At 42.0% G+C, this 236,455-nt stretch overlaps 4 protein-coding genes across 4 annotated transcripts; 2 read left to right on the forward strand and 2 right to left on the reverse strand.

The window, feature by feature from the left end:
- Positions 1 to 218: 218 nt before the first annotated feature.
- WDR25 (WD repeat domain 25) lies at positions 219 to 124,358 on the reverse strand. The gene is made up of 7 exons (XM_065403740.1): positions 124,295 to 124,358; positions 114,272 to 114,996; positions 48,964 to 49,111; positions 21,773 to 21,903; positions 3,879 to 4,049; positions 897 to 1,037; positions 219 to 475 (listed from the first exon to the last, which is right to left on the reverse strand). The coding sequence occupies exons 2-7, from the start codon at positions 114,932 to 114,934 to the stop codon at positions 254 to 256; spliced, it is 1,476 nt and encodes a 491-aa protein (XP_065259812.1). The 5' UTR covers positions 114,935 to 114,996; positions 124,295 to 124,358; the 3' UTR covers positions 219 to 253.
- Positions 124,359 to 138,994: 14,636 nt separating this feature from the next.
- On the forward strand, positions 138,995 to 164,832 carry WARS1 (tryptophanyl-tRNA synthetase 1). The gene is made up of 10 exons (XM_065403603.1): positions 138,995 to 139,108; positions 140,241 to 140,451; positions 145,644 to 145,752; positions 147,288 to 147,407; positions 147,995 to 148,177; positions 151,895 to 151,995; positions 153,306 to 153,418; positions 156,578 to 156,751; positions 159,963 to 160,103; positions 164,380 to 164,832. Exons 1-10 carry the CDS (start codon positions 138,995 to 138,997, stop codon positions 164,536 to 164,538), a joined length of 1,425 nt encoding a protein of 474 aa, XP_065259675.1. The 3' UTR covers positions 164,539 to 164,832.
- A 6,010-nt stretch (positions 164,833 to 170,842) lies between these two features.
- On the reverse strand, positions 170,843 to 186,929 carry SLC25A47 (solute carrier family 25 member 47). Its single transcript, XM_065404216.1, has 8 exons — positions 186,917 to 186,929; positions 186,223 to 186,278; positions 182,166 to 182,244; positions 175,495 to 175,538; positions 175,176 to 175,247; positions 174,433 to 174,615; positions 173,318 to 173,588; positions 170,843 to 171,123 (listed from the first exon to the last, which is right to left on the reverse strand). The coding sequence occupies exons 1-8, from the start codon at positions 186,927 to 186,929 to the stop codon at positions 170,843 to 170,845; spliced, it is 999 nt and encodes a 332-aa protein (XP_065260288.1).
- A 33,860-nt stretch (positions 186,930 to 220,789) lies between these two features.
- On the forward strand, positions 220,790 to 224,597 carry SLC25A29 (solute carrier family 25 member 29). The gene is made up of 2 exons (XM_065403627.1): positions 220,790 to 221,333; positions 222,545 to 224,597. The coding sequence occupies exon 2, from the start codon at positions 222,578 to 222,580 to the stop codon at positions 223,286 to 223,288; it is 711 nt and encodes a 236-aa protein (XP_065259699.1). The 5' UTR covers positions 220,790 to 221,333; positions 222,545 to 222,577; the 3' UTR covers positions 223,289 to 224,597.
- The last annotated feature ends 11,858 nt before the right edge of the window (positions 224,598 to 236,455 follow it).

Consider the following 236,455-nt stretch of genomic DNA (forward strand, 5'->3'; position numbering starts at 1 on the left):
CTTAGATGATATTTTCAAAAACACTCAGTGTTAGCCTAACTCTCATTGACTTCCAGACTTAGACCAGCTCTAAGGACTTCTGAAAATCCTACTCTTAGAAGGCTTGGATGGAATATACAAAATGACAACAGACTCCCTCATATTCATAAGAAAAATTCAAATTACATACACTGGTTTATTTATGATGAAACACCAGCACCCGTGTCTTCAATGTGGACTAGCTGGATTCACTCTGAAAGGGAACCCTGTCTTCTTATTGCCAGATCTTGATATCTCCAGCCCAGTCACACGTTGCAAGAAGTGACGGAAGGACTGGATGAAAAGTTGCACTCACACAAGCCTGGTTATGTGCAGACAAAGTGTGAATGATTCTAGCAGTATGATAGTTATAGAAAAATATTTTGCCCTCTGAACTTCCTGTCACTAGAAGTGTTCCATCTGGAGAAAATTCACAGCCCACTGCAAATCCTTCCACCTGTAAAGAGTCAAGAATAAGAGTAAATCAATATGCTAAGTAGGGAAATTTAATGTAACCTCCTGAAAATGCATTAATGTACTAAAAATATCTCTTTTGCACAATATGCTCTAATTATTTCCCCAGGTGTTTATTAAGACAGACTTATTACGACTTTAAATTGTTAGCACTAGTCAATCAATAATTGGTGATGCTATTAACAATTCACAAAATCTTCCATTATTTTAATCTCCGTTGTCTTCATAATGGGTATCGTTCTAAACTAACTACATTACAGGAAACCAGACAGGAAAAGAAGCAAGTCAATTAATATCTACCCTAGTTTATAAATCAATAGTATCAGCAGACATGTTAAGGGAACAGAAATTGGTTATATTACTTATAGTCCTGAATACTTTAAGTTTCTTGTGAAGAATAATACCTTATGCCCTTCATATCTTTTCTTTTTGTTGATTCTGTATGGTCGTTGGGTAGAAAACAATGCCATGTAGTTTCCATTTGTTTGAGCAACAAATGCAGGTTCTCTAGGGTGCAGAGTCAGACTCGGACAGGTATAACGCTCCTAAAAAATAGTTGAGAAGATTGACATTCCTATATTTTTGTTGCCTGAAATACAGACTTGTTCAAATTAATCAGGCAGTCTGTTGTAGATCTAACATATCTGAATGATTAGAAGATGGGTGAGAACTGACGTATTTTAAATATGTAACCCTGAAGAAATTTAAAAGAAATCCATGCCCAATTTGCTTAACACACTCTCCTGAAAGTTCACATGGGGCAAATATTAAATCTGGTATCTACCCTAATTAGCTGGGCTGAGCAGGAGCTGGGCAAATGCATAGGGAAGGAATATTCCCTTTCACCCCTTTAAAAAGGCAGTTTCAGCCCAAAAGCACTCAAACAGCTTCTGGGGCCCTAGGAAGACTAAAGGTTCCATGTAGCAATGGGTCCTCTAGTCCTACTCCCCATCCCCTTCCATAGTCCCTGTTTAACTCCCTAAACCCTGGCTACCCTCACAGTTCTGCTGCCAGAGAATCTTCTCTGGTTACAGAGGCAGGGACAGGATTTACCCCCTAGTACGAAATACCTCTTTACTGCTATTTGTATCATGAAGAAAACAGTTTGTTAATTACAACTGATCTTTCTAATCCTAGTAAGGTCAGAAGTCACAAATGATGTCACTTTTCAACATGACTATTTTCAGTTCAAAATGTTCAGCTGCAGGAAGAGATGGATACTTTTGGATCCACAATAGCCTTAGGCCAGTGTTTAGAATTGTGAATGATGGTAACTTCATGAGCCAAATCCAAAGCAAAGTGAGAAAAAGGGCTTCCTCCAATTTCAGAAGAAACCCAAAGTCACATGGGCAGGTTTAGATCCAGGGATTCAAATACAAACTTCCCATCCCTGAAATTCTAAGGGGGAGGGCAATTGGAATAGAGGTTCCGGTTTTAGCTCATCTCTAGTTCTAATGTACAACTTTATGTTTCAATATAAATCACAGTTTATGCGCAGTAAAAACATCTGAGATTATTGCGTTGGGCAAAAGGAATGCTATGCTCTTTCAAATGTTGGACAGCAACAAGATAAATAAAAGCTTAAAGGTAAATTTATGAATGAAAAATGATGAGGCATTACTAGCAAGTAGAAGTGGGACAACAGAAAAAAGACTGGGGGGTTGAGGGCTTGTCTTCATGGAGATTTAGTGCATGACAAGCCAGGGTGTCAATCTACAGTGATTGCTGCACACCAACTGGCCATGTGGACCCTCCTACTACACACTAAAAGTTCCGCAGTTCTGCACTATGGGACTTTCAGTGCGCAGTAGCAGGATCCACACAAGCAGTTAGTGTATGGCAACCAGGTGCACTATCGATTTAAACCTGGTTTACCACACACTAAATCGCCACATAGACAAACCCTCAGTTAAGTAAAGAGTATTAGAGAGAGGAAACACAAAAGAAAGGCACAGGGAGAAAAACTTAAACAATCTTGGGAAATGATAGTAAAACAGGCTAGAACAGGCAGAAAAGATGTAGGAGTGAAAAATGAGAACCCCCTGTTTCCAGTCAAATTTTGGGGGAAAGTTTGATCGAAAAGGGTTCCGCTATTTTGCAGAAGACAGTAAATTAAAAATACATAGTTTGGGCTATTTAATGTGTATTCATGAGTAGTGAGATGATGGGTTTCTCATCTGCATTCTAGCATAGTAGTAAAGTCCAGACACTCCCATCTTAAAGGTTAGAAATTGAATATTACAAAACTAAGAGTACTTATTTCCCAAAATCACTATCAATTTTTTGTTAGTGACATATTAAAGAATGAAGTAACTGCCCCATTCAGTGATGCTCTATTTCCAAAAGAATTGTCTTGTTTAAACTGCTCAGTACACTGAATATGACTGCTTTGCAGTTTGTTTATTCACTGAAGCGTTTTCTTTCCAGAGCAAATGACTAACATGCTGTCAAACTGCATACCCAGGACGTGTGCTGCTCCAAAATTGAACAAAGACATAATTGTGGAAGTTAGAGATAGAAGTGTCTTACTAGATCATCCACTCCATCTTGTTGCCAGTACAGTTCTTTCCAGTAAAAAAGTAGAACTACCTGAACCCAATTCACTCATGCATGCTTTAACTTACATGAGCGATTAGGCTGGGATTTTCAAAGGAGCCTAAGGGAGCAAGGACTAACTCACTAAGTGTCCTGTGAAGCTGCCAGCCTTTCTTGACAATTCAGCATGTAAATGAATTAGTTGGTTGGACTGCTACATATTGCAAGGAATATTGCACCTGTGTTTGCTAAAGTAATTTTTTTGCCAGCACCATTTTGCCTCTGCTATTATCCTTTGCTATGTATTTACATGCATATACCATGCTATTGCTCAAACATTTCATTGATAAAATCCTTCACCTGTGATCACCCCAAATACATCACTTCTGCTGTCCTGGGAAAGGTACTGGAGAGGGAAACGTGATACCATAACAAATACTTTGGTACACAGTTGGCAGGACACACTGACATTTCAACCTGTGTACCTGCCTAAATCTAGCTCAAATGTCAGTGAATAGGCAGTGAAACGGAAATACTTTTCCAAGGAGGGCACTCACAATTCTCTAGGTCACTTCACAATTATAGTTACAGAGAATAAGTAAGGGCTGCTAAAATAGAAAAACAGCTCTTGCTTTTTAGTAAGTAGCATTTTACACATCACAGTAACATTATAATGGCTTACTTCAAATCATACAGAAGAACTGTGATTTAATATAAGCTGCACTCATCCCTACTTCCAGCAAAATTGATCAATAACTCACAGCAGTTTAGGAAAAATCAAAAGCTTTTTACTCTGCTCACAATTTAATATACTAAATCAGCATTCAAATAATAATAAGTGTTAACCCTACATGAAAAATCTGATTGGAAATTTTCGCAGCACTGTGGAAATCCCATGCAATGATCGTACGGTCAGCTGAGTCCCGGCTTACTGCATCCGTGCTTGTAAGAAATTCTTTTCCTTCAGGAAGGAAGAGGACATCCAAGGTCTGTTGTACTGCTGCTTTGTAGACTTTTATCACCTATGAAATAAGAACACCCATTATGTTGGGATAGATTATATTTCACAATGTAAATGAGGTCATTTGAAGTGGTGACAAGTGTATCATCATAACAAACTCATGTATTTCATTAAAACAGTGGTCCCCAAACTGTAGGGCATGCCACTGAGGAATGTTTGGGGGGGTACACAGTGGGGCCTGGGCCAGCCCCCCATGAGGGGCAGGGTGGGAGCACCACCCAGCCCCACTCTGCCCCCAGCCATAACTCCACTCCGTCCCCTGCTCCACCACCAGCTCAGCTCTGCCCTCATTCCCTCTCCACCCCCAGGCCAGCTCCACCTGTAGCCCCACCTCCACCCCATCCCCAATTCTGCCCCCAGCTCCGCCTTCAGCATAAGCACCTCTGTTGAGGAAGCCTTGTCTGTGCAATAATGGAGGGGAAGCATGGACAGATTCCATTACTGGTAGTGGGGGGGGCAGGACAGGAAAAGTTTGGGCACCATTGCATTAAAGCCACGTAAAGCATATTTTTTAATATAGATAAATGATAATAGAGTAGCACACTGGTATTTTTAAATGAGGCAGTATTACATCTATTTTATAGAAGAAGCATTGTTATAACGTCACACAATATTTATTTAATAACACACAACGGGAAATTAAACAATATATAAAAGGAAGTATTACTTCACTATTTTCTTCTTATAAACTTCTATCCAACACCTTAAGAAATTAGCCTCTTTGTCATGGCAACAAGGATACAGGAACACTTGTTAGCACCACTTTATGCACCACTTCTAAATTAATGTTAAATTCCATATCATTAGCTACTGCATCAAAGAGTATTCAGGAGCTGGAGCTGTGGAATCCAACACAAGTCCAGAGGGCCAAGAACCTCTCAAAGCTGGCCCAACCACTCCCTCTTCCGAGAAGCAGCGTCTGTGACTCCACCTACCAACTGCCATATATGGTGGTCAGGGAGTTCGCAGCTGGCATAGAAGGAAACAGCGCCTTCCAAGGAACAGGTTTAACTGCTCCCCAAATAAGTGATTTCTGTGGAGACTGATGAGTCCTATGGAGGCAGTGAGGCTGACAGCTGTTAAGAGAAGGAAATAACCCATTGGGGTAAAAATACTCTGGGACCCCTACTTCCACCCTTCTCCCTTTTGATTCCCTAGGACCAACTGTTGTGAAGGTCAGTCAGTCCAGTGCAGAGCCAGCATACATGGAAGTGAACAGCTCCCATGACCTTTAGTGCTTCTTGACATAGGCCCACGATTTGATCCACAGTATTAAAACAGGAATTATTCGCAATCCATTGGTGGGACATATACTGGTGTCTACCTCACACCAATAATACTGTGTATATATGTAGCTAAACTGTTTTAAATATGTTACATGTGCCCAAAGGCTGCTGCTGCTACGAGAGTGTAATGAATTTCTACACAAGGAAACATCATGGATTGTGTGATCAGAGCACTATTTTGTACTGAAACCCACAGAAAAACGATTTAAAAAATCCAGTACAACATTATTATTTCCAGAGTTCCTGGATATGGTGCATGAGAGACCTAATTTAAATGAAAATGGATTTATGAGGAACAAAGGGATACCTTTTAAATTGCTCTTGGGAATTTTATGTGCAACTCTGAGGGCAGTGCATTGAAGATTTACCCTAAGCCTTTAACCTCCACTAGTCTCATGCTATTATTCCTTGCTCCTTCCTGAAAGGTATGTGGTAGGCTCTAGACGAATAGTCCCATTGCTTTGGAGTAAGACTTTCACCCAAAGGTCCTCAATCCAATAGCACAGCAGCGTGAAGACTACTTACTTCATAGCAATAAAGGAAATACCTGTATCTTTCAGAACTGCAGCAACTGAACTGAAAAGTAAAGTATATCTTAAAAAAAATAATTACAACACTGATTATGTTCTGTGAGGAAAGAAATATATCAAGAGCCATGCTATGCATCTGTGGGATATGGAATTGATTTTCCATTTACAGAAAGATTGTTTTTTCTCACTCCAAGACAAAATCTATATCAAAGAAGCCCAATAGTTAGTTATTGCATAATTTTGTTAATCTTCAAATTTGTCAGCGTGGCTTGGCTATCTGGAAACAATTTCTGACAGTAATGACAATCAGTGGGATACTTCGCCTATGAGGTCGTTAAGGCAAACTCATTAGAGGTGCTCCAGCAGAAATGAGAAGCACAGTAAAGGTATCTAAAAACCTGTCTCCAGCTGCAGGGAAGGTTTGTAGAGTCAGAAACCTACAAAAAACTCCATTACAATGCACTACTCCTATATGACACCTCTCTCTCGCTTTTTCATACCATTACAATGCTCTGGTATGAAAAGCAAGAGAGGTGGTATATGGAATTAGCCATCGAGTGTGAAACAGTTGGACTCTATGGGACCACAAGTTTGAATCCAGGCAGGGTCTCCTCAACCCCTTCTCCTTCTGGGGCTAAATTGAACACTGTGGGTGGCTCTTTCATTGAGGTCTAGGTCTGCTCTTTCTTGACCTTAAAGATATGTGGTACTGTTCACAAGGCTTTGCCCCTGTGTCTTTGCCCCAAATTTCCCACGTTCACTCTTGAACTGGTTGGCTGATTGAAATGAACAATATAAATGTAAATGTATAATTTAAAAACTGAAAAACATAATGTAGAACCCTTCGTGCTAATACTAGGAGTTGGACTAGATGGCCCAGGGAGGCGCCTTCCAATCCTATCAGCTGTGAAAATCTGCTACGACCCATTAACCATATTTATGGCTTATTAAAAACAATTTCAAAAACTACTATAGAATAATATTAAGGGGCTGACTCATAAAACCAGAGAAATTCAGAATGAAGGATGGAATGGGTCTCAAAACAAAGGAAGTATCTTATTTCATTCTTAAGTAATCCCACTAAACCTCTGAGTTAAGGATACAGTTAGACATAAAAGAACTAAGGCTTGGTCTACACTTACCCCCCCAATTCGAACTAAGGTACGCAACTTCAGCTACGTGAATAACGTAGCTGAAGTTCGAAGTACCTTAGTTCGAACTTACCTCGGTCCACACGCAGCAGGCAGGCTCCCCCGTCGACGCCGCGGTACTCCTCTCGTCTAGCTGGAGTACCGCAGTCGACGGCGATCACTTCCTGGTTCGACTTATCGCGTCCAGACAAGACGCGATAAGTCAAACCCAGAACTTCGATTCCCAGCCGCCAAACTAGCGGCTGGGTGTAGACATACCCTTAAGCAATGAAATCCAGATTTTGAGTAAGATCCTTATCATCATCTTAACTTTGAATATTTTTGTAATAATAGACAGCGAAAGTACTGCCCTGGCTGCTCAGAGAATGATGCCCCAATTGAAAATTTAGAATGACAGCAGTGACTCAACAAGGACAAGAGCAGAGTCCTGCACTTAGGACGGAAGAATCCCATTCACTGTTACAGACTAGGGACCGAATGGCTAGGAAGCAGTTCTGCAGAAAAGGACCTAGGGGTTACAGTGGACGAGAAGCTGGATATGAGTCAACAGTGTGCCCTTGTTGCCAAGAAGGCTCATGGCATTTTGGGCTGTATAAGTAGGGGCACTGCCAGCAGATCGAGGGATGTGATCATTCCCCTTTATTCGACATTGGTGAGGCCTCATCTGGGGTACTGTGTCCAGTTTTGGGCCCCACACTACAAGAAGGATGTGGAAAAATTGGAAAGAGTCCAGCGGAGGGCAACAAAAATGATTAGGGGGCTGGAGCACATGATTTATGAGGAGAGGCTGAGGGAACTGGGATTGTTTAGTCTGCAGAAGAGAAGAATTAGGGGGGATTTGATAGCTGCTTTCAACTACCTGAAAGGGGGTTCCAAAGAGGATGGATCTAGACTGTTCTCAGTGATACCTGATGACAGAACAAGGAGTAATGGTCTCAAGTTGCAGTGGGAGAGGTTTAGGTTGGATATTAGGAAAAACTTTTTCATTAGGAGGGTGGTGAAGCACTGGAATGGGTTACCTAGGGAGGTGGTGGAATCTCCTTCCTTAGAGGTTTTTAAGGTCAGGCTTGACAAAGCCTTGGCTGGGATGATTTAGTGGGGAATTGGTCCTGCTTTGAGCAGGGGGTTGGACTAGATGACCTCCTGAGGTCCCTTCCAACCCTGATATTCTATGATTCTATGACTCAACTGATTAGCCCCTGTATTGCTCCCAGATGGTGTAGGTCAACCAACACACATGCTCGGTTTCCTTTGATATTGAACATCTAAAAACAAGGATTTAAAAATGTTAGAAAATAATGTGATGAGTATCAATCAAGTCCTCCAACTAAACCATCTCTGACCACATTTTAAACAAACTAGTGAAAATCAAGTATACATAGAATAAAACTGCCTCCACCTGAAAAACTATGAGACTGCCTGGATACTTGTCATCTCATTACATACAGATATGTGAGCAGTTACTCCAATTTTTCACATGCTTTGCCTGTCTCATCAGTTTGGAAATGTAATGCTTGCACTCAGTTGTAGACCCTTGCTCATGCAGGTAGTGCCCACACATTGTAATAAAATCAACCAGATGTAAGCCTGAAGTCTGCAAAATTTACATAATTTTCAGCAATCCGCTTGCCTTTTTAGATGGCAAAAAAGTAAATGTGTTCCCTTCATACTTAAATTCCTAGAAATCTTGCACAATAGAAAAAGCAATTAGACTTTTTAAAGCCCAAAGTGATAATTGTATATATAGCCTTTGCTTTATAATTCTGGGAAAACCATGCATGGATAACTCTGTACAGTGTTACAAAGGAAGGTAAACCGTTAGGAGCAAAAAAAAAAAATTCAGAACTCCTATATACTATAGCTGTCTTTTGAATGAGAAATGATAAAATATAAGGAATCTCAAGGGCTTGCAGCAAAACTGAGAATGATTTAAACTAAAGGAAAATCATGTAACAAAAAAAATCAAGTGGCTATTAATGCAAAAGGGGCGCTCTAACATCCAGATAGAACAGGAAATGGAAGAGATGGTTACCTAGCAACAGGAATCATTAAAAAGGAGTCAAATTCTAACCATGACAGTTGGAAAGATCAGAGGATGGAGATGCACAAAACAGAGACATGGAGAGAGGCTGCACAGGGACAAAGGCTAACTCAGTAGAGAAGGGGACAATGAATGAAAATCTTTAATAGCAATCCAAAGAGGTAGTTTTCTATATTTTTAAAAGTGTTTTAGGCTTAAACTCAAATACATTATTTGGGTCCTCAGCAACATGATGTTTGTTTGAACCCTTAGTAATGTACATATATACATATTTACACAGAACATAGGTACGGCATGCTCCAGGGGTGCCACATGGAATTTTCTTTACATACATTTTGGGACTCATACAGTGAGATAGCATCACTTTAATGATGAGAAAGGTCAAAAAGTGGGGAAATAATTAAAATGGACATATTTGGAAATCTAGGCAAAAATCAGTTTATACCCCTATTAATTAATTGTTAATCAGTTTTTACATGTTCACTGGTGAATGTTAAAAATAGATGCATTTCTGTGTTGCTTAATGACAAATGCAGTTTGATATCTCCTGTTTTACATGGCTCTTCAAACTGGATTTGTGAAATCAAATCTCTTGCTACAGAGCTAACTTCTTCTCCAGCACTGTAATCTTCTTGGGTATCTGCTTCAGAAAGAAATAGAGCAACTGCCATGTTGCTTTTGTCTGTCAATTTATTCTTAAGTGTACTCACATTTTCTGTTTAACCCCTTTATCTTTTAATTTCTATTCTATATAAAATAATCCACAAAAGCACTACATTGTGTATCAGCTATGATTGATCTATATATAACATACATAATGGAAAGCTACGAAAGGAAAGAGATGAAAATTAAGGTATCTAACAATACATACCCTCTCTCTTCCCAGAGACACACACCTCACCACTAAAACAATCACCATAAACCATGTACCACATCCTTAACTGTGCCCTGCTAAAGTTGTCTGTGTTTCAGCTCCCTTTCCCCACACTTGCCACGCTACTGCTGCAAACAGACCAGATTTCCCCCTCCTCTCCACACTGTTCTGGAAAATCACACTCGCGCATCTTTGGGAACAAATGCCATGCACTAGCAAAATCCATTCCCCATTAACTCTATCCCACTCCTGTAAACTCCCCCCACATGCCATACACTCGAGACAGGGATTAGTTGGCATAAGAGCAGGCTACATTGCTTTACATCAGCTGGGAGCTTTTCTATGGCAGGGGAATTCTTGGTTGGCCAGTCAGGGCCAGATTCAACCATCTTAAATGGATTGAACAATAGTGGCCAGAAAAGGGGGAGGCAATCTGGATTTACATCTCACTGAGCAACACGTTAGTGCCTCACATCAAAACAATTTCGCTTACTAACACAGAGAAAGGACATTACCCTCTTCACCCAGATTAAAAAATATCAAGTCAAAAAGTGAAATTATGTAACATAGGATATAGTAATATACAAAATATGCATGTAATTTTTTTATAATCTAGACTACAAATCCAAAAAATGTAATAAAAAGCTGCTTTTTTACTTTAAGAAGTGTAGTTCAATCCCTAGAACCAATGAAGTAATATTTTGGTTTGTAATTGGGATCAAGATATATATACTTTTCAATTTCACTTTGCAAAGATCTTTTGCAAAAGTAAATAACTGCAATATCATTGCTATGATGAGAACTCATAATTAAACTTTTGTTCTAATTTAGACCATTAATTTATGACATGCTCAAGGATGCCAGTTTAGGCAAAATGTCAGTTAGCCTATCCTGCTATCTGTCATTTGTTAATGAAGGCTTTTGCTGCTTTTCCATTTGCAGGTTTATTATACACAAGCTTTTGAAAATGTACAGTCCACTAGCACAGTCTCAACATATCCGGACAAAAGAGACCTGCTTTCAAAGATACTCATAATGGCTTCTGACGTCAACAAAATTCAACATAATGATGAAACTCCTTTACTAAGGCAGAGTTCAGGGCTGCAGGCATTCTTCAAGAAGAGTAATTTAAGCAAATGAAAGCAGTTTCAAATAGATTCTAATGATATTGGTGATATGAATAGTATTTAGTAAGGCTGAATTTAAGAGACTTATTTTTGTATTGATGGTCCATAGGATTTCTTTGTATGAAGTATATGCAGTGTATGATATATAGTGATATTTGATTTTTTAAAAGCCCAAGCCTCAAGTAAAGTGAACTGCATGCCCCACACCTTGGCCCCAGAGTGGCCACCCCACAGGATATGTGCATTTCACATTCATAAAGTCCCATTACTCAGGATTTATGGAAGCGATGAGGAAGAAGAATGGTTCTGTGGTTAAGTCATTGTTCTTACGAGAGATCTGGGTTCAAATCCTAGCACTACCACAGCCTCCTTGTGTGGCCTTGGATGAGTCACTTAATGATTAATCTCTCTGTTCCTCAGTCCCCCTCTTGTAAAAAGGGAAATTAGTTTTTTCAACTCTTTGTTTTGTCCATTAAGACTGTAAGCAGTTTGGGGCAATGACTGTCTTTTACTAAGTGTATGTATAGTGCCCAGCACAATGTGGCACTAATCTCAGTTGAGACTTCTAGATGCTACACTCATACAAACAAGAAACTGCATTTCAGCATAAAAGAAAGTTAATTTGCACAGTATGTGCGAGTTTGTGTCAAATGATTAAGTATAAATGAAATGCTACCTCCGCACATTTTAAATGATATATTCTCATAATGTGAAATGTTTCATTTCAATCATATGCTATATCAACATTAAATTTTCCTATGTTTTGTTGTGACTGCAAAATCCTATTTGCCTTATTAACCTTTCATCACATTTAAGACCAGAATGGAGCACTTTATAAGAGCAAATGAACAAATGAGAAATCCATTTATGTTCCTGTTCTCAATCTAACTAATTTTAATGGCAATTTTAATTACTGAAACAGATGGTAATGTCATGGACAGAAAGGTCAGAAACTCTATAGCTTTATCTTCCACAAAAATATGTTCCTTTGGGTTAAAATACTGTACCATAAACCCAGGATGGGTTTTCCTGTATGCCATTGAAGATACATTATTTTCTCTTTTCTGTTCTGATCAGTCACTCCTTGCTGCTGTTCTTAATTTTCTTCTGTTTTGAAAGACAAAACCTTGACTACTGAGGCATGTTAAAAAATGTGCAGATATTGATAAAATGTTGAATGCTTAATCTGACATTCACAGTGAAATGTTTGTAGGTTACAGAGACAAAGAAAAAATTGACAAACTTCAAGTTGATTGAGACATTAGAAAGATCCTGAAATGGCATTTTTTAAGCATTTTCTTTGGAAAGAATAATGAAACTGGTGGAGAAAGAATATATTTCCCTGTTTGATGCATTACAGAATGCTGTAACCTTTGGAGGACCCATTAAGCAACATTTCATTATGCATTTTTACAAGTTATATCTTAAGGTGTTAATAACTAAGGGCTTGTCTACACAAGGAGTTATTCAGGAACAGCTATTGAATAACTCCATATGTAGACAAGCCCTAAGATTCTGATCCCGCAAGCTACTCCACCATATTTGCCCTCCCTATTCCTAGTAAACAGTTCAGTGCTGTGCATACACCTTTTGTACCCAATACAGACATGTATTTTCATATGCAGAAAGGATCACTGTGTACATTAAGACACTTATACACAAATACTATTATGGATTAGCAAATGCCCCTGCTCCATCTTCCTTTGACTATCTTACCCACAGAATCAATAAGGATTTATATCACTGAAAGAGGAATCATGTTTGTTTTTTCCCCCCCAAAGTATCACATAAATAAAAGTAAGTACAAACATCACCACCAGTTTATACAGGTTCCTAACTACACACTTCTTAAAATGAATATGGTTCATCATAAAGCAATTGTACTAGAATGTTTCCAAGGAAACTGCACTGCATTTGCACGTTATAAATTTATTAGCTTTTAACAGTCCTTTAATGAGATTCAAACACTGAGAACTGTAATAACCATATGCTATGAATAATCTCTCTCTCTTGCACATATAGCTATAGATGATTTGACTTAAGCTTCAAAAGTGTAACTATGTATTATTTTATAGAAGCAAAGACTAAAGAAATGGAAAAGAAAAGATCTATTGTTATTCCGTCCATTCCTGTGCGAATACAGAATTGTTCCCATTGTTCCATAGATTTTCTAGTGTTGTGTTCAGTCTAGTTTTAAAAGTCCCAAACATTACTGCTTTCACCATCTCTCTAGGGAGACTATTCTACAGCCTAGAACATTTCACTATCAGGAAGAGTTTTTTGGTTATATATTTCAGCCTAAATATTCCCTCTGAATTTCATCCCATTAACGCTAGCTATGCTCCTATATACTGTAAGAACATGAGGATATATACATTATACAAAATGCAGGGCGAGATTATGACTAGTGCTTATGTGGCCATGCAGGGAAGCAGGACTGATGAAGGATTCCACCTTTCGGCTGGAGTTGTGGGAGCATGAAGACTGTATACCAGATACCACCCAGTTACTCCCAGAGGAATGTAAGTAGACAGAGCCAAGGCGCTAACCCACATTCACAGGCTATGTGTACACTTAAGGCAGCATATAGAGTACAGACACTACGCGCCACCTAGCACGGGTATAAAGAGCACTACAGATGGTGAAACATGGCTTAGGCAAGTAGAGTAAAGGGATGCCATAACCTTTAAGGTATGTACCCTGCATGGCTCTCTACACGCCCCAAGCAGTGCCTTCCACATTTACACTGCTATTTTTAGCAGTTTAGTGTCCCCACAGCTTCCCTGCTGCTCAGGGCCGGCTCTAACTTTTTTGCCGCCCCAGGCAAAAAAGAAGAGCGCCGCCCCACCGTACCCCCCCCCCGCGAGCGACACACAACCGAACCTGCCCCCACCAGCGCCACCGAAATCCCCGCCCCCCCCAGCACCACGGCGCCCGAAGCCCCGCCCCCTCCAAGCACCACGCCACCCGAAGCCCCGCCCCCTCCAAGCGCTGTGCCCCCGCCCACCCTCCAAGCGACGCGCCGTGCCAAGCCCCTGCCCCCCCGAGCGCCGCGCCAAGCCCCCATCCCTCTAAGCGCCGTGCTGCCCGAAGCCCCACCCCCCGAGCGCCGCGCAAGCCCCCGCCCCCTCCAAGCGCCGTGCCGCCCGAAGCCCCCGCCCCCCTCCGAGCGACGCACCGTGCCAAGCCCCTGCCCCCCCCTCCGAGTAACGCGCCAAGCCCCCGCCCCCCCGAGCGCCCCACCGCCGAACCAAAATAAATAAATAAATAAATAAAAATCATAGCGCCGCCCCGCTCCAAGGTGCCGCCCCAAGCACGTGCTTGGTCGGCTGGTGCCTGGAGCCAGCCCTGCTGCTGCTGGAGCTATTCCTCTCTGCCCCCCCACACTGCCAGAGCCTTTCACTGCAATGCATAGCTACATACCACAGTGTAAATTCAGGCTGCTTTTCATTGCAGTGTGTTGATACATGTACCTTACATGCCACCACAAGTGTGGACAATAGGGTTGCCAACTCTGACTGAAGCTGTTCTGGGAGATTTTTTTTCCTAACATGACAATGTCATTTTCTTAAAATATCCTATTAAAATCTCCTGGATTGCTTTCAATAGTCACCAGGAGATGGATGCTGATTCTGGGAGACTCCAGGCCAATCCTGGAGGGTTGGCAACCCTAATGGACAAGGCCACACTCTAGGCAGCAGAGTTGGTTGGCAGCATTAGGGGGAAATATGCTACACCTTTTAAATGAATGTAACAAATTATTCCACCTCCTATGGAGCCAGGGAGCTCTGAAAGGACTCTGACTTTCTGACCCCTGGGATGGTGCACTGATGCACCATCGTAATTAGGGAGCCAATTCAAGCTATCCCACAATTGTTAAGTTATTCAATTGACTTATTAACTATAGCAGGCGTCTCACAAATTCACTGAATTTCAGTTTGCTTAAGAGAACTTCAGAATTCTTACAAACGTGCCACTGTGACGCTTCCTGGAGTACCCTGGGTTGTGAGGTACCTCGCTATCACTTTCCTTAGCATAAGGAAGCCTTGTCTGTGTCTGCCATGGGTCAACTTCCCAACTCCTCCGGCCATGGGCAACAGAAGCCTACGCAGGCCTCGCTCTCTCTCTCTCTACAGGCTAGTGATAGGCACACTCCAACCCCTGAGCCCTCCGACCGTCTCCCTGGAGCATCCAGCCCCAATCCACTGGACACTCACTGCTTCAAAAGAGGCAATACACCCCAGCTTACCAGTTTCACCTCAGATCACCATTCCTCTTGACACACAGCACTTAGATATGTTTATAGTGCAAAAAACTAAACATTTATTTAACAAACTATAGAGATTCAAGTGATAAGAAGTAGAATTATTGGAAACAAATGGTTACGTATACAATAAAATCATAACACTCAATCTAGAAACTCAACTTACTTAACTTGATACTTTCATGTCTTATAGAGCAATGCTCACCCAAAGTCCTTCCAGTGTTTTACAGCCAAGCTTAGCTGGGATGTTCTGTTCATGAGACAAGTCACACTGTCAGCTTGCCTCCTCAGTGAAATATCCTGGATGTCTGTTTGCAACCCCAGATGTATCAGAACAAGCTATTGTCCTTATGAATAAACAGGGCGCCCCCCTGCTGGTTGTTTTTTTTCCCTGTGTACGCCTTTGTAGATTTTGCAATCTCTTAATCAGCATCTGGCTCAGTATGCAAATAGGCATACATTGTGAGGCACACAATAAACAATGGCCATACAGGAAGATAAAAATTTCTTAGAATTTAAAGATAAGGAAAAAATTACAGAAAACAAAATAAAGAGACCAGGTAGATGCAAAATATCTTTTACTGGACCAACTTCTGTTGGTAAGCGAGACAAGTCTCTCTTACCAACAGAAGTTGGTCCAATAAAAGATATTATCTCACCCACCTTGTCTTTCTAATATCCTCGGACCGACACAGCTACAACTACACTGCATAAAACAAAATACAGTTATTTGATAATGCTTACAAAGTTTAAACAAATACACTTACTTAGGCCCTGGGAAGTTCTTGGAGTGTTGTTTAGGAATTACTTTTTGGGACTAAGAAGTGACTTCCTGACTCTACAACAAGTGTGTAGCTTTTCCTTGGAGGTGGGTGGGGATTCTCCTACCTGACATCATATAAAAGTTGTTGTTACTTATCAAGTGAAACCAATGTGTGTAAATAAATTCCTCAACTCAGTCTGACAGTTCACAATGGCTGGTCTCTTGAGATACGTAGAAACTTCAGCTCAGTTGAAAGTAGTATTAGTTGAAAGTGGTATTACAGCTCTAGTCTTGTTCTGATATTATCACTGTGTTCCCTCAGGACCCTAAAAGAAAAAGATTTAACCCAGCTGTGAGAAGTCTGCTGTTGAAAATAAAAGGGGTCCTTGGAGCCGAGCCAAAGTATCCAGGTCTCATTCCCTTATTCTATCCAGGTGTTTCCTGCCTGTGAAATGGATCAGTGATGATATCAAGTTTTAGTCAGTGTAAATAGGTGGACCACTGAACATCGAGTATGCTTCCTGCAAGGAGATGAGGCATGTGGCTTCTTGAATCACCTTTTCATAGCCAAGTAAAGAAACAGGAAGACTAGTGGTTTTATATTTTAAACTCTTTTTGAATTACTGTGTGTTTGGGGGTGGGGGGTTTCTGGCCCTTCAGTTCTGGCAGCTTCAGCTTCTGAGGTCTTTGCAAAGCTCCTGTGGGGCCTGTGACAGAATGTTCACCCCACGCTAGCCCAAAAAGGGTTAGTCTGCCTTAGAAGTGGTTAAGTAACCTGATAGGCCACACGTGAAGGAGGATTAGGCTGTTGATTTGAGGGTCCTGAGCTGGAACCTGGAATAATGGGCAGGCATGGGTTCCCCTACTAGCCACTGGGGAAGTGGCACAATCTAGGCAGTGAATTGGAAGACTGCCTGAGACAGTTTGAACAGAAAGACTCTGATACCCCGGGAAGGGAAAAACTATAGTGACCTGGTTGGAGGGCCAAGCAATGAAGAGGGAGTGTCCCACTCCTGAGTCAGGAAGAGAAGGCACTGCCACTCCTGGAGCGTGAGATGGGTTTCACAGTGAAAGAGAGACAGAAAGGGGTGTCAGACCAGGCAGAGCAATTCCCCAGAGCCACAAGGAGGCATACCAGAAGTGAGCAGAGAACCCCGTGACTGGGCCCTTTCATTCAGTGTGGTGTAGTCTCCTTGGCTGACAAAACACAGCTCTGTGTTCCTTCTGACATGGCAGCTCATTTTAAAAATTTCATTTTGAAATGTTCTAGTCTCCGTGTGAAGTCTTTATATGCTCGCCGATGGTTTTATAACCTTATTTAATCAGCCCATTATACAGCAATATAAAGTCATTTGAATAATCGGTGCTACACAGGCAAAGCTTGGTTCAACACCAGCAGAATGAAATAGCTGTATACTAAATGTCTAACTTATGCATTAGTACCCCTTTGTTCTTTCTTCACTATATGAGCTTAGATAACTAGCTTGTGCACTTCTGAGGGGTGTGTGTGTATACTTTACTATTAATCAAGCCGTTAACAAGCTGCTGCCTACAGCCATGAAGTTCTCTATGAAACACTGGTTGGCTTTACATTGAAGCTTTTCACTTTATGTTGGCTTTAAAACATATTAACTAAAGGCCAGATTTTGCCAACCTTACTCATGTTGAGTAGTACCTTACTCTACACTCAAAATCAATAGGATGTCTTGTAGAGAAAGGCACTACTCAGCATACGCAAGAGCAGCAAAATCTGTCCTTCAATGTTTCGTATGGTTTTTGATATAGCATAGAGTTGACATTTTTGTTTCTAGTTATTCTATTCTATTATTCTAGTTAGACATTTTGTTCCAACTTGCTGTCTGTTGCTCCAGGTTTCAGTGTGTGAAAGACTGCAACAAACCTCCCATTATATATCACTATTTCTAAGACTTAAAATTCCTCTTTTGGTATATATTAATTCTTGGACAATTAATTAATAATAAATCATATTTACAGCTATTCTCACAAAAAGCAATCCCTTTGTCACATTTATTATACATCTATTTAGCTAATATTTTCCTCATAAGTTGCTCTTCTTTGAACACCCTCCACTGTGTCAGTATTCTTCCTGTAATATGTTCCCAGAGCTCAACACAAAATTCCAGGTGCAGGAGTCAGATAAATTTCAGGTTGTGTAAAGAACATTCAAAATATGATGGCTATTTGGCCCTGGAAATATAAGTTTAAGATGTGCAAATGGAAAAGCCAGCACATTAAACACAAACAGTACACTCTGAAGAATGACCACTTAAACTGAGCTTCCAATGTATAATATGTGTATTCTAGACTACAAGTACTACAGTGACGTAGCTGCAGTTACAATGCTGTAGCGCTGTAGTGTAGACACTTACTACAGCGAAAGAAGAGGTTTTTCTATTGCTGTAGTAAAACTACCTCTCTGAGAGGCAGTGGCTAGGTTGACAAAAGAATTCTTCTCGGAAAGGCTATCAGGGATGTAATGAAGGAAACATTAAAAAAAAAATTCATTTCTTCATCCACACAGCCATCAGCTGCTCCTTGAAGCTGAATGACAATTTGAAACACTTGAAGATACAATTTGAGGCAAAACAGGCAAAGCTGCAGCAAATTTGGAAGACCAAGAATACCATGGAAAGATCTTATAATGAATGAAGATTAAAACACTATACATATCTGCAGGACCTTTGCATCATAATTGTAACTAGGTGGGAAGAGGTCCCAGCCACCTATTTTATTTTAAGAGTAAATGGAACATATTATAATAGAACAAAAAGTGAAATACTGGGCAAGACACTTTATCCAATCTTGAATATGATCATAAGAGTACAAGACAGAAAAGAAAATGAGGGTATGGTTACTGTCTCACATGAATAATAAAGAAGCTAATATATGTGAAAAGGAATCTGTATTGAAATATCAAATGTTATGGGGCAGGATGCATTAAATATTAATAATTCATGTTTAATCAACACATTGTTTTATGGCAAACTGACACTTTGAAAAGTAACTGGAGGCTTTGCAACAATGATACTTATATTTGTATTTATTAGACATTAGATATTATGCTACAAGTGGAAGCTCATAGCTAAGGCTATAATTTAGTCATGGGTTCTTTAGTAAAAGTCATGGACAGGTCACGGACAGCCCGTGACCTGTCCGTGACTTGTACTAAATATCCCTGATTAAATTCTAGCTGGAAGGCAGGGGGGTGCGCTGCTCTGGGGGGACACTGCTGGGGGGAAGGGGGGCAGGGGCCAGTGGCACTAGCTGCCGGGAGCCACCAAGCAGTGGCTACTCCGGCCACCCCCAGGGCCACCCATCTGCCGTTGCTCCCGCTGCCCTGGGACCGCTGCTCAGGCAAGTCCCTGGAGCCAGCCACACCGGCCACTGCTCAGGTGGTCCCCGGGGCCAGCTGCCTGAAGCCGTCCAAGCACCAGCCGGTGCAGCTGTCCCTGGGGCCGCTTCAGCAGCACCGGTGAGGCTGGCTGTGGAGCCGCCCAAGCAGCTGGCTGCGGAGCTGCTCCAGCAGCGGCCAGTGTGGCTGTCCCTGGGGCCAGCTGCTTGGGCGGCCCTGGGGTCAGCCACACTGGCCGCGGCAGAAGTCATGGAGGTTGCGGAAAGTCACGGAATCCACGACTTCCGCGATCTCCATGACAGACACGGAGCCCTATTCATTGTCAATCAAAACACAGAACTCGTCCCTGATTTTTCCTCTCTCAGACTGCTCAGGCAGATAAAAGTCTCTGATGGCACCATTCAGTTGTGACTATCCACATATCACCCAGTACATACATTCTTCCCTAATTCAAAACACTACATTTTAAAATCAATAGGAAAGAGAAGAAACTATGATGGTCCACTTTGGAACTATTGCATGGATAGGACTGTAACTACAGATTGCTGTTTTTTAATCAATGACAATAAACATAAAACTTAGGTTTTAAAACAAACATTCCAACAGGAAGCTCAATATCCATTTCCGACCCACGCCACTCCTTACACTTTCAACACTGATTAACTGCTGCATGTTCCAAGTTAAAATTAGATATTTTTAACAAATTGCTTATTCGGGTGGTTTCCTGACTGAAGAACTTCCACACATATCTAATTATGTCTTAGAGAACAAAGCAGTTAATCATATCTGAAAACGGTGCCTGTTAGGAGCAGGTGTAGACAAGTTTCTTTGTCCTGGTGTGCCTCTGAGCCTAAAACCTGAACACCAATTTTTAAAATGCTTTACAACAGTTAATTTCCCTTTTTACAATAAACTAACCATTTCTGGGAACTGGATTACTGCCCGTTAACATGGTGGGAGAGTAGTATTATCTCTTAATTACAGTCAGACTACTAAAAAAAGGTGTGCACAAAATCTCTCACAATTATTGTGATTTGCCTTGGGATCAGTCTATGAAGATTACCGATCCTTAGTTCTTCATTGTTCCACGTTACTTAAAATATCTTCTAAACATGAAACTCCAGTTTCGGGAAAGAAAAAATATGGTCAGCTAATGACACAGAAATACATCATTCAGCTATTGTGAACTTCACGGTATCCTGTACTGTGGGCCGTAAAATGTGCTGCCTGTTAGGAGATCAGACATTAAGTGTGACCAAAGGACTTCAGAACTTGTACTTAGAAACATCACAGAGGGAATATTCTCAGCCTCCAAAGAAAAGCTCATACCTGTACTGCAATGCTCTTGAGCACTCTTGGGTTGTAAGGTGGAATTCAAATGAGAACAAGCAGTGGTCCAGGTGCACATGAACACCTCCTGACCCCACTTGATGATGTCTCACACTTTGAGTCCGCGTATGGAAGAGTTAAAAGAGCCCCATTGGTTGGGTAGGTAGTGAAAACATAAATATTGCCTGAATCCCACAACAGAGACATCAGAATATAAATTTCAAATGACAGAAAAACTCAACTATTGATCCGTTAGTAATTTACGGTGGTTAATTAAAAATAAATTATATATATATATAGAAGTAAGAAAAATCAGGTTAACTGTAAATAGTTCCCCTAACAGTGTTGCAAAGAGAGTAAAAAAGGTATCATTTAACTTCCAAATGGAGAGTCACTAGAGGTGGGCACAAGGGACTATATCCCTTTCGTGCTGCACAGAAATGTCAACTTCGGGTACATCCTAAATCCTAGGTGAGACTTGAATGACAATATGACACAGAAAATAGTGTTACAAACTTCATCAAAGATACTGACAAGAATATAGATTTTTGTAAATAATCTCACAACTCAAGAGAAAACAAAACAATTTAAAAAACTTAATAGGTATTACAAGGTATGTTGGAAGCCTTTTCCTACCCATCCACCAATGGTTACTAGTGAAAATGCATTACTCATTAATTTCTGACAGTTCAGCCTTCACACAGCCACTGTACTGTATAGTTCTCAGAACAAGAAAAAACTTGTTTAAAGAAATGCTTTTTAAACATATGTTTTTGCTATAGACAGAGCACGAACACTGACTTATTGTTCCCTTTTAATATACAGCAAGAATGAGTGACAAAAACATGTTCTTATTTTCCAATTATCCCCTCCCCCTCCAAAGCAAAGTCCTATTAGCTACCCACACTCCCCACCCTTCAGAATACATCTATATCAGACAAGTTAAAATAATCTGGCGAACAAGAAATGAATCAGATATCTGTTACCTTACAATTCCTTATATCCCAGGCTTTAACTTCTGGGCTGAATCCTCCACAAATAAAAATATTAGGCTCAGAAAGGTGAAACTTCAGTGTGCTGATCCTAAATTCATTTTTGCTGCTAAATACCTGTGTCCCTAAAATACAAAAAAAAAAAAAATCCAAGGTTAAAATTTGAACATGAATAATACTTTCATTAGACAGAATACTGAATTTTTATGTAGCAAATAAATATTAAAATAAAATGTAGGTTGCCAAAAGTCAATACGTAAATGGTAGCATAAACATGTGGGATTGTAAAAAATCTGGAATTGAATTAACTTTATTCCATTTAGGTGAAATTCATCCTACTCCTGGCCTGCTACACCATTTGCTGGGCAGTGCCCTTGCACAGACAAGAACAGGGCAGAGTGGATATGCAGAGAGACTTCTGGGTCACTTGCACACTATGGGTGGGGGTTCCACAATGGTCCCAGTTAGGATGGCATGCAGGAGTTACATATGCAGATCCCATGGATGGGTACTCCTGTGCAGAGGAGCTGTGCTTGTTATTCCAGCAGCTAGAGAAGGGGCTGCATTGAAACCCTGTGGCCTGCATGTATGTTGCAGGGAGTGGAATTCAATCCGACCAGCCACATACCTTTCCTCTTGGATTTTGCTTGCTTGGATTTTGTGGAGGAGGGGTGAATTTTGCCCTTACAACAGAAAATAATTTGCATACCCTCATTCTAAGGCAATATCTGTTCCCATGGATACGCTGTTCTCTAAATTTAATTGTGTATGGTAATCTTCAAAGGATCCTGTGGCTTAATAGTAATTGGCTTGCAAACAGCACTTCCAAATTATATAATTCATAAATTAATACCACAGGAAATTCAGCTACATGAATGTGTAGGATTTATCTCCAGTTCATTGCTGTTATACTTATCAAATTCATGATAATGTACATTCACTGCAATACTATTCTGAAATAGCAACATATCCTAAGCTAAATGCATTTAAGTTTTCACAATTTCACATTTTATATTCTATTGTATTAGACATGGTATCTACATTCAAGAATATATAACGACCACATACATCGAGAATATATTAGATGGTGTGCACTAACATAAGAACACAAGAATGGCCATACTGGGTCAGAACTATGGTCCATTCAGCCCAGCATCCTGTCCTCTGAGAGTGCCTGGTATTAGATACAACAGGGCAATTATCAAGTGATCCATCTACTGCTGTCCAGTCCCAGCTACTGGCAGTCAGAGTTTTAGGGGCACCCAGAGAATGGAGTTGTGTCCCTGACCATCTTGGCTAATAGCCAAGCTATCCTCCATGAACCTATCTAATTCCTTTTTGAACCCAGGTATACTTTTGGTCTTCACAGCATCTCCTGGCAATGAGTTCCACAGGTTGACTCTGCATTATATAAAGAAGTTTCATTGGGTGACCCCTGGAACTTGTGTTACATGAAGGAATAAATAACACTTCCTTATTCACTTTCTCCACACCATTCACGATTTTATAGACCTCTATCATATCCCCCCTTAGTTGTCTCTCTTTCTAAGCTGAACAGTCCCAGTCTTTTTACTCTCTCCTCATATAGAAGCTGTTCCATACCCCCAATCATTTTTGCTGCCCTTCTCTGTACTTTTTCCTATTCTAATATATCTTTTTTTAGATGGGGTGACCAGAACTTCATCCAGTATTCAAGGTGTGGGCATACCATGGATTTATATACTGACATTATGGTATTTTCCATCCTCTTATCTATCCCTTTTCTAATGATTCCGAACATTCTGGTAGCTTTTTTGACCGCTGCTGCTCATTGAGCAGATGTTTCCATGATGACTACAAGATCTCTTTCTTGAGCAGTAACAGCTAATTTAGATCCCATCATTGTGTATGTACAGTTGGGTTTATGTCTTCCAATGTGCATTACACTGAATTTCATCTGCCATTTTCTTGCCCAGTCACCCAGTTTTGTGAGATCTCTTTGTAACTCTTCATAGTCAACTTTGGCTTTAACTATATTGAGTAGTTTTGTATTGTCTGTAAACTTTGCCACTTCACTGTTTTCACACTTTTCCAGATCACTGATTAAGTCAAGGGCCCCTGTGCACCTTAAAATATGATGAGGGCACCTTAAAAATGTGCATCTCACCAGTTGTACAGCAAATCAGACTTTCAGGCCAATTATTTTTAATAATGTGCAATTTTTTGTTCTATAAAAATTCATGATGTGAACACTTTTTTGCTATTAGGTTGAAATTAAAAATGTAATAAATTTTCACACTACTTTCTTCACTCTGAGCTGATCTGGTTGGTTTTGACACAGGAATTGATCCTGACTCGATTAACCAATCTTACATGGTAAGGAGGTTTTACAAGAAGCCATTCTGAGTCACTTTCTCAGAAAGAATGAGATTTCATTATGCATGCTCACTCAGAGCCAGAGCAGAAAAGCAGAAAAAAACCAGAACAATACAAAACAAAATGTACTGCTCCCTGCTGAAGCTGGGGGGGTTGGATGGTTGCTTATTGTTGCCTGATAGATTGTCAATCTAAAATGTTTAAGGGCTCCTGTAAACACTGACAGTGAGAGCATCCATCCAACAAAGGTCTTAAAAAAAAAAAAAAGAAAGAATGGGTGGTTAGCAGGCCAGCAGTCCTTCCTTCCAAAGTTACATGCCACCCGTAGTGGCTTTTCCTCCTGGAAACCTGCAACTTCCCCAAGGACAGGAGAAGGAAGAGAGGAGATACTCATAAGTAAGGAGGACAAAGGCAGTACCAACGTAACAGGAGATTACTCTCATCTAGGCCACCATCTTGATCTAATAGCTGCTACATCCCTCAGCTTGATCTTCTACCTTGGAAGGATCTTGATTAGTATGGGATCTTGAGTGCAGAACCTTCCAACACATGGGAAGCAAAATAGCTAGCTAACAACTCGGGTTAAATGTGCTGAATAACAGTGGATTGTTTGTTACCATAACAAATACACAGTGATTTAATAATCAGATATCTAAAATGTTGTCAGATATAAAGGACAAAGCAAATTATTACACAACACAAAAAGGAAAATAAGACATTTTTCTCAAGTGGTTAAAAAGTGGGAAAAGTTGAATATGAACTTTTTTGTTAAACAAGAGGAAGCCTGCAAAATATTCACTTTATTAAGATATTTTTAAAACAAGAAACTAAAACAAAAAGAGTTGGGGTTTTTTATTTAATTCTGTTCCATTTTATATGCAATTTTGTGTACTTTTTGCATAAATACAATAGGCAACTTAACTTTTGTTTTTGGAACATTTAACTCTAATTTTAAGAATAGGTTTTCCATTTGTGGTCAGTTATTTTATGACCTCTAGCAACATCTTGTTAATTATATTTTAGAAGACTATGAAAATATAAAAAGAAGATATATAATATTACAATGAAGGTTTCACATCTCATACCCAAAATGAGCAACTTCAGGCGGAAAAAAAATATATAGTTCATTTCCATTCTTCCCAAGTCCAACTTTTATTAATAAAATAATACACTACTTATATGGAGAAAAGTTGTCCTTTGTTAAACTAAATGCAGAAGGTTTTTTTTAATCTCCTTTGTTGATCCCTAACAAAGATATTTTGTCATTTGTTTCTTAGCTGAACTGAGACACAATTTCTGGTAATGTTCTCTTCCACAGAGAAAACCTACATTCTTCTTTGAGATAAGGGCAAGCTTTATTGAGAATATTTCATCTACCTATACTAAACAGTTCAAAAATACAATTATTATAGTCTTTTTATGACAAAGCAAATGCAGAGTTAGGAAGTCTCCTGCCTTTTTTAAAATAAAAGAAATCTGAGCTGTTATTAAGATGAAGTTTCTTAGATTTAATAAGCAGCAAAATGGATGTTTGTAAAATTCAAAGGGATTCTGCTTCTGAATAAAATGAAATGTAAAGCGTTTTTGTTCAAATATACTTTGAAGTGCAACAGTGGGGAAAATGGGGGAATATTCTGGAATATAGAAGTATTTCTTCCCAACTTTTCTTGTTCAAAATTGAGAGCATTAAAAATGAACTACCAATTTTCCTGCAAGAAATGAAATGTCTACACAGTAAGTAAAAGTAGGCTTTTGCAATAAGGAAATTGTTTCCTCATGTTATATACTGTCACATTGAGACCATGCAATGAATGTGTGTATAAAACTGCCTAGTGAAAGCTTAAAATATCTGTAGTATGTATTTCTGATTTTCCCAATTGATTATACTCTTTTGGGGATTGGAAGGCTCAGGGCATTGGTAAAATGATACAAATGCTTCTAGGTCTCTAATTCAAATCCAGAAAAGAATAGCAGTGACTGAAAGTTGATGCAGCCTGATGATTCTTTGACAAGCTATGTGAAATATGTTCATAGAAAGGCAGTGGTGTAGTCCTACACTGCACTGTCCTCCTGCCAGCCTGGCCCTCTAGCTCTGCCTCCACGCTGTTCTAACTCTACCTCCACACTGCTTTGTATTCACATTAAAAAACAAACACTCCATCACAACTGGCACCCTTCTGGTAGTCTCAGTAGAGGAGCCAACAACGGAATAAACCAAGGAAACAAAACTGGCTTCTCTTCCCTAGGGGATCTTCCATGTCTAGGCTGAAGCACACTAGAAGCTTGTAAGGAAAAAGCTTGCACCAAGATTTGCAGGAAAAGGATTTTAGTCTCCAAAACTGTTAAATATTTAACTATTGCTAAAACCAAAAAGTTTTAAAAAGTACTTCTGGGCAAAATATTGGTTGATTCTATTCGAATGCAACAATGAAAACTTGAATTATAATAAACAATAGTGTCCAGAATTTCCAATGAGCTCAGCTCCCATTTTGACAACAAAATAAATGGTCTCATCTAATTTTATGCTTCACTACAAGCTACGGTAGATAGGGTTTCCTCTTAAATTACTGGAATGGAATTGACCTAATTCACATCTTCTTAGACTGCCAAGATCCTCCATGTCTGTAGATCTCTTAGTCTCAATCTCCATCTGACTTTTTTTCTGTGTCAGGACAGTACCCGTCCCCATTCCCTGTAGGAAACTAAGTCCAATTATTATATTGCTCAATAGTTTATGGGCTAGATTTATAGATTCATAGATTAGAAGGTCAGAAGGGATCCCTGTGATCACCTAGTCTGACCTGCTGTATAGCACAAGCTATAGGACTTCCCTGAATTGATTAAAAAATTTCCAGTGATGAAGAATCCACCACAAAACCTTGGTTGTTATTCTAATGGTTAATTACCCTCACAGTTTAAAAAATTGTGTCTTATTTCTAGTATGAATTTGTTTAGCTTCAACTTCCAGCCATTGGACTGGATTGTACCTTTGTCTGCCTGCAGAGCCCTTTATTATCAATTTTTTGTTCCCTATGCAGCTCTTTTAGACTGTGATCAAGTCATCTGTTCGCCTTCTCTCTGTTAGACTCAAGGAGCTCTATCGGTTTAGCTTATCACTATAAGGAATATTTTCCTTCTCATGACTGCTCTCTGAACCTTTTCCAATTAATCAACATTCTTCTTGAATTGTGCACACCAGAACTGGACGCAGTATTCCAGCAGTGGTTGCACCAGTGCCACATACAGAGGTAATATGTGTGAAGTCTCCTAGTGTTTCAAACTGCATTCTCCCAGTCAGTTAGAGCATCCAGCAGGCCCTATCCAGGAAAAAACAAAAATCATAGCAGTTCAATTGTTTGGCCTATTAGATGCATTCAATCTCAATGGATTGTAATCCCTGGCCTCACGGCTAGTCTCCCTTGGAGGTAAGGGTGGTGAAATTCTCTGATTCCCTTGATTAATCTAACATGCAATCTTAGAAGTCAAGCACATAGATCACATATTGGTTAGAGATCAAAATATGCAATTAATACAGACACTTATGGTCAGATCAACATAGCCTGACATCTCTCTCTTAAAATGTGTTAGATTTCTTTTTACTCAAATATTTGCCATCTGGGAGTTAAGGAATTTATTGTCCTCCAAAAATTATTTGTAAAGTATATTTCTCTATATTTTCATACCCAGCTATTAAAGTGATGAATTCTCCCCCAAGCTTCCAATACCCAAGTCCCAGATCTCCTGAAGTCTGAGGAATGGTCAGGACACATCAGTCTGAGAAGCTCAGGTTCTTCAATTAATACTTTCAAATTCACCTTATTTTCCTCTCATTCCCACTACACAGTTTGTGCCAGCTATGAAGTGACAGTCAATCAAATCTCTCTCTTTGAAAGGCCAGCAAGCAATACTTTGGAGAGGACAACTTTATTATACATATTTCAGTCCACTGTCAGGGAATAGAACAGCAGAAGAGGATGGAACTAGGAAAATAAAAAGACTGCAGGTGAAGGAAGAGGAAAAACACCATTGCTCAGAAGGGGAGACAAGCCTGATAATTGGTTATTACACCCCTGACCTTCAAAAAAGCTAGTTTATCAATGGCCTGCTAGAGATGAGTAACCAGATTACATATAATATGAATATGCCTGAACTTCAATCCAACCCCGGATCAAAGCCAAATATGAACCTTTCTAACATTTACATGAGTACCTCCATGTCTCAGTTTCCAAGGTAACTGCACCTCTGACCCCTTCATGGCCTCTTTCAGGGCACCCCACTTAAGTTTCAGGCCTCTAGCCATTACCTTTCTCGGGGCAAAGTCCCATGACCTTCTCTCTCCAGACTGGGAATTTAAGCTGCAATTTCTCCTGCAATTCACTTTGATCACTTCAGCAGGTCTGACTTTAGTTCAGCACCTACAGAAGGATTGCCAGATTTTTCAAAAACCACAAGCTGAAATGGGTTTCAAAAGCAGCCCTAAATTCTGAAAACAAGTACCCAACCAGCAGTGAGTGCTGAGGACATAATTACACACACACACACACACACACACACACACACACACACACACATCCAGCATCCCCTCCCATACTCATCACCACACTCCCCACATAAGAACGGCCATACTGGATCAGACCAAAGGTCCATCTTGCCCAGTATCCTGTCTTCCAACAGTGGCCAATGCCAGGTGCCCGAGAGGGAATGAACAGGTAATAATCAAGTGATCCATTCCCTGTCACTCATTCCCAGCTTCTGGCAAAGAGATATTCAATGATCTAAAAATCAAAAAAGAGTCCTACAAAAAGTGGAAACTAGGTCAAATTACAGAGGACGAATATAAACAAATAACACAAGTATGTAGGGACAAAATTAGAAAGGCCAAGGCACAAAATGAGATCAAATTAGCTAAAGACATAAAGGGTAACAAGAAAACATTCTACAAATACATTAGAAGCAAGAGGAAGATCAAGGACAGGGTACGCCCGTTACTCAATGAGAGGGGAACAATAATAATAGAAAATGTGGAAATGGCGGAGCTGCTTAATGACTTCTTTGTTTCGGTTTTCACCAAGAAGACTGGTCGTGACTGGACGTCTAACGTAGTGAATACCAGTGAAAATGAGGTAGGATCAAAAGAGGCTAAAATAGGGAAAGAACAAGTTAAACATTACTTGGACAAATTAGATGTCTTCAAGTCACCAGGGCCTGATGGAATGCATCCTAGAATACTCAAGGAGCTGACTGAGGAGATATCTGAGCCATTAGAGATTATCTTTGAGAAATCACAGAAGACGGGAGTGATTCCAGAAGACTGGAAAAGGGCAAATATAGCGCCCATCTATAAAAAGAAAAATAAGGACAACCCAGGAAATTAAAGACCAGTCAGCTTAACTTCTGTACCCGGAAAGATAATGGAGCAAATAATTAAGCAATCAATTTGCAAACTTCTAGAAGATAATAAGGTGATAAGTAACAGTCAGCATGGATTTGTCAAAAACAAATTGTGTCAAAACAACCTGATAGCTTTCTTTGACAGGGTAACGACTTGTGGATGGGGGGGGAAGTGGTAGATGTGGTATGTTTTGACTTTAGTAAAGCTTTTGATACTGTTTCACATGACCGTCTCATAAATAAATTAGGGAAACGCAACCTAGATGGAGCTACTATAAAGAGGGTGCAAAACTGGTTGGAAAAGCATTCCCAGAGAGTAGTTATCAGTGGTTCACAGTCATGCTGGAAGGGCATAATGAGTGCGGTCCTGCAGGGATCAGTTCTAGGTCTGTTTCTGTTCAATACCTTCATCAATGATTAGATAATGGCATACAGAGTACACTTATAAAGTTTGCAGATGATACCAAGCTGGGAGGGGTTGCAAGTGCTTTGGAGGATAGGATTAAAATTCAAAACGATTTGGACAAACTGGTGAAATGGTCTGAAGTAAATAGGATTAAATTCAATAAGGACAAATGCAAAGTACTCCACTTAGAAAGGAACAATCAGTTGCACACATACAAAATGGAAAATGACTGCCTAGGAAGGAGTACTGTGGAAAGGGATCAGGGGGTCATAGTGGACCACAAGCTAAATATGAGTCAACAGTGTAACGCTGTTGCAAAAAAAGCAAACATCATTCTGGGATGTATTAGCAGGAGTGTTGTAAGCAAGACACGAGAAGTAATTCTTCCTCTCTACTCCACTCTGATTAGGCCTCAACTGGAGTACGGTGTCCAGGTCTGAGCGCCACATTTCAGGAAGGATGTGGACAAATTGGACAAAGTCCAAAGAAGAGCAACAAAAATGATTAAAGGTCTAGAAAACATGACCTGTGAGGGAAGATTGAGAAAAATGGGTTTGCTTAGTCTGGAAAAGAGAAGACTGAGAGGGGACATGATAACAGTTTTCAAGTATGTAAAAGGTTGTTACACGAGGAAGGAGAAAAAAATGTTTTTCTTAACCTCTGAGGATAGGACAAGAAGCAATGGGCTTAAATGGCAGCAAGGGAGGTTTAGGTTGGACATTAGAATAAAATTCCTAACAGTCAGGGTGGTTAAGCACTGAATAAATTGCCTAAGGAGGTTGTGGAATCTCCATCATTGGAGACTTTTAAGAGCAGGTTAGACAAACACCTGTCAGGAATGGTCTAGATAATTAGTCCAGTCCCCACGAGTGCAGGGGACTGGACTAGATGACTTCTCGAGGTCCCTTCGAGTTCTATGATTCTATGAGGGTGTACCATGGATTTATATAGTTGCAACATGACATTTTCTGTCTTATCTATCCCTTTCTTGACTCCCAACATTTTGTTCGCTTTTCTGACTGCCGCTGCACATTGAGTAGATGTTGTCAGAGAACTATCCACAATGACTCCAAGATCTCTTTCTTGAGTGATAACAGTTAATTTAGACCCCATCATTTTATATGTATAGTTGGGATTGTGTTTTCCAGTGTGCATTACTTTGCATTTATCAACATTGAATTTCATCTGCCATTTTGCTGCCCAGTCACCCAGTTTTGAGAGATCCTTTTGTAGCTCTTTGGAGTCTGCCTGGGGCTTAACTATCTTGAGTACTTTTTTATCATCTGCATATTTTGCCACCTCACTGTTTACCCCTTTTTCCAGCTCATTTACGAATATGTTGAATAGGACATCTTTACGGGAAAAGGGATGTTTCCTTGGGGTAGCAATATCATTGACTCTAAAAGCTCTTATTGAACCTGAAAGAGAGAGAAATATTTTGCTCTTTAAATAACCACACAGACCCAATCAGTGAAATTCACACATTGTTTTTTTTTAAAGTGAGGGGGAGGGCCAATCATATGCCTTCGCTCACTTAAAAAAAAAATCATTGCAGTATGTTGACTGTCCGGCAGAAGTGAGTACCGGGTTAGAGAGCAGCAGGGGGCAGGGAGTTGTTCCTCAGTCACGCTGGGCACGGGGATGGCCGGATCGGACTTGATTGGAGCACAATAAAAAAAATAATCCAGAGAAAAAGCAACCTATTAGAATTAAGCACCAAAATCCATAGGCAGCAACTTGTGGGTTGTTTTTTTTAAAGGCTTAAAAAATGTGAGTTCAAAGTCACTTCTCTTTGGCTAACTGCACTTCTCTCAAGGGCAATGACAGGGTTAACCTGCTACCAGCCAGACAAACAAAATACTAATTATTCAAAACAAATGCATTACAGAGAAAATATATCTTGAAAACAATAAACAGCTTACATGTATGCCTATCTTACCAGATATCACCCATCCAGTGGTGCTGGAACTAGGGGTTCTGGGGGTGCTGCCACAACCCCTGCCTTGAAGGTTACAAACACCAAATACAGGGTTTCGATCAGCAGCACCCCCACTATAAAAATCGTTCCAGCACCTCTGCAGCCATCAATCCACATCATGACCCTGGAAGGTTTCCAAGTATTTCAGGTCCTCTCGCAGGGCCTGTCCTTCAGGGTCACAGTCTCATGTCAGATGTTCCATCAGGTGAGAGTGACCTCCTTCCCTATACACGGGTGGTCACTTTATATCATTTTCAATTCTTTCTTTGTCAGGCCTATTGAACCAGGTCCAACTAATACATGCAGTTTCCCCCGGGGGGATGAGGCTTCTCCAGATTTGTAACTTGCCTAGGGATTTGCATTAATTACCTTCCCCACCCTCAGTGATTTTAGATTCTGCAGAAAACCCTGTAACTCCTTTGTGGAGCCAGAATACAATGTCTAGCGCATGAAGATACATATAAAATTTATAAAGTTGATATAATAGTCTCTGAATACTTCATGTGTCCATAATATCTGACACACTCCTTCGATACCAGCGGCGGCTCCAGGCACCAGCGCTCCAAGCACGTGCCTGGGGCGGCAAGCCGCGGGGGGCGTCCTGCCGGTCCCTGCGAGGGTGGCAGTCAGGCAGCCTTCGGCGGCATGCCTGCAGGAGGTCCGCCGGTCCTGCGGATTCAGCGGCAATTCGGCAGCAGGTACCCCGAAGCCGCAGGACCGGCGGACCTCCCGCAGGCAGGCCACCAAAGGCAGCCTGCCTGCCGTGCTTGGGGCGGCAAAAAAGCTAGAGCCACTCCTGTTCGATACCCACTCAAATTAGTTACTACAATCGCAGGGTCAAGCAACTGGAGCATGTTGCTACCTCTGAATTCCCAAGTGTGTGTAATATCTGTAATTTGCCAAGGCTGGTAGGCCATTCAACCTTCTCAAATAAAGTTAAGAAGAGAGGCACTGGAAGGCAGAGGTGATGAGTAGGCCAATGGCAAGCTGAGACAACTACTTATCATTGAAAACTTGCTCATTTTCATATTGCCTCATCCTGCCACTCCCTGTCCACATTAATCTGTTTCCTCCACCAGCTGCATCTTGTTATAATCCTAGACTCTATAATCTCTAGGACAGGGACTGCCCTCTAGTTGTTTGTACAGCTTTTAGCACAGTGATCTTTGACCCCAGATTGAGGACTATACAGGCTACTTTAATAAAAATAATTACAAAGGAAGGTCAGAGTAACCTGAATTTGATGGGTGAGCTGTGAGGAGCTGTTGAAGGATGGAGGAGTTGGATTGATTACAGTAGCCAAATTCTCTTCTTGAGCCAGTGCAGGGATGTGGGGAGATGTGCGAAGTCAGAAAACTATTGAGGAGAGTTACAGGTGCTTTAAATTACTGCTCTGAAGGACATGGGCTCATGGACACGGAAGGAAACTCCAGTCATAGAAACAAATGATACTTCCCGCTGTATCAGACGTACACTAGTACTGTATTGTTAAGATCTGGGGTGCAACGTTGTTATTTATTGAGCTAAAACCCCCACCTACCACAAAAGCAACGTGTAAGCCCATGCAGAAGCTGTTGGCTGAGTACTGTTTTGGGTCAGTGTGTGTGAGGAGGGAAGGCAGAACAGAAAAACTGGGGGGGGGGGGGAGAGAGAGCCTAAAGGAACAGCTGAAAGCACAGTGGCCGACCCTGGAGAAACCTAAAGAAAGGTTTTGGGGCCAAGAAAGCAGGCTGAAAAGGGTGCTCTTAGTGCTGGGAGCAAAAGAAGCTGTTTTCTGCTGTTTGATACCTTCTGCATTTAGAGACATAGGATTTTGTACATTCTTTATAAATAAACAAAACTGCATCAAAGAAAATACCGAACTCCATAATTTCTACTTCCAACTAGAACATAGCCAGGGCACTGAAACATTGATTAGTCGCTCGGGTCAAAAAGGGGCAACAATATTGAAAAAATATGGATTCAGACCTTAGTTGTACCAAGCAATCAGAGGTAGCTCTAAGCCATTGTTACAACTCTCCTGACACAATAGATGCTTGTTTGCAGCAACCGTGTAAGAGCAATTGCTGCTTATAAGCAACATTGTCCCTGGAAACACTTTCCCTGCTGTGAATTATCGACACTCCCCATAACAGCAACAGCCACTTAGGAGCAACATAGGCCTGGTCTACACTGGAGGGGGGGGGGGCAGGAGAGGGGGGAAATCGATCTAAGTTACGCAACTTCAGCTACATGAATAACGTAGCTGAAGTTGACGTACTTAGATCCACCTACCGCGGTGTCTTCACTGCGGTAGGTCGACTGCTGACGCTCCCCCATCAACTCTGCCTACGCTTCTCGCTCCGGTGGAGTACCGGAGTCGACAGGAGAGTGCTCGGCAGTTGATTTATCACATCTTCACTAGATGCAATAAATCGACCCCTGCTGGATCGATCGCTCCAGAGGTAAGTGTAGACATGCCCTTAGTAAAATTGCTACTGATATATTGCTACTAATGAGCGTCCACTTACTTGGCAAGACTGGGAGCCAAAGTGGACCCCAGCATAATTTAGAGAACTCTAAGTTGTGCTGGGTTAGAGTGATCCCCTAAGGACTGCCCCATGGGCTGAGAATGAAGCACTGCATGGTGCTCGCCACCTCTACTTATCCCACCCCACCTCTTCAACCAACAGGGGTGGGGAGAATGTGGCATAAAGCTAGCTATTAACCATCTGAGGATTCCATAAGAATGGCCATACTGGGTCAGACCAATGGTCTATCTAACCCAACATCCTGTCTTCCAGCAGTGGCCAATGCCAGATGCTTCAGAGGGAATTAACAGAACAGGGCAATCATTGAGTGATCCATCCCGTCATCCACTCCCAGCTTCTGGCAATAAGTGGCCAGGGACACCCAGAGCATGGGGTTGCATTCCTGACCATCTTGGCTAGTAGCCCCTGATGGAACTATCCTCCATGAACTTACCTAATTCTTTTTTGAACCCATTACAATTCTGTCCTTTGCAACATCCTCTGGTATATGAGTTCCACAGATTGCCTGTGTGTTGTGTGAAGAAGTACCTCCCTTTGTTTGTTTTAATCCTATTGCCTATTAATTTCATTGGGTGACCCCTAGTTGTTGTGTTACGTGAAGGAGTAAATAACACTTCCTTATGCACTTTCTCCACATCATTCATGATTTTATAGACCTCTATCATATCCTCCCTTAGTCATCTTTTTTCCTAGCTGAATAGTCCCAGACTTTACAATCTCTCCTCATATGGAAGCTGTTCCATAACCTTAATCGATTTTGTTGCCTCTCTTTGTACCCTTTTCAACTCTAATATATCTTTTTTTGAGATGGGGTGACCAGAACTGCATGCAATATTCAAGGTGTGGGCATACCATGGATTTATGTATTGGCATTATGATATCTACTGTTTTATTATATATCCCTTTCCTAATGGTTCCTAACATTCTGTTAGCTTTTTTGACTGCCACTTCCCATTGAGCAGATGTTTTCAGAGAACTATCCACAATGACTCCAAGATTTCTTTCATGCTAATTTAGATCCCATCATTTTGTATGTATAGTTGGGATTATGTTTTCCAATGTGCATTACTTTGCATTTATCAACATTGAAGATCATCTGCTATTTTGTTGCCCAGCCACCCAGTTTTGTGAGATGTCTTTGTAACTCTTCACAGTCTATTTTGGATTTAACTACCATGAGTAATTTTGTATTTTCTGCCAATTTTGCCACCTCACTATTGCCCCTACAGCTGTAAGTGCCCTTAGCACTGTTAGAGTGTTACAGCAGGTATATGGTAAGGGACAAGGATTTAGGACATTGAACTATTGGAAGAACCATTTTCAGATTAAATGTAAAACTGACCCAACTACAGTAACTCCTCACTTAAAGTCGTCCCGGTTAACGTTGTTTCATTGTTACGTTGCTGATCAATTAGGGAACGTGCTCGTTTAAAGTTGTGCAATGCTCCCTTCTAACGTCATTTGACAGCCACCTGCTTTGTCTACTGCTTGCAGGAAGAGCAGCCCGTTGCAGCTAGCTGGTGGGGGCTTGGAACCAGTGTGGACCAGCAGCCCCCCTATCAGCTCCCCACTCCCCTAAGTTCCCTGTGCAGCAGCTGCCCAGCAGGCTAGCAATTGCAGCTGTCCCTCCCCCCACTGCCATGTGCTGCTCCTGCCCTCTGCCTTGGAGCTGCTCCCCGAGACTCCTGCTTGCTGTGCAGGGGGGAGGGAAGGAAGAGGGGGGCTGTCAGGGTGTCCCCCTCCCCCCTGCTCCTGCATCCCGCTTACCCCATCTTCCATAGAGCAGGGGACACACACCAGGACTCAGGACGGAGGGAGCTTGCAGCAGCTGCGGTCTCAGCAAGCTGATCTAATTAACAGGGCAGTGTACTTAAAGGGGAAATGCGCATATCTCCCTCCATTCTTGCAGCCTTGTAGAGTGAGAGAGTTAGCCCTTGAGGGCTCAGCCAATTGCTAGTTCATCATTTAGCAGTAAGGGAAATATCCCACCCTCTGATTCCTCCACCTCAACCATCATCATCATCACTGTGTACCAGTATTAAATTGTTTGTTTAAAACTCTGTGTGTGTGTGTGTGTGTGTGTGTGTGTGTGTGTGTGTGTGTGTGTGTGTAGTCTTTTGTCTGGTGAACAAATTTCCCTGGTGAAAAAATTTCCCTGGAACCTAACCCCCTCATTTACATTAATTCTTATGGGGAAATTGGATTCGCTTAAAATTGTTTCACTTAAAGTCGCATTTTTCAGGAACATAACTACAACGTTAAGCGAGGAGTTACTGTATTTAAAGATCCCATGACACTATTTGCTAGAGTATGGGAGTGACACCATGCTGAATTCCAACCAAGCTAATTACATTCTGACCTAACTAAATATTCAGTGTAGTTATTCTTTTCCTTTCCAAAACCAATTTATAGTGTTACTGATGCTACTAAAATTGTATTCCATTATAGAGCTATACCTGTTATGTGGTCTCTATTTTACATCATATTTTATGAACAATATTCATCCTTTTTGATATCAGGAATACTTTCTGAGCAGCCATTTCCCCCTGATTTCGATCCTATTATAGTCAAGCTTTTATGCTTCATCCATCACCACAACAGTGCAATTATATTTTTTGCTAGCCATGCTCCCTCACATTAGATTTGGCTTTGGTTTTTGCTAGTCTTGTTGCAGTTTATTTTTCTTTGTCACACTACAGACACCTCGAGCTTACTGTACCTGTCACTCACAGCACACTATTACTGAAAAATTGCTTACTTTCTCATTTTTACCATATAATTTTAAAATAAATCAATTGGAACATAAATATTGTACTTACATTTCAGTGTATATTATATAGAGAAGTATCAACAAGTCATTGTCTATATGAAATTTTAGTTTGTACTGACTTTGCTAGTGCATTTTATATACCCAGTTGTAAAACTAGGCATATATCTAGATGAGTTGACGTACCCCCTGGAAGACCTCTGCATACCCCCAGGGGTACATGTACCCCTGGTTGAGAACCACTGCTTTGAATCATCAGAAATTTCCATGGATGCCCATCCAGCATCACAAAGGGCCATCACTTCTGTTACTTATAGCTTTTGATTTTTGTTCAAATATCCCACACCAATACTTCATATGACAGTCAGTCTATATGTTCACCTAAGCCCATTACCCAATAATGGATATACAGGTCTGTCGCATCTTACGCTGGGGTTACGTTCCGCAGTCAGCGCGTAAAGCGAAAATCGCATATAGTCAAAATTACATTGAGTGTAATGGTGGGCGGAATCGCCCGCACTACAGGTACAGTATTAAAATTGTTATTTTTCTCTTTTTTTTTTGTTTTTTTTTGCCGACCGCATAAAGCTGAAATCGCGCATGTTAAATGCACGTAAGATGCGACAGACCTGTAGTGTCAATTGACAGGGAACTATATTGACAGACCCATGTTCAACATATTAACTGTTCAAAACTCACAATAGAAACAGCTAAGAAAGATCATCATAAATTTAATTTGCTGTCAGTCCAGCACTCTAGAAGTAACCATTGATATATTTTCTATGCAAACATTTTATCCACTTTTGTTTACAATTATTAAGCTACTAGTAACATTAAATACACAGTAACATTTTTCCAGGGCCAGATTTAGTGAGGTGCTATTTCTTACTAGCTCTGCAGAGCTCTCCCATCTCACACTGACTTCAATGGGAGTTAAGGTAACTTCACCCTTTAGTTAATAAACCGAAAATTAAAGCTGCTTGTGACATAAAACAGAAAATGCATTTGTTCCAGTGAATGTATATATTCACTGTATTTAAGTTCCTGTTGTCTGTATAACAAAGATTCAGTCCATTCTGAGGCTGTAGGGAACATGAGGCTTTTTGATAATGTACTTCATTGTAGTTCTTTGTTCCTGCAAAGATGATGTTTTTCTGAATGGTGAGTTTTGATATCTATTCAGTGAGGCCAAGATTTCACCCAAAATGTTTACTGTGTCAATATGCCAGCAGGATCAAATCTTGCTAAATGATTTTACCATAGATATAACTTATTGCTAGAATTAATTTAGCTTTAGTTTTTCCGTATTTTGTCCCTTTATTATTGTTGGTTACTTCACCATTATATCCGTATTTTTACAACCCTGTAAAATACAGCTTCATAGTGGGGGCTTTGTTCTATTATTTTTAAACGAAAACTACAAATTAAAAAGTAGTATTGATGACACAAGACAACTTTTAATTTGCATCTGTTATGATTGATTATTGTCACTCTTTGCACAGAGGACTTTGCAGGCCTCTAGCATGATTCTTAAATATGATTTGTCCTGGCCAGACACTGACATGACAAAATGTCCCATTCTCCCATATGCTGCAGCCCATTTATGCTGTTCTATCTATCTATCTCATAGAACTGGAAGGAACCTTGAAAGGTCATTGAGTCCAGTCCCCTGCCTTCACTAGCAGGATCAATTTTTTGCCCCAGATCCCTAAATGGCCCCCTCAAGGATTGAACTCACAACCCTGGGTTTAGCAGGCCAATACTCAAACCACTGAGCTATCCCTCCTTGCTGGAATAATGGGGTCATAAAAGGAGTGTAACTGGCCCTTTTAGAATATTTCCATTTTACAGGGTAGAGTTGGCCTCTTTCTACTTCTGGTGTAGGGACTGGGCCAAGGAAGGGAGGGTGCCTGCCAGTGTAACCGTATGTCACCAATTACGGTGGAATTTCAAAAGTATTCTGTATTCATAAGAACATAAGAATGGCCATACTGGGTCAGATCAATAGTCCATCAAGTCCAGGATCCTGTATTCCAACAGTGGCCAATGCCAAGTGCTTCAGAGGGAATTAACAGGTAATCATCAAGTGATCCACCCCGTCACCCATTCCCAGCTTCTGGCAAACAGAGGTTAGGGACACTTCAGAGCATGGTTTTGCATCCCTGCCCATCCTGGCTAATAGCTATTGATGGACCTATCCTCCATAAACTTATCTAGTTCTTTTTTTAACCCTTTTATAGTCTTGGCCTTCATATCCTCTAGCAAAGAGTCCTGCATTGTGTGAAGAAATACTTGCTTTTGTTTGTTTTAAACCTATTAATTTCATTTGGTGAACTCTAGTTCTTGTGTTATGAGGATGAGTAAATAACATTTTCTTATTTACTTTCCACCAGTCATGATTTTATAGACCTCTAATATATCCCACCTTAGTCATCTCTTTTCCAAGCTGCAAAGTCCCAGTCTTATTACTGTCCTCATACGGAAGCCGTTCCATACCCCTAATCATTTTTGTTACCCTTTTCTGTACCTTTTCCAATTCCAATATCTCTTTTTGGAGATGGGGCAACTAGATCTGCATGCAGTATTCAAGATGTGGGCATACCGTGGATTTTTATAGAGGCAATATGATATTTTCTGTGTTATTATCTATCCCTTTCCTAATGATTCCCAACATTCTGTTAGCTTTTTGGACTGCTGCTGCACACTGAGTGGATGTTTTCAGAGAACTCTCTTACATTCACCTAACTTTGCTCCCACTGAGATCAATGGTAAAACTCTCATTGCCTTCAGTGGGAGCAGAATTAGCCTGAGGCTCAGCACATTTGAAAATCCCACTTCTAGTGAGTTATTTCAAATGGTCATACTATATTGCTGAAGAATAGTTTAATATTTTTTGAAATACTCCCTAGGTAACGTGTCTTAGATTCTGTACATCTTTAAAAACCTGCTAAATACGGACAAAGGCTTATCGTCCAGCTATCCAGCTGGATTTAAATTATTAAAACTTTTTAACCTTTAAAATGAACCTAAAACTTTGAATACACCTCTACCCTGATATAATGCAGTCCTATATAACGCGAATTCGGATATAATGCGGTAAAGCAGTGCTCCGGGGGACGGGGCTGCTTTACCTCGTTATCTCCGAATTCGTGTTACCGCAAGCGGTTCCTCTGTGCCCGCGTTACTTGCTGTGGCCCTCCCCGGGGCCCCCCGCCCCAGCTCACCTCCGTTCCACCTCCTCCCATGAGTGCACCGCAGCTCTGCTTCTCCCCCCTCCCTCCCAGGCTTGCCGCGCCAGCAAGCCTGGGAGGGAGAGAGGGAGAAGCGGAGCTGCTGCGTGCTCGTGGGAGGAGGCGGAGGCAGAGCGGAGGTGAGCTGGGGCAGGGGGGCCACAGCAAGTAACGCGGGCGCAGAGGAACCGCTCCCCGCTCCAGCTCACCTCCACTCCGCCACCGCCTCCTCCTCCTCCTCCCATGAGCACGCCGCTCAGCTCCGCTTCTCCTCCCTCCCTGGCTTGCCACGCCAAACAGCTGATTGGGGGCAGAAGCGGAGCTGCAGTGCGCTCGTGGGAGGAGGCGGAACGGAGGTGAGCTGGGGTAGGGGTGGCCCTGGGGAGGGCCGCAGCAAGTAACGGGAGGTGCAGAGGAACCGCTCCCCGCTCCAGCTCATCTCCACCTCCTCCCCTGAGCGCGCCGCAGCCGCTCCGCTTCTCCCCCCCCCCCTTCCAGGCTTACCGCGCCAATCCTGGAAGGGAGGGAGAAGTGGAGCGGCGGCGGTGCGCTCAGGGAGGAGGCAGAGCGGAGGTGAGCTGGGGCGGGGAGCGGTTCCTCTCCCTATCCCGATGTAACGTGGTCTCACCTATAACATGGTGAGATTTTTTGGCTCCCGCGTTATACCGGGGTAGAGGTGTATTGGATATATTGTATAGGTTTTTCCAGCTGAGGAGCTGCACACCCTTCAGAATAATTCCATGTTAATAAATAATATTTTCATCCTTTTTCTTCCCAAAGCACTTTACACACTTTGTATACAAAACCAATGAAAGGTGGTCACATCTCAAGTGGAGGGTGACAGATAAACAGTATTCAGCATGTTACTACTCAACAATGGCTGGGAGGAATTTTTTTCGCTCAAGGACACTTAAACAAAACCCTACTACTGAAAATCTTGTGGCTTCATTCTCAAAGGCGCTAAGTACCTTTTCAAAAATCAAGCCACTGTTTCTTGAGGTATCATCTGAAAGATTCCTACACAGTAAACTGCATACTATTCTATCTTCATAATAAAGTTGGAGAGCTATATCATCCCTGCTGGGATTATCACCTGTGACTTCTAAAACTGACTCTCTCACAAATAAAAAATAAATAATAATAAACTATGTCAGCAGGACCACCAAGACAAGAAATCAAACCTATGGCCCCCACTTGGCAGTGCAAAGTATTACTACTGAGGGACTCTACACAGCTTTATAAAATAAAACAAATAAAAAAAAAAACCATCAAATTTTAAAAACTACTTGAAGTAAGCTACAGTTTCCTTTAAAGCTAGATATAATCTTAGTAGCACAAACCAGGGTATTAAGTGACCCAATGTACTTTTGAGGGAGGTGCATATAAAATTCATGAGCTGTAATGTAATTGCTATGCTAGGCAATTTGAAGTGCACTTAGTAAAATGCTCCTGAACATCCTGGAGCAATGTCTCTGCCATAATATGAAGGACTGAATGGTATCCATGGCATGCAAATAATGTTATCTTTGCTGGAATTCTCCATATGTGATTGCCGCGGTCCTTTCGTGACTTGTGCTAATATAGAAATATTCACTAATATATGTATATATATAGCTATGCATAAACACACAGATATAGAAATGTAAAGAAAACAGTATTAGCCTACTAAAGTTTGCTGAGCATATGAATTACATCTAAAAATAATGGTCAGTAGTTTAAAAAGTGTATGACGAGTAAATAAGTGATATATAGGAGCAGGCATATACTTTCTGCAAAGTTGTTTTAAAACTTTACTGCTAACTTTCTGGAAACATAATCTTTGATGCAGTCATAGAATATGTGGCTATATCTATGTAAATTATGGATGAACTCAACTGTTAAGGGGAAGAACAAAAAATAGATAGCAGCAAGGAATGATTGAATAACCGGAACATTTTCTCTAACAAATACAGTTTGAACACACACAACTGAGTTTTTAGCATGAGCAAAAACCTCAGATGTGAAAAGCAGCAGATAATTTTAGAAACAAATTTTAAAACTGTGAAATACAGTATTTCCATAACTAATACTAAATGCAGATGATACTAAACTACTCAAGATAGTTAAGACCAAAGCAGATTGCGAAGAACTTCAAAAAGATCTCACAAAACTAAGTGATTGGGCAACAAAATGGCAAATGAAATTTAATGTGGATAAATGTAAAGTAATGCACATTGGAAAAAATAACCCCAACTATACATACAACATGATGGGGGCTAATTTAGCTACAACGAGTCAGGAAAAAGATCTTGGCGTCATCGTGGATAGTTCTCTAAAGATGTCCACGCAGTGTGCAGAGGCGGTCAAAAAAGCAAACAGGATGTTAGGAATCATTAAAAAGGGGATAGAGAATAAGACTGAGAATATATTATTGCCCTTATATAAATCCATGGTTCGCCCACATCTCGAATACTGTGTACAGATGTGGTCTCCTCACCTCAAAAAAGATATTCTAGCACTAGAAAAGGTTCAGAAAAGAGCAACTAAAATGATTAAGGGTTTAGAGAGGGTCCCATATGAGGAAAGATTAAAGAGGCTAGGACTCTTCAGTTTGGAAAAGAGAAGACTAAGGGGGGACATGATAGAGGTGTATAAAATCATGAGTGATGTTGAGAAAGTGGATAAGGAAAAGTTATTTACTTATTCCCATAATACAAGAACTAGGGGTCACCAAAAGAAATTAATAGGCAGCAGGTTTAAAACAAATAAAAGGAAGTTCTTCTTCACGCAGCGCACAGTCAACTTGTGGAACTCCTTACCTGAGGAGGTTGTGAAGGCTAGGACTATAACAATGTTTAAAAGGGGACTGGATAAATTCATGGTGGCTAAGTCCATAAATGGCTATTAGCCAGGATGGGTAAGAATGGTGTCCCTAGCCTCTGTTCGTCAGAGGATGGAGATGGATGGCAGGAGAGAGATCACTTGATCATTGCCTGTTAAGTTCACTCCCTCTGGGGCACCTGGCATTGGCCACTGTCGGTAGACAGATACTGGGCTAGATGGACCTTTGGTCTGACCCAGTACGGCCTTTCTTATGTTCTTATGTTAATAAACTCTCGTGCTTTGGAGAAACAAGTACTATCCTCATTCTCACCATATAGGTACGCAATAGGCACATATCAATCCCCGAGTGTTTGGAGCATTCCCTGTAGAGTCTAGCCGTTAATCCATTGACCACTCACAGACTTACCCGGCCTGCTGTTCCCAAAAGAACAGTAAACACCAGTTTATTAGTTATATGTTAGAACAAAGTTCTACTAAACACACAGATATATGTATAGTGAAAACAAGAATAAGTTTATTATCAAAGACCAGAGATTCAAGTGATAGTGAGTAAGAATACTGGAAATCAATGGTTATGTATAAATCAAAATCATAACATGATTTCCAGAGACTTAACTAACATGCTTCTTTAGACTGGAGGATAACATATCTCACCCAAAGTTGTCTCCAGCATTTTCAACCAAGCCTGGCTGAAACCCCTCTTTCATGAAGCAACTTGCTGTCCATTTACTTCCTAGGTGAAGGATGACAAGGTGTCTTCCTTGTCCCCCAAATATACCAGAACAAACTTTTGATGTGTTCCTCAAGATAGGGTTCCACCCTCCTCCACTGTTTACCTCTTCCTGTTAGTTTCCTTCTTAAGTTGCTGCCAGCTCTTCATTAGCATTTAGTTGCCCATTATGAACCAGACAATACTCAATTTTTATATATATATATATATATATATATATATATATATATATATATATATACACAAACATCTTGAGTCTTGAAAAAAAATGCCTTTTCATCTTTCCTGATGACCAGCTCCCCAGCTGCACATGTTAAGAGCATAATTTTCAGTGTATATATGCATAACTCTTTTTATATAATATCTATACCTACATTTCACAATTATACTGATATCCAGAGTGACACTGGCTTTTATTAGAGACCTCACATGACATTCTTTGGAGAACTAGAATATAAATACCAGACCCAGGGATTCTTCTAACCTCTAATCTTTAAGACCACTGCCTGTTGGCATTAAGAGGTCCCACAGTCACAGACAGGTTATTCTAGTATTGTTTATTACAGGTATTCTAACACTTTCCTTTGAAGCATTTGATACCACCCGTTTTCAGCGACAGGACAATCAGCTAGCTGGAGCAAAAGAAAGAAAGAAAAAACATAGAAAGGAGAGGAAAGAGAGAGAGTTCTGCAATTCTGCAAGTGTTACATAGTTTTTATAGCCAGCCCCAAACTGAGTAGCAGCAGAGGTCCATGAACAAAATAACACACATACACATGGTAATTACTGTGCTTTTATGTACATGGAGATCAAATAAACCAAGGCACACACAGCTAGTTAGATGTTTATGTTGCTTTCTGCATGCATTTAACCAATTTTTGCACCCATTTGTGGAGAATGTACATGCAACTGCATATGTGCATATATTTTTGCATCCAGTAGAGGGCATCAGCTTTTTAAAATCTGACCCTAAATTTGCCCATAGTAACATAATACTCCAGTACTGAATTGTGAAATTACCATAAAAGTTTACTTTAGCAACTTTTAGCGATAAAGATACTGCATTTGGTAAAGATATTTGTCTGGGAGGGACATTACAGGATTGTCAACATATTTTTGTGGGTGCTCCATAATCAATAATTGTTTGCCCCATCTCAAAATATTTTTTAAACATCAAATTTGTGTTTCAATAAACTAAAGAATATAATTAATTGTTTTCATTATAAATAGACTAATTTAGATGTCCTTCTAAAGAAGAACTTTGTACTAAATATGAATGCATAGAATTTTGGTCTTTAAACTTTTTTTTTTTTTTTAGGTGAAATCCCCACTCCTCTGACTTCAACAAGGTCAGGATTTCACTCATAGCACTTTTTCAGTAGCATACAGGATTGATAACCTGTAATATTGGAAATAAGAACAAATATGAAATCCTAATTCATTTGACATACAAGGATTTGGTAGAAAGAAGAGAGAAAGAAAAGAAGAATGAGGGGGGATTTGATAGCTGCTTTCAACTACCTGAAAGGGGATTCCAAAGAGGTTGGATTGTCTAGATTGTTCTCAGTGGTAGCAGAGGACAGAACAAGGAGTAATGGTCTCAAGTTGCAGTGGGGGAGATTTAGGTGGGATATTAGGAAAAACTTTATCACTAGGAGGGTGGTGAAGCACTGGAATGGGTTACCTAGGGAGGTGGTGGAATCTCCTTCCTTAGAGGTTTTTAAGGTCAGGCTTAAATGGGATGATTTAGTTGGGGATTGGTCCTGCTTTGAGAAGGGGGTTGGACTAGATGACCTCCTGAGGTCCCTTCCAACCCTGATATTCTATAATTCTATTATTTGAATTTTATATAAAAATTTATAACATTGATTCATTAGATTTTAGGAACACTGAAGTTTTCAAGAAAAGAGCTATAAAAATAAAGGGTAAAAGGATATGAGACCTAAGGAAAAAAGAAATAAAATATTTTAAAAAATCCAAAGAATCAATATAATTTTAATGTACTGTATTTTTTTTTTTAAAGCTAGTTCTCTTCTACAGCTTTAAAAAGGATTCTACATGATAAAAGTAATTTGGGGCTATTATACTCCCTTTCTCTAAATCAAGGGTCAGCAACCTGCGGAACGTGGGCTGATTTTTGGTGGCACGCTGAGCCAGCTGGGGTCCCAGCCGCCGGCCCCTTGCCAGCCCGCTGCCAGCCTGGATGGATGGAACCCGGGCCGGCAGCGAGCTGAGCAGGGCCGGCGGCCAGGACCCTGGCTGGCAGGGGCCGGCAGACAGAACCCCAGAGTGGCAGCGTGATGAGCCGCTCAGCCCGCTGCCGGTCTGGGGTTCCGTCTGCTGCCCGCACTGCCGGTCTGGCACGCGAAACCTTTTACTGGCATGCGAAACCTTAAATTAATGAAGACTTGGCACACCATTTCTCAAAGGTTGCCAATCCCTGCTCTAAATAAACATAGCAATTTACACAAAAAAACTGTACTGAAAATGAGGACAAAAGAGATTAGACTTTGGAAAAAAGTCGAACGGCAAGGACAAAGTGCACAGGGAACTGAGTTTAGGGCTAAGCTACTAATTGCAGATGGCATTATTATTTATATGGCACCCCAGGTGTGCATTCACTATATTTAAATGTAGTGACAGTGAGTTCAGCCTAGTAAGAAAAGATAAGACCAAAAGTCTTGAGTCACTTTTATGAAGATATAATTGTAACATCTATCTGAAGTTAATCAAAGATGAAATCATCTCCGCAGTAATGAAGAGTAGGGAGAGGTAAATGGTTCAGTGAACTAATGCAGATCTGATTCTAGTAACTGGCTTCATATTTTCAAATGGAAATGAGGCTTTTTATATCAACCTGATTTGGATTCCATCTGCAAACTACTTGCCCTGTTTCTCTGAAAGAGTTACTGAAAATGTAGGCGAGAAAGAGGGTAACTTTACAAGTTTCAGGAAAACTAGAAGTTTGGGCTGGATGTGCATGGAAGAGGTCATATTACCTGTATTGTTATGGAGGTTTATTAGTCACTTTGGGCCTGGTATTTTCAGAAGTTCTGAGTACCGACACTACAGGTCAACAGGAGCTACCCTCCTCTTAAAATGAGGCCATTAAAAGATAATAGAGATGCATAAATCTTAACAGATTAAACATATACTATTTCCACTTAGCATACTGAGCTCTAAATCAGCTTATTTGCCACTCATGCTGCCACAGTCCAAAATGCTGGCAATATTTTATTATTAAAGTTACCCTTAGAGGCAAAGGAAATACTAAAAATAATTAATCCAAGAAAGAATGCTATTTAAATGTTGATTCATGGTAGTTCTGTAAGTCAAGCAGCCAGAAGACATAAAATATTACTATATAATCTTAGAATTATATCTCTTAGGAATTTGTATTGACATTTTATAACGCACAGATTTCATCCATATTGATTTAGAACATTGGAATAAATGTACTTTATGTCAAATTCCCATTAGCAATAGCAGTCATTGTATGCATAACTTCCTGAGCATTACACCGGAATTTAAGCTCATTAGGTTCAGTCAGAGTTAGTTTCAAATTAGAACGAAAATGAAAATAATGCTGAAATGAGACGGGGGGGAGGGGGGAAGAGGACATAATAAAGTCTATTTGAAATGAAAACGGTACATTAACTCCACAGAATGCCATCCAGGCAAACTCATTTATACTAGTGTGAAGCTTGAATACTCAAGAAACGTCACTATTCCAGTGCTAGTTATGTGTTTTACAGTCTCAGCATACAGCAACCCTCTTATAGCCATGACTGAATTTAAAATCACATGGCATGACAAATCTTGGGAAATCAATTCCTACGGTAGGGAAAGGAACTTTCTCTTTAATCATTTGTATGACCAGTTTTCTCAGTCTTGGGCAGCTTCCTAATTCATTAGAAGAGGACCATTTCATGCTTAATCTGCAGCCACTCTGCTCTCCAAAAGACATCAGACCTCATTTTACAAGGTGATTTTTAATTTTACATCAGGAAAAAAACCTACTAGACAGATGCTACTTTATAAATATAACCTTTTTAGATATAAAATTATATGCTCATAAATTACTTTGTAAAACAGTTAAATATATTTCAATGTAGATTAAATGGCCAAGATTTATTAAAGTGTATCTCTTCAGCTGGCAAGATGCTATCTTATGCCCCAAACCTGCAATTCCATTGACACAGTTGGATGCCTGTGCTCATGCAGAGCCCACTGAAGTCAATGGGGCTCCATTAAAGTGCAAGGATCAGCTGCATAGATGCCATTACAGGACTGATGAAATAATGTACTAAACAAAGAATGTGGGGAGATCTGGAAGACTCACAAAATATGCCCTTCCAATTGTTGTAGCAGCCTGGGGAAAAAATGGCATTTTAGCAACCAGACCAATGAGGTAACAAAAATGAAGTCCAATCTCAAGATCATGACTCTACAAATCACTTTTTAATGGGTTTTGGCCAAAATTTGCAAACTTTCAGTCCTAAAGTTAGGAATCTATATCCGTAATTAGGCACCTTTTGAGCAAAGCACATTATCTACTTAATTAACTTTAAGCACCTGCTTAAGTCCATCCCTACTTAGCAAGCCACTTAAGCATATGCTTAATCACATGTGTAAGTCTCACTGATGTCAACTTTAAAGTTAAGCATATGCTTAATGCTCTGCTGAATAAACATGGACTTGTATACTTTATTTCAGTGCTTTGTTGAAACGGAGTCCTAACTACACGAAATAATAGGCTCTAGGTGTTCAATACCTCTGAAAATTAGCACACCTATTTAAGTGTCTTAAACGTGGATATAATTGACTACATTAAAGTACCCATATGAATTTTGGCCTTGATATTTTGAGATTTAACCTCATTTATGGGAGAATAGGGCTAATAGTCTCATGCCACACTATCCAGGCTGAAGTTGGAAAATAGTGTTAAAAAATGTAACTTTAAATTACATTTACCTGTTTCAACATCTGTTAAATGAAGCATAGAATCAAAGCCTCCACTGAGAATTCTTCTTCCACACAAAGACCACTGAGCAGTTCGAACAGCACAACTGTGACAGGAGTACGTTTTTAAACAACAGCCTGTATCTACAGCATTCCATATCTTAAAAAGAAACACAATGACAATTCTAAATACAAATTTTAAAACATCAGTAATTAAATTATTCAACCTGCTGATAAAGAATTAGAACAAATCAATTAGCCCAGTTGAGAAAGCTTCATATGGTTTAACAGATTTGATTTTGCTATGAGGATGGGATTAAAGTAATACTGCACTCCCTTAAATTATGAAAATATTTTTACAGATCATAGAAATGTAGGGTTGGAAGAGACCTCGAAATCAGCTAGTCCAGTCCACTGTGCTGAGGCAGGACCAAGTAAACCTAGACCATCCCTGACATGTTTGTCCAACCTGTTTTTAAAAACCTCCAATTATGGGCATTCCCCAAACTCCCAAAAGCCTATTTCAAAACTTAACTACCTTTACAGTTGGAAAGTTTTTCCTAATATCCAACCTAAATCTCCCTTGCTGCAGATTAGGCTCATTACTTCTTGTGCTGGACATGGAGAACAATTGATCCCCATCCTCTTTATAACAACCTTTAACAGATTTGAAATGAACATGCCCAGGTTTTTTAACCTTTCCTCATAGGTCAGGTTCCCTAACCCTTTTATCGTTTTTGTTGCTCGCCTCTGGACTCTGTCCAAGTTGTCCACATTTTTCTTAAAGTGTGACACAGAAACACAGTACTCCAGCTGAGGCCTCATCAATAGAGTGGTACAATTACCTCCCATGTCTTACATACAACATTTCTGTTAATAAATCCCAGAATTATATTAGCACCACATTGTTGACTCATATTCAATTTGTGATCCAAATTCCCCCAAATTCCTTTCACCAATTCTACTACCTAGCCAGTTATTCCCCATTTTGTAGTTGTGTATTTGATTTTTCCTCTTAAGTGTAGTGTTTTATACTTATCTTTACTGAATTTCATCTTGTTGAATTCAGACAAATTTTCCAATTTGTCAAGGTCATTTTGAATGCTAATCCTATCCGCCAAAATGCTTGCAACCCATCCCAACTCGGTGTCATTTGCAAATTTTATAAACAGATTCTCAACTCATTATCCAAGTCAATAATGAAAATATTAAATAGTATCAGACCCAGGACTGACCCCTGTGGGACCCCACTAAATAAATACACACTCCCAGTTTGATAGCAAGCCATTGATAACTACTCTTTGAATGGTTTCAGAGTAGCAGCCGTGTTAGTCTTTGAATATGAACAGGAGTACTTGTGGCACCTTACAGACTAACAAATTTATTTGAGCATAAGCCCACGAAAGCTTATGCTCAAATAAATTTGTTCATCTCTAAGGTGTCACAAGTACTCCTGGTCTTTTTGTGGATACAGACTAACACAGCTGCTACTCTGAAATCTTTGAATATGGTCTTTCAACCAGTTGTGCATCCCCTTTATAGTAATTTCACCTAAATCGCATTTCCCTAGTTTGCTTATAAGAATGTCACATGGGATGGTGTCAAAAGCCTTATTAGCAAAAGAATAAAGACAATAAGCATTTTTGTGGCAGGCATAATTTCCTGAGAATTCATAAACTGTTCTCAGTGGCAGCTCTTATCAGACCTTCCCACTGCCATTCCCTCATCTCCTTCCATGGTGAGAAACAACCCCAACAACTCCTGTTTGTTCCCTCATTTCTCTCCCACATACTTCACCTGTAATCAACCCCATTTGGTAGTGAACAGGAACCCTGGCAGACTACAGATCTGAGATCTGCCTATATGTTGGCTAGGCCTGATTCTTCAATCTTGCAAAGACTAATTTCAGGCAGCATTTTGCCACTCTCAAACTTTGCTTAAGAACTAGATATGAATATTGTCATAGAGACTTGGGTAGGGTTCTCTAAAGTGCTCAGCACTGGCCTAATTCTAGCTTCAACTGAAGCAAAGTTAGGCCAATCTGAGCACTTCTGAAAATCCCACCTCTACTGATTACCTTAAATCTTTAAAGCATTAGGAAAAACAAAAGAGTATTCAATCTTTAACTTTTCTGGAATGTTGTATTCTAGTTCACATTTTAAAAACAAAAACAATTATTTGATAAAGGAAAAAGTAATGATTTTCTGAATCAAAGTAGCTGTCACAAGGTATTTATAGCAACTATTAACTATTTTTAATTATGATTTGGATTATCAAATATGCAGTACACCTCATCAATCAAAAACACACATTCTATATGCAGAGTTTATCATATATTATGACAATCAAAATGTATCAAATTATATGTGAAAAATAATATCTAGCAAGTTCAGATTTGAGATTAGGTTAACTATTGATTTTTTTTATTATTAATATCTTGCTGCAAACAACACTGGCTTATACAATCTGACTATATCACTTATTGCTATATCTATTATTTATCTCAGGCAAAACAATTTTTTCCAATTATTTGGCTTCCAGCCAAATATTACAATTAGCTGTTAAGTGAACCCCAATGTGTTTTCACTGCCAGTATTAGTAGTGCAAGATGATCAATGATTTAATGGTGCTAGATAACAATTTTATTGTACTTGCAGTTGAAAATTGAAAACCAGATGGTATATGGCTTAAAGTTATAACAGAAATACTAAGAATCTTTGTGGTTTGTCACTATATTACCATCATACTAAGGCCTTGTCTACACTACACAGTCAGCTTTTGTCGATAAAACAGTGGAGGTGTACACACTGAAATGCTCCTCCTGCCGATGTAATATATGCTATGCCAACATAATAAAATCACCTCAACAAGAGGCATAGGGCTTATTTCAGTAAAGTTAGGGTGACGTGTCTGTGTAGACACTGGGGTCCTTACATCAGCTGTTGGCTGTTATCCATTGGAGCCATGAAATTGTCAAGAAAGCTGGCTCCCAGGTCCTGAGCCGGGTTGCTTAGAGGTCTCCGCTCCAAGCCAGGCTGCCACCCAGGCTCCTGGCTTCGGCTGCTGCCTGGGCTCCCAACTCCCCGCTGGGAACCTTACTGTCTCCTGGTGTCCCGGCTCCCTGCCAGGAGCATGGCAGCCGACTGGACTCCAGGTGTGGATCTCCCTGCCGGAGGCGAGAAGCCCTGGGTGGCTTTCCCCCCAGCCCCCCACTCCCAGCTCCCCCACACAGCCCCTCTTCAGTAAGTGGAAGAACTCCTGGTGAGGACATGCACCACCAACAGAACTAGGGTAGTGTGGACATGTGGTGGCTGTAACTCGAGCTAAAATAGGTCGATTTAAGATTGTAGTGTTGACAGCCTAAATCTTGCTGCATATTTCAAACAAAAGTTGCCTGTAAGCTCACCAAAGACAGTCTTTATTCTTTCTATCCTAATTAACTACTCATTTTTAAGCCTTGATCTGTATTATTATTTATATAATGGTTGAAATGTGCTAAGCAATTTACAGAACATAGAAAAGACACAGTCCCTGCTTCCAAGAGCTTATCTAAGAAACAGAAGGGCCAAATTCTGCCCTCATTTACAGCCAAGCAACTCCACTGAATTCAATTATTAATTAGTAAGATACAGTTGATTATGGTTCTATATTTAAAACAATTAAATGTGCATTAAAGGCAAAATGAATGCTGTCAATGTCAACACGTGACTGGTTGTCTTTTTCATTGTAATAACAGCATAGATCAGGAACACTACGCTGTAAGAAGAAAACAGCAAAAGAAAAAGATTTTGTATTTATTTTTATCTCCTTCATCATCATTTTTTTCTTTTTACTGGACTAGAAAGGGTTACTGTCTGCGAAGGATTTGTTGATAGCATTACCTGTATAACAGACCACTCTTCACAGGCAAGATTCTGTCTTATGACACTGCTTCGAAGTATCCCCATAACACATACTGAATATAATTTTACTCTGATAAGCAACCAATTCTTGTTAGTTCCTTCACTGGTCATTTAAGCAGGCTTCACAAAGTTGTATCCTAACTATTCTACCCTAACTATGAGCAGGAAATCAAGAAAAAAAACATTAAAATACTTTTGGAAATAAGGTTCTATCATGTTTTAATGACTTTTAACAATCACTTCAGACATTACTATACAAAAAAAGGAGTTAATTATGTCCAGGAGCTATTTTAGCATGAGGAAGCTACTGAATGAATCAAGATGAAAGGAAAAACAGGTGGTAAATGCTTCAAAAAAATTTCCCTATCATGTTTTAATGATTAAATATGAAAAAGCAATTTCCTCAAGAAAGGAAAAATAAAACAAGCTTTAACAGCATTGCATGGTTTTGGTTTAAGAATAGAAAATCTGTATAATAGAGAAAAATGTGTAACACAGATCGTGCTTTATGTTCTTCTCCATTTTATGGAAGGGAGCAAACATTTTACACCTGTGGATGTAAACCATTAGAGACTGAGTGGAAGGGAAAAGTCACTAAATGGCGTCCTTTCCATTTCCACCCCATAAGCTTCCATCAATTGCTTTCACCTATATAATGTTTGATGTGGAACATATGTCTTTTAGGGGTGAGGTGGCCAGTTACGAGAAGTGGAGTTGGAATGCAGTTGCTTTGGAGGCATGACCCTATGCAAATTAACCTGATTCTGCAGAAGATGTTGCTATTAGTTAATGCTAATAGGTTCAGCATCTACTGTGGCTTCACACCCAACTTTAAGAGACACTCGAAAAATGTAGAGATCGCACAATAAAAGCAAAGCAACACAATAAATGCAAGGCTACACAATAAAAGTTGTCAATGTTATGTGTAGGGCAATGATCAGGGGCTCAGAAAGGGACGTTCCATGTCAAACAAAATTCCTTAAGGTTTGCTCCAGAGTTTCTTACAAATCTCTGGCCTATGTGGTTTTGGCTAGACACAGCTCAGTGATATAGACACAGCTCTCTGCCCTGCTGTGGGAAGGGGATAGCATGCTGCATTTTTTCCAAAAGAACTCACCAGTTTTAAATGTAAGTATGCCTTTGCCTGTGGAAGACGAAAAATATGGCCTATTGTTTACAAGAATCTGAGGCTACCAAAGAGACCAGTGATATCGCAGGGAGCCCCTAAAACACCAATTATAATGATGTAGTCATACATATGAAAAACAATACTAAGATAAGCCACTGACCGAGAAGGACATCAAGGAACAAGCTTGGTGTTCAAGAGTCCAGGCAAGATTGTCCAAGGAAACTAGTTGTGCACTTTCCATGTGAATAGTAAACTATTCAGAGGTTGAAAGTCATGCATGACCAACTGTGATAGAATGGGATATATCTGAGTTAAATTATTAACTCTATCTTGTTCTCTGTATGAAGTGTTGGATACTGTGACTGCACAAGTCTGGACATGTCCAAATACAACCTATCAAACTGCATTCTGGACAGCTGTCCTACCTGGGAAAGGTGCTTGACACCTCGTTGAAGGACTATCACCAAGAAACCATCAACTTTGATTGGGATGGGATGGTTATTGAGAGATAATGAGAAAATGGACTTTCTACTAAGCAGCCCATATTGGGGGCTAGGGTAAGCATGCCTGGAAGGGGGTTGGAGCTTCCCCATGGAGCACATGGCAGAGAAAGAGAAGCTTAATTAAAGAACAGGGTTCTGCTTTGTACAGAGGGATCAACCCTCACCACACATAAGACTTGCAGGAGGGTGTTAGCAGGAGGTAGTCTGACTATCCTGAAAAGCTGACAAACATTAGATTCACAAGAAGGGGTGAGATCAGACCAGGGAAATCTGTGTCTCAGGCAGGCTGTCCTTACCCATACGCAGCTGCGTAGGGCACCAGGAAATTTGGGGAACCAAATTTCCTGGTGCCCTACATAGCTGTGTGCCACTCCAGCCCCTGCTCCATCTCTTCCCCATCGCCCCCACCCCTGCTCTGCCCCTTCTCACCCCTGCTCCGCCCCAGCCCCGCCCCCACTCCACCCCTTCCCCAAAGTCCCCACCCCTGCTCCTCCCTAACCCCGCCCCCACTCCACTCCTTCCCCTGAGGACTGCAGCAGGGGTCAGGCCTGCACTCACAAGGCAGTGGTAAGTGGAGTGACCCGGCCCCAGCGCGCTCTGTGCCGCCAGCTCCCAGTCACACCACCCGTGAGTGCTGGGGGGCAGTTTCCCCCTTCCCCCCAAGGGTCACTCCACTTCCCGCCGCCCTGTGAGTGCGGAGTCGGGCCTGCCCTGCACTCACCGGATGGCAGGAAGTGGAGCGACCCGGCCCCAACCCACTCCGCCGGCTCCTTTTAGAGGTAAAGTTTCTTTGGTTATGAAATTCCTTTGCTAAGCCTGTGTTCCTTCCTTTCCCACTATGTTTTCTTCAAAGGGGCTTAACTAGAAGTTTGGAGTGCCCACAGCTTAGCTGGAGCTCTGGGGGAGAGTGTGCTAGGGACCGGTAGGACTCTGGGGGTCTCAGACACTGATTTTGGGGTCTAGAATGGCAGTGACACCCAAGGAAGGGCATCAGAGCCAGGTCTGAGCCTGGGAGTCTGTCCTAGAGTCTCAGAGCTAGAAACAGTAACTAAACTCTACCCAGATTCAGTCGGCTTGGAAGCATGTGGGACCTGATTGGGTCCACTGAGAAAAGATTGGTTTCAGAGTGGTAGCCGTGTTAGTCTGTATCAGCAAAAAGAACGAGGAGTACTTGTGGCACCTTAGAGACTAACAAATGTATTTGAGCATAAGCTTTCATGGGCTAAAACCCGGTGACCATATAGGGAGGTACAGGGCAAGGATGTAACACAAGCCACTGATTTTCAATGCCAGGAGACAGAACATTCTTGGGGGCAGGTCCAAAACTGTGGAATGAATTCTCCCACAATGAAGGGCCATCACAAACCACAGCACTTACTGATCCAGTGCAAGGTGCATTTCACTAATATCAATACACAGTATTTTTTTTTAAAAACTATCAAAACAAGACACTCCAATGAATGCATGGGGAGAGGATGAGAGAACAAACATGACATGACAGATGTTAGTCATGTTGTTTAATACATTGCTGGAAGGCACTGAGATACTACAACGATGAGCACAGTATAAGAACCTATACAGAACAGAATTGAGGCAACGGGATAGAACAAAGCATAATTCGTAAATATCCAAAAGTGAAGCTCTTTGGAGATGCATTACGTGAATTCATGTCGAAAACTTTCAGTCAATCTGAATCTGCATTTTTCAGGTAAAAGGTTTTGGGAGAAAAGTTTTATCTGGCTATATATGGAGCATGAATTTACATATTAAATCTATAAAAAGAACAACAATTGGGGGCATATAAGGACTTCATTAAAAATATAGACTGAGATATTCATACTCCTTGATACATATATATTAATACCTATTTAGTCTTATGGGATTCCAGGCAATCATGCAAATCTCAGCTATACAGTTGGAAAGAATTTATCTTTGATTCCTTTTACCTATTTTGACATAGAAAGCTATTTTTAAAGTAGGTGTCACATGCCACATTCTTTCAAAACTCTAAATCTTTTAACATGCTCAGCATTATCACTGGATGAAACACAAAAACATCTTTGCATTTTTCTTTTCTTTTTACTAAGTTCGCTCTTTTATCCCATGACAGTGGATTGGATTTTCAATTGCTTAGCTAACAAGTTAAACTCACACACTTCAATGTGCTACTTTGAAAATATTACTTTAAAATGTGACAGTACATGATTTCAATTATGAACAATAATCTTTTTATCCCTTCCGTTCATAAAGTTTGTTTATTCGTTTTTTGTTTTTTTTCCTCAAGAAAGAATATGGCTCTCTTTTTAATCCTGTGGCATTGTTCCTACCTCTGTGGTTATAATGAAATGTTGACACAACAGTAAAAAAACACCTCTTCTCAGGCGTTTAAATAAATATACTGTTTTAGTTCTTTCAGTCAAGAAACCAAACTTGTCTACAGATTAGTCTGTAATAACTCAATATTTTGAGGCAGCACAATGCCAAGATTCAGACGAAATTCAAAAAATGTTTCTACTTGAATGAACTGAACTTTTAGTTTTTGGAATTTTTCCAGTCCAGTAAGTTTATACCGTATTTCTGCCATTGCCAATCAGTTTTACTGTACATATGCATTCCCCAAATTTAAAACTATGATTTCTGGGCCAGTATGGTGCCAGTAGAATTTCTTTAGTTTTACATTGCCTGATCCTCTCTGTTGTTCTCTATTAGCATAGGTGCTGGAACTAGGGATACTGGCGGTTGCTGCCGCACACCCTGGCTTGAAATTGTTTCCATTATATACAGGGTTTACAGTTTGGTTCAATGGCTCTCAGCACCCCCACTATACAAATTGTTCCAACACCCCGGTCTATTAGGCTTTGTCCACACTACGCAACTTTTAGCGACGCTGCTGTGCCGCTACAGCCGTGCCGCAAAAAGGCACACAGCGTAGCCGCTGTTTGTCGGCAAGAGAGAGCTCTCCCATCAAGAAAAAACTTCCATCCCCAACAAGCAGCGGTAGTGAGAGCGCTCCTGCCGACAAAGCACTGTTCACACCGGTGCTTTTCGTCGGCAAAACTTTTGCCTTTCGGAGGGGTGGGGTGGGGGTCATACCTCTGAACGACAAAAGTTGTGTCGTTCAGTTGCCAGTGTAGACACTATTATCCTCTTCAAACACAATAAAAAAGAGAATCTGACAGATATAACTAAAAGAACCGTACTGGTACCACAATGGCCTGTGTCATGGTTTTTCCATCTAGAGGATTTGGACAGAATACAGTTCTGGATCTGGATCCAGGTTTCATTTCGTAATATGGAAAATTATTTCATACCATCAACAACTCAAAGCATCGGACTGTGTGGCACACCAGCTATTACATATGCTGCTGAAGGTTTACTCCAGCCCATTAAGAATTTAATGTAGGTTTAAGTAAGAGGTAGGGTTTTTTTATTTGTTAGGCACAGGAATTGTATACAAAACAATGGAATAAATTGCCCCAGACCCATAGGTTTGTCTATTTAGGATGAAGTTGTGCCTTTAAGAAACATTTTGTGTTGAGGTGATATGGAGCTGCGCTAACTAAGCAAGCACTTGGATAAATATTGTGCCTTAGGGAAATGCATCTATCTTCAGATGGTACAATCTGCTCCCTCCAAGGCACGTTTAGGCTGCCCTGCAGACCAGTGCAAGAAGGAATGGTCATGACCCTCTCCTCCTCTTCATTCCCTAGGGGCAACTCAGAGGGAGGGAAGACCATGTATTCTTATTATAGTAACTTTTAGTCTTGTTGTCAGCTTTCTTATCAGCACATCGAAATAAAGGCAGCATTAGTATCTATCAAGTATTTTTACCATATATTGGCAATCACTGTAGTATCTAGGCACTGAATTACATAAATGGCTTATGATAGTTTTATAAATAGTGCATAATTGCTTCAAATAAATGTAGTGATAGGTTTAAAGACAGTCATGAGTTATAGTGATAAGCTTAAAGACGGTTTAAAGCCTCTAATGCTGTCATACTGTATTAGCATACGTTATTATTTTATGGTAATGCTGGACACCTTGCAGCAATGTCATGATAAAAAGGAATTCTGATCGTCCTAATTGGAAAGAAAATCAATTTAATGCACATGGATTTTGGTGATCTACTAATGTTGACAATATCCTTATAAATGTAAATTAGTATCTTATAAATACTGAGTATCTTACTAATACTGAGACAACTGAAATGTTTGTTTGAAAAACAGATGCTATGTATATCAAGCAGTTTTTCCCAACACTGCTCTCTTTCTATTCCCAAGAATGGGAATTTAGACTTAGAACTCATTGATACATTAATTAAATCAATACAAAATTTATGGAGATTGTAAATGATGCCATTACAAGCTACTGTGAAGTAACCATTTCAATGTAAATCCTGGGGGATCCCATTAAGATGCCATTAAAGGACCATTATGATGTGTAATTTCAACAGTAAACTATTTTCATTATAAGTCATATTATCATTTTAAAAACAAACAAAACGGAACACAAAAGCTACATTAAAAATGATTGAATCACAAATTATCGCAAAAGCAAGGTTATTCTACATTAAGACGACCACAGCACCTCATCTTCGCCCTTTCACAGACATTTTTAATTTGGGTACATCATGTTAATCAACTAGAGTTCCTATTTAGGCACCTGTATTTAAGTGACCTGATTTTCAGAGGTTCTGTGCACCCACCAGTGTCATTAATGCCAAGGGGAGTTGTGGGTGTCCCATACCTCCGAAAATCAGAGTTTTTATGTTAGATGCCCAAATAGAAACTTAGGTGACTAATTCTAGGCATCCAAGTTTGAAAATGTTGGCTTTTATGTTTAGATAATGCAGTATAAATGGCCCACTATATCACTTCCTTCTACAGCTGGCCAAATATTCCTTACACTAATCAGCTTTGCTTGAGTGAATATGTGCTAAGTATTATTACTTGTAAAGAACAACCAGGTACGTGTAATATTTACCATTGCTGAGATCACTGCCTATAATTCTGACCAGTACTGTCCCACTGTTTCCTTGTATTTCCCTGTTTGTCTAACTCGTGTCTTTTGTCCTATAGATTTTACGCTCTTTGGGGGAAGAAATTGTCTTTTTGTTCTGTGTTTGTACAGTACCTAACGTAATGCGGTTCTGGTCCATGACTGGGGCTTCTAGCCACTACAAAAATACAAATAAAGAATAATTAAGACTAATACTTTATACTTATTTAGCACGTTTCATCTAAAAAGCTCAAAGTGACTTACAAGTATTATTCCCAGTTTACTGATGGAGAAATTTAAGCACCGAGATATTAAATGATTTGTCCATGGCCACACGGTGGAGAAGTCAGGAATACAAGGTAGATTCCCAGCCCCATATGCTAACCAGTAGAACACACTGACTTCCCAAAAATAACACTCATGAGCCCATGCAACTATAATGCATGGGAATCATGGCAAACCTTTGTTTGAAAGCTCCAGCATGGACCACTATGTTGGTCACTGGTGCAGTAGCAATGCAACATAGGGTCAAGCTGGTAGCACTGAGGAAGCAATGAGTTTAGTCTTCAAAAGGCCTCTTTAGCAACCTCTCTTCCAAATCAAAGGAGAAATACTGATGGGCTCTAAAGGGAGCTGGTTCCAACTTCCCTTCACTGGAGCCTTTCCGACCAACTGTAGGTTGAATAGGGGAGAATTGCACAGGACCCACTGACTCCAAAATATATTTTAATTCTATATAAATCATCCTTAAAATGAAGGACAGTAAAACAATTTACAGCAAAAAAAGAGTCCATAGTAGACTGAAGAGTAAAAGAAAGTTTTAAGATGTGATTAAAAGTGAGGAAGTGATTCAGTGGTCTGGATGGAAGAGATCCAAAGGGTGCAGCAGAAGTGAAAGTGTGACTCCATGGGGGAAAGGAATCGAGTCAGCCAAGATTTATAAGGGCCAAAGAAAGCAAGCAAATAGATGGAATATAAGAAAAGGAAGGATGTGTCAATATATCACTTTCTTGCTTATTACATATTCATTGATACTTCATCTGTGAAAGTCATGTTCTTCCCTTTAATCTAGGATATATATCCTCTAGAAAAAGCAGTGCAGCGGGGTATATTCTCCCCTCATTGTGTGCTTACAACTCTTATCAATGTAAATGGAAGCTGGAAATGAGCAGCTGAAATTAAATCTGAAAGATTCCTAACTCTGATGATATTTCAACCATTGTCTGGGGTACAGGGTATGCAATATTCAGGCTTGGGCCAGCAACAGTTTTAAAGACTGATATTTCTCAATCCTGAAGGTTTAGAAATGAGAGCCTATTATGTACAGAAAAAGTTCCCAACAGTGAAATAACATTTAGTCTGAAATTTCTGACCTGGATCACAGAACATAAAAGCATTATTTGACTTTGGGAAGCTGATCACTCATGTCAGCACATTTTACAGAAAAGGGTCAGAGTGCTGACAGCATTAGCTTTTAGCACATAGGACAAGTATAACTTAAATAACCCAGGAACAATATTATTAAAAAATAATTGAAAAACAAGACCTTCTGAAAGTCCATGGTGCAAGACCTATGGATGTCACAGGAACACCAGCAGGTTTCAGTGAAGTTACTGATTATTCAGTTTCTCTCCAAACAATACAAAGGTCATAACTATTTAATGGAACATCTTTTTCTATACATTTGTGTTAATTCATTTGCATGTAATGTATGTAACCTTGCACCCGATTTCATATTCTCTGCATTGTCTGAAAATACTCTTGCATGAATTGACATGTTTTAATGCACACTTCCTACAATAGATTGATACTCAACTTTCTACCTGGGCATATTTCTCTTTCCGGGGGTTGGCAACTTATTAAATCTTTCTTCAGAAGGCAAGTATTACTTCAACATGGAAGTGTAAACTGGTTTGAATTTTAACAAAATGTATGAATAAATGTTTTTGTCACACTGTCTGGATTGGTTCACAACTGTGAGTGCCTACCTCAGGGCAGACTTCAGAAAACATGGCAGACACCCCAAACTGGTGCTGTGTTCTATAATTATATTTCACCAGGCCAGTAAGAAATGTGAACTCCTGGATCAATATAACGGTCTTACCATGGAGTCACAGACAGTCCTCTTAGACTCTCCAGCCTATCTTGACACTCAGACAACCTGAACTTTGTGATAAAAGGTCACAAACCAAAAATCACACCACATCAGGTTGCTTTCAGTCCCAAAAGACCAGTCACTTACCCCAGATCAACTGCTACTCCAGATCCTACACCAAAGACAATGCTGGCAGACAATTCTATAGTAAACTAACTAAAGGTATATTAGCTAAGAAAACGAAGTGAGAGTTATTAAGAGGTTAAAGCAGGTAAAATATATGAACCACAGTTTGTAATTGCAAATGGTGGCGGTCATGTAATAAACTGCCAGTTTTCCAAAAGTCTTTTCAGGGTTCCCAGATTATCTCTGGAGATTTCCGCTTCACATCTGGTCACTTCCCTGTAAGAGTCCAACCTGTCTAGAGATCCAGGATCTTTCCTTGAATCCATGCTTACAGCTTCTTCTCACAAAAAACAAGCTGACAGTGTCACTACCCACGTGGGCTTTTTCTTTGATGATGGTAAGTGACGAATGCACTTTGAGTCTTTGAGCACTTTTCTGCTAAAGTTCTTCATTTGCATTCCACAAGGCTTCTTTTACATTTGATGGGTTATTTAGTTACAGGGTTATTTAGTTACAGGGTTATACACAATGTAAATTTATTACATTATAACAGGATACAGATAAGTGAAAACAATTCAAATAACATCCCATTCATTTTCATGAAGTTTAAACTAGAGCTGTCAATTAATCACAGTTAATGCATGCGATTAACACAAAACAAATTAACTAGATTAAAAAATTGTTGCGATTAATTACGGTTTTAATCGCACTGTTAAACAATAGAAGAATACCAATTTAAATTTATTATAAATATTTTTTGATGTTTTTCTACATTTTCAAATATATTGATTTCAATTACAATACAGAATACAAAGTGTACGGTGCTCACTTTATAGTATAATTTTTATTACAGATATTTGCACTGTAAAAAAGTTAAACAAAAGAAATAGTATTTTTCAATTCATGTCGTACAGGTCCACTCAGTCCTACTTCTTGTTCAGCCAATCGCTAAGAAAAACAAGTTTGTTTACATTAATGGGAGATAATGCTGCCCACTTCTTATTTACAAGGTCACTTGAAAGTCAGGGCAGGAATTTGCATGGCATGTTGTAGCCAGTGTTGCAAGGTATTTACATGCCAGATATGCTAAACATTTGTATGCCCCTTCATGCTTCGACTTGTAGGCACTAAAGTTTTACATTGTTTTGTTTTTTAGTGCAGTTATGTCGGAAAAAAAATGCTATAATTGTAAGTTGCACTTTCATGATAAAGAGATTGCACTAACATACTTGTATGAGGTGAATTGAAAAATACTATTTCTTTTAACGTTTTTACAATGCAAATATTTGTAATCAAAAATAAAGTGAGCACTGTACACTTTGTATTCTGTGTTGTAATTGAAATCAGTATATTTGAAAAGGAAGAAAAACATCCAAAAATATTTATAATAAATTTAAATTGGTATTCTATTATTAACAGTGCAATTAAAAATGCAATTAATTGCGACTATTTTTTATCTCACGATTACTCGTGATTAAATTTTTAATAGTTTGACAGCCCTAGTTAAAATGCCAAATACACTCTTATACATTTAACAATCACTTTGATCTATACTACCATACAAGTGAATTGGCCTGGGGCTCTTGCATGAGCTGGCACCTGGTCTGCCAACATCACAGTTTTTGCAAACACAATCAGGAGATATGCGAGGTGAGAGAGATTGGTACAACATGATCCATTAGTGTACACTCTTTAGAAAAATATGTGGACACCAGCCAATGTGTTTTTGCAAGATTACTTTTGAAAACATGTGTTCTGGCAGACACAGCCTAAATGAGAAACTACAATATATGTGGTTTGCTCTCCTTTTTCTTATACAATCAGCAAATCTCACAATACATTGAAGAACAAAACTTAAATATAATAGGGGATGAGAGGCCAACAGCATAAAGCATTCACTGCAAAAAGGGAACATATAGCTAGGATCATTAAACTAAAGTTCAGTCCTTCATGTACAAAGCAGGAAAAGAAGTTATGCATAAAATTAAAACCCTGCATTTCATTAGAACCTAAAAACACAAGAATGGCCATACTGGATCAGACCTATGGTCAAACTAGCCCAGTATACTGACTTCCAATAACAGCCAGGGCCAGATGCTTCAGAGGGAATGAACAGAACAGGGCAATTATCGAGTAATCCATCCCATCGTCCAGTTCCAGTCTCAAGAAGTCAGAGGTTTAGGGACACCTAGAGTATGGGGTTGCGTCCCTGACCATCTTGGCTAATAGCCATTGGTGGACCTATCCTCCATGAACTTATCTAATTCTTTTTTTAACCCAGTTATACTTTTAGCCTTCACAACATCCCCTGGTAATGAGTTCCACAGGTTGACTCTACTTTTTGTGAAAAGGTACTTCCTTGTGTTTGTTTTAAACCTGCCCATTATTCATTTCACTGAGAGTGACTGCTGGTTCGTGTGTTATGTGAAGGGGTAAATAGCACTTCCTTATTCATTTTCCACACACAAAATTTTCATTTTTATAGATCTCTATCACATCCCCCCACAATCATCTCTTTTCTAAAATGAACAGTCTCGGAGTTTTAAATCTTTCCTTATATGGAAGCTGTTCCATACCCCCTAATCACTGGACTATTCCAATTCTAATATATCTTTTTAAGATGGGAGCAACCAAAACTGCACACAGTATTCAAGGTGTGGGCACACTATGGATTTATAAAGTGGCATTATGATTTTTTTTTATCTTATTATCTATTCTCTTCCTCATGGTTCCCAACATTCTGGTAGTTTTTTTTGATTGCCACTGCACATTGAGCTGATGTTTTCAGAGAACAATCCAAGAAGACTTCAAGATCTCTTTCTTGAGTGGTAACAGCTAATTTAGACTCCATGTTGTATGTATAATTGGTATTATGTTTTCCAATGTGCATTACTTTGCATTTATCAACACTAAATTTCATCTGCCATTTTCTAGCCCAATCACCCAGTTTAGTGAGATCCCTTTGTAACTTTTTGCAGTGTGCTTTGGACTTAACTATCTTGAGTAATTTTATATCATCTGCAAACTTTGCCACCGCATTGTTTACCCTTTTTCAAGATCATTTATATGTTGAATAGCACAGGTCCCAGTAGAGATCCTTGGGGGACTCCACTATTTACCTCTCTCCACTGTGAAAACTGACCATTTATTCCTAACTTTCGTTTCCTATCTTTTAACTAGTTACTGATCCATGGGAAGACCTTCTCTATTCATCCCATGACTGCCTACTTTGCTTAGGAGTCTTTGGTGAGGGGCCTTGTGAAAGGCTTTTTGAAAGTCTAAGTACACTATATCCACTGGATCACACTGGACAAAATGTCTGTTGACCCCCTCAAAGAAATCTAATAGATTGGTGAGGCATGATTTCTCTTTACAAAAGCCTTGTTGACTCTTCCCCAACATATTGTGTTCATCTGTGTGTGTGATCATTCTGTTCTTCACTATACTTTCAACTAATCTACCCAGTACTGATGTTGGATTTACTAGATTGTAATTGCCAGGATCACTTCTGGAGCCTTTTAAAAAAATCAGTGTTACATTACTATCCACCAGTTATCTGGTACAGAGGCTGATTTAAGTGATAGGCTACATACCACAGATAGTAATGCTACAAATTTATATCTGAGTTCCTTCAGAAAACTTGGATGAATACCATCTGGTCCTGGTAAAACCAACAAGATGCTTTAACAAAAAATCCCAGAGCTCCTTTTATTAAATATATATTACTTTAAATTTGATTTAAAGGGAAGCTAATTACAAAGCATTTTGTTTCAATTAGGGGCTGGAATGGAAGTATTCTGCAGATGGCAATGCAGCTGTATTTTTATCTAAAAATCTTTATGAAAAAAATCTGTGGGCCTTTTAGGAGTCCTAAAACAGTTGACTTCTCATATATGTTTGTGTTTCAGTCCAATGTCCTGGGATTCTAGTTCACAAATCCACTTTTATCTCAACAACTAATAATGTGAGATGAATATTTTACAGACCTGGACTGGGTTGACAGGCAGTGTGGCATTATCTGGTGGGCCAGTTCCTGGAATGAGCCGCAGGGCCTATCAGCCAGTTGGTCCTCTTGCAGCTCCAGCACAGCAAAGTGACCGGATAGCTGTACAGCTCCCTCTGTCTATGCTACGGTTACATGTTAGGAGTGAGCTGCATGCAGTGTTCACTCTGCATGGGCATCTGTATGTTGTGACACTGTCGCAGTATCTCATGATGCTGCACAAGTCAGCATCTATCATTACAGGTGGACTCAAACTGCAACATCACAACATAAATAGTTTGTTGCACAAGACACATAGGCAGAAATCCTAATACTACAAGTAGAAGGCTAAAACCTGAAAGAGGAAACTATTAATTACAAGAGGATTTTGGAGGGACCATAACCACACATTCTTTATTTTAAAAAATAAAACAACACAATTGAAGCATTAGAGAACTTGATCTTTACGGTTCCATTGTTCTTAAATAAAATGTTTATATTAATTCCCAACCTGCAACCATGCATTACTGACCTATGGTGTTCCAATACAGAGCTTTCAACATAACTGTAAACTGTCAGATACTACCTGCTTTACTGGAACTGAGAAGACATCCAATTCCAAGCACTATTTGTCATTATTTGGGCCATTTTTTCTAAATCAAAGAAAATTGTAGAAAATTTTACTTTATAACAGCTGCCTTCAAAAATAACTCCTGATAAAATCTAAGTCTTCAAAAGTCACTTTATTTTTTTCTTTTGAAATATGTTATTCCTCCACAAATTAAACAAAATGTATTATAGAACTGCTGTAATACATCTTGAGCTATGTGATCATTACTGCACTAGTCTTCACCTACACAGAATTACAGATGAAGATACTCAAAGTAAATTCTCATGTCCAAAATCTTTTTCTGCTAAAGAATCTTAATATCAGTTGGAAAAAATATTAATTGTTCAAATATAGGAATTATAGAGAAACGCACCAGTCTGGATGAGTACAGAATATCCAAGAGAACGGAGCTCTTTTTGTACATTTCCCCTCGGGGGGGAGGGATAGCTCAGTGGTTTGAGCATTGGCCTGCTAAACCCAGGGTTGTGAGTTCAATCCTTGAGGGGGCCATTTGGGGATCTGGGGCAAAATCAGTACTTGGTCCTGCTAGTGAAGGCAGGGGGCTGGACTCGATGACCTTTCAAGGTCCCTTCCAGTTCTAGGAGATGGGATATCTCCATTAATTATTATTATTATTATTATTATTTTCAGAAATGTGTATAGTTTCTTCTGAGCCCTGTATAGGTGAACTCACAACTGAGATTAACAGTCAGAGAAATATGAAAAAATAGTCTGAATACATAAAGTACACCTCTACCTCAATATAACGCTGTCCTCGGGAACCAAAAAATCTTACCGCGTTATAGCGAACTTCCTTTGATAAACCGGAGTGTGCAGCCCCGCCCCTCCGGAGCACTGCTTTACCGCGTTATATCCAAATTCGTATTATATCGGGTCGCGTTATATCAGGGTAGAGGTGTATCAGTTTTCATGAAAATCTAGGCAGGAAAGTTTCTCAGGTACAGGATGGAATTTCTGGAGGGGCGGGGAGAGGAGAGGGAGAGACCCAATCCCAGATTAGCCTATAGTCCTGCTCTACCTGATTTGGAACAGATTCTCCCACAGCCCAAATGAGTGCCTTAATTACTGGGTGATAGGCTTTTCTGGGGTGCGTGGTTCTCTCTCTCTCTCCATTTTTTCCTCAAAAAATTTCCAAAGGTTTCATTTTTGTTCTGCATTGGACCAAAAACAAATTTTGAAAACTCAAAATTTTTCATGAAACTGAATTGTTTTCCAGCCAGCCCTTTATGTTTCTATTCCAAACTCACTCTAAGAAAGGCCCTGATGCTACAAACACTTAGACACATGCATCGATTTAAGCGTACATGTAGATCCAGTGAAATTAGTGGAACTGCTTAAGTTAAGCATGTGCATACGTGTTTGCAGGATTAGAGACAATATTTTTTACAAAATGAAAGTGCTTCACTACATCTTAAAATAACGTATAAATACACACAAAGAAAGCTGAGTTTCTACACAAGTAAAAAGGGTTCCATATGAAATTAGACATGATTAATATTATAACTTATTCAAGGACAATAATTTAATTGTTTTTCATATACATTTTTTAAAATGTGAATGGTGTTTTTGAAGAATGTATGTTGACCTTCCACGACTGCTAACATCCTATGGTTGAATTTTTGGGTTATTTTTTATTTAAAATTTATAAGTTCAAAAAATTGAGATATTAAACCTTGAAAGTCTTCCTTTAAAACATTTTTTCAAAAGTAAATATGCTGACTCAGCAAAATATTGCTATGACATTCACTTGAGGAATAAAACCCATTTACTGATTCACTATTCTTTACTGTAGCTTTTAAAAAACAAAAAATAAAAATAGAGCTCTGAACCACCATGTGCAGCAGGGAACCTGGAACTCCGAGCCGCCAGCCCCAGAGTTCTCAGCTGCCCTGGGCAGTGGGGGCCCCACAGCTCTGAGCCACCGGCCCCGGAGCTCTCAGCTGCCACAGACGGCAGGGACCATGGAGCTGTCAGCCGCCGGGGGACCCACAGGTCTGAGCTGCCGGCCCCGGAGCTCTGAGTTGCTGCGGGAGGTGGGGACCCTGGAGCTCCAAGCCAGCAGCCCCAGAGCTCTCAGCCGTTGCGGGCAGCAGGGGCCCCAGAGCTCCGAGCCACTGGCCCCAGAGCTGTCAGCCACCGCCGGAACCCCCTTCCCCCTCCCCGCCCTGGGGCTCAGGCTCTAATCCTTCAAAGTCTTAGGCTTCAGTCATTCCCCCGTCAACTCCCCCCCACCCTTTATTTTTAATTAAAGTTACAGACAGGTCGCACCGTGGGCTTCTGTGATTTTTTGTTTATTGCCCATGACCTGTCCATGACTTTTACTAAAAATAAGTGTGACAAAATCTTAACCTTAACTGTTACATAGGAACTAAATTCTTCATGCCTTCAGGGCTAAAATCAACACAGCACTCGATGCTGGAGATTTGGCATCAAATAAAAAATTGCTTTATGAGATAAGTTTCAGAGTAGCAGCCGTGTTAGTCTGTATCCGCAAAAAGAAGAGGAGTACTTGTGGCACCTTAGAGACTAACACATTTATTTGAGCATAAGCTTTCGTGGGCTACAGCCCACTTCTTCGGAGTTGCAGAAGTGGGCTGTAGCCCACGAAAGCTTATGCTCAAATAAATGGGTTAGTCTCTAAGGTGCCACAAGTACTCCTGTTCTTTTTATGAGATAAGATATTGATAAAGTCCTGAACCCCTAACAATTAAAAGTTACCACCTGGTGAGCAATAACAGAATTGGAAATGTAATATCGCCTGGCACATAATGGTATTACTCATGTGAGCAAAACTGTACATGTGTTGGTGTGTCTGCAGGATTAGGCACTACATTTTTACAAGACCCGATGTGCATACTTGCACACAACATCTGTTGAAGCCAACTGGCAAGTTCTTTGGGACAGGGACTGTCATTTACTATGTTTAAATAGTGGTTACCACAACAGGGCAACATCCTGCTTGACCTCTAGATGCTACTAAAATATAAATGTTTAAATAAAATAATTTTTGCACACATCTGGGGCAGAATTTGGTTCAATGTTTCTCACAGCAGCATGACATTTACAGAGCAGATGGTCCTAGGATTTCAAAAGCATTACTTCGTCCTAATTGAGTTCACCTTATTTTATGGCTTTGGAACAGCAGGATGAAATATCTAATTTTAAAAGTCAAACAATGTTGCAACTATTTTGAGCTAGTTTTTGTGCATTTGAAAACCACCAATCATCAAAGGATTTTGCAAAATAGTAAAACCTTCTGGACCAGATTTTAGGGAGTGCCCACACTCACAATTCAAGGCAGATTTTCATAAGACCTCAACTCACCTTTATGCACCGAAATGGAGTTGGTCAGAGTTTCAAAAGTGGTCACTGAAAACAATGGAAGATGCTGGCTACTAAGCATTTTGGTACATCTGGCCATGTATTCAGACACCTAAATGGAAGTTGTTGGTTGCTGAGCACTTTTGAAAAAATCTAGTCCTTTTGGTGTAAAGAAGAAATTAATAAAACAGAGTTCTATTCAGTGTCAGTCCATTTATAGTTGGCTGTTCTCAGTGGTGGCAGATGACAGAACAAGGAGCAATGGTCTCAAGTTGCAGTGGGGGAGGTCTAGGTTGGATATTAGGAAACACTATTTCACTAGGAGGGTGGTGAAGCACTGGAATGCTTTACCTAGGGAGGTGGTGGAATCTCCTTCCTTGGAGGTTTTTAAGGCCTGGCTTGACAAAGCCCTGGCTGGGATGATTTAGTTGGGAATTGGTCCTGCTTTGAGCAGGGGGTTGGACTAGATGACCTCCTGAGGTCCCTTCCAACCCTGATATTCTATGATTCTATGATAGTTTCATAAAAAACAGAAATTAGACATACAAAAGCCCTATTTGTCCTTCTATGCCACTCTTTCTAATACAGAATTGTTTCCTACGCTATAAACTCCTGTGCTTTTTCAAGCCCATTTTTCAAATTACTTGAAGGAAATGAGGCCTTCCACCACTCTCTTTGAAGACTAACAAAACTCACTGTTTGGAAGCTCTTCCCGATACAATACTTAGCACTTCTGCTGTGCTTTTAATCTACTAAATTGAAGACTATTCCACAGTCTGATTGATCTAATGATTCCAATTTCCTATTACTCATCTTAAATTTCATTGCTCATTCCCATAGTTATAACCTCTTGTATCATCCTAAACAATGCTCTCTCTCCTTGATGTTATACTTTCAAATACCTATCTATTGCTCCCATTAATTGCAATTGTACTAAGCATACATAATTAGTTCTATTCATCTTCAGTCTCGCCAATCATTTAATAATTTTTCTTGCTCCCCTCTGAATTTATTTTTTCCAATTCCCAAACATTATTAATTTAATCATGTATTTCATGTGCTGCAGATATAATCTGAGCTAAAAGGTTTACTGTAAATGTTAGTCAATTCATATATTTAAAAAGATAAGCTGATTATGAAAACATAAATAGTACAGTGAATGTGTTGTTGCTAAGACTTCAATGGAAATTACTTGTTCATGCAGGTAATGCAGAACCCCTCCTCCCCTCCCAAGGTGGAAAGAACAGCCAGCCTGTATATTTCAGTCCAATTAACAATTTCTTAGCTTAAGGCTATCTGTTAGTTATTTTAAACCTTTCCCAACCTTTTTTTGGGGGGGGTGCGGTGGGGGGGAGGAGGCAACAACTAAATCATATAGGCCTAGACTTGATCTATTATGGACTTTTTTGTGGCACAACACTATAGTTTTATTTGAGCATGTCACATATACTAATTTATCCACAATATCCAAGAGCAACAAGGAAGTATTATCCTTATTTTACAAAAGGGTAAACCTGAGGCAACAACAGGTTAGTGACCTGGGTGATGCAGGAAGCGTCTTGTAGAATCAGGTAGAAAATACTGACCTTCAACTCACAAGACAATGCCTTAACCAAAATACCATAATGGTCCTATATCAATGTACAGAGCGCAGGAGGGAAAGAGTACAAGAAACCTTTCCCATTGCCCTGTGCAAGAAGCGAGCCATAATCTTGACCTTATGTTCCTTTAGCTCAGGGACACTGGATCTCCTGTGATGGCAGCATCATTAAAACCCCCAAAAGAGAGTAGGTGTGATGGAACCATTGTCCTGTGCAGGTGAGCTGCCTTCTTGAAGCTGAGGAGCATCTCAGTGGCCACGTTCCCCCAGAGTTCCAGCTGGGAAATATGCCTCCACAACAGCACTTTGAGTTGTATCCACAATTTATCTCAGACCTCCCAGCCCTAGAGGTTGAGTATAAAATTTCTAGTGGCTTGACTCTGAATAAGTGAATGTCTCAAAGCTGCTGAAGTAGCTCTGCTACTTGAATTTTATACGAGAAAATAGTTATAAACTATGGGATTTAGCCATTAAAAGTGTTGGCTATCTGAAAGAGAGAAGGCAAAGTAAAATGTTACGATTTATTAACTATTGTGATTATCTGTGCAAGGAAACCAAAGATGAAATGCTCAGAGACTAAGCAACAGAAGCACTTTAATAATGGGTTAAAAATTCTAGATTTTAAATGACTAAATTTGTACATGCAAAAAATATTTTGCTCAGTGGGTAAGAAATTCCAGAAACATAACCACTGCCTTTAGTAATTATTGTTAATTAACTAGCAACGTGGCTCTATTTCCAAATGTGACATTTAAAGCACATAATGTGACTGTGCATATTCACAAAGATAATTACATTCATCTGCTGCAAGGCCTTGATTCCAGCATATCTGAAAACACCTCTTAAACTATCATTAGACCTGTAATCAAGTATTTTGTTGCTTTGTAAAATGAGATGCCTTTGCTTACCTGCTCTTATAGAGATATGTATAGAAGCTTACGTGAGAGGTTTTAGCAACGAAATTCCCCTTAATGCCAAAGGTAACTGTGTAGAGAGACTCCTACTCATTGAATAGAGAAAACGGTCCTTAATTTTTCTGATCGCTCCTGTTCAATTCCACCTCTTCCCGCAGCCCCCATTGGCCTGGAACGGCGAACCGCGGCCAGTGGGATCTGCGATTGGCCTAACCTGCGGACGCTGCAGGTAAACAAACCGGCCCAGCCCGCCAACGGATTTCCCTGACAGGCCGCGTACCAAAGGTTGCCAATCCCTGCTATAGACAATGTGGTAGGCATAAGTCAGGGGCTGGGAAAACTGGTTATACGCTCATTATGAACATTGCTCTTTCATTCTTGATCTCTTGCAGGGTTTTCAAACTTGAAAGTTGGCAAAAAGATGACCCTGGGGACACAGCAACAAGACAACATCAAAAGCCTTCACATTTTCACCTTTTTGTCTTTTGAAGAATGTTTTCTCTGGAAATTAAGAGACTCATCACTGGAACAACTTATGCACTGAATAGAAGATGGCAGACTGATATGTTTAAGCTCCATTTGGTAGGTCCTAAGGTGCATCTGCTGAGCCAACTATATCGTACTCTGATCTACTATATCGTACTCTGATCAGAAAAACATAAGAATGGCCACACTGGTCGTCTAGCTCAGTATTGTGTCTTCCATTGAGTCGCAGTTTCTGGTAGTTAGAGGTTTAAGGACACCTGGACCATAGGGTTGCGTCTCTGACCGTCTTAGCTAATAGCCATTGATGGGCCTATCCTCCATGAACTTACCTAACTCTTTTTTGAACCCAGTTATACTTTGGCCTTTACAACATCCCCTGGCAATGAGTTCCACAGGTTGACTGCTTTGTGTGGAAAAAGTACTTCCTTATGTTTGTTTTAAACCTGCTGCCTATTAATTTTATTGGGTGACCCCTGGTTCTTGTGGTATGTGAAGAGGTAAATAACACTTCCTTAGTTACTTTCTTCACACCATATTTTATAGACCTTTATCATATCATATCCCCCCTCAGGCATCTCTTTTCTAAGATGAACAGTCACAGTCTAATTATAATTGTTCCCTTCTCTGTACTTTTTCCAATTCTAATATATCTTTTCTGAGATGGGGCAACCAGAACTGCATGTACTATTCATGCTGTGGGCATACCATGAATATCTATAGGGGCATTAAGATATTTTCTGCTTATTATCTCTCCCCTTCCGAATGGTTCCTATCATTCTGGTAGCTTTTTGACTGCTGCCGCACATTGAGCAAATGTTTTCAAAGAACACTCCAAGATCTCTTTCTTGAGTGGTAACAGCTAATTTAGACTCCATCATGTTGTATGTATAGTTGGGATTATGTTCACCAATGTGCATTACTTTGCATTTATTAACAAAATTGCAGCTGCGATTTCCTTGTCCAATAATCCAGCTTTGTGAGATCCCTTTGTAATTCTTGACAGTCAGCTTTGGACTTAATCTTGAGTAATTTTGTATCATCTACAAACTTTGTCACCTCGCTGTTTACCTCTTTCTCCAGATCATTTATGAATATGTTGAACAGCATTGGTCCCTATACAGATTCTCGTAAGACCTCATTATTTACTTCTCTCCACTGCGAAAACTGACCATTTATTCCTACACTTTGTTCCCTATCTTTTTATCGATGATCCATAAGTCGACCTTCTCTCTTACCCCATGACTGCCTACTTTACTTAAGAGCCTTTGGCTTGGGACCCTGTCAAAGACTTCCTGAAATTCCGAGTACACTATATCAACTGGATCACCCACGCTTGTTGACCCCATTCAAGCATTCTAATAGATTGGTGAGGCATGATTTCTCTTTATAAAAGCTGTTGACTCTTCCCCAACATATCGTTTTCATCTGTGTGTCTGATCATTCTGTTCTTTACTATAGTTTCAGCCAATTTGCCTGGTCCTGAAGTTAGATCTATCAGCCTGTGGACCCTTTTTTAAAAACCAGCATGACATTAGCTATCCACCAGTCATGTGGTACAGAGGCTGATTTAAGTGATAGGCTACATACCACAGTTGTTAGTTCTTCAATTTCATATTTGAGTTCCTTTAGCTCCCTTGGCACATAGGATTTTTGTGGCTCCAGACCAGTGGTTCTCAACCTGTGGCCCGCGGGCCACTTCCGGCCCAATCAGCACAGAGCTGCAGCCCCTGTGACATCCTCATGGCCATACAGGTAGTATTGGACGCGGCCCATATAACATATTGTAAAAAGATTGAGAACCACTGCTCCAGACAATAGGCATTTGGCTTTTTGAAGAGAACGGATGACCTGATGCCTCCTGTCCTGTTTACATAGATCATGGACATAGTGTTGTACCTCATAAATTTATACATGTTATTCATTTAGGATGTTTGCAACCTGAAGAACAAAGCAGCATAGGAAATATAATATTGGATCAAGCCAGTGGGCCACTGAGTCCAGTATCCTCTCTCTAACAGTGGCCAGAATATTTTTGGACAAGAAATAAAGAGAGTCCTCCACGGAAGTTTAATTAGTTCCTGTGACAAAGTCAGACTTGACAGTTCTGAAAAGGTTATAGAATATCATTTGTAAAATAATTAAAGCCCTTTTTCCTATAAACTGAAAGAGGTTACCTCCGGTTAATTATGGACAATTAAAGGCAGCCTGTGACCTTTAAAAATCTCTTCCAGGAGACAGAGGAGGGATGGGAAGAAAGCTGCTGGTGGTCAGTGTACAGCAAAGGGAAAAGTCTTCTCCTCGGTAAAGAACTGTTTTCTCTATAAGGGAAGCCTTGTGTTTATTTCTATTTGGGAGGGAACCTTGGTTCCCATCATAGCCAGTCCCAGAGTGCCCTCAATCCTCATTGAGTAGTTGGTAATATCATTGGATATGCACCTTGAAGGAGGTATTCACACCTTGCAGAATCTAGCCACTAACTACTACCAAAAGTAGTCTACTCAGTACTTTATGCAGAGCATAGTTGCAATCTTAGCATCTATGTTCTGCTTCCTAAAGAATATACACCTCTACCCCGATATAACGCTGTCCTTGGGAGCCAAAAAATCTTACCACATTATAGGTGAAACCGCGTTATATCAAACTTGCTTTGATCCGCCAGAGCGCACAGCCCCGCCCCCCTGGAGCGCTGCTTTACCGCGTTATATCCGAATTTGTGTTATATCGGGTCACGTTATATCGGGGTAGAGGTGTAGTCTTAGCCATTTTCAAGTGGAAGAACAACTATATATATTGCCTTAGTTTTCTCCTTTTGTTTTCATGGGATGGGGGAAAAGGTGCTATCTAATTATGCGTACTATATATAGCAGCTTTTTAGCTTTGGTGGCACACTGGATATCAAAACTCAAAAGTCATATTATTTGAATAGTACTTTTGCAGGTCAGTATATTGTGCTTGTAGAATAGCACCATGGCTAGTGACTCTGCCAGCTCACCAGTGGGCTCTACCTCAAATACCTCCACTGATCACAGCTGACGTAGCACTGCTGTTGGTGTATTGCAGCACTCTATTCATTGTGTGTTATTACCTGTTTTTATTGTTAAACTTAATAAAGAAATAAGAACAAACAAAAAACAAAAACGGATAAGAATGGTTTTAGACCTCTTATTCCTGGATCTTATTATCCATTGAGGGAGTCCGCAAAAGGGTTGAAGAAATCTATGGAAAAGCTCTGCCAATCCAGCTATCACACGAGTGGCAGCTGTACCAAAGCATTATATGCTGCACCTGCTTGCAATGTGTTTAGCTATTATCAGCATATATACAGTAACTCAGGGAGTAATACACTGGTACAATACAGTTCTAAATATACCTAATGGCAATTAACTTGATTGCTCTAAATTAAGACTTCCTGCTGTGGTGAAAAATGATTATGGTTAAATCCCCCTATCTGGGGATTCTTTGTCACCCACAATGTTAGATCCTGGAAATGCCATTGGTTGACTCCTTAAAAAAACATAACCAGTGTGTCCTAATGGCCCAAATTAATTTGAAATATCACTTAAACATGGGAGTCAGGGTAATCTAGTGATTAAAGCTGTGGTCTTGAGCCAGGAGTCCTGTGCTTTATTTATGATTTTGCTACTCACTCACTGTGTGACCCTGAGCAAATAGCAGACCTGTGCATCAATATTCACTCTTTCATTAAACTGGGAATACTACTGCTTATTAGTCTCACAAGAGTGTTGACAGGCTTAATTGTTCGTAAAGGCCTTAGGTGAAAGGCACTATATAAACTATATAGTATATAGACCCAATCCAACTGAAGTCAATGACAAAACTCTCATGGACTTCAAACAGGAGCAGATCTCTAACAAACAATAGTAACTGGAAGCTTATGCCGCAGAATAACTTCAGTACAAAGGTAACACATATGCCCAGCAATATCTCAGAACTATCAAACAAGATAATTTTTTCTTTTTCTTTCTTTCTCTTTCTTTCTTGTTTTTCCCTCAGTTTGTTTCAAGGCCTTAAAGAAGGGCCAGCCTTAGCATTTGGGGGAGAGGGGGGTCAGGACTCTGAAATACTTGGCTACTAACTCCATATACGTCCTCCCCCTTCAATATATATATTTTACTTACTCCCCCACCAAAATCAGACTGCCCATTAAGATGAATGAACAAGATCTCATTTTTACAAACTATAGGATTACTATATGTCCCTATTTTCAGGCCTGTCCCTGGTTCCTATTAAAGGAAACTGTTTTGTCCTTTTTTCTGAAAATCTTGGCAGACTGGACTCCTCACGTAGCTCACAGCCAGCTGAGCTGGTGAACCTGACAGTAGACAGACTGAGCACAGCTGCATTTCAGGGACCATCTCCAGGTTTGTCATAGATCCTAGGCAGTACAGTAAGCAATGAGCCTACAAACAGCTCAACTGCACCAATTCCATATGCTGGTGGCAAATGAACCATGCTGGATACTTCTGCTCACCTTCCTTGTGCCACAGGCAAGCACAGGATCAAATTAAGATTTTCCAATGACAACAGTCTGTATTACTGTGGCAAGACTTTGTACTGTAGCTTCTTTTTCAACTCCTACTCAAAGTCAGAATGAATAGGCATTTTCTCTATCGTAGTAGCAAGGAAACTAAATAATCTATGATCTTTAGAAAAAATCAGGAACAAGATTTCAACTCTAATGCTTGGTTTGTTTTCTGAAGGCTAACTTCACAAGGGGCTAGAATTTTTTTAAATGAATGTGGAAATTTTTCATTGCATTTCTTGTTCCCCTAAATTAGGGGGACCCGCAGACAACAGCTCTCCAAAGCCTCAAAGATTAGCTCTGCCTTAATGACATTTAAACATATTTTTGTGTGATAATGCTGCTTACACTAAAGTTGATACAAAGAAACCAATGTTAACTAAAGATCTTCAGTATATTCCCATAGACTCTGACCTTCACTATGTAGTTATTTTATGCTATGCTCGAAACAAAATCTGCTTCTAATAAAAAATAAGTAAGTACACGAACACATTAGAAAGAATAGAAATGGAATGCAAATTTGTTTCTGTTACTAACACTGGGATAGAAATAATATCTTTTTCTATGGAATCTAAAAAAGTAGAGCAAAGCTTCTCAAAGATTTGGGTTTCCTTGACAACATCACTGACAAAGAGAGGTAAAGAAACAAGTGGAAAATACAATGCACCTTTCTTAGCAGATTTTATAAATGTGCATATATATACACATATACATATACGTGTGTATGTGTGTGTGTGTACACTGCATCTCCATGAAGCTATGCTCGTGAAAAAGAATACTAATTTAATTGTATTTAAGTTCTTTATACTAAACATAAATTTAAAAAGCCTTTGGAAATTTTTCAACTGTTGTAAAAGATTTTAAGTAAGGCATTCTTGAAATGTATTACTTTACATTAGGAAGAGAAAAAAAGTGACCTACTTTTCTGTAACTGTTGTTCTTCAAGATGTGCTGCTTATGCCCATTTTACATTAGGTGTGTGCACACCCTCGTGATCAGTTATCAGAATTTTTTTTCCCCTCAACGGCATCCACTGGGGTTGCTCAAGCTCCCTCTGCTGGCCAGGCCACTGCACGCTGGAAAAAGAGGGCAGGGCCAACCCCCCTCAGTTCCTTTGTACTGTATAGCTTCAGATAGAGAGGGGAAGGTGGGCAGGTTATGGAATGGACATGTACAACACATCTCGAAGAACAACCGTTACAGAAAGGTAAGTAACTAACTTTTAATTCTTACTCACAAGCAAAACATGCAAGGACATGGGTTTGGAGTCTACTTGAATAGTGATTATAACACAACCCGTCCGAAGCTAGCATCATCTCTGGAAATGGCATAATGTGAAGTAAAAGCATGTACTGATGACCAAGACAAATTTAAGGTGCTACACTTAGGGAAGAAAAAACAAATGCATAAATACAGAATGGAGCACTGCTGAGAAGGATCTGGGAGTTGTGGTGGATCACAACCTCAACATGAGTAAATAATGTGACGCTGTTGCAGAAAAAGCAAATTCAATTTTGGGTTGCATTAACAGAGACACAGCATGCAAGTCACAGTAGGTGAACAGTACCGCTCTACTCAGAGCTGGTTAGGCCTCAGAGTATAGAGGCCTAGAAAGGATGTAGAGAAACTGGAAAATCCAGAGGCAAGTGACAAAGATGATCAAAAGGATGGAATGCAAGCCATATGAGCAAAGGCTGAAGGAACTGGGTATGTTTAGTTTGGAAAAATGGAGATTAAGGGGGGGACATGATAGTGGTCTTCAAATACTTGAAAGGCTGCCATAAAAAAAGACAGAGAAACATTGTTCTCTCTTGCTACAGAGGGCAAGACTAGAGACAATGGGTTCAAACTACAGCATAGCAGATTTAGACTAAATCTGAGGAAAAGCTTCCTAACTGTAAAAACAGAAGGACAATTAAACAAACTGCCTAGGGAAGTTATGGAAGCTCCTTCACTGGAGGTTTCAAAAAGAGGCTGTATAGCCATCTGTCTTGGGTGGTTTAGACAAAACAAACCCTGCATCTTGGCAAGTGGTTAAACTAGATGACCCTTGTGGTTCCTTCTAACCCTATAGTTCTATGATTTTACATTGCTGCTTTCCAAATACCCATAATAGATACATACACCAAGAAGGCCAGTAAGATTGCTTGCACTCTAATAGAATGCACCAGTGGTGGCGGAGTTACTTCAGCTAATTGATAGCATAACCAATGCACAATAAGATCCAGGACAAGATGCTCTAAGTGGAGACTGAGTAGCCCTTAATCCCATCCGCAACTGCAATGAACAACTGCGTGCAGGCTCTAAAGTGCTAAGTACAGTCCAGGTAGAAAGCCAAAGCCCTTCTCACATCCAATGAATGAAGCCTCTCCTCGTCTCTATGTGCATGGGGCAAGCAGATTGCCTGGTTGACATGGAATTAGAGACTACCTTGGAGAGAAATTTTGAGTGAAGACAGAAACTTTACCCTGGTTGAAACCAGTCCACTTGGGGAGTTTTTCAGCACAGGGAGAAGGATGCCTGATGTCCTTGTCTCTCCTGTTCATTAGCAGCTGCCGCCACCAAGGAATCTGGGGAAGGGTGGAAATACAAATACTCATATCCTTTAGAGGGGACATAATACCTCCTCTCCGCTTGCTTTGCTGCGGGAGGTAAGAAGAATGGTGTCTGCAATAGTGCTTTGACTGGCTCCCTGGTGGCTTCATTGATCAGCAGATCCACCCGGGCAGAGGCTGCCAATACCAAAATGTCCACCAACTTGTGGAATCTTTCATTCAACTCCTCTGCTTGAATATCTAGAACAGAAGCCACCCTTCTCAATAGGTCTTGGTGAGCCCTGTGGTCTTCTGACAGTGGTGAATCACTGTCCCCATTTCTTCATCTGGAGACAAGGAAGAGGATGCCACAGGATTCTAGGCAGGTGGCTGCTCCATGATGTGTGGTAGGGAAGCTGTCTGAGATGCTGCTGGGTGTTTGGTACTAATGTCGGTACCAGCTAGTGCGGAATGATGTTCTCTGTGCCAGTAACCTCACAGAGGTCTTGGTGAGATGGAATGAGGTGGCTTGCGAGGAAGACCAAGTGTGGTAAAGAACGCCCCACAGTGTCCAGAAAGGCTGCTGATAACCCAACCTTGACTGGGCCATTGTCCTTTGAAGGTAGGAGCAGGCCAGTGTTGAGACTGTTGCACTGCCCACAGCTGCCAAGTGTCTGTCTAAGGGTATGACTTCTGTCTTGGATAGGACACAGACAAACATACCTCTGAGTCAGAGGATGAAGAGTATGAACCATCAGACATGCGGGGGGGAGCGGGTAGACGGGAACAGCGCACAAAACAGGTCTCTTGGGGATGTGTACACCCCCAGGGAGGATGTACACAGCAGTGGCTGATAGGTCTGCCTCAGAGGCTTTTCTGGAGATGCCTTCAATGGACCTGGCACAGGTTCTGGAGGCAGCGAACCCCTCTTTTTAGCTGGAACTTGCTCCACTGAGAGACTTTCTCCAGCGTGTTTCTTGGAGTGTCTGTCTGTCTCTAACAGGCTTAGGTACCGACCTGGCCAAGCATGGTACCAAGCCTGAGAAAGCTCTAAGCCTTTTCTTCAGCACTGATGAGTTGGACCAAGAAGGCACAGACATTTCTGGTGTGCTCTGCACCAAAGCCAAAATACTCAGGATGCTCTCCGCATGAGATGATTCTGGCAGAGGCCGAAGTGCTGCCCCCATGAATAAACACTTGAATCTCGCCATTCTATCCCTCTACGAGTGGGACTTAAATACCTTACAGATGTGGCATTTGTCACTGATATGGGATCCTCCCAAGCATTTTAAACCGGTCGGGTGTGAGTCACTGAGCATGGGTTTAGTGCAAGTGTTGCAGGACTTAAATCCTGGTTAGCGTGGCATAGTTTCAGTACTGAGCCCACTACCAAGGAACACAAATTTTAGCCGAAAGGACCTAGGATAACTAGCCTATCTACCTTAACTAACTAGAAACAACAACAGATGTACTATATACAAGGAATCAGGGAAACACAGTAACTTCTGTAAGATCGCTCTGACAATTGTCACTGGCAGTATGAAGTAACTTGGGGGGAGGGTTGGGGGCAGCCCCACTCTCTTATGCCAACATGCAGTGGTTTATGCCAGCAGAGGGAGCTCAATCTGCCCTGATGGGTACTGCTGAGGGGAAAAGTTCTCCGATAACTGTTCGCAAGGGCAAGCACACACCAACAGTAAACTGGACATATGCAAGCACTCGAAGAACTATTCCTTCAGACTGTGTTATTTTTTCAAAGCTTAAAAGTCATGACACTTTCTAAGATGTTCTGGAGACTTAAATAAGAGCAAGGAAAAACAAAACAATATACTTCCTTCCCCTGGACTGTTCTGCCAATCTGCCCCAGAGGAAAATTCCTTCCCGACCCCAAATATGGCAATCAGCTAAACCCTGAGCATGTGGGCAAGACTCACCATCCAGACACCCAGGAAAGAATTCGCTGTAGTAACTCAAATCCCACCCCATCTAACATCCCATCACAGGCCATTGGGCATATTTACCGCTAATAGTCAAAGATCAATTAATTGCCAAAATTAGGCTATCCCATCATACCATCCCCTCCATAAACTTATCAAGCTTAGTCTTGAAGCCAGATAGGTCTTTTGCCCCCACTTCTCCCCTTGGAAGGCTGTTCCAGAACTTCACTCCTCTGATGGTTAGAAACCTTCATCTAATTTCAAGTCTAAACTTTCTGATGGCCAGTTTATATCCATTTGTTCTTGTGTCCACATTGATACTGAGCGTAAATAATTCCTCTCCCTCCCTGGTATTTATCCCTCTGATATATTTATAGAGAGCAATCATATCTCCCCTCAGCCTTCTTTTGATTAGGCTACACAAGCCAAGCTCTTTGAGTCTCCTTTCATAAGACAGGTTTTCCATTCCTCGGATCATCCTAGTAGCCCTTCTCTGTACCTGTTCCAGTTTGAATTCATCCTTCTTAAACCTGGGAGACCAGAACTGCACACAGTATTCCAGATGAGGTCTCACCAGTGCCTTGTATAACGGTACTAACACCTCCTTATCTCTACTGGAAATACCTCGCCTGATGCATCCCAAGAACGCATTAGCTTTTTTCACGGCCATATCACATTGGCGGCTCATAGTCATCCTGTGATCAACCAATACGCTGAGGTCCTTCTCCTCCTCTGTTACTTTCAACTGATGCGTCCCCAGCTTATAACAAAAATTCTTGTTATTAATCCCTAAATGCATGACTTTGCAATTTTCACTATTAAATCTCATCCTATTTCTATTACTCCAGTTTACAAGGTCATCCAGATCTTCCTGTGTGATATCCCGGTCCTTCTCTGTATTGGCAATACCTCCCAGCTTTGGGTCATCCACAAACTTTATTAGCACACTCCCACTTTTTGTGCCAAGGTCAGTAATAAAAAGATTAAATAAGATTGGTCCCAAAACCGATCCCTAAGGAACTCCACTAGTAACCTCCCTCCAGCCTGACAGTTCACCTTTCAACATGACCCGATGTAGTCTTCCCTTTAACCAGTTCCTTATCCACCTTTCAATTTTCATATTGATCCCCATCTTTTCCAATTTAACTAATAATTCCCCATGTGGAATCGTATCAAATGCCTTACTGAAATCGAGGTAAATTAGATCTACTGCATTTCCTTTGTCTAAAAAATCTGTTACCTTCTCAAAGAAGGAGATCAGGTTGGTTTGGCATGATCTACCTTTTGTAAAACCATGTTGTATTTTGTTCCAATTACCATTGACCTCAATGTCCTTTACTTTCTCCTTCAAATTTTTTTCAAAGATCTTGCATACTACAGATGTCAAACTAACAGGCCTGTAGTTACCCGGATCACTTTTTTTTCCCCTTTCTTAAAAATAGGAACTATGTTAGCAATTCTCCAGTCATACGGTACAACCCCTGAGTTTACAGATTCATTAAAAATTCTTGGTAATGGTCTTGCAATTTCATGTGCCAGTTACTTTAATATTCTTGGATGAAGATTATCTGGGCCCCCCGATTTAGTCCCATTAAGCTGTTCGAGTTTGGCTTCTACCTCGGATGTGGTAATATCTACCTCCATATCCTCATTCCCATTTGTCATCCTGCCATTATCCCTAAGCTCTTCATTAACCTCATTAAAGACTGAGACAAAGTATTTGTTTAGATATTGGGCCTTGCCTAAATTATCCTTAACCTCCATTCCACCCTCGGTGTTTAGCAGTCCCACTTCTTCTTTCTTTGTTTTCTTCTTATTTATATGGCTATAGAACCTTTTACTATTGGTTTTAATTCCCTTTGCAAGGTCCAACTCTTTTGGCCTTTCTCACTTTACCCCTACATATTCTGACCTCAATAAGGTAGCTTTCCTTGCTGATCCCTCCCATCTTCCATTCCTTGTAGGCTTTCTGCTTTTTCTTAATCACCTCTCTGAGATGCTTGTTCATGCAGCTTGGTCTACAACTCCTGCCTATGAATTTTCCCCCCTTTCTTGGGATGCAGGCTTCTGATAGTTTCTGCAACTTTGACTTGAAGTAATTCCAGGCCTCCTCCGCCTTTATATCCACAAGTTCTTCAGTCCAATCCAGTTCCCTAACTAATTTCCTTAATTTTTTTAAGTTAACCCTTTTGAAATCAAAAACCCTAGTCACAGATCTATTTTTGTTTATCCTTCCATTTAGTTTGAACTGAATTAGCTCATGATCGCTCGAACCAAGGTTGTCCCCTACAACCATTTTTTCTATGAGGTCTTCACTACTTACCAAAGCAAAATCTAAAATGGCATCCCCTCTTGTTGGTTAAGCAACTACTTTGGTGAAAGAATCCATCAGCTATCGCATCCAGGAAAATCTGAGCCCTATTATTATTACTAGCACTTGTCCTCCAGTCTATATCTGGGAAGTTAAAGTCTCCCATGATCACACAATTCCCATTAGTATTTACTTCATTAAAAACATTAAAGAGGTCTCTATCCATATCAAAATCAGATCCCAGTGGTCTATAGCACACCCCAAGCACTATCCCAGGGGAGGCTCTAGTAGCTTTCTTCACCAATGTGATTTTTGCCCAAACAGACTCTGTCTTATCCATTCCATCGCTTCTTATTTCTTTACAGTCTACCTCATCATTGATATACAATGCTACTCCACTACCTTTGCCTTTATTTCTGTCTTTCCGAAACAGCACATACCCATCAATACCTGTACTCCAGTCATGACTACTATTCCACCATGTTTCTGTTATCCCTATAATATCTGGTTTCACTTCCTGCACCAGTAACTCTAGTTCCTCCATTTTGTTACCTAGGCTCCTCGCATTGGTGTACAAAGATCATAATTTTTGCTGTTTGGCTTCGCTCACATTCTTTACCCGATTAGGCACAGACATTCTACCGCCAGTATCACCTATTAGACTGGTATCTAGACTCATAGACTTTAAGGTCAGAAGGGACCATTATGATCATCTAGTCTGACCTCCCGCATGATGCAGGCCACAAAAGCTGACCCACCCACTCCTGGAATAATTCTCTCCCTTGACTCAGCTGTTGAAGTCCCCAAATCATGATTTAAAGACTTCAAGTCACAGAGAATCCTCTAGCCAGCGACCCCTGCCCCATGCTGCGGAGGAAGGCGAAAAGACTACCCTTCCTCCTTATGTCCATTCTCCTACCCACGGCTGTATCCTGTCTTACTTCGTTTCCATCCCTCTCAATGTTAAAATCTGCCATGTAGATTACCTGGACATCTCCCAACCATCTCAATTGATTGGCCTCTTACAGTTGGTATGGCTACTCCCACCTTTTCATGTTCTCTCTACGTATGAATATCTTCTTTCTGTGTGTTCCATTCTATGCATCCGATGAAGTGGGCTGTCGCCCACGAAAGCTTATGCTCAAATAAATTTGTTAGTCTCTAAGGTGCCACAAGTACTCCTGTTTTTTTAATTTCCTAGTTTAAAGCTCTCTTAATCAGTTGTGCCAGCCTCCATCCTAGAAGTCTATTTCCCTCCCTACTCAGGTGAAGTCCATCCCGAGAGAACAGTGCTCTGTCCATGAATGCCTCCCAGTGGCCATACATCCCAAAGCCCTCCTTATTATAGCACTGCCTGAGCCATCTATTGATCATGATAATCTTGTCACACTTTTGTTGCCCTTCTCTAGGAACAGGCAGAATCCCATTGACGATCACCTGAGCCTCGATTTCCTTAAGCGTCTTCCCCAGCCTGGCATAGTCTCCCTTGATACGTTCCAGCGAGAATCGAGCCATATCATTTGTTCCCACATGAAGGACAATCAGTGGATTCTTTCCCACTCCCGTTAGGATCCTCTTCAGCCTCAGGTCCACATCCCCTATCTTAGCACCCGGCAGACAGCACACCCTTCTGTTCTCTGGATCAGCTCTGGTTACAGGCCTGTCTATTCTTCTCAGTAAGGAGTCCCCAGTCATGTAGGGGGACTCGTATCCTGCTTCTCGTCCACTGTAATCCCCAGGCCCTTTTCTACAGAACTGCTGTTTAGCCTGTCGGTCCCCAGCCCGTAGCGGTGCATGGGATTCTTCCTTCCTAAGTGCAGAACTCTGCACTTGTACTTGTTGAACCTCATCAGATTTCTTTTGGCCCAATTCTCCAATTTGTCTAGGTCATTCTGGACCCTATCCCTACTCTCCAGCGTATCTACATCTTCCCCCAGCTTAGTGTCATCTGTGAACTTGCTAAGGGTATAATTAATCCCATCATCCAGATCATTAATAAAGATGTTGAACAAAAACGGCCCCAGGACCGACCCCTGGGGCACTCCGCTTGATACCGGCTGCCAACTAGACATCGAGCCGTTGATCACTACCCGTTCAGCCCGACAATCTAGCCAGCTTTCTATCCACCTTATAGTTCATTCATCCAATCTATACTTTAACTTGCTGGCAAGAATACTGTGGGAGACCATATCAAAAGCTTTGCTAAAGTCAAAATATATCACATCCACCCCTATCCCCATATCCACAGAGCCAGTTATCTCATCATAGAAGGCAATCAGGTTGATCAGGCATTACTTGCCCTTGGTAAATCCATGTTGACTGTTCCTGATCACCACCTTCTCCTCCATGAAAGCCTGAAAGGTTTTTGCAAAAAATAAAATTTTCCTCTCCTTTCTTTTCAGATCTTGTCAATTTTGATTTTCCTGAAAGAGTCTATGTATGATTGAAGAACTAGTGGGTTTATGACATCACAGATACCAAGGATGTGACATTTGATAAATTAAGAGGGGGAATTATTTTTATACAGACTGTTCAATAAGATTTTTTTTGTTTCTGTTAACACTTATTTAACTGAGACATCTTGCACACAGCTGGAGGAAAAGCTCTTTCTTCTAGGAAAAACTTAATACCATCATCCCCTCAAGCAAGTCTGAGATGCAAGGGATGAGAGGGCTCCCAGGGAGACCTCCAATGAAACAAGGAAGATCAAACTTGATATTTTTAATATTTCCAAAGTAAGAAAAACAAGCAAGAAAAAATCTTTAAACCACATACACTCTTATTTTCAGTCCTTTATTCTGTATATCATAAAGAAAAAAAAGCATAATCCAGGTTTTTGGCCCTACCACTCATTTCAGTCCACCTTTAAAAGCATCTCACAGGTATCCCTTTGTATGGATGATGTAGTGGATGTTCTTTGGTATATGAAGTGAAGAATATATTTTTACTCTGTCACATTATTTTCTTGCAATTCTTCACTTCCTAGCTCTTTTATGGGGAGAAAGAGGAAGCACTTCATCAGTGCCCTATGATCCTTTTAAAAAAACAGGAGTACTTGTGGCACCTTAGAGACTAACAAATTTATTTGAGCATAAGCTTTCGTGGGCGACAGCCCACTTCATCGGATGCATAGAATGGAACACACAGAAAGAAGGTATTTATACGTACAGAGAACATGAAAAGATGGGAGTAGCCATACCAACTGTAAGAGGCCAATCAATTGAGATGAGCTATCATCAGCAGGAGAAAGAAAAAAACCTTTGAAGTGATAATCGAGATGACCCATAGAAAGTGGGAGGATATTTTAACATGGGGAAATAGATTCAATTAGTGTAATGACTCAACCATTCCCAGTCTCTGTTCAAACCTAAGTTAATTGTATCTAATTTGCATATTAATTCAAGTTCAGCAGTCTCTCTTTGGAGTCTGTTTTTGAAGTTTTTTTGTTGCAAAATTGCCACCTTCAAGTCTGTCACTGAGTGATTAGAGAGGTGGAAGTGTTCTCCCACTGGTTTTTGAATGTTATGATTCCTGATGTCAGATTTGTGTCCATTTATTCTTTTGCGTAGAGACTGTCCATCATCTCAAGCATTGGCACCCTAACAGCAGGATTGTCTGGCTATGTGGACTCTCTCCTCAGGCCCTACGCTACCAGCACTCCTAGCTATCTTCGAGACACCACTGACTTCCTGAGGAAACTACAATCCATCGGTGATCTTCCAGAAAACACCATCCTGGCCACTATGGATGTAGGCTACTCCCACCTTTTCGTGTTCTCTGTATGTATAAATATCTTCTTTCTGTGTGTTCCATTCTATGCATCCGATGAAGTGGGCTGTAGCCCATGAAAGCTTATGCTCAAATAAATTTGTAAGTCTCTAAGGTGCCGCAAGTACTCCTGCTCTTTTTGTGGATACAGACTAACACGGCCGCTACTCTGAAACCTATGATCCTTTTGTGACAGCTATGCCATCAAAAATGGGCCATGAAGCAGCCATACAGCTTCCCAAGGAATATCCCCTGTATAGGGATGTTGCTCTACAAACCCCCAGGTGCCCCAACCCTGGAGGCATTACAGAGATGTATCAATACAGATGAGGTCTTCATCGCAACAGGGTTGTAAGATGTTAGCATATTCCTAGGCCAGAGAAGGTGCACTGCTTCCCCCCTTGGTCTTTTCTGCTGGGCTGCGTACTGGAACATAGATGAATTTGGGCCCTAGAGTCTAAAACAGCATGTGTGTAATATTTGAGCCTTTAAAAAAAGGAATAATGACCTATAATGGAAAGGTCAGGCTGATACTATTCATAATCAAGGAAACAAACTCATTTCAAAAAGGACCATTTAGAGGAAGAAGAACTTGCCTATTACTTAAATCAGGATAAATACTATGCAAGTCATCTAGGGTTACCATATTTAACAAATAAAAAAAGAGGACCCTCCACGGGGCCCTGGCCCCGCCCATTTCCCACCCCCAGCCCCGCCCCAACTCCGCCCCTCCTCCCTCCCACTCCCAGCCACACAAAAAGGGCTGCCCAAGCGCTACCGGCTTCACGGTTTGCCGGGCAGCCCCCAGACCCTGCACCCCCGGCCGGCGCTTCCCCAGCGCAGCTGGAGCCCGGGAGGGGAAGCGCCCAGCCGGGGGCGCAGGGTCTGGAGGCTGCCCGGCAAACCCTGAAGCCGGTAGCGCTCGGGCTTCGGGCAGCCCCCATGCCTCCGGACCCTGCGCCCCCGGCCATGCACTTCCCCTCCCGGGCTCCGGCGGCACAGGGTCCGGAGGCATGGGGGCTGCCCGAAGCCCGTAGCGCTCGGCTCTTAAACAAAGCCGAAGAGTCAGGGGAGGAGCAGAGGCTCTGCTCCTCCCCTGACTGTTCGGCTCTATTTAAGAGCCGAGCTGCCCGAGCGCTACCGGCTTCGGGCAGCCCCCTGCGCCGCTGGAGCCCGGGAGGGGAAGTGCCCGGCCGGTGGTGCAGGGTCCGGAGGCAAGGGGGCTGCCTGAAGCCCATAGCGCTCGGGCAGCTCGGCTCTTAAACAGAGCCGAAGAGTCAGGGGAGGAGCAGAGCAGCCGCGGGAGGGGAAGTGCCCGGCCGGCATTTTCCCGGACATGTTCGGCTTTTTAGCAATCCCCCCCGGACGGGGGTTTGATTACCAAAAAGCCGGACATGTCTGGGAAAAACCGGACGTATGGTAACCCTAAAGTCATCTCCAGTCAAGGAATCATAGAAAGTGGAGCAAGGCATTACAAGGATTTCTGTTTCCTTGACAACAGCATTGCCAGAAACAACCGAGAAAATAATTTAAAAATAAATCTTTGTAAGAAAAATCTCAAATATATTTAAGCAATAACATACGATAGCAGTACGCTGCAGACACCTGTACATTCCAAGTACTTCTGTGACAAGTGGGCCAAAGCCAAGCACCTTCACCACCCAAGAACTACACTTTGCTGACGTGTGTATTGGCTTTTATAAAATTACTTTTATAAGAACTGACCTATATTATTATCTGGATACCAGTAAAGTCAGAAGTTTTGGTTGTCAAATAAATTCCTTCCTAAGCAATGCTCATTTTATATATGGTATAATGAGTATTCAAAAGACTATTTCCCATTTAACAGATTTTAAAATGGCAAAATTTCAAATATATGGACAAAATCAGCATTTTCAGTGGTTGGCAAATATGTATTAATACACATTTCTACAAATAAACCTGAATATTACTGTGCCTGTATATTAGTAATTAGCAAGTTAAAAAAAACTAAATAAAAAAATTGATCTATAGGATTCAAGACTGACTACTCTGAACTAGTAAAGTCGACTTCTCTTTAAAGTGTCCTGTCCTTGGCCTTTCTTGCATCCTTACATGCATGGTCATTCCATGAATGTCAAAGTATACTTAGTTCTGCTTCAGCATGGGAAGATAAACAAAAAGACCTCGTGAGGTCCCTTTCAGCCTCTGACATGCTGCTTTATTTAACAAAGTGTAATGTACTAATCACTAAATTTTGACAGCCTGTGTGTCAACTCTGAGTGCCATGCAGCAAAATATTTTTATTACCCAAGTAATTACATTCACAAGACCCTTGTAATGCCATCTCTCAGCCCAGGCAGCATTCCCCTCCCCTAACAATAGGAATGTAGAGCACTGATATCACAGAGTTGTTCCTACCCTTCGGTTAACAATGCACTACAGGAGGGAAAGAAATAAGGACAGTACTGAGATGCACTTTAATGGGTGCTGAGACGAGTGTGGTAGAACTTGATTTAGAAAGGGGAAGAAATTTGTTCCCCTTCTTAAAAAAAAAATGATGTAGGGATACAGAAGACCATTGTTTGTTTGTTTTTACTTTTAGGGATTTTTTTTTTTAAAGAGCTTGACACTTGTGGGAAAATATTATAGAATTTATGGAGATGAAACCACTAGGGTTCTACAAAAAACACACTAAAAACCTATAGAATTCAGTACAGAATTATGTCTATTCTTTAGGTTTCTTTAATCATCCATCAAAATTCTACAGCACAGCTATCAATCTTTTTTACATTGATTACGGCTTCCCCATAAGGGCAGTTTTCCAAAGAAGAGATTTAAATCCCCACCCTCATGTGTGTTTAATTCTGCTACCCTTACATATGTTGAGCTTTTACTCAGGCAAGTAGCAGGCTCATTGATATTTAAATAGGATTACTTATTGAAGTGCTACTCAGCATTAGGAAGAGATGAAGCCTGCCTCTCTATCACTTGTAAAATTATTCTGAAAGTCTGCTTGCCCGCTACTAGCCTTTCCCCACTAGCCTCCCATGCTACTCTGTAATGATGGTAAGGAGATGGTGCTATTTTCACAAGACCAGTAAAACAGCACTCCATCAGACACACATCTAATAACAGCATCAGGAGTGGTTTTCTACTGGCCCCCTGATGATCACAGAAAAGTAGCACTCAAAAGGGACCTCGGTATGTCATCTAGTTCAGTCCCCTGCACTGAGGCAGGACGAAGTATTATCTCGACCATCTCTGACAGGTTTTTGTCTAATCTCTTCTTAAAAACCTCCAGTGATGAAGATTCAAAAACTCTCTAGGTAATTTGTTCCAGTGCTTAACTACCCTGACAGTTAGTTTTTCTTAATGTCTAACCTAAATCTCCCTTGCTGCAATTTAAGCCCATTGCTTCTTGTCCTATCCTCAGTGATTAAGGAGAACAATTTATCACCCTCCTCTTTATAACAACCTTTTACACAGTCTTCTCTTCTCCAGACTAAACAATCCCAATTTTTTCAATCTTTCTTCATAGGTCATGTTTTCTAGATCGTGTATCATTTTTGTTGCTCTCCCAAAGTGTGGTGCTCAGAACTGCACACATTACCCCAGCTGAGGCCTTATCAGTGCTGAGTAAAGTGGGAGAATTACTTCTCGTCTTGCTTACAACACTCCTTCTAATACATCCCAGGAGTGTTGTAAGCAAGACATGATGGATGCAACTTCTTGTTATTTTAGAAATGTGGTATTAAAAATTTACCTCCACAGAGCACAAGGTTGTTGTTTTTTAGAGTTTTCACATTTAACGTAATAGAAATTTTCTGAGAAAAGGCACATCAAGCATCCATCTTAGAAATATTCTGGCAGCATTTAAAGGAACACTGACAAGACTGTTGGATTTTAAAATGAATCTGCCCTAGGAGACTGGAAGTAGACAGCTCAGAGGATTGGCAATGTGATACAGAGGCTCTCACCACTATATCACCAGTTTGAATCTAGCCCAGATCACTAGTAACAAGGTCATACCAATTAACAGTTGTCCATGGACTTATGTGAAATGAGTTGGCGGTCTCAGTTCATTACCTAGTAAACATACATCCATGTCACAAACATATACTCAGACTTATCACCTATATTGGCTATTTCATCAGAGACACCAAGCTCCGAATTGGCTTCAAGACTGAAATAACTTTAGAAGTGATCCCTCTAGGACAGGGTGAAATCATAGCATTGAGGAAATTCACATTGCTACTGTCCATGCTACACTCATTATATAGATGAAGAGAAGACTTCAGTTACCTGTGGACGGGGCAGGTAAACAAACCAGCCCGGCCCGCCAGGGGCTTTCCCTACACAAGCGGTGTCCCAAGTTTGGGAAACACTGTCCTACAGGAATAAACTTCTAGAGATATATGCCCTAGTCTGCTATTTTTGCTCTCCAGTGTTGACAGATAAGGAAAAACAAAGTTTTGAAAATCGGAACACAAATATGGCTTCATATAGTACTTGATGTACTGCAGGCTGTGAAACCTGTACATTAAACCTGGATAGTATAAATAATACGATGTTTTTAATATAGAACCTTTGATCTGGTGATTTCCAAGTGCTTTGCAAATATGAAACCTCACAGTACTTTAGTAGGTTAGCATTATTACACCAGTTCTACAAATAGGTAAACATAGATATGAAGAGTTTAAGTTACTTGTCCAGAGTCACACAGCATCTGAAAAAAGAAAAGAAAAGAAAAGAAAAGAAAAGAAAAGAAAAGAAAAGAAAAGAAAAGAAAAGAAAAGAAAAAAGAGACCCAACTTCAAGTCACCAGTTCTAACAAGATTATACTCCCTTCAGAATAAGGAAAGTTAATACATGTATGGAGCATATAAAATGTGATTGATTTCTGAGAGTTATGGAAAGTCATCAGAAATTAACAGAAATAAAGTCAGTTTATCATATATTCTGTTATTGTTTCACCAGTTTATTTAGTGTATATTTTGAATGGCTTATGTATTGGAGCGTACAGTTCTTGCACTCCTTAGGCTCAGTGCCATATGCAGAGAAATGGGAGAAACCGAAAGGGAATAGTTGTGTTTTGCAACAACTGGAACACGGCTGCTGTCACTGCCAACACTATGAAGTGGAACAGGCTAAATTGATGGAAATGAGAAACAAAGGCCAAAGACTTACAATCAAGGATAGCAAAGACATTAACTTTTAACAATTTAATTTTGTTGACTGAACTATTTTAAAGGAAATACAGAATGTGGGAATGTTGGGTGTGTGTGTGTGTGTGTGTGTGTGTGTGTGTGTGTGTGTGTGTGTGTGTGTGTGTGTGTGTGTGTGTGTGTGTGTGTGTGTTCAACACTTGTTCCAGAAAAAACGTCAGCACAGCATCAGAAACTACCAAAAATGTACCTACTCTTCAATGGTGCTCCATGGTTACGACATTTTCCTACTAACAGACACCAAAGTTTTGGAATTAGAAGCATTTTCAGTACACCTGTTAAAATGGCTATCTTTCAAGGAACAATTTCCATCTACCCTGGCACCTAAAATAGAGACAATGGCCAAGATTTTCAAAAGTGACTAGTGATTTCGCATTCCATGATTATTGGCTGTTCAACTTGAATCACCTTAATGGGGCCTAATTTTCAGAAAATGCTGAGCGTCTGCCCTTTGAAAATCAGGCCTCTTAAAAGCTCTCAAGTTGGACCTCAAAAATGGAGGCATCAAAAATTACTACTCGGTTTTGAAAATCTCAGCCACTTTAACTAGGCTTAGAGGATTAAAGCAAAAATACATGGCATTAATATTAAATATATCACACATTCCTAGAATTTACATAAAGCAGCAATTCAACATGAGGGATGTATCAGAATGTTAACATTATCTAAAGAGGGAAAGAAAGGGAGATTTCATACTATAGCAGTTCAGGCAGACAATCGTGTGTCCATATCCCCACATCCCTCATACTCATACTCCCCAAATTGGACTGAATGAATTGCTTTACAAACTTAGTTGGTTTATTGGAGGTGAAAGTGTTCTGTACTGCTATGGGAAAAACTCCCAACACTCCTTCCCCCACCCTGAGATAAACCTCCTGCCCCAGCTCTACCTCCATGAATTAGAAATACAGAATTATAAGAACAGCACATGAGCCTGCAGGAAGAATGTGACTCTGACAATCAGGACTGGCTCCTCTGGCCAATTAAGAGAAAACAGTTGTGGACTCTAAAGGAAGTCTTATCCACTCCTCAGCTGAAAGCCTGCAATAGAGAACTTAAAGGGTGAATGGTTAAAACAAGAGGAAATGGAGCACGGTTCCATTAACAATATGAAGAAACCTCCCACACACAGTGGGGAATCGTATACTTATCATAGCAGTGCAGTAACTCCACCTAAGGTTGAGATGGGACTTCAATACAACCTCATTTTTTAGTCAGACAGAACTTTGACATTAAATTTTGGAATATTACCCTTCTGTTCTAAAATTTGGAACATTTGGACTCATACTAAGAGCAAATTTTTTCCACCCAACTTTATACAGCATAAAACCAAAACAATAAGTTACAGGGGCTGGCATAAGTATTTACACAATATCATTAATCAAAAGCATGTTAGCTGCCATATGAAGTTAGTATATCATGGCTTTGAGAATATCACAAATACCATGGTCACATTGAGAATGGTGTCCTAAAATACAAGTGATACACATCCCAATAATCTGGTAGTTATGCAATGCATCTATGCTGATTAAATGGTCTTCCTGATTCATTTCAATCTATTTCTCTTTCCCTCATCACTTTAGTGTTACTAAAGTATGGGCCGTAAGTCCTTTTAAGACATTTGTCAGCATTCCCTGCCATTATAAAAGCAGCATGCAATAGCCATTCTTAATCGAAATGCTCCAGAGTGGGGAAATGAGTATACTGATTAAGTTATTTGTAATATACACATTAAAATCACTTTCCTTTGTGAAGTTCTAACCTGCTTCCAGTTCTCTATGAAGGTTTATTAGACTATGTCTAAACTTATGGTAGCGTGTAGAGTACAGGCACTACACATATAGCTACACACTGCAGCGGAAGTCAGGCTGCATCCACACTTGCACTACAGTGTGTACTACATGCTGCAGTGAAAGGTTTGGGCAACCAGGAGGCAGCAGGAAAAGATTCCAGCAGCTCCCCACTGCCTAAGACTTTCTGCACTGCCTCCCCCAATGGCAGAGGCTTTCCCACTGCTGAATCTTTTCACTGTGGTGGGGAAAGGCTCCGGCAGTGTGGAGGCAGCAGAACACTGCACAGCTAAAAGCAGCAGGATAGACTTGGGCACATGAAGAGCTTTGTAAGGTATATACCCTGGGGGTTCAGGCATGTAGGCCGGGGTCTCACCATCTATGCTGCTATTTATATCAGTGCTAGCTGGGCGTGCAGTATCTGTACTTTACATGACACCATAAATATAGATTTCAGAGTAGCAGCCGTGTTAGTCTGTATCCACAAAAAGAACAGGAGTACTTGTGGCACCTTAGAGACTAACAAATTTATTAGAGCATAAGCTTCCGTGGGCTACAACCCACTTCTTCGGATGTGCTCTATATGCATCCGAAGAAGTGGGTTGTAGCCCACGAAAGCTTATGCTCTAATAAATTTGTTAGCCTCTAAGGTGCCACAAGTACTCCTGTTCTTTTTGCATAAATATAGAGGTAACCTTAGACATTTTATTTTTCCTGGGGCTCTTTCTCCCTCCAAAGCGTTTCATGCTCGATCTAGAAAAATGAACAGAAGATTTTTCATTTTGCCTTTTCACATATAAATTGGAGGCAACCTTCAAATTGTCTCTTCTTTCACAGAATATTAATTCATGTTTTACTCTCTAAGGTGCTGAATAGCCCCACCTATTGGTAGAAATTATTATAAAAAGGGAACTACTGTATAACCATGAAGTTGTACTGTAATTATCAATGATTGCTTACTACTGAATAAAAGAAAGCAAACAAATGTTTACCTAGACCAACTACTTTTAATGAAAAACATCCCTTGTTAAATATTCAAAATGTTTATACATTACTCAAAACAGTTCCTCTCTCTGATGCTTTGTTATTTTGTTGTGAGAAGCCAATTGAAAACTGCCCCCTGAACTTTACAAATTTTGTAGTAGGTTCTAACATTGATTTGTAAGGGTGACCTGGATAAGGGCACCATGCATGGCCCTTAAATTGGAACAGCATGACATGTGGCCTGTGCTTTGTTCCTGATTAAAGACAGAATGCATATCACATTCCACACATTACTTCAAAAGTAGTAAATTCCATGTGCATATTATAGGAATATATTCCTATGTGGAATATAATACACAGGACACTTTATTCAATTTTTCTTTCTTCCCATAGAAAACCTGATCTAAAATTTGGAAGTACTATACATGTCTTTTTTCCTAATAAAATAGATCATTTCCCAAAGCAGCCAAGTAGAACGTTCTTAGTTTGTGATGAAAAACAATTTAAGAAGGTCAGAGTCTTCAAGCGTACATGAACCAAAAAAAAAAAAAAAATCAAAGATGTAAAATTGTTTAATTTAGGAAATAATGCAGCAAAGTTATGTGGCTGCAGATTCTCACAGGATACGAAGTTGAAATAGTAGTAGTATTTTATGATTGTATCCCTATTTTCATTTATTTTTTTTAAAAAACCTTCTAAACTATGCAGTATCAGCCATGGTCAATCTGATCTGCACAGACAGGACCCCATGCTAACATGAAGCCTTACTGACTTCAATGGGACAATGCAAACATCAGGATCTGGCTGCGTTGATCAGATTGCATGACTGAAGCCTATGGGTTTAATCCTACAAATATTTACTATTAGACAAATTGTCTACTTAGTACCATGAATACTCCCATTGAAAGGACTGAGTCCGCATTGCTAGGATTCAAATCTGTGGTTCTAAGAAGGCTAAATGTTTCAAACCTGAAGCTCAGATTAATAAATCATCCATTCTGGCTGTCTATTCTTCATGTTACATACTCACTGTATCTCCTCTAACAGAGATCTCAAATGCTTGTTCATATTCACATGCAACCTTTTCATAAGCACTTTACATACTTCTTGATACTTCATAGTTTCAAAGAAAAGTGGCACTGTGAGAAAAATCCACATTTTATAACATAAATCACTATTTTCAATCGCATACTTTTTCAAAAAACTTGTATCTGGAAAGAAAGAAATTCCTTAAGCTGTTCACCATTACCTTATTTCCTAAACTACAAAGTACTCTTTCCACAGTGATTGGAGATTCATGGGCCTGTGACAATGAAGCCTTAATACAATTAGTCTCAGATCCCTATAATGCCCATATTTAATCTAACTGTGCCCCCTACTGGCTTGAAGGATACATACAAGAAAGTATGCAAGTGCTAAAGATGTTACAGATCATAGGGTTGCCACCGATCCGGTTTTCAGCTGGCCTGGCCAGTGTTTTTACTCCTTTGCTGATTAAAACATTTAATATGCTGCGGACAGGGGTAGGGCAGTTCCCATCTGGGACATGTTAGAGTGCTCTACAATTCACACCCTGGTAGTCTGGGACTGTGGCACCATGTTAGGATAAGATAGGAAAATGAGAAAACAACATAAAAATACACATATGGCACATGTGTGTGTAAAATGGATTTCAAACATTTTAGTAATAGTTAGCTATAGTTGACACCAGGACACTTTTTGTTGGTAGGGAAATGGCCTGTTTCTGCTGGTGGGGTGGTGTCGGTGGCCAGGCTTTCAACACCTCAGAGGTGGCAACCCTAACACCCTATTAAAAATCTGCATTTACTTTTGAGGAATAACTATGAAATACTTTTTCAGTTATTTTTAATATTAAAGATTGCTGTATGTCTAACAGATTTTTTTAAAATATTTAATATCTAAAATATTTCAGAAGTCTTTCACAACTGGAGTTTTTCTTTTTTAATATTTCATTTGAGAATTATTCTATAATGAACATTTTAATTTTCTTCTCTGGGGCAGGTTTATTTTAAATATTTATAACCTCTTCATAATGTCTTAATTTTATTTTGCATTTGTTATTGCAGAGCTACTAAGAACACCATTTTTTATATTATTGGTCATTAAACGGGTTGTGCAGTGTGGCCCTAATTCAGGAAAGCACCTGAGTACATGATTAAGTCCATCCCTATTCAGTAAAGCACTTTTGCACATTTTTTTAAAACATTTAAACATTTTTAATATTCTGTTCTGCATAGTAATTTTATTTCTGCCAAATTATTATTTTGATAATATTTAGCCTGGTGTGTTTAAAGGTGCTCAGAGGAGTATGTGGCCATTTTGTACTGAATTTCAATTGGATTTGGACACCTAACTCCCTTAAACTCATTTGAAAATCCCAGCTTAGTGTTTTAAGATTGCTCCAGGTGAAAGATGATTCTGGATTTTTTGTTTGTTTTCTCCATCTCCAGAACTTTAGCCTTTCTTTCTATTAAAAGGACAAGATGGATAACATGACAGATATTGTTAAGACCTTATATTAATAACAATCTTACATGGCTATAACAACTTTCATCCCAAAGTGCTTTACCAAACTTTATATGTATATAATACATTTTACCCATAATTGAAATGCAACTCTGGGGCAGTACTCAACCACTAAGTACACGGCACAACAGTTTAGGACAAGAGTTCAAATTTAGACCTGTTGAAGTCACTGGAGCTGAAACTGGTTTGATCAGATCTGATTTTAAACTGAAGTGAAGAATACTATGTCCATTTGAAACTGATCAGCATCTCCAGCGTCACAATGACTCATCCCCACTCATACTGGGGCACTGATTTAGTGCTAACTTTACCAAAATAACCAGCAGCACTTCCTGAACCCCTCTGAGGTTTCCATTAGAAGTCTTGTCCTTCAACTACTAACAAGGGCTGACCCTGTTTAGAGTGTTAAAGCTGACTTGCAAAGGGGGGGGGGGGGGGAATATTGGCTTGTGGCCTCCATTTCATCTTATATAAAGAAGACACAAAAGGATTTTGACAAAAAGACATTTTCAAATTAGGAATTCAAATTTTGTCTGCTTGGAAGACTATGGTGACTAGACAACTAGTGAAATTATTATATCATCAGAGACTCAAAACTGAGCAACTGAAAGGAGAAGCAATTTTTAGGCAGATTGTTTAAATCTCTGTTTATTTTTGTAAACACCAATGCCCAATGGGCATTTAGAAGAAAAAATCTCTTTCTCAAAGATTCAAGACTCCCACTGCTTCACTAAAGGTTTGAGAACTCACAATGCATATCTCATGACATGCCAAAGAGTCCTCCAGAAAAACTAGAGAAAACCAGACTTGTCATGATGCTTTTAAGACAAAAAACAAGGACAATATAAAAACAAAAAGAAACCCAATGTTTTCAGACCTCCTTTTTGGTTAAGAAAGTAGCTAAAAAGGTCAAAATCCCAGTTTTAATAAATCCTATGTAAGTAACTTAACTCTAATGAAAGTAGAACCTCAAATGAAATGGAAATGCAAACTCAGTTTTGGAGTTCCTTTCCTGATTTAGCTTATTAGAAATATGCTAGATAACAGAGTCTGCTCTTCCTGTTTTACAATATTCTTCTTTTCAAATGATCCATTACAAAATATTGGCATTTCTTCTTCATTTTGTAAAAGTAACTCACCAAAAACAAAGGCTTGTATTTTAATAGGAACAGTTTTAGAATAACAGTACATGCTACATTACATTGTATGCTCTCTCTCTAGAAGTTTATTTCTCCCATCAAAAATACATTCCTGTGCAAATCCAACCCAGAAGAACATTATCTGAACCCAAAGCCCTGGAAACATTACACTATCACAAGCTAAGAATCATACTAAGGAGTGGAATTCCATGACTTCTATTCTTGCTGGTATCCCTTGTAAGAGTGTTTGAAAATAACAAATATCCACTCAGGATTGCTGTTTAGCAGAACTCTATTTCAAGCGGGACTAAAGGGGGAGTTCTGCATACAAACAATTAATGTGACTGACCAGGGAAAGCATCTAGTGAAAAAGCAGATCACAGGAACAGTGTTCAATGTAGCTGATGTCTCAACACCTCTCACATAGTCAGAGACCAAGAGCTGTGAAGCATCCCAGTCAGTGAAAGAACTTGGGGTTGATTTGATAGGAGCAGCTATATTAAAACAGCTGCTCTTATAGTATGCTAATGTGTTTTTCAGAAACAATGAAGAGCTTGGGAGATATGAACAGGTGAAACGTCAGATTGAGTTTAAACCAGACAGAAGTGAAAGAGAAGCTAAATCACTTGCTGGAGCATGGCCTGATAGAACAATCAACATCACTTTGGACATCCCCAATTGTTATTGTGAAAAAGCTCAATGGAGACTTGAGGAGACATTAGAATCATAGGACCATAGGGTTAGAAAGGACTGCAAGGGTTATCTAATCTAAACCCCTGCCACGATACAGAATTTGTTGTATTTAAACCACAGGTGGGGAAACTACGGCCCACGGGCCACATCCGGCCCAAGGGACCATCCTGCCCAGCCCTTGAGCTCCTGGCCGGGGAGACTAGCCCCCGGCCCCTCCCCTGCTGTCCCACTCCCCCGCAGCCACGCCACCACACGGGCAGCGCGGCTGGCTCCAGCCGGGCGGTGGGGCTGTGAGCTTCTGCTGATCTGAGCAGCATGGTCAGGGGACGGGGGAGGGTTGGATAAGGGGCAGAGGGTCCCGGGGGGCGGCAGTCAGGGGACTAGGAGCAGGGGGTGGTTTGACAGGCGTGGGAATCCCGGGGGGCCTGTCAGGGGCAGGGTGCGGATAGGGGTCGGTGGGGGGGGCAGTCAGGAGACAGGGAGCGGGGGGGTTGGATGGGTCGGGGGCTCTGAGTGAGGCAGTCAGGGGGCGGGGGCCAGGCTGTTTGGGGAGGCACAGCCTTCCCTACCCGGCCCGCCATACAGTTTCGCACCCTGATGTGGCCCTCGGGACAAAAAGTTTGCCCACCCCGATCTAAACCATCCAAGACAGATGGTTATCCAGCCTCTTTGAAAACCTCCAGGGAAGGAGCTTCCACCACTTCTGAAGGCAGTCTGTACCATTGTTCTACTGTTCTTAAAATTAGGAAGTTTTTCCTGAGATGTAATCTATGTCTGCTATGCTATAGTTTGAACCCATTGCCTCTTGTCCTGCCCTCTGTGGCAAGAGAGAACAACCTATCTCATAGAACTGGAAGGGACCTTGAAAGGTCATCAAGTCCAGTCCCCTACCTTCACTAGCAGGACCAATTTTTTTGCCCCAGATCCCTAAATGGCCCCCTCAAGGATTGAACTCATAACCCTGGGTTTAGCAGGCCAATGCAGCCTTTCAAGTATTTGAAGACTGCTTTCATGTCCTCCCCTTAATCTCTTCTTTTCCAAATGAAACATACCCAGTTCCTTCAGCCTTTGCTCATATGGCTTGCATTCCATCCCTTTGATCATCTTTGTCACTCACTTCTGGATCCTTTCCAGTTTCTCTACATCCTTTCTATACATTGGTGACCAAAATTGGATACACCATGCCAGCTGAGGCCTAACCAGCACCGAGCACAGCAGTACTCTCACCTCCCAGGACTTGCATGCTGTGCCTCGGTTAATGAAGCCCAAAACTGCTTTGGTTTTTTGCAACAGCATCACACTGTTGACTCATGTTAAGGTTGTGATCCACCACAACTCCCAGATCCTTCTCAACGGTGCTGCTTCCAAGCCAATTATCCCCCGTTCTGTATTTATGCATTTGGTTTTTCTTCCCTAGCACCTTCCCTAGCACTTGTCTTTGAATTTCTGTTTGTTGTCTATAGCCCAGTTCTCCAATTTATCAAGATCCCTTTGAATTTTAGCTCTATCCTCCAAAGTCTTTGCAACCCCCACCAGCTTTGTGTCATCTGCAAATCTGATCAATATGCTCTCTATTCTTACATAGAGGTCATTCATAAAGATGTTAAACAACACTGGGTCCAGAATAGATCCCTGTGGAACCCCACTTGAGACCGCCTTCCAATCTGACATCATTCCATTAATAGTTACTCGTTGCTTGTGGTTGTTTAACCAATTATGTAACTGACCCTGCATTTCTCCAGTCTACTTATCAAAATGTCAGGTGGGACTGTGTCAAAAGCCTTGCTAAAAGTCCAGGTATATTATGTCCATCACATGCCTCCTATCCACCAAACCAGTTACCCTGCCAAAGAAGGAAATCAAGCAGGTTTGGCATGATTTGTTCTTAGTAAATCCATGCTGGCTGCTAGTGATTACCCCTTCATCCTCCAGGTATTTGCAAATTGAATGTTTTATACATTACTCTAGTAGCTTCCCAGGTATCGAGGTCAGGCTGACTGGTCTATAGTTCCCAGCTTCTCCTTTTCCCCATTTTTAAAGATGGGTGCTATGTTAGCCCTTTTCCAGTCTTCCAGGACCTCTCCTGTCATCCACAAGTTTGTAAATATTATTGTCAGTGGCACTGAGATTTCTTCAGCTAATTCCTTGAGTACCTTCAGGTGAATAACATCAGGCTCTGCTGACTTGAATTCAATCAAGTTAGTCCTCTGACATGTTCTTTACTTATCCTGATCTGAATCCCTTTCCCTTTATTGTCTTTGGTAACTTCACTAGTTGTCTGGTCACACTATTTTTTGTGAATAGACTAACGCAAAGAAGGCATTGAGCAGCTCTGCCTTCCTATCATCTTCTGTTACCAGCTCACCTTCTCCATTGAGCAGTGGACCCACACCATCCCTGATCTTTCTTTTTTTTTGTCTGACATATTTGTAGAACCATGTTCTTGTTGTTGCCAACATTTAAGCAGTAACTCATTCTTTACCTTGGCTTTCCTGATTTTGTTCCTACATGCTCGCTCTATTCTCATGTATACTTCCTTGGTGACATGCTCCTCCTTCCATTTCCTGTATGTATCCCTTTTGATTTTTAGATAGCTAAAATGCATCTTGTGCAGCCACATTGGCCACTTGTGGCTCTTCTTATCTTTCCTCTGCATTGGAACTAAGAACTTGCAGGACATACTATGTTTTGCTGTAATAGTCTTCCAACAGTTAAAATCCCCATTAATACTAGCTCACGTGTGTTAACAAAATTAGCTACCTGCTTGTAGAATGCATCTTCCACTGCCTTTTCATAGAATCATAGAATATCAGGGTTGGAAGGGACCTCAGGAGGTCATCTAGTCCAACCCCCTGCTCAAAGCAGGACCAATTCCCAACCAAAGGGAATTGATTGATTTGGCGGTCTATAATAGACCCCCACCATAACATTGTTACTATTCTTTTCCTTTTTTGTCCTCACCCAGAGACTCTCAGTAGGTTTGCCACTCACTTCCTCTTGGACCTCAGAGTAAGCATATACATTATTGACATACAACGCAACACCACCTGCTTTTTCCCCATACCTGTCCTTCCAGAACAAGCGATATCCCTCAATGCTGGTACTCCAATCATGGGAGTCGTCCCACATAGTCTCTGTATTGCCAATTAAGTCATAATTTTCTTCATATACCATGAGATTCAGTTCATCCTGCTTGTTCCCCATACTCCTTGCATTGGCATACAGGCATCAAAGATACTTTGCAGACTGCCCTGTTTTTCTTCTTGCCTCTTTAATGCAATTGTGGTTTCCAGTCCCTTCTCCAGAATTTAGCCCCTTCCCCTTGTCTTCATTACTTAAGCCTGGATGCGCATTGGCCGGATTTTTGTCACCATCCCCCATAAGACCTAGTTTAAAGCTTTCCTTCTCAGGTTAGCCAGAAAATGTCCAAAGATGGTCTTCCTAGTATTTGATGGAGAGAACCCAAACCAGCACAGTAATGCTCCTTCCTGGAACATCAGCTTATTGTCGAAGAAGCCAAAACCCTCTCGCCGACACCATCTGACTACAGGAGATTTAATTCACAGATGGTAGCTAACTTGAACTCATACCCCGGATGAAATGTCAGGTGCAAAATATTTTATGGTTTCCATTTGGTATCTGGATACCATCTTAAAGAGACTCCTGAAGAGCAATGGAAAAAACTGTTTTGGTGACACTCTATGGATGATTTACTTTACTTAGATTACTTCATTTGTTTCCAAAAAACATTGGAGAAAAATCTGGTAGGAGTGGGAAAGATTCTAAAGCTTTTTAAGGAGTCAGGGTTTAAACCTACAGGAAGCACGTGTCAATTTAAGATTCACATCACCTTCATTGGACATACAGTCAGTAATGATGAGTTGGAGCCCCAACTCCAGAAACTGAATGTTATAAAGGACTGAAGGTCTCCTACAAAACTGGAGGAGGTACTGCAGTTTGTAAGCCTCTATGGAGTCTACAGGAAATTTGTCCCAAATTTCACAGAGCAGGGTAGCATCATTACACCAGCTAAGAGTGACTTTGTCCTGACAGAGAAACCCCCAAAAGATTTTGAGTCACTGAAGGAAGGACTTCTAAACCATACTGTGCTTAAATTCTCAGATCCACCCTGTCTATTCACAGTAACCTGTTCTGTCTCAAAAGATGCAAAACCTGGATTTGCACTTGAACAAACTGAGCTCAGCAGGCACAGACCAGCTTCTGGAAGTCACAAATTGAATGAAAAGGAAACCAAGTATTCAGCTGCAAAACTGGAGCATCTGGATACTGTGGAGGCCCCTAAGGGCTTATTGTCCATATTTACTAGGTACAGAATTCACAGCATACACAGACCTCAGTGTCCTGCAGTTCTCCTGGAAGCACAACCTGGAAGGATGCCCAGGAAGACAGGTTCATAGAGTATCATAAACCTGGAAACCAAAATCTAGTTACAGATGTTTTCAGCCAGTTGAGGGCAGTGAGAGTACACATAGACTGGTCTTGTAAAGATATCTGGCAAGAATTGAAGAGTCTTCATGATAACCAGCAACAGGCCACCTGGGGTACCCAAGAGATTGTTTTGGCTGGGCATGGCTGCAGATGTTAAGGACTAGGTACTTTCCTGACTTACCTGTAAAGCACCAGAAAGGAGAGGCAGAACTCCTTTAGAGGAAATGCTCCATCCTAGTAAGCCCTGGGAGTTCACACAGGTTGACCTGAAAGGCCCACAGGCAGAAACTCCAGCTGGAGATTAGTATTTTATTTTCTGATAGCACATGACATCTCCTCAAAGTATGTGGTGCACAGTCTCTGAAAGATTTATTGGAACACTGAAAGTAACTCCAGCACACACAGGCAGGACTTAAACTCCTTCTAGATCATCTCCTCTCTCCCAAAGACAACATAATAGCTTAAAATTGTCCTGTTTTGCTAAGTTACAGATACAGCATCACCTATTGGTGAAGTGCCACTTGCACTGATCATTACAACCAGTTAAATAATTGCAAGGTTAATACAAGGCGGCAATTTCTAATGTGAATCATACGAAAGCAATAGTCCCTCTTGTGGGAAGATATTCAATTTCGTTAGTGAAAGTAAAAATAAGACATCACATTGACTAAACTAAACATGAAGTATTCAACTACTAATTTTGAGAAATTAGCAGAGAAATGAGAAGCATGGCACTGTGGGGAGTCTTACACCAGAACCTCATAATTCTTGGCAAGGTCATTACAGTAAACATGTAAAGTGCTTTAATTATAAGGTTCTTGTGAGCAATGGTTTATAATCAATACAGAGAGACAGGCTTTTTACAAAAGGAAAAGAAATCATTGTTATAACAGGCCACAATAGCTGGGGGCCAAATTGATAGTTTCATATCGGTGTGGTTTTTTAAAAAATAGAATTAAAAACAACAAAAAATAAAAAAATAATTCAGAAATTCAAAGATCAATTGTAAAACTATTTTGAAATGAAGTGTTTTTTGTTTCATTGCCCTTAGCATTGAACCTTTTGAGTCATTCACCAATTGTTTTGTCTTTATGAAAACAGAACAGTCAAAGCATTGTGAAGCATTTACATTTATTTCAGATTTATTTAGCAATCCAAAATTTCTCCAAAGATAGTTAGAAATATTACATCTGTACTGTTCTAGTATGTGTTTCAGTGGTAGAAAATTATTATTAAGCACTTAATGTAACTGAATACCATGCAAATCTTCAACTGGACACAGGAATCTCAACCATAAATTGTGCTCCTTGTATAGAATCATACGAATTAGCCATGGAAAATTCCTTCTATAATCATGCATTCCTTCTCACTGTCCATGCAGGATTGTTTCCTGAAGTATATTTTATATTGTTCTGCCTACTCTATTAATGCTCTCAACAGATGGCACTTCTACTACTTTCCTGGAAGACCATTCAACATCCCACTGTCTGTAAGTCATTGGGTTATCCTCGGTTTGATTGCTGTTCATAGATTTTAAGGCCATAAGGGACCTAGATCATCTAGACTGACCTCCTGTGCATCACCCATTTTCACCCAAGAACTTGTGTTGAACTAAAGCATAACTTCCAGAAAGTCATCCAGTCTTGATCTGAAGACATCAAGAGAGGAAAATCCACCAATTCCCTTGGTAGAGTCACCATCGGAACAATCACCCTCAGTTAAAAAAAAAAAAAAAAAAAAAACAAAAACTGTGCCTAATTTCTGACATAAATTTATCTGACTTCAGCTTCCTGCTGCTGGTTTTTGTTATGCCTTTCTCCGCTAAATTGAAAAGCCCTTCAGTACACAGGATTTTCTCCCCATGAAAGTTCCCAACAAATATGAAATATCCTTCATGCGGCAGAGGTGTAGGTTTTTGTTTTTTAAACCAAAAATAGGTGTGAGAGAGGCAGGTATCTGGCACCTTTTAAAAATAACCAGACAGCTCAGGGCAAATGGAGCTCTTCAGTCCAGGAAGCCAGCCTACCCAGGAAAAGGAAAACTCTGATTTCAAACTTCCATCCCCGGGTCAAACGAAGCTTGATATTGGGCAGCCGCAATACCAGTACCACCTGCTGACCGTCCACCAAATCTACCACAAGAATGTGGGAAGAGAGCGGGCATGTACTTAAGTTCAATTGGAGAAAGGCCCTCTCACTGTGGTGTATGTCAGGAATACCAAGCGATACACTATACTTTTTTTGGCGCAAGGTGACTATGTTGGTGCAAGCAGTTTCATATTTTGGGAGAGTTGCCAAAGGGCCGTAGTAAATACTGGTTGTAAAAAGGGGTGAGGGTAAGACTGGAATGTATGCTTCTCAATCACTGTACTTCTCAGGGACTACTGATAATGATGGGAGGGCATCTCAGCATCATGCTAGAAGTTTGCACACCTCAAGCCTGGCAGCCCCGGGCCAATAGGATTTCTGGTGGCCAGAGTCTGAGCTATCCTCTAGGATCAGGGGGACTAGTGGTCAGAGCAAAAAGCCAGGTGAAAAGCAGTGACCTTAACAGCCAGAACTATATTATAAATGTAACAACACCAAACGTATCCAGTTTGACTTGTAAAGGAAGTAGCTGATATGATGGAAAGGAAAGGAGAGGTACAGATGTTCTGTGCCTATAGGAAACATGATGACCAAGGAATGCAGCAAAAGAGTTGAGCTTGATTGTAAACTCTTCTATGTAGGTGACAAAATGGGGATAATGGAGTTGGGGTGGAAGTGAGAGGAGAACTGAGGAAGGTGGTGATTGATGTTTTTAGAGAAGTGACAGACTGATGGCTGTATGAATCCAGCAGAATGCTCTGTTTGTGTATGCTTCTCAATAAGGACATGACAAAGAAGAGACAAAGAGTTTACACCAAGACTTGCAGGCACCGTCAGACACAGCAGTGTCAAGGGAGCTGTTGTTGGTGCTGGGCGATATGAATGCACACACAGGCAAAATCCCGAGGGATATGAAATGTGCTTAGGAAATTTAAACCTCAGCCCCATAAATGAGGGGGGAAAAGCATTACTAGACTTGTATTGCACACCAATGGATGGTAGCCAATACATGCTTTCAAAAGAGGATATAAGTCATTGGATCACATACATTACTGGCTGAAACAAAAGCCAGATTGACATGATGTTGGCAAAGAAATCTCAGTGGACTCAAGTTATGGACTGCAAAGTGATAACTAAGAAGATGGTAGCACCGCAGCAAAAGCCTCTTGTGGCAAAGATTGTGGTAGAGTATTGGACAAGGAGGGAATTAAGCTCAAAAGAAACAAGATTAAAAGTATAGGAAGTCAAGGGGAAGTGCAGCAAAGAAGTTTGTGCAAGTAGTAGAGGACAAGTACCTGGAAACAGATCTGGCATCGACTGAAGAGGAGTGGAACTACCTCAAAATAACGTGGATTGCGGCTGCAGAAAAGGTTTATGGACAATGCAGATGGGGAAAACCAAAGGAGAGAGAATAGTGGTGGTGGATTGATGAAGTGCAGGTAGCAATCCAAAACAAGAAATGGCACCTAAAGAAAAAGAAATTAATCCGAGTGCAAATGAAAGAATGCAAAGCGAGCTGCCAAATGGGCAGTGAGGAAGGCAAGAGAGAATGCCCTAGATGACCTGTACACTGAGTTTGTGAACCACCTACAGCTGGCTGGCAAAAAGATCTACAGCACTGCAAAAAATAAGATGCATAGGGAAGGAGGTTGGTATTGCAACATGATTTGTAAATGATGACATGGGAAGGCTATCAACACCTGAACAAGTGAAGGAGAGGAGGAAACAATACTTTCAGAGTCTCTTAAATGAGGCAAAATCCCAGTGGGCAGAGTTGCCAACATGTGATCCTAATGTGGTGCTGGAGTCTGACATAACAGAGAAGGAGGTGAGAAACAGTACAAAAAAAATGAAGAATAGCAAAGCACAAAGTCCTGATGAAGTGACAGCGGATGTGGTGGAAGTCTTGAGCAAGAGGGGTATAAAATTGAGGGGCAGAATAGTTAAAACTGTATAGCAAGACAAAAGAATCCCCGAATATTGGTGCAAGTCTACCTTGGTCCCAATATATAAGGAGGGAAGCATCCATGAACGTGGAAACTATCCAGTGATAAAGTTACTATTCCATGGGATGAAGATACTGGAATGCATCATGGATGTTCAGATTAGGCGAATGGTGGAACCGCTCCTCGAACAAGAATACTTTGACATTAGGAAAGGATGAAGAACCAAAGATGCCATGTGTGTAATTTGGCAAGTGATACAGAAGCAGCTAGAGTAACAACAGGATATGTGGGGGCCTTTATAGACCTAGAAAAGGTATAAAATAAAGAGGCTAGAAGGATGCTCACATCAGTGCTAAGGAAATATGGAGTTTCTGAGGATTTAATAACTCTGGTGAATGCACTATACAGATTGCCTAAAACAGTGTTCCGAACATGTTTTGGAACGACAAGCCCTCTGAAGTGAAAGTTGGACTGCATCAGGGATTGGCCCTCAGTCCGCTGCAGTTTACCATACAGATGGACTACATCACCAGGAAAATACCAATGGCAAAAGGTGGGGAGCTACTATATGCAGATGACATAGCAAAAAGGGTGTCCTCAAAAGAAGACCTAGGGGAAATAGTAAACCAGTGGTAAGACCAGCTAAGCAGGTATGGGATGCAAATGAGCATGACTAAGACTGAGATCATGAGGGTCAGTAGAGGTGCCACAGGGAAACTGGCTACAGAGATTAATGGAGTGCAACTAAACCAGAATGACCAGTTTAAATACCTTGGCAGCTGGGTTACAGACGACAGTGACCTTAAATGTGAGATGAATTCCAGACTGGGGAGCACTGAAAGAATGTGGAATATCATCTCAGGTGTCATGCATGATAAGTATATGTCACTGAGAATGAAATCCCATCGGTATAACACAATGGAGCGCGCCACAATGCTGTATGGTGAGGAAGCATGGGTCATAAAGAGATGGCAGGTTCAACGCCTACAGGTGTTCAAGATGCAATGTCTTTGCACTATAAAGATTTCTAAATTAAAGCATTAGGATGAAGACAAAGTCCATGATGTGGCCGACAAAATCCAGGAAGTGTGACTTCGCTGGTTTGGGCACATACAGAGGATGAATGAAGAGAAAGCTGGTGAGGATAGCATGGCAAGAGAGGTTAGTAGGAAAGAGACTCAGAGGAAAGCCAAGGAAGCTATGGATGGATTGCATCAAAGAAGATAATAAGGAGGTGGACTTTAGTGCTTTCTTAGACCGTTGAAGATGGTAGATGCCCATACAACAGCCCAACCCCAGACAATAGAATAAGGAGAAAAAGGTGGTTTATATACACTGTAATCAAGTCACCTCTCACATCTTCTTTTGATCAATTAAACAGATTTGTCAATTAAAGTCTCTCAGTGTTAGGCATTTTCTCCAGCTCTCAAATCATTTTGGGGCTCTGTGACAGAGGGCTGGGCAACAGCATCTGAGTCAGGACTCTGCTCACTGCAACTCTAATTACATACTCCAGAACAGACCTCATTAAAAAGAGCTGGGCCTAACTGATGGGCTGAGGAGAACTAAGCTGCTAATTAGGCCACTAGGCAGATTATACAAAATGCACAGGAAGGAAGTGGGAAGAGGAGGAAGCAGAAAGAGACAGACTGCTCTTCTCTGCTTGCCTCAGGAGCAGAGGGCTCCCTAGGACAGTAGGGGTGAGGCTATATGGGGTATAAGGGTAGTGGAAACTAATATTGTAAATAAACTGCACTGGGTGTTTTGCCAGCAAAAAGGTCTTTGAGGTGTTTGTGGACTTTAGCAGAGGCAGGAGCAAGCATGCCCTGCCACAGGCTATTTTCTGACCACTCTCCAATTTTTCAACATCCTTTTAAAATGTGGACACCCAGAACTAGACTCTTACTCTCCTGTTTATACATCTAAGGATCACATTAGCCCTTTTACCGACAGCATGACACTGGAACTCACACTGAGTTACTTGTCCCCTAGAACAATAAAACCTTTTCAGAGTCTCTGCTTTCCAGGATATAGTCCCCCATCCCGGTATGGACTGCATCCACAAATTTTATCAGCAGTTATTTTATACTTATTTTCAGATAATTGATGAAAAACACTGAATAGCACTGGGCCTACTGCCAGTCTCTTCAGACCCCCACTAGACTACCCCCATTCAGTGATGATTCCCCATTGACAATTACTTTTTGAGATCTATCAGTTAGTCAGTTTAATGTGTGCTCAATTGATATTGTATAATGCTAATTTTTTAATCACAGTGTAGTGCGGAACTAAACAAAATGCCTTACAAAAGTTTAAGTGTAGACTTTGCAGTTACAAAATTAGATTAATAAAGGTAATCTCAAGACCTATTTTCCATAAAATCAAGTTGCCTGGCATCAATTATATTCCTATCCAGGGCCGTCCCTAGGGAGTTGCGGGACCAGGGACAAATCAGCCCCCGCCAGCTTGGGGGCCCTGCTCTGCATCGGTGGCTGGGCTGGCGGGATGGATCCAGCCTGGTGCTGGGCCATCTGCTGCTGCTGGCAGTTGCTGGCACCTACCGTGGGGCTATTGTTAGCAATAGTGCCATGGCGCCTCAGGGCTCCAGCCAGGGGATTCACTGCACCGAAACGCAGACAGCCGAGCGGGGCGCTGTCTCCGCTAACTACCAACAAGATGGCGGGCCCTGCGGAAGTGATGGATTCGTCTTCCGGCAGTGGCGCTGGAACATTTTTAATAGTGGGGATACTGAAAGCCAGCCCCCTTACCCCGTCTCCCCCTCCCCACCAGAGCCAAGACCCCAGGCATGCAGGGCCGTCAGCCGGGAGCCCGGTGGTGTTGCAGCACCTCCCGCGCCCCTAGTTCCCATGCCTATGTCTTCTGGAACCGACTGCACTGGCCAATCGCACAAGCCCGTGGGGCCCGGAGCAGTTGCCCTGATTTTCCTCCCCAAGGGACGGCTCTGTTCCTATCATTTAATTCTTTATCAACTGAATCCCATCTCAGCTCTTCCGTTATTTTGCCCAGGAATGCTGTCAGTTTAACAGGACTATAGTTACCTGGGTCATCTGGCTTCCCCTTTTTTAATATTGGCACAACATTAGTACTCCTCCAGTCTTCTGGAATTTCCCCAGTATCCCAAGATCTATTAAAAATGAACATCAGAGGACCAAAATCTCAGCAAATTCTTTTTGGACTCTTGGGTGCAAGTTATCTGAACATGCTGATTGAAAAATGTTTAACTCTAGCAGATGTTGTCTAACATCTCCTCAGCTACTCATGTCACATCCTCATATGATACAAGTACACCTCTACCTCGATATAATGCGACCCGATATAACACAAATTCGGATATAACGCGGTAAAGCAGTGCTCCGGGGGGCGGGGCTGCACACTCCGGTGGATCAAAGCAAGTTCAATATAACGCAGTTTCACCTATAACGCGGTAAGATTTTTTAGCTCCCGAGGACAGCGTTATATCGAGGTAGAGTTGTACATCATTCTGCTCCTTTCCAAATACAGAACAGAAATATTTATTGAACATCTCAGCCTTTTACGCATCATTATTAATAATTTTACCACCTCCAACTACTAATGGGCTTATACAATTGCTAGGATTTCTTTTGTTCCTAATATACTTAACCTCCTTATTGTCCTAAGCCCTTACCTGCCATGGATGTTTTGCTTCTTAACTTCAATTATCAATTTTCTGCCTTCATAACTTCTAATTTCTATTGATTGCTATTTCCCCCTTTTTCCTTTTGTTATATATTGCTTTTTCATTTCTAATGCTTTTTGCTGCACTACTAAACCAGATGGTATTTTAACTAAAAAGCTGTCCTCTTTCTTGATTATATTCTGATAGTCAACCTAAAATATTTCCTTCTTTATTTTATCTAATTTCTCTCACTTATACCCCACTGTGCCATACTAAATACTTCCTCTCCATCCTATGTGTTTATATTGTTTGTAAACAGTCATGTTCCCCACTTAACAGTCATATAGCCAATCTAAGGGTCTGTCCATGCACATCCAACCGCAGGAGTGGAAACTTGAACCATGATCTTGCAAATAGTTCTGCATGGGTAGACCCCTGACACCATGTGTAGCCCAACTAAAGTCAGTGTGACTCCGTTTGGGTACTGGGGTTCAACCACACAGAGAAGTTTGGAGGATCAAAGCCTTATGCTGAATGCTCTTCAGAGCAAACACAGTCTCTTCCTATGTGTTTGTACTGCTAGTCTGATGGGAGTCCCATCCAGACTAGGGTCTTCGGGTGATAGCTCAATGCAAACCATAAAAACAATACAAATAATTAACTGCTGAAAATATAGTGATCTAGTTGAAAATCCCCCCCACAGTAATATGTACTTGAGTATCATATTTTATGTGAGGGTTTCAAAGAGCTTTACAAATCTCAAAGCCTCACAACACCCTCACGAGATGGGGGAGAATTTTTATACTCATTTTATAGACTAGTAAACTCAGACTTACAACATTTAAGTAACTTTCACTTGACACTGTGAATCCATATCAGAGTTGAAAATAAAAGCTGGGGTCACCTATTGTTTTCCCTCCCAACTAGTAGGAACAAGCAACTTCCATTTAAGGAATCCCAACTCCAAGTCCTTTCTAATCATTAAACAACATTTCCTTCCTTAAACATGTAAGAATTTAAAAAAAAAAAAAATCTATATCCACCCCAGTATTTTTTTTTAAAATCTCTTTGCAATATTCTCTAGAATACACAGTCATAAGAACAGAAATACTGGGTCAGACCAAAGATATCTTATCTTCCAACAGTGGCCAAGTGCTTCAGAGGGAATGAACAGAACAAGTAAACATCAAGTGATCCATCCCCTTTCACCCATTCCCAGCTTCTGGCAACAGTCCTTCATTAATATACTTGAGGATTTAGATGTATTCTTCTACCATAGATATATATATTGAAAATTACAATAAAAAAATTTAAAAATCAAATATAAGAGCAATAGAATTCATACAAAATCTGTTCCTTATGTCATACCAAGAGCTACTGGCAGACTTGTATCTGGCTTCTTCAATTAAAAAACAAAAATGATCGTGTGTCTAATATAGAAGCACTGTTCTATAAATTCTAATAAAATTAGTAGGAAGTCCTATAAGCACCATAATCATAGTATATAGACTTTTAAAATAGCTTATGTTCAATAGCTTAATTGATTTAGAAATATGAATTCTAAATCATCTCCACAAGCTTTTATTTTGGTATACAATAAGCAAAGGGACGAATCATAGACTTATAGAATCATCGGACTGGAAGAGACCTTCAGAGGTCTTCTAGTCCTGTCCCTTGCACTCAAGATAGGACTAAGTATTATCTAGACCATCCCTGACAGGTGATTGTCTAACCTGCTCTTAAAAACCTCCAATGATGGAGATTCCACAACCTCCCTGCAATCCTTAATTACCCACTGGAAAAATGGGACTGTGTGCTGAGAAGGCTTGCCGTATTGGGGCCTACAAGAGGCTCTCGTCCTGCAAAGGATCTGATCAAGGTCTTAATAGGTACTACACACATGGGATCAATTATCAAATACAGGCAGACTAAAAAGGCTGAGTGAGGCTTTCAGAAAGTAATAACCATTCCCATCTGTTTTACTATTTAAAGTGAGTGATACGTAACACAAACCATTCCACCATGTAAGTACATTACCTTGAAAGTTTTATCCATGGAAGTGGAAAGAAGCATATGGCTCCATCCTTGTACAGGACACCACTGGACTTTATTAACTGGACCACTGTGTTTGGACATCTGAAACACCAAGTTCCTTGGGATTTCAGTTGATTTGTTCTTAGACCCCAAATATGGCTTAATAAATTCAGAAACCTCTGTGGAAATTTGCTCTCCTGGTATTGCACAACTCTCTCTCTGTTCTTCGGATTCTTTTTTTTCATACACTTTAGAAGTTTTTTCTTGTCGAAGTCTTTTAGGGATATATGGTCTAATTCCCTTTATGGTAACAATCTTGTCCTGATGTACTCTCTTCTGAGAGAAACTTTCATTTCCAGAAAGCGTTTCAGCCTTGTTAGAATATTCTTTCCAGGGATAAACAGCTGCCAAATCCCGGTTATTAGCCTGTACCTTATATGCAGGAGCACCTTCACAAATAATGCTTGTGCCAGTACTGGCAGTATTCTCAACAGTCTGCATTTTGTATGTAGATTTTGTGCCTAATCCACCGGGTGCAAAATACTGAATAGGATTCATAGCAGAATTTGCAAGTCTGGTTTCTCTGCTAGAAAGATTGAGATTTTCAGCCTTTCCAGTCTCTGTGTCAGAATCTGAATCATCATAAGCAACCAATGATGAATTCATCCTGGTCAGATATGGCAAAGTCCAATAATCTCTGTGCTGAAATCCTCCGAAATGATGAATATCTGCAATTAAAGGAATCAATAATTCAGAAGACATTTCACTATAAAATATTTAAGGTTCTAATCACTTAAAAACATATTTTTTGCAAATATAAATATGCACTTGTATGCATATTTACCCACACAAATTAATCTTTAATTCAACACACCTATACTTGCACTTCTAGAGCATCTTTCATCTCGGGATCTCTAAGCACTTTATAAACATTAGTTACATTTTGCATAGATAACAAGCTGCATTCCACAAAACTGATGCAAAGGATTACAACAAAGAAAGCACAGACTTACCCATGCAGTTATGATAGCACACTTTTAACCTGACCTGCCACCAGGTCTATCCTGACAGGATAATAAGAATTATGCTGTAGCTTGGAGATGTGTAACTTTATGCAGAGAAACAACTACAAATGGAGCCAATATGACAGTCTTTCTTCCATCACATTGGTACTGTAAAAGAGCATGAATGTGGCCCAAGTGACAGAAGAAAAAAGAAGCAGCCACAGAATTACTAAATGGATCACAGAATAGGTTAAAAATGCAATCTGTAAATCTAACCACACCCACGTATTAAATTCAGCATCATCTTCAGTTTTACATAAAAGGCTTAGTTAAGTCATAATGAAATCACTGAGCATGTTGGTATCTCTAGAAAATTGAAGCATACATGGCTCAAGATATTTGTGATGCTATTATCTAGTGTCCATTTGAAACAAAATAATTGTAAAAAGCAACAGAGAGCAGTAGCGTAGCTAGGGGCGTTCAGGTGAAGCGGCCGCTTCCCCTGACCACATTCCCCAAAAGTGGCGCCTTTTTAATTTTCATACTTACTCGGCGCCACTTCTGGGTCCTTCTGCTTCCGGGCCTCACTCAGCGCCGCTTCCGGGTCCTTCCGCTGTCTCCTCCCTCTTGCCCCGCCCGCCCCCCAAGCGCTGTGGGGCGCAGGGGCAAGAGGGAGGAGACAGCGGAAGGACCCAGAAGCAGCGCTGAGTGAGGCCCGGAAGCAGAAGGACCCAGAAGTGGCGCCGAGTAAGTATGCTACTCACTTCATCAACAACAAAAGAAGTCTCCTCCCCCGACTGGAACTTGTCCATCTTTCCTCCGGCTCGGACCGCAGCCGCTCATGCCGCCAGCCTGTAGCGAACCCCCCGTCCCCGTCCCCTGATAACTCCTCCACCATTATCGGGGACGGGGCGTTCGCTACAGGCTGGCGGCATGAGCGGCTGCGGTCCGAGCCGGAGGAAAGATGGACGAGTTCCAGTCAGGGGAGGAGACTTCTTTTGTTGTTGATAAAGTGAGTAGCAACAGCAGCAGTGCACTGATCCCCCGCCCACCTGGGCACCCCCCCCCCACCTCCTCGGCTGCTTCCGGGTTTTTATTTTCTTTTTTTCGCGGGCTGGCCTGCTGGCTTCCGCCTCCCGGCGCTCCGGCGAAACAGGGCCGCGGGCTGGCTCCCGCCGCTCCGGGCGGCCGCAAACGGGGTCGCGGGCTGGCCTGCTGGCTCCTGGCGCTCTGGACGGCCGGCGGAACGGGGCCGCGGGCTCCCGGCACTCCGGACGGCACAGCGGGGCTGCGGGCTCCCGGCACTCCGGACGGGACTCTGGCCCTGAGAGCCTGGCTGGGGGTCTCGGTGCCCCACACAGCACTCCGGATGGGGAAGTGGGGCGGCCCTGCGCATGCGCCGCTCCGTCTTTCGGCGGCATTTCAGCGCATGCGCAGGGCCGCCGAAATGCCACCGAAGGACCGGCGCCTTTTTTCTCCACCGCTCCTCCTCGGCTGCAACCCTGGCTACACCACTGACAGAGAGTCCTGTGGCACCTTTAAGACTAACAGATGTATTGGAGCATAAGCTTTCGTGGGTGAAACCCAGTTCGTCAGACGCAGGTAATGGAAATTTCCAGAGGCAGGTATAAATATGCAGGCAAGAATCAGTCTGGAGACAACGAGATAACAATAAACAATACAATAATTGTAATTTTGTGTCATAAGAACGGCCCTACGGGGTCCGACCAAAGGTCCATCTAGCCCAGTAGCTTCCGACAGTGGCCAGTGCCAGGTGCCCCAGAGGGAATGCGCGGAACAGGGAATCATCAGGTGATCCATCCCCTGTCGCCCATTCCCAGCTTCTGGCAAACACATCCCTGCCCATCCTGGCTAATAGCCATTGATGGACCTATCCTCCATGAATTTATCTAGTTCTTTTTTGAACCCTGATATGGTCTTGGCCTTCACAACATCCTCTGGCAAGGAGATCCATAGGTTGACTGTGCGTTACGTGAAGAAATACTTCCTTTTATTTGTTTTAAACCTGCTGCCTACTAATTTCATTTGGTGACGCCTAGTTCTTGTGTTATGAGAAGGAGTAAACAATACTTCTATCTACTTTCTCTACACCACTCATGATTTTATAGACCTATCATATCCTCCCTTAGTCGCCTCTTTTCCAAGCTGAAAAGTCCCAGTCTTATTAATCTCTCCTCATATGGAAGCCATTCCATACCCCTAATCATTTTTGTTGCCCTTTTCTGAACCTTTTCCAATTCCAATATATCTTTTTTGAGATGGGGCGACCACATCTGCACACAGTATTAAAGATGTAGGTGTACCATGGATTTATATAGAGGCAATATGATATTTTCTGTCCTATTATCAATCCCTTTCTTGATTATTCCCAGTATTCTGTTCGCTTTTTTGACTGCCGCTACACATTGAGTGGATGTTTTCAGAGAACTATCCACAATGACTCTGAGATCTCTTTCTTGAGCGGTAACAGCTAATTATTTTATATGTATAGTTGCGATTATGCTTTCCAATGTGCATTACTTTGCATTTATCAACATTAAATTTCATCTGCCATTTTGTTGCCCAGTCACCCAGTTTTGAGAGATCCTTTTGTTGCTCTTTGCAATCTGCCTGGTCTTAACTATCTTGAGTAATTTTGTATCATCTGCAAACTTTGCCACCTTACTGTTTACTTCTTTTTCCAGATCATTTATGAAAATGTTGAATAGGACTGGTCCCAGAAGAGACCCCTGGGGGACACCACTATTTACCTCTCTCAATTCTGAAAACTGATCATTTATACCTACCCTTTGTTTTCTATCTTTTAACCAGTTACCAATCCATGAGAGCACCTTCCCTCTTATCCCATGGCAACTTACTTAGATTTTCAGAAAGCCTTTGACAAGGTCCCTCACCAAAGGCTCTTAAGCAAAGTACACTATATTCACTGGATCCCCTTTGTCCAAATGCTTGTTTACCCCCTCAAAGGATTATAGTAGATTGGTGAGGCATGATTTCCCTTTACTAAAACCATGTTGACTCTTCTCCAATAAATTATGTTCATCTGTGTGTCTGACAATTTTGTTCTTTATAGTTTCAACCAGTTTGCCCAGTACTAAAATCAGGTTCACAGGCCTGGAATTGCCAGGATTACCTCGGGAACCCTTTTTTAAAAATTGGCGTCACATTAGCTATCCTCCAGTCATCTGGTACAGAAGCTGATTTAAATGATAAGTTACAGACTACAGTTAGCAGTTCTGCAATTTCACATTTGAGTTCCTTCAGAACTCTTGGGTAAATATCATCTGGTTATGGTGACTTATTGCTATTTAGTTTATCAATTCGTTCCAAAACCTCCTCTAATGATACCTCAATCTGGGACAGTTCCTCAGATCTGTCACCTAAAAAGAATCGCTCAGGTTTGGAAATCTCCCTCACATCCTCAGCCGTGAAGACTGTAGTTTGAAATAAAAAGTTTCTTTTAGACACTTACATCTAGTATGAATGACGACATTTTATCCAGAATAATTAAGGATAAAATTTTGTCACGGAGGTCACAGAAGTCATGGATTCTATGACTTTCAGAGACCCCCATGACATTTTCTGCTTCAGCCTCATGTCCCGGGGCAGGGGCCGCTGCCAGCCCCGGAGCTCCCAGCCGCCAGCGGAAGGAGCCCCAGAGCTGTTAACCGCCGCTGCTGCCAGCAGGGGCCCCAGCGCTATTGTCTCCCAGCTCCCCCCCAGCAGTCAAACCCATCCCCCTTATTCTTAGGAAAAGTCACAGACATGTCATGGGCTTCCATGAATTTTTGTTCATTGCCTCCGACTTGTCTGCGACTTTTACTAAAAATAACTGTGACAAAATCCATCTGTGTATTGACACCAGGGATATGCATAGCACGTCACATATATTTGAAGATATGGCCCATGTCCCTTGCAACTTTAGGCCCTTATCCTGCAAACACTTACATACATGCTTAACTTTATTACTCTGTGAAGTCATATTGAAAAGAAAGTGGAAATGGAACTACTCACAGTAGTAGAGTTAAGCACATACCTAAGTATTTGCAGAATCAGTACCTTATATCCCAGTCCTGCAAACACTTATGCATGTGAGTAGTCCATTAGAATTCAATGGGACTACTTAGTCCTGTGAGTAACTTTATGCATCTAAGTGTTTGCAGGATTCAGACCTTAGTATAAATCAGCAGTTTTCAAACTTTTTGAGCTGAGTTCCCTCCCGCCCCCCGAGTTACAATTTTTGGTTGTACCCCCCCAATCCAGATAAAAATAGACATAATACCTGCCCCTCCCCTCTCAGTTTTCTGAGTGGGGGAAGGCACGTGCAATCATCTCTGAAAGTGGAGCCAGCACTGGGTGTGGAGGGTGCTGGGAGCGGAAATCGGCGCAACTGCCGCAGATGTTGACACTGACCCAAAGACTGGGGGCCTACTGAGGTGAGAGGGGGGAGCCCCATCTGGTGTCACTGCCAAACATTCCTCTGTTCCCCTAGGGCAACACACCTCGCAGTTTGAAAACCTCTGGTATAAATAGAACAAGTCTCTAATATGCACATTTTATTCCAAGCAACAAGAGATTTATATTGTAGGTTGTGCTTCTATTTTACAATAGGATCCTCAAGCACAAACCCTTACTCCTGAGCAGGGTCCCACTAAAGCAAACAAGGCTCTATCCAGAACTACAGGTTGATTCTTTCAAATCCCTTTGCAGGAGAGTGACCTAAATATTTAGCAGAAGTTTGAAAAAGCAGCACAGAGCTAAGTATAAAAAACATTAAATCCTCCCTCTAGAGGGCAACCCATGTCTTTATCCGAAGTTTATCAGAGTATAAAACAGTGGGACTATTTCATAAACAACAAAAACGGATAAGGGGCCAAACTCATCTCTGCTACATCATGAAACACTGTTGATTTAATGGGATTCCACCTGTGCAAAGGAGAGAAGAAAAATTGGAAAAGCGTTTAAAAGGTAGCATGACTATCAACTCCTGTTCAAAACAAGATGGGTAATAAAAATTCATCCAGGTCAATTTGACTTTTATAAGAGATTTAAAAATTTTATTAAGATGATGTTAAAAAAAAATAGTGAACAGAGTTTGAGCATAGAAGTTTCTGGTTATCAGGGAATAACATACAGTTTATAGAGGGTGCAAAGTTTGGTTTAAGATAAAGTGGTATGAGGAATACATAATCTGCAATATCCCCAATTGGGGGTAAAAGTAGGGTTACCATTCGTCCGGATTCCCCCGGACATGTCTGGCTTTTTGAGCTAAAAATAGCGTCCGGGGGGAATTTGTAAATGTCCGGACTCCCCCCCCCCATGCAGAGCGCGCGCGGCTAACAGGGCAGCCGGCCGGATGGTGCCACTTACACGGGGCTCCGACAGCCAGAGAGAGCCCCTCCTCCCCCTGCAGCAGAGATCACTCCCTCCCTCCCTCCCTCCCTGCATTCACAGATCGCCTCCGGCAGTCTGGAGCTCCTCCCCCGCTCCCCAGAGTGCCGGGACGAATGGCGCAGGCCGTTCCTGAGCAAGCTCACAAAGACATTAGGCGAAGGCCAACAACAAGGGGGCCAGGGGGTCGGAGAAGGGGCAGGGAGGTTCTGGAGGGGGCAGTCAAGAGACAGGGGGGGGCTTTCTGGGGGTGGGGGTGTGGATAAGGTTTTGGGCAGTCAGGGTACAGGTAGGGGATAGGGTGCTGGGGGACATTTGGGGGGGTTTTAGGAGGGGGCAGTTAGGGGACAAGGAACAGAGAGGCTTAGGTAGGGGGTGGGGTTCTGGAGGGCAGTTAGGAGCAGGGGTCCCAGGAGGGGGCAGTCAGGGGACAAGGAGCGGGGGGGGTGTTTGGGAGTTCTGGGGGGGGGGCTGTCAGGTGGCAGGGGTGGGGAGAGGGATCGGAGCAGTCAGGGGACAGGGAGCAGAGGGGTTTAGATGGGTCGGGAGTTCTGGGGGGGCTGTCAGGGGGTGGGGAGTGGTTGGATGGGACGTGGGAGTCCCAGGGGTCTGTCTGGGGGTGGGGGGGTGGATAAGGGTTGGGGCAGTCAGGGGACAAGAGGCAGGGAGGCTTAGGTAGGGGGTGGAGTCCTGGGGGGCAGTTAGGGGCAGGGGTCCCAGGAGGGGGCAGTCAGGGGACAAGGAGCGGGGGGAGGGTTAGGGGTTCTGAGGGGGGGAAGTGGGAAGGGCAGGGGCGGGGCTAGGGCAGGATGGGGCGGGGCTCCTCCCATCCTCTTTTTTGCTTGCTGAAATATGGTAACCCTAGGTAAAAGGTTGATGGGTCAAAGTACAGACATTGAGATATGAGGGTATGAAGTTACTACAAGTAAAATTTATCAGAGTTAATAACTGAATTTCTTTAAAGACAAAGTCCCTGAGTGGACAATGTAGCTCTTTCCTGACACACACATTTGGGTTCTAAAAATCTGTGCATGAAAATGTTGCTTATGAGCCATTGCTAAAAGTAACTACAACCAACAGATATTAATTATTTGTTTTACAGTAGTGGCCCCAGCCAAGACTGATGCACCATTGTGCTAAGCACTGAACAAATGTGTAGTAAGCCACAGACTCTGCCCTAAAAAGCTTACAATATAAACAGAGGACAGGCAAAGGGAGAGAGAGGAAAGAGAGGCACAGAGAAGTGAAGTGATTTTGTTAGACTTTCAAAGACTGATTTAGTGCTCTAAGATAAAAATTGCCTTTATATGATAATTTGAACTAGGCTGTCCAAACTACTGATGGGAATTTTCTTTTTAAGTTAGAGAAAAACACTTTTCTTGAAGGGATAGCAGTTGTAATAAGCCTGAAAACAAAACAACCAACCTATGCAACCAAAAAAACCAACAGATTTTACTTTTCATTTTATAATATAATTCTGTTTTATAACTAACAACAAAGACTGTGGAAGACAGATGTTTTCATAACTGAGTGTGTGAAATGGACCTGCCTCACTTCACATCCACTGGGAGAAAAACCTCCCTCTTTGAGGACTGAAAGGCCACTGTCAACTTAAATTTGGTCAAGTTTAGGCCCTAATCTTGAAATTGACATTGTGCATGCCCACTTTTGCACACAGCCAATTGCAAGATTGAGGCCTTAAATTTTGTGAAAATAGTAGAAATGTTTCCAAAATTTTGTTTAGAGGTTGCAGTGAAAGCATCTGTTTTTAAGCAAATAAATATTCCCCAAAAATGTGTCTCTTTATTTTTCATGGTCAAAACTGAAAAGAAGTGCAAAAAAAGTAGACAAAACAGTTCTAAATCCACTGGATTTCAAATTCTCACTTTTACTAATCTAAAATGCTTATACAGGCACAGAAATGCACCTGGGGCCAATCCGGCCAGGGCCGGCGCGGCTGGGGCCAGGGCTGATCCAGCCAGGGGCAGGGCTGCCCAGGGGTTAAGGCGGGTTAACTGGTAAGACTAATGCTTCTGGCTAACCGGTTAACATTTCACATCCTTACTGTTCTCTTTATAACAAGCCTTTACAAACTTTACAATATTTAAAGACTTATCTGATCCCCTTCAGTCTTCTTTTCTCAAGACTAAACATGCCCACTTCTTTTCAGCAGAACTATTGCCTAGCCAATTATTCCCTATTTGTAGTTGCACATTTGATTTTTCCTTTCTAATGTTGTACTTTGCACTTGTCTTTATTGAATTTCATCTTGTTGATTTCAGCCCAAGTCTTTAATTTGTCAAGGTCACTCTGAATTGTAATCCTATCCTCCAGAGTACTTGCAAGCCCTCTCAGCTTGGTTCATCCACAATTTTATAAGAATACTTTCCACTCCATTATCCAATTCATTAACATTTAATAGTACCAGACCCAAGACAGACCGCTGCAGGGCCCAAGCAGATACATACTCCCAATTTGTCAGTGAACCATCTGAGTATGGTTTTTCAACCAGTATTGCACCAGTTATGTATTTGTAGCATGGGTTGACAACATACTATTTTTAAGTTGACAGTGCAGCTTAAGTATTTCTCCAGTCTCTTTTTCATGAGGAAGGTTTACTTGCGTGTTTTTTTAATGAGAACTAGACATTGGGTATCTAAACTCTGTATATGCATTGCACGTACCTAATGAGTAAGCATAAATTACTCTGGAGAGATAGGGAACAACATACATGAGGGAGGGATAGCTCAGTGGTTTGAGCATTGGCCTGCTAAACCCAAGGTTGTAAACTCAATCCTTGAGGGGCCACTTAGGGAGCTGGGGAAAAATCAGTACTTGGTCCTGCTAGTGAAGGCAGGGGGCTGGACTCAATGACCTTTCAAGGTCCCTTCCAGCTCTAGGAGATAGGTATATGTCTGTACAAATTGGGATATGGGGCACACACAAAAGACCAATAACACACATAGTTGGCCACAAGCACTTAATATGTTTGCACATTCTCAGCTTTGATAATTAGGCCCGTTCAAAATCTCAGTGCACATTTTAACTAGATAAAATCTCCCCTTCTTCAACTCACCCCAGCCCATAAAAGAGAAAGGCACCTTAGAATCAGAATGACAGTATTAGACAACAGACAGATTAAAACCATCCAGAATGCTCTTCTTCTGAAGGTGCTTAGGGTGGTAGGAGGTATGAATGTTTTTTTTTAATTAAATGTTTCAGTTAAAGACAAAAAGCAAAATCCTTCATCTCCCGCAACCCCACTTCCCCCCAGCTCCCACTGAGATAACATAAATAGTTTCTTAAATGTCAACTACCCGGAATGTTTGTGAACGGGGAAAACCTCCACTTCACTGCAACCTGGGGTCAGCCTCCCAGTGCCTGAGGCCGTGGGCAATTCAGTCTATGGGCGCAGCCTACCCTCAGCCCCCCGGAGACACGGGGCAGCTCGGCCCGGGGGCAGCCTCCCCTCAGCCCCCCAGAGACACGGGGCAGCTCGGCCCGGGGGCACCCTGACCCTGCAGCTCCTCCTACAGAGGAGGCCCCTCCTGAGGCCTGGCGAGGGTGGGCCCCACGTGCCCCACCTATGCGGGGAACCCACGTCAGTTACCTGAAGGGAAGAAACCCACCGGGCCCTTTCCCAGGAACACACTCCAAAGCAGGCAGCGGCGGGTCCCCCCCGCAAAGCGAGCCGGGTGGAAACTGCGGCTACTCTGCTAACAGCCCCAGCGCGCGGCCGGCCACGTGTAAATCCCCCACAGGCCACCCCAGCGCGGTAGTCAAACGCCCGCAACGACAGACTCCGCATCTGGTCTGGGGAAACGCGCCCGGCCGCCCTGCTTGCGCGGGTAGCGAATGGTTCCGGCCCGGGTGCGCGTTTCCGACCGGGCAGGGTTGAGCAAGGCGCCGTGCCGGTTCTGGTCTGGTGCCCGGCGCTGACGGTGGCAGAGGCGCTGAGAAGGGGAGCCGGCCTCGCCAGGGTAAGGGGCCAGGGGCCTGGCCGCGCTCGGGGGGCGGCGGCGGCGGCTCCGGGGTGGCCTTTGGGCGGGAGAGCTCTAGTGTGGGTTCACCCCCTGTGGGCGCTCGGGATGTTCATCCATCTGCATCGCCCTGGGGCCTGGGAGAGTAACGCCTCAGAGCGGAGGCCCGTCACTTCCTTCGGTGCGGTCCCCGGCAGGGGAGACATCGGCCTCCATGGCCGCTGCAGCCACAGGGGGACCTGAGTGAGTGCTCTGGTCCCTGCGCAGTGCGCTGCCACCAGCCGTCGGAGCTGGCCCGCGTTGGCTGTAGAGCGGTGGTTCTCAACCTTCCCAGACTACCGTAACCCTTTCAGGAGTTGGATTTGTCTTGTGTACTCCTCGAGTTTCACCCCATTTAAAAACTTGCAAAATCAGACACAAAAATACAAAGTGTCACAGCACGCTATTACTGAAAAATCGCTTACTGTCTTATTTTGTCCATATGAAATTTTAGTTTGTACTGACTTCGGTAGTGCTTTGTAAAACTAGGCAAATATCTAGATGAGCTGATGTACCCTGTGGAAGATCTCTGTGTACCCCCGGTTGAGAATGAGGGCTCTATAGGCTGTCACCAGCTCTACAGAGACGGGGGCAGGTGATAGCTTTTATTGGCCCAACTTTTGATGGTGAGAGAGACAAGCTTTCGAGATTACTCTTCTTCAGGTCTCTGTGTAAGCTGGAAAGGTTGTCTCTCTCACCAACAGGAGTTGGTCCAATAAAAGAGATTACCTTGTCTCTCTAATATCCTGGGACTAACACAGCTGCAATAGCTCTGCATACACAGCTGTACAGTGCAGACATATTCTGAAAATATTTGCTCAGTGTGCAGTGGCATTCAAAAAAGCTAACATTAGGAACCATTAGGAAAGGGATAGTTAATACAAAATCTGATAATGCATCTATATAAATCCATGGTACATCCAGAAAAGATATACTAGCATTGGAAAAGGTGCAAAAAGGGGTAATAAATATTATTGGGGGTATGAAACAGCTTCTATGAGAAGAGAGATTAAAAAGACTTGTAATGTTCAGTTTAGAAAATTGATTAAGGGAGGATATAATAGAGGTCTATAAAATCACAAATGGTGTGGAGAAAGTGAATAGGGAAGTGTCATTTACCCTTCAACATAACACAAGAACTAGGGCTCACCCAATGAAATTAGTAGGGAGCACGTTTAAAACAAACAAAAAGAAGTACTTCTTCACACCATGCAGAGTCAATTTGTGGAACTCATTGCCAGGAATGAAGGCCAAAAGTGTAACTGGGTTCAAAAAGAATTAGATAAATTCATGGAGGATAGGTCCATCGGTGACTATTAACAAAGGTGGTCAGAGGTGAAACCCCATGCTCCAGGTGTCCATAAATTTCCAACTGCCAGAAGCTGGAACTGGATGACAGGAGGATGGCTCACTTGAAATTGCCCTGTTTTGCTAATTCCCTCTGAATCATCTGGCACTGGTCACTGTCACAGACAGGATACTGAGCTAAATGGACCATTGATCTAACCCCGTATGGCTGTTCTTGTGTTCTGTTCATCAGAGTACAGATAGCAACTGAAGAGGATCAGTCAAACAAAAAAGAGTCCCATTCAGTTACATCACATGAAGACACACAACTAAAATATTGACAGATTTTATAAGTATTTGTATACAAATGCAAGAAGTTTGAATACTAAGATGGGCAAACTTGAGAGTGTCTGGTATTAAATAAGGATGTTGATATAATAGGCATCACAGAAACTTGGTGGAACAATGATAATCAATGGGACACTTAATATCAGGGTACAAAAGATGTAGGAATGACAAAGTAGGTTGCGCTGGTGGAGAAGTTGTGCTATATGTGAAAAAAAAAAGCATAGAGTCCAATATAGTAAAATCTTAAATGAATCAAACAATACCATAGCATCTCTATGGCTAGAAATTCCATGCTTTTGAATAATTAGAGTACAGCAGCAGGAATATACTACCAACCACCTGATCAGGATGGTGATGGTGACTGAGAGAGATGAGAGGGGCTATAAAAACAGAAAACACAATAATAATGAGGGAATTCAACTATCCCCATATTGACTGGAAACATGTCCCCTTAGGATGGGATGCAGAGATAAAATTTCTGGACACTATTAATGACTGCTTCTTGGAGCAGCTAGTCCTGGAACCCACAAGGGGAGAGGTCATTCTTGACTTAGTCCTAAGTAGTGTACAGATTCTGATCCACTCAGGAATAGCAACCATAAAGTAATTGAATTTTACATCCTTGTAGGGGGGAATATTCCAAAGAAACCCACCACAGTAGCATTTAACATCAAAAAGAAGAACTACACAAAATGAGGAAGCTAGTTAAATGGCAATTAAAAGGAACAGTCACAAGAGTGAAATGCCTGCAAGCTGCATGGAAACTTTTAAAAAACATGATAGTAGAAGCTGCAAACGATATGTAAATTCCAAATTAAAAAAACAATAAGAGATCCAGAAAACCCCCATGTTGGCTAAACAACAGAGCAAAAGAGGTGGTTAAAGAGAAAAAGGCATATTTTAAAAATTGGAAGTCAAATCCTACTAAGGAAAATAGAAAGGAACATAAAGTCAAGTCAAATGTAAAAGTATAATTAGGCAGGCCAAAAAGAATTAGAAGAGCAACTAGTAAAAGATTCAAAAACTAAAAGCAAGCATTTTTTCAAGTATATCAGAAGCAGGAAGCCTGCCAAAGAATAAGTGGGGAAACTGGATGATTGAGGTGCTAAAGGAGCACTCAAGGAAGACAAGGCCATTGCAGAGTAGTTAAATGAATTATTTCCATTGGTCTTCAATGCAGATGATGTGAGGGAGATTCCCACACCTGAGCCGTTCATTTTAGGTGAGAAATCTGAGAAACTGTCCCATATTTGAGGTGTCAGTAAAAGAGGTTTTGGAACAGATTGATAAATTAAACAGTAATAAATCAGCAGGACCAGATGTTCTGAAGGAAATCAAATATGAAATCACAGAACTACTAAGAACATAAGAATGGCCATACTGGGTCAGACCAAAGGTCCATCCAGCCCAGTATCCTGTCTGCCGACAGTGGCCAATGCCAGGTGCCCCAGAAGGAGTGAACCGAACAGGTAATGATCAAGTGATCTCTCTCCAGCCATCCATCTACTAAATGTGGTATGTAACCTGTCACTTAAATCAGCCTCTGTACCAGATGACTGGTGGATAGCTAATGTGGACAAGGGTGATCTAGTAGGTATAGTGTACTTGGACTTTCAGAAAGACTTTCACAAGGTCCCTCACCAAAGGCTCTTAAGCAAAGTAGGCAGTCATAGGATAAGAGGGAAGGTCCTCTCATGGATCAGTAACTGGTTAAAAGATAGGAAACAAAGGGTAGGAATAAATGGTCAGTTTTCACAGTGGAGAGAGGTGTATAGTGGAGTCCCCCAAGGACCTGTACTGGGACCAGTGCTGTTCAACATATTCATAGATGATCTGTGAATAGGGGTAAAACAGTGAGGTGGCAAAGTTTGCAGACAATACAAAATTACTCAAGATAGTTGAGTCCAAAGCTGACTATAAAGAGTTACAAAGGGATCTCACTAAACTGAGTGACTGGGCTAGAAAATGGCAGACAAAATTCACTGTTGATAATTGCAAGTCGTGCACATTGGAAAACATTGTCCCAACTACACATACAAAATGATGGGGTATAAATTAGCTGCTACCACTCAACAAAGAGATCTTGGAGTCATTGTGGATAGTTCTTTGAAAACATCTGTTCAATTTGCAGCAGCAGTCAAATAAGTTAATGTTAGGAACCATTAAAAAAGGGATAGATGATAATACAGAAAATATCATTTTGCCACTATAAAAATCCATGGTATGCCCACACCTTAAATACTGCATGCAGTTCCAGTCACCCCATCTCAAAGAAGATTTATTAAGGAAGTACTTCTTCAGACAACGCATAGTCAATCTGTGGAACTCATTGCCATTGGATGTTGTGAAGGCCAAAAGTATAACTGTTCAAAAAAGAATTACATACGTTCACTGAGGATAGGTCCATCAATGGCTATTAGCCAAGATGGTCAGGGACGCAACTCCGTGCTCTGGGTGTCCCTAAGCCTCTGATTGCTAGAGGCTGGGACTTGATGACGGGGATGGATCACTTAATAAATTGCCCTGTTTTGTTCACTGTCTCTGAAGTATCTGGCACAGGCCACTGTCAGAGACAGGATGCTGGGCTAGCTGGACCATTGGTCTTACCAGGTATGATCATTCTTATGCTGTTATGTATGTCTGTGTAGATGCCTGTACAATACGGACATGTACAGTATGTCCATGTAGAAGACAGTCTATAGAGTATGTCATCACTTGCACAGATAGACATCTTCTGTATGTCCGTCTATATTCTATATATAGTTCTATATAGTTCTATATATTCTATATATAGTTATGTTCTATATGTCTGTGTAGGTTGGCAACTTTGTTGTTGGCAACATTTGTTGTTGGCAACTTCACCCTTTGTTTGGAAAGTGCTTGTAGTGAAAGAAAAGGCAATCTGGCTTTACCAAGCTTTGGTAGAGCATGTAGTATTGTATTGTTTTGAGCAGTTTTGCAGACTGGATTGTGCAAATATAGGGAGAGAATAAAAGGTTGATTGTTGTAGATGCTTTCTTAAAAATTTTATTAAGATGATGTTAAAAAAAAATAGTGAACAGAGTTTGAGCGTAGAAGTTTCTGGTTATCAGGGAATAACATACAGATTATAGAGGGTGCAAAGTTTGGTTTAAGATAAGGTCGCATGAGGAATACATAATCTGCAATATCCCCGATTGGGGGTAAAAGGTTGATGGGTCAAAGTACAGACATTGAGATATGAGGGTATGAAGTTCATAAAGTGGCTATGTTCGGGTGTGGATTATAATGAGTGGATATGATGATGAGGATGGATTGACCCTCATTTTGTGAGATTTAATGTTTAGGGAGTTTATGGTTCCAGTTCATATGATCCAACGGAGAAGGTCACTTGGTCCCTTTCTCGTAGTGGGAGAACGATGTCACTCTGGCTCACGCCTCCTGGTACTGTCGGTGGCCGGTGATGTGCTCGATGTAGATGTCCCTGGACCATCGGATGGCGTCTGAGACCATGAGGCACCACATGAGACGTGCGTAGCATCGACCGATCCCGCAGATCCGCAGCACACGCTCGTTGCAGGGGTCCCAGGTGCCCAGGGCTCCGACAATCAGGGCGTCCATCTGCACCTCATAGCCCTTCGCTCTCAGGGTGTCAGCCAGGGGGGCGTACTTTTCCAGCTTATGAGCTCGGGCTTCGCAAAATGCCGGAGTCCTGTTCTCAAAGGAGACCGTGACGTCGACGAGGATGATCTTTTTCTGGGCCTCGTCGGTGACGACCACGTTAGGTCGTAGCTGGCTGTCGGTACCGGCGATGGTGCAGTTCACGGAGATCTCCCCCAGGCGTGGCGCGATGGCTTTCACCGGGCGGTTCTGGATGGCATTGTGGCGCAGCTGCCAGGCTCTGGAATGGGGTTTGCAGCTGCACAGGACGTGGGGCAGGGTCTCGTTGGGGTAGCCGCACTTCCTGCAACGCTTGTCTCGGTTCCCGTGGCGGATGGCTCCGTTGAGCGGGACGCAGTTGAGCCGGGCACGGTGGATGAACCGCCAGTCGGCGAAACGGGTGAAGCCGCCCCCGGCGAGGAAGTGGTTGCTGGCGTCCCACTTGCTGGTCAACTCAAAGGCTTTACCCTGGTCCGGTTTACGCTTCAGGGTTTCCACATACAGCGAGCGGATGGCGGCCTTCAGAGTCCTCTCCAGCAAGCCCCTGGCCGTCGGGGTAACGATGGTGTTGTCGTCTGACCTGATCTGCGGTACCCAGATTCCCAGCTCCTGGCACTCCTCGCACCACTCCCAGCGGCAGCAGATGCGCTTCGCCAGGCGACGCATGGCGTTGCGAGTGCGGGACCACAGTGAAGCGATGTCGCGCCCGTCCCGTCCGAATTCCCCATCCAGGGAGCCGCTCAGGAAGGTGGCGATGTCTTGGTTCAAGGGGGCTCTGCCGATCCGCTTCTCTGTCGCATCACGCAGGGCGTTCGTTGCAATGTTCCTCACCGTGGCGTCGGGACATGTCAGCAGGCGGAAGGCGTGGGTGATCACCGCGACGTCGCACAGGTCACCCATGCGGGGGACGTTGGCGCCGCCGTGCCTGTGGGCAATGTAGACCAGCTCGTTGCTGGCTCTCTGGGGAAGGAACAGCCACTTCTTCACCAGCTTCCGGATGATCTTGTCTGCCTTGTTGAGGGGCACCTTTGCCACGGCGGATCCCCTTAGGGTGAACGAGATGCGTGGGATCAGGAAGGTGTTCAGGGCGTTTATCTTCTGCCACGGTGCCAGCAGGGAGGCATCAATCTTGGCGGCATCCTGTAAGATCTCCTGGATGGTGTCCTCGGGTGTCTGCCGGACACGGAACCCTGTTGGCGTGCCCAGGTGCTGGTATGCCTGCCCCTCTGCCAGGGGGATGACGGGCTCACCCTGGATCTGGAACCCCGTTGTCTGCACCGAGTCCCTTTTGCTGCCGTCAATGTGCAGAGTTGCGCACTTCTTCGCATTGAAGCGGAGCCCCATCCAGTCAGTAGCTCGGCTGGTGGCATCTAGCATACCTTGGAGGCTCTCTGGGTCGTCTGCAGTCAGGACTGGGTCGTCCACGTAGGCCAGAATGCTGAGTTTCTTGCCGTGCAGGTCGAAGCTGGTCGGGCCGCTGGAGATGGCTCGGATGAGCGGTTCCATGGCCAGGTTGAAGATGATGGGGCTAAGGGGACATCCTTGTTTCACGCCGCGGCGGATGGGGATGGCGTCCGTCTCTCCGTCCGTGGCGCGGATGGTGGTGGTGCAGTCCAGAACCTCAGAGTTATGAACACCACAGTTACGAACTGACCGGTCAACCACACAACTCATTTGGAACCAGAAGTATGCAATCAGGCAGCAGCAGAGGCAAAAAACAAACGAACAAAAAAAACAGTGCTATGTTAAATGCAAACTACTAAAAAATAACATGAAAGTTTTTAACAAAAGATTTGACAAGGTAAGGAAACTGTTTCTATAGTTGTTTCATTTAAATTAAGATGGTTAAAAGCATTTTTCTTCTGCATAGTAAAGTTTCAAAGCTGTATTAAGGCAGTGTTCAGTGTGTTCATCAACACACTCACTCACACACAACTACATCTAGTTATCTACTGACAAGGAGGTTTGATTGGCATGTTACCGCAGTTATGGACTTTCTCGTTACTTCTAAGTAACAAAGTTTTACTATACCTGAGTTCACTCAAAGCTGGTTTCACTATATTCTTTATAGAACTAGTTAGGATAAAAATGCAAAAACAAAAATTCACGCTATTATAAAGAGAAGGAAGTTGTTCTGTTTGTATAGCAGCAAGGGAAAGTATGCATGTGTTTTGTAAAATTACTTTCTTAACTGATGGATTTTTCCTACCAGCTAGAGCACTGAAGTACAGTAGTTGCAGTCACAAATCAAAGGTTCAATGTTAATTTTATACACTAAAATACTCCTAACTCTAGCCTATTTTTTATGAACATCATCTTCACATGTAAAGAGAAATTGAGTTAGAAGAAAAGTGTATATATATATTAGTCTACAAAGAGTTAGATAAGATTTGACTGTGACTGTAAAGATAGTTATAGCCATACCAAAACACCATTTATTCTCTGGCTATGTCTGAGATAAAAAGTTACACTTGAAAAATGGTTCTAATTTATTACTGCCATATTCTATTTTCTCCTTTCATTTCAGCTTGGGAGCTTTGTCATTTCTCAATCTTTCATAGGAAAAGTAAATACAAATGATCTTATGCAAAATTAAGACATTTGCATTTTGTAATTTATGATTCAAAGGAAAATGAGCCTCATCTTCTAAAGTGTTGGCTTATCACCTTGCTAAGGCCTTTGCATAATAATAGTTATTGTTTTTGTCTGACTCATCAGGCATTATCCACTGCCAGAAGCAAAAACTACATTTCTTAGGTAGTCTGATTTCAAACTCCAGTGCATATTATTTTCCTGAAAACATTCCTAGTTATGGGTATCAGGATGTTTTGAATGTTCTTAGTCACAAAACAAATTCCTATCCTACACTCTGTTTTGGGACTATTTATATTCTTAACACTGGAAATGATTCAAAAGAATGTGTCAGATCAAAATATGAGATAAATCCTGTTCTTTCTTATTAATAATTCAACATAATAGTTCTCCTCAACTTCAGAGCTCAGTGAAGAATGCTGTCCATCTTTGTGGTGGTGGTGTCCTGAATCTCCATTCCATCAACACAGCTGGATGCCATACTCCACTTCATCCTGAGCTCAGGCAACTAGATTTTAGCTTTGGAGAGTTACTCTTTGCAATCTGCAGTCCTCACTGCCTGCATCTTTCACTGCACTGACTGCATTGCCTTTGCTTCCCCCAAAAATTCAACCTTCCTTATGCAATGTTCTTTATGTTCTAAACCAGTGGTTCCCAAACTTGTTCCGCCGCTTGTGCAGGGAAAGCCCCTGGTGGGCTGGGCCAGTTTGTGTACCGGCCGCGTCCGCAGGTTCGGCCAATCGCGGCTCCCAGTGGCCGCGGTTCGCTGCTCCAGGCCAATGGGAGCTGCTGGAAGCGGCGTGGGCCGAGGGACCTACTGGCCGCCGCTTCCAGCAGCTCCCATTGGCCTGGAGCAACAAACTGCGGCCAATGGGAGCCGCGATCGGCCGAACCTGCGGACGCGGCAGGTAAACAAACCGGCCCGGCCCGCCAGGGGCTTTCCCTGCACAAGCGGCGGAACAAGTTTGGGAACCAATGTTCTAAACAAACACTTTGCCTCCGTCTTTAATGAGGCTACTGAAGAGTTTAGGGATAATGGTAGGATGACAAATGGGAATGAGGATATGGAGGTAGATATTACCACATCCGAGGTAGAAGCCAAACTCGAACAGCTTAATGGGACTAAATTGGGGAGCCCAGATAATCTTCATCCAAGAATATTAAAGGAACTGGCACATGAAATTGCAAGACCATTACCAAGAATTTTTAATGAATCTGTAAACTCAGGAGTTGTACCGTATGACTGGAGAATTGCTAACATAGTTCCTATTTTTAAGAAAGGGAAAAAACGTGATCCGGGTAACTACAGGCCTGTTAGTTTGACATCTGTAGTATGCAAGGTCTTGGAAAAAATTTTGAAGGAGATTGAAGTCAATGGTAATTGGGACAAAATACAACATGGTTTTACAAAAGGTAGATCGTGCCAGACTAACCTGATCTCCTTCTTTGAGAAGGTAACAGATTTCTTAGACAAAGGAAACGCAATGGATCTAATTTACCTCGATTTCAGCAAGGCATTTGATACAGTTCCACATGGGGAATTATTAGCTACATTGGAAAAGATGGAGATCAATATGAAAATTGAAAGGCGGATAAAGAACTGGTTAAAGGGGAGACTACAACGGGTCATACTGAAAGGTGAACTGTCAGGCTGGAGGGAGGTTACTAGTGGAGTTCCTCAGGGATCGGTTTTGGGACCAATCTTATTTAATCTTTTTATTACTGCCCTTGGCACAAAAAGTGGGAATGTGCTAATAAAGTTTGCGGATGAGACAAAGCTGGCAAGTATTGCCAATACAGAGAAGGACCGGGATATCACACAGGAAGATCTGGATGACCTTGTAAACTGGAGTAATAGTATTAGGATGAAATTTAATAGTGAAAATTGGAAGGTTTAGGGATTAATAACAAGAATTTTTGTTATAAGCTGGGGACACATCAGTTGGAAGTAACAGAGGAGGAGAAGGACCTCGGCGTATTGGTTGATCACAGGATGACTATGAGCTGCCAATGTGATATGGCCGTGAAAAAAGCTAATGCGGTCTAGGGTGCATCAGGCGAGGTATTTCCAGTAGAGATAAAGAGGTGTTAGTACCGTTATACAAGGCAGTGGTGACACCTCATCTGGAATACTGTGTGCAGTTCTGGTCTCTCATGTTTAAGAAGGATGAATTCAAACTGGAATAGGTACAGAGAAGGGCTACTAGGATGATCTGAGGAATGGAAAACCTGTTTTATGAAAGGAGACTCAAAGACCTTGGCTTGTTTAGTCTAACCAAAAGAAGGCTGAGGGGAGATATGATTGCTCTCTATAAATATATCAGAGGGATAAATACCAGGGAGGGAGAGGAATTATTTAAGCTCAGTACCAATGTGGACACAAGAACAAATGGATATAAATTGTCCATCAGGAAGTTTAAACTTGAAATTAGACAAAGGTTTCTAACCATCAGAGGAGTGAAGTTCTGGAACTACCTTCCAAGGGGAGCACTGGGAGCAAAAGACCTATCTGGCTTCAAGACTAAGCTTGATAAGTTTATGGGATGGTATGATGGGATAGCCTAATTTTGGCAATTAATTGATCTTTGACTATTAGCAGTAAATATGCCCAATGGCCTGTGATGGGATGTTAGATGGGGTGGGATCTAAGTTACTACAGAGAATTCTTTCCTGGGTGTTTGGCTGGTGAGTCTTGCCCACATGCTCAGGGTTTAGCTGATTGCCATATTTGGGGTTGGGAAGGAATTTTCCTCCAGGACAGATTGGCAGAGGCCCTGGGGGGGTTTCGCCTTCCTCTGCAGCGTGGGGCACGGGTCACTTGCTGGAGGATTCTCTGCACCTTGAAGTCTTTAAACCACGATTTGAGGACTTCAGTAGCTCAGACATAGGTTAGGGGTTTTTTACAGGAGTGGGTGGGTGAGATTCTGTGGCCTGCGTTGTGCAGGAGGTCAGACTAGACAATCATAATGGTCCCTTCTGACCTTAAAGTCTATGATTCTATTATTCAGTTCTGCTATGCTGAATAGCATAACACTACCTTAGTCCTCTTTCAGGAATCATCCGATTTTACTTTCCTCAGACGGGAGTGGTCTTCTCTAGTGTACTGCTGAAGCCCATCAGCTTCACACTGTCATTTCAGCCTTTCAGGATGGAGAAGTGCTGCAAATAGGGAGGTAAATAGAATAATTAAATTAGATCAAACTATGCATCCATGTTAATGGTGCATACAAAAAACTGGTGTTTAACTTCATACATTGTAAAATTTGAAGCCAGATAATATAACCATGGTAGCCCCACATAAAGATGCTGTGTTAACCTTCATAAAAGACTATATAAAACCCTTTTATTGGATTTGTGGGTTTAATAATTTCATTTCCTTATCCAACCAAACAATTTTTTTTGCCTCGAAGAAACCAGGAAAATATCAGACTCCAAAATAGAATATGAAAATGAGTTATGTAGGAGTCTGTAAAAGAATTTCCCTTTATGGAAGAAACACTGTTAAATGTTAAATCAGTCATAACATAATTAAATGAAATAAGGCTAAATGGCATGTTATTTAAATAACATCTTATTAAAGGGTTACTGAACTAAGCAATCAAAACTAGTGACCATTCAAACTGCATGTACCCTTAATCAGGACAGTTTTATTTAAAATAAGAATTTGATATAGTAGTGGGCTGATAAGAGGATAACATTAGCTGTAGTTGGTGCTCAGCTGTTCCATAACCTGGAAATATTGCAGCTGGTTAAGGAACAGAACCTTGATGTTTAGCTACATTTTAGTTAACCATGGCAACTCCTTGTTATGTTTCCCAAGCAGGCAAAAGGCTCGTAGTATGGTGACAGTCTAAATGTATATTTTGTAAACAAGTTGTGATCAGACTGTTTTGCAGGAAGAAGACTTTGTAGTGTTGAACAGCTAGTGTGAATACTGTGGGCTTGTTTTTGGAACTCTGGAACAGTGAAACCAAGTGGGTCATTTTTTGTAACTTTCTCTTAGGATTAATTAAAGTTAGGTCTTGTAAATCCATTTCTAATTATGCATCATATACAGAATTCTGTCAATAAACTGTTTAGGAATCTGTTTTTTAAGAGTTCTTGAATAGTTAGATGCATGTTAAGATCAATCTTCAAAGCAAATTTGCCCCTCAGTAGCATTAGGGATAATCTTCTAGTCCCTGATCCTGCAACTTTTTCTATGCAGATATACCTGTATGCCCACGTGTCCCTTTGAAGTGAGTGAGGTGCCAAGTGGGCTCCTGGGCCTTAGTCTGATAAGGGATACTTAAGGTGTGAGGTGCATCTTTCAAACTGACCACTGATGGTAGCTGTACTGTTATAAGACTAATTTAGTCTTCAATTTGTTGTATATCCATCACATATGAATGAAGTGCATTTCAAAACAAGCATTCTCTGCTAGAGATCCCTCTCTGTGTCTTGCACTCATGCTGTGTTCATCACAGATGTATGATAGGTCTTTGGGACAATCACAGCTCACCCAGTAAGGTTGCTTTCTCTGAATTATGACATCCCCTCCTCTTCCAACGCACTAATCTTTTTTCTTTGTCGAAATGGAGAACTTACTGTAAATGTAAACGTGTTTTTTTTAATCTTCTATTCTTCGGTATCAAATGACAAAATTAAATAAATCCTTGATTGATGCCTGAATACTAGTATAACCAATGTGCTTGCATTTTTACACATAACCACCATTACTATTTTAAAAGCTATTCGCATTATATTTTCTGGGAATGGGTGACAGGGGATGGATCACTTGATGATTACCTGTTCCGTTCATTCCATCTGGAGCACCTGGCATTGGCCACTGTCGGAAGACAGGGTACTGGGCTAGATGGACCTTTAGCCTGACCCAGTATGGCCATTCTTATGACCTTAACCTATTTTTTGCTTGAGCTTCTGCTTATTGTATTCCTTTCTGAATATTAACAATTCTTTCAGGATCACATAGGGAAAGCTCTATCCCCACAACCCAACCATGTTTTCATTATAATTGGGCTAATGGATAACAGGTTGCCACATTTCTTAGTCATAAATGCAAACCCTTTATTAGAATAAACAATCATGCAGCACCTATAAAAAGTTTACTCTAATTAAACTGTCTTTAAAGACTAAAACCTGAAAGAGGAGGAATAAATTCCAGTAGTAGAAGATAGTGTCAGGACCTGGGGACTGGAACCTGGGTCTGCAGAGCCTGGGGTATTTGATATTCCCAGAGTGCCACATGCAGAGGCAAAGCCAGGGAGCACTGTGGAGAGTAGGTACTGCAGGAAGAACCGTCCAAGAGACCCAGAGTGACAGTACCCCGTGGCCCTCTGATTGGTCATGTGCCCCTGCTTAACCTCAGGGGTTGGCCCAATAAGTTGTCTGGGCAACCACACAGACTTTGGCCTGCTGCAATACCAGATTTCGCCTCGTCTCCTGATCTCCAGTCTCCGACTCCAGCCTGACTGACCCAGATTCCTGCCTCTTGATTCTAATCTGGTGCTATCTCTGAAGCTATTCCGGGAGATTTTTTTCCCCCCAACATGACATAATGTCATTTTCTTAAAATATCCTATTAAAATCTCCTGGATTGCTTTCAATAGTCACCGGGAGATCAATGCCGATTCTGGGAGACTCCAGGCCAATCCTGGAGGGCTGGCAACCCTACCTGGTAGGTCCAGACCACCTATGGCCCAGTCCCTTACAGGTGGTCCTTTAGACAGAGAACATATAAAACCAAGTGGGAGTTAAGAATTTAATGTATAACCAGTACAATGTGAACTTCTGTTTTTGCAAATTGTTAAAGCACCTTCATTGTACTTTTGTGGACTACCACTAAATAAGGGGGGAAATAAATATTAAAAGGGACAAAGAACAGATTTAGAAGAAAAAGAAAACTAAAACCTTACCTGATATATGATGAGATCAAGATGTGTTTCATTGTTTTTTGTTTGTTTGTTTGTTTTTAAGATTGTGTGTGTTGATGGGAGAATTATAACGTACATTGAAACATAAAATGAGCCAGCATAGTTTAGTTAGTGCACGTACGTAGATTTAGAGGAACAGTATTATGAATCAACCTGTGATTTTATTTCCTCCAGAGCAGTGCCCATCTTCTAGTTCAAACGTCTAAACTCCTGCTATGAAACGATTTCATTGTGCTATGTGTCTTTGGTTTCTGAAGAACAGTGCTGAAAAAATGGACTCTCCAAACATATTGCTTACTATGGGTGAAATTAAATAGTATTATTTCAGATGGGTTTGAACAGAAGTCTTTAAAATTACAATAAAATAAAACATATGACCTGGTTATCTCTTTACAGTTCTCCTTCTCCAGTCTGTTGCTGCAGCTATTTTGAATCTGCTGGATAAAATACTTTATATTGTGAATAAAAGGGATAATTTACACTCCTGAAAAAATGGCAGACGTTCAGAACTGTGACTCTTGCTCTTCAAGTCCACTTGAGCTGTTTGAAAGAGTGACTGCACAAGGAGAAAAAGTCAGATCACTGAAAGCAGGGAAAGCATCAACGGTAATTTTATTTCATTTGTTGAACTCTTTCCATTTTGCAGCTTAGTTCTCTCTTAACACATTGAACAGTTTTATGGCTTGAGATGCTATTTTATATTCCAGTAATAAAATAATATTTTCTTTTAAAAATGTTTTGTTGTCCATAATACAAACTTTGGAATTATTAATATTACCTCATTCAAAATGACCAAGGTTGTTTTTCCTGGAGCAGGAACTGAGAGTCACTAGGCTTAGGGTCTAATTCTGCCACTGACTTGCTACGTTGCCTTTCTTAAATCAATTAGTCTTGTTGCATTTCAGTTTTCTTACCTTTAAAATGTAGATAGTAATACTGACCTTTCTAAACTATTTTGAGATCTTTGGATGCAAAGCACTGTATAAAAGTATTACCATACCCATTAGGAAATGTGGTTTTCAGTGTATGTGCACTGAGGGCCAACTCCTAGTCTTGTGGAAGTCATTTGGCAATTTTCTGTTAACTTAAGTGGGATCAGCATTTGGCTCTAAATACCTGATCCTGTCATCAGTCTGTGTGCAAATAGAATTAATTTCAGTAGGTGATCTACTTTGGGCTCTTAAGATTTGTTTTTCAAGTGAAACTTGGATAAGAAGTCTTAGCAATGGGAGTGTGTGCATGCATGAGCTGTTACAATAACATTAAATTATATAGAACATAAAATAACTATGTGAGGTGTAAAGAACTAAAAAATGTTAAATATAACTACTACAGGAGTATTTCTAGAGTAACTAATAATTTTATAGCACCTTCTATCTAAGCATATCTACAAACTTTATACTTAAATGAATTAAACCTCACCACTTCCCTGTGAGGCAGGTAAATATCTTTGTCCCTGTTTTACAAATGGAAAAGTGAGGCACAGAGAGTACCTTGAGTGACTTGCCCAAGTTTACACAGTAAAATTCTTACGATTTGTGTGCAGGGAGTGTTAAGAAACTGTCCCACCTGCCACTTCCTTTTCTTTTATCGTGGACATTGATCCTGCTTAACTTGAAGCACATGAGTAGCCCCATTGAAGTCAATGCATGTGTGTTAGTGTTTGGGGAAGGAAGGCCGTGCTAACACACTTTGTCTGAAGCACATTCCATCTTAAAATTGTTTTTCCTTTGCTCAGGATGAAATTGATGCAGCAGTGAAGCTGTTATTGTCATTAAAAGTGACTTATAAAACAGCAACAGGACAAGATTACAAGGCTGGTTCTCCTCCAGTTGATTTCTCACCAGTAAGCAATAATGGTCCAACTACTACACAGGATGAGGATTTTGTAGACCCTTGGACAGTGCAGACATCCAATGCGAAAGGCGTAGACTACGACAAACTTATAGGTATTCTACTCTCTCATTTTAAAAAGCACCGTTAGCAAAATGTAACATCTGTAAGATGAGTCTGATTACTTTAATGACTGTAAATATAGCAAATGTTTTACTATATTTTCTCATTTTGAAATAGAGCCTATGTTGCCAGGATGTTTCACTTGTGTCACTCTGATATTAATGTCACTTACAAGAACCTATTAATGTAGAATATAATAGGGAGAGGTGGTAGGGACCAGTTTCCATTATACTATGTTTTTTCATGCTAGTGTCTTTCTGAAGCATTCGTCTTTTGGACTGAAAACATCCAGGGGTTGGTCTCCACTTTGTCAATTTCTGTTTTTAAAATTTGAGCAAAATCTTTCCCATTCATATATTTAATTTCTTTAACACAAGTGCTGTGGTACGTGTTATTTTCCTATTAGAACAATGTAATTAGAAAGTGTTTTGAAGAGGTTGCCCTGTTTTGTAATAACTTTCAGAACATGTGGAATGTCCTGTGGCCATGCCTGAGTGTCTTACCTGCCCTCAGTTGACCCCCAACTTGATTCCTGGGACTTGGACAGAGAGGGGCCCATGTAGAATTGTTACTGTGGCTCTGAAACGAGGTCATCATGCTGTTGCATTGTCTGGGTATGTCTACGCTACCTGCCAGATCGGCGGGCAGCGATCGATCCAGCGGGGGTCAATTTATCGCGTCTAGTCTAGACGCAATAAATCGATCCCCGAGCGCTCTGCCGTCAACTCCTGTACTCCACTGCCACGAGAGGCGCAGGCAGAGTCGACAGGGGAGTAGCAGCTGTTGACTCACCGCGGTGAAGACACCATGGTAAGTCGATCTAAGTACGTCGAGTTCAGCTACGTTATTTACGTAGCTGAAGTTGCGTAACTTAGATCGATTTCTCCCCCCCCCCCCCCCCCATCCCCAGTGTAGACCAGGCCTCAGAGAGTACATGAGCTACGGCCAGGTTAAGTACTGTTGGAATTGAAGGAATGCAGCCCATGTAAAGAATGTGCATCTGATTGAAAGCATTTTACTTTTTATTGTTACAATTTGTAAGATAAGAATAATTGAAAGAGGCTAGAGAAAAAATATTTCTTTACTTTGTGTGTAGTCAAGTTAGTTTCCCTGTTTGTGTGGGTCTGTCACATAGCAACATGAGAGAGAAAAACATTTTAAATAGGAAAATGGGGTTGTGGAAAAACAAAGTCATCTGGGGGCACCCAAGGGTACATGCAATACCTGAAAAGGCTTTTAACTTGCTTTTTGAAACTGATGTTGATGGTGTCCATTTAACATTTTGCATCTCCTTACTTTTTTAACTGTGCAACTTTAACATTGCATTAACCCAGCATTTGTGTGTTGCTTTAGAAGTCTGTCCATCCTCCTATGTACTGAGTTTTACTGGCTGCAGCCTACAGAGGAAATAAACTCTAAGGAAGATGCAGAGGAGAGAGAATATATTTCTAAATTGGGAGGGGAGAGGTATAAAGACAGATATGTGAGATGGAAAAGAGAAAAAGGAAAGGAATCATAGAATCTAGGGATTGAAAGACCTTTTATGTCATCTGGTCTGTCTCGAGGTGGTGGTTTTATATTATTTAGCACTTTGCCTGGTCAAGGAGAGGAAACAGAGAAGTGAGGAGGGTAAGAGATCTCTACTGTCATAATCCCTTGATGATTTATGGGTATCAGTTAACTGAAATAACAATGAGTGGCATTGAATATATTGTAAATGAGTGATATTAAAGAACAGTGGGGCTTAGTATTAGAACAATGTAGTTAGCTTGCGTTGCTTGGGCTGCTTATTGTATACCTACACACTCATTAATTTTTGGCCTGTCGTACTGTAATTGTAGATTGGGAGGGAGTGGTTTCCTTTAAGTTTCTTGGAAACGGTGTGGGCTTTTCTTCATGAGAATACTGAGCGCTCCATGAAAAGAAGGTAGTTTGTCAGCAGCACATATTAACTTCCTGCTACTCCTTTCTATACAAATCTTAATGTCCAAGATTCTAATAACAAGCAGTTTCCCTCTTTAGGGCAGAGTGAATTTCTGGTGCTATTTCAAAAGTCTATTGTGACTGGTTGGACCCCCCCTTCCGGGGTGCCACCTGATGTGCTAGGGTCCCACTGAGCCCACCTGGCCCACCAGCCTGGGTCCCCCCCTCTGTGCTGCTGTGTCAGGCTTTCAAGCCTCCTTCCAGTACACACACAGGTAGGAACACGCCCAGCTGTAGAATCGCACAGTCTGCCATCAGCTCTCTGTGGGAGGACTCAACTAGGGGATTGCCCAGCACTCCTGTGCCCATACCCTCTGGAGTGTAAACCCAAAATTATATTGTTTTAAGCTCATGAAAATCACCCCCTCCCTCAACGTGGAGGAAGATATGCACTGCTTTTTGCCCTGCCCCCTCAGTTATGAATTGCACAAACTGGGTTTTAGAAAACAAAACAAGTTTATTAACTACAAAGGATGAATTTTAAGTGATTATAAGGGATAGCAAACAGAACAAAGCAGACTACTGAGCAAAATAAACAAACATGCAACCTAAGCTTAATTCACTAAAGAAACTGGTTACAAATAGTAATTTCTCACCCTAAATATTGTTTTAGGCAGGTTGCGGAGTTTCTACCACTTAGAGTTCCAGGTATTTCTCTTCACAGGCTAGACCCCTGTCTCAGCCTGGTCCCAGTCCTTTCTCCCCAGATCAGTCTTGGGTGTTTACAGCAGTTTTCCTGGGTGGGGATTCAGTGAAGAACCAGTGACCTTGATTAACTCACTCTCCAGCCTTAAATAGAATCTTTTGTTTCCCTGTTTTATCCCCATCCCCCTTCTTCAGTGGAAAAGTACCAGCAGTGTCCAAGGTGGTATTTCGTACCAGGTGACATCATCACATGACCTTGCAGTGTTAAAGCAACCATGAGACAAGGTTTATTTGTAACATCCACAGGAAGGAACTCCAGGAAGATGGGAGATCAGCATCTTCAAAGACCTATTGTCTTTCCTAATGGCCCATTCAGGTTGATTGCATACTGTCTGGTGAGCGTTCCCCAAGTACACACACAGTTGTAATTGTTACATAGTCAGGTACAGAAATGATACATGCATACAAATTGGATAATTACATTCAGTAAATTATAACCTTTTCAATGATACCTCACATGACCCATCTTGCATGAAACATATCTTAGTTATGCCATATTCATATCATAACAATATTTCTATGAAGAATATAGGGGCATAATGTCACATCTATATAATAATAATTATAATATATGGAGATATCCTATCTCCTAGAACTGGAAGGGACCCCAAAAGGTCATTGAGTCCTGCCCCCTGCCTTCACTAGCAGGACCAAGTACTGATTTTGCCCCAGATCCCTAAGTGGCCCCTTCAATGATTGAGCTCACAACCCTGGGTTTAGCAGGCCAATGCTCAAACCACTGAGCTATCCCTCCCCCCCAGCACTATTGGAGATAGCCACCAGTCCCGTCATAGAAAGGTAGGGCTGCAAGGGACCTGGAGTGGTAACCTTGTCCTTCCCCTGCACTCTGAAGCAGCACCAAGTAAACTTTAGAGTGACCATCCCTGACAGATGTTTGTCCAACATGTTCTTAAAAACCTCCACTGACAGGGATTCCACAACTTCTTTCCTTGGAAGCCTATTCCAGGGCTTAACTATCCTTAAGATTTAGAAATTCTTGTTGATAGTTAACCTAAATCTTCATTGCTGCAGATAAAGTCAAGTGTGGAGAACAATTGGGCTCTGTCCTCTTTATAATAGCCCTTAATATATGTGAAGATTTTTATCAGGTCCCCCCTTAGTTGTCTTTTCTCAGGAGTAAATATATTCAGTTTTTTTAATCTTTCCTCATTTGTCAGGTTTTCTATGTCTTTGATCATTTTTGTTGCTCTCCTCTGGACTCTCTCCGGTTTATCCACATGCTTGGTAAATTGTGGCACCCAAAACTGGACACAATACTCATGTTTACTTTAGACAGAAGAAACCAAAGTGCCAAGAAATAAGGTATAATTCAGTGGAATATCCTTTTTCTCACATAGTTGTCTTGAACATGCACAGACCTGCATAGCCAAACTGTAGAAACTACATGCAGGTTTCAAGGGCACTTACTAGGAAGGAATGAAGATTTTCTTCACTGAAGCACCTTGCAGGAAAGCTTCTGTAGGATTTGTAGTTTAAGGAGAGGAGAACTGTGATGGATGAGAAGGTGCTATATATCAATCTATGAATACTGATATGTAATAATGTCATGAATGCTGTAAGTAATCTGGTCAGTGAGGTAAAGTTACTGTATAAACACGGCGGGTTATTAGAATTTCCTGTATGAATGCATTGATCTAAATAAGAGCACTGTGGGAAGAGACAGGAAAGCCGAACACTAGATCTTGATAAACAGCCTCAATCACAGACTTGCAAGAAAATGGGGCACGCCGTTAGCTTCAAGGAACCTGTATAGTGTCCCCAGTAAATTGTTTTGGCAAAAACGAGGTGCCTGGAAATCAAAAGAAGGATAAACAGCTAAAAGCCCTTCTCAGGGAGCGAAGGGGCAGTCAGTTATCAGAAGCTGTCTAGGGAGACAGGTTGGCACAGAGAGAGACTGCAGAGGGAGTCAGAAAAAGTTGGGCCTTTCTAGATCCAGGGAATGGTAAACTTTAGGGAACACCTAATATGTTTACAGTCTTATCTGACTGTTTTTAAGATCTGTTTTCTTTGAAACACTTTTGTTCTAAATAAATACTTGGCTTAAAGGAGGCTTCTTGGTCACTGTATTAATCATTATCATTGCTTCCAGAGGGAACAGAACTGTGGGCACTGAGGATAAGTCAGGCCTGCTGAGATAATCATGGTTAGTACCAAGGATTGCAACCCAGGACCTAGTCTTAAAGTAGGAGAATCACACAACTCCACGTGGTGGCTAGAGGTCTGAGACCTAGGAGAGGGTGCACTTGATGTGACCAGGAGAGGTGAGAGGTGCATTTGCCTGCTAACAGTGACAAGAACAAGCAGATGTTTGTATGCTTTACAAGCACATTAGTTAACCACTACCCAGATTCTTTTTGATCGATGCTTCTGATTTTATATTTCTTTGCCATTGTGCCTAAGCAATATGTTCTGTTTAAATCCATGAGCGGGTTTTAGCTAGCAGTGTATATAATTTGTTGTGCATTTGTTCTTTCAGTTCGATTTGGAAGCAGTAAAATTGATAAAGAGCTAATCAATCGAATAGAGAGAGTTACTGGAAAAACACCTCACCACTTTCTGCGCAGAGGCATCTTTTTTTCTCATAGGTGGGTGAGGTTTTCTTTTTGATCCTCTGGTAATACCCAGAGACAAGTAAACACAAAAATGTATGGATCAGGATACATGCAATTTCCATTAATCTCAGCGGGAGCATCCTGTGTCCAACAGAGAGCCATATTCTACTCTCATTTACACCAAATCAAAAACCCAGAATAAAGTGCTTGAAATTAATGAAGTTATTCCTGGTTTACAATTTCATCACTGGGAAGCAAAACCTGGCTCCCAAAAAGTAGGGGAAGTTTGGGGGGAAAATGCATGGGGAACCCTTGCTGTTTCATCCTCTTACTCATTCAGCCTTGTATTATGAGAGAGGGCACTTTCTGTGTAGGGACTTGTGATTGAATAAATGAATAACATGGAAGATATCAAGTGGAAATACAGTTGTTAAGAGTATGAGTACTCTTTCATCTCACTGATTTAATAAAGGACAGTTTCTTTTGAAATGTGAAGTCTAGGGAGAAATCCTAGAAGTTCTGAAGTGTCATAGGTCCTCTTGAAGTTAGGTACTAAAAAGTTAAAAGCTTTCTAAAAAGTAAATTGCATTTTTATTTTAGCATGATTCATGGCCATGATAGGAGTTGATTTTTAAATTATCTTACTTATGCAAAAACTGTTTGCATCCATTTTAGTCATTAAGGAAAATGTGAGCGAGGTCAAAAATGTGCATTTTTTTTAAATTAGACCATGTTAAGTAATCAGGGGGGTGTGCAGGTTTTGGTTCGAAAGCTGCCAGTATCAAAGTGTCTGATTCAGCGGTTCCCCATGCACTGGCTTCTCTTTGACTTCAGTGAGAGTTCCACATATGTAGCAACAACATAACTGGGTTCAGGAGGAGTATTATAAACTATCTGGAGAAATAAATCTGCTTGGGTTCCAGCATAACTTTGAAAGAAAGTTTTGTATGGTTGTAGGAAATGAGAGGGGCGGGGAAGGAGTTGGGTTTTTGTTGTGCTGTGTTTTGTTTTGTTTGTTGGTAGGGGAAAAGAGTTATCATTCCAAGAGTGAACATTTTCAAGTGTTGAATACAGTATAATTTCCAAACATGGCCATACGCTTAGGCCCCAATTCTGTATTGGGATCTATTGGCATAGACCTCCATGCTCATGCAGAGTCCCTATTGACTTCAATGAGACTCAACACGGACACATGGGTCCACATCATTTGATCCCAATAGACATTTGGGGCCTTAATTTGTTATCATACAGAGCATATACAGGGCCTACATTTTTCTATTAAATAATTCTGTTTTGCTTTTTTTTAAACTGAATCTTTTAAATGTGCTCAACCAATACCTTCTCTTTTTAAAATAACTTTTATGAAGTGTACGATATATGAAGACTTTTTAAAGTTACTATATTTGGTTTGTGAATACATTTTGCATTCAAAAGTTTTCACTTTTCTATTCAAAATTTTTACTGTAGCTTGCCAGCTGTTCCTTGTAGAGCTAATTTATTTACCTACATTGGTCTTCTTTGGTTAAATTCTATAAGTCACACCATGTTTCCTCTGTTTTATTTTCTAGAGATATGAACCAAATTCTTGATGCATATGAAAATAAGAAGCCCTTTTACCTTTATACAGGTAGAGGCCCCTCCTCAGAGGCAATGCATGTTGGTCATCTTATCCCATTTATTTTCACAAAGTAAGTAGCTTCTGCCTCTATGTTGCTAGTTTATTATTAAACAAATATTTGTTTCTCATCGGACATATTGAACAGTATTTAGAGCTATAAAAACTGTACATCATACCCACTATCTATGTTACTTCAGCTGCATATAAAATTAAATGCAAAAATCTTGTTAATGAAACTCTTACAGTGGCCTGGTTAAAGCAAGTCTATTGCTGTCCCTTCACCACTGTTACCTCTCCCACATGGCACATACACATTCTTCTCCATTCTTCTTTTTCTTGTTAAATAGGTATCAAAGAGGCAAAAAGTACAGTATGGTCACTAACATAGCATCAGAAACCTTGAGTCTGATTCTCCACTCCTCTGGGTAACCATTTACATCTGTGGCACATGCATGTAAAACACTAGTCCTGAGGCGAGTGACTGAAGAACTCTGATTTGGTAGAATTTTCCATCCATTTTAGATAAGCATATGTACAAAGCAGTGGAGAATCAAGCCCCTTAACTTTATTACTGCCTGAAGTCATTTAAATATTTTGGCTGTGCAACCCATTTGCTTTAAGTTGTTCTACAAAATAAAATATTTTTATTTCTATTAGGTGGCTGCAAGAAGTATTTAATGTTCCCTTGGTTATACAGTTGACTGATGATGAGAAATACCTGTGGAAAGATCTGACAATTGAGAAAGCTTATGAATATGCTATAGAAAATGCAAAGGACATCATAGCCTGTGGTTTTGACATCAAAAAAACCTTTATCTTTTCTGATCTTGACTACCTGGGGTAAGGTTATAAGAATTCGTAAAACCTCATGATCAAAAGTTTTCAGATAATCTCTGTGATCTTGCAACAGCCAGCAATATAAACACATTGACTAATGTATCTAGATCTGAAACCTTCCAGGCAATTTTTGCACTACTTAACACAGTACCTTATTGTCCATGTTTATAATATATTCTTTGCAATGTATGAACGTGTGTGTGTATTTATAACAACGTAAAATATACATCATATTTTATATATTTAATATAAGTATGTAATAAAGAGAATATTATAAAAATAACTGAGAGTACATAGGCCTGGTAACGTCAAGACTGAAGCTTCATTTGTTTAGGATGCTATCAAAACCTCAGATGTCTTTATAGTCTCATGTCATAGCTTTTTTGGGCTGTGTTCTTTTTCTGTTTGGGATAAACAAGCTACTTTCATGTTGATCTATGACTGTAATAGAACTTAAATGGTTAACATTTTAACTTCCAGTAAGGGTGTGCTGCTAATACAAATCCACAAGATTCTTGCCGTTTAAAAAGAAGCAGCCATCATGGTTGCCTGCTTAAAAGGAAGAAACCCCCATAGAAGAGATTGAAACTTTAGAAGTCATGGTCCTGATTCTCCTCTCACTTAAACTGGTGAGAATAAGGAACTTCCATGGAGACCTCGGGACAAGGGAGTATGCTGTAGAGCCAGCACTTCCCCTTTTTTCCCCCATGGTGTTGTCTCTCACCTCATTAAAGAGGAGGGGACAACACTGTGCATAATTTGCTTGTACGGGCCCCATCCTGCAAATCTTCCTTACCTGAGTAGCTCATACCCATGTGAAAATGGTCCCATTGACTTCAGTGGGACTAGCCATGTGAATCAAAATACTCACAAGAGTATTATTACGAAACCTTTTTTCTATGTAGAGTTTGCAGGAAATAAAACAAGTTTTGAAACAAGGGGCAAAGGAATATATTGTAATAATGGAGCAACTTTAGCTGCTTGCAGAGCCTTTTTTTTTTTTTTTAATTTATATTTTAAAACTTGTTTTTATAAAACAAAAGAACAAAAATACATATATAGGATCAGTGCTTGGAGAGATCCAGGCCAGTTTGGGAGCCTCCAAGTCATAAGACCTCAGGTATTTTATATTGATTTAACATTTTAATGGCAGTAGAAATGGCATCTAGTTATGAGGAAGAACAAAGCAGCTGAGAAGTTCCAAACTCTCCAATCTCAGATTAATTAACAAGATTTTGAAATATCTCTAATAAATTAGTTCATTTCCTCCTGCCTGCCAATTTCAAAAAAATGTATAAGGAGGGATTTTCAAAGCACTCAACTTTGGCCTAGCTCTGCTCCTATTGGTGTTAATGGTACTCCCATTGACTTCAATGGGAGCAGAGTTAGACAAACACAAACTGCATCTGAAAATTCCACCCATACCATATGTACAGACACACTCCTGTTGTACAAACATGTTGGAGTATATTTGGAGACCTATTTTAGCCTTGAACAGAAATAGCAGCAATGTCTGCCGAGTGGCAGGTGCTGGGGTTGCAGTATTTCTATATATTCTCATGCATCTGCAGCTATTGAGAAATGTTCCCAAGGGTGTAAGGTTATAGCTGAGTGTCCGTTAATCTTCTTTCCAGGGAAAGTGAATTAAAAATTCATAAAGCTTTATCAGGTATATTTTGCTTGTAGTGCTTTTTGTAAGCTTGTATACTTAGTACATTTAAGGGGAAAAAATCATACACTCTCAAGAAATTTAGAGTAAATGTTGAAAAGTTAACATCAAGGCCATATCTATACTACCACTTACGTCGGCAAAAGTTATGCCGCTCAGGGACGTGAAAAAACCACACCCCGAGCAACATAAGTTTTGCCAGCATAAGTGGTATTGTGCACAGCACTATATTGGCAGGAGAACTTCTCCCGCCAACGTAGCTACCACCGCTCGCTGAGGTGGATTTATTATGTCGACAGGAGAGTGGCTACACAAGTAATTTTACAGCAGTGCAGCTGCATTGGCACAGCTGTGCCACGATGAGCTCACTAGCGTAGGCTTTGTCTTCACTACCCGCCGATCCGGCGGGTAGCAATCGGTCTATCGGGGATCGACTTACCGCGTCTAGTGAAGACGCGGTAAAATCGATCCCTGATCGCTCTGCCGTCGACTCCGGAAATCCACCTCGGCAAGAGGCGGCAGCGGAGTCGGCGGCAGCGCGGCAGCGGTTGACTTTCCCGCGTCCTCACCGCCAGGTAAGCCGACCTAAAATACGCAACTTCAGCTACGGTATTCACGTAGCTGAAGTTGCGTATCTTAGGTCGGACCCCCGCTGCAGTGTAGACCTAGCCGTAGTCATGGCCTAACTCTGCCTCCTTGTGCCTGTGCATGTAAAATATGGGCTCTCTTCTGAGAATTATTTATAAATACAGCACAAATTTGAATGTCTTACACAAACTTATACACAACGAAGTGTGCAATTTTCAAGTGAAACCTGAGGTTTTATGTCTTAATGAGACCTGAAAATCAAGCCAACTTTTAATAAAATTAATTCAGATTATTCAATATAATTACACCTCTACCCCGCTATGACGCGACCCGATATAACACGAATTTGGATATAACGCGGTAAAGCAGCGCTCTGGGGCGGGGGGGCTGCGCACTCTAGCGGATCAAAGCAAGTTCGATATAAGGCAGTTTCACCTATAACGCGGTAAGGTTTTTTTTGGCTCCCGAGGACAGCATTATATCGGGATAGAGGTGTAATATAAAATTTATATAATTAATATAAAATTATTCAGACGATATATAGATCTTCCAGAAGAGAAGAAGAATCTACTCTTGTATGCTTAGGGAAGGAGTGTCAGTTAGGTGTTCAGATACCATGATGATGACCGACATTTAAAAACTATGATAGTTCAGGAAGGGCTTGGTGACTTGAAGGACTGTGTTGGAGGTTTTCACTAGCCTTACCTCCTCCTGCTTCCCTGGAGGAAAAAGAGTTTCTTTTTTGTTTGTTTCTTTTTTTTTTTCATGTAGCAAAAAGAACTTCCAAGCCTGTTCTCGTGAAGAAGGGTTTCTCTGGGTATCTTGCTGCAGTGTCTCATGGAAGTTGTAGTTCAGGTGCATCAAGCTCCTTTTCCCTATTGACCAGCCTGACTTGGGATCTCCCATGATACAACACAGTCTCCCTCTTGAAGAGGGAGGAGATGCATCATAGAAGTCCCTGGCCAGGGTGCATCATAGGAGCTTTAGTCTGCCAGGAATCCCAGCCCATGGAGGAGAACAAGGACAGGATGCATCTGAACCTCAATTCCCATGAGGCACCTCACTAGTATTTCCAAATCAAAATATTTTGGTTTTTCAGGCATTTGGGGTTTGTTTGTTTGTTTTGTTTTTACAAAAAAATGAAATTTTCTACAGAAAGCAAACACTTCATTTTGTTAAAAACCCAATTTTCCATTGAAAACCAGTTTTGGCAGAACATTTTTGACCAGCCCTACTGACCACTTGTATGTAAGCTTGCGGAGAAAAGAATATAAACTTCCAAAATTATTTAATCTTGGTTTTTTTAAAATTATGTTCTAAATGTATTAATAAATACTAGGAAGCAGTGCTTCTAAGGTGGTCTGACAATCTACCCATGTTGTATAGATGTTATTACAGAAATGTAGTCTACCTTCTTTGACACTAAATTATCTCCCTTTGACTCCCTCCCCCGTTTTTTACAGGATGAGTTCAGGATTCTACAAGAACGTTGTAAAGGTTCAGAAGCATGTTACATTTAACCAAGTGAAGGGAATCTTTGGCTTTACAGACAGTGATTGCATTGGTAAGAGTATGAATATGAGTTACTGGAAAGGATTGCTGTTTGCACTTTGTGTGATACCAAAGGCACCTTGATTGTGTAAACAGACTAGCACCTGCTGCTTATTGGAAAAACTGACAGGAGAAGCACAAATATTAATATTTTGAACTGCTCACTTAGGACGTAGTCCTGGAGTCCTTACTCAGGCAAAACACCTTTAGCTACCACTGTAAGTTTTCCCAGTGTAAGGGCTGCTGTTTATGGCCTTGATGGCAATGAAGTATGAAATACAGGAGTTGTTGATGTGCATGCAATGTCCACAGTGCAGAGAGTAATTCTTTGTGTAATTTAGTGCTACAACTAATACTTAATAATAACACTTCTATTGCACTTTCTACCTTAAATGCATTTTCCAAGTCTGTCTTCTTTTTTTTTTTTTTTTCAGGATAAATTCTAGGTGTACGATCTATATTTTTCAGATGAGAAAATAAAGTCCTAAAGACCTTATTTTCAGAGGTGCTGAGCAGCCGCAGCTTCTGTTGACACGGTTGTAGGTCCTTAACACCGCTCACAATAAGGCTCCAAATGGTTTGGGGCTCAAATATGAGATCAGAACTCAGGAGTTCCTGGCTCCCAGCCTTGTTCTTGAACTACTAGGTCAGGCCTCTCGTAGCTTCTCAGAATATGTTGTTACATTCTGGGATGTGATTCCCACATATTGGCTGGGATCTGGATAGAAAAAAACATGTTTGTTATAAACAGCCACTGTTATTTATGCTCTGTGAGGACACTGAGCACTCTTTTCCAGTTTGGGGAAATCTACCATTGCCCTTCTTTGATTTGGGCCATGAATCTTTGTCATGGGGGACGGGCAAGGAGGTCATACACCCCATCTCCTGTGCCTCTCCTGAAGAGGGCAAAAGGCATCTTTGGAAAAGTCTGAAGCATGAGATTTGATGATAGTTACTGTCTTAATGTAGAATGAGCATATTGATGGCAGTGCAGAGCTTTCTGTTCTCCCCATGGTCTGTGAAAGAAGGGAATGAACAGGGCGATTCACAGATTTCAAAGCCAGAAGGGGCCAGCCTAACGCCTCACCCTCACACAGGCTGCAGAATTGCTCACAGAAGGTGGATTAAAACATACCTTTTAGAAAGACAGCTATTCTCATCTTGCTGAACCAAATAATTCACTTTTCTATGTGGGGACAGACTAAATACATCTCTATAATACAGTTCTTAATTATCTTACTGTAGTGTTAAAGATGCGTGTGTTGGATGTAATTGAACTGGAAAGGGGTAAATAAAAATGTTCTAAAATGTGTTCTTTTCTAGGAAAGATCAGTTTTCCTGCTATCCAAGCTGCTCCATCCTTTAGCTCATCATTTCCACAAATCTTCAAGGACAAGAAAGACATTCAGTGTCTTATCCCATGTGCCATTGATCAGGTTAGAAATTATTGTATTTTATTTTGGGATTTTTAAAATGCACCCATCAGACTTTTGTTAAGTGACTAAAAAAATAGAAAACATCCTTCTCAGAGGCAATCTCCTCAGGCAGAAGCCTGAGGATATTGTTAGGTCTTATACTGTGTCCTGATAGGAATAATACAGGCTGTATCAGCCCAGTAGGCACTTTACTAATTTCATACTGATTCCCATTAAGTCTTGAACCTGTCATGATATCAGACTAGTCCCTAGTGTGCAAGTGTACATGAATGTACAATGGCCACATGTGGCTCTTACAGATCTCAAAGCACTACAAAGTCACTATCATTATCCCTGTTTTACAGATGGGAAAACTGAGCTACAGGAAAGAGAAGTGACTTCCCCAAGATCACCTAGCATGTCAGTGGCAGAGCCTGGAATAGAACTCATGTCTCCTGAGTTGTAGTCTGGTGGTCTTTCCACTAGACCACACTATATATTACTCATGGGTGGGAATTCCACAGCACTGCGCATGTGCAGAATTCATGTCCCCCTGCAGAATTCTTTGCTTCCCTGCAGAAAAATGCCTTCTGATGGGGAAGCAAAGGGAATCCACAAGAATGATCATGCCCCCCCCCCACTCCCCTTCCCCCTCCCCAGCAGCATGGGCATGTCAGTTCGGGTGCCCGGGGCAGCCAGCTATTACAGCATGCCCGGCGTGGGTGGCAAGGCTTCAGGATGTTTCTGAGGAGGTAGGCATGGGACAGGCTCAGTCCCCTCAGGCAGAGCAGAATATAGCAGACTGCGTAAAAGTTTTAAGGCTCCTTTACATTGCCAGAGTGGGCTAAAGGACAGTATGGCCTTATAAATGCTTATAGTCTAAATTTAGAACTGGTCTAAATTTTTGGACTGAAAAATGTTCCAATCAAAATATGCTCTATGAACTGTTTACTCCTGACCTTTCTGGAGATGGTTAGTAGCCAATATAAATTGTGAGTTTGATACCCCAGCACTCACTTGCTCTTCAGTTGCCTATGATGTAATACTGAGTGCATATATTTGTTGACTAATAACTAGAAATAAAGAGTCAAACCTAGCTACATTACCATTAGACAAAAGAGGTTTCGGGATATCCTCCAATGCTCCCCATTCCCGTTCTCCATCCATTGTAGTTTAGTTTAAATAAATTACCAAAATAATTGAAACTGGTATGATTATATTGTGTTATTTTGACAAATAAAATATGCAGAATTTTAAAATATTGTGTGCAGAATTTAAAAATTTTTGGTGCAGAATTCCCCCAGAAGTGATATACATGTACAGGCATCATGGTTGTCTCTGCCCATGCCTTCAGCACCAAAAGCATAGGCTTCCCTGAGCCACTTAGCCATAAGGCTCTCGTAGGGCTTGTCTACATGACATGACAATGTGTACTAGAAGGGTCTGATTTCTAAAGTGCACTAATGTACTGAGCATGAACTGGCCTGTGTTCACCCTACTTGCATGCACTAAAAGCTCCCTAGTGCGCACAAACATAGTATTGTGCGCGCTGGGTCAACTCGGTCCAGTTAGTGCACAGCACATTCATGCATTCCAGAAAAAACACCCCTCTGGTGCACATGGCTGTGCCATGTAGACAAGCCCATAGTCATTGGAGACAGCTGCTAGAAGATGATTACATGCACCAAGCTATTGCATTTACATCCTGTGACCGGGGCCCCAGGGGGCCACACTGTGATTGCTCAGTTAGGGCAAACTGCAAAGTATGGGGCAGACAGTCCCCAAAACTGGTGGTTATTCTATACTTAGATTCACCAAACCAGCAACAAAACAGCTTCTACAATACAAAAACACAGTTCCCGTAAAGCAACCCAGCCTGGAACTCCTACCCAGACAGCCAAGTCAAATATGAGGAGGATTACTGAAAATCTTGTGGCATCATATAAAAAGTTTTACTAATCCAAAGGATGAGACACATTACCCACCAGGTTAATGAATATTTCAGATCTTACCCAAATACACGCTTACAGCCAATTTTATTAACTAAACTAAGATTTATTTAAAAAGAAAAGAGAGTGTATTGGTTAAAAGAGCATTATATATACAGGTATGAATTCTTAGGTCAGTTTCTAGTGGAGATCGTGAGCTTTAGAGTTGCAAAGAGTCCTTTCCAGAATCAGTTCATCAGGTTATAGTCCAATGTCCAATATCAGGGTGATCTAGAATGGAACTGGAGACCTCAGTCTTGTGACTCAAACTTCCCCTGATGAAGCTTAAGCAGATCTGAGATGAAAGGGTCAGGGCCCAAGAGTTTTTATAGATCCCTTGACAGCAGGTGTTCCTTGGGTGAAGAATGGTGTCTTTGAAGTAACCTCCTATTGCCTAAGCACCACCAGTAATTAGCTACATAGATTAATATAAGGTAATTACCCATCTTCAGCCATTTACAGGTAGTTTACTACAAACTTCAAAGAGAAATAAGGACGATGATATTACTACATTCACAGCTTATTTATCTCCTTTTGCTCTCCAAATCAACAGAATACAGCGAAAGACAGGAACCATTTGGTTACATTGTCAACTTCTAATAATATATATGTAAACACACAAAAACCACAAACATTATTTACTAATATATCTCTAAAGGTTGAATCTGGGTCAGTTAGCCTGCTAGTTGTGCAAGCCTTTCTGGCCCTGTGTCACACATCCACATTGTAAAACCACTGCTATTGGTTCCCTTGTTGAAAGTCTTGTTAGAAATCAAGAAACTAACAGGCATGAAGGCAGCACTACCTACTCCATCCTGGAGGAGGTTTCTCTAATTTACAAGCTGTGTATGTTGCCAGGGTCCTTTTGATAAGAAGCTTACACTGCTCTTGCCCAGAATTTAAGTGTCCTGTTGATAAATGGCAGACTTCTGTCTCCTGGGCAGTCAAACTTCATTTTCATAAGTGCCAAGTTCACACAGTTTCTTCTTAAATAAACTGCATGGTTTGTTATGAAAGGATGGGCTCTAAAAAGAAACTGGAGATATCAGAAGGGATTTTTCAAAGGGGATTGGAAATGGGCTATGAGACATTTTGTCACTGGTTGGAACCTGAACCAGATGTGTTGTAATCAAACAGTTCTGAACTATGTATATTCAATTTTATTCAAGGCTTTTATTGGTGGTTGTTCTAGGATCCTTATTTTAGAATGACAAGGGATGTAGCTCCGAGGATTGGATATCTTAAACCAGCCTTATTGCATTCAATCTTCTTCCCAGCGCTGCAAGGAGCACAGACAAAAATGAGTGCTAGTGACCCCAACTCCTCCATCTTCCTCACTGACACACCCAAGCAGATCAAGACAAAGGTAAGAACCTACACAATATGAAAATATATACAGCACTATATTCAATGGAGTAACTTGCTTGAGTGTTACAATAAGCCCTCCTTTTTTGTTTTGTTTTGTTGACCATTTTTTTAAACATATCCACATCCTTTTTCCTTTTGTAATTTATTCTAATGTACCTTCGGAGATCGACCAAGTGAGACAAACATAACTAACCTAGTCTGATATTTTGCCTTGTCAGCTATACTACCAGAATAATATTTAATGTACTAAACATCCTGTTTGTTCACCTGGTGTCTGCAGAGCTTTGCCATGAGAATAAGTCTGTCAATGTCCTGTCTCTACAAATACACAGCAGGTTTCTGTAATTTTAAAGACTGACAACCTGTGATGTAAATCAAACGAAGAGCTCTTGTTCTCTGTTGACTACTCCATGGCACCAAATACCACTGTGTTACACAGTGACAGTTGCTAGGCAGGCCAAGCTTTCACTGCGGCTCAGTGGATCTGCTGCTACCATGCACTTCTCCAGCTAATTAGTCTGTGAACAGAAATATTACATTAACCTTCTCCTTGGTTTTAAAAAGAGTATCGATCTCCTCTCCAGTGCATCCCCATAACTACTCTTAATCCTAAAGAAAATCAGGCATTCATAATTACTAGACTAAATTAGACTAGGTTTGTTGCATGTGACATGGTGCACTGTGGAATTTGCAATAAGAATGAGTCATCTTTAGAATATTCTGAAAAAGTTACGAAGTTAGACAAGAGGAACCCTGACTTTTAGGCATACGATACCCTTGATTTAGGGGTTGAGTATCTACAAGTAGGTAAACCTCCTTGTACATAGAAAGTTGAGTGTTCAGAAAAGGCGTGTTCAGCCCATGTATTGATTGGTGGGACTCACTGTAGGTCAAAGCAGGGGAAAGATTTGTTGTGTCTTCTAGCTGGTTAGGCAGCATTCCTAATATGTTTGACAAACTGTCACAGAATGTAGCAGCTAGGATCTTTGGCATGTTTTTTTTCTGTGAACAATTAGTGTCCTGCATATGAACTGCTAGGTGTGTCTTGAGGAAGCAGTATTTGTTTAAGAATTATAATTACGACTTCAGCATTGTGTCCTCTTGCATTTGTGTTTGAAGAATTCCACAATTATGCAGAGTTTTGTTTTAAGTAGGTAGATTAACTCTTCTATTTTATTGGGGGAGGAAAAAAACTCTAATCCCTGGCTTTAAAATAGTGATATTCATTTAAATACAATATTGGTAGTTTACCTCCAGTCTCTTGGAGGATATCAAATATACTCTAGGGGCAATCCAAGATATTGTAAGCCAATAAATCCTATTTCGGCACCCAGTAAACTGGTTGAAACAATAATTAAAGGTAGAATTATAAACACCAGATCACAATATGATAGGCATTTCTTCTACAAAAGAAAATTATGGCTTAGAATAGAATTTTTTAAACATCTCAGTAAAATTTTGTATAAAGGAAAACTAATTAATATTCATTTAAACTTTCAAAGGCCTTTGAAAAAGTCCATTCCAAGAGGCAATTAAGAGGTCACGGAGAGAAAGGCAAAGTACTGTCTGTTGATCAAAAACTGGCTAAGAGACAAAACAGAGTAGGAATAAATGGCAAATTTCCATCATGGCAAAAGATTAACAGCAGAGTGCCACAAGATTCTGTACTAGAACTGATTTTAATAACTTTATTAATGATCTGGAAAAGGGTATTAGCAGTGAGGTGGTAAAACTTGCAGATGGAACAAGCTAATTAGGTTAGTCAAGACTGGAAGACTGAGAAGCTTGAGAGGGATCTAACCAAGCTAGGTGAATGGGCAACACTATGGTACATGAAATTCATTGCTGATGCATATAAAGCATAATAATCTCAACTACTTGTACCTCTAACTGGATTTTAAATTAACTTCATCAGCTCAGGAAAAAGACCATCATTGTGGACAGCTCAATGAAACCCTATGCTCAATGTGCAGAAGCAGTCAAAAAAACAAACAATGTTTGCACGCTTAAGGAATGAGGGCAAGAATTATATACACTATATCAGTATATGAAACAATGGTATGCCCTCAGCTGGAATTCTGCTTTCAGTACTAGTCATCCCTTCTCAGCAAGTATATTGCACAATTAGATGAGATTCAGAGATTGGAAACATGAACGATTCAGAGCATGAGAAAATTCTCATTTGAAGAGTCAAAAGACTGGAATTGTTTGCCTTACTGTGGAGGTGCAGAGGAGTGGAGACTTGATAAAGTATATAAAATAATGAGTGTTCTAGAAAAGGCAGATTGTGAGCCGCTGTTCAGCCTGTCTCATACACAAGAACAAGGGGACATTCCATGAAATTGGAAGGTGGCAAATTCAAAATTGATTTAAAAAAAATATTTACGTTTTCAGACAATGAATAAGTAGCCCATGAAACTCATTGCCCCAAGATATCATTTAAGATCCAGCTCTTAGCAAGATTCAAATATGACTAAGAATTCCGAGTTATAGTAAATACAGTAAATCCCAAACAGGATTTTGTCTGTAAACAGAAGAAAATGAAAAAGGGCAAATAGCAAAAATGAAGGTGCTGGACACTATCTCTTTCCAGCCTTGGCCATTGTTATCTTCAGCTCCTCTCTTCTCCATCTCTTGTCGCTCTTGATAGTTGCTAAATCCTACCAGTTTTATTCTCTCTCTAACCTCCCTAAAATCTGTCCGCTCCACTCCATTCTCCTTCAAAGTTATTTTCTCAGTGAGGTGAATATAGGATATACCTAACAATGTTGCTTTTGTTTGTATGAAGATAGTTTTGTGCAATAATAATAATAATACATAGCCTTCCTTACAAATGGTGACAACTGCCGCAGAAAGGACTAGGTGTTCTTAATGAAAATCTGGGTAAATTCTTGCTGCGACTTAATTAGACCTAAGGGACCAGTTTATGGGTTGATTGTGTGTATCATCATCTTGTCCTGCTGCTCACAGCTTGTCACTCCCCTAGTCATGTCCTCCCATTACCTTCTGCATCAGGATCAGGCTTCTTCCCTCGCCTTTAAGGCTCTGCACAAATCTGCTCCTGCTTGCACCTCAACTAGTCTTTAAGGTAGATTTTTTTTTTTATATGTAATGTTGATAAAAGTGCTTATGGCCCTTCCATATCAACTGTTTATAGTGTAATCCCCATTTGACAGAAGTTATACCATCAAATAATTATGTTGTTCTAGATCAACAAGCATGCCTTCTCTGGAGGTAAAGATACTATTGAAGAACACAGGAAGTATGGGGGTAACTGTGAGGTTGATGTCTCTTACATGTATCTCACCTTCTTCCTTGAAGATGATGACAAACTTGAAAAAATGAAGCAGGTAAGGAGCCAACTTAAAGATCATTACTATTCGTCTTTTCATGAGGAGGGACCTGGCTACAATCAAGACCTCCTATTTGAACCTCCTCATGGAAGATATCCATGGTATAATGCTATATCCTCCCTTTTTATGGGTTTCTCTATCCTAGTTCAACCCTGCGAATGATCAAGATTTGTGTGTGATGGTTGTGGCATTCTCTCCTCACATGTATCACTTTCTTTTTCTTTATAAAAAGTGGGAAACGACAAACCCCATATATTTTCATGGGGTCTTGTGTAGGAGAATCTCTTCCCTCCCTCTACCCCTTTTTAAACGATGCTACTTTGTTTGGCTTTTTTTATATGTTTTCATAAAGTTTTAAGAATATTGTGCATATTAACCCTACTTACGTAGTGTGCAATGTCTCTAAACCCTTTGTAGCTTTTAAAGCTAGTGACAAGTTTATTTCAGATGCTGATAGTCCTTATGGACGAACACAACTTTTGACATGTTTATATTTATATTAGGGCTGTCGATTAATCGCAGTTAACTCACGTGATTAACTCAAAAAAATTAACTGCGATTAAAAAATTAATCGCACTGTTAAACAATAGAATACCAATTGAAATGTATTAAATACTTTTGGATGTTTTTCTACATTTTCAAATATATTGATTTCTATTACAACACATAATACAAAGTGTAAAGTGCTCACTTTATACTATTTTTATTACAAATATTTGCACTGTAAAAATGATAAACAAAATAAACAGTATTTTTCAATTCACCTCATACAGGTACTGTAGTGCAATCTCTTTGTTGTGAAAGTGCAATTTACAAAGGTAGATTTTTTTGTGTGACATAACTGCACACAAAAACAAAACAATGTAAAACTTTAGAGCCTACAAAGTCCACTCAGTCCTACTTCTTGTTCAGCTAATCGCTAGACAAACAAGTTTACAGGAGATACTGCTGCCTGCTTCTTATATACAATGTCACCTGAAAGTGAGAACAGGTGTTCACATGGCACTTTTGTAGCCGGTGTTGCAAGGTATTTACGTGCCAGATATGCTAAACATTCGTATGCCCCTTCATGCTTTAGCCACCATTCTGGAGGACATGCTTCCATGCTGATGATGTTGGTTAAAAAAATAATGCATTAATTAAATTTGTGACTGAACTCCTTGGGGGAGAATTGTATGTCCCCTGCTCTGTTTTACCCACATTCTGCCATATATTTCATGTTCTAGCAGTCTCTGATGATCACCCAGCACATGTTGTTTGATTTACGAACACTGTCACTGCAGATTGGACAAAATGCAAAGAAGGTACCAACGTGAGATTTCTAAAAATAGCTACAGCACTCAACCCAAGGTTTAAGAATCTGTAGTGCCGTCCAAAATCTGAGAGGGACGAGGTGTGGCGCATGCTTTCAGATGTCTTAAAAGAGCAACACTCGGATGCGGAAACTACAGAACCCGAACAACCAAAAAAGAATATCAACCTTCTGCTGGTGGCATCTGACTCAGATGATGAAAATGAACATGCATCGGTCCGCTCTGCTTTGGATCGTTATCGAGCAGAACCCATCATCAGCATGGATGCATATCCTCTGGAATGGTGGTTGAAGCATGAAGGGACATATGAATCTTTAGCGCATCTGGCATGTAAATATCTTGCGACGCCAGTTACAACAGTGCCAAGCGAATGCCTGTTCTTTCTTTCAGGTGACATTGTAAACAAGAAGTGGGCAGCATTATCTTCTGCAAATGTAACCAAACTTGTTTGTCTGAGCGATTGGCTGAAGTAGGACTGAGTGGACGTGTAGGCTCTAAAGTTTTATATTGTTTTATTTTTGAATGCAGTTATTTTTTTGTACATAATTTGACATTTGTAAGTTCAACTTTCATGATAAAGAGATTGCACTACAGTACTTATATTAGGTGAATTGAAAATACTATTTCTTTTGTTTTTTACAGTGCAAATATTTGTAATAAAAAATAAATATAAAGTGAGCTCCATACATTTTGTATTCTGTGTTATAGTTGAAATCAATATATTTGAAAATTTAGAAAACATCCAAAAATATTTAAATAAATGGTATTCTATTATTGTTTAACAGTGCGGTTAATTGCACGGTAAATTTTATTTACTCGCTTGACAGCCCTAATTTATATACAATGAAGTTCACACTAAAAACCTCACTAATATAAGTAGTTTCCCTCTAAAACCTACCTCTCAAGAACTCCTCATCCTGGGATTGGTGGCAGGGCCCACTCACCCCTCTAGCTAAAAGGATCATTGATGGGTCTAAGCAGTGCATGTGTTCTTTGGAAAGCAGTACTTTCACTCACCACTGAAAGCAACTATACCAAGACTAATTTGTTGACTTTCCCCACTCAGAATAGCTGTAAGAAAGACTAGGAGCTACCAATTTCTCTTTAGCTCTCCCCACACAACTTTCCCTGAACAGGGAAGGAAACAGAGTTGAGGAAGTCGATCCCCTGGGAATACTGCAGCCAAGTTCTTGTGTGTTCCAGGAGCACAGTGGGACACGCTGTCTGAGTGGTTTCCTGAAAATCTCCTAGTACTGCATCAGCAACAGCACAGCTCTCCCAGTGCTAGTGCACGTGTAGACCTTCTGCCAGGATTTTTGCCACCATGCTGTCTCAGAGCAAGGTTAGAAAACATGGTGGCAAAAATACTTCAGCCAGCCTAGCACTAATAGAACTGCACCAGTTGTAGTGAGATAGTGGGAGGCTTTCAAAAAATGGTAATTGTAGATGCAGTTTCCTAGCTGAGTGAAACATCATTAAAAGATTAAAAGTCCACTGAAATGCATTGGAATAATTACATTTTGTCCTTAAGGAGTGTAGTCATTGGGTGTTGGCAACAGCTGCAGCTTGAACAGATACCAAGAAATGGCTTAAGGGGAGATGAGACCAAACTCTTTTCATTACCACTTCAAAACCAGGGCTGAGCGCCCCTAAGCCACAGCCACAGTTTCTAACACAGGAACAGTTTGGTCCTGTTTACATTTGCAGCTAAGCCATTTAACAGTGGTGCAGTTGAATGAACTGCCAGCAAAGCATATGTTTCCTAGTGTGGACAGAGACTTTCAGTGCCATTCAGTATAAACAGGATCCACTATCCATGTATAGATTCTCTATTAAACCCTGTGAAAGAAAAATAACAGTTTGTATATGCTGTTGTGAAATACAAGATGGCTACTAATACTTTTTCTTTAAACTGATATCCTTGGGAGGAAAAAATGGTTTCCTGTAGCTAATACAGTAAAAGCTGTTTTATCCAGCACTTCACCAACCAGAAAGCTCTATAAACCAGCATTTCTCATCTTCATTGAAATTCAGGTTTATAGTCCGGTTGGCACGGGGCCGACGGGGTTGGGGCGCGAGCTCTGGGGGGGGAGTTTGGGTGAGGGGCTGGGGGTTGTGGCGTTGGAGGGAGTGTGGGGTGCGGGAGTGCAGGTGCAGAAGGGGTATTGGGGCAGCAGGTTGGGGCGCGGGAGGAGGTGCGGGGTGCCGGATCTCCCCTCAAGCGGTGACCTGTCCCAGCTGCTCCTAGACAGAGGCGTGGCAGGCAGCTCTGCGCACTGCCCCCACCCCGCCCTGAGCACTAGCTCCACAGCTCCCATTGACTGGGAACCACAACCAATGGGAGCTGTGGGGGCAGCACCTGCAAGCAGAGGCAGCACGCAGAGCCGCCTGCCACACCTCTGCCTAGGAGGAGCCGGGATGGGTCGCTGCTTGCAGGAAGCCACTTGATGTGAGCGCCCCCCGGATCCTGCACCCTCTCCCATGCTCCAACCCGCTGCACTGAGCCCTCTCCTGCATCCAAACTCCCTCCCAGAGCCCGCGACCCACACCCTCTCCCGCGCCTCAGCCACCAGCCCCTCCTGCACCCAAACTCCCTCCCTCTTAGTTAACCGGCATTTTTCACTTACTGGCACCCCCCTCCATTCCCCCAACATGCCGGATAAAACAGCTTTTACTGTAACTGGATTTTCAAGTTAAAACTCTGCTCACTTAGTTTACTCACAGAAGCATGTTAAATAAAAAAACTTGCTGTACTGTGTTGCTAAACCCTTTAAAAATCAATGAGTGATGTTGCAGATTACACTACCAGTGTGATATCAGGTGATCTTCTGACGTACATAATTTTAATATACATGCAAATCTTTATTTGCCAGTTGTGCTTTTAAAGAGATTCTGCTCAACATTGAGGCTCTTTTCCATATTACCGGAGTAGTTTTTAACAACTGACACTTTCTTGGCAGGCTTACACAAGCGGAGCACTGCTCACAGGAGAGCTAAAGAAGGTGCTTATTGAAACACTACAGCCCGTGGTAGCAGCTCATCAGCAGAGACGCAAACAGATCACAGATGAAATGGTGAAACAATTTATGACTCCACGGAAACTGGCATTCGATTTTTAATGATGTAGATGTAATTTATCAATAGGTAGGAAATAGACTGAATTGTTTTCTGTTGTGTGTCATCACTCCTTAATTATGCAAAGGCTGCAATCAGTGCTTTATAAATGTTGCTCTTAACAAGTTATTTGCAGTGTACGATCAGTGACTATTTGGAAGAATTGTTAAGACGTTATTCATATCTGTATTTAAAAAACCAAAACTTGTTAGGTGAGGTAACACAAATGACAGCTGCCAGATTCTTTGGCGAACCATGTTAGTTAGCAGAGGACCCTATTACTGTACTTAAGTTGAAAATACTAAAATATAATAATAAAATTTCTATTGTAATGCCAAAGTCTAACTTGTAAATTGTTCTAGATATGCTAGTAAGAGTCCATAGCTCAAAAAGTAATGAAGTTCTTAGTAGATCCAACTTTTTTTATCCTGTGTTTCTCAGCTTAATGGACTGGGTTACAATGGTGGCTGCTCAGGGACATATTGCACATACGCAGTAGGTGAGTTTTTCAGGGTACGTTGTACAGGAATATGTTCCCAGTGTTAAATGGATATGGAGTATACGCATCTCTGTTGCTAAAGCAGAGAACTGGAAGTCACGCTGACTCTGCCACAGCCTTTTGGCAAGTCACAGAACCTCCTCTCCCTTCATTTCCACATCTGTAACAGTGGAGTGATAATACCTCCCTCCCCAGACATTGGGCCAAGTTCACTAATGCTTGTAAAGTTTTTATCCTCAGATGGAACACACTCTAGAAATGCAAATTACTTTTTCATTACCGGGATCTAAAATGCCTCAGATTATGCTGAGAAACCCCTTATGACTGAGGTATTCCTTTGAAGTTGTGCATGTTAGAAAATCTACTTCCTTGAAATACCCCATAAAATATTTCCATGTCCAATTTCTTTAAGCAACAGACCCTTACAATCTTTAGTGCAATACATGCAATAGCAATACAAACAATCAACTGACGTTTTTTGATAGTGCTGAAAACATTATTCGTTAGACTGGATCTAAAGTATAACAATTTATGTGTATTTATAACTCATACCTGTCTGGATGATAGAACTGGAAATACAGTTGAGCACTGAAAACAGAGTTATGTTGTAATATTTGACGGTCATTTAAAATGAAATGAAAGTAGCTAGGACTGTTTGTAAGATTCCATCCATTAGAGGTTGATTCAGTAAACTATGTATGTGGTATGAAAGGTGATAGGCAGTTTGAACCCCCTGAAAAAGCAATTTGTCAGGACTTCCATACTGTAGAACTTGGGCACATGCATACCATACAAGTCTGTGGTGTTTGTACAATGAACAGTGCCCTAGTAGTCCTTTACCTATGTAAAGGTACGCTCCCAACTTTTTTCATACCTTACTAGATAGAGGGTGTGACATTCTGTACCTTGGGGGAGCAGCCTGTAACCCCCCATATTCCTCATCTGTATATAATTATATAATTTACATATAAAGCATGCCTTGTAAGGTATCAGGGGAAAGGTTATGATCTGCTGAAAGTCATTTCTCTGTCCACATATGTATATCATGAATGCATGTGAAGTTATGAGAGTTGTGTTGTCTGGTTGTCACTAAAACATGCTGTAAATTGGGGAATCCGCCAGATATTAGCTCTCCAGAGGCAACAACAAGGAAAGTAACCAACACCTGGGCGGGGTGTCAAACAACCCATCAACAGCCATTGTCCAGCAAGGGAGCTACAATTCAATGACTCACCTGCATGAGGCCACACCAAGGGGATTGTTCAACTTTGCCTGGAGACTCAGCAATGCCCCCCAGACATGCCTGGACTTGTGTTCTACAAGCACATGGACTGAGGGTATAAAACTGAACACAGGGGGCCCAGGCTTGGCCTTTCTCCTTCACCCACCTATGCTGCAAGCAACAAGGACACTCTGAAGACTCCAACTGAGGGGACTGGCCCAGATTTCAAGGGTGAAATCTATATATTATGGACAGCAATATCCAGTGGGGTGAGAAAAACTGCTTAATTTAAATGTTGCCCAATCTAATAGGGTTGAGAGTTTAGACTGTGGGGTAATATTTTCTTTTCTTTTGGTAACTAACTCTGACTTTTTGCCTATCACTTAATATCACTTAAAAGCTATCTTTTGTAGTCAGTAAACTACTTTTACTGTTTACCTTTACCAGTGAGTTTGTGGCAAATCTGCTCAGGTTTGCAAAGGCTGGTGTCTATTCACTTTCCATTGATGAAGTAGTGAACCAATTAATAAATTTGCACTGCTCGTCTTGAGCAGTGCAAGACGGTATTTTCCTGAGGTACAGTACTAGGAGCTGGGGGGATTCGGCTCTGGTGCCTTTCTCTGTCTGGTTCATGAGTGTCTCTGGGAGCATTCATGCAATCTAGTTGGGTGTGGGGTCTCCACATGCGGTTGTGCTGAGTGATAACAGCGCCTGGAGGGGTTTGTTGCTGGTCACTAGCCAGGCATTGTGAGAGACAGCCCAGGCTGAAGAGAGTTCAGGGGGCACAGCGGTCCCACAGCCCCAGGCTGCACCTCAGGGATCCCATCACAGAGGTTTATTGTGGGAAAGGAGGGAGATGTTTAATGGGTTAACTTAAAGTCTGATCCAAAGCCCACTGCAGTCAATGGGAGCTCTTCCATTAAGTTCAATAGGTCAGGCCCTTAATGCATAAGAACATGAAGGACTAATACAGTAGTCCCGCTTAGAGCTAGCAGACAATGCACAATTTCTCCCTTCCCATCCTCCAAATTCTGCCAATGCACTCGGGTCCTGCAGTCGCACAATTTGGCACAACTGGCAGCTGCTGCTCAGGAGTATGTTGAGTGGTTTTTTAGTATGATGTGGACATGCATCCACCTGGGACCAGGAGGTAACTATGAAGCTTGTTAAAGTTGGGATCTTGCTACCACTTGTTTAAACTTCATTATTTATGTGCTGAAAACTACCGCTCACCCCTGACCTGATCTTGGGAGGTTTATGCCTAAAATCAAACTATAATCTATATGTTAGGAAAAGTTAAGAAGCTTAAAGATGTTGATAATAAAAATAAATAAAGCTGTAATGCAAGTAGGGGAAATCAAATGTGTAAGTATTTGTAACAGATTTTGCAAAAAGTATGAGGTGTAATCAGTTAGCATCAAGCCTAAATAATTAACCTAAGTGCTTGACTTAGGGTTATAAGAGTTAGCAAAACAGGCTACAAAACAAAGTGCTTCGTTTTTTCTCCTAAAATATGGTGGCCTGATGTCACAGATAAAATCTCACTGGGTTTAGTACACTGAAGTCAACTTTACCAACAGCTACCCATTTATATAGGCCATCACATCACCATAGTATCCGAGCACCTCCAAGTATTTAAAAATTAAAATAATTTCTATCTATCGTCCTTCCCAGCCTGTAGGCAAACTAACTTGATTTCCATCCTGTAATATTAAAGAGGGTATGGACCCTGTATTAGAAAGGTGAAACACTATGTCTCCGTATGTGAGAAGTTAACTGTTTGATTAATGTGGACTTTTTAATGGTGACCTTTCTAGCTTCCCACAATCCAACTTTAACCCTGTTTGATCCACACTCTCAATATTGTAGAGTATTATGGGATTATGGATATTTTTCTCATTTCTTTGAAGAACGTCCAATGCAAATTTCTTCCGTTTGTGCAGATTTCCCAAGCAGTGCAGCACTATATGTCCTAATTTGTTTCAATAAACTTACATTACTGTAGGAGAAAGGGGAACAGAGTGTGCAATTCTGTAACTTTTAACTCAGATGTACAGAATTATTTTGTATTTAAGCTGGCGAGCACTAGAAGAATGTGAAAACAGAATGAATTAAACATGTTTGCTGATATAATGCTTTAATAAAGTACTGCAGTGATTGCTTACAAAAAGTATGTTTCTGAAAACTGAAGTTTACATATAGCAACAGCATGATTAATATTTCCCAATGGAGACTGACAAACTCAAATTTCCACTGGAAAATGTCACTCAACAAATCCCAGAGGTTGGGGAGAACAGTCTTCAAAAGCCTCAGTGAAATCCTTGAGAGCTTTTGTCAGATAATGATCAGTTGAAAACTTTACCTTGACTTACTGGTATTTTGTTCATCTCCGTATAATAAAAATATGGATTGAGTTGACATAAGTCTGTGTTTAATTTCTTCATTTCCGCTCCCGGTACTTAATGAGGGCATCTACTTTCATTTCACACTTTTCTTTTAGCCCCTTTCCCTGTTCTTGCGAAGACTGGATCAGTCACTCACAGATACTGCTTGTCCAAAGTCTGCAAGGCCTGAAGTTGCCCCCAAGTTTGGATCCTCTATAGTTTCTGTGAACTAAGGATTCCCCCAAGAGGTTCTGTTCACCGCATACTGCCAGGTGGACCTGAGCTCGGAGTTAGTCTCCAGCGCCCCATAACAGGGCAGTAAAGCTGGAGAGCTATCTACAGATGAACTATGTGGGGGAAGTTAAGGGTATGAAAGCTATTGCTGCAGTGTCTCAGTAGGTTTGGCATGACAAGAGGAACTCAAAAATGGAAATATGGCTCTCTAGAATGAAGGGTGGCTGAGAATGACAAATACTCCTTGTGACTAGCCTCACTAAATTGCCTCACTTCTTAGTGTGATGCATCCTGGAAACCACATGGCAATAGTTGAGAACATTGCCTCAGAAACAGGAAGTAAATGGCAAGACAAAAATATATGCAGCAGACTGGCACCTCTGCTGCAACACTGCTTTAAGTGTAAGGCCATTAACTTCACATTACAAAAGAGACTTGTTTACACAGAAAGCTGCAGTTTCTGGCAAAATATGTTTGGTAATCAGCATGGCAAATGTGTTGTCTTCCTTGTGCTGACTGGCCTTCAGCCTGGATAATTTATCAGAAGAAATAGTTCTCTGATAATTAAAGTTGCAATTAATAGCTCATGGTCAAGGCAACGTTAAGCAGAACAGAACAGTCAGTTCCTGGATCCCAGCATTCACACATCAAAAACACTTTGCTTGGTATATTTGCAATTTACCTGTATCTGTGGTACATACACAGTGTACAGTGTTAGACTTTCAGCAAAAGTGGGCTTGTTTGTTTTATTAATCACGCATGTGGAGTGAAGACCAGTTTTTATTTTGCTAGGTAACAGAGAGGGGGAGAGGAGAGACACTGAGTGTCCAGGGCCCCTGTTGTCCAGGGGAGGACAGCAGGGTGCCTGCTGGCAGCAGGGGCAGTGTCTGAGAGCAAGGAGGGGGGCAGAGTCAAATGATTGGCAAGTGCAATCTCAGGAAGAATAACTAGCTGGACCAATAGGAAGGGAGATGCCTGCCCCGGGAGCCCTGGAGGTGGGAGGAGCTATGTTGGAGCAGTCTGGAGCCAGACACAAAAAGGACAGGATTGGCAGTGTGAGGAGCTGGTGAGTCCCGGGCCTGCATGCAGGGTTCCCCCTGAGAACCGGTCTCTGGGGACCTGGATGCAAAATCCCTCAGCTTGGCCCTTTCTTCGAGGCAACTCCCAGTTTAGAGGGCTTTGGTGGGAAAAATCCTGCCTATTAACCTGTGGAGGGTCTTACCGCCTTATCCCAAGTGAGAGTCTGTTGGGCTGCACTAAGCCAAGTCAGCCAAGTTGCTAACTGCTGCTCAGACAATATTGTGGTCAAGGACCCCTACAAAGTGCGCATACCAACGGGACACTAATTTTACATTTGCTATATCAGGTCACATGACTGGGGAAATTGACGGATATTATCAGTGTGGGCACTGGTGACCCTGAGAGTAGTGTTTTACCCTGTTATATTTACTTCCTGTTTAATATAATTACTGTGTTTGTGTGTTTGTGTTATTTCTTGGGAGTTGGCAAGTAAGTGGGGGTTACCCATGGTTAGAATTTTACTTCCAAGCTGCCCTGGTGACCCTGCCCTGCCAGGAAGGAGCAAGGGGGGTGGAGGCACCGCCAAATAAATTCATATGGGAATACAGAAGTTACACCCTACTGAACTGAGGCAGGATCCAGAAAAACCCACGCCTGTCCATCAAAGCCTGTAAGGATATTTCCGCTAAAACAGATAACCAAGTGGAGAGAGGTGCTACACAAGTTAGATCAAGTTTATACAAAAGTAGGAGACAACTTGACAAGACAACTAAATGGACACAATGTAGTAGTCATCAGCCACTTCTCTCCAATTCTGCATTTCACTCCCCCATAAGTCTACTGATTTCATCCAAGACCTCCGTTGGTGGACTGTTGTTTGAGTGTTCTGTTATATGAAAAGTCTTCTCAAAGGAAGCAGCCACCTTAGAACCGAGTGATGTAACATGCTTTTACTTCATAAGATGTTCTGCAAGTCTCATTACACCTTCGTATGTTACAAACACCACCATGTTCACTGGAAAAGCACGAATGCAGTTTAATCCAAGTCCTTTGAAAAGAACTCTTATTCCTTCTTCTTTCACACTTACTCGGATGCAGTGTATGAGTCCTCTGTACTTGCGCTGTCCCAAGTTATCTACTTGCATCCGTGATTTAATTACATCCATAGGAGTAGCTACGGCCCACCCAAACACTCCAGCAGAGCCACCAGAAATAAGCACAGTCAGTATGTCTGCAAACAGAGAACCAATAGTAGGAGTAGTTAACCAGAGTGTGGTAATGATAGAGCAGTAAGCATTTCCAGAGAGACTTTTTCCAGCTACTCGTTCAAATATAACACTGTGAACAGTTTTAGGAGAAGAGGAAAAACTGCAGAAAGAGACTGTTTTACTAAAAATTAGTTTTGTACAGCGTGACTGACCTCACAACAGTCCAAATCAGAAGTAACTCCACTGATGTCAATAGAATTACAACCGTATACGTGAGATCAGAGTTTCTTCATGCAGACTTTCCACTAACTTCAACTAGAGTTCTAGCAACCTCAGCCAGTCCACTGGATTTATCATGCCATATCAGATCATTCTAGGCTTTCTAGGGGGTTGTATTGTTCCCATCACTACAGTATGCAAGTCCATTTATACTGTATAACCATTCAAACAGCACTGTTGATACACCATCAAGTTTCAGATGCTGCCTCCAGTTGTGACCAGTGCTTGACCTGATGCTGAAATAAAGTGAACCGACTCTACAATGAACCTGACCATTTATGCAATTTGGGAAGGAGAAAAAGGAATTCCTTCCTGCCCAAAGTCAAAGTTGTGTTCTTAACAAAACTGTGCCTTGTAACTTCTTACTCTAGATAGCAAGCCTACTATCCTGTATTGCCTGTAGTAGTAAATTCTGCAGGATATCTAGCACCTGTATATTATATATAGTTCCAATGTTTCCAATATTTTAAATGTGCTACCTTTTAATTTCACAGCATATTCATTTTTTCATGTAGCAACAAGTCAGGTGGCTGGGGCACCTTACCTAGTTTAAGGTAGTATTTGGTTTTGAGACACTATAGTTAAGACTTAGCAGGAGCCTGCCACTCCAAGGTGTTCAGTGCCTCTGCAGCTGGAGTCCACCACCTGTTTCCAATTGCTTATATAACTTTCTCACCAAGAATAATCTTCTTTGCTGAAACTTCTCACAGATTGGCTTAGCCCAGAGGGGGGAGGCATTTTGTAGTCATTTTGGGGTTATTTGCCTCTTAGGAAACTTAAGACATTTTTTGTTTCTGTGTCTGGGATAGTTCAAAGGCCTTTGTTTTCAAACTTCAGCCTGGGCATGTAGCGCATGCAGTGCTGCGGGCTGTAGAATGCTTGTTTTGTCTCATTTGCTGGAAGTCCTCCCCATCGCTATCTGAAGAGGAGGTGCATGGCTTGAGAACTAAGCATTCCGAGTGTACGGAAGAGATTGCTACACTTGGAATAATTACAGTCTAATGAAGTTGGTCTGATTTCACAATCCAAGCAGAGTTGAGTGCGACACAACCCGGATGGGAGATTGCTTAAGGAAGACTCATAGCCTGCAAGAAGTGGTGGATATGATGCACTAGCTGGCCCTCCTCTCTCTAAAACCCCAAGCCTTAAAGGGACTGAGGGCCTGCCACTCTCTCTGATTGAATTAAATCCTTTGTTAAAGGGTTTATTCAAATGAGAGTTGAGGCCACTTGGCACCTCGTATGATTAACCCCTTAGTACAGAACCAGTGCCCCATGTATTACTGCAGGATACTGTGCTACCATAAATTGGATGGTTCCAACCCCTAGCAGTCATTAAAAACTGCATAGCACATCATCTAAGAGTAGGGGGGTTATCCCCAACATGTTTAGTCAAATTTCAGTTCCATTCTTCTTATAGTAAATAGCCTCTGCATCTTCAAATAAATATGACAATCTTTGCTTCTTATCCTAAACGACTCTACTTAGATTGTTTTGCATTTTTAAATCTGTGTCCTGTTTCATCCCAGACGTAGCTGCATTTATTCTTAAGCAATGTGATTCCTATTGACTAGGAAGCCTGTTTTGGGTAACCACTACATGTCACTTATTCAAGGAATCCCACCCTACTTTACTTAGCTTGCAGGGTCTAATTAAAGGGTGATCAAAACTATACTGAAAGACTTGTTGATACTTTAAAATAGTCACCTCATACAGATTTCACTATATATAGTTTGTACATTCAATAAGTAAATCATTTTGGGAGCCACTTGGATGAATGGTACTATATAAATGCAATAATTGTAAGCTTTGTGGTTGAAAACCAATGCACAACAGGAGATAGGTAAAAAGAATGTATACTCAAAATATGCCTCCCCTGTTAATGCAATATAAACGAACCTATTTTTGTAGGCAATCCTGAACTGTTTTCTCCACATACCTGGTTTATTTTTTCCAGCTGGAGTAAACCAATCACACAGTATATTATAGGTTAGGAAATATGTTGCAAATGAGTGGCAGTCCCTGCACAGTAATGCAGAACAACCTTTGTATAGACCCCCAAAACCTTCCTCCTTTGCTATCATCCTCAGACAATGCACAGGTCCTTGATACTTTGGCTTGGAGAGGTGAGAAGCTGTAACTGAGTAATGTGATTGCTTCTGAGTTTGCATTCGAACTTTAGCTGTTTCGGTAGGCGATATTAGCACCACCTGGAAAATTAAAAGAACGTATAACTTTTAAACTTTCACGGTGTTTGATTCATTGGCTCAAGAAGGATAATGATGTTAATCCAATCACACTTGACTTTTCCAGGCAACAGTAGCAGTTTTACAGCCTAAAGCTTGCCAAGCCCATCCTCCTCCAATTCAAGTGAGCACGCTCTGAATCATCATAGAGCAACTGCAAGACTAAAGTTTGGAGCTGCCTAAGCATGAGTTAGGAGCACACAGTGTAATGAGAGGCAGGCAAAAGTGGTGCACTGGGGCATAGCGCAGTATTGAAGAATAGGAACATGCAGTCAGGCCATTAGGGAAGAAAGGAGGGAATCCTAATCTAACAGTACATTATACGAGTCCTAGTACATGTGTCAGTGGGCTGGAACCACTGTCATAAACAATGCTAGAAATTAAACTGAGATGAGAAATCTTTGCTATTTGATTTCCCTGACTTAATCTGGGCATTAAATTGCTCTATACAATGTGATCTGCTATGAAAAATTATCTACTGAATTGTCCACCAGATGGGGCAAGGAAACATATACATGTAATTTGTGATGTGTTTTTTAAATACTTTGTTTTTATTTTAGAGAAGAAGATTAATGTCAGACACCCAGCAAGACTGAGCCAAACCAAACCAGCATGTGGGCACAACAGAGGAAGAGTAGAACTTTTTTTTTTTTTTTTTTTAATTCTGTTGCAAGATTCCAAAGGGTTATAAACAGTGGGTTCCAATGACCTTCCTATAAGGACTGAACAAAAGCTATTCACTATCTTTCCAGCCTCACATATATAGAACTGGGACCTTTCTTTGTGGTCTTTTTTGTGATTTACCTACCCGAACAGCACCAGTAGCACATCCAGCAACAGAAATATCCACCTTTGATGGCTTCACGTCTGAAGTGCCATATCTTAATCTGCAGATGTTATAAAGGAAGTTTCTGTATGCCCCAAATGAAAAAGAAGAAACAAGCGACACTGTGGAGACTGACAGTGACATGCCTTTGTAAAATCCCCATGCCTAGTTTGAAAGAGAGAGAGAAAGAATCGATTAGAAAGGAAATAGCTTGTACTTATGCAAATGCCCTATCCAGTCTGCTCTAAAACGCAATCCATTCGCTGTAGAGTCACCCTCAGCCTGCAGTTAGCTTTCTTAACAATTTAACAATAAAATAAAGTTCAACCTAAATCTTCTCCCCAGGGCTGGCTGTTTGTACAGTCCCCATTCAGGGTTGACCAGTCCAGACCCTAGGTTCTCTTTGATTACTTCTGAGATCTCTCCTCCCTTCTATCTAGAGTGGAATTGATGGGCTGATTGCAATATGAATCAGCATGACACACTTAGTAGCTCAGCACCTGCTAACAAGTGGGTTCACAGGATCATTGTTCCGGTTGTTACACTTGCTTTTATGATAAATGTAATGTATTAAACTAGATGTACTTAGTATCAGAGGGGTAACCGTGTTAGTCTGGTTCTATAAAAAGCGACAAAGAGTCCTGTGGCACCTTACAGACTAACAGAAGTACTGGAGTATAAGCTTTCAAGGGTGAATACCCACTTCGTCAGACGCATGTACTTACTTTCTCTGCTTTGTATGTTTCTCGAATGCAGTGCCAAATTCCATTATAGCTCCTCTCCGTCTGAATTCTCACCTATAAGCAAAGGACATCATATTCAGAAAATATTAACAAATACATTAATGCCACACCGTTTTATTTGCAGTAGAATCTTGTTCTCAAGCAGACAGCAGATACTATCAGATATTAATTATAGAACGCTTTTGTATAAAGAATTTGAAAGAAAAATTTACAGCATTCAGTTATATCACTGATTTACCAAATGGAGAAGAACAGGCAAGAGCAAAAAGTTAAGTTTTAGAAGTAAAGTTAAAACAAATACCTTTACTGTATCCAGTGGATAACCCACAGCAACACTTAAGCCACCTGAAACAGATATTTTATTAAACAAGGTTAAGAATGTACATAATTACAGGACCAATTTCCTAATGCAAAGGAAGTCATTAAATGAATTTCAGTGAAAGTCAGTTCCAGAAAGACAAGTTGTTTTTGATACCATATCTCTAATTTGTAGGTAACCAGAAAGTTTTAAGCCAAAGATCAAGATGCAAAAAAAGAGAGGCTGAGACAAATTAAAAGAAAAACTTTGGAGTGGCAAAGGGAACATCCCAGAGGTAACAGCAGCATAGTGCAAGCCAGGATTGTAAACGAAAAAGTAACAAATGTTGCTAGGAATATGCTATGCACAGTGCTAATGTCATGGGCTGTGGGCTGCCCTGTTGACATTGGACTTTAGTTGTGTCGGGAGTTTTAACAGGAGATGTCAAGAAAATAGTTGATTGTTTCCTAGTCCCCTGCCTTTTTGCATGTCCTTTCTCATCTTAGAGTGTAAGCTTTCTGGGGCAAGGACCAAGCCTTCCTACACAGCACACTGTGGCTTCCCCTCCCTTGGCAACACGTAGGCCTCTAGATGTTACTGAATAACCCCTACTGGAGCCTCTAGATGCTACTGCACCAGAAGTAGTAAGTAATAAAGAATGAAGCCACTCAGATATTAACTGAGGTTTACAGGCTACAGGTTCCAGCCAGCAAGACTCCATCTTGATCTAAGCAGAGGTAGCCAGTGATTTCATTCTATGACTTCATAGGGCAAAGTTGGAACACATTATGGGCACTCTTCAAGAGCCACATATGAAGCCCCAGACTAAACTACTCAATGAGAGTTAAGGGCACCCAGCACCTTCCAGGATCGAGCCCATAAAGCAATAGTGTGTTTTACATGTGCAGTGAACAGATACACGACAGTGCAAAGAAAGATGAACAAAACCAAAGGATTAATGCTTAACCAGGAAACAGCCCTTGAAAAGGAGCCAAGCTGATTTTAGAATCCCTCCACTGTGATGTGATGCAATGTCAGGGCAGTAACAGTGTGTACAACATACAGCACAAGCCCAGTGGCTGCTTTGCAAATCAGCGTGGCAGAGCTGACCTTAGGCTAAACTGTTTCAGCTTTGGCAAGCTTCAAGTGTCACCCCACTGTGACAGTGCTGAGGAGGACTAATGATGGGGTATGCACAAAGTCAGGCTGGTCAACAGAGCTTGTCTGGATACCAGCTGACCTTTATTACCATGGTGTGACAGCAAAGACATCGCTTTTAACATTCAACGGGGATTTGTCTGCCCCAAATATAGAAACCCAGGAACATTTCTAGAGCTTAAAATAATCACTAAATATGGAAGCTCAATCATTCTAGGAGGAAAAGTTGCTGTCACAATTTGGGCGGGTGGGCAGTGACAAGACACACAGTTTTCATGTAGGTTTCTTTACTTAACAAAAACAAATAGAATTTCATTACTGCCATTATGTCCACCATATTTCTCAGCCAATGGTTCTAAATGTCTCACTCCTCTGTTGAATGACACTACATCAATGCAAAGTATTTTTTGATGTTACAGCCGACTGAATAGCTAACTTCTGGTTAATACATGAACTGCATGTGACCTCAAAGGAAATCCGTCTCAGTGACAATGAAGCCGTTTCAATGGGACATTTATAGTGGCCAGTCCTTTTGTTTTGAAAACAGATTTAGTTGTCTTAATGTATTGTATAAGCCCTTTCAGGGAGCTGGGAAATTACACTGATCTGTTTCCTGGAGGTTCACCAGTTAAGAGGAGTTTGTAATTCAGCTCATTTACAAAGTTAGCGTTGGGTGCTGTAGTCATTGCACAAGCCACATTTCACCTGCAATAACAAGGCCATCTTGGTAACTGACTAGCACTGCTACATGGTGAAGTACACAGTGTCTGCTTGAGTGAGTCACCAACAGCTAATCCTGTCGTGCATTGCGACAATCCTGGACAAGCTTTACATGATCCTTGCTCACTTACCAAAAAAAAAAAAAACCTTTATTTTAATTGCTGTGCATGGTCCAGCCAGCCTCTCCATCAAATCTGTGCAGTGGGAAAGTTCAATAGGCAGTAACAAATAGGTCAGAAAACAACTTTTTATATGTAAAGTACATTGTGGGAAGGGGAAGGACTCAGTCCCTCATGCTGTTCCAAGGCCATGGAACATTCATAAACTCTCTGCTGTTTCGCTCCTCTGAGTAACAGCAGCAATGGCAAATAAATTGGGAATTAGGCTGAAGTTTAGGTACACATTGTGTTGATCCCTGACTCCTTCTGCCCTGGGCTAGAATAAGACATAGATATTATTAGCCTGAGACCTCTTGGCGTTCTGTAATTACATCAGAATCTAGGCTTTCATTTAAAAAAAAAAAGTATTTTCTAGCCCTCAAGAAAAGCTTGAAAATGTGCCCTGACATATAACCAATGCAGTGATATCTACCTGAGTCTGCAGACAGCCTTAACAATAAACAATAGATAGCTCTGAGCGGGGCTGTGACCTGCCCGAAGCATCTCAGTGGGGTGTTCTCTCCACAACACATTGCCAGAACTGGTTCAAGGTTTGTATTTGTTTGCACAAAAAGGGTAGAAGGAAATGTCGGGAGGGAGAGGGTTGTTTGTTTTGTTTTGGTTTGTTCAACATTTTCTACCTTTTTCATCGCACAAAGAAATAATCCAAAATGAAATTTCTCAAAACTAAACAAAAAAGTTCTTGCAAACTTTGTGTGTTCTCCCCCCACCCCAACTTTGTTTTGTTTTTATTACTTTCCCTCCCCCGCCTTTCTAATGGAAAAAAAGGGGAGGAATATGAGAGAAAGTAGGGGGAAAACAAACACTTTCACTTTTTAATTCCTTTTTAATTCCTTTAATTCCTTTTTAATTCACTTTTTAACTTCCAGGGGAAGTTTAAAAATCAGGAAAAAGTGTTACCACAGTGGTAACAGCGTTTTGGGGTTGTTTGTTAAAAAAAATCTCACTGAGCAAAATTTTAACCGGCCTGGCTCACTGCTCTGAGGGCCCCACCAACACTACCTCCACCAGGGGCCACATAGGGCAAGAAAAGAGTACAGCGAACCCGGCCGGTACACCCCACTTCCTAAAGTCATTACTGTAGGGCCCTGCTGCTGCCCCGCTTTTCTCTCCAGGAAGGAGAGAGTCACTGCTTCTCTTGCTCTTCCTGAGAAGGGGTCCAGGCAGCCATCCCTTCCTCCACCATCCCAAGTGTGCGGCAGGAGAGGGGACACCATGAAGGGGGCCACAGAAGGCCCAATTTCTTCATGTGCCTAGGGCCCTCGGTTGATGTCATGTCCTCCGGGTCCCATTTTGAGCTGAGCTCCATCACGGAGGCGACGTGGGAGCAGGAGGCTGCCCCACCACTGCACCCCAGTATTGACAACCCCAACTCCTGTGCCCAGGAGCCGCCCTGTTGTCACAGGAGGTGAGGAGAGAGTGGAGATGCCTGCATTGCTGGGCTCTTTCTGCTTCCTCCCCTCCTGAGAGAATGGTGTCAGCTGGAGGCAGGGAGGGGGAAGATCTGCTTCTGCCCCAGGAGGCCAGCAAGTGGGGAAAGGAGTCAGTAAAGGGATTCCCCACATCCCTGGGCAGGGTTGAAATCTGAGCAAGGCCGGGAGCTTTTCCTCAATGCCAGACTGACTGCTGCTCTGGCTAGACTCCTCTGACTGGGGAAGACGTCAGAGGAGTTAGCCACACGGATACCCCTCCTTGGCATTTTTCACTTTGGCTCCTCTCTGCACCACGAGCCCCAAAGTCTACCAAATTCCAGGTGTGCTTTTTAGTCTCCTGAGAAGGGACTAAGCACCCAAGGCATGAAGCTTTTACACATTGGAGGTGTCCAGTCAGGTTTATCAAAGGCTGTGGACAGCTGCAATGCTGTGAACTCCGTCACTTTATATAAACAGCCCTGGACAGTGATAGCATGAGCTGGCTGTACTGTTTACACAGCAGAACCAAACAAGAGCAGCTCTGTATAGAACACATAAGGGAGGCAGAACCTATAGAAAGACTCTGTTCAGTAAAGTGGTGCCTGGCTGCTGTAGGTTGGATAGAAGATAAACAGTGAAATCAAGTTAAGGACCTGTCTGGGTTTTAATAATACCTAGCTCTTATATAGAGCTTTTCATCAGTAGATCTCAAAGCACTTTACAAAGGAGACCAGTATCACTATGCTCATTTTACATATGGGGAAACTGAGTCACAGAGCAGTGAAGTGATTTGCCTAATGTCACCCAGTGGCTAAGCCAGGAACAGAACCCAGGTCTTCTGAGTCCCTGTCTTTGTGCCCAATTTGGCTGGGATTTTTTTTGGGGGGGGGATGTACACAGTTATCACAGCAGCTTGTGTTCCCCTGCGCCAGCAGTTCCTGATATGTAACATAGCCAGGGGTCCTGTGAGGATATGGATCGAGAAGAAGCAAACTGTGCAGGTGATCTTCAATGAAAAAATAACATAGTGGAAGACAAATTATATTAACACAACTGACTGCAATAGCTAGACGTGAAATCCTGGCCTTGCTAGCACAAGGCACAGGGAGAAGCAACCACCCTGGCTCATGGGTGCTGGGGCAGGAAGATAAGCTCTGAAAATCTCCTTATGGCTGCTCTGCAAAGGAGCAGTAGAGCATAGAAATTGCTATACCAGGTCAGACCCCTGGTTCATCTGATCCAGTGTATTGTCCCTTAATGGACAATTATAGAATAACCTGCCCATAAGGGAAGTTTTTCTAACCCTGCGCAGTGTGTGGTTGGTTTATAAAGCACTAGCTATTGATGGTAGCAGTTGGCAGTGGAGCCAGGACATGTCCACAGCTGACTGGTCACACTTCCCTGAAGGCTACAGAGCAATGCCGGACATACCTTGCCTTCTGCCTAAGAGAACACTAGGTCTCTATGCCTCAGGCAGAAAAGAGCCCTTTCAGTCATCTCCACCCTGGCCTGGGCACCTGCACAATGCAGGCCAGAAAGCAGAGGTGGACCCAGTTATATATGAAGGAAGGGATAAGCTTTCTAGCACCTCCAGCCCATGTCCTGATTACTGAAAATCTTTCTGAGCAGTGGACATGTTTACATTGGTGTCATGTTGCCAACATGTGGTGTCACAAGCGCAGGCACTGTGCATCCTCTGATTTCTCTCAGGCACGTCTCATACTGTGTCACTGTGCACTCAAACCTTCCCTTGATTCTGAGCTAGTTCGATACACTCCGAAGCAACAGCAGTGGGAGGAGCTGTGCAGTAGGTTGTGTGTGTGTGCACGTGCACGTGTGAGGAGCTGCACAACAGTTCTGGGCATGATTGTGCTTGTAGATAACTTATCACCTTGAATATTTTCACCATAGACATCAGCCAGGATTTTAAGGGGGCTGCGCCTCTTTGCTATTCTCCAATAGGAGCCAGGCAGTGTTTTCTCCAAAAAGCGAAAACACATCAAGGTCTTAGGAGTGCAGTTAATTAAACAGAAACGCTGTGTTGCCATTTTAGTTGTTCGATGCAAATCATCTGGGTTTGCAACATATTTGCCCCAACTTCTCATTGTCAACCATATCTCTCCAGTTCCCAGGCTCCCAAAACCCCCACACAGTCTGAGATGACTGAGTACAGAGAAGGGAAGGGAACCACAATGAAGGGACTAAATCCATCTCTCCTGCTCCTGCAGTCATTCTGGATCCCACAGGGCTCACTGTAACTCCCAATTATTACATAAAGGGAGACCTTAAGTATGTTCTCCTATTTAAATCTCTACATGGGCAATGAGCCTCTCCTGAACTGACCAGCAAAGGGCTGCCAAAGTTCAGAGGATCTGGACGCCTGGTTGGAATTGTTTGTAGCATGTCTCAGCCATATGTCAAATTTGTCTGACCCTCTCTAGCAACGATGACACTGCATTTCTCCAGTTCTGATCAATCTTAGCCATTTAATGCTTTTCTCTTTCAAAATCTCCCAGGTAATTAGACCATACTCTTTGCTGATCACTTGCCAAATTTCATTGTTTAAAACAAAACTAGCTTTCCTATGTACAAGAACCCTGTAAAAATCTAAAACTAAGCGGTACCTTTTTTAAAAATTGGAAAATATTTGCTCCCAGATCAACTTCTGCTATGCAACAAGTCTGTGTAGTATTAACCCATGAAACTGCAAATAAAGATCAACCTAAGGTTATCCAAATGTCACTCCTCCAAACCTCCTTGTTAATTGAAACAGTCATTTCTCTGCACTATTAATTGTACTGGAAATGACCTCAGTTCTTCCTACTCTGACTGCCTAGGATATCAGATAACTGAGGCTGCACCATACCAGCAGTGTCTGCCAGTATCTGCATTCAATTTGTTCCATCTTGTTGTCTCCTGCTGCCACGTGTGGCTTTTCATGTTGTTTTGCTTAATACTTTTGGAATTAGACTGGGCGTTGCAGAACAATAACCTTAGCTAACCATATGTTTAACTATATTCCTTTAACAGCTCTGTACGTTTGCTGATTCTTTAAATTAACAGAATACTTTTTTTTAAAAGAGATTTCTCAATAAATCACGGAAAGACCCTCAACTATAGCATTGCCATTTGTGGCATTAGGATCTGCCTTTAAATTAATAGGAAACACAGCTTTCATCAGACACCATTTTACTTATTTATTTACCTCCAATGGCTCCAGCAATGAAATCCATCTGCACAGAGTCTGCTGCTTTGACTGTCCTGATCCTGAGCCAACTTAAGTCCTTTGGAAATGATATAGTTCATAATATATTAAAGCTAACCCTGCTAACTCCACCTTCCTCCAGAGGTTATGTACTCTGGGGAAACTTGATGAACTATGCATGTGCAGGGAGAGACAAAGATTGAATTGGTTCCAAGAATATTGTGAATAAATAATCCCATGAAGAAATGAACCAGAACATTGACCTGAAACTTCTATTCCAGTGCCTTTTACCCTGCAAATCCCTGGGTGCCCGGCCTTATAAAACAACAATGATGTTGAACATGGAGCAGCCACATCATCCCTGTTGTATTAATTAACCGCAGGAGATGGTCTCTTCCATAACTCACCCAGGGACATCCACATACACACAGAGGAGTGGAGATTTTGGGAGAGTCCCCCACAAGCACTATTTCAAAGTAGACTCCCTTCCCAATCAAAGGCAAAGCATGCCACCCCCTCTTCCCTTGCCATTCACCCTGACCTTCCTACTTATGGTCCTGGTTCTTCAGCCTTGCACAGCACTCAACTCATCCTTGCCAACTCTTAAAAGCAGAGGTGGATACAGTTATATATGAAGGGATTGGCCATGGCTGAGTGGTCCTCATAAACACCAGGAAACTCAACCTCTGAACGGGGGAGCACTCTGGAGCTCCGGGAGGTGACCTCTCGCGTGGGAGCTCTATGGGAGAAGGAATGGGAAGGAGGCCCCTTCAGGGAAGCAGTTCCTGAGCTCCACAGGTGCCAACCTCCCACCCACAAACCTGCCCACCCTGTTGGGGAGCAGGGAGCCCCATCTTCAGGACAACTTTTTGAATGTTGGCCATGCAGAGCACATGTCCTTCCTCTCCCTGCAAGGCCTAGTGGGTGCTCTGACTTCCCACAGCATTCATAGGGTAGCATTCTGCAGCACCTCTAGTCAGTTACTGCACAGGGGGCTACAAAAAGCCTCAGTCTAGTGGGCACTCTGGGAGGGCACAGAAAAAAACAACAGTCGAGGATGGGATTAGAGTAAACTGTATATGTTTATACGTTCGGCTCGGGGTGGCGGGGAATGCTGCAGCTGAGGAGGCTCTGGAGCAGAGCTCTCCTGCTCACTGCGGTGGTCATGACTCTAGCGGGGCACCAACTGTGTCAGACCCAAAGCGCTAAAGGGGCTCCAGGGTCGGCATGTATTCTCCTGCAGGAACAGTGTTTTTGACAGTGCCATTTTGGCATATCCACATGCAGTTGGAACTCAATAATGCCCTGATTAGCAGGTCGTTTTGTGTGTGTGAGTAAAAATGTGCCCCTTTTTGCCCCACCAAAAAAATTCAAAATAATTTTTTCCAGCCAGCTCTAATGTCCAGCTCTGTTGTTGGAAACTGGTGCTTTGAGTTAATCTGTGCGCATGTGCACGACCACAGCACTACATCACTGCATCCAATTCTGGTGTCCACAATGCAAAAAGGCTGTTGATAAACTGGAGAGGGTTCAGAGAAGAACTATGATAATTAAAGAATTGGAAAACCTGCCTTATAGTGATAGACTAAAGGAACTCAATATATTTAGCTTAACAAAGCAAAGTCTTAGGGGTGACTCGATCACAGACCATAAGCACCTATAGTGGACTCTTCAGTCTAGCAGACAAAGCAAGGCATAACAAGATCCAATGACTGGAAGCTGAAGCTAGACCTAATTCAAAGAGGAAATAAAGCACAGTTTTTTAACGGTGAGGGTAATTAACTATCGGAACAGTTTACCAAAGGGTGTGGTAGATTCTCCATCACTGGCAATTTTAAAATCAAGATTGGATGCTTTTCTAAAAATTATGCTCTAGCTCAAACAGGGATTAATTCAGAGAAGTTCTATGGCCAGTATTATGCAGGTCGAACTAGATGATTACAGTGGTCTCGTCTGGACTTATAAACTATGAATCTGCAGATCATGGGATGGGGTTTAGAGGATCAGGGGTTTAGAGGATCAGCAACTACAACACTGGTAGATCCAGACCACGTTGGGGAGAAACTGATTAAGTTTGCATTGGTTTGGGTGGATCTGTGCTAAGGAACTTGGGTCATCCTCATTCCAAGTATAATTCATCAAAAGTCAGTGGAGTTACATTAGAGATAAATGTGGCTCCTTATCACAAGGGTTGCAATCAGCTTGTAACCAGTGATTGTAAAATATCCTATCATTTATAAGCACAGGGCATTGCAAGTGCATTGAAGCTTAAGGCATTCCAATCAGTGTTATTTTGGAGACCTTTTCACGTAGGCTAGGACCACAATGTAAACTGTGCTGTGATCTCACTCCCTGTTGGCCCTCAGCATAGTACACTCCACAACATCTCCACCAAATATGCCTGTTTTGTCTGTTCTCTGCTTCCCAAATCACGTCCCTTATGACTGGTCTGTCCAGAGAGACTGGTGCATTGACATTTCCATATGTAAAATTTATGCCTGAATTTAGGCTAGCCAGCTAAGAGATCTGTTACACAATGTTTGACCACAGGCAACCTCACCAGAGCAGCTTCTGCAGGACCAATTGTGCACGTCCATCAAAAGGAATTCCCTATGGGGAAAGTGATAGGGAGCAGTCCAAGTGATACCATAGGAATTTTAAATGAGATGTCAGTGGAGGTTTTAATGGGGGATGTCTTCTTATTGCAAAAGCATATTGTAACATGATCTCAAAAACCTCAGAGATTTGGTACGATTGGCTGTCGAGTAACCAGAAAGGTCACCACAGGGGTGGATTCTGTGATTAATGAGGAAACAGGAGAAGCACCAGAGGCCACCCTCTGCATATCCACTATTCCTCCTACCACTTCACTGCTCTACTCAGACCGGGGCTAGGAGGAACCATCTCTAGGACTCTAGAGCATCGGTTGCCCATCCTCCATTCCTTTGCCTTTCTGCTGAAAGGGCCAGCGCAGGTGGCAATGCTGGTGGGTTCTACTGTGACAGGCACACCGGTCCAGTAGGAACTGGATTGAGACCATCAGTTCTTTTCATATAGGCCCCTGAGCCATCAGGTAACAGGAACTGCCAGTCATTTCCTATCTGGACAACATTCATGTTTATGACTTAGAGGGGGTTAGTTTTGTATCTCATTTCTGATCCTGAGTCATCTAGTCCTCCAAACCAACAAACATAACCCAAATTAAACCTGGACTGTTTTGGCTGATCAAATAGACTGTATCAAAGGTAACACTGATATCAGCTGCTTAATCAGGAAAAACACTGGAGCTTTGCTCCAGTGCCCCTTCTGAACTAGAAAATGCAAACTGAATTTTACCATCAGTTCATTGTTTATCAATTTTGACACTTTCAATATTTTCTGGGGTTTGGGTTGGTTTGTTTTCCAATTATTTTAATTTGGGGGGAGAGAGAGGAGTGGCTTTAATATAGGTGGGTGCTGGTGCCAGTAATTTTTCCGTGCTCAGACACTGTGGGGCCAAGGGAACTAATCTCTGAAAATTTAGCCATAGCTAGCAAAGTTCAGTGAGATAAGAGAAGCCAACACTAAACATTGTCAATGTAAACAGTTCAATAAGGTTAGTTGGGAGTGGAAAAGTAACAGACCATGAATGGATGGTGACTGTTCTGTGCTGTACATGGAAGACTGACCTCAGGCCTACAGGAGGGGAAAGGGGAAACCAAAGTGGGAGGGGGTCAGCTCATGTGATACATCCTCAAATACAGCCTCCTGTTTCGCACAGTAGAACTACACCAGTTCTGATGCCCAGGTGGCATCCATATCTGTGGAGGAGTGGGCTGGATTTCCTCTGAATGAGCATGGAAACCAAAGTCCTGATCCTGCAAAGTTCTTAAGCATGTGCTGTGTCAACATGTACTTATGCGTTTTGTTGGATCAAGGCCTGAATCACACATTTCTAGCAGAGATTACACCAGGTCACATAGGGTTGCCAACACTGTATTTCAAAAATAAGGGACTGTTTTCTTAGCATCCCTATTATCAATAAATAAATAAATAATAATAATAAGTACTCACCTACATTTGCCAGGGGTATTTCTTGATGCTTTTTGCAGCACTCAACTACTCCCAATCTTGCTGTACAGAAATGAAAAAATAAGGGACTGTTGGCAACCCAGCCTGAGGGGATAACTGCACTGCCCCTCCCTCTGGTAAGTTGGTTCACTGGTAAACTGAGGGCTTTAGTCCCCAGTGCTGTGGCCCTCATCCTTTCCACAAGCACCAAATTCACTTCAAAGAACATAGTTCGGATGAATATACTTATCAATGTCCCCTTGTAGAATTATAGCATCATAGGTTACAGCAAGTGGGGAGTGGATGGGAACTAAAGATTATTCAAAGGATTTATATCAAATTTTAATTTTTGTTAAGATGGGCCATTATTTTCCAACCTGAAAAGAACTTTTACTCCACAATGTAGTATCATGTGAGTACAGCATGAACGCAAAGAGAAAAGTAAAATATTACCTAGGGAAGTAGCAATGTAACTGCTACACACGTGCTGAGTTATTCAGTAGCCATCCCTTGTTATATTTAGTAACCCTACATGATTTATTAACAGTGCTTCACCCACAGTCCATGTGATTAATCAAACATTTCCAAGTATGGTAAAGGGTATCTTCATTTGCATTCCTTCCATCATTCTTTTGCAAGCAGCTGCCTGAGGCAAGTGAAAAAATCCACTCTATTCCTGCTATCAAAGAGCTGTCACTTACCTCCTGCCACCATTTTGAAAGCAGTATCAGCACCTAGAAATAGCAAAGAGAGAGATACTATTATCTAATGGCATTTTCTTGATATAAAGTCATCAATATTTGGTCTAACAAATATGTCACCCTTGAATTGTACATGCCTAATCAAGGATTTTTACCTTTATTAACTGTGAATAGAGATGGTCAAAATGTGATTTTTCCCTCTCAGGAAAACAGAAGAACATAAAACATAAGAACGGCCATACTGGGTCAGACCAATAGTCCACCTAGCCCAGTATCCTGTCTTCCGACAGTGGCCAATGCCAAGTGCCCCAGAGGGAATGAACAGAACAGGTTATCATCAAGTGATCCATCCTGTCGCCCATTCCCAGCTTCTGGCAAACAGAGGCTAGAGACACCTAGCCCATCCTGGCTAATAGCCCATCCTGGCTAATAGCCATTGATGGACCTATCCGCCATGAATTTATCAAGTTCTTTTTTGAACCCTGTTATAGTCTTGGCCTTCACAACATCCTCTGGCAAAGAAAAATATTGAAGCTGTTCTCATTTCACAGGGTGAAAAATGGGCCTTTTTGTCATGATATTTTTGCAATCATTTTCATCAAAATGTTTATTGAAACTAGGGCTAGACCAAATGAAAGAATTTTGATAACCATTTTGATAGTGGTTTTCTATCATCATTTTGAGAAAACAAATATCATGAGAAAAGAACATTTTTATAAAGTCAACCATTTTCCACCAAAAAAAAAAAAAATCAGATAAGAAAAAAAGCCATTTTTAGAGAAAATTACTTTAGTGTTTGAAAAATGTCAACGAGTTCTGTGAATGGCTACCCAACAAGAAGCTGCAGACTGCAGATATTTGTACTGGCATAGCTATATCAAAGCTTGCCGGTGCAAACTCCAAGTGTATACACACTGAACTGGTGTAAACTGGAGCTGCAACAGTGCAGCTTATTCTTGAATCATAGATTCTAAGGCCTGAAGGGACCATTAGGATCAAGATGACTGGTGCCTCCCCATACTGGACATGTGACTGCCCCTCCCCTCGGTTGCCAGGGACAGGGGCTGAGCATGCCAGGTGGGTGACAGGGGGCTCCGGCTCACTCAACTCCTGTCCCCAGCAGCAGAGCCCTGGCAGGGAGCGGGCCGCTGCTGCCTCCCAGCAAGGCTCTCTCAGGCAGAAGTGGCTCCATCCCGCTCCCTGCCCGGCTGCCAGGGAGAGCGGCTGAATGTGACGGAGGAGAGGTGCAGGGAGAGAAGGACAGAGCTCCTCTCCTTCCCCACCCCCGGCAGGCCAATCGGGGGCACTTGACCCAGCATGCCTCCCCTACACAGCACCTCTGATTAGGATCGTCTAGTCTGACCTCTGGTATAACACAGGCCGTAGAACTTCCCCAAATTAATTCCTAGAGCAGAGCTTTTAGAAAAGAGAAGGTTACTCATCCTGTGCAGTAACTGAGGTTCTTCAGGTGTGTTTCTCAATGGGTGCTCTACTGTAGGTGCGACAGCACCCCCTGCACCTGGGATCGGAGATCAGCAGCAGCAGTGGCCATCAGACTGCACATGCGCACCTCCCCCATCTCATGTCGTGAGCAGGACATATATATATAGTGCTTGTCAGGCTGACCCCCGCCCCCAGTTTCTTCCTGCCACAGAGCTTATGTTTCAGCTCCGAAGCAGAGGGGAGGAGGACAGGTAGTAGAGCACCCATATGGACACACATCTAAAAGAACCTCAGTTACTGCACAGGGTGAGTAACCTTCTCTTCTTCAAATGAGGGCCCTATGAGTGCTCGACTGTAGGTGACTAGGAAGCAGTGCCCCTAATAGGAAGGCTGGGCCTTTGGAGCAGCATTTACTGCCAATGATAGGACAGCATGCCCTAGGACAGTATCTGCTGCGGCGTCGGGAGTGATGGTATAGTGATGGGCAAAAGTGCCCGCTCATGCCCATGTGGCCAGTTTGCAAATGTCAGCAGTCAGGACATTATTGAGAAAAGCAATGGAGGTGGCAAGTGGAATGTGCTCTAGTTCCAGGAGGAGATTGTCCATTGTGTAGTTGGTAGGATAGATGTATACACTGCAAGATCCACTTGGAAAGGCATTGCTTAGAGATGGCTACGCCCTTGGATCTTTCAGCCATTGAAAGGAGTAAGTGTGGCAATTTTTGGAAAGGTAGAAAGCTAATGCTCATCTGACGTCCTGGTGTGCAGCGCTGCCTCCTGTTGGTTGCTATGAGGCTTCAGAAAGAAGCAAGTCAGGTGGATAGATTGATTAAGATGGAAAGAGGATGGTACCTTGGGTAAAAAATTTGGGGTGTGGACATAACATAACTTTGTCTTTATAAAAAAGTGTATATGGGGGGTATGCCATAAGTGCTCCAATTTCACCAGCCCATTGGACACAGGTAATAGCAACAAGAAATGCTGTTTTCATAGATAAGTGAAGTAAGAGCACATTGCCATTGGTTCAAACACAGAGCATAAGACAAGGCCAGGGTCCCAGGCCAGGGTTGAATCTTGTATGTGAGGGTAAAGATTTTGGAGACCCTCCAGGAAACTTTTTGTGAGTGGGTGTATGAAGACAAAGTGGCTGTCTATGTGGCAATGGATGGTTGTGATGGCAGCCAAATGCCCACAGATGGAGCTAGTGGATAATCCCAATTGTTTAAGGTGTAAAATATAGTCCAGGATAAGTGGTAATGGAGCACTCATTGCGTTGACATGATGGGAGATGCACCAGCATTGGAATCTAGTCCATTTTTGGACGTTAGTGCATCTAGTCAGGTCGCATCTGCTATTCAAGGGTACCTGTTTAACTGCTTCCGAACAGGTTATTTCCGAATCCCAGAATCATAAAGGAGCCAGGCTTTCAGGTGGAGCAATTGTGGATTGGGATGGAGGATACGACCCGCATCCTGTGAAAGGAGTCACGGACTCAGATGGCAAGAGATCGGAGGGCACATGGTCATGTGAAGGAGGTAAGTATACCAGATGTGTTGTGGCCATCTCCGAGCTATAAGGATGACAAGGGCTCAGTGCTCCTGTCTTGTGGAGCACTTGAAAGAGCAGGGGGAAGGGAGGGAAGGCATAGAGTAGTGGCGCATCCCATGTGATGAGGAATGTGTCTCCCAGAGATCCATGTCCCAGTCCCACCCTGGAGCAGAATTGAGGGCAGTGGGCATTTTGCGGTGTGGCAAAAAGATCTATGGTGAGGAATCCCCAGCGGTGGAAGATAAACTGAAGGATTTGCATATCCAGTTCCCACTCATGATTGTGGAAGAATCTCCTGCTCAATGAGTCTGCAGTGTTGTTTCCTGGTGTCCAGGGACATATGTGGCTGAGATGGTAATGTTGTGTTGGATACACCAGTTCCATAATTTCAGTGCATCCAAAAAAAGTGGGACTTTACTCCGCCTTGCCTGTTGATATAAAACATGCAGATGATTTGTCCATCCGTCATGACTCTGATGGTGCAATGTGAGATCAGTGGGAGAAAATGTTGGCAGGCATTGCAGAGAGCTCATAGCTCTCCGCAATGGGGGGGAGGGATAGCTCAGTGGTTTGAGCATTGGCCTGCTAAACCCAGGGTTGTGAGTTCAATCCTTGAGGGGGCCACTTAGGGATCTGGGGCAAAATCAGTACTTGGTCCTGCTAGTGAAGGCAGGGGGCTGGACTCGATGACCTTTCAAGGTCCCTTCCAGTTCTAGGAGATGGGATATCTCCATTAATTTAATTTATCTAGAAGGTTGATGTGTAGGGTGGGTTCGGCTAAGGACCATCTGCCCTGCACTGTATGAGTGTGAAGGTGCACTCCCCAACCGATTAAGGAGGCTTTGGTTGTTAGAATCGTGGTCGGCGGGTGCTGGTTGAAGGAAAGGAATCCCTACACAGACATTCTTGGGCTGTGTCCACCACAGTAGTGAGTCCTTGACCTTCATGGGCACAGATAAGAGTTTGTGCAGGCTGTGTTTGTGAAGGACATATATTGTACGTAGCCCCACCTGAAGACACCACATGTGTAACCGTATAACCATAAGTCATCAGCAGCAGTAGGAGGCAGAGGATGAGAGCCTCATCAGGGGAAGAAGAGGAGAAATGTAATGGAGCTTCCTCCTCCTGTTCTTCCTCTTCATCTGTTACCAGGGGAGGCTTGGTCTCTGGTGGAAGAGAAATTGGTGGAGAAGGCAAAGGTGTAAGTCTCTGGATTTTGCACCGGGGTGGCTTCCTGAACTGGGCTCTGTACATGGACCAGGGGAACCGGCATGGCCAATGTGGAGGGAGTGGAACGTTTGGGGTTGCATCCACAGTGGTCCATACCAGGGTTCTGGTCCAGGAGTGGATTGTGAATAGTGAGGACATGTAGAGGAAGTCGTTTGCACCTGTCTTGAACAAGAGGGTGTGATGGAACACTCCTCCTCCTCTTCTTCCTCCTTGTCACTGGGGAAAGGGGTTGTGGTCCTCAAAGAGAAAAGGGAAGAATGTCATGAGCCCAGAGAGGAGGGTGGAAGGGGTGGGAGGTCATGTTTGAGCAGTGGTGACTCAGGCACGTCAGATACAAGTAGCTCTTTAGGGTATCTGAACTCCTGGGGAGGAGGTAGGAACATCATCCGCACCATGAATCGGTGCAGAGGAAGAGATACAGTCTCTTGAGCAGCCAGCAGGTGGAGCTGAAGACTTGCTCGGTGCCAACAGCTTCATCAGTGCCAACAGTTTTGTTGGTGCCTTAGGGCCCAAAGTTGGTCTTTCTTGGTCTCCAGAGCTGAGAGATGGTGTCAAGGGCTGTAGGTCTGCCCGGTTAGGGTCTTTAGACTGTTGTTTTGTTCCTGTACTAGAGGTATTCAAACAGGCCCTGGAGCTATGTCCCATGTCCAATGATGTCGAGGTGACTGACCTCGCAGGGGATGGTGTTCTAGCGGGCAGTGCCTCAGGGAGTGATGAGGGAGCCCATTTCTTCTCGTCAAAGCAGGAAAGTGGCATACGGGGAGAGTCAAGGCCCTGGTCCGATGCTGGATGCAGTTATTTCTCCATGAAGAGAAGTTGTAACCAAATGTCCCGGTCTTTTCTAACTCTGGCAATCAAGTCATGGCAGTGGGAACACTTTTGTGAGACATGTCCTTCTGCTAGACAGTGAATATACTGTGGGTGGCCATCTGTTATCGGGAAGGTGAGTTAGCAAGAGACACACCTCTTAATCCGGGCATAAGGGTGAGAAAAAAGCTTCCCAATCGGGAAGGGCGGGAAGCCAGGAAACGAAAACCTAACCTATGAAGTAATGAGTAGGGTAAAGCAAAAACATTTTTTTAACACAGAGGAAAGAAGAAGGAGGAAGTACTAACTACCCTAAAACTAACAGGTAAGGCACTATCTAGTCAAAAAGGAGAAGTGGGCTCTGCTGAAGATTCTATCTCAGACCAAAGGCTGTAGAGAAGGAACTGGGGGCCAGTCGGACTACACAATGCTATATATATGTCCCCTTCAAATCTTGAGATGTGGGAGGTGCGTATGTGTGGTCCGACGGGCACTGCTGCTAAAGATCTCTGATCGCAGGCACGGGGGCGCTGCCGCATCTACAGTGGAGCACCCATGGGGACATCACTTAAAGAAGAAACATCCAATCCATCACAACCCTTGGGAAAGTGTTCCCGTGGTTAATTATTCTCACTGTTAAAAATGTATACCTTATTTCCAGTCTGAATTTGTCTAGTTTCAACTTCCAGCCATTGGATCGTGTTATACTTTTCTCTGCTACATTGAAGAGCCCATTATTAAATATTTGTTCCCCCTGTAGATACTTCTTTAATTGTGGACACTAGAACTGGACACAGTATTACTGCAGTGGTCGTACTAGTGCCAAATACAGAGATAAAAAACCTCTCTACTCCTATTGGAGCATCCCCTGTTTATGCATCACCAGATCACATTAGCTCTTTTGTTTGCAGAGTCACACTGGGAGCTCATGTTCAGCTGATTATCCAGCATGACTCCCACATCTTTTTCAGAGTCACTGCTTCCCAGGATAGAGTCCCCTGTCCTGTAAGTATGGCCTACATTATTTGTTCCTAGACGTATACCTTTACATTTAGCAATATTGAAACACGTACTATTTGCTTGCACCCAGTTTACCAAGCAATCCAGATCTCTCTGTATCAGTGATCTGTCCTTTTCCTTATTTACCCCTCCCCCAGTTTTGGGATCATCTGCAAACTTTATTAGTGATTATTTTAAGTTTTCTTCCAGGTCATTGATAAAAATGTTAAATAGTAGAGGGCCAAGAACCACTCCCTGCATGACCCCATTGGAGATTCCCCATTTACAGTTATATTTTGAGACCTATCACTTAGCCAGTTTATAATCCACTTAATGTGTGCCATGTTACTTTTATGTCATTCTAGTTTTTTGATCAAAATGTCATACAGTACAAGTCAAATGCCTTACAGAAGTGTAAGTATATTGTGTCAACACTATTGCCTTCATCAGCCAAACTTGTAATCTCACCACAAAAAAAAGAGACCAGGTTAGTTTGACAAGATCCATTTTCCAAAAAACCATGTTGATTTGCATTAATTACATCATTCTTCTTTAGTTTTTTATTAATTGAGTCCCATATCAGCCACTCCATTATCTTGCCCGGGATCGATGTCAGACTGACAGGCCTATAATCATCTGGGTCATCCCGTTTACCCTTTTTAAATACTGGCACAATATTAATTTTTTTCCAATCTTCTTGAACTTCCACAGTGGACTGAGACCTATTGAAAATCAACATTAACAGCTCCTCAGCCAGCTCTTGTAAAACTCTTGGATGTAATTTATCTGGACCCGCTGATTTAAAAATGTGTAACTTTAATTGCTTCTGTTTAACATCCCCCAGAGATACTAGTGGAATGGAAAGCATGTTATCATCACCATATGGTGGGACTATATAATCTGTTTTTTCCCCAAATATGGTAGAGAAATATTTATTGAACACTTCTGCCTTTTCTGCATTATTAATAAGAATTATACCATTTCTATCTAATGGACCAATATTACTGTCAGGATTCTTTTTGTTCCTAATATATTTTTAAAAACGTTTCCTTATTGCCCTTTAGTCTGCTGGGCATAGAGTTGTATCCCTTGGCTTCCCTTATCAATTTTCTACAATTCCTAACTTCTGATTTATATTCATTACTATTAACTTCCCCTTTCTTCCATTTGTTACATATTATTTATTTGTATTTATTTATTTATTTTTACAGCTGCCTTCACTTCCCCTCTAAACAAGTCAGGTTTTTAACCAGCATGGCCTTCTTCCTTGATTGTGGCTTTTGGGCATGTAGTATGGTGTTCTTAATGATTCCCAATTATCATTCACATTTTTCTGTTTAAATTTTTCCTCTCAGCTGATTTGGCTCATAATTGGTTTTGCTTTGTGATATATATATATGACTGCTCTGGACTTTATTCTGCTTGCACATAATAAATGTGAACAAGTCAGACTTCTACCTAAGCTACCATTAATTTTTAGTTCTATGATCAGTTCCTCTTTATCTGTCAAGACAAGCTGTAATACAGAATTCCCCTGTGTTGGCTGCAAAATGTTTTAAGTTAGAAAATTGTCATCTATTATGTTTAGAAATTCCAAGCATGTTTTAGTATTGGCCACATGAAACCTCCATAGCATAGATCACTCAAATTGAAGTCCCCCATGATCACATACCCTTTTTTCCTACCCCACACATTGTAGATAGGTGCATCCTGTTTCCTAGTGGGATTTCATGGGCTGTAGCACACGCCAACTAGTACCTCATCTTGTGCCTTATCTTAGCGCATTGATCTACAAGCATTCAAGATCATTTTCTTCAGAGTTACTGGTGACTTGGAAACAGACAATGCCATTTCTGACAGAGTGCCAGTCCCTCTGCCCCTTTTCCACATGAGCCTTTCTAAATAGGTTATAACAATTGCTTTTAACATTCCAGTTGTGTGAATCATCCCACCAGATTTCAGTAACACTAAGTAAATCAAATGGATACAGTGTAGCTATACTGCCACAGATACCCAATATAAATAGGCCCCAAAGGAGAAAGAGGTCATGATCCAATGACTCAGCCTCTCCCAGGGGTCATCACAAAAATTTCTGAAGCATGGAGTCATTGTAAGACCTGAGCTCCCTCTCACGCACACATAGTCCTCTTGGTCATATTCTCTGTTCTTTGGGGCTTCAAATAGTTATGAGTCCGAGGCATCATCCCATTAGAAACATCTCAGAAATCCAGCCCCTCCCTGCCCTACACTATAAAATAAACAAACACAGAAGTTTCAAAATTGTGGGACGATTTTCAAGCTTGTCCTGCAGTTGATCAAACTTTAAAACCTTCATTCCATACATGGTATGTAAAGACTATGTACTCAGGATAGCTACGATTGTTCCTTATGATTCTGGCAGAGGAGAGGAGCAGCTCAAGTCTATGCAATGAATAGCTGTAGTGCTCAAACACCTTCAGTTCTGATGTTAATCCTGCCTTTCTACCACAGGCGTCGACTTTGTGATTTCCTCAAGGGTGCTGGATCCCTGCTCTGCCCTAGGCCTCACCCGCACTCCACCCCTTCCCCCAAACCCCCACCCCCACCCCGCCTCTTCCCGCCCCTGCTCTGCCCACAGCCTGACTCTTCCCACCCCTGCTCCACCCCTGCCCTGCCTCTTCTCACCCCATTCCGCTCCCTCCCCCACCTCTTTCTGCCCCCACTCCTCCCCCACAGTGCCTCCTGCATGCCGCTGAACAGCTGATTGTGGAGGGTGGGCAGTGCTAGGAGGGAAGGGGACGAGCCGATCGTCGGGGGCCATCAGCGGGCGGGAGGCGCTGGGGGTGGGGGGAGCTGATCCATGGGGCTTCCAGTGGGTGCTGAGCACCCACTACTTTTTTTCCATGGGTGCTCCAGCCCCGGAGCACCCACGGATTCGGCGCCTATGCTTTCTACTGATTTAGTAAAATTCTGTTCAGTGAAATCTGACACATGGAATTTATGTGCTGAGCCTGCTCTAGGGAGATTATTTCATTAGAAACAACAACTCATTTTACAGTAAATTCCATCAGTCAATTTTTTTTAAAGTGTTTTGCTTGGAAGAGGTGGGTTTTAAGGAGGAGAGGGCAAGGTGATAGAATTTACAAAGCCAACAGTGGGAAAAAGAGACACAGGCCCCAATCCTGCATTGGATATGAAAGATAGACTGCTGCACTAATTTCAACAGTGTGAGCATGTGGGTGCAGCACACCATGCATATGGATAATAATGCAGTATCAGAGGCCAAAGACAGCAGTATGGTGAGAAGATTAGGAAGAGCATATAGAGCAAAGGGAAAAGGGGTGAGAATAAAGAGACACTAGAGCAGCTGGAGGTTGGGCAGGATAATGTAGATGTGTCAGAGGCACTTGAGTGCACCAGGTTCTTCCAGGAGTGAAGAACCCCACGCCCAGGACACTATACCAGCACCATTCCCCCTGCAAAGAGAAAGAACATCTGGCATGTTTTAGTCTCTGATCTCTCTCTGCTTTATCTGCTGGGTCTTCAAGGCCAGCTTCACTGGGAAAACTTTCCCATGTTCCGTTTTCTGTGGCCTTTGTGTCTGATAAAATCAGATGCATACACAGACCAGTTTAAATTTTGTCTACTTTATTTTGGAAGATCCTTGATTAAAGAGACATATCAGACAACATGCCCAGTAGTATGTCATTATGCTGTTTGCAAGTTGCAGAACAGGAGAGAGTTACAGTGATGCTATAAAGTTGGCAAGGACAGGCCCACCGCCCGCAGGGGGGGGCAAGGGGGCAATTGCCCAGGGGCCCGGGCGATTTAAAAGAGGGCCCCCGGCTGCCACCGCTGCTGTGATAAAGGCAGCAGTGGCCGGGAGCCCGATGCCCTTTTAGATTGCCCGGGCAGGCCACAGGGCTCCTAGGTGCATGCAGGGTGGTACCGGCAGAGGCAGCCGGGCGGGCAAGTGGAAGCCCCATTGACCATAGGCACCGACTGCGTGGTTGCTCCGGGGCTGGGACACCCACAGGGAAAAATTAGCAGGTGGTCTGCACCCATCGACAGCCAAGCTCCCCCTGCCCCCCCGTCCCCCCCGCCTCCTCCTACCTCCCCCAAGCGCGTCACATCCCTACTCCTCCCCCTCCCTCCCAGTGCTTCCCGCCCCCCCGCCTAACAGCTGTTTGTCGGCACTTAGGACTTTCCGGGAGGGAGGGGGAGGAGCGGGGACGCAGCGCGCTCAGGGGAGGAGGCGGAGAAGAGGCGGGGCAGGGGCGGGGACTCTGGGGAAGGGGTGGAATGGGGGCAGGGCGAGGGCGGGACAGGGGTGGGAAGAAGCGGTGCAGGGGTGGGGGCAGGGGCGGGTCGACCACCACTGGGCAGAGGGTAAGTCGGCACCTATGCCATTGAGTGTTCCGCCCTGGGGCCCAGAATTGCTGTCAGCGGGCCTGGGCAAGGTCTAAAACTTGGCCTGGAGCTGGATGGATGGGCTGGGGGTGGAATTTCTTTACTAAGTCCATGCAATGGTTTTTCAAAACAAAAGGCTTAATTTCTCCTTTAATTAAGTAATAAAAACCAACAAACATAATAAGGTAGGAGCCCAGATATTGACAATCCAGCCCTACAATGACAAACCTATGAGCCTGTATGCCAGGACAAACAAAGAAAAAGATGACTCTCTGCTCTATTAACATCAGTTTTACCCTGATGTTATGCCACTGATTTCACACTTCAAGGGGAGGAAGGATGGTGATAGAACATTTCAAGAGATGAGGGGATCTGTTCCTAGCTCCAGCACAGACTTCTTGGGTGACTTAGAGCAAGTCACTTAACCTCTGTGTGCCTCAATTGTCCACCTGTTAAAATGGGGTGTCAAGGCTGTATCCCCACTTTGAACTTTAGGGTACAACTGTGGGGGCCGGCATGAAGACTTCTAAACTTAATTACCAGCTTAGATCTGGTCCGCTGCCACCATTCCCAAAGACTAATTCCCTTCCCTGGGAAGCCTTGAGAAACCTTTCACCAATTCCCTGGTGAATACAGATCCAAACCCCTTGGATCTTAAGACAAGGAGAAATTAACCATCCCCCTCCTTTCTCCCACCAACTCCTGGTGAATACAGATCCAAACCCCTTGGATCTTAAAACAAGGAGAAATTGACCATCCCCCTCCTTTCTCCCACCAACTCCTGGTGAATACAGATCCAACCCCCTTGGATCTAAAACAAGGAAAGATCAATCAGGTTCTTAAAAAGAAGGCTTTTAATTAAAGAAAAAGGTAAAAATCATCTCTGTAAAATCAGTATGGAAAATAACTTTATAGGGTAATCAAACTTAAAGAGCTCAGAGGACTCCCCTCTAGTCTTAGGTTCAAAGTACAGCAAACAAAGATAAACACTCTAGTAAAAGGTACATTTACAAGTTGAGAAAACAAAGTAAAACTAAGACGCCTTGCCTGGCTTTTTACTTACAAGTTTGAAATATGAGAGACTTATTTAGAAAGATGGGGAGAACCTGGATTGATGTCTGGTCCCTCTCAGTCCCAAGAGTGAACAACAACCAAAAACAAAGAGCACAAACAAAAGCCTTGTCCCCCCCCAAGATTTGAAAGTATCTTGTTCCCTTATTGGTCCTTTGGGTCAGGTGTCAGCCAGGTTACCCGAGCTTCTTAACCCTTTACAGGTAAAAGGATTTTGGAGTCTCTGGCCAGGAGGGATTTTATAGTACTGTACACAGGAGAGCTGTTACCCTTCCCTTTATAGTTATGACAGGGGGTGACAGATTCATTCTCGCAGCAGCCAATAATGTTTGTGAAACACTTTCAGATCTTCAGATGGAAGGTGGTATGGGAGTACAGAGTATTATAGAGAAACAGCAAGAAAAGGTATTTTTAAAAATATGAAAATGCCTTGCTTATGTCATTTGCATGGTTTATTTCAAACTATTCCTTCAAATCCTGCTACCATTTTTAATCTCGGCATCTGTTGTACTGAGATTTAAAAGACAGAAGGGAAATGGATGCTGGAGCACCTCAATTAACTCTTTCTAAGGAGTCTTGATTTTATATTACTCACACTTTGAAAGGGAGTGATGGCTGCCCTGCAGAGAAGGACCGTCAGGACCATTATCTGATAGTACAATAATTGGGCAGTTTTCCAGCATTTCTACACTCCGTGGGAAGCGTACGCCTGGTCTAGTGATCTGAGCACAGGATTTGGGAGGCAAGAATTTTTACATCCTACTTTGACACTGACTCCCTCTGGCCAAGCCCTTCACCCTTGTGGCTCAGTTTCTCCATCTGGTGAGGATACATACTGTATCTGCCTTTCAGGATGTAAATATAGTGCCCTCGCCCCCAGGTGAGCAACTGGAATAGAATCCAGGATGTTCAGCTCCAAACACAGGCTTTCTCTATCAGCTGAGCTAAAGAAGCAGCAGCTCCATTAGCAGGTAGCAAAGATGCTCTTTTAATGCTTTAACCCCATTGCTTTCCCCTTCTAGTCACTCCAATAACTCTCTGTCTCCTCCTGCATCATACTCAAACTCAAATGATTCTGTGCACCTGCTCCGCCCACTGAAAAATCTCCTGAGCTCATGCCTGAAATCAGATAATTCTGATGACTATACCTGACTGTCTTCGCACTTTAACTGTTGATGTGTTAACAACCATCAACTTGAGATCCCCTTGAAGCTTTGTGACGAAGTGAGAATTTTTTGTAATTTTTTATTAATCTTATGTGTGGCTCAGTTTCCCCCATGCTTTGCAATGCTACCTGGGAGAGGCGGGGGGGAAGGATTAAGTTTGCTCTCCGAGCAGGCTAAGAGACCTAGGAGTGTGTTTCACCACACTGTCTGGGTGGAATGAATAGAGTCATTAAGAAGCTGGCCAAGGCCCACCCATACGGAAAATCTGAGAAGACAGTGGAAAAACCAGTCACCAAGACACTGACACCTAGCAACTAAAGACCCAGCGGGAGAAGGATTTATCCACCTCTCAGCAGGGACTGAGTGGTGTGAGGTGAGGAGGGGGGATAAACGGGCTGTGGAAGAAGTTTGGGCTTTCTCTCTCACCTGGGAACTGACTAGGGAGGAAGTCAGAGAGAGACACACAGAGCCTGAAAATGGAGTTCACCACAGCTTGGCTGGTGAACTCCTCTGGGCTGACCCGAATGGACTATGTTTTAATCTTTATTTCTTTATGCTAACCTAAGGACTATGCTATGCTCCAGTTGATCAATAAACCTGACTGTTTTGAAAACACCGCTTGAGTGTCACTGCAAATACTGAGTGAGGTGCGTTGGTCTCTGAAGAGTGTACAAGTCTCTACCAGAAGTCTCTCTCAGTTGGACTTGGTAAGCAGAGTTCACAGTGTGAAGCAGGAGTGATGAAGCCCCAAAGATTCAGTCTAAGGAGGCATTGAGGCTACATGGCCTACCCTGAAGGAAGAGTGAGACCCTGGCACACACAAGGGGTTCCTCCAAGAGATTGTTCCAAAGCTGAAGGCTTAGCACCGATCCTGTGGCTCCGGGACAAGCATAGCATCTGAAAACTTGGAAGGAAACCCATCTCTGAAATTATAAAGCATTGTTCTCCAAGAGTTTGTTCACTATCATATGGGAAAGATTGTGGCAAAGGCACTTAGAGGCAGCCTTGCACAAATGCTTTCAGGAGAAGGAAACATTTCTAAGCACTGGCATTATGCTGAGCTTACCTTAAGAGGGGCTATCTACAAAAGAGTTTAAGAAGGTTTTATTTTACAGAGAGAGGCGAACAAGTGGAATGGACTCCCACACGAGGGGATCTATGTTAAAGTAATATCCTCCTGCCAAAATGGAATGACTAATTGGGCCCATACATAAGTGAGAGGGGAACAACTTAATTTTAAAACTCTCCCTCTGTATAAGAGCCTGTATTCTACCTTTAGACCAATGGACTGGCAGAGGCATGAACCAGCCACGGGGGCCAGGCCATAAAATGAAGAGGCAGCAGCCAGAGAAATGGATCCCCAAATGTACAGATCGTTGGCCAGTCATGTGGAGGGACTATCCCTGGACATTCTCCTTTCCCTTAGCCATAGCAACATATCAGGGCCAGTATATATGCCGCCACTGGATGCCAGCTCATGGCTGTGTTCTCTGACATTCTCTGAGGTAGCATTAGCTTCCCATTCATTTTGCTGCTCCTCTCGTGCTCAAGGTGGCAAGAGCAGCAAACTGCTGAGCACAGCTTCCTCCCAACCCTTCCCTCTCCCACCCACAAACATGTTTTTCCTGCACAGCTGATTGGTAGCATAGATCTTTAATGGAAGCAAGAGGCTTCCATAAATGGCTGTGCAAGGGGGAGGAGCAACCCACCCCACTGTGCCTTCCTCTGCTTCCCTTTTCACCACACAGCATGAGTGGGGGAACGTAGGGGACTTGGAAGTTTATCAGTCAGTTTTGTGCTTGGGAGTGCCCTGGAGAAGCGGGTTAGAAATAGGGTGACCAGACAGCAAGTGTGAAAAATCGGGACAGGGTGTGAGGGGTAATAGGAGCCTATATAAGAAAAAGACCCAAAAATCGGTACTGTCCCTATAAAATCGGGACATCTGGTCACCCTAGTTAGAAGGAGGGGTTTTGGCTATGTCTTCTCCCCTAGATTAACTTTGGGATGTTTTCTCTTCCACCACAATCCTCTCCCTTTCTCACAAAATGATCTTTTGTCCTCCCCAGCACCATTTCTCTTAAAAGCATATAGGATAGAACTGATAGACTGGTGTCACACTGTGCAAATACGTAGGGCCTAGGATCTGCTTCTGATGCTACACAGATTCATAACTGTACAGTAGAACCCCGTTTATCTGACTCTCCATAATCCAGCTCTCCATAGTAACCGAACAACCAGCGCACAGGTCCAGAAGCTGGTGATCTCTCCTGAGGCTGATAGGTGGCGCTGCAGCTTCGCACTTTCCCATTCTCCGGCTTATTCGAATTTTTTATTACCTGATCTGGCCTCGGTCCCAATTAGATCGGCTAAACAGGGTTCTGGGGTGTGTGTGTGTGTGTGTGTGTGTGTGTGTGTGTGTGTGTGTGTGTGTGTTTTCTGCTCCCATTCATGTCAATGGGAAAAATTCCCAGTAACTTTAAAAGCACAGGCTCAAACCCTTATTGAGTACGTGTGCGCACACATATTCAATGCACACGCACACATATTCAATAAGGGTTTGAGCCTGTGCTTTTTAAGTTACTGGGAATTTTTCCCATTGACATGAATGGGAGCAGAATTAAGCCCTATGATTTTTTCTGGTTTTAAGAGAAAATTGGAAGCCGAGATGAACCCCCGACATGATGCTGTCTTTATGAAACCTGACACATGAAACAGTCAAAGATACTGACTTACACCTTTTATGTATGTAAGTAACTCTTAAATGCTAAACATTGCTGGATGGTAATCCACTTCCTGTTTTCATGGTGTGTTGCTTAATTAATGATGACTAAGGCTACGATTTAGTCATGGGTATTTTGTTACACTATTTTGAACCAGAATTTCTATACACTGACTGTGTCCCTCCAGGTTTCTGTTCTCCCCCCCCCCCTTATGTCACAGGCAGTAAACAAAAATTCATGGCAAATGGCCCTTCCATGACTTGTACTATATACCCCTGACTAAATCTTGGGGACAAGGGAAGGGGACACCTTCATTCCTATATGTTAATCATTTGGACTTGTCCAGAATGAAGAATCTGTATTGATGTCACATCAGCAAATAAAAAGAGGGATTTTGAACCAGAATTTCTATACACTGACTGTGTCCCTCCAGGTTTCTGTTCTTTTCCCCTTATTCACCCTATTTTTTTCCTTTTCCTGTCTTCTTCCCTTAGTTTTTCAGCTTTCCCCTTAACATTAACTCCCTTCTGTTCTCCTCCACTCTCTTCATCTCCCCCTCCATTTGCCACTTTCCATCCTTCCCTACACATTCCCATCTGGGCTCACATTCTCCCAAGTCACTCCTTCCAACCCCACTATGGAGTGCCAGGAGGGGAGTGGGAACTGAAGGTCGATTTGTTGCCCCTGGGGCGGCGGGGAAGCAGCATTTCCCCCCTCCTTAGTCATCAACAAGGAAGCTCTTTCTTCCCCTCTTCCCTAGAGGGAAGACATAACTGATGAGGGAACAGGATCGTTAAGCAAGGAGACTTTCCGCCCCTCCCTCCCATCAGGTGGTATTACTGTTACTGCTCTACCTACAGGATGGGCTGGGAACCACAGAAATTTCCCAGACGCACCAGCTCCTTCCACTTCAATTCTTATCTGGTGTGTCCTCATTCCTAGCCAGAGAAAGCTACTACTGCCTATCTACATGCTGGTCCCAATTTGTTATAGATTATGTTTGGAACTGGTTTAGCAGAATGGAGATGAACATGTTCAGGTTAGCCCTGAATAAAGACTGGGAGTGGTTGGGTCATTACAAAACCTAAACCTAATTTCCCCAATACTAATTTTCCCCTACTGTTACTCACACCTTCTTGTCAACTGTTGATATGGGCCAATCTCATTACCACTTCAAAAGTTATTTTTCCTCCCTTGGTATCCTGCTGTTAATTGAATTGTCTCGTTAGACTGACCTCTCACTTGGTAAGACAACTCACATCTTTTCATGTATTTATACCTGCTCCTATATTTTCCACTCCATGCATCTGATGAAGTGGGTTCTAGCCCACGAAAGCTTATGCCCAAATACATGTGTTAGTCTCTAAGGTGCCACAGGACTCTTTGTTGCTGTTTACTCTGAAACATGTTCAACAAGTGTTATTCCTTCAGCTGAGATAACTATAAAGAACCTGAAAGATACAAGAATTAGCACATCCCTTTTGATTCGCACTCCACTGCACCCTTACGCTTCACCAAACAGAGAGGGTGTATGGGAAGGGGAATGAGATATACCAGCATAGGCCCTTTTAAATCGTATAACTGCATCTGCATTGGTGGTTTGAAGAAAGGCTTTCCCCAGCCATAATTCAGAGATGAATCAGCTTTTCTCAGCCATAGTCAAATAGAACAGTTTGAACCAATATTAACACAGGATAAGATTAGGCTTTGTTTCAGCACGAGACTATACCCATATATGGCGCTGCTTGTTTTACACAGACTAAACCGGTTTCACTACAATATCACTCTTTCTACCAATCACCTTTCACCTTTTTTCCATGCTGTTTTATACCCCACCCCCACGAGAGACTCAGGGCAAGGTCCAAATACCCAGGGTCCATTTTAAAACAAACATCACTGGCTTATGTCCACACCCAGAATTTCTGGGCTCCCTAAATACTTTCCCTGGGTTATTTTAACAGGCAATACTTCCCCTCCCACAAGCAGTGTGTTTGTATGAAACAAGGAAAACTTTTAGGGAGAAAAAGAAACAGGATCCGTTTGGGAAAACACAGCAGCACTATCTATATGAAGGAAACAAAAACACTGCCACACAATAACTTGGGCAGTAGCCCATTACCTGAGATCAGTACCTGCTAGAGTGAACATCCTATACTAGGCACATGTCCCTTTATCACATCACTTCCCTCTTCCCCATCTGCTAAACCCTACTCACAGTTTGATGTCAGTGAGTAGCGTAGTCCCAGAGTTCTCAGGTGCATTCAAGCAAACCTGTCTCCAGTCCTTTGGGAGGTGCTGCCTGTTCCTATCCTGAGGCTCCACCAGCTAAACTGGCTATGGTGAATTCAGCTTTATTTAGAGGCTGGATAGGAGGGGGCCTCACCGGAGTTCACTCAGCTCTGTTGCCATCCTCCGTGGCTTCAGCGCTGCACCCTGTTGAGGAGCCATCGCTCAGTCTGTTTCCAAGAGCCATTCCTGCCTCATCTCCCATTGAAGAATCCACCTAATGCCACGGGGGGGCGGAAAGAAGACGGATAGAGGACGCATACAGGATCTTTCCACAGAGTTTTTGCTACCAGAGATGCATTTCTTGCTACAAGGTGTTGTCAGTTGGCGTGCGTGTGTTTTCTCTCTGTGTGCTGTCCCAGCTCTGTGCAGCTATGCCTAGCAGATCATGACAGCACTACCCAGAAAGACCACAGACTCAGATCAGTGGCGAAGGCGCTTGGCCAGGTTTATTGTCGATGAATTGTGGTACTAGCTTGCTGGCTCCTTGTCTACAAATACGCTAACACATGTATGCTTCTCACAATGGTACCAGCTCAGTCAGAATCAGGGCTTTTTGCTGCCCCCTCAGCTGGAGAAAGGTACCCCTCCTCTGATTTTTTTTTATATATATTGATACAAACAAGTTATGTATTACATTTCTGATGTGTTTCAGAGTAGCAGCCGTGTGAGTCTGTATCCGCAAAAAGAACAGGAGTACTTGTGGCACCTTCAACTCCCACCTGTTCATGCTCTCTGTATGTGTGTATATATATCTCCTCAATATATGTTCCATTCTATATGCATCCGAAGAAGTTGGCTGCAGCCCACGAAAGCTTATGCTCTAATAAATTTGTTAGTCTCTAAGGTGCCACAAGTACTCCTGTTCTTATTTCTGATGTGGTTAACTACCAACCCTACACCTCGTACCTGATGGATCCAACAAAAACATCTCTATCCATCATCCTGTCCTCCCACCCTTGTCTTCCTCGGGGTTGGAGTGCTCTTGTACCATCTCCCAGAGTTGTGTTTATGCCATAACTTTATGTTGGGGTTTACCTGTTGTGACATACCTCCGGGGAACAACCTGGAACTGTGGGACCGCTGTGCTCCCTTAACTCTCCTCTCTGGGCTCTCCCTTACAATGTCATGCTAGTTACAAGCAGCAAACCCCTCACGGTGCTGTGATCTCTCAGTCAGCAGCATGCAGAGACACATCCAGCTAGTTGGCATGAATACTCTGTAAGCCACTTAGGAACTATACATAAGAGACACCAGCAAATACCCCCAGCTCCAGGCTTTGCACCCCAGAAATGTACCATCTTGCACTGCTCAAGACCTTCTTTTGAACAATGCAAGCTCATTAATTAGTTTGCCACTTCATCAAAGGATAGTGAACATGTCCGGCCTTTATAATCTCAGCAGATTCCCCAAGCACTTTAGACAAACTCACTGGTAAGGATAAAACATTAAAATAAGTTTATTAACTACAGAAAGATAGATTTTAAGTGATTATAATTGTTAGGCATAGAGGTCAAAGTTGGTTGCATAAGAAATAAAAATAAAATCACAATCTAAATTCTAAACTTTATCAGACTAAGCAAGATTTGAATCAAACATCTTTTCTCACCCCACTGGATGTTGCAGGTGGCAAGGGCTGAATTCTTTGCTCAGCCAGGAATCTCCTCAGTTCAAAGTCTTTTCTTCCAAACATTCTTGTTGCCTTCAGAGTAGATGGGGGAGGAGAGAGGCCAGGGGCTGATGTCACAGACTCCAGTTTATACATCCCAATCCATGTGCATGGAAAGATATTGTTTCAAACAAGTCAGGGATCACATGTTCTGTGTCCCCTGCTGAGTCACTGGGTTAAGCAATCCCCATTGTCTACCTGCATTGGGAAGGTCCCAATGGGAGAATGGATTCTCCTTAATGGGCCATCAACAGATGGCCAGCTAGTTCTGTTGTAAATCTGTCTTGAGGGTGTTGGCTTTGTTGCCATCGAAAGGCCAGCTATGGGTGGCTCCCAGACTCAACATATTTCAGTAACACACACATAGCAAAGCTTCATAATTTCAGATACACTGGTAACACATATAATTCAACAGGATAGTAATGTTCAACTGATCATGACTAAGGCTAAGATTTTGTCACGGTTATTTTTAGTAACAGTCATGGACAGGTCACAGGAAATAAACAAAAATTCACGGAGCCCATGACCTGTCCGTGACTTTACTAAAAGTAACAGGGGGGAGGGGGGGAGGCAGGGCTAGGTAAGGGGGAAGAATGGAGTCCCATGGGGAGGGACTGACAGACCGAGCCCCCCACCATGGCAGGGGGGTGCAGCCCTGGCTCCAGTGGCAGAGGCCCCCCTGGGTGTACAGCCCTGCTCCAGATCAAGCCCGGGATGCCGTGGGCCAGCAGTCATGCCAGCTGTTGGGAGGGAAGCAGTGGAGGGGAAGGTGCTTGTAAAGGCAACACCAGGGAAAGTCCCAGTGACCATCCAGCCAGGCTTCTACCGCTTCCTGCTGCGGTGGGGCTGGCAGCTGCGCTGCAGGGCTGGGTTGCACGGCCCAGCTGCAGCCCCTGGCGGAAGATGGCCTCGGCTGCAGCCCCGCCAACCCCAGGACCGCGGGGCTAGGGCACACGGCCCTTGCTGTAGCCCCGCACCTCCCAAGCCCGGGACGCCACGCGGCTGGGGTGCATGGCCCCGGCGGAAGTCGCTGGGTAGGGGCTGCAGGGTCCTCCTGGTTCCAGCTCCAGTTGCAGTGCAGCAGCACACAGTCCCGCCTCCGCTTCCTGAAGCCCTAGAAGTCACGGAGGTCGGGTAAAGTCACGGAATCCGTGACTGCTGTGACCTCCATGACTAAATCGCAGCCTTACTCATGACTTCTCAAATTATACCTCACAAGGCATATTTTGTACAAAACATACCATGATCATATCACAGTGGTGAATGTGGGGGTTCCAGGGTGCTATTTTGAGGTACAGAGTGTCACCCCTATGTTAGCCTTCTGGAACCTGTTTATATTAATATCCAGTACCTAGTACTTCTTAGAAGTGCCTGTGTTTTTGCAACGCTAGCTGTGTTTTTGCCAAGTTCATGTACCGGACAGTGAACTTGTAAGCAAGCATCTGCTTTATGACAGGGTCTGATTTTGGTTCATAGCCTGGTTCTTGCTGACTTTGGTTCAGGCATCAGACCTTGCACCAGACCCGGTGCTCCAGGCTCCCTTCCTTCTATTACACAAGATAGGAGCCCTTTCCCCTTATTTCAGTTCAATTCCACTACCCAACCAGTTCTGAGCTGTGTATCTTTATGGTGACTCCTCAAGTGTCACTGAAAGAATTCTTATTCAGAGGAAGCTTTCTGTAGCCATACTTTCCCTCCCGTTCATCAACAGATGGCAGAGAGCTCCTTCCCCTTTGGAGTTTCTGTCCACCTGGAATTATAGCTTTATACGGATGAAACAGCGATGTGGCCATTCTTCCCCCGTCCACCAACAAATGGGAACAGAGAGCACCTTACCTCTAGAGCTTCAGAGCACAGGGAATAATACACCAATAGAGCAGGTTTCATGGGCAAATGGTTCTTCTGTTAAATGAAAGAAAGATTATATACAACAAGTATTACATGTAAACAGCTGTATGTTTGTTATCAACAGCAGTCTACAGGTCCAGTTGAAACTGAGAAATTCCTACAGTTATACTAGGAATTGAGGATATTTACACTCTAGTACGTTGCTAATTCCTGTAGACAACAATAGTATAGAAAACACTTTCCTTTTCAGTGATCACTACCAGATAGCTGTAGTGTACACAATAGCACCATCTTCTATCTGTCTTAGTACTTAAATGCCCCACTTTCCATGGTATCTGTACACCTTGTTAATGTTTATCCACACAAAACCCCAGTAAGATAGGGAAACAGATAGGACATAGAAAAAGGGTAACATTTTCAGGACCCTAAATCTCATTTTCAAACAGGACTAAGGGCTTGTAATGAGCTCTAAATGGGTGTGACTTCTAAAACATACTATGATTGGTTGGCATAGACCTCTCCGGTGCACTTGAATATAGTGCTGTTTAAAACAGTACTACATTAAAGAAACACACTAAGGAACTTTTAGTGTGCACCAGCAGAATCGACAAGGACCAACTGATGTGCAACATATTAGTGTGCTTTAGAAATCACCCCTCCATAGAGCACATTTTAACCTAAGTCACTTTTATGTAAAATTTCCAGAAGTGCCTAAGTGACTTGACAAGGGCCACACAGGAACTCTAAGACAGAGGATGGAATTGAACCAGGTCTCAATAGTGCCCTTACCTGTAATTGTCTTGTTAAATAGCTATAAAAACAAGGGAAGGGAAGACTGGGATGAACAATATAGGCAGGAAACCTGACCCAGGAACCTATCCTTGCAACAAAGCCCGATGCCAACTCTGTCCACATATCTATTTAAGTGACATCATCATAGGACCTAATCACATCAGCCATGCCATCAGGGGCTTGTTCACCTGCACATCTACCAATGTGATATATGCCATCATGTGCCAGCAATGCCCCTCTGCCATGTACATTGGCCAAACCAGACAGTCTCTATGCAAAAGAATTAATGGACACAAATCTGACATCAGGAATCATAACATTCAAAAACCAGTAGGAGAACACTTTAACCTGTCTGGTCACTCAATGACAGACCTGCGGGTAGCAATTTTGCAACAGAAAAGCTTCAAAAACAGACTCCAACAAGAAACTGCTGAGCTTGAATTGATATGCAAACTAGATACAATCAACTTAGGCTTGAATAGAGACTGGGAATGGCTGAGCCATTACAAACATTGAATCTATCTCCCCATGTAAGTATTCTCACACTTCTTATCAAACTGTCTGTACTGGGCTTTTTTCTCTTACTTAATTGGCCTCTCAGAGTTGGTAAGACAACTCCCACCTTTTCATGCTCTCTGTATGTGTATATATATCTCCTCGATATATGTTCCATTCTATGCATCCGATGAAGTGGGCTTATGCTCAAATAAATTTGTTAGTCTCTAAGGTGCCACAAGTACTCCTGTTCTTTTTAAGATAGCCAGGCATCAATTAAAAAAAATATATATCACATTTTGTCTAAAGCTGCACTACCACATGAACAGATCCCCCACACACATTGACTTCATCGAGGCTCTTCTCTGGCCCCACTTGCAAGATAAGAGTCCACATTTTGATGAAGAGGGTAACTGAATACTGTTAGCAGATTTAAAAAAAAGCTGTGCCATCTTAACAGGATTCAGTCTTGTGCAAACATCACTGTGCAGAACTCGAGAGAAATCCTCCTTCTCGACCCAGAAAATCTATATTGACTGGAACCCTAGGAATCTGAATAGGAAAAATTGTATAAAAGTGAAAGGAGCGCCACAGAGGCAATTCACAGCAGCATATTGCTAATACTGATATATACCTTAGAGGGCTGCATAGTGTTTTATAAAGACACACACATCACATCCTTCGTGGTCTCAGACATGATAATAATCTATTAATGGTTCCAGAGAATCAATGATTCTGCATTAGGCCTGGTCTACACCATTTTTTCGTTAGGGGTGTGATTTTATACAAATCCAGTTAAACTGGTACAGCCCTAGTCTAGTGCAGACATGGTGAATGTGATACTGGTATAACAGCATCCCCACTAGGGGGCCGTACTGCTTTAGCTGTATCAGTTCCTAAACCAATACAAGAGATTTTTAAAAAGTGTGAACCAGTACCAGCCCGTAGGTTGTCTAATACCCGCCTCCGTCTGAATCTCCGCTCAATTCGGAGTGGTCATCAGCAAACTGCGTAAGGCTTGAGAACCGCTGCTTCAGCCGACTCAAGAGCAGGCGGGGTGAAGGTGGAGCAGTTACTGCATTATTATAAGAACTACCAGCCTGAAAAAGCCCTTTGTCAGCCCGGCCTGCATCTGACGGGGCCGGTTCCCGGCTAGCATCTTGCAGGGCCGCGATAGGCTCTGCCCCAGAGCGGAACGCCGGGCCCCAGCCTAGAGAGGAGAGAGCACAAGGCACCCCCCAGCCTCTCGGTTTCTTTGTCTCCGCGACTTCCACCCTCCTCCCCAAGCGCTTCAGCCGCCCCCGAGGAGCCGCCAATCGGCAGCCAGGCGGAGGGCTCAGCCGGAGGGGTGTTGTCTCGCCCGCTGCCGCTGATTGGAGGCTTCCCCTTCCCCATAAGGCTCTGTCTCCCCCCGCCTCGCAGCAGCGGCGTCAGAAATAGAAAGGGCGAGAGCGGAGCAGGTTGCGCTGTGCAGGGCTGGAACGGGTGCCGGGCGCTGCTGCCATCGCTACCCGGGGGAGGCCTCGCGAGTCATTGATCTCGATCCGCCGACCCCCGCATCCAGCCCCTGCAATCCCGAGGAAGCCGCCGGAGCAGCGAGGGGGGAGCAGCAGCAGCACGCACCGGGCCTGCAGCAAGGGGCCGCGGAGAGCAGGATGGCGCTGGATTTCCTAGCGGGATGTGTTGGCGGTAAGAGAGGAGCGAGGCTCCCCCGGCGCTGGGGCTCCGCGCGAGCGGGGCCGGTGGACGGGCGCGTGCCTGGGGATTGCTGCAGTGATCCGGTTACATAAGCGGCTGCCAGCAGCGAGGGGTGGGAGCCGAGCCAGGGCGCTGGGGGCGCACAGCGAAGGGACCCGGGGCGCAGAGCAGGGGCCGCTTTGGAGGCGCGCTGACGGTGGGGGGTGCACAGGAGATGGGGGTGGATCAGACTCTCCCCGCGCCGGGGCGGCTGGGAAGAAGGATTCCAAGCGCTGGCGGGTCCTTCCCAGCCCTGCGGGCTGTTGGCGTGGCAGCTTCGCTCTGCCAGCGCCGGGAGCTTGACGCCTCCGCTCGCTCCGCGCGCCCTGAATGGCTCCGGCTCTTTGTAGGGGCCGGGCTGGGCCCATTGTCTCAGCCCGCGGTTGGAGGCTGGAGCGTGCGCGGAGCTGGTGCAGGAGCAGGGGATGAGTCAGCACCCAGGAGTCGGGTTTCTTCGCGGAAACGCGATTTCTGCTCCGTCCAGGGCCACCAAGAGCAAAGGGGGGAGCTCGAACAATGAGCCGCACCTCTGTCCCCTCCCTCCGAACTGAGCATCACACCCTTCTCCACAGCTGCTCCCCAACCCGGTCACCTCCTTTGGCGCACGTCCTGAGTCTCCTCACCTCCCTTTCCCCCCCAGAACAGCCACCACTTCCGCCCTCCCTCCCAGCCACCTCACAACGTGCAAACCCCTATGCTGAATCTGCCCCTGCTCGGGGCCTCCTGTTCCTTGTGCGCAATACACACCCGGTGTAGCTCTTACACTAACTTTCACTGCCTGCCCACACGTACAAAGGGGACTCTCATTCCTGCTGATCACATTGATTGGAAACGTGCCTAGATGCGGCATTAGCTGCTTTCTTAAGCTTAAGTACTTCCCGTAGCAGGGGATGCCAGGGCAGGTGGGAAGGCCCTGCAAGGGGGTAGGGTATGGCGCCCGCTTGGCAATCTGTACTTGTGTTTCTTTCGCAATTGTGGGCAGCCTCTAACTTCTGTGTAGGGAGTTGCTTGCCTGCCTCTGGCAATAGCTGTGAACTCCAGAGAGCAAGAGATCTTATCTCTGTTAGAAAGAATAGAGGCTTTTTCCATTAACAAGTCAATGACTAAGGATCAGTGGGCCATCTGAATAAAACAATGCAAGTGTAACCTTTAGCTTTCTCTCTTGGAAGAGATGTTAAATGGTTAGCTGACTGATGGCAGTAAAACCTTTACATAGAAGGTAGAGATGGGAGGGGAAAACACTATTGGAATCCACTGCTCTGTAAATGAAGTATATAGTCATCGGGGTGGATTTCAGGAAGACTCGATATAATCATGGATTTCTACATAAAAGTGCATCCTTGTTGGTTGTTATAACCGTAATACATATTCTTCACAACTCAGAGATAGATGAGACCCAGTTTGGGCCTGCTGCCATTATAGGTTTTCCCTTCTAGTGAGAGAATGGTATGGTAGATCTCAAATCAATGAAGGCTACACTCAGGGTATGTCTACACTACCCACCGGATTGGCGGGCAGTGATCCAGTGGGGATTGATGTATCGCGTCTAGTCTAGTAAATCTAGTCTAGACGCAATAAATCGACCGCCCTCTCCCGTTGACTCCTGTGCTCCAGCGCCACAAGAGGCGCAGGCAGAGTCGACGCAGTGAAGACACCACGGTAAGTCGATCTAAGTACGTCGACTTCAGCTACGTTATTCACGTAGCTGAAGTTGCGTAACTTGGATCGATTTTCCCCCCCCTCCCCGTCGACCAGGGCTCAGAAAGATCTCAAGACTTCTGGAATATGCTGCTCAATCAGTTTCACTTTTGTTTCTACTGTCTGTCCCTCCCTTCTCACATTTATCTCCAGAACACTTCTCCTTGTCCAGATCTATTCCGCCCCCAACAATCTTCTATTCATTGAACTTTTTGAAACTTCTAGAGAGAGGTAAGGGATTGAAATCTCTGTACACAAATTTGCAGAGGGACAGTAGGGTTGAGGTCTGTTATTTCTCACCTCTGTATATTTATTTATTTTATTTAAAAACATTTTTGCTGTTAACAAGCATGTTATCTCTGGAGACACAAATCCACAGTTTGAGAACTGCAAAACTAAGCATCTCTGATGGTATCTTCTAGACTTAGCACTGAGTCCCATTGGGTAGATAGATTATTTAGGTAAATCTTTCTATACAGAAGCCCCTGGAACCCCATAAGATTGGGTCCCTAATCCTTGAATTATTGGAACTCACTTAAAAAAAACTTTTCTTAAACATTACATGAATATATTGTTTCATACTTTAGAATTTATAATCTCTATTCCATGATGAGATATCTTTGAGCTATAATGATTGCTTTTTTCCTCAAAAAGCATTTTATCAAAAAATCTGATTTAAATAAAAAAAATCTTTTTTTTTTTTTTTTTTTTTTTTTTTTTTTTTTTTAATCATTGATTTTTATTCACCCTGATAGTTGTGCTGTAGGGGATGTGCTAGATCTTTAACACCATACCTTCTGATTTATACATCAGAATTTCATAGAGGATTTAAATATAGTAACTCCTCACTTAACGTTGTAGTTATGTTCCTGAAAAATGTGACTTTAAGCGAAACAAGGTTAAGCGAATCCAATTTCCCCATAAGAATTAATGTAAATGGGGGGGGAGGGGGTTAGGTTCCAGGGAAACTTTTTGCACCAGACAAAAGTCTCTCTCTCTCTCTCTCATATATAATATACACACACAGTATAAGTTTTAAACAAACAATTTACTACTGGTACACAGTGATGATGATTGTGAAGCTTGGTTGAGGTGGAGGAGTCAGAGGGTGGGATATTTCCCAGGGAATGCCTTACTGCTAAATGATGAATTAGCAATTGGCTGAGCCCTCAAGGGTTAACTCTCACACTCTACAAGGCAGCAGGAATGGAGGGAGGGGAGACAGCATTGCAGGCAGAGACTGTGTGTGTGTTGCACATTTCCCCTTTAAGTACGCTGACCCACTCTTAAGTACGCTGCCTTGTTAATTAGATCAGCTTGCTGAGACTGCAGCTGCTGCTAGCAAGCTCCCCCTGTCCTATGTCCCCCCTGATCTATGGAAGATGGGGTAAGCGGGGTGCAGGGGGGAGGGGGATACCCTGACATTAGCCCCTCCCTTCCCCCCAACACAGCAAGCAGGAGTCTTGGGGAGCAGCTCCAAGGCAGAGGGCAGGAGCAGCACATGGTAGTGTGGGGAGGCACAGCTGAACTGCCGGCAACTGATAGCCTGCTGGGCAGCTGCTGCACAGGGAACTTAGGGGAGCGGGGAGCTGATAGGGGGGCTGCCGGTCCACCCTGGTTCCAAGTCCCCACCAGCTAGCTGCAACAGGCTGCTCTTCCTGCAAGCAATGGACAAAGCAGGCGGCTGCCAAACGACTTAGAAGGGAGCATTGCACAACTTTAAATGAGCATGTTCCTTAATTGATCAGCAACGAAACAACGTTAACTGGGATGACTTTAAGTGAGGAGTTACTGTACTTAGGGTTAGATTCACAAAAGGACTTAAACACCGAACTCCCACAATAAGGCCCCAGTGGGGAGTTCTCTCTCCTTGCTTCTTACTAAAACAGCATAGGCATGTAACACCAAGAGAGGGCATGCAGCTGAGAATCCCAAACAAGGGGAGGTGCCTTGCTGCAGCCTAGAGTTGGGCCCTTATCTCCAAGAAAGGGGCAGAGCTTATCACAGGGCACTTGGCTTCATCTTGGCCCTTAGCTAGGTTAGGAGCCACCTAGTATGCTGGCTTTTCATGACTCCTATTCTTAGACACCAGTCTCTCCCCATTCGTTGCATAAGAAGCCTAGGTGCCAAGATCAGGCTTTGTGAATCCCAGTGACTTTTTAGGCACCTGAGAGTTAGGCATGGCAACACTCACTGTCACCATGCCCACGTTCCTTTATCAATCTAGGCCAGGTCTCACTCAGAAGTTAAGCTTATCCATATAGATAAGGCTAGGTCAATGGAAGAATTCTTCTGTCAACCTAGCTAAGGCTTCTCAGGGAGGTGGATTAACTACACTGAAGGGAGAACACTTTGCATCACTGCAGTGAGTGTCTACACTGAAGGGCTAGAGTGGCACAGCTGCTCTGCAGTAGCAGATCATGTGTAGGCAAGCCCTTAGTGTATTTAAACAATGTCTAATGGTGCATGGATGAGTAAGGGTAAAGCCACCCATCATCATTAAAGAACTGTTGTCGCTGAGTTTTTTATACTTCATTACCCGAAGACTTTCTTTACAGGCTTCAAAATAGTAGGCAAAGAACCTTACGCCTAGTCCTAACCACGCTGTAGTGAGATGATCTCTTCACTCCATTCAGTTAGGACTCGAGCAAATTCTATCAGGAGTACTGTGTTGGGACACTGCTTTCCACCACATCTGGAAAGACTGTCAGCCTATTCTTACAAGAAGCCTTGTTTGTCTCAGTTTTGCTCCTATCCAGTAAAGATCATATATACCTGACAATCATTTCCACTTCAAGGAAATCTGTCACTTCTACATCGACATGCCTGTGGTACCACAATATTTGCCTACTGGGGATGATGACGTCCATAGATTTTTAAGGCCAGAAGGGATCATTAGATAATATAGCCTGACCGCCTGAATAACACACCACAGAATTTCACCCTTTCTTTAGCCCAGTGACTTGTTTGACTAAAGCATATTTTCCAGAAAGCTATCTAGTCTTAATTTGAAAACATCAAGAGACGGAGAATCCACCGCTTCCCCTGGTAATTTGTTCCATGTGTGGCTTGCCTTAACAAAGTGCACCTTGAGTTACACCTAGAGTTACCAGCTCATTCTAGGACTACTGTAGCATTGGATTGCTGTAAGGGAAAAAATGCTAGATCGTACAACTATAAAACTGCCATTTATCTTGTTGCAGGTGCTGCTGGGGTGCTAGTAGGACATCCATTCGACACTGTTAAGGTGGGTTGATTTTGAACAGGTTTAACTTCCACACTCTAGGCAGAAAGTAGTGCAAAAGTATTTACAAGGGGGAAAAAATATAAACACCGGCATTTCAGAAGCTTAAGCCTGATGGTCCAAAACTTGAAGCAATCCTTTTCAAGTATTCTTCTAGACTTGCTGAAGCCCCAGATCTTTAAAAGCAAATGAAAACCATTTGAATGTAAGATTCAAACCAGTAACAGGACAGAGTTTAAACTTAAGAATTTAGATCCAGGCTTGCTTCCCTGCAGCTGTTTATCACTGACATCTAAAACTGTCTGTACCCTCTCTTGTAATTTAATCTTATTTTGTTCTGGGCTGGAATTTTTCCTTTTTTTAAAAAAAGTTTTCCTATTCCCTCTGAAAGCATTGTTTGTTATATTGGCCAATAGTTATATCATTAGTGAACAAAAGCAATTAACTGCATGAAGCAGCAGTTTCACAATTTGACACACTGTTTTGGGCTTCTTTCCTTGAAGAGGAAAGAATCTTTTTACCTTTCCTAGCCAGAATTGATTTTTCCTTTGAGACACTAATGACTATTAGCTGTATGTATCGTATGCAGATAGACTGAGATTTAGGATTCAAGTAGCTAGAAATAGAAGGCATATTAGATAAATATCTAGGAAAATACTATCCTAGATAAAAGGATAGTATTTTCAGAATTGGCTATGTCTCTTGGAAAGTCAATGAGGCTTAGGCTCCTAAGTGTCTAAGTCACTTTTCAAAATGGGATATAGGCACTTTGAGAGTTTTACACCGTCTAGTCACGTGTAAAGGCAGAATATAGTCTCCCAATAGAAGGTGTACCCAGTAATAAATTAATATACTGTACTTGATAACTTTCTCCTCTACAGAGCATGCCATCTCACACTATGCTTATTAAGTTCAGCACAAAGCTGGATATCTAAATGCAATAAATAAGGGAAATATCTGAAGACTATTAAGGGTGTGCATCGCCCTATTACATATTTTAGCCACATGGTTTATTATTGAAAAGACTCTCATATCTACTGGGTATTAAGTTCCTATCAGTCCAATGCAAACTGTTCACACTTCAGGATATGTTAACCTTCGCTATTAAACAGTTCGGCTGCATTTCACTAAATGCATTCTCATTGATTGTATTACTTGGATTTGCAACTATTTTTAGAGTTGGTGCAGAGAAAAAGTACTAGGGCCCCACACCTACAAAGATTTAATCATGCTTAAATGTATGGCTCGTGTCTAGTTTGATTGACTAAAGTGGAACTACTAAAATACATGCTTAACTTCAGGTTTTGGGAGATGTTTAAGTCAATGGAACTACTGAGAGGATATAAAAAGCAAGTGCTTAAGTCTGAAGGATTGATACTCTAGTGTTGAATGTTCTAATAGTTGTAATTTTTTTAAATTAAGCATTATTTAATGTGCAGTGAGAGCTGGATTGGCCGTAGACTAACTTTTATGACAGTTCAATGGAGTATTGTCAATTTCTGTAATTGTTTTAATAGTTGTTGCTTTATTAAATCCAGGGTAACTTATTTTCATACTGGTAGAAGGAAATAGTACTTTCCTACTTTTTCCATACTGGAGAATACAATACTAACCAGTATTTGTATAATCACTATTAAAGTATGGGGAAAACTAAGAATTTGTAACCGGTCTTTAAAAAGAGAGAACTGTTCATAAAATGCTGTATCTTATGTGTTCTGTTAAGATTAACTCTACAGGACTGATGGCTAATTGGATTGTTTTTGTTTTTTTTTAAACTATACTAAAGTGTTAATACACTAATTTAAAAATGAGGAAGCTGCATTAATAGAGCCAGAATTCTGCTTCCTCCTCAACCTTTAAACCTTTTTGCCAGCAATCACGCTTCATAAGGGCAAAAACATGGGGGAGAGGGAAGGTGGGATGGGGGAGAGATGGGGAGATGGTGGAAACACATAGGATAAAGAATTAATTTCTAAAATCATGCTAAAACCAATCAAACAGATTTTGAGTCTAATCTCAAAAGTGGCAAACTCCCTTTCCCTGGTTTGTTGATGTAATGTGTAAAATTGCTTTGTTGCTTTTAACTGCCTTTACTTTCTGAGCTAGGGGCTGTCTTCATTAACAGCAAAAGTGTTACTTTGTTGTAGATGACAGATAAGCCTCATCACTGGAGAGTTACCTAGTAAGTATAGACCAGGTGAACACTTCTGTTTCTCTCAGTCTTAATTTATTCCAAAATGTATGATTAGTTCAAACAGACAACCTTATATAGTTTTTCTCTCCCCCCACCCCTTTTAGTTTTAAACTGATGTGTCCCATTACTAGTGTTCTGAATTGGAGGGAGTGGGGTATGAGAATCCCTTTTTAATGGGAACATTTTTAAGTCTATAGATTTTTCTTCTGAAACTTTCTGGTGTGCATTTCTCACCATGTGCTTAAGGTTGTGCACAAAGTGGTTGTGAAACTGGATCTTGGGCACACTTTCAATTGATCTGTTTCATCCACTTCTTAAATTTGGAGGGCATATGTTTAGTTTAGACATATCTAAAATGCACCAAACTTGCGCACACTTAATATTTGCTTTTTTTTGCTGCTCATTCTTTGATATCGTAAAACAAATTTTCAGTAATTGTAAAGTGAAGTTACTTTTGGGCCTGCCTGTTTAAATCACCATGAATTGTCAGATGCAGGAAAGAGGAAGATAAGAATTTATCAGCAGATTAATGATATAGTATAATTTTGTAATAAAACCCACCTCTGCGCAGACTCTCATAAGCCAAATTGCATAGCATAAAAGCATCAAACTTTATTTTCTGCTCAAAATATTAAAATGTGGCAGTGAGCCATGGATAAATTGCATTTATGAAACATTTACCTCCACTGTGCCAGTTAACACATCTCTGTCCTGACTAGTTCTGACATTGACAATTGACGTGTCTTCAAACAGCTGCCATTTAAAAAACAAACAAAATCCCTCCCATCATATCTAGATTTGGTGTTTTTATGCCCAATTATACTGGCCTAAGGTTTGAGAGGTAGTATTCAGTCCTGTCCAAGTGATAGGTTCAAGGTCCAATATTTCAGTTAGGACTAGAAACTGAAGCTTTATACCAAGGATTCCAACGTGGATACAGAGCACACTTTTGGCATCTTTTATCTGCAAACACTTACATATAGAAAAGTTATTGGGCAATGAAAGGTCTTAAACTTAAGTTATTTCCTTTACTTCCAAGGCCTATACAGTTTGGGACTCCTTGTAAACTTGGGACTCCTTGTAACTTGGATTTACAGCCAGGGGATATGAAAAATAGTACCAATAAAATTAAACTGATTGCTCTTTTATTCATGGTAGTGTAGTATTAAATTTATTGGCATTGCTCAGAATGAGCGTCCTAGCTCACTTAACGGCTCTGCTACTTGTAACAATCCCAAATTAAGGCGGATAAATCCTTCACACCACACTATCACGTATTCAGTAATCTGTAGGAAATTAAGAGGCTATGATCTCTTTAAATCACATTGTAAACTTAGTTCAGTGTGGTTTGTAACTGGTTTAATATCTCTCTGTACTGCAATATTTTAACAAGGTCTCTTCCCTGGAGTGAGTTGTCCTGCCATATGGCAGGCTAAAAAAGGTGCTCTTGTGCTTAGATCGTTCAAACCATCTTTTGCTTTTAAAAAGTGACCCTTGACATTTAGTTTGCATATTACATGATCTAGTTCTTACTTTGAGGAAAATACTAATGATATTTAACTTTGAAAGTAAATTTTACTGTCTCTTTAAAAGTGAAAACTAAATACGAAACTTGAACAAAAAACAAACAAAACTGGCCAAAATCCTTTCCTGACCCACACGTTGCCTTCACTATCATAGATATTCTGCTGTTGCTGTATGCATGGGTCTTCCATTGACACCGGTGGGAGCTTTAAGCAGATAGGGAGAACAGTTACTGGGTTCAAGAATCCATCATGCAAATTGGAGAACTACGGTATCTAGAATTAAAACTTCTTTTAAAAAGCATGTTTTGCTTTGAAATTGCAGCATATTGGATGGCTAATAGGTATCCCCTCCCAAAAATGCTCACAACCCTGCACTCTGATAAACAAAGACAAAGTTCTAGCTTTATCATTCTAGCCAGAATCCATGTTAATTACTGGAATATGGCTTTTTACATGTGTGTATCTGAGTTTAAAAATGTTTATAAAGTGCAGGAGACAAATTGGGGGGGGGGGGGTCAAATTGAAGTCTTAAAGGAATGGCCTATAAATACATGAGAATATGGGGCCTTCCTTCCACGCCCTATCCCTTCTCACTCCACACACAATTACAGTGGCATCTTTCTGACCAAAAATATACTGGTTCAGTCTAGAAAAACTATGGGTAAAGTGCATGTTGCATAGGGAGTATATATAAATCAGAGTAAATAAAGATCACTTAGAGCACTGTAGCTTAGAAATATGCTTTATAAAGCTTATTGAACACTTAAGTTGGCATTCTGCCTTTAAATCCTGGGCCTACTTTTTTTTATTTTGAAAGAGCCTTGTGATTTTTTTTTTTATTTTTTTTTTTTTGGGGTGCCCAATTTGAGACACCTTAGCAGTACCCGATTTTTCAAAAAGTGCTGAGCACCTGTGAGAAAAATCAGACCTCATTAAGGTGACTTAAGTTGGGCATCCACAAACACTAGCCTTTTTTTTTTTTTTTTTTTTTTTTTAATCTTGGTCCAGACATTCTAAAATTGTTCATTTGAGGACTGATAGTATGTCACTGGCCACATTTCATGCTTAGTTTGTAGATCAGTTATAAAAATTCTCCATTACATCCCAAAGCGTTGACAAATATCATTAACATCTAGGTTAAGAAAGCTTTGTTTTTTAGCGTGGGTGAAACCTATTGCCAGTTTTCACCCTATTGCACTTTCAAAATGGCTAAATATTTCCCATTTTTTATAAAAAGGACTTAGTTTAATGAATGCTTCCCCCCAGGTTTTATCATCATCTCAAAAGCAATCAACTCTGAACATCTCTTTAAAATGATTTTACATTGCCATTTATGGCATTCTGGTATCTTTACTGTGTGCTTTGTGTAGACACTACTATAATATACCTCCATATATAGGTACCAAGCACTAGTGTACCAGTTACATCAATATTGCCATACAAATAACTTCTTCTCACTAAACTTCTTGTAGGTGCGCCTTCAAGTACAAAGTGTAGAGAAACCTCTCTACCGTGGGACCTACCATTGCTTTCAATCTATCATAAAGCATGAATCAGTAAGTAGCCAATTGCTGTTTTATACAAGGATAAATAAATGTATTTAATGTGATTAGAAAAACTATGAAATGGTAGTGTTTTACATTGATCTTAATTGAGCTCCAGATGGTGAAACTCTCACATTTCATCAGGACAGGTTTGTTATCTCTGGAACTTCCAAACAGTTAAGAATTTGCACCAAATCTTTTCAAACCTGGTTGTCAAAGCACTGGAATGACCTGTAATCTAGATGTCAAATGCATAAACAAGATCCAGTGGTTGGAAATTGAAGTCAACAAAGTTAACGCTTTGGAAATAAGATGCAATTTTTAAAAAAGGGAATTAACAATTGAACATCTTAAATCTCTGTGGAGGGTTCATCACTTGGAGCAATGGTCCCCAAACTGTAAGGCATGAAGTTCAGGGAGGCATGCGGTGGGCCCCAGGCCAGACCCCACAGTGTGGTAGGGAGGGAGCACCGCAGCTCTGCTCCACCCCCAGATGTAGCTACTCTGCTGAGCCAGCTGCAGTAACCGAGGGGGTTTAGACAGATTCCATTACTGGGGTGGGGAGTGTGACAGGAAAAGTTTGGGCACCACTGACTCGACGTCTTTAAACAAAGACTGGATGTCTTTCTGAAAGATGCTCTAATTCATCCACAAGTTATTGGGCTGGATACAAAAATAGCTGAGTGAAATCTGTGGTATGTATAATACAGGAAATCAGACTATATGATCATAATTGTCCTTGCGACCATTAAGTAGATATGAGAACTTTAAACATTTAACTGGCAATGTTCTTATGCTGAAAGATGCTTTTTGGAGTTCTGGCTGTTGATCAAATTACTGCTTAATGCAGACAGACAATGTTGTACTCCTCTACCCCGATATAACGCAACCCGATATAACACTAATTTGGATAAAACGCGGTAAAGCAGTGCTCCGGGGGGGAGGGGCTGCGCACTCCGGTGGATCAAAGCAAGTTTGATATAACGTGGTTTCACCTATAACGCGGTAAGATTATTATTATTTTTTTTTTTTTTTGGCTCCCGAGGACAGCGTTATATCGAGGTAGAGGTGTACTTTGTAGGGAATCTCTGCCACCAGCCACCTTGTTGAGAAGTTGGAGCAACAGTTGTACAAGAGCTGAAGAGAAGCTTATTTTCTATGCAGTCTTAGAAAATCATTAACACTATTCTTAAATAGCATTTTGTTTTTAATTTATTTTCTAGGCATTTGGACTTTATAAAGGTATTGGGTCACCAATGATGGGACTTACCTTCATTAATGCACTTGTGTTTGGCGTTCAGGGAAACACAATCCGTGCTCTCGGAAAAGACACTCCTCTAAACCAGTTTCTTGCAGGTTCGGCAGCAGGAGCCATTCAGTGTGTGATCTGCTGCCCTATGGAGTTAGCTAAGACAAGAATGCAACTTCAGGGAACAGGTGAATACAATCTAAGGTCAAAGAATTACAAGAATTCTCTAGATTGCTTGGTTAAAATCTACCAAAAGGAAGGTTTGAGAGGCATCAACAGGGGCATGGTTTCCACATTCCTAAGAGAGACACCGAGCTTTGGCTTTTACTTCCTGACATACGACTCTTTGACCAGATACCTAGGCTGTGAAGTGGAGGACAGTTACATCATCCCCAAATTGCTGTTGGCTGGAGGCATGTCAGGAATTGTATCCTGGCTGTCTACCTATCCTGTGGATGTGATCAAGTCCCGGCTTCAGGCAGATGGACTCAGAGGAGTTGTTCAATACAATGGAATTCTGGACTGTGTTAGAAAAAGTTACCGTGAGGAAGGTTGGAGGGTGTTTACAAGGGGTCTTACTTCTACACTTCTCCGAGCTTTCCCTGTCAATGCAGCTACTTTTGCCACTGTCACGGTGTTTCTTATGTATATGAGGTCGGAAGAGAATCTACATGAATGTGAGGCAGGTCCAGCAATCCAGCAGCCTTCAAGCTTGTGAATTCATTGTTCAGTGATCTAACACATCTGTTACATGTTTATTTTCTGGAGTTCATTTTACGGGGCTTATTTTTGTAAACATTTTATCTATAGAAACTGTGTAAATAAATTCTATCTGTATAAAGGCTGTTACTTAGGATTTCATCTCATCACTTCTATAAGCAGCTTATTGCCTTTTATAATGATCAAAATGTGTTAATCCAGGCAATGTAGGGATCTGACTTTAGAAACATACTGTACAGACATTGCTGCTCTATCACTATGTATGGTCTGGAGAATCTTGTAATACCAGAAACCAGGTTTTCTTCCAATCCTGTTTTGAATGACCAAGTGGATCATATTGTTTGAATACAAAAAATGCTCTTTTGTATTTGACTGGGACACCTGTAGCCTTTATTAGAAGTCATGGTTTACTATGCTGGAGATGTTACAGAGAACTCTTAAATGTTTAAGGCATGGAGTAGCCTTCAGCTAGCCACATCTTTCTCCTTGGCTTTTGTAAATTTGAGTTTAGTTTATTTAAGTAACTTCTCTCACTTCCTTCTATACACAGATGTATTTCTTGTTTCATTGTGCTTAAAAGGAGCATTTGAACCCCACCTACATTTGTTTCTTTAAATTGCAGAGTTAAGGAAACTCAAGGCAAGTGAGGTTGATGGCATGATTTGCTTTTACTTTCAACTTTATTCATTTTTGTGTGTGCATGGAAAGTGTTAACTAGCTTTAGTGCAAGCAGCTTTCGTTCTTCTGGAGAGGTTTATGTAATTGGTGAGCGGTGGCATGTATTCTCCAAACAGGCAATATGGCAGTCAGTGATGTGTAATATGAAGTCCTTTCTTAGTTACTGCTCAAATTGTTAAACTGTTGGGTCATCACTTATATACTTTTTGTTTTTTATATAGTGGTGAAAATACACAGAGGCATAGAGGTGGAGGTTCCATATGCCACTGTGGAGTAATGGATAGGGGTGTAATGCCTAAGAAAAGGGATTAGGGTTTGGTATTACATTAAGTTCTTATACTACACTGTCCTGACTGTGTATTTGGTTACAGTGCATTGGGATAAAGTCATACTGAAAAGGGTTCTGGAGAATCTTTTGTAACATTCACCAGCTGTTATATTTATAGCAGTGTGCCCAAAAGGGATTACTTTAATGGCTTTAAACAAAATTATCCAAAATTTTGGATCAGAACCACAATTGCTTGGCACAAACATGAAGGGGAAGCATGTTAAATGTATCAAGCTTGCTCAGTGAGATAGTGGATGTTGAACATGTTACACTTCTGCTTGGGACAGGTGCAATATGTGTTTACACTTTAAAAAAAAAAAATAAAAAAACTTCAGTTCATAGCATTTTGTACTGTAACACAATATGCTGGAGAAACCTGTAAAACTGGTATGTCTCTGTATACCTTGGAGGTATGTTGGATGTTTTGGTGCCTACCTGCACTGAGATTCAAACTGAATGTGAAACGTGTCTGCTAAGATGTATATGCACAACAATTCAGAGCAAAGACGATTACACCTTTGTACAGTATTCTGTATTTACTGTAATATAAACTTAAGGAATAAAATTTTTAAAAATTTTGACTTCAGTCCTCTGCTCTTTTTATAAATAGAAGTGACCCTGTGTTAACACTTCTGTAATTAAACACCCTTTTGACTTGACTAATATACCTAGCTTCCAAAAGGATTGAAAGAGGCACACTTTCTTTGCCTAAAGGAATTTATTTTCTACACATGCTCCTGATAGCAAAAGGTATAGCAGTGGGCTGTTTTCAGCATGAGTGTAAAAGCTGAACTAAACTGATCTCTTTAAAACAGCAATGCTTGGGTATGTTTCAAGCTGCATACTAATAATGCTTTTTCTTTCTTTATGGCCAGAAGAATAGGGTGACCAGACATCCTGAAATTAAGGGCTTTGTCTTCTATATATCCAGCTACTCTGTCTGTCTGTCTGTGTCTCTCTCTCTCTCTCTCCCTCCCCCCCATTGATTTTTCACTTTTGCTAACTAGCTGCCCAACAGAAGTGTGACTGGGTACATAGTACCTCCTTACACAACAGCTCTGGGCCTACTGTTCAGTGTTATTTTATTGATGACTTCCCTTATTCTTGTTCGCTGTGTTAATTCTCCAGAACTAGGCAGGCTTGCTGATCAGCAGAGTTAAGTTCTGATTGCAGACTCAATTAGTGGTATTGATGCTTGAGCCAGAAATAAGTTTGCTTTCCAGATTCATGTGTGACTGTGCAGGGCTAGTTGCTTTTTTTGGGGGGGAAGCTTTTCTAGTAAAGTGAAGCAAACTCATGGAAGAAACACTGAGAACTCAGTAATGCCACTTTCAGAAGTATGATTGTGCTTTTAAAAGGGATGTATAGTTAGATCATGCTGTTACTGGGATTCCTCCAACACTTACTTGTATAATATTTTAAATGCCTCAGCATGGCTTCTTTACATTCCAGCTAAAGGAAAAATAGATCTGGTTACAGGCTAAAAACCTGACTGACTACATGCTGTACTTCATGGAAATGAAAAAAGAATGATGTTGCAGGATAAGAAATCCACTTGGGATGAGCAGGCTTCTGATGTGTGTTATCTGACCTATAAAAGGAACATGATCTACTAATTCCTACTAGCAATGGGGTGATCTCCATGACTGTTCACATTTCCTTATATTTAGTGATGCTCGGCAAAAGGAGGCTCACGTTTGGCTTGGCAGAATTCATCTGTGGTTGGCACTTTCCCCAGCCACATGGAAGACTAGTAATGAAAAGGAACAGTTAGCAACCAGTTTGACTAGAATTGCTCCTCCTTTTCCTTTACTGTTCTAGGAACCAGCCATGATCTTTCAACCATTGCCCAGGCTGCCATACTGCTTCAGTTATCACAGCAGTGGCACCTGGGAAGAACTGCAGGGAGGAAGCAAGAGGCATGGAATGAGTTCATGCAGCCTCCTCAGAGCAGGAGAACTTCCTTCCCAGAGGAAGGAGGGTTGTGACTGTAGAAGGGGTTATATATAGCCACACTTTGAAGGGACAGCACACCACTCTGCTCAAACCACACACTTGCAAAGCCCACTAGGAATAAAAACTGAAATAAAACTCAACACCCCCCCTACCCCCCCTCCCCCCCCAAAAAAAAGTTTAATACTGCTACTACTGTGGTGGCAAAGGCAGCTATCTTGCTCCAATATTGTAAGTGAGCTCCACAGAAGAGGCTGTAAGCCAGTTGCCAATTCATCTTGCATGCCAGTTAACTGACAGACAAGGGGATGAGGTAATACCTTTTATTGTGCCAATTTCTGTTGGTGAGAGAGAGCTGTTTTCAAACTTGAACAGCTTTTCTTCAGCTCTGGAAGTTCAAAAGCTTGTCTCTCACCAGCTGAAATTTGTCCAATACAAGGTGGCTGAGGTAATATCTTTTATCTCCAATATCCTAGGACCATCACGGTTACAACAATGGCAGTTATTTGACAAACATTTGTGCTGCTTCTAACTATTAAAGCAAGATAGGCAACAGCTTAAGTCCTCTCAATGGGATTCAGAGTTTGTTTGTGTCTCAGATGATTTCATTTTCCGGTAAGATGTTCAAATACCAAGCAGTAAATCAGGATTATTAGACAATTGGGCACACATCTCAGCTATAGCATGCTGTGTGCCTTCATCTAGGTGAGATGGAGGAGACATGCACCAGCAGTTAACAGCAAGTCGATTCAGGGTCTATATCAGAATATAGCTCATTGCTCTCAAATTATGTTTAAAAAAACCCAAAGAGTTCTTGGAATTGTTGTAGGGACCGTGTTCAGCTATCTCTTCTATTTTTATTAGCTTTCCCTTGCAGCCTAGTGTATCAAAATGGGTGAGAGAGGACAGAGAAATTCCATTTAAACTAGGTTTTAGGTTTGGGCCACTAAAGCAAATACCACAACCTACCTCTTATATAGAGTTTCAGCTGTAGCTCTCAAGTAGCATTAGCACCTCACCTACCCTCTTTATTTAGAAAGAAATGGGACAATTTAAGCATGAGTTTGGGGTACAGCCCTGAACTGGAAACTGAATTAAAAGGAAACTCTATGCTCTTATTGCATAGGAAGGCAACTGTTGGAATTATTTCCTTTTTCACCCATTTAACATAATGGGCAGATAGCAAGACCCAATGGTGGACATCAAAAAGACCAAGCAGGCCCCCTCAGAACATTGTTATAGACAAGGGTGTGCTCTCAACTCCCATTTTTACTTATTTAGTAAAATACAGTGGCACATTTAATGTCTTATGACTTATTGTTGGGATACTCCTTTTTAAAGGAAATACAAATGTCAGATCCTTATTCCTTGCAAACACAGCTCTTCGATGAGGTGGATGAGAACACAGGTTGGGGCAGTACTTTCTAACATTTCTTCTTCAAAAGTTTCTCTATCTCAGTAAAATCTCTCAAATTGGGTTTCTGGGTATACTGCTGTGTAGACTAGTAGCCTTAGATGAAAGCTGCTCTAAAAGACTTGATATCATACCCCAGGCCTAGAGGTAGGTAATTTTCCCTGTTTTACAGTGGGAAGGGGAGAAGCGGAGACCATTTCACTTGTGTGTCAAGGTCCCACTGCAGTCAAACAGCAGTAGAAATAAAACCCAGGAATCACCTCCCAGTCCTCTCCTCCAACCCCCAGAGAACAGTTCCTTGATACTACTATTGTTTTGATGGAATGCAGCAGGTATCTACAATTAATGCAAGGGACAAAGACAATAACCCAAAGTGGTGGTGGGACTAAAAAAAGACAGGTCTGACCAGAGACCTTAATAGATTTTGTGTGTCTTTTAAACCAGTTTAATTTGGAAATTGTACATAGTACTTTAGGGTTCTATCAGTGTTATTTTTCACAAAGCAGTTGAGAGGTGAGCTGTGGAAAGTCCTATACTGTCTGAAGTCTACTCACTTATCAGATTTTATCAAAATATGGATTCACTACTGCTCTATCGCCATTATCATCTAATCTTTAAGATTGTACTCCTACAGTTATTTTGTACAGCTTATGTTGAAAATACAAGAAGATAAATTCATACATATGCGTGAAAATAAAAGTAGTGTGTATTTAATACAAAAGTGGTGTTCACCTAATACAAGTAAGGTAACAGACTGGGCAGAACCAGGAAGGGATTCCTTTTATAGTAAAAATGATTGAGGATAGTACAACTAGTACAAGACTGGTTTTCAACATAGTACATAGCCTCCTCTAAGTAATATTTATAACCATGCATAGGTCAGCACTTACTGCCGTGGTGGTATTGTGCCATATGCAAGGGCTGGGTTATGAACGCTGAGTAGATGGGTTTTAAGTTTCCCATTCTAGCCTCACATCAGTATATCACACAGTTAAGTTTGGTGAACTAGTATTGCAAAGTCATCTTATTTCAAACTAGTTTGGGACCAGAAGTGGAGATGGCGAGTTCTCCATAAGTAGCCAACCTAATCTCCCCAACCCCTTTTGGAAAACTTACCTGTTCTTAAATTCAGGACAATGCACAATATGTTACACCTAAACATAAATCTGCACTAGAATGTCAGAGTGGCCAAATAATTGAGGGACACATTAGCCAGAAATATTATAGGTATGCAGATACTATTTAAATTCTCCAAGAATAGAAGACAAAATATGGGTGAACTGAAGCAAGTGACAGTTCTTTAGTTCTAAGCTCCATTAAACACTTCCACGTAAAGCCAGATTTTATACATTAATTCTCCCCCTCCACTTTCCCCCTTTAAAGTTAACTCTATTGAACAGGACTAAAACAAACTTCATGAGCACATCATTGTGCCCATCACCCCTAAGGTCAAAGAGCTCACTGTGCCAGCACAGACTGTCACAGAGTTTTCAGGGAGTACTTGTTTCCCTCAGCAATAACAGTTTAATCCCAAATACAGTTGCAGTTAAACGATCTAGTGTTTAAGAAACAGAAATGCACAACAGCCAAAGGGAAACTAGTTAGGGGACAACTACAAAAAGCCTTACTAGCAGTCAGGGGATCAGTTTGTAACCTCTTCAGGGCAAGGATTGGCTCTTACTATATATTTGTACAGCACCTAGCACAAAAGGGGCTCTGGGCAATCCTGGTGACAAATTAAATATTAATTTATGCAACTGGGCCAGTCCTAAGAATTGGACACTTCCTGGCATGTGCCCATGGTCTTTTCTTTACCTAGAAAGTGTGGCAAAAAGAGGATTAACAATTTCTAGATAGTATCTATATGGCAAGTCTCAAGCTGACTAAATAAATTTAACTACACTTATCTAGTGTAGCCCCCAAGGAGATTACCTAGATTCCTGGGGCTCTGTCTGCTGGCAGCTCAGGGAGGGGGAGCCAAAGCAAACTCAGAGTCTGTTCCTCCCAGGGAGTTCAGGAAAGGGGAGAAGCCATTTTGGAGTCAGTGTGGAGCCAGCCAGGGCAAGGGCAGGACTGGGTGTATGGGGAGTTATTAAGTCCCAGGCCTGCGTGCAGGGTTCCCCCTGAGAACTGGCCTCTAGGGACCTGAAAACAAGATCCCTCAGCTGGGTTTTTCCTTCTCCACTGGTGATTCCCAGTTTGTAGAGTTTTACTGGGAAACTTCCCCAGCCAGGCTAAGTTAGCCCTCCAGCTCCCTAGAGGAGATCAGTCACCACATGGTCAGCTCTGCTCTGGCTGCTAGTCCAGGGCTGCTGCCTGCTGTGTGTGTCTCTGGACACTGGGCTAGGAGACTACAGTTTGGATTTAGTACACCTTGAGCCCTGCACCCCCCTTTGTGGTGAGGGGAAATCCTGGGACCAAAGCAGCCTGATTCCTGCCTGAAGAAGATTCCTGCCAGCAGAGATCAGCCCCTCTGCAGTGACTGAGGAGTCCAGAGTCATCTCTGAACCTGAGAATCATTCATTTTATTAAAGCTAATGTTAAAAAAATTATATAATACATAGGTTGAGAAAAGAGTGTCTGTACATCTGCGTACAGTGCTTAGATTATCCACAAATACAAAGTTTGTTTTAAAGTCGTAAGATACATATAGTGCATAATCAGTAGGTGAATGAATTTAAGAATACAGTTTAGATATCTAGCATCCATGCATTCGGGTACATTACTCATGAAAAAAGTTATACAGAGAGTTCGTGGCAGAAAGCAAAATATATCAATGAGTGAAGATTGTCCCTCAGTAATTGAGAATTTAGGATAGGTTTTCCATTTAGAGAATAAACAGTCCGTCAGGAAAGTATTTGAGTTACTTTCCCAACTGCGCTTCTCATCGGCACGCCAGCTTATTCCTCCTGATATTGCCAATGTCCGGTGATGTGTTCTATGGAGATGTCCCTCGATCACCTGATGGCATCTGACACCATGAGTTGCTGCATCAGCCGAGCGTAGCGTTGACCAGCTCCACATTCTCTCAGCACTCATTCATTACCGGGGTCTCATGCGCTCATGGCTCCGATGATCAGCGCGAGAGTTTGGACCTTGTCGCCCGTAGCTCTCAGGGTGTCGGCCAGAGGGGTATATTTCTCCAGCGTCATGGAAAGCCGGGGTCCTGTTTTCAAAGGGCACTGTGACTTTAATATTACTTTTTCAGTTGAGCAATTGCTAACATTGACCCAGGGAAGTGGAAAGAAAGGCTGGCTGTGGGATTGCACATTGTTTTTGAGACACTGAATATTGAAATGTAATCCTCCAATGAGAAAATGCTTGATAAACTGCATGTAGTAAGACTGCAGTCTCATGAAACTGAAATTCACACATTTTGACATTTTAGATCCTTAACCTCAGGGCCTTAATCTGTACTGCTTTACAGAATGCCTTTTTGTTAAAGGGCTGGACAGTGGCTTGTGACAGGGTGGCAGTATTTGCCCCCCACTAGCAAGCATTGCTAATGCTAGGAAAGAGTTAAGTGGGTCCTGATGACTCATTGGGTCCTGTCTAGATTCTAAAAAGGGGTGGTGTATTTAGTAAACATTAGCTAACACATGTTAACCAAACAAGTTAAACACTTTTGTCTACACTATGTGTTAAGTGGTGTGTGATTAACAAGTGTTAGCTAACATGTTTGGTAAACACACACCTCATTCTTCTAGATATAGAGGCAGGAAGCCTCAATGGGATGCAAGGGAGATGGGAGTGGCTTAGTCTCTAGGTGAGATTTTTGCAGGAGTTTTAGGAGAGCCAAGCCTGGGGAAAATGCTTGAGGTGTTTTTTTTTTTTAAATCCATACATGTTTTTGTTAATAAAGCCAATGCCCATCAAGAGGAGGACCTAGAAGCTTTCTGTCCCCTAACCCTGTGGGCAGGGGCGGAGACAAGCTAGGGCACAGCTCCCCTCCCCCAATAATCAGCAGGGGCACAGAACTCCTCCAGCGCTGGGGCTGCAGGGGGAGAGTGAGCTCCTCAGGCCCTGGGGGGGGGACAGCTCCTTCAACCCTGGGGTGAGGGGACACCTGTCCCCCAATTTTCATACCGGAGGTCTGCTCGCAGTGCACGCCTAAGCATGACCTGTTAGCTGCAGCGCTGGGCAGCCAGATCCCCTCCTCCAGGAGCCAGTGTTTTCTGGAGCTCACCCACCCCACCCCTTCTCTGCCTCCACCAATCAGCAGCTGACATGAGAGAGAGACAATCCTCCTAACCAATAGTAGTGGGGAAGTGAGCAGAGCCTCTGGGTGTGGGGCAGGCAAAGAAGGGATCAGTTGAGGGGAAGGTGGTGGGGGGAGCAGAGTACCCCATGGCAGGGGTAGGTAGGAGGGAGAAGCACAAGTGCCCCAATAGGGCCCCAGTGGAAGAGTGAGCTCCTCCAACCCCAGGGGAGCACAGAATGTGCTCCCCCAAAGGGGTCATTTTTATTTCTGCACACCCCTGCCCTGTGCTATAGGAGAACGTCTCCGTTTGTGACCTTTACTCCGCTTAGAGGGATGACAAGCAGAAGAGAAGGCCTAAGAGTCAGGAGAGGAACATCTATGCTCTTCCGCTCAGGGGGCTCTAAGATGGCTGCTGAAAAGACAGGCCAGAAGCGTGTTCTAAAATGGCTTCCTGGCTGCAGCACATGAGCTCCTGACACCAAAATGGCTGCCGTGACCTCGCTACAAAAGGAGGAAGGGGCAGAGGCAGGAAACTGATTTCTCTGTGCCGCCAACAGTTTGGGACTCCTAAGAAACTGAGGGGGTGTCCTGGCCACAGCATACCCGCTGGCAGGAAGACGGGGTCCTAAAAAACACACGTATTGCCCCATCATGATGCTTTGGCAGATGGAAGGGAGGCAGGAAGGTGACTGGGGCCCTGCTGAAAAGACAGGCCAGAAGCGTGTTCTAAAATGGGGCAAGCTGGTTCTGTTGATTGGAGCCTCCTTCGTGCACCTTCCTGGGGTGCAATACCCAGCAATGGGGGCCTGGTCTGCATCAGTGACTATGGATGGCACCCTGTTCTCCCGCCCTTCCTTCAGCAGCTTGACTTACTGGGTCCCTTGTTTGCTAGCAGCTGCCAATGTGCTGTCCTAGGGGGCAGGCTGCTACTTTTGGCTGTGCTACGGCCTACATTCTAGCTGTGATAGGACCAAGGTTGATGGAGCGAAAGGAACATTTTTCTCCTTTGATGCATTTGGCCAAGAGTGTTGAGCACAGGATACAGACCTGCCCTTCCCCTTCTTTTATACTTTCTCAGCCATTATCAGGGCTAATTGGAGGGGATCACTTGATTTAAGCCCTCACAATTGCGCAGAGCTCTGTGAGGTAATTTTAACAGACCTTAAAAAACCAGTAACCCCCACGCAAAAGAGGAGTGCTGAGTTAAAAAAAAAAATCACAAAATTAACCAGGTTATGCACAGAGGACCTGACTCTTAAGCCTGCTGCGCCTTTGGAGGCAGAGAAAATTCTGGAGGAGCTCTTCAGTGTGAGGAGTTATCTGGTGAGCCAGCCCAGCCAACCAAAACACCTGCCTCTTACAGCATAAAGACTGAAGATCCCAACACTACTGAATTTATGGATCCATCCCCCAGCGCGAGAACCTCCTTGTTTGGCCAGTACTAGGGAGTACAAGAGCTGCAACCGGTTAGAGGGAAATGGAGAGACTTCTTGTTGCCTCTCTTCCCCCACTTTAGCACCTGTGAGGGGCTAATCACAACCTAGGACAGAATGCATCATCTGTGAATGGAATTTTAAGAAATATTCATGATTCACACTGTCTTCAGCACCTAGAAATTCAGGTGATGTGATTTGTAAGTAGATTAGCTAAGACTTCAGTCTCAAAGTCTAATTATGAGAGACACAAGGTGGGTGGGATAATATCTTACTGGACCAACTTCTGTCTATGAGAGAGAAGTTTGTGAGACAAGCTTTTGAGCTTACAGAGAAAGAGCTGGCCTATTATACCCGCCACCTAGGCACAGCAGTGAGTCTGAACCCAGATCAACTGACTCTAGCTTGCACTATGGGGCTAAAAATAGCATTGTAGACGTTCCCACATGGGCACTGAAACCTGGTCACAGAGCCTGAGCTCCTGCCCAAGCGGGAACGTCTACACTGCCACTCATAGCATGAGCCCAAGTCAGTTAACCTGGGCTCTGAGACTCGCTGCTTTGTGGACCCTGGTTTGGTTCATTCCCTTCCGACTCCCCTTAAAAGGCCACTGTGACAGTGCCCACTGTCCACACAGCTTAACTTCTGATCAGGCCTTGTTTCCAGCTCTCTTTCTACATAATGGGGCTTAATTGCTCCTTCCATTTAGCCTGAAAGAAGGGTGTGTAGCACACCCATGGGATTTAACCAGGTCTGTGATTGTCTCTAGATCAAAGACCTGCTTGATGACTGTCAACATCTTCCAGCATAACAATATAATAAACATATGCCACTTTACAGAACAAAGATGTGGTCCTTGCCTAGAAGAGAAGACATATTTTGCAATAAGGCACTAAACTATATTAATGTATCCATAACTATCATAATTTTTGAGGCATCGAATGCCTAATTTTACATTGTTGTAAGCAGTATTCTTGTAGCCGTGTCGGTCTCTAATATCCTGAGAGACAAGGTGGGTGGGGTAATATCTTATTGGACCAACTTCTGTTGGTGAGAGACCACCTTTTGAGCTTACACAGAGCTTTCTCTGTAAGCTCAAAAGCTTGTCTCACAAACTTCTCTCTCATCAATATATTTGAAAATGTAGAAAACATCCAAAATTATTTAAATAAATGGTATTCTGTTATTCTTTAACAATGATTTTTTTTTTTTTTTTTTTAATTCCTTGACAGCCCTACTAGGAACAGGACTGACTAGGTTTGAAACTGTGAGTCATGTTTTAAGGGGTTTGGGGTTTTTTAGTCCCTTTCTCAGATGTTATACAAGATATTACTCTCCATATATGGGGTGCAGTACCTCAATTATATAGCACTCCCAAAAGTTCTATGATAAGCCTCTACCTAGACCAAGTGGACTACCCTATAACCTCACCACCTTAAAAAAAATAAGTCTCTCTCGTGACCTATACAGGAAATATCTAGTAATTAGCCACTGAGAAAGCTGCCTGTAAGTTTCCACCTGAGGAAGACTCTGATAGAGAACATCCACATATAAGCTTCATAGTGTGTTTGAAGACCTAAAGAGTTCATATCTATTATTAGACACCACTTAAGGAAGAGAGGTCAAAATAAGCTTCCTTACCTTAATTTTATTTTCTCCAAATGGGAACTGCTGCTCAGTCAGGCCAGTACCAATGGGCTATTCACCTTCATAGCACGTTTTGGAAATATATGTGACATCCCTCTGGTCTTTTGGCCCCTCTCAAGTGTGCTGCCATCCCCCTTTTTGGCATAATTGAGGTAATGGAGACTTAACCCAGGCACACTGCCATAGCTGAGGAGACTAAGAACTGTGCTAGAAAACTATTCCCAGAAAGATAAAGTTGTCCAATCAGGAGGAAGAGAAACCTTTTCTAATAAACTAAAATACCTACCAGACTGTTCTCTCCCCCTGGCCATCCAATCCCAAACAAGGAATGTTATTCACATGCCCTTTCAAAACTGAGGGACTTGACCCATTAGATTAATCCCCTTGGGAAGGAAAAAAGGGGGAGGGATTGGCTCTCTTTAAAAAAAAAAAGAACAAAAATTCAGGATTATTAAAGTATCAAAAAATGTTTTTCCAGGAATTGCAGGAGCACTTGCACCTGAGCTAGAATCCACAATTTTAGGGACTGATGTAGCTTCCTTTTCTAGATGGCTGGTCCTTTGAAAGCTATGTTTCTTGATGTTTGGATTTGCCCCCACTTTAGGCAGAGTCACCTTTCAAAAAGGTCTTACACTACACAATCACATACAATTTAGGCTCCTTGTAAGAGTAATTCCTAAGGGGTAGCTTGGATTCAAGCCCTGATATGCTTATCTCCCTTAAAGATTTGACTGCTGTGGGGGTGGGGAGAAAGTCCAGGACAGACTGGGGCCAATGTCCACTGGGAAGAAGCAGTATCACCAACAGACTGCTTGTATGACCACTCTAACGCATAGAACACAGCATCCTCAGGGACTACAACTTATTGGGACAGAATAAGCTAGGTCAAAACTAGGTGGTTGAAGAGGGGCCCTGGCAGGGAGAAATAAATAGCTCTTTGTCATTGTTCTGTTATAAAACCACATTCACCATGTTAGGATTGAAGGGGGTGGAAAACAGATTTGTCAGGCATTGTCTACACTACAAGGGAAATTCGATCTAAGCTACACTATTCACGTAACTCAAATCAACGTAGCTTGGATCTACTTACTGTGGGGTCCACACTACTACTCTCCCATTGACTCCCCTACTCTTCTCAAACCAGTGGAGTACAGGAGACAGGAGAGCAATCTGCAGTCGATTTAGTGACTTCACTAGACCCACTAAATCGACCACCGATGCATCGATTGCTGCTCATTGATCCCCCAGTAAGTGTAGACAAGCCCTCTGTGTCTTTTCTTTCAGGCAGAAGGGCTCTCAAAAGGGAAAGAATGCTGGTGTGAAGTTCCTCCTCTGAGCATGAGGCAAACAGAGCAATTATTGTGACTAACAGTGGGGTTCCCCCTACACCATATGAATTTGCTGATGTTCCTGAGGCAGACAGTGAAAATGATAGAAAGCTTTTGCAAATTAGCTGGGGCTTTTTTAAAACTATTTTGAGCCCAAAGACACGCAAGCTTTGGGAACCAGAG

Source organism: Emys orbicularis, chromosome 4 (assembly GCF_028017835.1).
Source record: "Emys orbicularis isolate rEmyOrb1 chromosome 4, rEmyOrb1.hap1, whole genome shotgun sequence".
NCBI lineage: Eukaryota > Metazoa > Chordata > Testudines > Emydidae > Emys > Emys orbicularis.

Bases quoted from the DNA above. Each gene is read 5' to 3' on its own strand.
- WDR25 (XM_065403740.1), bottom strand. From the start codon at position 114,934: ATGAATTCATCATTGGTTGCTTATGATGATTCAGATTCTGACACAGAG. The intron at 49,112-114,271 runs GTAATGTACTTA...TTTCTTTTTAAG, and splicing joins CCATGGATAAAACTTTCAAG to ATATGGAATGCTGTAGATAC. The intron at 4,050-21,772 runs GTAACAGATATC...CTTATTTCATAG, and splicing joins GGGATATAAGGAATTGTAAG to GTGATAAAAGTCTACAAAGC.
- SLC25A47 (XM_065404216.1), bottom strand. The intron at 175,539-182,165 runs GTAAATAAATAA...TATCTGTTTCAG, and splicing joins CATTGCTGGAGCCATTGGAG to GTGGCTTAAGTGTTGCTGTG. The intron at 173,589-174,432 runs GTAGGTAAATCA...TTAATTTTCCAG, and splicing joins GTGCTACTGGTGCTGTTCGG to GTGGTGCTAATATCGCCTAC.
- WARS1 (XM_065403603.1), top strand. From the start codon at position 138,995: ATGGCAGACGTTCAGAACTGTGACTCTTGCTCTTCAAGTCCACTTGAG. The intron at 145,753-147,287 runs GTGGGTGAGGTT...TTTATTTTCTAG, and splicing joins GGCATCTTTTTTTCTCATAG to AGATATGAACCAAATTCTTG. The intron at 160,104-164,379 runs GTAAGGAGCCAA...CTTTCTTGGCAG, and splicing joins AACTTGAAAAAATGAAGCAG to GCTTACACAAGCGGAGCACT.
- SLC25A29 (XM_065403627.1), top strand. From the start codon at position 222,578: ATGATGGGACTTACCTTCATTAATGCACTTGTGTTTGGCGTTCAGGGA.